This window comes from Mustela lutreola, chromosome 3, assembly GCF_030435805.1.
Source record: "Mustela lutreola isolate mMusLut2 chromosome 3, mMusLut2.pri, whole genome shotgun sequence".
Lineage (NCBI taxonomy): Eukaryota > Metazoa > Chordata > Mammalia > Carnivora > Mustelidae > Mustela > Mustela lutreola.
Window position 1 is genome coordinate 88,475,517 of NC_081292.1, and position 288,358 is coordinate 88,763,874.

General features: G+C 42.6%; 1 long non-coding RNA gene and 1 pseudogene across 1 annotated transcript; both read right to left on the reverse strand.

The window, feature by feature from the left end:
• Positions 1-222,553: 222,553 nt before the first annotated feature.
• Positions 222,554-227,428, reverse strand: LOC131826861 (uncharacterized). Its single transcript, XR_009351784.1, has 3 exons — positions 227,326-227,428; positions 224,092-224,335; positions 222,554-222,752 (listed from the first exon to the last, which is right to left on the reverse strand). It is a non-coding gene; the product is annotated as an uncharacterized LOC131826861 (long non-coding RNA).
• Positions 227,429-232,286: 4,858 nt separating this feature from the next.
• Positions 232,287-233,289, reverse strand: LOC131826862 (rRNA-processing protein FCF1 homolog; annotated as a pseudogene).
• Between the last annotated feature and the right edge of the window lie 55,069 nt (positions 233,290-288,358).

Genomic DNA, 288,358 nt, shown 5'->3' on the forward strand with positions numbered 1-288,358 from the left:
GTCAGAGGATGATCTCCGTTTGTCTTCATGATCTCGCATTTCCTGCAAGTCAGTCATGGGGCTCTGCACTATAGCTGCAAATGCTGGGTGGCCCTCACTGTCCCTTTTCTCTTCTCAGTGGGACAACGGGCATGTCCATGGTGCAGTGTGACAAGCTTTACCACAGGGAGATAAAAGACTGCGAAGGGTAGGTTGGAGCTGGGAAAAGCCACTTAGGAACAGATTTTCAGGGGAGGTGATAGACAAGCGCAAAGCGAAGAATGAGGATGAGTGTGTCAAGTTTCAAAGTGTCAGGAGGCAGCACAGTGCATTCGGGAAACTACAGTAAGTTCATGACAACCGACAGCTGATCTGGCAGCATCACCTGGGGATGGAGGCTTAGCCCCGGGGTTAACACTGGGGGTGAGATGGTTTGTATACTATGCTGAGGAGGTGAGGTACTACACTGTGGGGGCACAGGGAGCTACCGGAGGATTTCAAATATCAGAATCGTAACCATAATAGAGTATTTAATTGCATCCTAGCTTTCATCAATGGTAAGATGCAATATAGTTTATGTTCGACTAAGAAAGAGAAATGCTGTCCGTTAAACTAGGATATGTCATCAAGTGCAAGGTGAGTGCCACCTTAAGAGATATTAAAATGGGGGGGGTGGACAAATCTTAGAACTATAAATTGTGGTGCTAGAATAATTAAGAAAAATAATACAAGAACACTTCGATCAACAAAAAATTGATTATTGCTTACCATGTGCCCCAAACTCTATTGTCTCCAAAAATTTTATATCATTTGATAGGTCAGTTATATATAAAGTTACATTTAAAGTTTTAAAAATATCAGCAAATATTTTCATTTAAATGCAAATTTCAAAGAAAATCTACTTTTCCAAACACGACTTTTTATTCTATTTTTTTTTAATTTTGTCTACAACTGATAAAATGTTTAGCGAGACTATAAATCTTTGATCGAAAAAAAAGATTAATAGATGTAGGTTGAAATTATTATGTTCCATTAAAAATGATTTAGTGTTTGATGAACATCTGTTTGGTAATATGTTGTATCCAGATATAGTAAATTAATGACATATATAAAATTATAGGGAAATGACACCTTCCGTTCCTGTATGAGTAGAGCTTTTAAAATGCTATTTGTCACACCCTGTCATCTTGTCATTATGTAGCATTATGTAACATTTAAAAAATGTATATTCCTCACTTTGAAGTCTTTTAGAAATCTAAAATATAACTTTCTATGGTTTTTGTTTCCATATTCCTTTATTGCCAGTTTGAACAAATCCACATGCATTGATTCGAAGGTAATAAATTCCTCTTATTTAGAAAAATGATGTTTATTTTTGTTCTCTCACCCTTAGCAGGTGGTTTCATTTTAGCACACTTCAGAGTTATAATTTCATGCTTATTAAAAACATTTATTATGATCTACATAGATGAATGAAAGTTTTATTTTATTAAATTATTTGCCAAAAAATCTGTTATTTTTAAAAATGTATTTCCTTTGAAGGGTTATTTTAGAGCATTCAGGGAGGATCTAGGAGTGTGGTATTATGCAATTTTTAAGTAGGTATTAAATGGTTATTTATATGATTGTTTCTTTAAGGCTTATGTATATTGTCCATTATATGCTATAAAATATTTTGAAAGTAAATTTAAGGTATGTTTTACATAGTTTATTTTTTGGAAAAAAATATTGAAATGACTTATGAAATTCAGTATACTCTCAACATTAATTTTTTTTTTAATTTACAAATTGTCTACTGAACCTATTATAAGGCAGATATTTTCCAAAGTGATGGTATCATGATATATGCCAACAACAGTTTAGATTTTTTGTTGCTTTTCAATCTAGCTCAGACGAAGTACAATTAGCCTTTATAATTTTAGCCATTCTAATAGATATGTAAGCATGTCTCATTATGATTTTAATTTGTATTTCTTTCATGTCTAAATGTTGAGAAATTTGTCATGTGCTTATAAGCCATCCATATCCTTTTGGTGACATGTCTCTTCAATAATTTTATTCACATGTAAAATTGGATACTCTGTTTGGTTATTAGTAGGGTTTTTTATTTTTATTCATTTTTAATAATCAGAGTAGATGTCCATTATCAGATATATAATTTGCAAATCCCTTCTCCATCTTTACGGTTTCTCAATGGATCTTTGATAGCTGTGTCTTTCAAGAAATGTGCTACTTCTTTCCTGGTACACGGAGGTATGACTAGAACATTATCAATGTTGACCTTTGCAAAGAAAATCATGGCTTAAGATATATGTAGTCTGCGGTTGTTGGGAGTGTTCTGTAATATCAAGCATATCTAGTTAGTTGATAATTTTGTTAAAGTCTTACATATCTTACCAATTTGATGACCATTTGTCTATATAATCTTAAAATAAAGGTGTTGAAATTTTTTTCCATTTCTCTTCTAAGGTAGAAGTTATGATTTTTGTTCTTAGTTTTTCCCTATATATCCCCAAATCTGTTATTAAGTATTAAAAGTCAAGAATTATTATACTCCCTGAGGAATTCATCCTTTTACTCTTCTGTAATTTTGACTTGATCATTATGTCTGATAATGAAATTTGCTTTAAAATCACTTTTCATTATCTTGATATAACCACCAAAGTTATAGTGTGATTACTGTTAATATAGCATATTTTTTCTTTTAATTTTTAAAGCACTTCTATATTTAATCCTGACCAAAAACACAAAACAGCTTTTTAGCTCTGGAAGCACATTTCTAAATTATCTTTTTTTTTTTTTAAATGAAGCAGTAGCAATTTTTGTTAAGGGACCTAAAGTGAAAATAGGTTTAGAAATTTATTTATTTATTTAGGAAAAAATTTTATTTTGTTTATTGACAGCAAGAGAGAGAAAGAGAGAGAGAGGAAGCGCACAAGCGGGGGGATTCACGTGCAAAGGGGAAGGAAGAAGCAAGCTCCTTGGGGTGCAAGTAGTCCCATGCAGGGCTGGATCCCTGTACACTGGAATCATGACCTCAGACAAAGTCAAACATCTGCTTAAACAACTGAGTCATCCAGGAACCCATAGAAAATTAAAAAAAAAAAAAGACCTTTTAAAAACATTTTGTTTGTTTCTTTTTTTTTAAATATTTTATTTATTTGACAGACAGAGAGACAAGAAGAGGAACTATAAGCAGGGCAGAGGGAAAAGGAGAAGCAGGTTTCCCACTGAGCAGAGAGCCTGATGTGGGGCTCCATCCCAGGACCCTGGGATCATGACCTGAAAAGAAGGGACACTTATGGTGGAAGCCAACCAGACACCTCTTTTCTTTGTTTTTAATATATGGCAACTGATGCTTCCGAGCCACGAGGAGCATATTACCCATTATTTAAATCTTTGATAACAACCTATTTAAAAATGTGTGTAAATATATACTTACTCAGATTTATACACTTTGTGTTTTCTTCATAGTTTGTGGCTGAACCCCATGGTCACAACACTGCTTTCAGCCTCTCCTTCCCATCTTTTGATACCAGGTATTTGGTTAGCAAAGCAAATTAGTATCAAAATTAATAAGCCCTTGGCACCATATCTCTGGAGCAGGGGTTGCTCTTAGCCAAAGCCCAGAGCAGTTGACCTCCCCTCGCTAGTGCTATAGCCCCAAGGACTAGGTCCCTGCCACCAGAACTCAGTCTTACATGTTATGCTAAGCAGACAAAACCAAAACAGGAAAGCTGCGACATCTTTCACTGGCATGCCTCATCTCCCACTCCCTCGACGTCCAGGCAGTACCAGATGCCAGGGAGGGGTCTTGGTCCAACATATGGGAGGGAAGGAAGTAGCCACGAGCAAGTACCTGCCTCTCTGTGCCTTTCTTTCATGAGCAGGTTGTAAGGAGTAAGAAGAGGAAGGGGAAGGGAGCTGGACTTCAAGGGGTGAAGGCCTCAGGTAGGCAGCTGGCTCCTGCCAGTAGGAAAGGGACAAAGGAGAAGGCAGTGAGTCTTGCAGGGAGGGTGGGGGGTAAGGGTTACAGCTTATGATGGAATCTGGACAGGAGTAATAGGGATACTAGTCATTTGAGTTCACCATTGGCAAGCTGGGCTGGGTGTCAGGGCAGATAGGCCTCCCTGGGCAACGGCACATGAGAGAAGGTGAAATTCTTCTCTGAGGAGCAGGTGGAGCTTTGGGTGTTGGGAAAGCATAGACAGTATTGTTCCAGGGCCAAGGACAGGTCCGGGTACTCCTGGTTGGAGGTCAAGGCCACAGTATGATCCCAGTCTTCTACCAGCAGCTTGAAGGTACCACATGCCAGCCACCCCTCATTATTGTGTATAACTCTCTGGTGCACTTATTGGCTTATCCATCAAATGACTCCTTCAGCAGCTTGAAAACCACCTCCACAGGTACTCCAGGATATGGGAGGCTTCCAGAGTGAAGATTTTGCACAGGATCACCCAAAAAGACCAGAAGTCACTCTGGTGGATGGAGATCTGGTCAAACATGGCCTTAGGGACCATCCACTTCACAGGCAGTCCACTGTTGGTTGTCTTTTTATAGTAACTGATGTGGTGATATCTCTGGCAAGGCTGAAGTCTGAGATCTTCATCATGTTGTCCTTTGTCACCAGCACTTCCCTGGTGGCCAGGTCTTGGTGTATGCACTTCTTGGAGGCAAGGTACTCCATGCCTCAGGCTACCTGATAGGCGTAGGATACCAGGTCCTTGGAGGAGAGTTGCTCTGCTGCATTGTGGCTGATATTGTAACAGTACTCCAGGTCAGGAGGCCTCTGGGCCTGCAGGTACTCCTGTATGTTGTCTTTGGAGGCATATTCCATGAGAGTGGAATCTCTTTATGAAGTAGAACATGATCACACCTATTGTATCTACCCAAGTTTGTATGCTTTGGTTATTTTATGTTTGCTATTTCCTTGATTAATTTTTACAATATTTGATACATAATAGTATCTTTAAGTCCATCTATGGTTTCACAGAATTTTTTTGAACTTCATAAAAATGTACCATACTTTTTGCACTGCCCTTGTTTTACTTCTCTATTAACTTTCCAAGATGTATTCACTTTAGAGTGTGTAGCTATCATTTATTTTTATTCCTCCATAATGCTATGTTTTTTTCAATTTTTTTTTATTTTTTATAAACATATATTTTTATCCCCAGGGGTACAGGTCTGTGAATCACCAGGTTTACACACTTCACAGCACTCACCAAAGCACATACCATCCCCAATGTCCATAATCCCACCCCCTTCTCCCTAACCCCCTCCCCCCAGCAACCCTCAGTTTGTTTTGTGAGATTAAGAGTCACTTATGGTTTGTCTCCCTCCCAATCCCATCTTGTTTCATTTATTCTTCTCCTACCCACTTAAGCCCCCATGTTGCATCACCACTTCCTCATATCAGGGAGATCATATGATAGTTGTCTTTCTTTGCTTGACTTATTTCGCTAAGCATGATACGCTCTAGTTCCATCCATGTTGTCGCAAATGGCAAGATTTCATTTCTTTTGATGGCTGCATAGTATTCCATTGTGTATATATACCACATCTTCTTGATCCATTCATCTGTTGATGGACATCTAGGTTCTTTCCATAGTTTGGCTATTGTAGACATTGCTGCTATAAACATTCGGGTGCATGTGCCCCTTTGGATCACTACGTTTGTATCTTTAGGGTAAATACCCAATAGTGCAATTGCTGGGTCATAGGGCAGTTCTATTTTCAACATTTTGAGGAACCTCCATGCTGTTTTCCAGAGAGGTTGCACCAGCTTGAATTCCCACCAACAGTGTAGGAGGGTTCCCCTTTCTCCGCATCCTTGCCAGCATCTATCATTTCCTGACTTGTTGATTTTAGCCATTCTGACTGGTGTGAGGTGATATCTCATTGTGGTTTTGATTTGTATTTCCCTGATGCCGAGTGATATGGAGCACTTTTTCATGTGTCTGTTGGCCATCTGGATGTCTTCTTTGCAGAAATGTTTGTTCATGTCCTCTGCCCATTTCTTGATTGGATTATTTATTCTTTGGGTGTTGAGTTTGCTAAGTTCTTTATAGATTCTGGACACTAGTCCTTTATCTGATATGTCATTTGCAAATATCTTCTCCCATTCTGTCAGTTGTCTTTTGATTTTGTTAACTGTTTCCTTTGCTGTGCAAAAGCTTTTGATCTTGATGAAATCCCAATAGTTCATTTTTTCCTTTGCTTCCCTTGCCTTTTGCGTTGTTCCTAGGAAGATGTTGCTGCGGCAGAGGTCGAAGAGGTTGCTGCCCGTGTTCTCCTCAAGGATTTTGATGGATTCCTTTCGCACATTGAGGTCCTTCATCCATTTTGAGTCTATTCTTGTGTGTGGTGTAAGGAAATGGTCCAATTTCATTTTTCTGCATGTGGCTGTCCAATTTTCCCAACACCATTTATTGAAGAGTCTGTCTTTTTTCCATTGGACATTCTTTCCTGCTTTGTCGAAGATTAGTTGACCATAGATTTGAGGGTCTATTTCTGGGCTCTCTATTCTGTTCCATTGATCTATGTGTCTGTTTTTGTGCCAGTACCATGCTGTCTTGATGATGACAGCTTTGTAATAGAGCTTGAAGTCCGGAATTGTGATGCCACCAACGTTGGCTTTCTTTTTCAATATCCCTTTGGCTATTCGAGGTCTTTTCTGGTTCCATATAAATTTTAGCATTATTTGTTCCATTTCTTTGAAAAAGATGGATAGTACTTTGATAGGAATTGCATTAAATGTGTAGATTGCTTTAGGTAGCATAGACATTTTCACAATATTTATTCTTCCAATCCAGGAGCATGAAACATTTTTCCATTTCTTTGTGTCTTCCTCAATTTCTTTCATGAGTACTTTATAATTTTCTGAGTATAGATTCTGTGTCTCTTTGGTTAGGTTTATTCCTAGGTATCTTATGATTTTGGATGCAATTGTAAATGGGATTGACTCCTTAATATCTCTTTCTTTTGTCTTGCTGTTGGTGTAGAGAAATGCAACTGATTTCTGTGCATTCATTTTATATCCTGACACTTTACTGAATTCCTGTATAAGTTCTAGCAGTTTTGGAGTGGAGTCTTTTGGGTTTTCCACATAGAGTATCATATCATCTGCGAAGAGTGATAATTTGACTTCTTCTTTGCCGATTTGGATGCCTTTAATTTCCTTTTGTTGTCTGATTGCTGAGGCTAGGACCTCTAGTACAATGTTGAATAGCAGTGGTGATAATGGACATCCCTGCTGTGTTCCTGACCTTAGCGGAAAAGCTTTCAGTTTTTCTCCATTGAGAATGATATTTGCGGTGGGTTTTTCATAGATGGCTTTGATGATATTGAGGTATGTGCCCTCTATCCCTACACTTTGAAGAGTTTTGATCAGGAAGGGATGCTGTACTTTGTCAAATGCTTTTTCAGCATATATTGAGAGTATCATATGGTTCTTGTTCTTTCTTTTATTGATGTGTTGTATCACATTGATTTGCGGATGTTGAACCAACCTTGTAGCCCTGGAATAAATCCCACTTGGTCGAGTGGTAGATCAGAAAGGAACAGAGATCATATACAGTAACAGTCACCTTACAGGCAATACAATGGCACTAAATTCATATCTCTCAATAGTTACCCTGAATGTGAATGGGCTAAATGCCCCTGTCAAAAGACGCAGGGTATCAGAATGGATAAAAAAACAAAACCCATCTATATGTTGCCTCCAAGAAACTCTTTTAAGCCTGAAGACACCTCCAGATTTAAAGTGAGGGGGTGGAAAAGAATTTACCATGCTAATGGACATCAGAAGAAAGCAGGAGTGGCAATCCTTATATCAGATCAATTAGATTTTAAGCCAAAGACTATAATAAGAGATGAGGAAGGACACTATATCATACTCAAAGGGTCTGTTAAACAAGAAGATTTAACAATTTTAAATATCTATGCCCCCAACGTGGGAGCAGCCAACTATATAAACCAATTAATAACAAAATCAAAGAAACACATCAACAATAATACAATAATAGTAGGGGACTTTAACACTCCCCTCACTGAAATGGACAGGTCATCCAAGCAAAAGATCAGCAAGGAAATAAAGGCCTTAAACGACACACTGGACCAAATGGACATCACGGATATATTCAGAATATTTCATCCCAAAGCAACAGAATACACATTCTTCTCTAGTGCACATGGAACATTCTCCAGAATAGATCACATCCTCGGTCCTAAATCAGGACTCAACCGGTATCAAAAGATTGGGATCATTCCCTGCATATTTTCAGACCACAATGCTCTAAAGCTAGAACTCAACCACAAAAGGAAGTTTGGAAAGAACCCAAATACATGGAGACTAAATAGTATCCTTCTAAAGAATGAATGGGTCAACAGGGAAATTAAAGAAGAATTGAAAAAAAATCATGGAAACAAATGATAATGAAAATACAATGGTTCAAAATCTGTGGGATACAACAAAGGCAGTCCTGAGAGGAAAATATATAGCGGTACAAGCCTTTCTCAAGAAACAAGAAAGGTCTCAGGTACACAACCTAACCCTACACCTAAAGGAGCTGGAGAAAGAACAAGAAAGAAACCCTAAGCCCAGCAGGAGAAGAGAAATCATAAAGATAAGAGCAGAAATCAATGAAATAGAAACCAAAAAAACAATAGAACAAATCAACGAAACTAGGAGTTGGTTCTTTGAAATAATTAATAAAATTGATAAACCCCTGGCCCGACTTATCAAAAAGAAAAGAGAAAGGACCCAAACAAATAAAATAATGAATGAAAGAGGAGAGATCACAACTAACACCAAAGAAATACAAACTATTGGCAACTCTATGCCAATAAATTTGACAATCTGGAAGAAATGGATGCATTCCTAGAAACATATAAACTACCACAACTGAACCAGGAAGAAATAGAAAGCCTGAACAGACCCATAACCAGTAAGGAGATTGAAACAGTCATTAAAAATCTCCAAACAAACAAAAGCCCAGGGCCAGACGGCTTCCCGGGGGAATTCTACCAAACATTTAAAGAAGAACTAATTCCTATTCTCCTGAAACTGTTCCAAAAAATAGAAATGGAAGGAAAACTTCCAAACTCATTTTATGAGGCCAGCATCACCTTGATCCCAAAACCAGACAAGGATCCCACCATAATGCTATGTTTAAAAATTTGTACTTATCTGTACTTTTAAAAATATCTTAATTATATACCATTTCTCATCTCACGTAACACTCATGTTACTTCTACACTTATCAGACATATGTGACTGAAAACCACAACTCAGCAACAATATAGCACCATTTTTCAAAATTAAATGGCTTACCAGAATTCTTTAATTCTATCCTTTATTTGTATTAGATGACCCTTTATTCTGATATTTGGCATTGTTCATATGGAGGAAAGCTTATAAGTTGATATTCCATAAATAGAAGGATTTATTATGATTGATTAATTATTTTCATTTAGAATGCATAGAATATGGTTGATTTAATATTTCTTTCTTACTCTCTGCCTGGAACATAGTGCTATCTATGTAATAGACTCTAAAATATTAAGTTAATCACCGAGACTTTAAACTTCATATTAATAGGAATAACATACAGAACTCTTCTCAGATTGGGACTCCTGGGTGGCTCAGTCAGTTAAACGCCTGAGCCTTTAGCTCAGGTCATGATCTTAGGGTCCTGGGACTCAGTTCTGCAACAGATTCCCTGCTTAGCCGGGAGTTTGCTTCTCCCTCACCCTGCTGCTCCCACTGCTTGTGCTCTCTCTCACTCACAAATAAATAAAATTAAAAAAATAAATTCTTCTCAGATAGCTAATACAGAATATCATCTTTGTATTCATCAAAGGGAAAGTGCCATATAATAATGAAATTCAGACTACTTCAAATTCATTTTTTAACCAGTAAGAAAGTACTGGAAACAAGCTAAAAATGTCTTTAATGAATCAAAGAAATAGATTGATTTTCAATATCTTAATGTTTTTAAAATAAATTGCAAGATTTTTATACTAGATATCAGTGTAAATATTCATTATACAAGGATATTCTAAAAATTAACGTGAGAAAACTACTTGACATATATGATGACAAAAACGAGATTGACAAAAGTCAGTTTGGGTAAAACTTACAACACCTACCACCTGAAACTCTTGTTCTATACTTTAATTCTTTTAATTTCCAAAAATACAAAAATAATATATCAGAGTAAGTCTATTGATAGCTTTGATGGTATGCTCTGGTTGTGCACTGTTTACTATTGAAAGGGGAATCAAATATGTGATGCTTATGGTGTGACTATATTAAAATTCAACAAGTTCAGAAGCATACAAGGAATAGAATAAAGACAAAAGATGACCCTTACTTATCCTAAAGATAGACAATGGTATATATGTGCTAGTTGGGGAGACAATCCAGTCAGTAGATGGAGGATGTGGTAGTGGAAAAAAAAAGAAACAACGTTTTGGTTGAACGTTTAGCACTGTATTTAACAAAGTGAAATTGTGTGTTAATAACCTTAAATAAAATCCAAAAAATATTTTCAATTCATTGAAGATTATTTAGGAAAAACTTGAAAAATACAACTTGATAAGGATTCCAATAAAAGATTCATAAGCAATACAAGTTTCAGAATTTTTAGTATATTTTCCCTAAAAAGCCATTTGATTTAAATTAAAAAGAATTCTATTTACCTGCCACTTAAATAAGAGGAAATTATTTGGTTTTGTAAAAAGTCAATAAAATAAATTAACATATCTTTAGAAAACAGACATGCACACTAATTTAAAAATAATAGTGCTTAAGCTGTTCAGCAAACATTTGTAAAATCCCTTGCCATCAGCTAGCTCTGGAGTTCTGCTAGGTGAGTAAGGCCATGTATGTTACTGCTCAGAGTACTGACGCAAAGCAATTGTCCCCTTCACATCCATTTTTTGCTGTTGATATGTCATGCTATGTTGTTTAGAGATACATAGATGGCCCTACATGAAGGCCTTTTTTTTGTGTGTATATGGGTGACTGTGATTTAACTTTCAAATCAGATGGCTCCTGATTTACAATGATTCAACTTACGATATATTTGGCAATGATGTGAAAGTGAAAGTGATTCAGTAGAAACTGTACTTTGAATTTTGAATTTGGGTCTTTATAAAAAGGGGCAGTGACATGTGGTATGGTGTCGTCTTGTGATGCTGGGCAGGGGCAGTGAGCCACAGCTCCCAGTCAGCTAGAAGATTACAGGGGTGAACACCTGATATACTTACAACCATTCTATATATAACCATTCTTCTTTTTTTTAGTGTAATATTTAATAAATTGCAGGTGATATTTGATACTTTGTTATAAAATGGGCTTTGCTCAACATGATTTTGCCCAAATGCAGGCAAATGTAGGTGTTCTGAGTATGTTTAAATAAGCTTAAGGTAAGCTATGATATTTGATAGTTTAGGGGTATTAAATGCATTTTCAATTTTGTATATGTTTCTCTGTACATAGCCCCCTTGTAAGCTGAGGAACATCTCTATATGTATATGTAGCCTTGGTATGACTTACATATTATTGGCATGAAACTTCTAGAACAGTACGTGTGCCATATAATTGTCTACAACATCAAACAAGTTTCTTGAAAACTTGTGCCAAAGGGGTTATGTCTTTAAGGATTCTTATTTCAGAAGGGTTCTCTCAAACATAAGATTTTTCAGAAGTTAAGTGAAAATCTGACCAAACTAAACATTTTTCCATTTTCCCTAGTGAGCAAAGATAGCTAAAATCTATCTGCCATTTTCAACACTGTACTCAACGATTGTAATTCTAATTTAAGAACAGATCATTTATATCAAAACCACATGTTGGCCTAATCTTACACAATATTCATAAATCTCACTCAGAGCCTTGGACACTTTTATTTGTTGAGTCTATATGTTACTACGGACATTCATCTTTTTTGACCTCATAGCTTCATGTATGTCTATACTTTTGAAAATACATGCATCATAGTTCCATTGTAAAATGTCTGGGTTATAAAATGAGCTATGCTATCAAAATGGTAATAAGAACATACAAATGACCTGATGTAATGAACTGGACCAGATTGCCAGATATCACATTTCATACCAGAAAGATTCAGTGGTAAGTTTTAAAATGTCCAGCTATACTTCGACTGAATTATAACTCATTTAACTTCTTTCTTTGTGTACAGTATTATACATTAGTCAGTATTATAGTAAATAATTACTTTGGACAGATGTAAATATGCTGTAATAAAAAATGTTTTTTTCTTTCTTTTAGTCTTTACTTGTAAGACTAGCCACAAATACCATGCCTCCCCCAAAATAATTTGCAATCCAAATTTATCTCTAAATGAATTTATTGCACAGAAAAAAAAAATATATATACACTTACAGTAGACATGTTCAAAAATAATTACACAACAGCAGGGCCCTAAATGTAAGCAGTATAGTTGTTTTGTTTTGTTTTTTTTTTTTCTTTAAATAAAAAAGAGGTTATGTGAAATATGGAATTTTATTTCGAGGCCTAGTATTTAAAGACAGTTAACCACACTTATGGTGTCAACAGCCTCTTGTTGGCAGTATGATTTTATTGGCTCCATGGAATAACAGCAAGAATTTACTATTGCTTCTTTCTTTTATGACACACACAGAAAAAAAAAAATTGACACATTTGCTCAAGACCATCCAGAATCATTTTATCCTATCAAATTTGATGGGAGGCCATCAAAGTCACTGCTGGGTTTTCACAATTCATTGCAGACAATCTGCTACTCCCATTATGATAAAGGAGAGAAGAGTCATAATCAGGGAAGAAAGCTAGATTAATACTTGTAATTATCATTGAATTATTTAGCCTGCTATAGGATTATTATTAGTAGTGTCATTTGATAATTTTCTCTCATTTTAGTAAACACAACTGTGAGTAATTACCCTACCTAATATTTCTCTGTATTGGCTGACTAGCTAGCAAACATTCATGAAAATATCCGTTAGCCACACATATAAAATGCTGCATTATGATGCTGTTGAATCAGAACATACCACTACCTGATCCTGTAGCTCTTTGAGGATTTGCAAATCAATTAATTCTATGTTTATTGGATTCTTCCCATACAATTAGAAAATTTATAATAGAGTCCATGAACATTATTAGTTTTACCATTTTAAACCAGCAATCACACTTTGATTTTTACAACAAAAGCAGAAATATAAACACACACATTTGGATCAGTTTTCTGTTAATCTGTCTGGACTTCAAAATCCTATTCCTCAAGATAATGCACACCAAAGTTCTGGATTAAACAAGAACTTAGATGGCACCTGAACACTTGGTTTAATATTCTCAAAAGGACTATGCAACCTATTTCTTACATTATGACATTGTTTTACAAAGATACACACTTTTATAGTGTTAGTATTTTTAATAATCAATAAAGTCAATTAATCATGATTAAAAATCAAACATAAAAATTTCTACTTTTTGCTTTTGCCCCCTACATTTAGAACTTATTTATAGCCTGATAATTCAAAGGTCCCTATGTTTATGAAAATCTGCACAGAAATAGCTCTAAGATCCCATTCAGAACTTGATATTAATCTAAGTCTTTTGGCTCCATTTATCCTGAGAGCAAAGAGTAGGACAAAGGATTTGAGTACTGTTAGTTTATCTGGGAGATTATCCAAGGTAGAAAAGAATGGGAAAGTGAGACAGTGAAGAAACAACTTTGTCAAAGAGGTACATTGTTGATATAATTGTTGTGGATAGAAAATGAAGGCTTGCTTTTACTGAAAGGTCCTGAGAAACTTCTTTAAGTTGTCCTCATGAAGACCAGAAAACTGACAATTTTATCTATGGCTCTTATTTCCACTTCACTGAGAGCTGTCCTCAGAGGACATTAACTCTCCTACACTTTTGGGTTGTGTTGGAGACATTCTAAAATGAGAGAGAGAACATGAGATGCTATCAGTGTTAAGTAACTACAATTTCCCATGGAACTATCCACCACAGGTTTGGCTATAATCAGGTGTTGGGCCTTGATATCAGAGGGATTTGAGGCAGTATCATTTTAGGTTAATCATTATATCTGAAATTTCCAAAAACTTCAACTGATGAAACTTTGATTATAAATCTATAAATATAACAATAAATCTACAGTATTCAAATTATTTTCATAGAAATACACAGACAAAGCATCAATTGATTAATATTTAAATGTTACAAAATACTGAACTGAAAGAATTTGGTCATATAACAACGTGTAAGAAGTAGAACTTAGGTTTAGGTTAGAACTCAGGATGCATTTGAGATTCAGTTAAGAAATTGAATGGAGGGACGCCTGGGTGGCTCAGTGGGTTAAGCCACTGTCTTCGGCTCAGGTCATGATCCCAGGGTCCTGGGACCGAGCCCCAAATTGGGCTCTCTGCTCAACAGGGAGCCTGCTTCCTCCTCTCTCTCTGCCTGCCTCTCTGGCTGCTTGTCATCTCTCTCTGTCAAATAAATAAATAAAATCTTAAAAAAAAGAAATTGAATGGATGTCTGACTACCTTATAGGTTTGCTAAAAATCAGTGACTTTGTGTTCACGTGTGGCTATGCAGGAATTTTTAACTTTCTCTAAGAAGTTATTAGATTTGATTATATAATGGCAGTAAAGGATGGGGAAAGGCAAAGTACAAACCCCATAAAGACAAAGACACTGAGTATGAGAAAAGAGTAATAGATAAGAAGAATCAATGCATTTGTGGAAAATGGGAATTGAAATACCCAATGATTGTTGATTTTTTTAGATGGAGAAAACAAAATTTGCTTGCAAGAAGAAAATAACAGAAGACATGTTGTGATGTGAGACAGAATCCTGGAAAAGGCAGTAATGTGGAATAAAGGAGTAGGAAGAGCATATCAGGTAATTTGGATAGGAAAGTGTTAGGAGATAATTGCTTGATAAATTTTATATGGAGAACAGCGTGTCCTTTCTCTTCCCTTTCAGAGCACCAGAGGTGTACTCTTTCAGACTGAAAACCTGAAAAGCTCAGGACTCAGTTGCTTAAGCACAGCTGAGAGGACATATTTCAATTAAGATTTACATTTTGCTGTATGTAGTAGACGGTCAAAAGTGTTTTAACCATATTTTTTCATTTAACAAGAAGACTACAGAGAGTGTTTTCTGGTGTTAGTTCAGAGTGTCCATCCCTCTGAACAGATTTTTCTCTCAAAGTCCGGGGCAAGAAATCAATTGTTACATATGTATTCACTAAATAAGCAGCTGGAAGATGCTGAGCACTGTGGCCCATGAGATCAAGGCACCAGCACACACTTGTGAGTGGTGAGCTCCCAAGGCTGGAGGAAAATTCTAGAATAAAGTGCTCATTAGAGAGCCCTACCTTTTCTCCTGTTTCCTTACCTCTCTGCACTACCCTCTTGTATCCACAGCATTGGAAATGCTTTTAGCAACACACCACACTGAATCACCACAAATTATGTGATTCTCTTGGTGGAAAACCAAACACCTTGTAAAAACTGTGGTTTTCAGGTTCATGCTTCTGGATGGAAAATAATTCAGAATAAGCTGGTAGGAGTAGCCAAGAGAGATTTAATCTTCTGTTTGGAAAAGGGCTTCTATATAAGTGAGTAGAGGAACCTTTAAGAATTATTCATGTTTAGGGGCACCTGGGTGGCTCAGCGGGTTAAGCCTCTGCCTTTGGCTCGGGTCATGATCTCAGGGTACCGGGATCGAGTCTCGCATCGGGCTCTCTGCTTGGCAGGGAGCCTGCTTCCTCCTCTCTCTGCCTTCCTCTCTGCCTACTTCTGATCTGTCTCTGTCAAAGGAATAAATAAAATCTTAAAAAAAAAGAATTATTCATGTTTAGGGGCACCTGGGTGGCTCAGCGGATTAAGCCTCTGCCTTTAGCTCAGGTCATGATCTCAGGGTCCTGGGATCAAGCCCCACATCAGGTTCTCTGCTCAGCGGGGAACCTTTTTCCCCCTCCCTCTTTCTGCCTGTCTCTGCCTACTTGTGATCTCTGTCAAATAAATAAATAAAGATTTAAAAAAAAATAATTATTCATGTTTACATATATGCACCAGAATGCTATGTCCCTTGTCAAATAGGCTTCAAATCAACAAAAACGATAATATTTTACTTAATAAGTTTTTTAATTCCTCTGTTAACATTTTGGAATACATCATTTTAATGCACATCTGCAAATTTGTAATCACTTCATGTGAGACAAGGAATGCTTAAAAAGGCAACCAGGGACACCGGGGTGGCTCAATGGGTTAAGCCTCTGCCTTTGGCTCGGGTCATGATCTCAGGGTCCTGGGATCAAGACTCGCATCAGTCTCTCTGCTCAGCCGGGAGCCTGCATCTCTCTCTCTCTTTCTGCCTGCCTCTCTGCCTGCTTGTGATCTCTCTCTGTGTCACATAAATAAATACAATCTTTAAAAAAAAAGGCAACCAAAAAAACATTTACAGTTTTGGACAGGAGTTTCCCTTACGTTTGGATAAGGATGCAAATTCAACTTCATAATAAATTACACTGCATCATAAATATTAAATGCACTCAGGGATTGCTATCTCTCCTCCCTCCACCCTATCGTACACACAGCTGCCCCACTAATCTTCCAAAAACACAAATTTTCATGTGCTGCTTTTCAAAACTAGCTTCCTGGCTTCCTGTTGCCTGAAAAAATAGTCTCAAATGCTTTTGTCTGGCATTCAGGGCTCTCTAGGATGGGTACTCTGGCCAACACATCACTGCTCATTTGTTCCACCACACACAAGTGGATCTCGGGCTAGTTATTCAGAGACCCACCTCCTCACCGACCCAGCAAAGGTCTCGTCCATCTACTAAACTCACGGCTCACTCAGTGATGTTCTCAAAGGCCATTAGTGGGTGACATGCCACTGCTAAAGTCAAGAGCCAGTGTGAAGTTGCCGCTACCTAAGTGCATGGACTGAAAGCGGGAACGTTGATTCTCCAGGAGAAAACTGGGGCATTGTTATGAGAAGGCAGATGGCAAAACCACCCAGGTCCCCTATGACTGCTTTAACACACTCTGGACAAAATTGAAGGAGACAAGTGAACGTATTAACTCCCACTTAGGCTGTAGAAGGCAAATGCAATGGAGGGAAGGCGTTATCTTCTTCTGGAACAAACCACTTAGCTCCAGCTACTTTTATAAATAGATCAGACCCTGTCCTGAAGCCCACTTAGCTGGGTTCATTTGTATACAATGTCCATACCCTCAGGAATATTAACATTTTATCTCAGATTGCATTAATTTAAATAAAACTTAACAAAAATGGTGTGAAATGAACAAAAACACCATATTCTGTGATGAATCAAATGAAATACATTTTCAGTTGCTGTTTTCCCCATTTAAAGATAAAATTTCTGATAACTCATTATTTGTGAAAAGACACAAGACCAACAGTTTATGTGTATGTGTGTTTTGGTTTTTGGTTTTTGGTTTTTTTCTTCCCCTTAAGGCTATAGCCATATTGTCACTAATAAAGATCTCAAATTTGCCTGGAAGCTTTCATGGCAAATTGTCAGTCTGAGGGTAGTCACCACCCAGCCAAATGGCTTTATACATCATCAATGCCTTTCTTCCACACACATTCTCTTCCTGGTTTAAGCATTAGTTATCCTGGTTCTACACTGACACAGTATTTGCATCTCTCTCCTGTCCATAACTCCTAAAAGTTGGGGACCTCTCACTTTGGTTTCCCCAGAGCATGACATTTTATTTGGTGCTTGGGGGGGCAATGGGCAGTTCAAGAAGTATGTTAATACTGTCACTCAATGTATTGATCCATGCTATGCACCAACAGTGTAGTAAATATCGTTTATTTCTTGTAACAAGGGCAGTAGGAACTTCTCCCAAGGGACGGAATTCCAAGGACAGAAAGAAGGCAGGAAGGGAGCTGGTCTATTGGTACCTACTTTGTGAGAGACACTGGTTTAGGTATTTTTATGTATACATTATACCACTGAACTGTCACAATCCTGCAAATTCTTACATGCTTGGGTTTCTATGTAGCAAGTTTAGAAGCCACCCAAATTCACAGTGACAGGCCCGTGAGTCAAATCCAGCATGCTTGACTCCATGATTGTCAAGTCCACTAGCCCCATATATCATGAATCTGAGAATCATGAGTGTGTAGGTGCTATCAGGCAATGTCAAAAATGCCCATTTCAGGGACACATGGATGGCTCAGTTGTTTAATTGTCTACCTCCAGCTCAGGTCATAATCCCAGCATCCTGGGATCGAGTCCCCCATCAGGCTTCTTGCTTACCAGGAGCCTGCTTCCCACTCTGCCTGCTTCTCCCTCTGCTTGTGCTATCTCTGACAAATGAATAAATAAAATCTTTTGTAAAAATCTTGTTAAAAAGGCCCATTTTAAAGAATGTTTTAAAACATTGTTTGGACAGCAATAGAAGCGAAAGCAGAATGACATAATGTAATGCCAGATAGTTTATGTGGGAGCCCTTTGGGTACTCTGGTGGATGAATGTTTTTAAATTAGTTTTTCGTGGACATGGGGAGTTAGAGAGGAGAAGGGAGGTGGGAGAAATTGGAAGGGGAGCTGAACCATGAGAGACTATGGACTCTGAAAAACAATCTGAGGGTTTTGAAGGGGCGGGGGGTTGGGAGGTTGGGGTACCAGGTGGTGGGTATTATAGAGGGCACTGCTTGCATGGAGCACTGGGTGTGGTGCAAAAAGAATGAATACGGTTATGCTGAAAATAAATAAAAAATAAATTTAAAAAATTAGGTTTTTGTAAACTGCAAAAAAAGAAAAGCATTCCCATTTATAATGTACACTTTATGGTTCACAAAGCACGTGCCAACAATAAAAATAATGATGGGTTACCGTTACAATTCATAGAAAAGGAGGTACAGGGAAATTGAATGAAAGGGAATAATAAAGTAGGTTCATAAGTCCATCTTCCTTGTAAAAAAATTAACCTGAAAGTGCGTTTCTGCCACCTCTCTCCTGTTTGATCTGATAAAGAATGACCACGATACATGAATTATAGTTCGGGGTTTTGAAAAGCATAATAGCTTTATACCAACACTTGAGCTTTTATTTATTTATTTATTTATCTTATGCTAACAAGATAGCTCGATTTCATATGCGGTTCCTGACAACCAACCTGAGAAGTAATTCCATCTTCATGAGAAGTCAGAAAGAACCACAAACCAAACCTCAAAATAGATTCAAAGAGAAAATACTCTTTAAAAAATTTCCCATCCGGGGCGCCTGGGTGGATCAGTGTGTTAAAGCCTCTGCGTTCGGCTCAGGTCATGATCCTAGGGTCCTGGGATTGAGCCCCATGTCTGGCTCTCTTCTCAGCGGGGAGCCTGCTTCCACTTCTCTCTCTGCCTGCTCTCTGCCTACTGGTGATCTATGTCTGTCAAATAAATAAATAAAATCTTTAAAAAAAAAATTTCCCTTCCTATCAGAAGCAGACCAAACCACTAACAAATACCCCAGAAAGCTTCATCTAAAAGGTTGTACTTTCTTCAGACACCCAGCAGGACCTTCTTCTCTGGGCCTGGTATTTCTTCAATGGCCTATTCCAGAGAATAAGACACTAAACTACTGAGCGCCAAGGGCCTCAGAACCACGAAAAAGATGATGAGGGGCACAAAGCATGCCTCTGGTCACCAAGAGGGTATGTAAACGTTTGCTGCTTTTCTGCATTTTTCAAAGCTGAGTTTTTAGCTGGATGCCACTCCTTTAGGATAAATTGCTGATACCTTATAGTAAAAGCTATTATATGATCTTTTACAAACCATTTCCTATCTTTGCATTCTCATGTACCAAGACAGACACGGATTATTTAAAACCTGAAGAGAGTGCTATTGCATTTAAATTGCCTGTAACCTTCGTGCAATAGATTTATGATTGATGATAGATTTAGTAAATATAACTATTTTAAATATTTATTCTCAGTAAACGATTTCAACCTATGCTCATTTAAGTAACTTGGTGCATAATCCCTTTTCTATTAAACCATAGTGCAAGGACCAATGCCGCGCTTCCGAGAGAACCCCACGCTCTTTTTCTAGAATGGCCATATGCGTATGTATCAGGCGTCCTCTTTTCACTCGCTTTGTGGAGCACCTACCATGGAGGTCATGTAATAACCAATGACAAAAAACAGACAAAAACCCTAACATCCCGGTTGAAGTTATTCGCGCCTGCCATCATGCAAAGGCAGACCCTGCCTGGAGACCAGGAGACTGCTCAAATAGCAGGCAGGCATCTCAACCCAGGCCTGTGCTGGGGAAACTGGTTCCTCCCTTCGGGCGCAATCAGAAAGCCATCGAAGTGACCCAAGAGAGCAGCTGGAGTTTAGGGCTGATGATCTTTTCGCAGCCAGGCTGCGCGCGGATACCCGCTGGGGGAGCCAGGCTAGGAGGCCGCTGAGCGCTGGCGCTGGCCACACTCGCAGGCCCCCAGGGCTTCACCCGGTGCCCAGGCCTGGGCCTCCGCCTCAGGAAGGAGGGGGGCGGGGGCGGCCCGGAGAAGGGGCTTTGCTAATTGCCAAAGTGGGAAGTGAGCTCGCAGAGGACCTGGTGGAGAGTCTGGGAGGAGGTGGAGGGGCTGGCGGAGGAGGGGCGTGCAGCACGGAGGTGCAGTGCTGCGCCCCAGTAGGGATTGGAGGACCCACAGGACTCGCCGCCCATGCGCTCCTGCGCTCCAGCCCAGCCCCGGAGCCGCGCTGCCCCTCGCAGCCCCATGGCTTCTCCAGACGACCCTCTGCGCACAGGTAAATTGAAACCGCGCCCCGCCCTCACCTGGAGCAGAAAGCGCGGGCCAAGAGCTCGCGGGGGTGTGGGGACCCAGCCTCCCGCGACCCCTGGGGCACCGGGACCACCCCGGACGCCGAACCGCGCCACACCCGGGTCCGCCTGGGGTCGGGCTGGGGATGGCGCCGCCTGCGGTGCGCCCTGCCAGCGGGCGCGCTAGCCCCCATCGTTGGGCACCCCCATGCGCGCGTGCCAAAGTCCCCCTTCCCTCGTCTCCCGCCATGGCCCCGCCGCTTTCGTTCTGGACTTGGGATCCCAGGTGGAAACTAGGCCCTCAGACCTCCCTGGCAGCAAGGAGCGCAGGGAGGGATTCTCCGTTTTTCCACCCTGGCTCTTCCTCTCTCCACATTCACATGCCTTCTGGCGTCCCTTTCCTCTCCTCATTGTCACTTTTATTAAATGGTTTTGTTCTGCGTGTTGACCCGCAGAGCGATTTCATGAATGAATATACAGGAAACTGAGTTGGAGCCCACCTGTGAGAGCCCACCTGTGGAGGCCTTTCATTAGAATGGTCTCTGGTTCTAGCCTCAGTTCAGAATACTGCGTGTACCTGAGGACCGAGTCCAGATGTTTCTTTCATCTCTGACTTGAATTTGAAATCCTAACGTCACTATGACCTGGGAAGCCGAGGTCCACAGCATCTTCATCTGAAATTCCACTAGAGCTCCCATTTACCTAGTGCCCAGCCTGAGTCTGTTTTCCACTACTGTCAGGGTTCTAGAAGTTCATGCACTGCCCACCACTGACAGTAGGGGCATCTCTCTGTCCAGATTTTCCCTTTACATAAGGAGGTCAGTTACAGGAGATTAGGGCCCACTCTAAGGACCTCACTGTAATGTGATTGCATCTGTAAGGACTCTAGTTCCAAATAAGGTCACGTTCTGTGGCACCAGAGATAAGGACAGCAGCAAGGTTTCTGGGGGAAATGCAGGTCAGCTCTTAACAGTCCACTCTCTGGCTCTCCAAATTCGTGTCCTCCTTGTGTGCAAAATACCTTCACCCAATGCCCTCCAAAGCACTAATCATCCCAGAATCAACTCAAAATCTGAAATCTCATCTGTCCTCCTCCACTCAAAGACCCAGATCTCACCCAGACCATGGGACCTGAGGACTGCATCCAGAAGCCACAATCTCCTGGTAAAGCTGCCCATCAGGTCCTGACATCACCCTCATTCGTCCCAGCAACCGAGGGCCTACAGTTCCCATTGACAGTTTCTCAGAGGAAGTTTGAAGACCACCTCAGAGGACGTTCTTTGGGAGTGGATGAAGAGGGAAGGGGGTCAGAGCCTCCTGCCATTCCCAGGGCACCCAGAACCCAGAGAGTGAGATCTTGGGTGCTTTCTAGTGACAGATTCAAGGCAATTCTTCGACTTTAGGACTTCAGAGTTAACTTAGTTTTCATTTGTGATTATTATTTTTGTGTGGGGGCCATAGCTTTTCTTTTGACCTATGGCTGTTTTCACTCCCGGTTCTGAAGAACCCTGTTGAGGACTCTGAATGCTCTCAGAGCAGCAGTACTGGGGGACAGTGTGGACACATGGTTTGGTTTCTCCTCTGGCCCGATTCTGTGGCAGCCCCGCTCTGTCCTCCTCAGACTTCAGAGCAATAGATGAATAAGTGGAGAAAGGACCAGGGGGTCAGGAAGGTGGCCACCGTAGAGTGACTTCTCTGGAGGGTGGCTGAGCTAGTGAGTGAGCGTGTTAGTCCAGCTCTGCCTGCAGTCTGGATGGAGCTGAACAGGGGCCAGGGAAGGGGAGGAGGAGCAGAGAGCAGGGACAAAGTGACCAAAGAGGAGATTCCGATGAAGGGAAGTAATTGGGAGGAAAGAGAAGTAACTCTAGAAGACAGGCATGTAAGAAAGGAAAAGGGATGAAGTGGGCATCGAGAAAGGGCACCACCAGGGAAGGAGAGAGGGGAAGGGAAGAGGGTGGGAGGGAGGAAAGGGGAAAGGAAGAAGGGAGGAGTCAGCACACCAGGGCTCCCCCTGCATCTGAAGAAGAGGTGGCTGGTCTGGCTTGTCAAACAGGGTGCACACTCTTTGGTCCCAGTTTCTGCTCCCAGTGCTACTGGGCTTTGCAAGGAAGGCAGGCTGTCCCCTGGGACCCACTGGAGCGCACTGGAGCCCACAGGAGGGTGGGAGAGGTAAGATGCCATGGGGTCCTGTCCTGAGCTGCTCCTAGCTGCTAGCCTCACCACATGGTGCAAGACGGACCCCAGAACAAAGGAAGGACACAGGCCCACATGTCTGCCGGTGGCCCTGGGCACTTAGCTCATCGCAGTGAACCACACCGCCTCCTCAACCCAGGCTTTCAAAGCCTGCTTCTTTGTTCCTGGCTTTCATGTCTGTAGGAACATGAGTCAGATCTAACTCATCTCCGACAGACAATTCTGACTCACCCCGTGTCAGATTTTTATTAGTGGCTGTGATAGAGTAAGATAGCAATGCTCCAACAAACGGACTATTTCCTCCCACGTGACCTCAACAGTCTTATACATTTTCTTAGTGAAAAAATCTTGTCTCCTTCCATTAAGCTCATAACGTGGTCTAATGTATAAATGTGCCTTCGTTAGATGTGAAGCGATACAGAGGTCCTTTTTTTTTTTTTAATTTTACAAGGTAAAGTCAGTAAACACATCTAACTTGACGAATACGTCTCTAAAATGTCAATCCAGGCAAAGCTTTTTCTGCCTACAGTTTGGAGCCTACGTGGTGACATTTTTAAAATGCTTTCAGTCCCTCAGTGAGGCTCTTAGAAGCTAGCCAGGGCTTACTACGTGCCAGACACCGTGTCAGGTGTTGGAGCTAAATGGGTGGAGAGCATGGAGGCAGGCTGGGGAGGGACATCCATGACACAACCACAGCTAGAAATGGAGGCCAGTGCTAGAAAAGAGAGAGCAGGCTGCATGGAGAGTGTGTACCATGGGGCTTGTGAGCTCACGAATAAGTGGGAGTAACTGGAGTGGGGAGACGGGGGAGAGGAAGAGGGTCTTCCCATCAATGGGAATCACCTGTGCTTGGAGGCAGGCGCCATGAGGGGTCTCCACAGGAAGAGGGAGGCAGCGTGGTTGAAGGGCAGAAAGACAGGGCAGAACAGGCATCAGTCAGTTGGAAGGGTAGGAAGAGATAGATGGGAGGGTTATGGATGCCTTTGGAGGACTGAGAATTTGTTAGAAGATCAGTGCAGATTTCTATGGAGACAAAGGCCAGGAAATGATAGATCTTTGAAAGGTCACTCTGGCTGCCTTTTGGCAAAGGGGTTGGTAAAAGGCACCTGCAGGTGTGAACACACCAGGTGGGAGGTGAGTGCAGGAAATCAGGTGAGGGAGCATGGGAACTTGGTCCGGGGGTATATAAGGGAAAATAGCCTTTAATGAGTTCCACAAATTGGCACCAGCTGTAGCTTCATTACAGCGCTGGAAGGGGTAGGTGGGTGTGTCCTGGAGGTTACAGAAATTACATGAGAAAGGGAAGTCTTTTTAGATCTTTTTTTCCAACTAGAGGAATTCTCACCTTATTGATAGAATTCCAGAGTGGGAACGGATGGACATGAGGACATCTTTGAAATGTCTGAATATGTTCTTCGACATCTTTGCAAGTGATGAGGAGACCTTGACCTTAGGAGGCCTCGGCCTTCTTTGTAGCCAAAAAGATTTCACCTACAGATTTGGGTTCTCCCTTTTAAAGTCAAGAAGACAGTCATTCCAAAGGACACCTCCTATCATTTTACCCTCTCATCATACCTCACATGCTGGGATCTCCAAGACCCTCTGTTGCAGGTTGTGAGTATCCACTTTGGCCAGGCTGGTCTTGCCAAGAACACCACCACAGGAAATCTAGAGCCTGTAGTGCTATTAATAACATCATCTAAGACTGTCTTTGCTGCCCTCATGGCCTCTTCCCACCATGACTCACTGAAGCTTTTTACACGTTGTATCCATTAAGCTATAGTTCCCAAAGCTCATCTTCTCTAGTGCCATTAATTTTTAGGGGACCAGGCAAACCTTAAACTTCTCCCCCTTAATTGGATCCCTGTGCCCCCACAATCTCTTTGAATGCCTTTCACCATGATCCTTGAATGAGCTCTGAGACCACTGCCGGTACCTAACACTTCTTGGCACCTTGTCTGTTAGGTTCTTGGAAGAGGAGGTGGCTATGGAGGTGAGCGGGGATGGGAGTGGGAGGATTTCTCCCTTCACTTCCTTTTTTGTTTTATTCAAATAATGAGTTTTGAGGGGGAGGGAAAGTTTAACCAGACAATTTATTTTCCACCTCCCATTGATAAAATGTTTACCACTCCCCATTGGAAGAATTTAGGTCTTTCTTTAGAATCTCCAGGAAAATCTCCCAAACCCAGGCCACCACTATGTGGATTCAGCCATCTTCTGATTCACCTCCAGATTGTCTCCTCCTAACTGCTCAAGCCACAGGTTAAGGGCGAAATGTTCAATGCCCAAACAATTAAGTGGGGAACACGTTTATCTAAGCAATTGCATGCAGCTCTGTATCTGCATACAGGGGGTCTCTCCCAAGCCTTTCCAACCTCAGCAAAACAAGAAAAAGCCCCAGCGACCTGGGGGTATATATCATTCATTCATTCCTGTGTTCAACACTCATGGCGGATCCCCACCGAGACAGTGGGAGAGCAATGACGGGAGAAATCCTGGAAGTTGAAGTCTGAGGAGGATTTCAAATTCAAGTCAGAGATGAAAGAAACATCTGGACTCGGTCCTCAGGTACACACAGTATTCTGAACTGAGGCTAGAACCAGAGACCATTCTAATGAAAGGCCTCCACAGGTGGGCTCTCACAGGTGGGCTCCAACTCAGTTTCCTGTATATTCATTCATGAAAACCATTTAATAAAAGTGACAATGAGGAGAGGAAAGGGACGCCAGAAGGCATGTGAATGTGGAGAGAGGAAGAGCCAGGGTGGAAAAACGGAGAATCCCTCCCTGCGCTCCTTGCTGCCAGGGAGGTCTGAGGGCCTAGTTTCCACCTGGGATCCCAAGTCCAGAACAAAAGCGGCGGGGCCATGGCGGGAGACGAGGGAAGGGGGACATTGGCACGCGCGCATGGGGGTGCCCAACAATGGGGTCTAGTGCGCCCGCTGGTGGGGCGCACCTCGGGCGGCGCCATCCCCAGCCCGATCCTGTGCGGACCCTGGTGCGGCGCGGCGTCCGGGGTGGTCCCGGTGCCCCAGGGGTTGCGGGAGGCTGGGTCCCCACACCCCTGCGAGCTCGCGGCCCGCGCTTTCTGCTCCAGGTGAGGGCGCGCGCGGTTTCAATTTACCTGTGCGCAGAGGGTCGTCTGGAGAAGCCATGGGGCTGGGAGGGGCAGCACGGCTCCGGGGCTGGACTGGAGCGCAGAGCATGGGCGGCGAGACCTGTGGGTCCTCCAGTCCCTACTGGGGCGCAGCACAGCACCTCCGCGCTGCACGCCCCTCCTCCGCCAGCCCCTCCACCTCCTCCCAGACTCTCCACCACGTCCTCCGAGAGCTCACTTCCCGCTTCGGCAATTAGCAAAGCCCCTTCTCCGGGCAGCCCCTTCTCCGGGCAGACCCCGCCCCCGCCCCCCTCCTTCCTGAGGCGGAGGCCCGGGCCTGGGCACGAGGTGAAGCCCCGGGGGCCTGCGAGTGTGGCCAGTGTCAGCGCTCAGCGGCCTCCTAGACTGGCTCCCCGAGCAGGTGCCTGCGCGATGCCTGGCTGCAAAAAGATCATCAGCCCTAAACCTGGCTGCACTCTCGGGTCACTTCGCTGGCTTCCTGATTGTGCCCAAAGCCTGGAACCAGCTTCCCCAGCACAGGCCTGGGCTGAGATGCCTGCCCGCGATCTGTTTGAGCAGTCTCCTAATCTCCAGGCAGGGTCCGCCCTGCATGATGGCACGCCCGAATCACTTCGACCTGGATGCTTGGGTTTTTTGTTTGTTTTTTGGTTATTGGTTATTACATGACCTCCATGGTAGGTGCTCCACGAAGCGAGTGAAAAGAGGACGCCTGATACATACGCATATGGCCATTCTAGAAGAGCTTGGGGTTCTCTTGGAAGCGCGGCATTGGTCCTTGCACTATGGTTTAATAGAAAAGGGATTATGCACCAAGTTACTTTAATGAGCATAGGTTGAAATCGTTTACTGAGAATAAATATTTAAAATAGTTATATTTACTAAATCTATCATCAATCATAAATCTATTGCACGAAGGTTACAGGCAATTTAAATGCAATAGCACTCTCTTCAGGGTTTTAAATAATCCGTGTCTGTCTTGGCACAATAGAATGCAAAGATAGGAAATGGTTTGTAAAAGGTCATATAATAGCTTTTACTATAGGGTATCAGCAATTTATCCTAAAGGAGTGGCCTCCAGCTAAAAACTCAGCTTTGAAAAGTACAGAAAAGCAGCAAACGTTTACATACCCTCTTGGTGACCAGAGGCGTGCTTTGTGCCCCTCATCATCTCTTTTGTGGTTCTGAGGCCCTTGGCGCTCAGTAGTTTAGTGTCTTATTCTCTGGAATAGGCCATTGAAGAAATACAAGGCCCAGAGAAGAAGGTCCTGCTGGGTGTCTGAAGAAAGTACAACCTTTTAGATGAAGCTTTCTGGGGAATTTGTTAGTGGTTTTGTCTCCTTCTGATAGGAAGGGAAATTTTATTTTTAAAGATTTTATTTATTTATTTCATAGAGATCACAAGTAGGAAGAGAGGCAGGCAGAGAGAGAGGAAGAAACAGGCTCCCTGCTGAGGAGTGAGCCTGATGTGAGGCTCGATCCCAGGACCCTGGAATCATGACCTGAGCCGAAGGCAGAGGCTTTAACTCACTCTGCCACCCAGGTGCCCAAGGGAAAATTTTTTTAAAGGTTTTATTTATTTATTAGACAGACAGAAATCACAAGTAGGCAGAGAGAGAAGTGGAAGCAGGCTCCCTGCTGAGCAGAGAGCCAGACATGGGGCTCAATCCCAGGGCCCTATGATCATGACCTGAGCTGAATGCAAAGGCCCAGTGAGCCAAACTCACTGAGCCACTCGGGTGCCCCAGGAAGGGAAATTTTTTTAAGAGTATTTGCTCTTTGAATCTATTTTGAGGTTTGGTTTGTGGTTCTTTCTGACTTCTCATGAAGATGGAATTACTTCTGAGGTTGGTTGTCAGGAACCGCATATCAAATCGAGCTATCTTGTTAGCAAGAAACAAATAAATAAATAAATAATAAAAGCTCAAGTGTTGGTATAAAGCTATTATGCTTTTCAAAACCCTGAACTATAATTCATGTATCGTGGTCATTCTTTATCATATCAAACAGGAGAGAGGTGGCACAAACGCACTTTCAGGTTAATTTTTTTACAAGGAAGATTGACTAATGAACCTACTTTGTTATTCCCTTTCATTCAATTTCCCTCTACCTCCTTTCTATGCATTGTAATGGTAAACCATCATTATTTTTATTGTTGGCACGTGAGAATTAGAGATCAATGCCCAAAGTGAAAGCAGAAGGCAAGTTTATTAAAGCAACAGCACACTCTCTAAGGGAGAGCAGGTGGTATTCCATGAGGTGGAGCTGGCCCTTTGTTTTGGGATTGGATATTTCTTGGTCTTTTTGAAGTGGGAGGACATTCAACATGCAGTGGATTGATCTCTAATGGAGGCTGCTTCCAATCATTTGGGGGACTCCTACCACAGGTTGGGAAGAGGAGTTGTTGTTGTCATTTTTATTTTATTTTTTTCAGGGTTCCAAAATTCACCTTTTAGGCACCACACCAGTGCTCCATGCAATATGTGCCCTCCATAACTCCCATTAACAGGCTTACCCAACCCTCTGCCCCCTCACCTCAAAACTCTCAGTTTGTTTCTCAGAGTCTCTCATGGTTTGTCTCCCCCTCCAATTCCCCCCCACTCACTTCTCCTCTTGATCACCCAGTGTCTTCTGTGTTATTCTTTATGCTCCGCAATTAAGTGAAACCATATGAAAATTGACAATCTCTGCTTGAGGATCATATCTTCTTTATCCGTTCATCCATTGAAGGTCATCTTGGTTCTTTCCAAAGTTTAATGACTGTGGCCATTGCTGCTATAAACATTAGGGTACAGATGTCCCTTCTTTTCACTGCATCTGTATCTTAGGGTAAATACTCAGTAGTGCAATTGCAGGGTCATAGGGTAGCTCTAATTTTAATTTCTTAAGGAGTCTCCACACTGTATCCCAAAGTAGCTGCACCAACTGGCATTCTCACCAATAGTGTAAGAGGGTTCCCCATGCTCCACATCCTCTCCAACACTTGTTGTTTATTGCCTTGTTAATTGTGGCCATTCTAACTGTGGAAGGTGGTATCCCAATGTGCTTTTGATTTGAATATCCCTGATGGCTAATGATGATGAACATTTTCTCATGCATCTGTTTGCCATTTGTATGTCTTCTTTGGAGAAGTGTCTGTTCATGTCTTCTGCCCATTTTTTGACATGATTATCTGTTTTGTGTGAGTTGAGTTTGAGGAGTTCTTTATAGATCTTGGATATCAGCCCTTTATCTGTAATGTCATTTGTGAAAATCTTCTCCCATTCCGTGGGTTGTCCCTTCATTTTGTGGACTGTTTCCTTTGCTGTGCAGAAACTTTTGATCTTGATGAAGTCCCAAAAGTTCATTTTTGCTTTTGTTTCCTTTGTCTTTGGGGACATGTCTTGAAAGAATTTGCTGTGGCCAGTGTCCAAGAGGTTACTGCCTATGTTCTTCTCTAGGATTTTGATAGATTCCTGCCTCACGTTGAGGTCTTTTGTTCATTTCGAATTTATCTTTATGTATGGTATAAGAGAATGGTTGAGTGTCATTCTTGCATACATAGCTGTCCAATTTTTCCAGCACCATTGATTGAAGAGGCTGTCTTTTTTCCACTGTATAATTTTCTCTGCTTTGTCAAAGGTTTTTTGACCATAGAGTTGATGGTCCATATCTGGGCACTCTACTCTGTTCCACTGGTCTGCATGTCTGTTTTTATGCCAGTGTCATGCTGTCTTGGTGAACACAGCTTTGTAGTAAAGCTTGAAATTAGGCAACATGAAGCCCCCAGGTTTGCTTTTTCTTTTTCAACATTCCCTTATCATTTCAGGGTCTCTTCTGGTTCCACACAAATTATTTGGAATTGTTTGTTGTTGTTCGTTCCAGCTCTTTGAAAAGTTCCAGTGGAATTTTGATCAGGATAGCACTGAAAGTATAGATGGCTCTAGGCAGTATAGACATTTTCACAATGTTTATCCTTCCAATCCATGCATGTGGAATGATCTTCATTCTTTTTGTGTCTTCTTCAGTTTCTTTCATGAGTATTCTGTATTTCCCCAAGTACATTTAACTCTTTGGTTACGTTTATTCCAAGGTATTTTATGGTTCTTGGCGCTATAGGAAATGGAATCAATTCTCTAATTTCCCTTTCTATGGAAATCAACTGATTTCTGTACATTAATTATGTATCCTGCCACATTACTGAATTGCTGTTATGACTTCTAGTAGCTTGGGGTGGGTGGAATCTTTTGGGTTTTCTATATAAAGTATCATGTCATCTGCAAAGAGAGAGAGTTTGACTTATTTTTTGCCAATTCGAATACCTTTTATTTCTTTGTGTTGTCTGATTGTAGTTTCTAGGACTTTTAGTACTGTGTTGAATAACAGGGTTTAGAGTGGACATCCTTGTCGTGTTCCTGATTTCAGTTGGTAGGCTGTCAGCTTTTCCCGTTTGAGGATGATATTCACTGTGGGTTTTTCATAGATAGATTTTATGAAGTTGAGGAATGTTCCCTGTATCCCTGTACTTTGAAGTGTTTTAATCAGGAGTGGATGCTGTATCTTGCCAAATGCTTTTTCTGCATCAATTGAGAGGACCATGTGGTTATTCTCTCTTCTTTTATTGATTTGTTCTATCACATTTACTGATTTGTGAATGTTGAACTACCCTTGTATCCCATGGATAAATCCCACCTGGTCATGGTGGATAATCTTTTTAGTGTACTGTTGGATCCTATTAGCTAGGATCTTGTTGAGAATCTTGGCATCCATATTCATCAGGGGTATTGGTCTGAAATTCTCCTTTGGGAGGGTGTCTTTGCCTGGTTTGGCCTTCTGTTTCTATTTTTGGAAGCAGCTTCAGAAGAATAGGTATTATTTCTTCTTTGAAAGTTTAGTAGAATTCTCCAGGGAATTCACAAGGTCCTGGGCTCTTGTTTTTTGGGAGGTCTTTGATGACTGCTTCGATCTCCTAACTAGATATTGGTCTATTCAAGTTGTCAATTTCTTCCTGATTCAGTTTTGGAAGTTTATAGGTTCCTAGGAATGCATCTATTTTGTCTAGGTTGCCTAACTTATTGTCATATAACTGTTACAACTGTTGATAATAATTTCTGATGATTGTTTCTATTTCCTTGCTATTAGTCATGATCTTTCCCTTTTCATTCATAACTTTATTAATTTGGGTATTCTCTCTTTTCCTTTGGATTAGTTTGGCCAGTAGTTTATCAATATTATTGATTCTTTCAAAATTCAGCTTCTAGTTTCATTGATGTGTTCTACTGTATCTCTAGTTTCTACCTCATTGATCTCTGCTTTAATCTTGATTATTTCCCTTCTTGCATGTGGGTTTGGCTTAATTTGTTGTTGATTCTCCTGGTCTTTAAGGTGTAAAGAGAGCTGGTTTATTCTGGAGTTTTCAATTTTTTTGAGGGAGCCTGGTGGGAAGAGTTGTTTTTTACCTTAAAAGGTTTGTTCTGGAACCATCATGGCAACTCTTTTCCATGGGGATGGCAATGCAAATGCATTATGAAAGATCTAGGGGTTACTCTGGGGTAGAGGTAGAAGAGGAGAGAACATTTTTAGTACCAGTGTCTCCTGGTTTATTAGGCCCAGGGTCTCAGAAGTCACAAAGTCGGGAGGTTGTGCCCTCAGTCTTCTAATGTATAACCCATTTTTCACCATCCTTGCCTCTAACTCATCTCTCACTGCCCACACATTCAGATATAGGGGAATATTGATTTACAAAATATTAATTACCAAATAACAGTAGTTGGAGAATAAGAAAAATGCAGGCTCCTGATTATATAATATTACTTAAATAAAATATGTTTTTATTAGTGCTATTAGAAGTAAATTCCCCAATACTTTAATCACACAGAATGATGGAATCCTAGATTTTTTTTTCTTTTCTTGTATATACTAAGAAAATGATCATGCCTCAAGTATATTAAAATGGAATAGGGAAAATTAAAAATTGTTTTAAGTTGATTTGCGTGTGTTGTGCGTATGTGAGAGAGAAAGAGAAAGACAGAAAAAGAGAAAGGGAAAGACAGAGAGGTGGCTGCAGTGAATTGATGAGTTGCAGGATAGATTTTAAAGTTTTGTCTTTTGCTTTCTACATTTCCTTTTCCTTAGGTTCAAGAGAACAATCAGTAATATCTCAGATGCCTGCTGGTAACATCAGCAGAAAGAGTGAGAGGTTCCCAGAAAATTAAAGATGAGATATAGTTTTCCTGACATAAGAAAAGTCATTTTTTGTCCCCAGCTATTTTCAATGATCTATACCCCACCTGTGTACTTGCCCAAGCACATTTCTTCCAAAACTTCATGGGAGGTTCTTACAAAGAAATGCAAAAACCTCACTAGTTAAGGATTTTGAGGGAACAAGGCAATGGGAAAACTAACAGTCACCACCAGACCAGGAAATAGCCTAAGCTATTGAGACAATAAATTAGTGGTAAAACTCCTAGTGCTATTTCAAAAGTAATCAAGGCCTTGAATTCCTTGTCCCAGAAAATGAGCCCAAGACCCCATCTAGTTTATATCTGCTCTTGAAGCCTGCAGAGTCCCTTTCTCTTGTCCAACAGTTACCTCTGCTTTACTCTAACGTTGAAGTTTCTGCCCTCAGTGGAATACAAGCTTCATTCAGGTGAACATGCAATACATATTGCACAAATACATATGTGGATGTGCATGCATCCACAACCTTATGACCAACCATACACGGGAAAATAAAACTCTCCCTTCTGAGTATTCATCTTAAATACTAAATAAATATCTCTCTCCTGTTCAAAATCTCTCTCCTGTCAAGGCTTTGGAACTTATTCCCTGTGATCTCCTTGTATGTTGTAAACAAAGATTCCTTTCTTTGACAACTCCATCTGTTTCTGTCATTCACCAAAGACTGACCTCAGTTAGTTCAGTTACTGTAATGGCTTTCACTACTCTGATTCTACCTCTGCAAGTCTCCAAATTTAACTATTTTTTTTCTCCCAATTCCGCATGTTCTTGTCTTTAAACTGCAACTCTGAACAGATGATTTGCTTGTTTAAAAAAAAATCAAGAAAAGGGAGTAGTAGACAACATTGTTACTTTGAACTTCCTGCCCTAAGGGGCTCTCCTGTTGTTTCTCTTTGACTTCCTGGACTAAAACGACAGAAATTTGGCAATACATCACTCCCCAATCCAGATTACTGACAGAACAGTTTATACTCTTAGAAAAATATTAGTTTAAAAGATCACATAATTAAATACTTAAGCATGTAGTGTAACATAGTGGTTTACAAGAAATATATTTTGGTCATCTGAATATTTGGTTTTCAACCATGGCTACTGACTCACAGCTCCTAAAACTCTTGGACTTTCCTGTGATAAGGGTGAGAGAGGTGTGTTTTGTTATGTTAATGAAGTGACCTTCAGACCTCACTCAAGGCAAGGGCTGTTTGCCTGAAGGACCAACCACTTGTTGAAAGCCTTCATAACTTTTTGCCCAACATGCCTCCCCTTCCCCCCAATTCAGAATTATCTGGGGAGGGAAGAGGAGCTGGAGATTAGATCAGCAAATGACAATGATTTAGTCAGTCATGACTATGTCATGAAGCCTCCACAGAAAACCTGAAAAGACTGGGTTCAGAAAGCTTTTAGTTTGTTAAATGTATGAAAAGGCAGGAAGAGTGGCAGTCTTACAGAAGGTAATAGAAGCTCTGTGCCCATTCTCCATACCTTGCCCTGTGCACTTCTTTATCTATCTATTGATTTAAATCTTCTATTATATCTTTTAATAAGCTGGCAAACATAAATTAAGTATTTTTCTGAGTTTTGTGAGTCCCTGTAGCAAATTAAAAGAATGTAAGAAGTAGGCCACTGGGACCTCCAACCTGTAGTTGCTCAGTCACAAGCACAGGTAATAACCTGGGGCCTACAGTGAGACTGGCATCTGAGGTGGGGTTGGAGATAGTCTTGAAGGACTGATCCCGTAACTGATGAAATCTTACGCTATGTTCAGGTAGATAGTGTCAGAATTTAGTTGAATTCTTGGAGATCCTGCTGTTGTCTGAAAATTATTTGGCATTGTTGGTATGATGTCCTAAAACCCAAAAATACATAGCTACCTCAAAATAAGAATAAGGTTGACAGCTTATATATAATAAGTGAGTATATCAGGGATTTAAAATATACCCAATAAATAATATAAGGAAATAAGGAAAGAGTTTGAAATAAAAACAAGAATAAGAACCTAGTGGTACTAATAGATTAAATATATGTAGTCTAGTTGAATTAAGAATACAATGGATAGAATACGTAATGGATTCAATAGAGATAAGAAGTCACTTAAGGATATAGTCATCTGGATACCAGCAACGCATTAAAATGATCAATATAAAAGAGGTGTAAGATGTAGGTGATGTGTGTGGAACAAAAGCTAGAGAAAAAATTAGATTTCCTTACTACTCATAGCCTGTTGACAAGTCCTTGATGTTCCTCTGGGGACTCAGCTGCTTCAATGTGGACACGTCCACTCAGGGCAAAAAGCATTCTTAGTCCACCCCCCAGGATACTGAAAATCTACTTTCACATGTAAAAATTACTTTGGAAACTTATTTATCTCTACTTCCCACCCCTGCCCTCAAGATATACATTGGCAATCATCTCCCAAGCATATACCCACTGATACACATCAGAAGAGTCTCTTCCCTAAGTTTTTACTAAACAGTAATAAATGACCTTTCCCTAACAATAGCTAGCCCCCTCAAGGTCCTGGAAACCTTGTTTATAAAATACCTTGGAGGCTTGTGCTATCCCTAACCTCCTCCCAAATTGAAAGTATATAATCAGCCAATCTTCATGACCCCCCCCTCTACTCCAAATAAATAAATAAGTATTTTTTAAATAAAATAAAATAAATGACTTTTTTTAAAATGAAAGAAGAAAAAGGAAAGAAATATTTGAATATTAATGTACATCTATTTCTCAAGCATAAAATAGTCAAGACACTGGATTAAAACTTACATACAAGAAGAGAAAGAAAATATTCATAACTATAGTTGACTCTATGAATCCCACACTAGGGCATACATACCAAAGACAAAAAAAAAAAAAATCATAAGTGTTAGGAAAAAAGAATTCATTAATAAAGAAACAAGAATCAGACTAACAGAAAATTTTTAAATAGCATCAGATATAAAAAAGAATGAAGTAATAGCTTTATTATCTTGAAAAAAATAATCACAAATGTAAACTTTTAGATCCTTATAAAATGTCATTGGAATAGGAAGGCATAATAAAAAAAAAATATTTTCAGGAATACAGACCACAGATAATTTGCCTTAATTTGTGTAGGCAGCACTTAAATACTAATATTATTTTAACAATTAAAATGTACTCTATGACCTATGGGGTGGGGGAAAAGAGGATGACCAAGTCATCTTGAAATAATTCAGTTTTATGAAAAAAGTAAAAAGATCGAAAAAAAGACTTGAAGAAAAGAGAGATAAAACGTATGCATAATAAAAATAAATAAATAAATAAATAAACAACTGGTGTGCCTGGGTGACTTAGTCGGTTCAAGTGTCTGCCTTCAGCTCAGGTCATGATCCCAGGGTCCTGGTATTGAGCCCTGCATCAGGCTCCCTGCTCAGTGGAAAGTCTGCTTCTCGCTCCCATTGAGAAAAAAAAATTTGACTTATTTATTTGAGAGAGATAATCTTTAAATTTTACTTATTTATTTGAGAGAGAGTGAGAAAAGAAAAACATGCACACAGCAGGGAGAATAACAGAGGGAGAGGGAGAAGCACCCCACTGAGCAGGGAAAACCCTGCGGGGCTCTATCCCCAGACCCGGGTATTATCACCTGAGTTATAGTTAGAAACTTAACTGACTGAGCCACTCAGGTACCCCAATGAATACAATCTTTAAAATAATAATAATAATAATAATAAAGAAATAATATTTCAGATAGTATGATTTTTTTAATGTAAGACTTGGTATAAAAACAGGATGACATATTTGTCTAATTATAGTAAAAGACTTTGATAAGTTTAGATGCAGTAGTACATAAAAAATTTAACTTCTTTCATTAACTGATAATTTAATTAGATTAAATTAAGAGACATCAAAATTTAGAGAATCTAATAGTCCTGATCTATTAATAAACATAGCCATCCTGACCCCAAAACAATAGTCTTCAGTAAGTATATAAGCATAAGTTGAACATTTACACAAACAGGCCATTATTTAGGCCAGAAGTATATGCCAATAAATTCCTAGAGTTAAAGATCAGGTTATATTTTCCAAGAATAAGGCAATAAAATTAGAAAACAATGACCAAATTATTAAATTCATATAATTGGAAGTTAACTTCATACCTAAAATGAAATAGTACAGCTAATTCAGAAATTTTTAGAATTACAGTACTTTGGTAATATCAACTCTCAAAATGAGTAACGGACAGGTGGGGCTAGGGAGGAAGAGATCCATAGGGAACTTTGTGAACAGGCTCTCAGAAATCCCCAAAATGTGGTGTGGGAAAACCAGAGTAAAGAGATAAATTGGACCACCCTACCCCAGGGAAAAGCACCCTGATCTAGGCATGTGGGATGGAGGACCACCCTACCCTAGGTGTATGGGGTGGGTCATGTGGGGTGGGTGTCTCTATGATAATCACCTGTAACCAAAAAAGAATCATCAGACCCTAAAAAGGAGGTAAGCCACTGCAGCAGTTATTGATAGAGATGTTAAAAGGATTAACGTTGCCTGGTTACCTTTTTATAAAAAATAAACCCTGAAGACACTCATTGTTAACTGTGTGGGGACCTCTCTTAGTTGTGAGAGCTTTTTCTATATATTCACTTGATAAACTTCTGTCACTTACTCACTCTCCATTGCCCACGAGATTCCTTCTTTGACTCCAAGAGACAAGAACCTAGCTCTCCCACATCATTCCCTAGAGTTAAGTACCAGGCTATATTTTCCAATGATAAGGCAATAAAACTAGAATATAATGACCAAAATATTAAGTCCATGTAACTGGAAGTTAACTTGATACCTAAAAAGAAATAATACAGCTAATTCAGAAATATTTAGAATTACTGTACTATGGTAATATCATTTGTGAAAATAAGTGACAATAATTAAAGGTATGAAGGAAATCTAAAGGTTTAATTGTATTAATTCAAAAGAAAAACAAAACAATACAAAAAAAACACCAAAGCATAAAACAACAAAACAAAACAAAAAGAATATAAAGGCAAAACCTAAGAATGACAGCAGTAATAACAAAATGTTATAGAAACAAACAAATTTTTGGAATAGATTAATAAAAAAGATTTGACCAATGAGTACTGGTCAGGAATACTCAGAGATGATGAAGATAAAATAAAATACTAAATGAAATGTATAAAAACTAAATTATAGACCTAAGAGACTGATTAAAAATGCTTCTAGAAAAAGAGTCTAATTTTAAGACAATAAAATTAATAGCACCATAGAGAAAACTGTATTTGTGACATAGGGGATCAATTAGAGATGATAAAGTATTTCCTTAAATATCAAAGATAACAATTAGACTCAGTGGCTCAGTCAGCTAGGCCTCTGCCTTCACCAGAGATCATGATCACAAGGCCCTGAGACTGAGCTTGACTCCCTGCTTGGTGGGGAACCTGCTTCTTCTTCTCCCTCTCCCTCTCCCTCTCCCTCTTCCCCTGCTTGTGCTTGTTCTCTCTCTCACTCTCTCTCTAAATAAAATTTTAAAAGTTAAAAAAATTAAGAAATAAGCATCAAAGATTAATCCATAAGGTAAAAATATTTATTAAAGTGATTAATTAATTTATATTAAAATTAAATATTTCCTTGAAATTAAGTACAGTGTGGAGAAAAAGTTAATAGACAACTGACATAGGAATGAACAATACTTAAAATATTTAAAACTGACAAGGAATTATTAGATTTAGACTCCATGATGATCTCTATGTATGTGCATATAAAACACCTTAAAATACTTTGTAGGAATGTGCTACAGGAAATTAAAGAGACAGGGAGATAAAGGGGGAAAAAATAGCTCAACTTGAAATGACTAGTTGGTTGCCACTGTGTTTTATTTACATTTTCCACCACTTTTTTGGTCAATGAAATTATTTTACATGTATCTATTATTATCTTGTAGGACATGTTATACTAATATCATTATTAATGAAGTTGAGAATAAGAATATGATGCCTTCATTTCATCATAATTGTTAAAAATGATCCCTGAAGCTGGTAAATGCAGGAAACCAGAAACAGAAATAATAATTAGCACCAGTTCAAAAGCTTGTCCACCTGGAACCCGTAAGAAAATCCAACTAGATCCTGAAAATAATGAGTGATTTGAGGAAAATGGACAGGGATATAGATTTCCAGGTGCTTTTTACTTATAATGGCAATAGCAACTTAGACAATGTAATGGAAAAAAAATCTATTAATTGGCAGTAGGAAAATTATTTAAAAAATATAAACCATAAGCCAATGAACTTGGGAAAATTATGAAGAATCTACATAAACATAAAAAGAAACAATATGAATTTGCCAAGGCACATTCACATTTTTAAAAATAAGTTAAAAGGGGAACAATATGCCATAATACATATATCAATGTTTTTCATAGAAGTTTAGTATAAAAAATAAACATTTTAAATAATTAATTTGGAAAATGATATCACATATCTGAAAAACTTGGAAGAAGAAATGGATAACCATGACTAAACAAATGTAGCAGAAAAATGATTTACAAAAATAGATAAAGGCTATTCAAAAATGCAGTGAATATTGGCCAAAGCTTAGAAAAATCGATAAAATATAAAATGTAAAATGAATTCATAAGTGAAAAATAGAATCCTATTAAATCTAATTTGGAAAGAACTCATAATTTTTTTTGCCTGAATCTGCTCTGCCTTTCATTAGGTGGGACACTGACCAAGCCCACTCAGCTCCTCTCTCATGCCCAGTAATAGTAAAGTCAGGGACATTAATTACTTCTGGGATGAATTTTAACCACTGTGGATAGGATGCAGAAGCCAGTGGGTTAAACAGATTCTTTCTTGTTTCAGGAAAATAATTCTGAGATGTATTCTGTGCATTAGGATTGATGCTCAGTTGTCTACAATCATAATCCACTCAGTCTGAACTCATATATGTTTCTCCTGGACCACTTAGCTCTTCTCATTCTCTCCTCTTCCACGTGATCAAATCCCAAAATAATTATTTAGGTTGTGTATGCAAGTCCTGATTTTGAAGGGAAACTCAGTTACAGAAAGAGATGAAAATAAAGATACAGGGAAAAAATGGTGCACTTGGGTGACTCAATTAGATAAGCATCTGACTCTTGATTTCAGCTCAGGTTGTTATCTCAGGGCGATGAGATGAAGCCCCTATAGGCTCTGTGCTGGGCAAGGAGGTTGCTTAAGATTCTCTCTTCTTATCCCTTTCCGTCCACCCCTCACCTCCCATGCTGTCTTTCTCTTAAATAATAAGCACTGCTGGACTATCTTAGATTCTGTACCTTCTCTCCAGCCATGAACCTATCATTGTCTTTAACTCTTGAAAACTTCATTAGACAAATTAACGTGGTGAAGGAAGCAATATGAGAAAGCCTATTAATTTGATGAGCATGGAACTGAACAAACCCTATAGATACTTTCCCTTTGACTTCTAGCCTATCAATACCTACAGTGAGTCACATACACTCAAGATTATTGTTTTTATTGTATACTTCATATATTCATTAATTTTTGACTCGTTATCATTTTGTTGAAGTGTTAAACTATGGTAATAAACAAACTTTTAATTAACTTTTCCTCCTATGATACAAATATAACTTGCACTTGAACTTTAGCTAATATTGTGTTCTAAAATTGTCAAAACAAAATGATCAAGGTTTCTAGATTATTTACTGTATTTTCTACTATATAATATTGTTCTATCTCTTCTGTATAAAGAAAATGAATGCTTGGGGCTCTTGGGTGGCTCAGTGCATTAAAGCCTCTGCCTTCTGCTCAGGTCATGATCCCAGAGTCCTGGGATAGAGCCCCACATCAGGCTCTCTGCTCAGCAGGGACCCTGCTTCCCTTCCTTTCTCTCTGCCTGCCTCTCTGTCTACTTGTGATCTCTGTCTGTCAAATAAATAAATAAAATCTTAAAAAAAAAGAAAATGAATGCTTGTTAACTAAATGAATGCTTTACTGAACAAATTAAATATGGCAGTAGCATTTTATTTTATCATGCTTTACATAGTAAACTATAATATTATACCACTGGTCTACAAATAATCTACTCACATAGTCATTTGGAAGCTTTTAGCAAAAGAATTCTTCCTCCTGATTGTAGTATAAAAGCCACAGAAATATACAGAAGACTCCTAGTATAGAAAGTTAAGTCCAGTTATCCGTGATGCCTTGAGTAGAACCTGACCTATGTATGTCCTGGAATGCACTAGTAACTGTTACATGTGATAGGATTATATTTAATATATACAGTTTCATTTACTTCACAAAGGAGATATAAATTTGAGAATAAAATATTTGATGAATCTATAAAGTCTATATCTATTTGTAACCAATGTGGTAGAATTAAGATGTTAGTTTGAAAAAAATTTTCATTGAACACATACACATATTCAATTGTTTTTATATATATAAACAGCATTATTTATTTATGTAAATAAATGCATTGTCAGTAAAATCCATTTACTTATCAATCATAAGGGTAATTTTAAGTACTAAGAATAAGAAATATGTGAAAAGATAAGTGTTCAAGAGTGCAGTTTGTGGTAATTAATACAATATGATAGGCTCATAAAAAGATATATTACTTGAACTTAAAAGCTTCTATAATTAAGCGATGACCACTTGAAATTTGTAATTAGTCTTGCTGCAGTTTTTCCTTGCACTTACTGCCCTTCCCCAGAAGTTCACTAAGAATTTCTGTGAATGTCTTTATGTTTAATCTCATTCATGGATTCCACTGCTGCTCACAAAACAAAGTCAAAAAGAGAGGTAACTCTATGTGGCACTCCATCCACAAGCAATACATTCATAAATAATTAAAAAGCTCTCTACTTCATTTGTTACCCATTCAGCTAATAACTTAAATGAGTAACTGAGGCCATTTTATCAGCACATTTAATAGAATGCGACTCAGAAACTTCACAGTGTTATTTAAGAAGAAATGTTCCTGTGTTAAGGATTTTATTTTTTTTAATCAACAAAATAATTTTCAAGTATTAAAAGCAAATGTCTCCTTTTCCTCCAAGTTTCCTTGCTATGTCCAAGTTATAAATAAATACATTACAATCGTATTTTGAGTAGTAGATAAAAACAAATGTTTTGAAACTGTCTGTGGGTTGAGTGTCTGGGTTAACTTGTATAAATATCTGAACTCAATGTATTTAGACTTTATTAGATGGTTTATTTTAGAATATTTAAAAATACATGCTCAGATAATGACTTAACATTATTTTATTCATTTTAATAAATAAATTATTTTATTTAATTATGTTTATTTATTTATTATTTAATGATTTAATATTTAATACTCTAAATTTGAAATATTTAAATTCTAAAAAATATTTATTTAATTAAATTGATATATTTAATATAAATATTTAGTAAATTATTTAATCATTATTATAATTATGCAATACATTATGTATTGTGTAATAATTTAATAAATAAATAAATGTATTATTTACATTATTTTATTTTATTTTATTTTATTTTATTTTATTTAGTTGACAAAGAGAGGGAGAACGCAAGCAAAGGGAGCTGCAGGCAGAGGGAGAGGAAGAAGTAGGCTCCCAGCTGAGCAGAAAGATCAACCTGGGGTTCCATCCCACGACCCTGGGATCACCACCTGAGTTGAAGGCAGATGCTTAACTGACTGAGACATCCAGATGCCCAAGGCTTTGTATTCTTAGCTTCTAAATATTGATGCTGCTTCATCTCTGGAGTTAGTAAATTGATGTTGAGAATTCATATCAAAGAATTGATAGTAGCTGTTAAACAGAAACATGTAATTTAGGGGAAAAAAAAGAACAGAAGGAAGAGAAAGGCCAAAAGTCAAAAGCACGTTAATATAAAATTTAATTAGATAAATTTAATTAGATAAATAAACCTGATATTCCCCTAAAGGGGCCTAATAAAAGAGCTGCAAAGAGCTGATAGGATTAGGAAAATTGTCCACTCCTGGTCATTTCATAATTTTAAACTATTCCTTATTAATAAATATACTTAGTTCCAGAAACACAACCACATAAGAACATTTCCACCAAGTTTCCTCTAACAGCATTTAAAAATTAGACATTCAAACAAAGTAGTTCATTATATGTTGCATCTGTATCTTAAAGTTTAAACACTTTCTGTGACACATTTTCTAATAATTAAAATTTAAAAAAAAAAAAAAATATATATATATATATATATATATATATATATACACCTTATCACTAAATGGAAATATATATATATTTATATATTTATATATAAATATATATATATATATATATATATATACCTTATCCCTAAATGAAACCTTTCTTTGTTTATTAGCTTAAATAGGTAAATTAGCAACAACAACAATAAACAGCTAGTATTATAGAGGTAGGAACAATTTACCTTTTCATTCATTGCTATTTTCTAAAAATTCCTATTTTATTTTTTTCTCAAGTCTGTCATAATAATTTTCTAAATCTCCTGCCTTATTCAAATTTTTTCTTTTAATGGAAATCTCTATTTCATATTTATTTTCTCTTCCTCCACTCTTTGCTCTAATAATTCAATGTATTATTAGATTTTCTGTTTTTCTCTTTATCCAGATATATCTTTTCTTTCTTTTTTAAATAATTTGATTTTCTGGCATTTTACATCAGTACATGCTTTCTTATGGATGTTAGAAATGTCTGTGGAACTACTAGAAGAATAAACTTTTTACCTTTAAGAAGTTTACAGTCTAGAGTGCCTGGGTGGCTCAGTTGGTTAAGTGTCTTCCTTCAGCTTAGGTCATGATGCCAGGGTACTAGGATCCAGTCCTGCATCAGCTGCCTGCTCAACAAGGAGTCTGGTTCTTCCTCTCCCTCTGCACCTCCCCGCCCACTCTCTCTCTCTCTAATAAATAAATAAATTCTTAAAAAAAAAAGACTGAAATCTGAGACTGAATTACTAAATTCAGTCTTAATATAAGACAGCTAAACAAAGCAATGATCACAACTGGAAAATTTAGTCAGATCATGGTTTAACATTTTTGGTTGACACAGGACCTCTTTCAGTAAAAACTTTCCCTAAATATCAATTTCGTTTAAGGCAAAAATATTGACAAGAAATTCAGATCCTTCTCATCATTTTCATATCAATTTAATGTGACATCCTCCAAGTATATAATCAAATATGTAATTATTCTATCTGTTGCCTTGTATATTGCCTGTATCTTTTTCAGACTCAAAGTTCCATTGAGGTAGAGCTTTTTTGTTTTGTTTTGTTTTTTTTAAAGCAGAGATTTTTAAAGTGTTTGATATATACAAGATTCTTAATAAGTGTTTGCAAAACCTATGTATTTCAGAAGCCTTAAACATATTAAAATAATGTAGGTGATATTAGTAGTCATATCAAACAATTTGTATGTTTCAGTCATGTAAATAACTACATTTCTCAGAGACAGAGAAACATACAAATGATCTGGGTCCAGTAGGATAATGCTAGCATGTGTTGTAAATTCTCTTATATGACCTTATTCTTGCAAGAATTGGTTATGTGGCAGAAAAAAAGGTATCACTATCTTATACTTTATTATTTAAAGATATTTATGGAAGTTGTTAATTTCTTACACTACCCCTTTGTTTCAGTGGACCCAATTTCCGTGGTAATGGTGAGAGGAAAGTAGGCAATTTAGGCAGCAGCAAAAATCTCCTACAAGGCACTATAAAATAAGGCTTGTTCTAGATCATGGGTCTGTCCAAAGGGGAATGTTAAAGGGTAGGATGGATGATGGATGCATTGTGGACTTATAACTATAAGATTAATACTGTTATGCCCCAATAATGGGTCTATGATTATAGGAGCGAGACTGATGTAAAGCGAAGGTCAAGCAAAGCTTTATTTCATGCCAAGCATCAAGAATCTAACCGAACGTTCGGGGCCACACCTCTTATGAGAGAAGGCAACCCTTCTCTGTTTCACAGTCTAGCTTTTAAGGGCAAAGGCCATGCAGTCAGGCCTGGCCACGCACAGGTGACCAATGAGATTTTAACACACACAGGAAACTCCACAGTGAGGCTAGGTGACCAATTGAGGTACAATTTACCCTAGTATAGACATTTGACCCAGCCTATTACACCTTGATTAGGATTGGTGCCAAAAAGGTTCCCAAACGGTGGAGGAGTGGGGCATACTCCTTAGTATCTAGGGAGACAAAATGCAAACACCGCCACCCCCCCCCCCCCCCCCCCGCTGATTGATGTCTCCACCTGGCCTGACCCACCCTTGTATATGTGCTTTGTTACCTGGAGCTGATTTCCAGGACTTGTTTTTAAGTGAATCCCCTGGGGGAAGGGGAGCAAGGACAGTTTAAGGGTTAACCTCAATGAAAGCCTCTTGCTAAAATATAAAAATATAAAATAGGTCCTTACATTACAACAACTCAGTAGGGAAAGTCCCAGTGTGGTGATAAAAGAAGTGATGTAGCTTGCATTGCACATTTTATTTTTAAAACGTGTAAGTTGTATTTTTCCCTGCCATGACATCATACTTTATCTTCATCTCTGTATACTAGTTTAAAACTAGTTAAACAAACTCAACAATTTTTTAAAAAAATATTTTATTTATTTATTTGAGAGCAAAAGCCAGAGAGAGAGAGAGAGAGAGAGCATGAGCAATATGGGGCTCAATCCCAGGACTCTTGAGATCATGATCTGAGCCAAAGGCAGACACTTAACTGACTGAGCAAATGAGACTCCCACAAACTCAACAATTTTATAAAATTTTATTTGTTGGGGTGCCTGGCTGGATCAGTCAGTAAAACATGTAACTCTTGATCTTGGCGTTGTACATTTGAAATCCACCTTGGGTGTAGAGGTTTTTAAAAATAAAATCTTTAAAAATTTTTTTTTCATTTTTTTATTTAAGCCATTGTATGGCAGTGTTGATCACTATATTGTACACCTGAAACTAATATTAACCTTATTTTAACTAACTGGAATTTAAATAAAAACTTTAAAAATAAAATAAAAATAATAATCATAAAAGTAAAAAAGAGGAAAATTATTTGGCAGGCAATTTTCTTAATTGCATTATTATTTATTATTATCATAGTCTGTGTGTGTCGGTGGGAAGTGGCTGGTATTACAGTGAGTTCCATATCTGTGTTACACTGAGGTCCATGTCTGTAGTCAGTCTTTTTTTTTCTTTTAATTTATTTTCAGTGATCCAAAATTCATTGTTTATGCACCACACCCAGTGCTTCATGCAATAAATTCCCTCCTTAATACCCACCACTGGGCTCATCCAACCACCTGCCACCCTCCTCTTCAAAACCCTCAGTTTGTTTCTCAGAGTCCACAGTCTCTCATGGTTTGTCTCTCCCTCCGATTTCTCCCAGCACACTTCTCTCCATCTCCCAGTGTCCTCCACGTTATTCCTTATGTATTGAGTCTTATAAAAACTTTTATTTCTTTCCCTATTCTTCTTTGCATATGCTTACCTTAGATGTTAAAATGTTATAAACCTCTCCTGCCTGGTCCATTTTCTCTCTCTGCTCTCATGATTTCTCATGCTCTCCCTGCCAACCCCACATGCCTTACAATATCTGGATATGACTAATCTCTTACTGAGCTACTTTATTCTACTCTGCCATATGGTTGCCCTTCCCTCTTCTGTACCATAACTTCTATCCCCTGCATTTGTGCTTTAACAATACCTAATTCTTTTCACTACATCTGTATCTTTGAGGTCAATACTCGGTAGTTCAATTGCTGGGTCATAGGCTAGCTCTATTTTACTGGAAAGAAGGGCCATATGCACCCCAGTGTTCGTAGCAGCAATGTCCACAATAGCCATTCTGTTGAAAGAGCCAAGATCCCCTTCAACAGACAAACGGATAAAGAAGATGTGATCTATGGATACAATGGAATATCACTCAGCCATCAGAAAGGATGAAGGAGGAGGAGATTATGCTAAGTGAAATAAATCAAGCAGAGAAAGTCAATCATCATACGGTTTCACTTATTTGTGGAACCTAAGGAATAGCATGGAGGACATTAGGAGAAGGAAAGGAAAAATGAAGTGGGGGAATTGGAGGGGGAAATGAAACATGAAAAACTATGGACCCCAAGAAACAAACTGAGGGTTTTAAAGATGAGAAGGATGTGGGGATGGATGAGCCTGGTGATGGGTATTAAGGAGGGCACATATTGCATGGGGCACTGGGTGTTTTACACAAACAATGAATCATGGAACACTACTTCAAAAACTAATGATATATTGTATGGTAACTAACATAACATAATTAAAAAAAAAAAAGGAGGGGGACAATACCTAACAGTCTTTGCTAGTTTCTTGTTTACCTCCTTTTAAGAGTAAGCTCATTAGTGATTTTTTGTTTGTTTGTTTGTTTTGTCTCAACTAAAAGAATAAAAATAATACACATTATTTTGAAAACTTTTTGAACAGTGTACAAACCTTAGTCAAGTCCACAATGTCTCATCTCTTCTTCCTCCTAACATGGCTAAGTTGAAAAACCCTTTATCTGGGAAAAGATCATTCTCCTGCCACCTTGTGTTAGATTTTGGCTTTAGCTTAGATTATCCTTTCTTTCCTTTTCTGAAAATAAGTTGAAAATATTAATAGCCTCAGTTTCTTCTTCCAAAATATGACTGCTTCTTTACCAAGCACAAAAGCAACCCATTTTGACCATAGTAAACAGCATGGACCTAATTTTTTGGCTCACTGTTTTAGTGAGACAAGTGGAGTGAAGATGACAAACCATTTCCAAATGTATTAATAATTGGTAGACCATACTTCTAAATCGAAGTTTTGTTGCCATCAAACTATGACCAGACTCGCTATAATTACAGAGGTAAATTCTTTATATTTACTATATTTGAAATTACCATGTAATACCAAAATAAAATTATGATTATGTGAAGAGTCTGTAATATTAAGAAGATGACTTTGAAATGATTGCTTATCTAAATGAAATTTCCCATTTTATAATCTTGCATAAGCTTCCATTGTCATTTCCTATTTAAAATCTATTAGAAGGTACTCTTATTCTCCCTTAAGTGGGAAGTCAAATGTGGAACAAATTCATCCCAAAGGAACTGATTCTATATTCCACTGAAGACCAGGTGGCTTCCATGTGGCATTTTGCCTCTTGCATATTGTTCATCGCCTACAACAAATGGGGGTGTGCTCTTTAGTAAACTAATTCAACTCAACTAGAGACATTGTCTTCAAGGAATAACATCATAGAGACTAGAATCAGAATCATACTTTTGGGAAAATTGGGCCCAGGTTTTTTTTGTTTTGTTTTGTTTTGTTTTAAGATTTTATTTATTTATTTATTTGACAGAGACCACAAGTAGGCAGAGAGGCAGAGAGAGAGGGGGAAGCAGGCTCCCTGCTGAACAGAGAGCCTGATGCGGAGCTCGATCCCAGGACCCTGAGATCATGGCCTGAGCCGAAGGCAGAGGCTTAACCCACTGAGCCACCCAGGCGCCCCTGGGCCCAGGTTTTGATGGCTTCTTTCCTCAATCTTATAAAACCTATTTGAACTCTACTGGATGCCAGAACTGCTTAAAAATATTTGGTCCCTTGTAATTTTAACCTTCCAGTATTCAATGCACCCGATCCATGTAATATCCTATAGTATTTTTGTCAAATGAAGACTCTCAAAGTGTGTTTCTTGGGAGACACTTTTTAATTGGTTGCTTACATTTCTGCATTTATTATTTGTTCTAGACTATCCTTTGAAGATGGTTGTATTGAATAGACTTGGAAGACAGAAATAGTATCTTTTTTTTAACTTAACCTGTTGTGTTTGCAAATATTATCTGCCTCTGTTTTGATTCTTCTTGTGGGAACTGAGGCTCAGAACTGATATATAACTCCCACCCCTACACACACACACACACACACACACACACAAAACTGTTAATATTCTGACTACTTCTATTGCTGTGAATAATAAACTATATTATTTCTGAACCATGAATCTGCGTCTTCTATCAACACTCAAGAAACCACCCCAGACTCATACACCAGCTTTCAAATAAGGGAAAATAATCTCAGATGCCTTATATTTTTTGATAGTGTTACCTACTTCTGAACATATGACTGAACACATATAAAGCTGGAGCCATGACCATTTAGAGCTTCTTCTGTGGAAGAACTATGCATTCACTAGTAAACAAAAGTAGTTTCATCTTTTTTTTTTTTTTTTCCCTCCTGGAAACCATTTCCTCTCTCACACTGTTGCTCAAATTGGATGGAGTCTAAGGTCCTTTGAGGAAATTTTTGTTTAATGACTCAAAATAAAATAGGAAGAGCCTAAAGTGCTAAAAATAATTCTAGATAAAAGGTATAAGATCATGCCAGAAAGGATAGTAATTTTTTCTAACAACTGCCTGTTCACCCCTTTATTTGTTCATTAACTAATCTCCAAATTCCTGACTAAATCCCTTTTGTAAGCCAGAATGTGAGCTAAAAACTGGGTATTTTAAAAAAAGTTTTCATTTGAAATCCAGTTAGTTAACATATATGGTTGTATTAGTTTCATGTGTACAATATAACATATAACACTCAGTGCTCATCATGACAAGTGCTCTAATTAACCCCCATCACTTATTTAATCCATCACTCCTTTCAGATCCTCTCAAGTAACCATCAGTTTGTTCTCCGTAATGAAATATCTGTTTCTTGCTTTGCTTCTCTTTCTATGTCTTATTATTTTCCCTTTTGCTTGTTTGTTTTGTTTCTTTTATTCCATATATGAGTAAAGGTATTTGTCTTTCTCTGACTGACTTATTTCACTTTTAGCATTATACTGTCTAGTTCCATCCATGTTATTGCAAATGGCAAGATTTCGGTCTTTTTTTATGGCTGAATAATATTCCATTGTATATACATACCACTTATTCTTTATTCATTCATCAATTGATGGATACTTGGGCTCTTTCCATATCTTAGCTTTATAAATAATGCTGCTATAAACATAGGGGTGTTAGCATCCCTTTGAATAAGTTTTCTTATGTTCATTGGGTAAATACACACCAACAGGATTGTTTATCACAAAGGACTTCTATTTTTAAATTTTATGGAAATTCCATACTGTTTTCCAATATGGCTGTATCAGTTTGCATCACCACCAACAGTTCACAATTGTTACTTTTTCTTTCTTTTTCCTTTTTTTTTAGGATTTTATTCATTTGACAGAGAGAGATAACAAGTAGAGAGAGAGAGGAGGGAGCAGGCTCCATGCCTGGCAGAGAGCCCGATGTGGGACTTGATCCCAGGACCCTGAGATCATGACCGAAGCTGAAGGCAGAGGCTTAACCCACTGAGCCACCCAGGCAGCCCCCACTAGTGTTACTTTTTCACATCCTCTCCAACACCTTTTGTTTCTTGTAGTGTTGATTTTAGCCATTCAGACAGGTGTGAGGTGGTATCTCTTTCTAGTTTTGCTTTGCAATTTCCTGATGATACATGATGATGGACATCTTTTCATGTATCTACTGAACATTTGAATGTGTTCTTTGGGGAAACACTTGTTCATGTCTTCTATCCATGTTTTTATTGGATTATTTGTTTTTGGATGTTGACTAAAAACTGGATATTAAGTAACACACAAGACAGGTTTCCTTGAGCTTAAATTTTATTTGCATGAGTATCATTAACAGGAAAAAATATGCATATGTGTATGCACAAGTGTGTTTGTGTATACATCTATCTATCTATCCTCTATCCCCTGTCTTCTAATTGTGGTAAATCCTGTAAGGTGGGGAATGGGATAGTCCGAAGAAATATGCTGCTGGATATGTTGGGTAAGCAAATTTAATTGCACTCAGATGCATTGGATATAAGTGAATCACTCAAATGAGTTATTTAATATTATATAGAAACAAATTAAAATTTTATGTAGTTGAAAATAATAAGTAGTTAAAATAATTTTTGTTGTTTCTTGTTTCTGTGTCTTTTTTTGTTTATATATACTATGGTGTGAATGTTTATGTCTCCCAAAATCATATTATGAAATCTAACTCTGGAAGTGATAGTATTAAAACATAGGGGCCTTTGGGAGGTGATTAGGTCATAAGTGGGATTACAGTCCTTTTAAAGGAGACCCCAGAGAGTTCTCTTGCTTCATTCATCATGTACATTTACAGTGAGAAGATAGCCATCTATGAGGAAGTGGGCTCTCCCTGGATATGCCCATTCCTTAATCTTGAACTTCTCAGTTCTAGAACTGTGAGAAATAAGCTTTCTTGTTTTCTGTTCTTTATAAGCTATTCAGTCTATATCATGTCCGTTATCGCAGCCTGCATGCAGAAGGACAATATGACCTAAAACGAGAGCAATAAATATAAAGTTTCAGTAAAGTCAGTTGGTACAATGTTTTTTTACTTAGAGAAGACATGCTGCTTCATGTTAAACCTTGATATTCTATGTGTTTCTTGAAGGGCCACTTCTTACTCCTTTGTATGTTTTCCACAAAGTCCAGGATGATGCCTTACATAAAGGTAATATTTTATAAATACTGTTGGAAATATATATTTCTCTAAAATCTTATTTTGCCTACAGATTACTTGGATCCACTTTGCCTTGTGTAGAATATTTGAAATATATTAAGAACAGAATGTCTCTCTAAATAACATTTAGAATCATCTTTAGTTTATGACTCCTGACTCATTTGTTTATGAAGTGATACTTACTGCAAGAACACTGAAGTTTGTAATATAATTTTTGAATTAATCACCAAGCTAGTTTATTATAACTTATGAAAAAAATAATTTCTCATGTTGGTTTAATTCTGCTCTTATGTTATGGTCATGGCATTTTCATTAAAATAAAGTAGAAAATAGAAGTAAATAATAAGTGAAAAATAAAAAATAATAAATAAAAATATAAAAGTAAAACTCTTGTGAAATGTTAAACTTTTCTTACTTATTTTGTTTTGCTTTTCCTCTACCATGCTGGCAAAGCTGTATTTTGCAGATAGATACAATTTTCTAGTTGCTAGGTTTGTTACTGTTGCTAAAATTTTCAAAATATAAGAAGTTGAATAGTCATGGATTGTTTACTAAACTCCTTATCTACACATATAAAAATAAAACAATGATGGTGACCTGGGTATTTCTAAAATTGTATTCTGTTTTTCCATATTATGTTTTACAATGTAATTAATAAAGATTCTGCATATAGTAACACCCATCCCCTTCTATCTCATCTGTATGTCCATTACAGAGCATGTATGATTTCTATTCATTGCTATGTTGTGGTGAAGAGATTGTCTGAAGTAGTCCTATATTTATGCAGGTAGATCTTAAGCTACAGTGCTCTTGTTTATTTGCTTGTTCATGATCAGTATGTCTGAAAGATGGTAACTATTGCATCAGGTATGACGATTAAAAAATATTATTGGTGCCTGATACACTGTGATGAAATAGGTAAGTCGATTTATAATTTGTTAATTAAATTAGAAAAGAAATTCCTTTGGATTTGTCCTTTATTAAGAGTTTTTTTTTTTTAAACGAATACCTTAGGATGGTTTTTGTGTAATATATATCACATGCCTCAACCTTTAAATTTGAATGTAGAAAAGAGTTATCAGAATGAGCCTTTCCTTACACCACACACGAAAATAGACTCAAAATGGATGAAGGACCTCAATGTGCGAAAGGAATCCATCAAAATCCTTGAGGAGAACACAGGCAGCAACCTCTTCGACCTCAGCCGCAGCAACATCTTCCTAGGAACAACACCAAAGGCAAGGGAAGCAAGGGCAAAAATGAACTATTGGGATTTCATCAAGATCAAAAGCTTTTGCACAGCAAAGGAAACAGTTAACAAAATCAAAAGACAACTGACAGAATGGGAGAAGATATTTGCAAACGACATATCAGATAAAGGACTAGTGTCCAGAATCTATAAAGAACTTAGCAAACTCAACACCCAAAGAACAAATAATCCAATCAAGAAATGGGCAGAGGACATGAACAGACATTTCTGCAAAGAAGACATCCAGATGGCCAACAGACACATGAAAAAGTGCTCCATATCACTCGGCATCAGGGAAATACAAATCAAAACCACAATGCGATATCACCTCACACCAGTCAGAATGGCTAAAATCAACAAGTCAGGAAATGACAGATGCTGGCGAGGATGCGGAGAAAGGGGAACCCTCCTACACTGTTGGTGGGAATGCAAGCTGGTGCAACCTCTCTGGAAAACAGCATGGAGGTTCCTCAAAATGTTGAAAATAGAACTGCCCTATGACCCAGCAATTGCACTATTGGGTATTTACCCTAAAGATACAAACGTAGTGATCCAAAGGGGCACGTGTACCCGAATGTTTATAGCAGCAATGTCCACAATAGCCAAACTATGGAAAGAACCTAGATGTCCATCAACAGATGAATGGATCAAGAAGATGTGGTATATATACACAATGGAATACTATGCAGCCATCAAAAGAAATGAAATCTTGCCATTTGCAACAACATGGATGGAACTAGAGCGTATCATGCTTAGCGAAATAAGTCAAGCAGAGAAAGACAACTATCATATGATCTCCCTGATATGAGGAAGTGGTGATGCAACATGGGGGCTTAAGTGGGTAGGAGAAGAATCAATGAAACAAGATGGGATTGGGAGGGAGACAAACCATAAGTGACTCTTAATCTCACAAAACAAACTGAGGGTTGCTGGGGTAGGGGGTTTGGGAGAAGGGGGTGGGATTATGGACATTGGGGAGGGTATGTGCTTTGGTGAGTGCTGTGAAGTGTGTAAACCTGGTGATTCACAGACCTGTACCCCTGGGGATAAAAATATATGTTTATAAAAAATAAAAAAATTATATTAAAAAAAAAGAATGAGCCTAGAAAATATTGTTATGAAATATTTTTGTTCTGTTATATTATGTTAACTTGGGAAATAATGGTAGTTATTTTTATTAGCATTTCCTACTTTCCACATGCCCTTACAGATGAGATATCATGTTTTTCCTACTCTTTTTATCATGGTTGTTATATTCTTAATGATCAATAACAATCAGTGAAAATTCATAACATTAATTTTCTTTGGGAAAGTGATATTTTAGCAAGAATCCATGACCAAAAATTTTAGCTGTTGTTCATCCAGTAGGTGAGACTATCAATGTTCCCGAAATTTCAAGAAATAGAACTTATTAATTGTGTTGGTTAATGTTTATTGTCTCTGAACTTAGAGGTGCATAATTCAACTTAAAATTTATTTTGAATTGAAAACAAGATCTTACTGAAGTTTAGTCATCCCACTTTATATCAGGCCTCCAGTACATTCTAATTTATTTATAGAAAATATCATAAACATGAATGTCACTTTTCCTATTGCATTTATACTGAAACTGCAATGACTCAAAGATGTCAGATCTGAAAAACACTACCTTTCTATAATTTCTGTTTCCTAGGAGGAATGGATATACCATTTTAGCACAATTATCCAACAGTATTCAAAACCACCATGAATTTTAAAACATAGTTATTACACCCTAAAAATCAAGTATGAAAATGTATAAACAACCAAGTCTCTATCTGTAAATGAAATACTCCCACACAGACTGGTTTTAAAACTTTCTAACTTAAGGAATTTGATAGCACAGACTCAGGGTAGTAGTTTCAGTGCCTACAGTATACTTTCAGGGAGAGAGTAATGTAGGCTCTGAGTCACTTTCTGCCTAGAGATGACCTAATAGTGGTTCTGGCATTGTTTGTTTGTTTGTTTTTGAAAATACTTTCCTGGGCGTCATTCAGAAAATGCAGAGTTTGGCAATCTATATAAATTAAGGATGATCTTTTTGAATGTTTGTCTTTCACTACATCAAATTAACATAATTGGACAGAAATTCCACTAAATTAAGCATTGTTAGGAAATGTGTAAATTGGAGCTGCACAAATTAGTTGCTCTTTGAACTATGTGCTGTTGGTTCAGGATTAGATAAGGAGTTTGAAGGAAAACCTAAATCATTGCTTCCTTTTTTGAGAGAGTCTTAGCATATTTTCTTAAAATTAGCTGAAATAAACAATGTGTTTAGTCGCAAAGTGATTTGCATTTTTGCACAAACTCCCTATCTCCTTGAGAATTATAACAAATATTTCATGAAACATCATTGATCTTTACTTTGTTACACTGCTGTAAAGTACATTCAGAGTTGCCAGTTAAAAGTGTTAGTGTTGAGATGAAATGTCATGCATTTTTCTTCACTTCCATGCAAATGAACACAGTAATTTATTAAGACACAATGAAGAAAAAAAAATTGACAATGAGTTCCAGATTTTAAAAATCACTTGCCATTCAATCCAAATTGTGAGTTTGATCGGTTACCGAACACTTTATAATGCACCCCTGGTAATTTTACAGAGATTATTTTTTTCTTACCAATTCTTGATTATTCTGTCTTGCAATGCAGAGAAAGCTAATTTAAAATAAACTTCCGTTAATTTTGATTGTTATAAACTTAAAATTGATTAATTTTCATATACAGAGTTTAAAATGTTCACAATTGGGCGCCTGGGTGGCTCAGTGGGTTAAGCCGCTGCCTTCGGCTCAGGTCATGATCTCGGGGTCCTGGGATCGAGTCCCGCATCGGGCTCTCTGCTCAGCAGGGAGCCTGCTTCCCTCTCTCTCTCTGCCTGCCTCTCCATCTATTGTGAATCTTTAAAAAAAAATTTAAAAAAATAAAAAATAAAAAAAATAAAATGTTAACAATTTACATTAAATATATATTCTGTGTATACCTTGGAAAAATTATACTGAAAATTGAAATTAAAATGATGTTGTATATAGCTGCAAGAAGCCTCCTGTCCCATTTCATCTTACTATATAAGTTGTGTCAGGTAATTTATAAAATCCCTACTGCATAACAAATCTACTTTTTGTTGGAATGGGTAGTAATGTTTGTTCTTATTTCTAAATAAGAGTTGGTCTATGAGTACATCTGCAACTGTATTTTTCCTAAGTGGCTTCATGGTCTTGAACTGAGAAAGCTCAGAACATTAAACATCAAAATAATATAATTTGACATAATTAGACATCAAGGAAATGCAATTAAAATGACACTGAGATAACACTACACACTTATCAGAATGGCTAAAATAAAATATAATGACAAGACCAAAAGAAAAAAATATACCATTTGATGATTCACAATGGCAAGTTGTACCATAACGTAACCATCTCAGACTAGTGTAGTGTTAAATTTGTTTTTCTAAGCAATGTTTTGGGTCACTTACCACTTTTCAAGGATTTAAAGTGCTATCATTTTACTTAACTGTGAAATTTGGTCAGATTTAAATTTCAATTTATGTTAAAACATTCTGTAAACTGTGTTAAACTTTGACATTTGTTCCCTCTGTTCAGTGAATAACACTATATCATATTTTGAAAAATACACTAATTTTCATTTTGAAAAATATCCCTTTTTCCTCTTATGGTAATTATTAATATGAATTAATAGTAGAATTTGATATGGTTCCATATGACCATGAATACTTTATTGTATATTATCAAATTTAATAATGAATATAATGTACTTCTTTGGACAATTTTTAAAGACCAGTCTACTCTTAAAAAAAAAAATGGAGACGCACTTCTTCAGTTCACACAAATTTCATTTTATTATATATAACCTCAGATAAATTTCAACAAATCATAATTTATTAAAATTATATCTACTTAAAAATCTCATAGAAGAGTAAAACCATCAAAAATAAAAATAAACACACACAACACACACACATCACCCATGTATTGGCAAATCACAATTGCTGTAACAATACATTAGGCATTCCAAAGTTAAGGGCTATCAAAATTTCCATCAGTGACAAAAAGATTTGTATCCAAATGGACTGATTTTACAGAATCCAAGAAAAAGTCTCCTAGTGTTTATTTAAAGATAAATATTTGAACAAATACTTCTTAAATTTAGGAAATTCAGAACATAAGATTAAAGAATATTTGCAGTGCAGACTATATTCAATCCTTCCTTCAAAATGTGCCTTTGAGTACATAATTCTGTTTTCTCTATCTAAATTGAGCTGTCCTCCAAGGAAGTTTTCTAAAATGTGTGTCTCTGTGTGATAAATGTTCTAAGACCTAACATGCTTCATTGTATTTTTACTGTGCTCTCAAATTTAATCAACAATTTGGCTTGATGTATAATATCTAGTTTCAAATATCTTTTCCATCTATACAAACACCCAGCTGTCTCCTTTATATGCTATTACTATTGAGAATTCTGCTGTCAGTATTATTCTTGTACATTTTAGGTGATCTGTTCTTCTCTTGGGCATCATTTATGCTCTTCTCTGTTTTTGATATTCTTAAAACTCACCATAATATATATGAGTGGTTTTTTTTAAAAGATTTTATTTATTTATTTGACAGAGAGAAATCACAAGTAGTTGGAGAGGCAGGCAGAGAGAGAGAGAGGAGGAAGCAGGCTCCCCGCCGAGCAGAGAGCCCCATGCGGGACTCGATCCCAGGACCCTGAGATCATGACCTGAGCCGAATGCAGCGGCTTAACCCACTGAGTCACCCAGGCGCCCTATATGAGTGGTTTTTTGTGTGTGTGGTTTTGTTTTGTTTTGTTTCTGATTTCTCATGTTTGGCATCATTTTAAGTCTGGTATCTTTTATCTTTCTTTAATTCTCCAAAATTTATCTCAGTACTTATTTAAATATTTTCTTTATTTTTTTTCTCTTCTGCTGCATTTGGGCAGAAGTCATTAATTTGTTTGTTTGTTTGTTTTTCCCAACTCACTTATTCATTTTACAGCTATATTCATCTTAGTCTCCATTTATTGTATTCTTTATTTCAACAATTTTCACTTAATTTATATTCACAGTATAGTATCTTTCTTTTCTTTGTATATGTATATCATTATTTTATCATATACTTTTAAGCTACTTTTAAAAATATTTTATTTATATATTTGACAGTGAGAAATCACAAGTAGGCAGAGAGAGAGGAAGGGAAGCAGGCTACCTGCTGAGCAGAAAGCCTGATGTGGGGCTTGATCCCAGGACCCTGAGATCATGACTTGAACCGAAGGCAGCGGCTTAACCCACTGAGCCACCCAGGTGCCCCTTTTAAGCTATTTTTTAAAAGTACAGTCATTCTTTTTTTTTTTTTAAGATTTTATTTATTTATTTATTTGACAGAGAGAGATCACAAGTAGATGGAGGGCAGGCAGAGAGAGAGAGAGAGAGAGAGAGAGAAGCAGACTCCCTGATGAGCAGAGAGCCTGATGCAGGACTTGATCCCAGGACCCTGAGATCATGACCTGAGCTGAAGGCAGTGGCTTAATCCACTGAGCCACCTAGGCGCCCCTAAGCTATTTTTTAAATTCCTGTTCCAATAACACTTGGATTGCCATATAAAGTTAACCACATCATCTTTTTTAGGTAAGTAATTGTACTTTTTATGTGCATAGCTATTTTGGTCCATGAGTTCAGCTCCTCTTAGGATCATCAAATCTCTGTAAAGTCTGGGTATGCTAGGATTTTCTAAGCAACAATAAAATACATTGAAACCTGGTAGCTTAATTATAATAACGTTTTCTTTCTCAATCATTCACAATAGCATTACATTCTGAGTAGCTTCCTTCTATTTTGCAGCTATAGTGTTTGGAAAAACTTGAATTGTGATATCACTGTGATAATGTGAATTAGTCAGGGTTTTTCAGAGAATCGGGAAGAGAAAAAAAAAAGGAAGATATTCTCCAGGGCCAACTCTAGAAGTGACTATTAAAACATCTGTCCAAATTCAATTGAACAAAACTCAGAAATGCCATCTCCAGTGAAATACAAAGAAGATTATATATAGTTCTGGGCACACACATCTCTTTTGACCCAATGATGTACATGAATGAAAGACTGAAGGCCAATCACCACTCCATGGGAGAATTTAAAAATAAATTTACTAATGAGGCCAAGAATTCAGAATCACAAATACTTCAGAAATAATAATAACTGCCTGCACTTGATCTTATTCTGTAAGATAAATCCTACGATCAAGTTTCAATTTTAAGTTCTTACAATTTTAAATTCTTAAATCCTTATGAAGAAGCATCATTTGGAGGGAGCAGTTTTCATAATTTATCATCCATCAGCCTTTTTTAAAGATTTTATTTATTTATTGGACACAGAGAGAGAGATTACAAGTAAGCAGAGAGGCAGGCAAGCAGGGAGGGAAGCAGGCTTCCTTTTGAGCAGAGCCCGATGTGGGGACCCAGAGACCATGACTTGAGATGAAGGCAGAGGCTTAACCCAGAGACCATGACTGGGGACCCAGAGACCATGACTTGAGATGAAGGCAGAGGCTTAACCCACCACCCACGTGATGAGAGAGCCCCTCAGGTGCCCCTCATCCATCAGCCTTAATTGTTTGGAGGAAAATGTGTGGATGAATAATGCCTTAGGGAGCTAATCTCTCTAAAGAATTTTCAAGTCTTTACCCCTTCAAGGTTTTTGCACAGTTCTGATAGCCTCTAAACATCCAGCTGGTTTCTACAGTGACAGGCCTGTTAAAAAACTGTCCTCAAACCAGGAAAAGAGCTTGAAACATACCAGTCAAGAGAAACTTTGAGTCTTTTAAGGAATTTATCATTATTTCTTTGTTTTTGGTTAGTATCTGAAATAGTTCCATATTACACTTGCATAATTTCTCCAGAGCTGACTTTGAAGGAGGCATTCAGTTCCAGCTAGTTCCATATTTTGGCAAGAACTATAATTCTATATATATTTAAAAAAAAATACGTATTTTAGAGTGCCTGGGTGGCTCAGTGGGTTAAAATCTCTGCTTTCAGCTCAGGTTATGATTCCAGGTTCCTGGGATTGAGTCCCACAGTGGGCTCTCATCTCAGCAGGGAGCCTGCTTCCATTCCTCTCTCTCTGCCTGCCTCTCTGCCTTCCTGTGATCTCTGTCAAGGAAATAAATAAAATAAAAAAAAACATATTTTATACCAGCTATTCATGTTTATTAACTAAGATATCACAATACAAATAATACAAACAGTTGCTCTTTATTAATACCTTCAACCAAGATCAAAAAAATATGTCATATTTTCTCCAAAAATTTTATATCATCTGATAGGTCAGGTATATATAAAATTACATTTTAAGTTTTAAAAATATCAGCAAATATTTTCATTTAAATGCAAATTTCAAAGAAAATCTACTTTTCAACACACGACTTTTTATCCTATTTTTTTTATTTTATCTACAACTGATAAATTGTTTAACGAGACTATAAATGTTAGATCGAAAAAATGAATAATAGATGTAGGTTCAAATTATTATGTTCCATTAAAGATGATTTAGTCTTTGATGAACATCTGTTTGGTAATATGTTGTATCCAGATATAGTAAATTAATGACATATATAAAATTATAGGTAAATGACACCTTCCGTTCCATTATGAGTAGAGCTTTTAAAATGCTATTTGTCACAACCTGTCATCTTGTCATTATGTAGCATTATGTAGCATTTAAAAAATATATACTCTTCACTTTAAAGTCTTTTAGAAATCTAAAATATGACATTCTATGCTTTGTGTTTCCATATTCCTTTATTGCCAGTTTGAGCAAATCCACATGCTTTGATTCAAAGGTAATAAATTCCTCTTGTTTGGAAAAATGATGTTTATTTTTGTTCTCTCACCCTTAGCAGGTGGTTTCATTTTAGCACACTTCAGAGTTATAATTTCATGCTTATTAAAAACATTTATTATGATCTACATAGATGAATGAAACTTTTATTTTATTAGATTATTTGCCAAAAAATCTGTTACTTTTAAAAATGTATTTCCTTTTAAGGGTTATTTTAGAGCATTGAGAGAGGATCTAGGAGTGTGGTATTATGCAATTTTTAAGTAGGTATGAAATGGTTATTTATATGATTGTTTCTTTAAGGCTTATGTATATTGTCCATTATATGCTATAAAATATTTTGAAAGTAAATTTAAGGTATGTTTTACATAGTTTATTTTTTGGAAAAAAATATTGAAATGACTTATGACATTCAGTATACTCTCAACATTAATTTTTTCTGAAATTTACCAATTGTCTATTGAACCTATTATATGGCAGATATTACTTCAGACTACACTGGTAAATGAAATACTTGGCTTTGTAGAACTTTTATTTTAATGGGTGAGACAATTAAAAGATATAAACCTTAATAAAAATTGCATAGTGCATTCAAAAATGACGAGTACAATGGGGAAAAAGAAAAATTATATCAGGGTGAGAAAAATCAAGGTTGTTAGGCAGGGGATGGGGAGTTAAAAATTTTAACAGGAAGATCAGGGTAATTACAATGAAGCTGACAATTGAACAAAGGTATGGAAAGGTGATGAATTTGCCCAGAACTATCAGCAATAAGGTCACTCCAGACAAAGGAATTGGCTATCTTGAAGGCCATAAGGTTGGATCGTGCCTGGCATATCTGAGGAATAGCAAGGAGGCCACTGTGAGGGACTGAAGAGTAGCAGGGAAAGAGGTCACAGAGGTTAAATGAGTGGCTAGATGATGTAAAAGCTTAGAAGTCATTGTAAAACTCTGGCTTTTATATTTGGAAACTTACTGTGTGATAGAATTTCTGCTAATAACTGAGAGTTCAAATGTCCAAAAAATTTCAAGGATTCTTATTCTAGTAAGACAGAATAAAGAAAAAGAGTTCATATATTCACATGGTGTAACAAATGCTCGGAGATCCAAGTGTAGGAAGCTATGGGAGCACAGAAGAAGGCACTAAAATCACACCAATATATTTGATGACTGTGACTATATATAAATTTGTATTTTCTAGATTTTTTATAGTTATGGAATCACACAGTATATACTATTCGTTGCCTGGCTTTTCTTTTCTCAGCATCATTACTTTGAGAATCTCCAATTGTAAATAGTTCATTTTGATGTTGAATAGTAATCTCTTTCATGAATAGATCATAATTTGTCTTTGCTCTATTGATGGACATTGATGAACATTTCCACTGTATTCAATTCTTAAAAATAAAGCTGCTATGAAATCCATATACAAGACCTAGTATGAACATAGGGTTTGTTTCTCTTGGTTAAAAGCCTAGAAGTAAAATGGCTATTTGTGTAACTGCAACATATTTTGCATTTAAAAAAATTTTCAAACTATTTTCCAAAGTGGTGGTATCATGATATATGCCAACAACAGTTTAGATTTTTTGTTGCTTCTCAATCTAGCTCAGACGAAGTACAATTAGCCTTGATAATTTTAGCCATTCTAATAGATATGTAAGCATGTCTCATTATGATTTTAATTTGTATTTCTTTAATGTCTAAATGTTGAGAAATTTGTCATGTGCTTATAAGCCATCCATATCCTTTTGGTGACATGTCTCTTCAATAATTTTCTTCACATGTAAAATTGGATACTCTGTTTGGTTATTAGTAAGGTTTTTTATTTTTATTCATTTTTTAATAATCAGAGTAGATGTACATTATCAGATGTATAATTTGCAAATCCCTTCTCCATCTTTACGGTTTCTCAATGGAGCTTTGATAGCTGTGTCTTTCAAGAAATATGCTACTTCTTTCCTGGTACACGGAGGTATGACTAGAACATTATCAATGTTGACCTTTGCAAAGAAAATCATGGCTTAAGATATATGTAGTCTGCGGTTGTTGGGAGTGTTCTGTAATATCAAGCATATCTAGTTAGTTGATAATTTTGTTCAAGTCTTACATATCTTACCAATTTGATGACCATTTGTCTATATAATCTTAAAGGTGTTGAAATTTTTTTCCATTTCTAAGGTAGAAGTTATGAATTTTGTTCTTAGTTTTTCCCTATATATCCCCAAATCTGTTATTAAGTATTAAAAGTCAAGAATTATTATACTCCCTGAGGAATTCATGCTTTTACTCTTCTGTAATTTTGACTTGATCTTTATGTCTGATAATGAAATTTGCTTTAAAATCACTTTTCATTATCTTGATATAACCACCAAAGTTATAGTGTGATTAGTGTTAATATAGCATATTTTTTCTTTTACTTTTTAAAGCACTTCTATATTTAATCCTGACAAAGAAACAAAAGAGCTCTTTAGCTCATGAAGCATATTTCTAAATCATCTTTATTTTTTTTTAAATGAAGGAGTAGCAATTTATATATATATATATATATACCATTCATTTGTTGATAGACATCTAGGTTCTTTCCATAGTTTGGCTATTGTGGATATTGCTGCTATAAACATTCAGTGCACGTGCCCCTTTGGATCATATAGTAGTCTTCTTTACCTCTATCAGAACCCCAGGAAGCTTTGTTAATTTATTTACTCACATAAACAGATGATCCAACCCAACGTTTTTTGATGTTCAAATGTATTATGTCTTACCGCTTAACACTATGCTTACTGTTCTCTTTCACTGTCTGACTTAATCCTCATCATCACTATGCCATTTAATCAGAAAGAACATTTGAATTCAGAGTTCTCTCCACATCAGGGAATGAAGACTCCACCCTTCTGTTTGTGCAGGTAAAATAAATGTTGATGTTGTCTGTCCTGCACATACCCCATCCTGTTCACCAGAATATTCACCATCAAAATATATACAAAATTAAAACCATACCTCACCACTTCTATTACCACCCAGCATGCTAAAAACACCATCATATGTTCCTGAATTATTGACTTGATTGATAGCCCCACTTCCACACATACTGCACTCCTTTCTCCCTGCAAATTTATTTTTGTACAGCAACTTAACCTAAAAATCAAGTCAGATGACTTTATTCTGCTGTTGAAAGTCTTTTGGTATCTTCCCCTTTCATATTAAATAAAAACTGAAGGCATTTCAATGTACTAGAAGGTCATGCATCAATACGTTCTTCCTCTCTCCACCACTATGAACTCCTCAGTGGCCTCCTTGCTTTTCCTCAAAAGTAATAGACCAGCTGTTCACACAAAGTCTATATACTTACTTGCTCTACCTTTTCCTTTAATATTTGTATAACACCCTCCTTCACTCCCTGGGTCTTTGTGCAAATAACATCTCATAAATGAGATATAACCACCCAACACAAAATAAAAATTAACTTTCATCCCAGCATTCTCCAATGGTTTTTACCTTTCTTGTATTTCTTTGTAACACTTATCACCATCAACCATCAATCATTATTCTATTACTGGTTTATTTCCTTATTTGAGACAGAGAGAGAGAGAATTGGGAGGGGGCGCAGAGGAAGAAGAAAACACCCCACTGCCTAGAAAGCCTGCTGGGGAGTTACATCCCAGGACCCTGAGATCATGACCCAAGCCAGAGGCAGTCACTCAATGGACTGAGCCACCGAGGTGCCCCTCTATTATTGCTGTATTTCACTATTATATTTCAAAAGAATGTAAGCTCTTTGTGGTCAGGTATTTTATATGTTTTATTAATTGAAGTATTCTCAGAAAGGTAGCTGGAAGATTGTAAGGGCTCACTAAACTGTATTTTGTTGTTATTATTGGGTTCCTTTATGGGCTTTACCTCTTATGCTAGAAGTCTATCCTTCAGATGTAAGCAATAAGAATAGAGCCCTGCTGCCTGTTCAAATGAGTAAAAAGCCTGTATTAAGTGGATATTTTAAAAGCTAAATGAATGGCTTAATAGTTGTATATAGGGTGAAAGGGAACATATTTTCCACAGTTTAGAAGTGGAGTTCTTTTATAGAGTTCTTGTACAAGCCGACACTATTGAACGATAATGGGCAGTTGTACATTACAATTATACAAACACTTTGGTAATTTATATCCTTTTTTTGTAATTCATGACTGGATTTTTGAGGCACCTCCACGCTGTTTTCCAGAGTGGTTGCACCAGCTTGCATTCCCACATACGGTGTAGGAGGGTTGCTTTCTCCACATCCTCGCCAGCATCTGTCATTGACTGACTTGTTCATTTTAGCCATTCTGAAAGGTGTGAGGTGGTATCTCATTCTGGTTTTGATTTGCATTTCCCTGATGCCGAGTGATGTGGAGCATTTTTTCATGTGTCTGTTGGCCATTTGGATGTATTCTTTGCAGAAATGTCTGTTCATGTCCTCTGCCCTTTTCTTCATTCGATTATTTGTTTTTAGGGTGTTGAGTTTGATAAGCTCTTTATAGATTTTGGATAGATAGTGGCCCTTTATCTGGTATGTCATTTGCAAATATCTTCTCCCAGATAACTTCTGACAGTCATCTTTTGGCTTTGTTAACTGTTTCCTTTGCTGTGCAAACAAAAGCTTTTTGATCTGATGAAATCCCAATAGTTCATTCTTGCCCTTGCTTCCCTTGCCTTTGGCGATGTTCCTAGGAAGAAGTTGCTGCTGCTGAGGTCAAAGAGGTTGCTACCTGTTCTCTCCTCAAGGATTTTGATGGATTCCTTTCTCACATTATGCTTCTTCATCCATTTCCAGTCTATTTTCATGTATGGTGTAAGGAAATGGTCCAACTTCATTTTTCTGCATGTGGGTCTTCAATTTTCCCAACACCATTTGTTGAAGAGGCTGTCTCTTTTCCATAGGACATTCCTTCCTGCTTTGTTGAAGATTAGTTGACCATAGAGTTGAGGGTGTATTTCTGGGCTCTCTATTCTGTTCCATTGATCTATGTCTGTTTTGGGGACAGTTCCCTACTATCTCGATGATGACAACTTTGTAATAGAGCTTGAAGTCTGGAATTGTGATGCCAACAACTTTGGCTTTCTTTTTCAATATTCCTCTGGCTATTCGAGGTATTTTCTGGTTCCATATATATTTTAGGATGATTTGCTCCATTTCTTTGAAAAAAATGGATGGGATTTTGATAGGGATTGCATTAAATGTGTAGATTGCTTTACGTAGCATAGACATTTTCACAATATTTGTTCTTCCAATACAGGAGCATGGAACATTTTCCATTTCTTTGTGTCTTCTTCAATTTCTTTCATGAGTACTTTAGAGTTTTCTGAGTATAGATTCTTTGTCTCTTTGGTTAGGTTTATTCCTAGGTATCTTGGGGTTTGGGTGCAATTGTAAATGGAATTCACTCCTTAATTTCTATTTCTTCAGTCTTGTTGGTTTAAAAAAATGCAACCAATTTCTGTGCATTGATTTTATATTCTGACACTTAACAGAATTCCTATACAAGTTATAGCAGATTTGGAGTGGAGTCCTTTAAGTTTTCCACATACAGTGTCATATCATCTGCAAACAGGGATAGTTTGACTTCTCTTTTGCCAATTTGGCAAAATTTGGATGCCCTTAATTTCTTTTTGTTGTCTGATTGCTGAGGCTAGGACATCTATTACGATGTTGAATAGCAGTGGTGATAACGGACATCCCTGCCGTGTTCCTGACCTCAGCGGAAAAGTATTCAGTTTTCTCCATTGAGAATGATATTTGCAGTGGGTTTTTCATAGATGGCTTTGATAATATTGATAATATGTGCCCTCTATGCCTACGCTTTGAAGAGTTTTAATCAGGAAGGGACACTGCACTTTGCCAAATGCTTTTTCAGCATCTATTGGAGAGTATCATATGGTTCTTGTTCTTTCTTTTATTAATGTGTTATATCACATTGATTGATTTGCAGATGTTGAACCAACCTTGTAGCCCTGGAATAAATCCCACTTGGTCGTGGTGAATAATCATTTTAATGTACTGTTGAATCCTATTGGCTAGTATTTTGGTGAGAATTTTCGCATCTGTGTTCATAAAGATATTGGTTTGTAGTTCTCTTTTTTGATGGGATCCTTGTCTGGTTTTGGGATCAAGGTGATGCTGGCCTCAGAAAAAAAAGAGTTTGGAAGTTTTCCTTCCATTTCTAGTTTTTTGGAACAGTATCATGAGATTAGGAATTAATTCTTCTTTAAATGTTTGGTAGAATTCCGCTGGGAAGCATCTGGCCCGGGGCTTTTGTTTGGAGATTTTTGATGACTGTTTCAATCTCCGTACTGGTTATGGGTCTGTTCAGGATCCCATTTCTTCCTGGTTCAATTGTGGTAGTTTATATGTCTCTAGGAATGTATCCATTTCTTCCAGATTGTTGAATTTGTTGGCGTAGAGTTGCTCATAGTATGTTCTTATAATTGTTTGTATTTCTTTGGTGTTGGTTGTGATCTCTCCTCTTTCATTCATGAATTTATTTGGGTTCTTTCTCTTTTATTTTTGATAAGTCTGGAAAGGGGTTTATCAATCTTATTAATTCTTTCAAAGAACCAGCTCCTAGTTTCGTTGATTTGTTCTATTGTATTTTGTTGTTGGTGGTGTTTTTTTGTGGTTTTTGTTTATTTCTTTCTATTTCATTGATTTCTTCTCTGATCTTTATTATTCCTCTTCTGCTGGGTTTAGGCTTTCTTTTTTCTTTCTCCATCTCCTTTATGTGTAGGGTTATGTTGTGTTTTTGAGATCTGAGAGAGAAGCGTGTTTGCACACGTCTGTCACTGCGCTCCCCAGGAGCATGTCTGTGGAGAAGGCGCAGCATGCCACCCCAGGAAAAGAGAAGGAGCCGTTGTCCTTGTGGTCGGGAATGGTCGGGAAGCAGAATAGCCTGCCGTGGCAGGAACAGCAGGCCGGTGGCAAGACAAGTGTCACCCGCTCCCTGTGCGGAGACACAAAGCCTGGTTCCTAAGAAGACATGAGGGGATGACTAGGGCCGGGATGCGTGCTCCACTCTGAGGAAGGAGTCTGGGCAGAAGGCAGGCCTGTCCTGTGCCTCTGGTCCCAAGGGGACAGCATCTCCTTGACCACCTGTCTGTAGGGCCGACTTGGGCTAGCTACAGGCGCCATACCCGGAACTCGCAGAAATAGCTCCCTCGAGAAACTGGCAGTCAGATGCCATCTTCCTCCAAGATGTGACAGCGTTTTCGGTGGCAGAGTGTTTGCCGGGGAAGGAGTGGGGACAATCCACCAAAGCTCCCCATTCCAGTGAACGGGCGGTGTTCAGGGATCCTGTCGCCTCTCCTCTCCTGTGGGGAAGGCACTGGCCTTGTCCGCGAGTCCGCATGATGGCCAAGAATGTAGTGTGCATTGAGTGCCATCCTAGGCCTCGCACGCTGCTGCAGGGTCGTGGCTGTGTCTGCTTAGTTCGGCCTGGCAGGGTGAACCCAGGACAACATGGAGCCCGGGAAAGCAAGGCCCAAGAGGGACCAGGTCTCCCGCAGCTCTTCTTCCCTGATGCAACAGAGCGAACACCCAAAGCCTTGCTGAGGAAGCAGCAGCGAAGTGCCGTTCAGGCCAAGCTGAAAACCTCTGCGAAAGCATAGCAGTCGCTGGGAAATCAGAGTCGGTTCTGTGGGCTGCTCTTGCTGCTTGCCTTAGCCTAGTATTCGCAGCACGGCGGGAGAAACCCTCATAGAGCGAAAGCCTCTTTGCCCGGGCATCCCCTCTGCCTGAGAGAGAACCGTGGTTGCGCCTGTGGAAAGAGCCTTAAGGAAAGGGACATGTCTGTCACTGGGCTCCCCAGGAGCCTGTCTGGGGAAAGTGCAGCAAGCTGCCCCAGGAGAAGAGAAGAAGAAATTGGCCTTGTGGTCCGGAAACGGTCGTGAAGCTGGAGAGCCGGCCCTGGCAGGAACAGCGGGCCGGTGGCAAGACAAGTGTCACCCACTCCCTGTGCAGAGAGACGAAGCCTGGCTGCTAAGGAGACATGAGGGGACGATTGGGCCGGGGAACGTGCTCCAATCTGAGGAAGGAGTCTGGGCAGAAGGAAGGCCTTTCCTGTGCCTCTGGTCCCAAGTGGAAAGCATCTCCTTGGCCATCTGTCCAGAGGGCAGACGTGGGCTTGCCACCAAGCTCCCGGCCCTGAACTCGCAGAAACACCTCCTGGAGGAACAGGCAATCAGACGCCGTCTTCCTCCAGGATGTGGCAGCACTGGCGGAGGCAGAGGGAGTCCCAGGGAAACCGGGACAGTTACCCATTACTCCCCATCCCAGGGCACGGGCGGTGTGCAGTGATCCTCTCGCGTCTCCTCAAGGATGGGGAAGGCATTGGCCTAGTCCCCTGTCCACCTGAACGCCAGAGCAAAAGGACCGGCCTTGCCTACGCTGAGAGATGGCATTGTGAGCAGAGTGCCATCCTAGGCCACGCACGCTGCTGCAGGGTCGAGGCTGTGTCTGCTTATTTCAGCTTGGCAGGATGAACCCAGGATGTGAACTTGGAGGCCGGGATAGCAAGGCCCCAAGAGGCACCAGCTCTCCGGCAGCACTTCTTCCCTGACGCGACTGAAGCCTTGCTGAGGAAGCAGCGGCGAAGTGCTGTTTCCTTCAAGCCAAAGCCTCTGCAAAAGCACAGCATTTGCTGAGAAATCAGAGTGGTTTTGCGGGCTCTTCTGCTGCTTGCCTGTGCCCAGTCTCGTGGTGGGAGAAACCCGCATACAGCGAAAACCTCTTTGCCCGGGCATCTCCTCTGGGAAAGCACAGCATTCGTTGGGAAATCAGAATCGGATGTGTGGGATGCTGCAGCGGAATGCCTGAGCTAGTCTCCGCAGCATGGTGGAAGATACTCGCATGGAGCGAAATCATCTTTGGGCATACCCTCTGCCTGAGAGAGAAGCGTGGTTGCGCCTGTGGAAAGAGCCTTAAGGAAAGGGACACGTCTTTCACTGCGCTCCCCAAGAGCATATCGGTGGAAGGTGCAGCACGCTGCCCAGGGAGATCAGGATCCATTGGTCTGGAAACGGTTGCAAAACAAGTGAGCCAGCCTTGGCAGGCACAGCGGCCAGTGGCAATACAAGTGTCACCCGCTCCCTGTGCAGAGAGACGGAAGCCTGGCTGCTAAGGAGAGAGGAGGGGATGAGTAGGGCAAGGGCACGTGCTCCACTCATAGGAAGGAGTCTGGGCAGAAAGCATGCCTGTCCTGAGCCTCTGGGCCCAAGGAGACAGCAGCTCCTTGGCCACCTGTCCCTAGGGCAGACATGCGCTAGCCACCAGGCGCCTTCGCTGAACTCGCGGAAACAGCTCCCTGAAATAAAGGGGAGTCAGATGCCGTCTTCCTCCAGGATGTGGAAACTTGGAGGAGGCACGGGGTTTAAGGGGAAGAAGTGGGGTAGTCCCCCATAGCTCCCTATTCAGTGCACGGGCGGTGTGCAGGGATCCTGTCACCTCTCCTTTCCTGTGGGGAAAGCACTGAGCTAGTCCGCGAGTCCGCCTGAGCGCCAGAGTAAAAGGCCAAGCGATGCCTACACTGGGAAATGGTAGTGTGCACAGAGTGCCATCCGAAGCTACGCACGCTACTGCCTGGTTGTGGCTGTGTCTGGCAGGGTGACCCAGGACGCGAGGCCCAAAAGGCACCAGCTCTCCCACAGCTCTTCTTCCTGACACGAAGGAAACCTTACTGAGAAAGCAGCGGCGACGTGCTGTTCGCTCTAAGCCAAACCCTCTGCGAAAGCACAGCATTTGCTGATAAATGTTCTGCGGGCTGCTGTTGCTTGCCTGAGCCCAATCTCGCAGTGGGAGAAACCAGCATACAGCGAAAGCCTCTTTTCCTTATTATCTCCCCTGGGAAAGCAAAGCATTCGTTGGGAAATCAGAGTTGGGTTTGGCGATGCTGCTGCTGCTTGTCTGAGCCAGTCTCCGCAGCATGTTGGAAGATACCCACATGGAGCGAAATACTCTTTGCCCTAGCATCACCTATGCCTGATAGAGAAGCGTGGTTGCACACGTCTATCACCACGCTCCCCAGGAGCAAGTGTAGGGAAGACCTAGCACGCCAACCCTGGAGAAGAGAAGGAGCCGTTGGCCTTGGGGTCGGGAAACGCTCGGGAAGCAGGATAGCCTGCCGTGGCAGGAACAGCAGGCCGGTGGCAATACAAGTGTCCCCCGCTCCCTGTGCGGAGAGATGGAAGCCTGGCTGCTAAGGAGACATGAGCGGACGACTAGGGCAGGGGCGCGTGCTCCCCTCTGAGGAAGAGGTCTGGGCAGAAGGCAGGCCTGTCCTGTGCCTCTGGTCCCAAGGGGACAGCATCTCCTTGGCCACCTGTCCCAAGGGCAGACTTGGGCTTGCCACCAGGTGCCATACCCGGATCTCGCTGAAACAACCCCATGGAAAAACGGGCAGTCAGATGCCGTCTTCCACCAAGATGTGGAAGCGATGTAGGTGTCAGGGGGTGTGACGGGGAAGGAGTGGAGACTGTCCGCCACAGTTCCCCATCCCAGTGCACGGGCCTTAAGCAGGGATCCAGTCGCTTCCTTTCTCCTGTGGTGAAGGCACTGGCCTAGACCCCGAGTTTGCCTGAGCACCGAAGCAAAAGGCAAAGCCTTACGTTCCCCAGGAGATGGTAATGGGCATAGTATGCCATGCTAGGCCTCGCACGACGCTGAAAGGTTGTGACTTTGTCTGCTTAGTTCGGCTTAGCAAGGTGAACCCCGGGCGCGAACTTGGAGCCCGGGAAAGCAAGGCCCAAGAGGCACCAGCTTTCCCGCGGCTCTTCTTCCCGGCTGCGACAGAGCGAATGACCAAAGCCTTGCTGAGGAAGCAGCAGCGAAGTGGTGTTCGCGCCTAGCTGAAAACCTCCACGAAAGCATAGCAGTCGATGGGAAATCAGAGTCGGTTCTGCGGGCTCTTCTGCTGCTTGCCTGAGCCCTGTCTCGCGGTTGGAGAAATCCGCATAGAGCGAAAGCCTCTTTGCCCGGGCATCTCCTCTGGGAATGCACAGCATTCGTTAGGAAATCAGAATCGGATGTGTGTGATGCTGCAGCTGAATGCCTGAGCTAGTCTCCACAGCATGGTGGAAGATACCCGCATGGAGCGAAATCCTCTTTGCCCTAGCTCCCCTTTGTCTAAGAGAGAAGCATTGTTGTACATCTGAAAGGCCCTAAGGAAAGGGTCACGTCACCGAGCTCCACAGGAGCTAGTCTGGGGAAGGCGCAGCACGCCGCCCCAGGAGAAGAGAAGGAGCCGTTGGCCTTGTGGTCGGGAAACGGTCGGGAAGCAGGAGATCCTGCCGTGGCACGAACAGCAGGCCAGTTGCAAACGAGTGTCACCCGATCCCTCTGCGGAGAGACAAAGCCTGGCTGCTAAGGAGACATGAAGGGACGACTAGGGCAGGGACGCGTGCTCCACTCTGAGGAAGGAGTCTGGGCAGAAGGCAGGCCTGTCCTGTGCTTCTGGTCCCAAGGGCACAGCATCTCCTTGGACAACAGTCGGTAGGGCAGACTTGGGCTTGCTACCAGGCAAGATACCCTGAACTCACAGGAACAGCTCCCTCGAGAAACGTTCAGTCAGATGCCATCTTCCTCCAATATGTGACTGCGTTGTCAGTGGCTGGGGGTGTGCCGGGAAAGGAGTGGCAAAAATCCCCGAATGCTCCCCATTTAGTAACGCGCGGTGTTCAGGCATCCTGTCGCCTCTCCTCTCCTGTGAGGAAGGCACTGAACTGGTCCACGAGTCCACCTGAGGTCCACTGCCAAAGGCAAAGTGTTGCCTACACGGGAGATGGTAGTGTGCATAGAGTGCCATCCTAGGCCACGCACGCTGCTGAAGGGTTGTGACTGTGTCTGCTTAGTTCGGCTTAGCAAGGTGAACCCCGGGCGAGAACTTGGAGCCCTGAAAAGCAAGGCCCAGGAAGCACCAGCTTTCCCGCTGCTCTTCTTCCCTGCCGCGACAGAGCGAATGACCAAAGCCTTGATGAGGAAGCAGCAGCGAAGTGCGGTTCGGGCAAAGCTGAAAACCTCTGCGAAAGCTTAGCAGTCGCTGGGAAATCAGAGTCGGTTCTGCGGGCTCTTCTGCCGCTTGCCTGAGCCCAGTCTCGCGGTTGGAGAAACCCGCATACAGCGAACGCCTCTTTATCCGGGCTTCTCCTCTGGGAAAGCACAACATTCGTTGGGAAATCAGAATCGGATGTGTGTGATGCTGCAGCGGAATGCCTGAGCTGGTCTCCTCAGCACGGTGTAATAAAACCGCATGGAGCGAAATCCTCTTTGCCTGGGCATCCCCTCTGCCTGAGAGAGAAGCGCGGTTGCGCCTGTGGAAAGAGCCTTAAGTAAAGGGACACGTCTTTAACTGCGCTCCCCAGGAGCATGTCTGTGGAACGTGCAGCACGCTGCCCAAGGAGAAGAGCAGGAGCCGTTTGCCTTCGGGTCTGGAAAAGGTTGCAAACTAAGAGAGCCAGCCCTGGCAGGCACAGCGGCCGGTGGCAATACAAGTGTCACCTGCTCCCTGTGCAGAGAGACGGAAGCCTGGCTGCTACGGAGAGAGGAGGGGATGAGTAGGGCAGGGCGCGTGCTCCACTCTTAGGAAGGAGTCTGGGCAGAAAACATGCCTTCCTAAGCGTCGGCCCAAGGAGACAGCAGCTCCTTGGCCACCTGTCCCTGGGGCAGACATGCGCTAGCCACCAGGCGCCTTCGCTGAACTCGCAGAAACAGCTCCCTGAAATAACGGGGAGTCAGATGCCGTCTTCCTCCAGGATGTGGAAGCTTGGAGGAGGCACGGCGTTTAAGGAAAAGGGGTGGGAACAGTCCCCAAAGCTCCCTTTTCAGTGTACAGGCGGTGTGCAGGGAACCAGTCACCTCTCCTTTCCTGTGGGGAAAGCACTGTCCTAGTCAGCGAGTCCGCCTGAGCGCCAGAGTAAAAGGCCAAGCGATGCCTACACTGGGAGATGGTAGTGTACATAGGGTGCCATCCTAGGCTACACACGCTACTGCAGGGTTGTGGCTGTGTCTGCTTAGTTCGGCCTGGCAGGGTGAACCCAGGACGCGAACATGGAGCCCAGGAAAGCAAGGCCCAAGAGGCACCTGCTCTCCCGCAGCTCTTCTTCCCTGACACGACTGAAGCCTTGCTGAGGAAGCAGCGGCGAAAGCTGTTTGCTCCAAGCCAAAGCCTCTAGGAAAGCACAGCATTTGCTGATAAATGTTCTGCGGGCTGCTGCTGCTGCTTTTCTGAGCCCAGTTTCGCATTGGGAGTAACCCGCATACAGCGAAAGCCTCTTTGCCGGGCATCTCCTCTGGGAAAGCACAGCATTCGTTGGGAAATCAGAATCGGATGTTTAGTGATGTTGCAGCTGAATGCCTGAGCTACACTACGCAGCATGGTGGAAGAAACCCGCATGGAGCGAAATCCTCTTTGCCTGGGCATTTCCCCTGGGAACGCAAAACATTTGTTGGGAAATCAGAGAGTTGTGTTTGTGGATGCTGCTGCTTGTCTGAACTAGTCTCCGCAGCACAGTGGAAGATACCAGCATGGAGCGAAATACCCTTTGCACGAGCATCCCCTCTGCTTGAGAGAAAAGCCAAATGTGGGGATGGAGCAGCAAGCCGCCCCGAGAGAAGCTAAGGAGCCGTTGGCCTTGTGGTCGGGAAACGGTCGGGAAGCAGGAGAGCCTGCCCTTGCAGGAACAGCAGGCCGGTAGCAAGACAAATGTCACCCGCTCCCTGTGCGGAGATGAAGCCTGGCTGCTAAGGAGACATGAAGGGACGACTAGGGCAGGGACGCGTGCTCCACTCTGAGGAAGGAGTCTGGGCAGAAGGCAGGCCTGTCCTGTGCCTCTGGTCCCAAGGGCACAGCAACTCCTAGGACAACTGTACGTAGGGCAGACTTGGGCTTGCTACCAGGCACCATACCCTGAACTCACAGGAACAGCTCCCTCGAGAAACGTGCAGTCAGATGCCATCTTCCTTCAAGATGTGACAGCTTTGTCGGTGGCTGGGGGTGTGCCGGGAAAGGAGTGGCAACAATCCCCGAATGCTCCCCATTTAGTAACGGGCGGTGTTCAGGGATCCTGTCGCCTCTCCTCTCCTGTGAGGAAGGCACTGACCTAGTTCGCGAGTCCACCTGAGGTCCACTTCCAAAGGCCAATTGTTGCCTATACCGGGAGTTGGTAGTGTGCATAGAGTGCCATCCTAGGCCACACATGTTGCCGCAGGGTTGCGACTGCATTTGCTTAGTTCGGCTTAGCAATGTGAACCCCAGGCAAGAACCTGGAGCCGGGGAAAGCAAGGCCCAAAAGGCACAAGCAATACCGCGGCTCTTTTTCCCTCTCGCAACAGAGCGAACGACGAAAGCCTTGCTGAGGAAGCAGCAGCGAATGCGGTTCGCGCCAAGCTGAAAACCTCTGTGAAAGCATAGCAGTCGCTGGGAAATCAGAGTCGGTTCTGCGGACTTTTCTGCTGCTTGCCTAAGCCCAGTCTCGCGGTTGGAGAAACCCGCATACAGCGAAAGCCTCTTTATCCGGGCATCTCCTCAGGGAAAGCACAGCATTCGTTGGGAAATCCGAATCGGATGTGTGGGATGCTGCAGCGGAATGCCTGAGCTAGTCTCCGCAGCATGGTGGAAGATACCCGCATGGAGCGAAATCATCTTTGGGCATTCCCTCTGCCTGAGAGAGAAGCGTGGTTGCGCCTGTGGAAAGAGCCTTAAGGAAAGGGACACGTCTTTCACTGCGCTCCCCAAGAGCATATCGGTGGAAGGTGCATCACGCTGCCCAGGGAGATCAGGATCCATTGGCCTTCTGGTCTGGAAACGGTTGCAAAACAAGTGAGCCAGCCTTGGCAGGCACAGCGGCCAGTGGCAATACAAGTGTCACCCGCCCCCTATGTAGAGAGAAGGAAGCCTGGCTGCTACGGAGAGAGGAGGGGATGAGTAGGGCAAGGGCACGTGCTCCACTCATAGGAAGGAGTCTGGGCAGAAAGCATGCCTATCCTGAGCCTCTGGGCCCAAGGAGACAGCAGCTCCTTGGCCACCTGTCCCTGGGGCAGACATGTGCTAGCCACAAGGCGCCTACGCTGAACTCGCAGAAACAGCTCCCTGAAATAACGGGGAGTCAGATGCCATCTTCCTCCAGGATGTGGAAGCTTGAAGGAAGCACGGCGTTTAAGGAAAAGGGGTGGGGACAGTCCCCCAAAGCTCCCTATTCAGTGCACGGGCAGTGTGCAGGGAGCCTGTCCTTTCCTGTGGGCAAAGAAATGTCGTAGTCCGCCAGTCCGCTAGAGGGCCAGAGTAAAAGGCCAAGCGATGCCTACAGTGGGAGATGGCAGTGTGCATAGGGTGCCATCCTAGGCTATGCACGCTACTGCAGGGTTCCGGCTGTGTCTGCAAGTTCGGCCTGGCAGGGTGAAACCAGCACGCGAACTTGGAGCCCGGGAAAGCAAGGCCCAAGTGGCACCAGCTCTCCCGCAGCTCTTCTTCCCTGACGCGAACCAAGCCTTGCTGAGGAAACAGTGGCGAAGTGCTGTTCGCTCCAAGCCAAAGCCTCTGCGAAGGCACAGCTTTCGCTGAGAAATGTTCTGTGGGCTGCTGCTTGCCTGAGCCCAGTCTCGCGGTTGGCGAAACCCGCATACAGCGAAAGCCTCTTTGCCTGGGCATCTACCCTGGGAAAGCACAGCGTTCCTTTGGAAATCAGTGTTGGGTTTGTGGATGCTGCTGCTGCTTGCCTGAGCTAGTCTCCGCATCTCGGTGGAAGATGCCCGCATGGAGCGAAATACTCTTTGCCCTAGCATCCCCTCTGCCTGAGAGAGAAGCGTGGTTGCACTCGTCTGTCACTGCGCTCCCCAGGAGCAACTGTGGGGAAGGCGCAACACGCCGCCCCCGGAGAAGAGGAGCCGTTGGCCTTGGGGTCGGGAAACGCTCGGGAAAGAGGATAGCCTGCCGTGGCACGAACAGCAGGTCGGTGGCATGACAAGTGTCTCCCGCTCCCTGTGCGGAGAGATGGAAGCCTGGCTGCTAAGGAGACATGAGGGGATGACTAGTGCAGGCGCGCTTGCTCCACTCTGAGGAAGGAGTCTGGGCCGAAGGCAGGCCTGTCCTGTGCCTCTGGTCCAGAGGGGACAGCATCTCCTTGGCCACCTGTCCCAAGGGCAGACTTGGGCTTGCCACCAGGTGCCATACCCTGACTCGCAGAAACAACCACATGGAGAAATGGGCAGTCAGATGCCGTCTTCCACCAAGATTTGGCAGCGATGCGGGTGGCAGGCGGTGTGCCGGGGAAGGAGTGGAGGCAGTCCCCCATAGTTCCCCATCCCAGTGCACGGGCCTTGTGCAGGGATCCTGTCGCCTCCTCTCTAAACTGGGAAAGCACAGCATTCGCTGAGAAATCAGAGTCTGTACTGTGGGCTGCTGCTGTTAGTTGCCGGAGCCCAGTCTCACAGTGGGAGAAACCCGTATACAGCGAAAGGCTCTTTGGGCATCTCATCTGGGAAAGCACAGCATTCGTTGGGAAATCATAGTTGGGTTTGGGGATGCTGCTGCTGCTTGCCTGGGCTAGTCTCCACAGCTTGTTGAAATAAACCCGCATTGAACGAAATACTCTTTGCCCGGTCATCCCCCTCTGCCTGAGAGAGCACCTGTCGAAACAGCTTTAAGGAAAGGGACACGTCTGTTACCGCGCTCCCCAGAAGCATGTCTGCATAAGGCGCAGCACGCCGCCCCCGGATAAGAGAAGGAGCCGTTGGCTTTGCTGTCGGGAAACGGTGGTGAAGCAGGAGAGCCTGCCATGGCAGGAACAGCAGGCAGGTGGCAAGACAAGTGTCACCCGCTCCCTGTGCGGATAAAATGAAGCCTGGATGCTGAGACACGAGGGGACGACTAGGGCAGGCGCACGTGATCCTCTCTGAGGAAGGAGTCTGGGCAGAAGGCAGGCCTGTCTGGTGCCTCTGGTCCCAAGGGGACAGCATCTCCTTGGCCACCAGTCCCTAGGGCAGACTTGGGTTTGCCACCAGGCGCAATACCCGGAACTCACAGAAACAGTTCCCTGGAGAAACAGGCAGTCACAGGCCTTCTTCCTCCAAGATGTGGCAGCGTTCGCGGAGGCACAGGGTTTCTGGGGAAGGAGTGGGGGACAGTCCCCCACATCTCCCCATCCCAGTGCATGGGCGGTGTTCATGGATCTTTCCTCTCCTTTCCTGGTGGAAGGCAATGGCCTAGTCCCCGAGTCTGCCTGTGCGCCAGATCAAAAGGCCAAGTCACCAGGAGACGGTAGTGTGCATAGAGTGCAATCCTAGGCCACACATGCTGCTGCAGGGTTGTGGCTCTGCTTAGTTTGGCCTGGCAGTGTGAACCCAGGGCGGGAACATGGAGCCCAGGAAATCAAGGCCCAAGAGGCACCAGCTCTCCTGCAGCTTTTTCTCTTAAGCGACAGAGCTAACGCCCAAAGCCTTGCTGAGGAAGCAGAGGCGAAGTGCAGTTCGCGCCTAGCCCAAAACCTCTGCAAAAGCAGAGCAGGCGCTGGGAAATCAGAGTCGGTTCTGTGGGCTGCTGTCGCTGCTTGCCTTAACCTAGTATTCACAGCACGGTGGGAGAAACCCGCATAGAGCAAAAGCCTCTTTGTACGTGCATCCCCTCTGGGAAAGCACAGCATTCGTTGGGAAATCCGTGTCAGTTCTATGGGATGCTGATGCCGCTTGCCTGAACATAGTCTCCGAAGCATGGTGGGAGAAACCCGTTTGGAGTGAAATCCTCTTAGCCTGGTCATCCCCTCTGCCTGAGAGAGAAGCGTGGTTGCGCCTGTGGAAACAGCCTTAAAGAAAGGCACACGTCTGTCACTGTGCTCCCCAGGAACATGTCTGGGAAAGGCGCAGCAATGCCGCCCTGGGAGAAGAGGAGCCATTGGCCTTGTTGTCGGGAAACGGTCGTGAAGCAGGAGAGCCTGCCATGGCAGGAACAGCGGGCGGGTGGCAAGACAAGTGTCACCACAGCCTATGATGACACTTTTGAGTCAAGGTTCATCTACTCTACAGATGAGACTGTAAAATTTTTAAAGGCAACATGTTTAAAGGCAACATCATGAAAGAAGGTTTGGTGGATTGCTTTGATTTTCTATTCATGGTATCAGATGAGTTTAAGGGAGCATAATCCAATAAAAAACTTAAAATTAATTTTAAAAAATAAGAAAAAAACATTTTAATGTCTTTGCCTTTGTGGTTCCTGCAAATGAAACTACAAGAAAGGACTGAGAACATTTTCTTTTTTTCTATTTGTTTTTCTTCAATTTGGACCTCCTCCTTAGGTCTCTGATCAAAGAATGCTTACACAGACGCTGTAGTGTAGAAAGGACAAAATATCATATTACAAAATATTCCATTCCTATCTTTTTGTATACCCAGAAACAATAAGTTAATATATGTGCTGCCAAAGGAGCACACCAGAGCAATAAGTTAAATGAAGATTGTACTGGGAATATAAAACAATTATTCCATAAAATGAGTGGGTTTTGAATGGGACATGAAGGGAGGACTTGTGAGTTAGGAAAAAGTATATATATAAAGACTTAATGAAGGTTTAATTAAGGCATAACAACTATGCTGTATTCCTGAAATATATTAAAATGATGAAATGGAAATACCTCACAGAGTAACATCAAAGCACCTCTGTTAATCCTTTCTACTAACAGCTGTTCCTCTTTGTTTCACTTTACATAACATGTGATGGATTGACATTTGTAGAAATAAGGAGGAAACATGGAAGAAAGTGAACAATTAGAAAGGATCAAAATACACTAATAAACCAGGTAAATAACCAGTGAGTATTATTATAGTAAATATATGCACATTTATAAACTGAGAATTTTCAGGAGTGACAGCCAATGTAGAAAATCGAGATGGTGTTATAGAAAATTCCGTAAAACCCTTTGCATTAGTTTAACAGCCTGGTATAATATTTAGAAACCTGTGTAATTTTTTTGAGCAGTTAAGCATAGAAAAACATGGCTGAAATAATGACAAACACTTAACATTTACTTAAATTTTTGTTTATTTTTATCCTTTAATGCCCATATTGTGTTCATAATGGCCTAAGTATTTGTGGTTGTTAGAGCAAAGTAAATTTGAAAATTTCCATGGAGAGGGCTAATGGTATCTGTTTGTAAAACAAAACAAAACAAAAACACAGGGCACCTTTCCTATGGTTGTGAGCTGCCCTTCCCTTACTGCTCAATGCATTTTCATTAACACCCACCTCACAGTCCATAGGCAGCCATCTGTGTTCCCGTCTTGAAGAAATTTTATCCTACAAGTCTTTCCTCATGACACTGTTGCCTATTACATAAATCAAACAGAAATTCAACCTCTTGGAATGGAATCAGAAACCCACAAAGCTGACTGCTGTCAGGACTCATAAGGAAGGCAATTAGTAAATTTATTATTTAGGAGAGGAGTTGTTTGCTTTCCAAAAATCCATGCAAAATTGGAATGTTATCCAGAGTGTATATCAAACTAACTAAGCTAAAGGTGTCTTTTAATCTCAGGTTCACCCATTTGACAATCATTATATTTTCTCCTTTATCTCTGGTTTGGTCAGCTATGTTAGTGTCAGAACACTTAATTCATTCAGTAAATCAACAAAGACCTATTTAGTACTAATTTTTTGTGGGTGGGATGAATAAGACAAATATCTGCCACAATGGATCATATGATCTAGAGTTTAAAATTCATATTTGAATTACTTACATACCACCACATACATGAATTACATACTTACCACCACACTTATAAAATTGATGATGTTAAGGAGAAGACCTTAATATTAAAAGCAATAAAATTGATATGTCTATTAGTAGAAATAAAAAATAGTCGTATATTAACTAAAGTAAAATTTAGGGCTCCCTGGGCGACTCAATCGGTTAAGCAGCTGCCTTTGGCTCAGGTCATGATCCCAGGGTCCTGGGATTAAGACCTGCATCGGGCTCACTGCTGGGTAATAAGCCTGCCTCTTGATCTTCCTCTGCCTGCCACTCTGCCAACTTGAGCTCTCTCTCTCTCTCTGTCAAATAAACAAATAAAATCTTTTAAAAAAATAAATATAAAGTAACACTTACTGGCGATTTGGGGATGGTGATGTCATCAAGATGGCAACATGGATGCATGGATGGCTCCTTATTTATTGCAAAAGGTAAATGTATAGTCAAAACCAGATTCTCTAATATTGTAATGGTGATATATAAATCATTTACTAGTCTAGTTTAAAAGTTAAAAAAAACAAGCCTATTAAAAATAACTATAACTGCAATCATTTGTTATTGAAAGTACAATATAAAAATGATCTAAAATGTAAAAACATCAATAACCTATTGTTATAGGAGAAGTATAATTTTTCTGTACACTATTGAAGTTCAGTTGTTTTCAACATAAAATGGAATGTTATAACTAACGTATTTTATATAAGCTTAATGGTAAATATAAAAATATGTAGTAGATACACAAAATATTTTGATAAAGAAGTTAAAACATACTGCCACAAAAAGTCATCAGATTACAAACAAAGAGAACAAGACAGGAAATAAAGAGCAGAGCATCTACAAAAGAGAAACAAAACAGATAAACACTGGGGAAAGAAAAAAATATATTTTTTAAAAGGAGGGGAAGGCAAACCATAATACACTTAACTATAAGTAACAAACTGTTTCTGGAGGGGAGATGGGCAGGGGAATGGGCTGTCAGTAATAATTATTAGGAGGTCACTTGTGATGAGCATTGACTGTTATATGTAAATGGTGAATTACTAAATTCTACTCCTGAAACTAATATTACACTATATATTAACTAAAATTTAAATAAATCATGAAATAAAGAATGAAAGGCAATAGTTAAGTCCTTACCTATCCATAATTACTTTAACTGTAAGTGAATGGAATCATCAGTTGGAAGACATAGGCTAGAATAGATTAAAAAAACAAACAAAAAACACAAGATCCAACAATATGTTGCCTATAAAAGAATCACTTTAGCTTTAAGGACACACATGGGCAGAGAGTAAAGGGATGGAAAAAGATATTCCAAGCTAATGATAACAAAAGAAAACAAGGGTGGCAATAACTATAACAGACAAAATAGGGTTTATATAAGCTAAAAATCACCACAGGAGTCAAAGAAGGTCATTATACAATAAGAAAAGTGTCATCAATTCATCAATACAGTAATTGTAAATATCATGTACCTAATATTGAGCCACATAAATATATAAAACAAATACTAACAAAACAAAAAGGAGAAATAAATAGCAATACAATAATATCTGGGGACAATAATACCCCATTCTTACCTATGGATAGATCATCCAGACAGAAAATCAATAAGAAAATAGTGAATTTAAACACTATGCCTGGACAACTGGGTGGCTCAGTCAGTTAAGCCTTTGCCTTTGGCTCAGGTCGTGATCCCAGGGTCCTGAGATAGAGTCCCACATTGGGCTCCCTGCTCAGGAGGGGGTCTTCTCACTCTGTCTCTGCCCTTACACCTTGCTCATTCTCTCTGCCCTGCTCTCTCTCAAACAAACAAACAAAACAAACAAACAAACAAACAAGAACTATGTCACATGAAAAAATGCTCCACATCACTCGGCATCAGGGAAATGCAAATCAAAACCAGAATGAGATACCACCTCACACCTTTCAGAATGGCTAAAATGAACAAGTCAGTCAATGACAGATGCTGGCGAGGATGTGGAGAAAGCAACCCTCCTACACCGTATGTGGGAATGCAAGCTGGTGCAACCACTCTGGAAAACAGCGTGGAGGTGCCTCAAAAATCCAGTCATGAATTACAAAAAAAGGATATAAATTACCAAAGTGTTTGTATAATTGTAATGTACAACTGCCCATTATCGTTCAATAGTGTCGGCTTGTACAAGAACTCTATAAAAGAACTCCACTTCTAAACTGTGGAAAATATGTTCCCTTTCACCCTATATACAACTATTAAGCCATTCATTTAGCTTTTAAAATATCCACTTAATACAGGCTTTTTACTCATTTGAACAGGCAGCAGGGCTCTATTCTTATTGCTTACATCTGAAGGATAGACTTCTAGCATAAGAGGTAAAGCCCATAAAGGAACCCAATAATAACAACAAAATACAGTTTAGTGAGCCCTTACAATCTTCCAGCTACCTTTCTGAGAATACTTCAATTAATAAAACATATAAAATACCTGACCACAAAGAGCTTACATTCTTTTGAAATATAATAGTGAAATACAGCAATAATAGAGGGGCACCTCGGTGGCTCAGTCCATTGAGTGACTGCCTCTGGCTTGGGTCATGATCTCAGGGTCCTGGGATGTAACTCCCCAGCAGGCTTTCTAGGCAGTGGGGTGTTTTCTTCTTCCTCTGCGCCCCCTCCCAATTCTCTCTCTCTCTGTCTCAAATAAGGAAATAAACCAGTAATAGAATAATGATTGATGGTTGATGGTGATAAGTGTTACAAAGAAATACAAGAAAGGTAAAAACCATTGGAGAATGCTGGGATGAAAGTTAATTTTTATTTTGTGTTGGGTGGTTATATCTCATTTATGAGATGTTATTTGCACAAAGACCCAGGGAGTGAAGGAGGGTGTTATACAAATATTAAAGGAAAAGGTAGAGCAAGTAAGTATATAGACTTTGTGTGAACAGCTGGTCTATTACTTTTGAGGAAAAGCAAGGAGGCCACTGAGGAGTTCATAGTGGTGGAGAGAGGAAGAACGTACCTTCTAGTACATTGAAATGCCTTCAGTTTTTATTTAATATGAAAGGGGAAGATACCAAAAGACTTTCAACAGCAGAATAAAGTCATCTGACTTGATTTTTAGGTTAAGTTGCTGTACAAAAATAAATTTGCAGGGAGAAAGGAGTGCAGTATGTGTGGAAGTGGGGCTATCAATCAAGTCAATAATTCAGGAACATATGATGGTGTTTTTAGCATGCTGGGTGGTAATAGAAGTGGTGAGGTATGGTTTTAATTTTGTATATATTTTGATGGTGAATATTCTGGTGAACAGGATGGGGTATGTGCAGGACAGACAACATCAACATTTATTTTACCTGCACAAACAGAAGGGTGGAGTCTTCATTCCCTGATGTGGAGAGAACTCTGAATTCAAATGTTCTTTCTGATTAAATGGCATAGTGATGATGAGGATTAAGTCAGACAGTGAAAGAGAACAGTAAGCATAGTGTTAAGCGGTAAGACATAATACATTTGAACATCAAAAAACGTTGGGTTGGATCATCTGTTTATGTGAGTAAATAAATTAACAAAGCTTCCTGGGGTTCTGATAGAGGTAAAGAAGACTACTATATGATCCAAAGGGGCACGTGCACCGAATGTTTATAGCAGCAATATCCACAATAGCCAAACTATGGAAAGAACCTAGATGTCTATCAACAAATGAATGGTATATATATATATATATATATAAATTGCTACTCCTTCATTTAAAAAAAATAAAGATGATTTAGAAATATGCTTCATGAGCTAAAGAGCTCTTTTGTTTCTTTGTCAGGATTAAATATAGAAGTGCTTTATAAAGTAAAAGAAAAACTATGCTATATTAACACTAATCACACTATAACTTTGGTGGTTATATCAAGATAATGAAAAGTGATTTTAAAGCAAATTTCATTATCAGACATAAAGATCAAGTCAAAATTACAGAAGAGTAAAAGCATGAATTCCTCAGGGAGTATAATAATTCTTGACTTTTAATACTTAATAACAGATTTGGGGATATATAGGGAAAAACTAAGAACAAAAATCATAACTTCTACCTTAGAAATGGAAAAAAATTTCAACACCTTTATTTTAAGATTATATAGACAAATGGTCATCAAATTGGTAAGATATGTAAGACTTGAACAAAATTATCAACTAACTAGATATGCTTGATATTACAGAACACTCCCAACAACCGCAGACTACATATATCTTAAGCCATGATTTTCTTTGCAAAGGTCAACATTGATAATGTTCTAGTCATACCTCCGTGTACCAGGAAATAAGTAGCATATTTCTTGAAAGACACAGCTATCAAAGATCCATTGAGAAACCGTAAAGATGGAGAAGGGATTTGCAAATTATACATCTGATAATGTACATCTACTCTGATTATTAAAAAATGAATAAAAATAAAAAACCTTACTAATAACCAAACAGAGTATCCAATTTTACATGTGAAGAAAATTATTGCAGAGACATGTCACCAAAAGGATATGGATGGCTTATAAGCACATGACAAATTTCTCAACATTTAGACATTAAAGAAATACAAATTAAAATCATAATGAGACATGCTTACATATCTATTAGAATGGCTAAAATTATAAAGGCTAATTGTACTTCGTCTGAGCTAGATTGAGAAGCAACAAAAAATCTAAACTGTTGTTGGCATATATCATGATACCACCACTTTGGAAAATAGTTTGAAAATTTTTTAAATGCAAAATATGTTGCAGTTACACAAATAGCCATTTTACTTCTAGGCTTTTAACCAAGAGAAACAAACCCTATGTTCATACAAGGCTTGTATATGGATTTCATAGCAGCTTTATTTTTAAGAATTGAATACAGTGGAAATGTTCATCAATGTCCATCAATAGAGCAAAGACAAATTATGATCTATTCATGAAAGAGATTACTATTCAACATCAAAATGAACTATTTACAATTGGAGATTCTCAAAGTAATGATGCTGAGAAAAGAAAAGCCAGGCAACGAATAGTATATACTGTGTGATTCCATAACTATAAAAAATCTAGAAAATACAAATTTATATATAGTCACAGTCATCAAATATATTGGTGTGATTTTAGTGCCTTCTTCTGTGCTCCCATAGCTTCCTACACTTGGATCTCCGAGCATTTGTTACACCATGTGAATATATGAACTCGTTCTTTATTCTGTCTTACTAGAATAAGAATCCTTGAAATTTTTTGGACATTTGAACTCTCAGTTATTAGCAGAAATTCTATCACACAGTAAGTTTCCAAATATAAAAGCCAGAGTTTTACAATGACTTCTAAGCTTTTACATCATCTAGCCACTCATTTAACCTCTGTGACCTCTTTCCCTGCTACTCTTCAGTCCCTCACAGTGGCCTCCTTGCTATTCCTCAGATATGCCAGGCACGATCCAACCTTATGGCCTTCAAGATAGCCAATTCCTTTGTCTGGAGTGACCTTATTGCTGATAGTTCTGGGCAAATTCATCACCTTTCCATACCTTTGTTCAATTGTCAGCTTCATTGTAACTACCCTGATCTTCCTGTTAAAATTTTTAACTCCCCATCCCCTGCCTAACAACCTTGATTTTTCTCACCCTGATATAATTTTTCTTTTTCCCCATTGTACTCGTCATTTTTGAATGCACTATGCAATTTTTATTAAGGTTTATATCTTTTAATTGTCTCACCCATTAAAATAAAAGTTCTACAAAGCCAAGTGTTTCATTTACCAGTGTAGTCTGAAGTAATATCTGCCATATAATAGGTTCAATAGACAATTGGTAAATTTCAGAAAAAATTAATGTTGAGAGTATACTGAATGTCATAAGTCATTTCAATATTTTTTTCCAAAAAATAAACTATGTAAAACATACCTTAAATTTACTTTCAAAATATTTTATAGCCAGATGACTATATCCTTAAGTGACTTCTTATCTCTATTGAATCCATTACGTATTCTATCCATTGTATTCTTAATTCAACTAGACTACATATATTTAATCTATTAGTACCACTAGGTTCTTATTCTTGTTTTTATTTCAAACTCTTTCCTTATTTCCTTATATTATTTATTGGGTATATTTTAAATCCCTGATATACTCACTTATTATATATAAGCTGTCAACCTTATTCTTATTTTGAGGTAGCTATGTATTTTTGGGTTTTAGGACATCATACCAACAATGCCAAATAATTTTCAGACAACAGCAGGATCTCCAAGAATTCAACTAAATTCTGACACTATCTACCTGAACATAGCGTAAGATTTCATCAGTTACGGGATCAGTCCTTCAAGACTATCTCCAACCCCACCTCAGATGCCAGTCTCACTGTAGGCCCCAGGTTATTACCTGTGCTTGTGACTGAGCAACTACAGGTTGGAGGTCCCAGTGGCCTACTTCTTACATTCTTTTAATTTGCTACAGGGACTCACAAAACTCAGAAAAATACTTAATTTATGTTTGCCAGCTTATTAAAAGATATAATAGAAGATTTAAATCAATAGATAGATAAAGAAGTGCACAGGGCAAGGTATGGAGAATGGGCACAGAGCTTCTATTACCTTCTGTAAGACTGCCACTCTTCCTGCCTTTTCATACATTTAACAAACTAAAAGCTTTCTGAACCCAGTCTTTTCAGGTTTTCTGTGGAGGCTTCATGACATAGTCATGACTGACTAAATCATTGTCATTTGCTGATCTAATCTCCAGCTCCTCTTCCCTCCCCAGATAATTCTGAATTGGGGGGAAGGGGAGGCATGTTGGGCAAAAAGTTATGAAGGCTTTCAACAAGTGGTTGGTCCTTCAGGCAAACAGCCCTTGCCTTGAGTGAGGTCTGAAGGTCACTTCATTAACATAACAAAACACACCTCTCTCACCCTTATCACAGGAAAGTCCAAGAGTTTTAGGAGCTGTGAGTCAGTAGCCATGGTTGAAAACCAAATATTCAGATGACCAAAATATATTTCTTGTAAACCACTATGTTACACTACATGCTTAAGTATTTAATTATGTGATCTTTTAAACTAATATTTTTCTAAGAGTATAAACTGTTCTGTCAGTAATCTGGATTGGGGAGTGATGTATTGCCAAATTTCTGTCGTTTTAGTCCAGGAAGTCAAAGAGAAACAACAGGAGAGCCCCTTAGGGCAGGAAGTTCAAAGTAACAATGTTGTCTACTACTCCCTTTTCTTGATTTTTTTTTAAACAAGCAAATCATCTGTTCAGAGTTGCAGTTTAAAGACAAGAACATGCGGAATTGGGAGAAAAAAATAGTTAAATTTGGAGACTTTCAGAGTAGTGAAAGCCATTACAGTAACTGAACTAACTGAGGTCAGTCTTTGGTGAATGACAGAAACAGATGGAGTTGTCAAAGAAAGGAATCTTTGTTTACAACATACAAGGAGATCACAGGGAATAAGTTCCAAAGCCTTGACAGGAGAGAGATTTTGAACAGGAGAGAGATTTTTATTTAGTATTTAAGATGAATACTCAGAAGGGAGAGTTTTATTATCCCGTGTATGGTTGGTCATAAGGTTGTGGATGCATGCACATCCACATATGTATTTGTGCAATATGTATTGCATGTTCACCTGAATGAAGCTTGTATTCCACCGAGGGCAGAAACTTCAACGTTAGAGTAAAGCAGAGGTAACTGTTGGACAAGAGAAAGGGACTCTGCAGGCTTCAAGAGCAGATATAAACTAGATGGGGTCTTGGGCTCATTTTCTGGGACAAGGAATTCAAGGCCTTGATTACTTTTGAAATAGCACTAGGAGTTTTACCACTAATTTATTGTCTCAATAGCTTAGGCTATTTCCTGGTCTGGTGGTGACTGTTAGTTTTCCCATTGCCTTGTTCCCTCAAAATCCTTAACTAGTGAGGTTTTTGCATTTCTTTGTAAGAACCTCCCATGAAGTTTTGGAAGAAATGTGCTTGGGCAAGTACACAGGTGGGGTATAGATCATTGAAAATAGCTGGGGACAAAAAATGACTTTTCTTATGTCAGGAAAACTATATCTCATCTTTAATTTTCTGGGAACCTCTCACTCTTTCTGCTGATGTTACCAGCAGGCATCTGAGATATTACTGATTGTTCTCTTGAACCTAAGGAAAAGGAAATGTAGAAAGCAAAAGACAAAACTTTAAAATCTATCCTGCAACTCATCAATTCACTGCAGCCACCTCTCTGTCTTTCCCTTTCTCTTTTTCTGTCTTTCTCTTTCTCTCTCACTTTCTCTCTCACATACGCACAACACACGCAAATCAACTTAAAACAATTTTTAATTTTCCCTATTCCATTTTAATATACTTGAGGCATGATCATTTTCTTAGTAAATACAAGAAAAGAAAAAAAAATCTAGGATTCCATCATTCTGTGTGATTAAAGTATTGGGGAATTTACTTCTAATAGCACTAATTAAAACATATTTTATTTAAGTAATATTATATAATCAGGTGCCTGCATTTTTCTTATTCTCCAACTACTGTTATTTGGTAATTAATATTTTGTCAATCAATATTCCCCTATATCTGAATGTGTGGGCAGTGAGAGATGAGTTAGAGGCAAGGATGGTGAAAAATGGATTACACATTAGAAGACTGAGGGCACAACCTCCCGACTTTGTGACTTCTGAGACCCTGGGCCTAATAAACCAGGAGACACTGGCACTAAAAATGTTCTCTCCTCTTCTACCTCTACCCCAGAGTAACCCCTAGATCTTTCATAATGCATTTGCATTGCCATCCCCATGGAAAAGAGTTGCCATGATGGTTCCAGAACAAACCTTTTAAGGTAAAAAACAACTCTTCCCACCAGGCTCCCTCAAAAAAATTGAAAACTCCAGAATAAACCAGCTCTCTTTACACCTTAAAGACCAGGAGAATCAACAACAAATTAAGCCAAACCCACATGCAAGAAGGGAAATAATCAAGATTAAAGCAGAGATCAATGAGGTAGAAACTAGAGATACAGTAGAACACATCAATGAAACTAGAAGCTGAATTTTGAAAGAATCAATAAGATTGATAAACTACTGGCCAAACTAATCCAAAGGAAAAGAGAGAATACCCAAATTAATAAAGTTATGAATGAAAAGGAAAAGATCGTGACTAATAGCAAGGAAATAGAAACAATCATCAGAAATTATTATCAACAGTTGTAACAGTTATATGACAATAAGTTAGGCAACCTAGACAAAATAGATGCATTCCTAGGAACCTATAAACTTCCAAAACTGAATCAGGAAGAAATTGACAACCTGAATAGACCAATATCTAGTTAGGAGATCGAAGCAGTCATCAAAGACCTCCCAAAAAACAAGAGCCCAGGACCTGGTGAATTCCCTGGAGAATCCTACTAAACTTTGAAAGAAGAAATAACACCTATTCTTCTGAAGCTGCTTCCAAAAATAGAAACAGAAGGCCAAACCAGGCAAAGATACCCTCCCAAAGGAGAATTTCAGACCAATACCCATGATGAATATGGATGCCAAGATTCTCAACAAGATCCTAGCTAATAGGATCCAACAGTACACTAAAAAGATTATCCACCATGACCAGGTGGGATTTATCCATGGGATACAAGGGTAGTTCAACATTCACAAATCAGTAAATGTGATAGAACAAATCAATAAAAGAAGAGAGAATAACCACATGGTCCTCTCAATTGATGCAGAAAAAGCATTTGGCAAGATACAGCATCCACTCCTGATTAAAACACTTCAAAGTACAGGGATACAGGGAACATTCCTCAACTTCATAAAATCTATCTATGAAAAACCCACAGTGAATATCATCCTCAAACGGGAAAAGCTGACAGCCTACCAACTGAAATCAGGAACACGACAAGGATGTCCACTCTAAACCCTGTTATTCAACACAGTACTAAAAGTCCTAGAAACTACAATCAGACAACACAAAGAAATAAAAGGTATTCGAATTGGCAAAAAATAAGTCAAACTCTCTCTCTTTGCAGATGACATGATACTTTATATAGAAAACCCAAAAGACTCCACTCCCCCCCCCAGCTACTAGAAGTCATAACAGCAATTCAGTAATGTGGCAGGATACATAATTAATGTACAGAAATCAGTTGATTTCCATAGAAAGGGAAATTAGAGAATTGATTCCATTTCCTATAGCACCAAGAACCATAAAATACCTTGGAATAAACGTAACCAAAGAGGTAAATGTACTTGGGGAACTACAGAATACTCATGAAAGAAACTGAAGAAGACACAAAAAGAATGAAGATCATTCCACATGCATGGATTGGAAGAATAAACATTGTGAAAATGTCTATACTGCCTAGAGCCATCTATACTTTCAGTGCTATCCTGATCAAAATTCCACTGGAACTTTTCAAAGAGCTGGAACGAACAACAACAAACAATTCCAAATAATTTGTGTGGAACCAGAAGAGACCCTGAAATGATAAGGGAATGTTGAAAAAGAAAAAGCAAACCTGGGGGCTTCATGTTGCCTAATTTCAAGCTTTACTACAAAGCTGTGTTCACCAAGACAGCATGACACTGGCATAAAAACAGACATGCAGACCAGTGGAACAGAGTAGAGTGCCCAGATATGGACCATCAACTCTATTGTCAAAAAACCTTTGACAAAGCAGAGAAAATTATACAGTGGAAAAAAGACAGCCTCTTCAATCAATGGTGCTGGAAAAATTGGACAGCTATGTATGCAAGAATGACACTCAACCATTCTCTTATACCATACATAAAGATAAATTCGAAATGAACAAAAGACCTCAACGTGAGGCAGGAATCTATCAAAATCCTAGAGAAGAACATAGGCAGTAACCTCTTGGACACTGGCCACAGCAAATTCTTTCAAGACATGTCCCCAAAGACAAAGGAAACAAAAGCAAAAATGAACTTTTGGGACTTCATCAAGATCAAAAGTTTCTGCACAGCAAAGGAAACAGTCCACAAAATGAAGGGACAACCCACGGAATGGGAGAAGATTTTCACAAATGACATTACAGATAAAGGGCTGATATCCAAGATCTATAAAGAACTCCTCAAACTCAACTCACACAAAACAGATAATCATGTCAAAAAATGGGCAGAAGACATGAACAGACACTTCTCCAAAGAAGACATACAAATGGCAAACAGATGCATGAGAAAATGTTCATCATTATTAGCCATCAGGGAGATTCAAATCAAAAGCACATTGGGATACCACCTTACACAGTTAGAATGGCCACAATTAACAAGGCAATAAACAGCAAGTGTTGGAGAGGATGTGGAGAATGGGGAACGCTCTTACACTATTGGTGAGAATGCCAGTTGGTGCAGCTACTTTGGGATACAGTGTGGAGACTCCTTAAGAAATTAAAATTAGAGCTACCCTATGACCCTGCAATTGCACTACTGAGTATTTACCCCTAAGATACAGATGCAGTGAAAAGAAGGGACATCTGTACCCTAATATTTATAGCAGCAATGGCCACAGTCATTAAACTTTGGAAAGAACCAAGATGACCTTCAATGGATGAACGGATAAAGAAGATATGATCCATTTTTACAATGGAGTATTATGCTTCCTTCTGAAAGGAAGGATACCCAACTTTTGTATCAACATGCACGGGACTGGAGGAGATAATCCTGAGTGGAATAATTCAAGCAGAGATTGTCAATTTTCATATGGTTTCACTTAATTGCGGAGCATAAAGAATAACACAGAAGACACTGGGTGATCAAGAGGAGAAGTGAGTGGGGGGGAATTGGAGGGGGAGACAAACCATGAGAGACTCTGAGAAACAAAGTGAGAGTTTTGAGGGGAGGGGGCAGAGGGTTGGGTAAGCCTGTTAATGGGAGTTATGGAGGGCACATATTGCATGGAGCACTGGGTGTGGTGCATAAACAGTGAATTTTGGAACCCTGAAAAAAATAAAATAAAAATGACAACAACAACTCCTCTTCCCAACCTGTGGTAGGAGTCCCCCAAATGATTGGAAGCAGCCTCCATTAGAGATCAATCCACTGCATGTTGAATGTCCTCCCACTTCAAAAAGACCAAGAAATATCCAATCCCAAAACAAAGGGCCAGCTCCACCTCATGGAATACCACCTGCTCTCCCTTAGAGAGTGTGCTGTTGCGTTAATAAACTTGCCTTCTCCTTTCACTTTGGGCATTGATCTCTAATTCTCACGTGCCAACAATAAAAATAATGATGGTTTACCATTACAATGCATAGAAAAGGAAGTACAGGGAAATTGAATGAAAGGGAATAACAAAGTAGGTTCATTAGTCAATCTTCCTTGTAAAAAAATTAACCTGAAAGTGCGTTTGTGCCACCTCTCTCCTGTTTGATATGATAAAGAATGACCACGATACATCAATTATAGTTCGGGGTTTTGAAAAGCATAATAGCTTTATACCAACACTTGAGCTTTTATTATTTATTTATTTATTTATTTCTTGCTAACAAGATAGCTCGATTTGATATGCGGTTCCTGACAACCAACCTCAGAAGTAATTCCATCTTCATGAGAAGTCAGAAAGAACCACAAACCAAACCTCAAAATAGATTCAAAGAGAAAATACTCTTAAAAAAATTTCCCTTCCTGGGGCACCTGAGTGGCTCAGTGAGTTTGGCTCACTGGGCCTTTGCATTCGGCTCAGGTCATGATCATAGGGCCCTGGGATTGAGCCCCATGTCTGGCTCTCTGCTCAGCAGGGAGCCTGCTTGCACTTCTCTCTCTGCCTGCTTTCTGCCTACTTGTGATATCTGTCTGTCAAATAAATAAATAAAACCTTTAAAAAAATTTTCCCTTGGGCACCTGGGTGGCAGAGTGAGTTAAAGCCTCTGCCTTCGGCTCAGGTCATGATTCCAGGGTCCTGGGATCGAGCCTCACATCAGGCTCACTCCTCAGCAGGGAGCCTGTTTCTTCCTCTCTCTCTGCCTGCCTCTCTTCCTACTTGTGATCTCTATGAAATAAATAAATAAAATCTTTAAAAATAAAATTTCCCTTCCTATCAGAAGGAGACAAAACCACTAACAAATTCCCCAGAAAGCTTCATCTAAAAGGTTGTACTTTCTTCAGACACCCAGCAGGACCTTCTTCTCTGGGCCTGGTATTTCTTCAATGGCCTATTCCAGAGAATAAGACACTAAACTACTGAGCGCCAAGGGCCTCAGAACCACAAAAGAGATGATGAGGGGCACAAAGCACGCCTCTGGTCACCAAGAGGGTATGTAAACGTTTGCTGCTTTTCTGTATTTTCAAAGCGGAGTTTTTAGCTGGAGGCTGCTCCTTTAGGATAAATTGCTGATACCCTATAGTAAAAGCTATTATATGACCTTTTACAAACCATTTCCTATCTTTGCATTCTATTGTGCCAAGACAGACACGGATTATTTAAAACCCTGAAGAGAGTGCTATTGCATTTAAATTGCCTGTAACCTTCGTGTAGTAGATTTATGATTGATGATAGATTTAGTTAAAATATAACTGTTTTAAATATTTATTCTCAGTAAACGATTTCAACCTATGCTCATTTAAGTAAGTTGGTGCATAATCCCTTTTCTATTAAACCATAGTGCAAGGACCAATGCCGCGCTTCCGAGAGAACCCCAAGCTCTTTTTCTAGAATGGCCATATGCCTATGTATCAGGCGTCCTCTTTTCACTCGCTTTGTGGAGCACCTACCATGGAGGTCATGTAATAACCAATAACCAAAAAACAAACAAAAAACCCAAACATCCAGGTCGAAGTGATTCCCGCGTGCCATCATGCAATGGCGGACCCTGCCTGGAGACTAGGAGACTGCTCAAACAGATCGCGGGCAGGCATCTCAGCCCAGGCCTGTGCTGGGGAAGCTGGTTCCAGGCTTTGGGCACAATCAGGAAGCCAGCGAAGTGACCCGAAAGTGCAGCCAGGTTTAGGGCTGATGATCTTTTTGCAGCCAGGCATCGCGCAGACACCTGCTCGGGGAGCCAGTCTAGGAGGCCGCTGAGCGCTGGCACTGGCCACACTCGCAGGCCCCCGGGGCTTCACCTCGTGCCCAGGCCCGGGCCTCCACCTCAGGAAGGAGGGGGGCGGGGCCGGGGGCTGCCCGGAGAAGGGGCTTTGCTAATTTCCGAAGCGGGAAGTGAGCTCGCGGAGGACGTGGTGGAGAGTCTGGGAGGAGGTGGAGGGGCTGGCGGAGGAGGGGCGTGCAGCGCGGAGGTGCTGTGCTGCACCCCAGTAGGGACTGGAGGACCCACAGGTCTGGCCGCCCATGCGCTCCTGCGCTCCAGTCCAGCCCTGGAGCCGCGCAGCCCCTCCCAGCCCCATGGCTTCTCCAGACGACCCTCTGCATGCAGGTAAATTGAAACCGGGCGCGCCCTCACCTGGAGCAGAAAGCGCGGGCCGCGAGCTCGCAGGGGTGTGGGGACCCAGCCTCCCGCAACCCCTGGGGCACCGGGACCACCCCGGACGCCGCGCCGCACCAGGGTCCGCACAGGATCGGGCCGGGGATGGCGCCGCCCGAGGTGCGCCCCGCCAGCGGGCGCGCTAGCCCCCATCGTTGGGCACCCACATGCGCGCGTGCCAATGTCCCCCTTCCCTCGTCTCCCGCCATGGCCCCACCGCTTTTGTTCTGGACTTGGGATCCCAGGTGGAAACTAGGCCCTCAGACCCTGGCAGCAAGGAGCGCAGGGAGGGATTCTCCGTATTTCCACCCTGGCTCTTCCTCTCTCCACATTCACATGCCTTCTGGCGTCCCTTTCCTCTCCTCATTGTCACTTTTATTAAATGGTTTTGTTCTGCATGTTGACCCGCAGAGCGATTTCATGAATGAATATACAGGAAACTGAGTTGGAGCCCACCTGTGAGAGCCCACCTGTGGAGGCCTTTCATTAGAATGGTCTCTGGTTCTAGCCTCAGTTCAGAATACTGCGTGTACCTGAGGACCGAGTCCAGATGTTTCTTTCATCTCTGACTTGAATTTGAAATCCTCCTCAGACTTCAACTTCCAGGATTTCTCCCGTCATTGCTCTCCCACTGTCTCGGTGGGGATCCGCCATGAGTGTTGAACACAGGAATGAATGAATGATATATACCCCCAGGTCGCTGGGGCTTTTTCTTGTTTTGCTGAGGTTGGAAAGGCTTGGGAGAGACCCCCTGTATGCAGATACAGAGCTGCATGCAATTGCTTAGATAAACGTGTTCCCCACTTAATTGTTTGGGCATTGAACATTTCGCCCTTAACCTGTGGCTTGAGCATTTAGGAGGAGACAATCTGGAGGTGAATCAGAAGATGGCTGAATCCACATGGTGGTGGCCTGGGTTTGGGAGATTTTCCTGGAGATTCTAAAGAAAGACCTAAATTCTTCCAATGGGGAGTGGTAAACATTTTATCAATGGGAGGTGGAAAATAAATTGTCTGGTTAACCTTTCCCTCCCCCTCAAAACCCATTATTTGAAAAAACAAAAAAGGAAGTGAAGGGAGAAATCCTCCAACTCCCATCCCCACTCACCTCCATAGCCACCTCCTCTTCCAAGAACCTAAGAGACAAGGTGCCAAGAAGTGTTAGGTACCGGCAGTGGTCTCAGAGCTCATTCAAGGATCATGGTGAAAGGCATTCAAAGAGATTGTGGGGGCACAGGGATCCAATTAAGGGGGAGAAGTTTAAGGTTTGCCTGGTCCCCTAAAAATTAATGGCACTAGAGAAGATGAGCTTTGGGAACTATAGCTTAATGGATACAACGTGTAAAAAGCTTCAGTGAGTCATGGTGGGAAGAGGCCATGAGGGCAGCAAAGACAGTCTTAGATGATGTTATTAATAGCACTACAGGCTCTAAATTTCCTGTGGTGGTGTTCTTGGCAAGACCAGCCCGGCCAAAGTGGATACTCACAACCTGTAACAGAGGGTCTTGGAGATCCCAGCATGTGAGGTATGATGAGAGGGTAAAATGATAGGAGGTGTCCTTTGGAATGACTGTCTTCTTGACTTTAAAAGGGAGAACCCAAATCTGTAGGTGAAATCTTTTTGGCTACAAAGAAGGCCGAGGCCTCCTAAGGTCAAGGTCTCCTCGTCACTTGCAAAGATGTCGAAGAACATATTCAGACATTTCAAAGATGTCCTCATGTCCATCCGTTCCCACTTTGGAATTCTATCAATAAGGTGAGAATTCCTCTAGTTGGAAAAAAAGATCTAAAAAGACTTCCCTTTCTCATGTAATTTCTGTAACCTCCAGGACACACCCACCTACCCCTTCCAGCGCTGTAATGAAGCTACAGCTGGTGCCAATTTGTGGAACTCATTAAAGGCTATTTTTCCTTATATACCCCTGGACCAAGTTCCCATGCTCCCTCACCTGATTTCCTGCACTCACCTCCCACCTGGTGTGTTCACACCTGCAGGTGCCTTTTACCAACCCCTTTGCCAAAAGGCAGCCAGAGTGACCTTTCAAAGATCTATCATTTCCTGGCCTTTGTCTCCATAGAAATCTGCACTGATCTTCTAACAAATTCTCAGTCCTCCAAAGGCATCCATAACCCTCCCATCTATCTCTTCCTACCCTTCCAACTGACTGATGCCTGTTCTGCCCTGTCTTTCTGCCCTTCAACAACGCTGCCTCCCTCTTCCTGTGGAGACCCCTCATGGTGCCTGCCTCCAAGCACAGGTGATTCCCATTGATGGGAAGACCCTCTTCCTCTCCCCCATCTCCGCACTCCAGTTACTCCCACTTATTCGTGAGCTCACAAGCCTCATGGTACACACTCTCCATGCAGCCTGCTCTCTCTTTTCTAGCACTGGCCTCCATTTCTAGCTGTGGTTGTGTCACGGATGTCCCTCCCCAGCCTGCCTCCATGCTCTCCATCCATTTAGCTGCAACACCTGACACGGTGCCTGGCACGTAGTAAGCCCTAGCTAGCTTCTAAGAGCCTCACTGAGGGACTGAAAGCATTTTAAAAATGTCACCACGTAGGCTCCAAACTGTAGGCAGAAAAAGCTTTGCCTGGATTGACATTTTAGAGACGTATTCGTCAAGTTAGATGTGTTTACTGACTTTACCTTGTAAAATTAAAAAAAAAAAAAAAGACCTCTGTATCGCTTCACATCTAACGAAGGCACATGTATACATTAGACCACGTTATGAGCTTAATGGAAGGAGACAAGATTTTTTTGCTAAGAAAATGTATAAGACTGTTGAGGTCACGTGGGAGGAAATAGTCCGTTTGTTGGAGCATTGCTATCTTACTCTATCACAGCCACTAATAAAAATCTGACACGGGGTGAGTCAGAATTGTCTGTCGGAGATGAGTTAGATCTGGCTCATGTTCCTACAGACATGAAAGCCAGGAACAAAGAAGCAGGCTTTGAAAGCCTGGGTTGAGGAGGCGGTGTGGTTCACTGCGATGAGCTAAGTGCCCAGGGCCACCGGCAGACATGTGGGCCTGTGTCCTTCCTTTGTTCTGGGGTCCGTCTTGCACCATGTGGTGAGGCTAGCAGCTAGGAGCAGCTCAGGACAGGACCTGGTGGCATCTTACCTCTCCCACCCTCCTGTGGGCTCCAGTGCGCTCCAGTGGGTCCCAGGGGACAGCCTGCCTTCCTTGCAAAGCCCAGTAGCACTGGGAGCAGAAACTGGGACCAAGGAGTGAGCACCCTGTTTGACAAGCCAGACCAGCCACCTCTTCTTCAGATGCAGGGGGAGCCCTGGTGTGCTGACTCCTCCCTTCTTCCTTTCCCCTTTCCTCCCTCCCTCCCTCTTCCCTTCCCCTCTCTCCTTCCCTGGTGGTGCCCTTTCTCGATGCCCACTTCATCCCTTTTCCTTTCTTACATGCCTGTCTTCTAGAGTTACCTTTCTTTCCTCCCAATTACTTCCCTTCATCTGAATCTCCTCTTTGGTCACTTTGTCCCTGCTCTCTGCTCCTCCTCCCCTTCCCTGGCCCCTGTTCAGCTCCATCCAGACTGCAGGCAGAGCTGGACTAACACGCTCACTCACTAGCTCAGCCACCCTCCAGAGAAGTCACTCTTCGGTGGCCACCTTCCTGACCCCCTGGTCCTTTCTCCACTTATTCATCTATTGCTCTGAAGTCTGAGGAGGACAGAGCGAGGCTGCCGCAGAATCGGGCCAGAGGAGAAACCAAACCATGTGTCCACACTGTCCCCCAGTACTGCTGCTCTGAGAGCATTCAGAGTCCTCAACAGGGTTCTTCAGAACCGGGAGTGAAAACAGCCATAGGTCAAAAGAAAAGCTATGGCCCCCACACAAAAATAATAATCACAAATGAAAACTAAGTTAACTCTGAAGTCCTAAAGTCGAAGAATTGCCTTGAATCTGTCACTAGAAAGCACCCAAGATCTCACTCTCTGGGTTCTGGGTGCCATGGGAATGGCAGGAGGCTCTGACCCCCTTCCCTCTTCATCCACTCCCAAAGAACGTCCTCTGAGGTGGTCTTCAAACTTCCTCTGAGAAACTGTCAATGGGAACTGTAGGCCCTCAGTTGCTGGGACGAATGAGGGTGATGTCAGGACCTGATGGGCAGCTTTACCAGGAGATTGTGGCTTCTGGATGCAGTCCTCAGGTCCCATGGTCTGGGTGAGATCTAGGTCTTTGAGTGGAGGAGGACAGATGAGATTTCAGATTTTGAGTTGATTCTGGGATGATTAGTGCTTTGGAGGGCATTGGGTGAAGGTATTTTGCACACGGGAAGGACACGAATTTGGGGAGCCAGAGAGTGGACTGTTAAGAGCTGACCTGCATTTCCCCCAGAAACCTTGCTGCTGTCCTTATCTCTGGTACCACAGAACGTGACCTTATTTGGAACTAGAGTCCTTACAGATGCAATCACATTACAGTGAGGTCCTTAGAGTGGGCCCTAATCTCCTGTAACTGACCTCCTTATGTAAAGGGAAAATCTGGACAGAGAGATGCCCCTACTGTCAGTGGTGGGCAGTGCATGAACTTCTAGAACCCTGACAGTAGTGGAAAACAGACTCAGGCTGGGCACTAGGTAAATGGGAGCTCTAGTGGAATTTCAGATGAAGATGCTGTGGACCTCGGCTTCCCAGGTCATAGTGACGTTAGGATTTCAAATTCAAGTCAGAGATGAAAGAAACATCTGGACTCGGTCCTCAGGTACACACAGTATTCTGAACTGAGGCTAGAACCAGAGACCATTCTAATGAAAGGCCTCCACAGGTGGGCTCTCACAGGTGGGCTCCAACTCAGTTTCCTGTATATTCATTCATGAAAACCATTTAATAAAAGTGACAATGAGGAGAGGAAAGGGACGCCAGAAGGCATGTGAATGTGGAGAGAGGAAGAGCCAGGGTGGAAAAACGGAGAATCCCTCCCTGCGCTCCTTGCTGCCAGGGAGGTCTGAGGGCCTAGTTTCCACCTGGGATCCCAAGTCCAGAACAAAAGCGGCGGGGCCATGGCGGGAGACGAGGGAAGGGGGACTTTGGCACACACGCATGGGGGTGCCCAACGATGGGGGCTAGCGCGTCCGCTGGCGGGGGGCACCGCAGGCGGCGCCATCCCCAGCCCGACCTCAGGCGGACCCGGGTGTGGCGCGGTTCGGCGTCCGGGGTGGTCCCGGTGCCCCAGGGGTCGTGGGAGGCTGGGTCCCCATACCCCCGCGAGCTCTTGGCCCGCGCTTTCTGCTCCAGGTGAGGGCGCGCGCGGTTTCAATTTACCTGTGCGCAGAGGGTCGTCTGGAGAAGCCATGGGGCTTGGAGGGGCAGCGCGGCTCCGGGGCTGGGCTGGAGCGCAGGAGCGCATGGGCGGCGAGACCTTTGGGTCCTCCAGTCCCTACTGGGGCGCAGCACAGCACCTCCGTGCTGCACGCCCCTCCTCCACCAGCCCCTCCACCTCCTCCCAGACTCTCCACCAGGTCCTCTGCGAGCTCACTTCCCGCTTCGGCAATTAGCAAAGCCCCTTCTCCGGGCCGCCCCCGCCCCCCTCCTTCCTGAGGCGGAGGCCCAGGCCTGGGCACGGGGTGAAGCCCTGGGGGCCTGCCAGTGTGGCCAGCGCCAGCGCTCAGCGGCCTCCTAGCCTGGCTCCCCCAGCGGGTATCCGCGCGCAGCCTGGCTGCGAAAAGATCATCAGTCCTAAACCCCAGCTGCACTCTCGGGTCACTTCGATGGCTTTCTGATTGCGCCCGAAGGGAGGAACCAGTTTCCCCAGCACAGGCCTGGGCTGAGATGCCTGCCTGTTATTTGAGCAGTCTCCTGGTCTCCAGGCAGGGTCTGCCTTTGCATGATGGCAGGCGCGAATAACTTCGACCGGGATGTTAGGGTTTTTGTCTGTTTTTTGTCATTGGTTATTACATGACCTCCATGGTAGGTGCTCCACAAAGCGAGTGAAAAGAGGACGCCTGATACATACGCATATGGCCATTCTAGAAGAGCTTGGGGTTCTCTCGGAAGCGCGGCATTGGTCCTTGCACTATGGTTTAATAGAAAAGGGATTATGCACCAGGTTACTTAAATGAGCATAGGTTGAAATCGTTTACTGAGAATAAATATTTAAAATAGTTATATTTACTAAATCTATCATCAATCATAAATCTATTGCACGAAGGTTACAGGCAATTTAAATGCAATAGCACTCTCTTCAGGGTTTTAAATAATCCGTGTCTGTCTTGGTACATGAGAATGCAAAGATAGGAAATGGTTTGTAAAAGATCATATAATAGCTTTTACTATAAGGTATCAGCAATTTATCCTAAAGGAGTGGCATCCAGCTAAAAACTCAGCTTTGAAAAATGCAGAAAAGCAGCAAACGTTTACATACCCTCTTGGTGACCAGAGGCATGCTTTGTGCCCCTCATCATCTTTTTCGTGGTTCTGAGGCCCTTGGTGCTCAGTAGTTTAGTGTCTTATTCTCTGGAATAGGCCATTGAAGAAATACCAGGCCCAGAGAAGAAGGTCCTGCTGGGTGTCTGAAGAAAGTACAACCTTTTAGATGAAGCTTTCTGGGGTATTTGTTAGTGGTTTGGTCTGCTTCTGATAGGAAGGGAAATTTTTTTTAAAAGATTTTATTTATTTATTTGACAGACATAGATCACCAGTAGGAAGAGAGCAGGCAGAGAGAGAAGTGGAAGCAGGCTCCCCGCTGAGAAGAGAGCCAGACATGGGGCTCAATCCCAGGTCCCTAGGATCATGACCTGAGCCGAACGCAGAGGCTTTAACACACGGATCCACCCAGGCGCCCCGGATGGGAAATTTTTTAAAGAGTATTTTCTCTTTGAATCTATTTTGAGGTTTGGTTTGTGGTTCTTTCTGACTTCTCATGAAGATGGAATTACTTCTGAGGTTGGTTGTCAGGAACCGCATATGAAATCGAGCTATCTTGTTAGCATAAGATAAATAAATAAATAAATAAAAGCTCAAGTGTTGGTATAAAGCTATTATGCTTTTCAAAACCCCGAACTATAATTCATGTATCGTGGTCATTCTTTATCAGATCAAAGAGGAGAGAGGTGGCAGAAACGCACTTTCAGTTTAATTTTTTTACAAGGAAGATGGACTTATGAACCTACTTTATTATTCCCTTTCATTCAATTTCCCTGTACCTCCTTTTCTATGAATTGTAATGGTAACCCATCATTATTTTTATTGTTGGCACGTGCTTTGTGAACCATAAAGTGTACATTATAAATGAGAGTGCTTTTCTTTTTTTGCAGTTTACATAAAACTAATTTTTTAAATTTATTTTTTATTTATTTTCAGCATAACTGTATTCATTCTTTTTGCACCACACCCAGTGCTCCATGCAAGCAGTGCCCTCTATAATACCCACCACCTGGTACCCCAACCTCCCAACCCCCCGCCCCTTCAAAACCCTCAGATTGTTTTTCAGAGTCCATAGTCTCTCATGGTTCAGCTCCCCTTCCAATTTCTCCCACCTCCCTTCTCCTCTCTAACTCCCCATGTCCACGAAAAACTAATTTAAAAACATTCATCCACCAGAGTACCCAAAGGGCTCCCACATAAACTATCTGTCGTTACATTATGTCATTCTGCTTTCGCTTCTATTGCTGTCCAAACAATGTTTTAAAACATTCTTTAAAATGGGCCTTTTTAACAAGATTTTTACAAAAGATTTCATTTATTCATTTGTCAGAGATAGCACAAGCAGAGGGAGAAGCAGGCAGAGTGGGAAGCAGGCTCCTGGTAAGCAAGAAGCCTGATGGGGGACTCGAACCCAGGATGCTGGGATTATGACCTGAGCTGGAGGTAGACAATTAAACAACTGAGCCATCCATGTGTCCCTGAAATGGGCATTTTTGACATTGCCTGATAGCACCTACACACTCATGATTCTCAGATTCATGATATATGGGGCTAGTGGACTTGACAATCATGGAGTCAAGCATGCTGGATTTGACTCACGGGCCTGTCACTGTGAATTTGGGTGGCTTCTAAACTTGCTACATAGAAACCCAAGCATGTAAGAATTTGCAGGATTGTGACAGTTCAGTGGTATAATGTATACATAAAAATAAACCAGTGTCTCTCACAAAGTAGGTACAAATAGACCAGCTCCCTTCCTGCCTTCATTCTGTCCTTGGAATTCCGTCCCTTGGGAGAAGTTCCTACTGCCCTTGTTACAAGAAATAAACGATATTTACTACACTGTTGGTGCATAGCATGGATCAATACATTGAGTGACAGTATTAACATACTCCTTGAACTGCCCATTGCCCCCCCAAGCACCAAATAAAATGTCATGCTCTGGGGAAACCAAAGTGAGAGGTCCCCAACTTTTAGGAGTTATGGACAGGAGAGAGATGCAAATACTGTGTCAGTGTAGAACCAGGATAACTAATGCTTAAACCAGGAAGAGAATGTGTGTGGAAGAAAGGCATTGATGATGTATAAAGCCATTTGGCTTTGTGGTGACTACCCTCAGACTGACAATTTGCCATGAAAGCTTCCAGGCAAATTTGAGATCTTTATTAGTGACAATATGGCTATAGCCTTAAGGGGAAAAAAAAAACCAAAAACCAAAAACCAAAACACACATACACATAAACTGTTGGTCTTGTGTCTTTTCACAAATAATGAGTTATCAGAAATTTTATCTTTAAATGGGGAAAACAGCAACTGAAAATGTATTTCATTTGATTCATCACAGAATATGGTGTTTTTGTTCATTTCACACCATTTTTGTTAAGTTTTATTTAAATTGATGCAATCTGAGATAAAATGTTAATATTCCTGAGGGTATGGACATTGTATACAAATGAACCCAGCTAACTGGGCTCCTGGACAGGGTCTGATCTATTTATAAAAGTAGCTGGAGCTAAGTGGTTTGTTCCAGAAGAAGATAACGCCTTCCCTCCGTTGCATTTGCCTTCTACAGCCTAAGTGGGAGTTAATACGTTCACTTGTCTCCTTCAATTTTGTCCAGAGTGTGTTAAAGCAGTCATAGGGGACCTGGGTGGTTTTGCCGTCTGCCTTCTCATAACAATGCCCCAGTTTTCTCCTGGAGAATCAACGTTCCCGCTTTCAGTCCATGCACTTAGGTAGCGGCAACTTCACACTGGCTCCTGACTCTAGCAGTGGCATGTCACCCACTAATGGCCTTTGAGAACATCACTGAGTGAGCCGTGAGTTTAGTAGATGCACGAGACCTTTGCTGGGTCGGTGAGGAGGTGGGTCTCTGAATAACTAGCCCGAGATCCACTTGTGTGTGGTGGAACAAATGAGCAGTGATGTGTTGGCCAGAGTACCCATCCTAGAGAGCCCTGAATGCCAGACAAAAGCATTTGAGACTATTTTTTCAGGCAACAGGAAGCCAGGAAGCTAGTTTTGAAAAGCAGCACATGAAAATTTGTGTTTTTGGAAGATTAGTGGGGCAGCTGTGTGTACGATAGGGTGGAGGGAGGAGAGATTGCAATCCCTGAGTGCATTTAATATTTATGATGCAGTGTAATTTATTATGAAGTTGAATTTGCATCCTTATCCAAACGTAAGGGAAACTCCTGTCCAAAACTGTAAATGTTTTTTTGGTTGCCTTTTTTTTTAAAGATTGTATTTATTTATGTGACACAGAGAGAGATCACAAGCAGGCAGAGAGGCAGGCAGAAAGAGAGAGAGATGCAGGCTCCCGGCTGAGCAGAGAGACTGATGCGAGACTTGATCCCAGGACCCTGAGATCATGACCCGAGCCAAAGGCAGAGGCTTAACCCACTGAGCCACCCCGGTGCCCCTGGTTGCCTTTTTAAGCATTCCTTGTCTCACATGAAGTGATTACAAATTTGCAGATGTGCATTAAAATGTTGTATTCCAAAATGTTAACAGAGGAATTAAAAAACTTATTAAGTAAAATATTATCATTTTTGTTGATTTGAAGCCTATTTGACAAGGGACATAGCATTCTGGTGCATATATGTAAACATGAATAATTATTTTTTTTTAAATCTTTATTTATTTATTTGACAGAGATCACAAGTAGGCAGAGACAGGCAGAAAGAGGGAGGGGGAAAAAGGTTCCCCGCTGAGCAGAGAACCTGATGTGGGGCTTGATCCCAGGACCCTGAGATCATGACCTGAGCTAAAGGCAGAGGCTTAATCCGCTGAGCCACCCAGGTGCCCCTAAACATGAATAATTCTTTTTTTTAAGATTTTATTTATTCCTTTGACAGAGACAGATCAGAAGTAGGCAGAGAGGAAGGCAGAGAGAGGAGGAAGCAGGCTCCCTGCCAAGCAGAGAGCCCGATGTGAGACTCGATCCCAGGACCCTGAGATCATGACCCGAGCCAAAGGCAGAGGCTTAACCCGCTGAGCCACCCAGGTGCCCCTAAACATGAATAATTCTTAAAGGTTCCTCTACTCACTTATATAGAAGCCCTTTTCCAAACAAAAGATTAAATCTCTCTTGGCTACTCCTACCAGCTTATTCTGAATTATTTTCCATCCAGAAGCATGAACCTGAAAACCACAGTTTTTACAAGGTGTTTGGTTTTCCACCAAGAGAATCACATAATTTGTGGTGATTCAGTGTGGTGTGTTGCTAAAAGCATTTCCAATGCTGTGGATACAAGAGGGTAGTGCAGAGAGGTAAGGAAACAGGAGAAAAGGTAGGGCTCTCTAATGAGCACTTTTTTCTCCATCTAAAAAAATCAACAATCATTGGGTATTTCAATTCCCATTTTCCACAAATGCATTGATTCTTCTTATCTATTACTCTTTTCTCATACTCAGTGTCTTTGTCTTTATGGGGTTTGTACTTTGCCTTTCCCCATCCTTTACTGCCATTATATAATCAAATCTAATAACTTCTTAGAGAAAGTTAAAAATTCCTGCATAGCCACACGTGAACACAAAGTCACTGATTTTTAGCAAACCTATAAGGTAGTCAGACATCCATTCAATTTCTTTTTTTTTAAGATTTTATTTATTTATTTGACAGAGAGAGATGACAAGCAGCCAGAGAGGCAGGCAGAGAGAGAGGAGGAAGCAGGCTCCCTGCTGAGCAGAGAGCCCAATTTGGGGCTCGGTCCCAGGACCCTGGGATCATGACCTGAGCCGAAGACAGTGGCTTAACCCACTGAGCCACCCAGGCGTCCCTCCATTCAATTTCTTAACTGAATCTCAAATGCATCCTGAGTTCTAACCTAAACCTAAGTTCTACTTCTTACACGTTGTTATATGACCAAATTCTTTCAGTTCAGTATTTTGTAACATTTAAATATTAATCAATTGATGCTTTGTCTGTGTATTTCTATGAAAATAATTTGAATACTGTAGATTTATTGTTATATTTATAGATTTATAATCAAAGTTTCATCAGTTGAAGTTTTTAGAAATTTCAGATATAATGATTAACCTAAAATGATATTGCCTCAAATCCCTGAGATATCAAGGCCCAACACCTGATTATAGCCAAACCTGTGGTGGATAGTTCCATGGGAAATTGCAGTTACTTAACACTGATAGCATCTCATGTTCTCTCTCTCATTTTAGAATGACTCCAACACAACCCAAAAGTGTAGGAGAGTTAATGTCCTCTGAGGATAGCTCTCAGTGAAGTGGAAATAAGAACCATACATAAAATTGTCAGTTTTCTGGTCTTCATGAGGACAACTTAAAGAAGTTTCTCAGGACCTTTCAGTAAAAGCAAGCCTTCATTTTCTATCCACAACAATTATATCAACAATGTACCTCTTTGTCAAAGTTGCTTCTTCACTGTCTCACTTTCCCATTCTTTTCTACCTTGGATAATCTCCCAGATAAACTAACAGTACTCAAATCCTTTGTCCTACTCTTTGCTCTCAGGATAAATGGAGCCAAAAGACTTAGATTAATATCAAGTTCTGAATGGGATCTTAGAGCTATTTCTGTCCAGATTTTCATAAACATAGGGACCTTTGAATTATCAGGCTATAAATAAATTCTAAATGGAGGGGTCAAAAGCAAAAAGTAGAAATTTTTATGTTTGATTTTTAATCATGATTAATTGACGTTATTGATTATTAAAAATACTAACACTATAAAAGTGTGTATCTTTGTAAAACAATGTCATAATGTAAGAAATAGGTTGCATAGTCCTTTTGAGAATATTAAACCAAGTGTTCAGGTGCCATCTAAGTTCTTGTTTAATCCAGAACTTTGGTGTGCATTATCTTGAGGAATAGGATTTTGAAGTCCAGACAGATTAACAGAAAACTGATCCAAATGTGTGTGTTTATATTTCTGCTTTTGTTGTAAAAATCAAAGTGTGATTGCTGGTTTAAAATGGTAAAACTAATAATGTTCATGGACTCTATTATAAATTTTCTAATTGTATGGGAAGAATCCAATAAACATAGAATTAATTGATTTGCAAATCCTCAAAGAGCTACAGGATCAGGTATTGGTATGTTCTGATTCAACAGCATCATAATGCAGCATTTTATATGTGTGGCTAATGGATATTTTCATGAATGTTTGCTAGCTAGTCAGCCAATACAGAGAAATATTAGGTAGGGTAATTACTCACAGTTGTGTTTACTAAAATGAGAGAAAATTATCAAATGACACTACTAATAATAATCCTATAGCAGGCTAAATAATTCAATGATAATTACAAGTATTAATCTAGCTTTCTTCCCTGATTATGACTCTTCTCTCCTTTATCATAATGGGAGTAGCAGATTGTCTGCAATGAATTGTGAAAAACCAGCAGTGACTTTGATGGCCTCCCATCAAATTTGATAGGATAAAATGATTCTGGATGGTCTTGAGCAAATGTGTCAATTTTTTTTTTTTCTGTGTGTGTCATAAAAGAAAGAAGCAATAGTAAATTCTTGCTGTTATTCCATGGAGCCAATAAAATCATACTGCCAACAAGAGGCTGTTGACACCATAAGTGTGGTTAACTGTCTTTAAATACTAGGCCTCGAAATAAAATTCCATATTTCACATAACCTCTTTTTTATTTAAAGAAAAAAAAAAACAAAACAAAACAACTATACTGCTTACATTTAGGGCCCTGCTGTTGTGTAATTATTTTTGAACATGTCTACTGTAAGTGTATATATATTTTTTTTTTCTGTGCAATAAATTCATTTAGAGATAAATTTGGATTGCAAATTATTTTGGGGGAGGCATGGTATTTGTGGCTAGTCTTACAAGTAAAGACTAAAAGAAAGAAAAAAACATTTTTTATTACAGCATATTTACATCTGTCCAAAGTAATTATTTACTATAATACTGACTAATGTATAATACTGTACACAAAGAAAGAAGTTAAATGAGTTATAATTCAGTCGAAGTATAGCTGGACATTTTAAAACTTACCACTGAATCTTTCTGGTATGAAATGTGATATCTGGCAATCTGGTCCAGTTCATTACATCAGGTCATTTGTATGTTCTTATTACCATTTTGATAGCATAGCTCATTTTATAACCCAGACATTTTACAATGGAACTATGATGCATGTATTTTCAAAAGTATAGACATACATGAAGCTATGAGGTCAAAAAAGATGAATGTCCGTAGTAACATATAGACTCAACAAATAAAAGTGTCCAAGGCTCTGAGTGAGATTTATGAATATTGTGTAAGATTAGGCCAACATGTGGTTTTGATATAAATGATCTGTTCTTAAATTAGAATTACAATCGTTGAGTACAGTGTTGAAAATGGCAGATAGATTTTAGCTATCTTTGCTCACTAGGGAAAATGGAAAAATGTTTAGTTTGGTCAGATTTTCACTTAACTTCTGAAAAATCTTATGTTTGAGAGAACCCTTCTGAAATAAGAATCCTTAAAGACATAACCCCTTTGGCACAAGTTTTCAAGAAACTTGTTTGATGTTGTAGACAATTATATGGCACACGTACTGTTCTAGAAGTTTCATGCCAATAATATGTAAGTCATACCAAGGCTACATATACATATAGAGATGTTCCTCAGCTTACAAGGGGGCTATGTACAGAGAAACATATACAAAATTGAAAATGCATTTAATACCCCTAAACTATCAAATATCATAGCTTACCTTAAGCTTATTTAAACATACTCAGAACACCTACATTTGCCTGCATTTGGGCAAAATCATGTTGAGCAAAGCCCATTTTATAACAAAGTATCAAATATCACCTGCAATTTATTAAATATTACACTAAAAAAAAGAAGAATGGTTATATATAGAATGGTTGTAAGTATATCAGGTGTTCACCCCTGTAATCTTCTAGCTGACTGGGAGCTGTGGCTCACTGCCCCTGCCCAGCATCACAAGACGACACCATACCACATGTCACTGCCCCTTTTTATAAAGACCCAAATTCAAAATTCAAAGTACAGTTTCTACTGAATCACTTTCACTTTCACATCATTGCCAAATATATCGTAAGTTGAATCATTGTAAATCAGGAGCCATCTGATTTGAAAGTTAAATCACAGTCACCCATATACACACAAAAAAAAGGCCTTCATGTAGGGCCATCTATGTATCTCTAAACAACATAGCATGACATATCAACAGCAAAAAATGGATGTGAAGGGGACAATTGCTTTGCGTCAGTACTCTGAGCAGTAACATACATGGCCTTACTCACCTAGCAGAACTCCAGAGCTAGCTGATGGCAAGGGATTTTACAAATGTTTGCTGAACAGCTTAAGCACTATTATTTTTAAATTAGTGTGCATGTCTGTTTTCTAAAGATATGTTAATTTATTTTATTGACTTTTTACAAAACCAAATAATTTCCTCTTATTTAAGTGGCAGGTAAATAGAATTCTTTTTAATTTAAATCAAATGGCTTTTTAGGGAAAATATACTAAAAATTCTGAAACTTGTATTGCTTATGAATCTTTTATTGGAATCCTTATCAAGTTGTATTTTTCAAGTTTTTCCTAAATAATCTTCAATGAATTGAAAATATTTTTTGGATTTTATTTAAGGTTATTAACACACAATTTCACTTTGTTAAATACAGTGCTAAACGTTCAACCAAAACGTTGTGTCTTTTTTTTTCCACTACCACATCCTCCATCTACTGACTGGATTGTCTCCCCAACAAGCACATATATACCATTGTCTATCTTTAGGATAAGTAAGGGTCATCTTTTGTCTTTATTCTATTCCTTGTATGCTTCTGAACTTGTTGAATTTTAATATAGTCACACCATAAGCATCACATATTTGATTCCCCTTTCAATAGTAAACAGTGCACAACCAGAGCATACCATCAAAGCTATCAATAGACTTACTCTGATATATTATTTTTGTATTTTTGTAAATTAAAAGAATTAAAGTATAGAACAAGAGTTTCAGGTGGTAGGTGTTGTAAGTTTTACCCAAACTGACTTTTGTCAATCTCGTTTTTGTCATCATATATGTCAAGTAGTTTTCTCACGTTAATTTTTAGAATATCCTTGTATAATGAATATTTACACTGATATCTAGTATAAAAATCTTGCAATTTATTTTAAAAACATTAAGATATTGAAAATCAATCTATTTCTTTGATTCATTAAAGACATTTTTAGCTTGTTTCCAGTACTTTCTTACTGGTTAAAAAATGAATTTGAAGTAGTCTGAATTTCATTATTATATGGCACTTTCCCTTTGATGAATACAAAGATGATATTCTGTATTAGCTATCTGAGAAGAATTTATTTTTTTAATTTTATTTATTTGTGAGTGAGAGAGAGCACAAGCAGTGGGAGCAGCAGGGTGAGGGAGAAGCAAACTCCCGGCTAAGCAGGGAATCTGTTGCAGAACTGAGTCCCAGGACCCTAAGATCATGACCTGAGCTAAAGGCTCAGGCGTTTAACTGACTGAGCCACCCAGGAGTCCCAATCTGAGAAGAGTTCTGTATGTTATTCCTATTAATATGAAGTTTAAAGTCTCGGTGATTAACTTAATATTTTAGAGTCTATTACATAGATAGCACTATGTTCCAGGCAGAGAGTAAGAAAGAAATATTAAATCAACCATATTCTATGCATTCTAAATGAAAATAATTAATCAATCATAATAAATCCTTCTATTTATGGAATATCAACTTATAAGCTTTCCTCCATATGAACAATGCCAAATATCAGAATAAAGGGTCATCTAATACAAATAAAGGATAGAATTAAAGAATTCTGGTAAGCCATTTAATTTTGAAAAATGGTGCTATATTGTTGCTGAGTTGTGGTTTTCAGTCACATATGTCTGATAAGTGTAGAAGTAACATGAGTGTTACGTGAGATGAGAAATGGTATATAATTAAGATATTTTTAAAAGTACAGATAAGTACAAATTTTTAAACATAGCATTATGGTGGGATCCTTGTCTGGTTTTGGGATCAAGGTGATGCTGGCCTCATAAAATGAGTTTGGAAGTTTTCCTTCCATTTCTATTTTTTGGAACAGTTTCAGGAGAATAGGAATTAGTTCTTCTTTAAATGTTTGGTAGAATTCCCCCGGGAAGCCGTCTGGCCCTGGGCTTTTGTTTGTTTGGAGATTTTTAATGACTGTTTCAATCTCCTTACTGGTTATGGGTCTGTTCAGGCTTTCTATTTCTTCCTGGTTCAGTTGTGGTAGTTTATATGTTTCTAGGAATGCATCCATTTCTTCCAGATTGTCAAATTTATTGGCATAGAGTTGCCAATAGTTTGTATTTCTTTGGTGTTAGTTGTGATCTCTCCTCTTTCATTCATTATTTTATTTGTTTGGGTCCTTTCTCTTTTCTTTTTGATAAGTCGGGCCAGGGGTTTATCAATTTTATTAATTATTTCAAAGAACCAACTCCTAGTTTCGTTGATTTGTTCTATTGTTTTTTTGGTTTCTATTTCATTGATTTCTGCTCTTATCTTTATGATTTCTCTTCTCCTGCTGGGCTTAGGGTTTCTTTCTTGTTCTTTCTCCAGCTCCTTTAGGTGTAGGGTTAGGTTGTGTACCTGAGACCTTTCTTGTTTCTTGAGAAAGGCTTGTACCGCTATATATTTTCCTCTCAGGACTGCCTTTGTTGTATCCCACAGATTTTGAACCATTGTATTTTCATTATCATTTGTTTCCATGATTTTTTTTCAATTCTTCTTTAATTTCCCTGTTGACCCATTCATTCTTTAGAAGGATACTATTTAGTCTCCATGTATTTGGGTTCTTTCCAAACTTCCTTTTGTGGTTGAGTTCTAGCTTTAGAGCATTGTGGTCTGAAAATATGCAGGGAATGATCCCAATCTTTTGATACCGGTTGAGTCCTGATTTAGGACCGAGAATGTGATCTATTCTGGAGAATGTTCCATGTGCACTAGAGAAGAATGTGTATTCTGTTGCTTTGGGATGAAATATTCTGAATATATCCGTGATGTCCATTTGGTCCAGTGTGTCGTTTAAGGCCTTTATTTCCTTGCTGATCTTTTGCTTGGATGACCTGTCCATTTCAGTGAGGGGAGTGTTAAAGTCCCCTACTATTATTGTATTATTGTTGATGTGTTTCTTTGATTTTGTTATTAATTGGTTTATATAGTTGGCTGCTCCCACGTTGGGGGCATAGATATTTAAAATTGTTAAATCTTCTTGTTGAACAGACCCTTTGAGTATGATATAGTGTCCTTCCTCATCTCTTATTATAGTCTTTGGCTTAAAATCTAATTGATCTGATATAAGGATTGCCACTCCTGCTTTCTTCTGATGTCCATTAGCATGGTAAATTCTTTTCCACCCCCTCACTTTAAATCTGGAGGTGTCTTCAGGCTTAAAAGAGTTTCTTGGAGGCAACATATAGATGGGTTTTGTTTTTTTATCCATTCTGATACCCTGCGTCTTTTGACAGGGGCATTTAGCCCATTCACATTCAGGGTAACTATTGAGAGATATGAATTTAGTGCCATTGTATTGCCTGTAAGGTGACTGTTACTGTATATGATCTCTGTTCCTTTCTGATCTACCACTCGACCAAGTGGGATTTATTCCAGGGCTACAAGGTTGGTTCAACATCCGCAAATCAATGTGATACAACACATCAATAAAAGAAAGAACAAGAACCATATGATACTCTCAATATATGCTGAAAAAGCATTTGACAAAGTACAGCATCCCTTCCTGATCAAAACTCTTCAAAGTGTAGGGATAGAGGGCACATACCTCAATATCATCAAAGCCATCTATGAAAAACCCACCGCAAATATCATTCTCAATGGAGAAAAACTGAAAGCTTTTCCGCTAAGGTCAGGAACACAGCAGGGATGTCCATTATCACCACTGCTATTCAACATTGTACTAGAGGTCCTAGCCTCAGCAATCAGACAACAAAAGGAAATTAAAGGCATCCAAATCGGCAAAGAAGAAGTCAAATTATCACTCTTCGCAGATGATATGATACTCTATGTGGAAAACCCAAAAGACTCCACTCCAAAACTGCTAGAACTTATACAGGAATTCAGTAAAGTGTCAGGATATAAAATGAATGCACAGAAATCAGTTGCATTTCTCTACACCAACAGCAAGACAGAAGAAAGAGATATTAAGGAGTCAATCCCATTTACAATTGCATCCAAAATCATAAGATACCTAGGAATAAACCTAACCAAAGAGACACAGAATCTATACTCAGAAAATTATAAAGTACTCATGAAAGAAATTGAGGAAGACACAAAGAAATGGAAAAATGTTTCATGCTCCTGGATTGGAAGAATAAATATTGTGAAAATGTCTATGCTACCTAAAGCAATCTACACATTTAATGCAATTCCTATCAAAGTACTATCCATCTTTTTCAAAGAAATGGAACAAATAATGCTAAAATTTATATGGAACCAGAAAAGACCTCGAATAGCCAAAGGGATATTGAAAAAGAAAGCCAACGTTGGTGGCATCACAATTCCGGACTTCAAGCTCTATTACAAAGCTGTCATCATCAAGACAGCATGGTACTGGCACAAAAACAGACACATAGATCAATGGAACAGAATAGAGAGCCCAGAAATAGACCCTCAAATCTATGGTCAACTAATCTTCGACAAAGCAGGAAAGAATGTCCAATGGAAAAAAGACAGACTCTTCAATAAATGGTGTTGGGAAAATTGGACAGCCACATGCAGAAAAATGAAATTGGACCATTTCCTTACACCACACACAAGAATAGACTCAAAATGGATGAAGGACCTCAATGTGCGAAAGGAATCCATCAAAATCCTTGAGGAGAACACGGGCAGCAACCTCTTCGACCTCTGCCGCAGCAACATCTTCCTAGGAACAACGCAAAAGGCAAGGGAAGCAAAGGAAAAAATGAACTATTGGGATTTCATCAAGATCAAAAGCTTTTGCACAGCAAAGGAAACAGTTAACAAAATCAAAAGACAACTGACAGAATGGGAGAAGATATTTGCAAATGACATATCAGATAAAGGACTAGTGTCCAGAATCTATAAAGAACTTAGCAAACTCAACACCCAAAGAATAAATAATCCAATCAAGAAATGGGCAGAGGACATGAACAAACATTTCTGCAAAGAAGACATCCAGATGGCCAACAGACACATGAAAAAGTGCTCCATATCACTCGGCATCAGGGAAATACAAATCAAAACCACAATGAGATATCACCTCACACCAGTCAGAATGGCTAAAATCAACAAGTCAGGAAATGATAGATGCTGGCAAGGATGCGGAGAAAGGGGAACCCTCCTACACTGTTGGTGGGAATTCAAGCTGGTGCAACCTCTCTGGAAAACAGCATGGAGGTTCCTCAAAATGTTGAAAATAGAACTGCCCTATGACCCAGCAATTGCACTATTGGGTATTTACCCTAAAGATACAAACGTAGTGATCCAAAGGGGCACATGCACCCGAATGTTTATAGCAGCAATGTCTACAATAGCCAAACTATGGAAAGAACCTAGATGTCCATCAACAGATGAATGGATCAAGAAGATGTGGTATATATACACAATGGAATACTATGCAGCCATCAAAAGAAATGAAATCTTGCCATTTGCGACAACATGGATGGAACTAGAGCGTATCATGCTTAGCGAAATAAGTCAAGCAAAGAAAGACAACTATCATATGATCTCCCTGATATGAGGAAGTGGTGATGCAACATGGGGGCTTAAGTGGGTAGGAGAAGAATAAATGAAACAAGATGGGATTGGGAGGGAGACAAACCATAAGTGACTCTTAATCTCACAAAACAAACTGAGGGTTGCTGGGGGGAGGGGGTTAGGGAGAAGGGGGTGGGATTATGGACATTGGGGATGGTATGTGCTTTGGTGAGTGCTGTGAAGTGTGTAAACCTGGTGATTCACAGACCTGTACCCCTGGGGATAAAAATATATGTTTATAAAAAATAAAAAAAAATTGAAAAAAACATAGCATTATGGAGGAATAAAAATAAATGATAGCTACACACTCTAAAGTGAATACATCTTGGAAAGTTAATAGAGAAGTAAAACAAGGGCAGTGCAAAAAGTATGGTACATTTTTATGAAGTTCAAAAAAATTCTGTGAAACCATAGATGGACTTAAAGATACTATTATGTATCAAATATTGTAAAAATTAATCAAGGAAATAGCAAACATAAAATAACCAAAGCATACAAACTTGGGTAGATACAATAGGTGTGATCATGTTCTACTTCATAAAGAGATTCCACTCTCATGGAATATGCCTCCAAAGACAACATACAGGAGTACCTGCAGGCCCAGAGGCCTCCTGACCTGGAGTACTGTTACAATATCAGCCACAATGCAGCAGAGCAACTCTCCTCCAAGGACCTGGTATCCTACGCCTATCAGGTAGCCTGAGGCATGGAGTACCTTGCCTCCAAGAAGTGCATACACCAAGACCTGGCCACCAGGGAAGTGCTGGTGACAAAGGACAACATGATGAAGATCTCAGACTTCAGCCTTGCCAGAGATATCACCACATCAGTTACTATAAAAAGACAACCAACAGTGGACTGCCTGTGAAGTGGATGGTCCCTAAGGCCATGTTTGACCAGATCTCCATCCACCAGAGTGACTTCTGGTCTTTTTGGGTGATCCTGTGCAAAATCTTCACTCTGGAAGCCTCCCATATCCTGGAGTACCTGTGGAGGTGGTTTTCAAGCTGCTGAAGGAGTCATTTGATGGATAAGCCAATAAGTGCACCAGAGAGTTATACACAATAATGAGGGGTGGCTGGCATGTGGTACCTTCAAGCTGCTGGTAGAAGACTGGGATCATACTGTGGCCTTGACCTCCAACCAGGAGTACCCGGACCTGTCCTTGGCCCTGGAACAATACTGTCTATGCTTTCCCAACACCCAAAGCTCCACCTGCTCCTCAGAGAAGAATTTCACCTTCTCTCATGTGCCGTTGCCCAGGGAGGCCTATCTGCCCTGACACCCAGCCCAGCTTGCCAATGGTGAACTCAAATGACTAGTATCCCTATTACTCCTGTCCAGATTCCATCATAAGCTGTAACCCTTACCCCCCACCCTCCCTGCAAGACTCACTGCCTTCTCCTTTGTCCCTTTCCTACTGGCAGGAGCCAGCCGCCTACCTGAGGCCTTCACCCCTTGAAGTCCAGCTCCCTTCCCCTTCCTCTTCTTACTCCTTACAACCTGCTCATGAAAGAAAGGCACAGAGAGGCAGGTACTTGCTCGTGGCTACTTCCTTCCCTCCCATATGTTGGACCAAGACCCCTCCCTGGCATCTGGTACTGCCTGGACATCGAGGGAGTGGGAGATGAGGCATGCCAGTGAAAGATGTCGCAGCTTTCCTGTTTTGGTTTTGTCTGCTTAGCATAACATGTAAGACTGAGTTCTGGTGGCAGGGACCTAGTCCTTGGGGCTATAGCACTAGCGAGGGGAGGTCAACTGCTCTGGGCTTTGGCTAAGAGCAACCCCTGCTCCAGAGATATGGTGCCAAGGGCTTATTAATTTTGATACTAATTTGCTTTGCTAACCAAATACCTGGTATCAAAAGATGGGAAGGAGAGGCTGAAAGCAGTGTTGTGACCATGGGGTTCAGCCACAAACTATGAAGAAAACACAAAGTGTATAAATCTGAGTAAGTATATATTTACACACATTTTTAAATAGGTTGTTATCAAAGATTTAAATAATGGGTAATATGCTCCTCGTGGCTCGGAAGCATCAGTTGCCATATATTAAAAACAAAGAAAAGAGGTGTCTGGTTGGCTTCCACCATAAGTGTCCCTTCTTTTCAGGTCATGATCCCAGGGTCCTGGGATGGAGCCCCACATCAGGCTCTCTGCTCAGTGGGAAACCTGCTTCTCCTTTTCCCTCTGCCCTGCTTATAGTTCCTCTTCTTGTCTCTCTGTCTGTCAAATAAATAAAATATTTTAAAAAAAAGAAAGAAACAAAATGTTTTTAAAAGGTCTTTTTTTTTTTTTAAATTTTCTATGGGTGCCTGGATGACTCAGTTGTTTAAGCAGATGTTTGACTTTGTCTGAGGTCATGATTCCAGTGTACAGGGATCCAGCCCTGCATGGGACTACTTGCACCCCAAGGAGCTTGCTTCTTCCTCTCCCTTTGCACATGATTCCCCCCGCTTGTGCGCTTCCTCTCTCTCTCTTTCTCTCTCTTGCTGTCAATAAACAAAATAAAAATTTTTCCTAAATAAATAAATAAATTTCTAAACTTATTTTCACTTTAGGTCCCTTAACAAAAATTGCTACTGCTTCATTAAAAAAAAAAAAAAAAAGATAATTTAGAAATGTGCTTCCAGAGCTAAAAAGCTGTTTTGTTTTTTTCGTCAGGATTAAATATAGAAGTGCTTTAAAAAGTAAAAGAAAAAATATGCTATATTAACACTAATCACACTATAACTTTGGTGGTTATATCAAGATAATGAAAAGTGATTTTAAAGCAAATTTCATTATCAAACATAATGATCAAGTCAAAATTACAGAAGAGTAAAAACATGAATTCCTCAGGGAGTATAATAATTCTTGACTTTTAATACTTAATAACAGATTTGGGGATATATAGGGAAAAACTAAGAACAAAAGTCATAACTTCTACCTTAGAAGAGAAATGGAAAAAAATTTCAACACCTTTATTTTAAGATTATATAGACAAATGGTCATCAAATTGGTAAGATATGTAAGACTTGAACAAAATTATCAACTAACTAGATATGCTTGATATTACAGAACACTCCCAACAACCGCAGACTACATATATCTTAAGCCATGATTTTCTTTGCAAAGGTCAACATTGATAATGTTCTAGTCATACCTCCGTGTACCAGGAAAGAAGTAGCACATTTCTTGAAAGACACAGCTATCAAAGATCCATTGAGAAACTGTAAAGATGGAGAAGGGATTTGCAAATTATATATCTGATAATGGACATCTACTCTGATTATTAAAAATGAATAAAAATAAAAAACCCTACTAATAACCAAACAGAGTATCCAATTTTACATGTGAAGAAAATTATTGAAGAGACATGTCACCAAAAGGATATGGATGGCTTATAAGCACATGACAAATTTCTCAACATTTAGACATTAAAGAAATACAAATTAAAATCATAATGAGACATGCTTACATATCTATTAGAATGGCTAAAATTATAAAGGCTAATTGTACTTCGTCTGAGCTAGATTGAGAAGCAACAAAAAATCTAAACTGTTGTTGGCATATATCATGATACCACCACTTTGGAAAATATCTGCCTTATAATAGGTTCAGTAGACAATTTGTAAATTTAAAAAAAAAATTAATGTTGAGAGTATACTGAATGTCATAAGTCATTTCAATATTTTTTCCAAAAAATAAACTATGTAAAACATACCTTAAATTTACTTTCAAAATATTTTATAGCATATAATGGACAATATACATAAGCCTTAAAGAAACAATCATATAAATAACCATTTCATACCTACTTAAAAATTGCATAATACCACACTCCTAGGTCCTCCCTGAATGCTCTAAAATAACCCTTCAAAGGAAATACATTTTTAAAAATAACAGATTTTTTGGCAAATAATTTAATAAAATAAAAGTTTCATTCATCTATGTAGATCATAATAAATGTTTTTAATAAGCATGAAATTATAACTCTGAAGTGTGCTAAAATGAAACCACCTGCTAAGGGTGAGAGAACAAAAATAAACATCACTTTTCCAAACAAGAGGAATTTATTACCTTCGAATCAATGCATGTGGATTTGTTCAAACTGGCAAAAAAGGAATATGGAAACAAAAACCATAGAAAGTTATATTTTAGATTTCCAAAAGACTTCAAATTGAGGAATATACATTTTTTAAATGTTACGTAATGCTACATAATGACAAGATGACAAGGTGTGACAAATAGCATTTTAAAAGCTCTACTCATACAGGAACGGAAGGTGTCATTTCCCTATAATTTTATATATGTCATTAATTTACTATATCTGGATACAACATATTACCAAACAGATGTTCATCAAACACTAAATCATTTTTAATGGAACATAATAATTTCAACCTACATCAATTAATCTTTTTTTTCGATCAAACATTTATAGTCTCGCTAAACATTTTATCAGTTATAGACAAAATTTAAAAAAATAGAATAAAAAGTCGTGTTTGGAAAAGTAGATTTTCTTTGAAATTTGCATTTAAATGAAAATATTTGCTGATATTTTTAAAACTTTATATGTAACTTTATATATAACTGACCTATCAAATGATATAAAATTTTTGGAGACAATAGAGTTTGTGGCACATGGTAAGCAATAATCAATTTTTTGTTGATCTAAGTGTTCTTGTATTATTTTTCTTAAATATTCTAGTAGCACAATTATTATTTCTAAGATTTGTCCACCCTCCCCATTTTAATATCTCTTAAGGTGGCACTCACCTTGCACTTGATGACATATCCTAGTTTAACTGACAGCATTTCTCTTTCTTAGTCGAACATAAAATATATTGCATCTTACCATTGATGAAAGCTAGGATGCAATTAAATACTCTATTATGGTTACGATTCTGATATTTGAAATCCTCCGGTAGCTCCCTGTGCCCCCACAGTGTAGTACCTCACCTCCTCGGCATAGTATACAAACCATCTCACCCCAGTGTTAACCCCGGGGCTCAGCCTCCATCCCCAGGTGATGCTGCCAGATCAGCTGTCGGTTGTCATGAACTTGCTGTAGTTTCCCGAATGCACTGTGCTGCCTCCTGGCACTTTGAAACTTGACACACTCATCCTCATTCTTCGCTTTGCGCTTGTCTATCAGCTCCCCTGAAAATCTGTTCCTAAGTGGCTTTTCCCAGCTCCAACCTACCCTTGGCAGTCTTTTATCTCCCTGTGGTAAAGCTTGTCACACTGCACCATGGACATGCCCGTTGTCCCACTGAGAAGAGAAAAGGGACAGGGAGGGTCCCCCAGCATTTGCAGCTATAGTGCAGAGCCCCATGACTGACTTGCAGGAAATGCGAGATCATGAAGACAAACGGAGATCATCCTCTGACTAAAACCAGCTCTTCTTTGCCTACCACAGGATCTGGATCAATAAAGAGCAGCCAGTTATTATTACTGTTTTTCTAGGGATATTTTCCCCATATATTTCAGGGCTTTCTGGTTAGCCCCAGAGGGCAATGTTTTTTCTTCTGGAGGGCAGGCAGAGGGCTGCATTGTAGTACTGGAATTGCCAAACTGGAGGGCTGTTGGATCGCTCCAGGATGTTTCATACGGAACGACAGCAAAGCAGGGATCGAAGGATGGAACCCTGGGCAGACTGCTTCGATTCTAACTGTCTCCTAGTTAATAGACAGTTTTGATATGCTAGCTCTAGGGGAGCAAACGAGGGGGCTGAGTTGAAATGGACTCTCCTGCGGATGGGTCCCAATGTGGGTTTGTGTGCATGGAGACCATGGCACGGGGCGGTGGCACACGGACCCTGAATGCTTCTCCTAACCAGAGGTTTTGCGTCATCTCCAAAAGACAACTTTCCCATGCGGAGACTAGATTTGATCTGATTGTTGCCTCAGGAAAGCCCCACATGCTGATATTGGAAACCAGGCTTCTGATGAGAGATAGCAGGAAACCAAAACAATGGACCCCATTAGGGCCTAGGGCCCTGTCCCGTTCAATCTCCTTCTCTGGGGACATCCATCTACAGCATGAGTGGAGATGGATGCTCAGCTGGTTTCAGGCAGCCCTTGTTTGTCCTGGGCGTTCTATGCTATTGGGATGGCCTTGGGGACTTTGGAGGCTTCTCCTCGTTTGTATGATTGTGGTCAATGGAAGGGGCAGAATTCCCGTGGAGTTGAGAGGCACGGACCTGTTGTGTGGCTCCAGGGTCCCCAGGATGGAGGGTATGGAAGCCAGGAATGTGGGGATAGAAGTCAGAAAACACACACTCGGCTTGTTTTGGGGACCTAGGTATGGCAGTCCCGATCTACAGACCGTGAGGGGAAGTCTTTGGGATATGAGGAAAGAGCGAGTGTGAGGCGCTTATTCAGGCTTTGTCTCTGGATTTTGTGTCAACGATGGGCGTGGAATGTCAGGGAGGCCTCGTGGGCCATGGATGAGTCTTCCTCTCTGTGGATTTGGCCCGATCCCAATTTGGGGGTCAATCTGTGGGATGGGAGGAGTCCTTTCAGTTTGGTAACCTCATTCTAATGCAGAGCCCTGGGGAGGGGCGAATGGACAACACGAACTATGGTTAAAAATTGGGGCCTAGGGGCATGGCAAGCCCAACATGCCGTCTCTTGGTCCAGCCACTGAGAGACCTTACTTGGGGACTGGGCTCACGCTGAGGGTCACAACGCGTATTTGTGACCAACGCGGCCCTCAAGCATGGCGAGGACAAAGGGCCACACTGCCATAAACTACACTGAATGTTGGGCAACACGCCAAACCCAAGATTTCTTGCCATGGGGAAGGATTTCTGATTTCTGCCTCATGTTCAACCCTGGGCAGTGATTGGAGAAAACGTCTAGATTCTGAAGCCTGAAAACCGAAGTTGGGAAGAGATGACAACCTAAGGCTTTGGCAGGTCCGATGTGTTCAGTGTGAGTCCAGCTGGCTGGGTGTGGGTCGGAAGGTCCAGGCTCAGGCTGTGACAGAAAGGGCATGAGTGCCCAGGGCATCCTGTAGAATTGGGGTGCAGTCAAGTGGCGAAAAGGTTGATCCTCATTTGGGGTTTCCTGGTTAGCCCCAGAGGGCAATGTTTTTTCGTCTGGAGGGCAGGCAGAGGGCTAGGTTGTAGTTCTAGAATTGCCAAACTGGAGGGCTTGTGGGCCAGGAGTTGAGGACAGAAGTCTGAGAACACAAGCAACCTTAGGTTTCTGGGCGAGGGCATGGCAGGTACGCTCTGCAGAGCTGAATCGAGATCTCGTGCATCTGAAATCAGGTGAGGATCTGACGAACGCTCAGGTTGGAGTTTCTGTCCCTTATGGCCCTCTTCATGAAGAGGTGGTGGATCACGAGGTCATGGAATTTTTCCCACGATGGGAGTTGTGAGATGCTCCAAATCATAAAGATTCTTCTGCAGGACAATTGAGACCTGTTGGTTGGCTCCAGGACTTCCCATACGGATCGATTCCGAGTAGGGTTCTAAGGATGGATGGCTGGGAAGCCCGACTCTCATTCCTCTTGTGTCCTAGTGACAAGACAGGTTAGATCTGCTGGATCTGGGGGAGAAACTGAGAGGGTTGAGTTGAAATGGAGTCTCTTGTAGATGGGTCCTAATGTGGGTTTGTGTCCATGGAGAACTTGGAATGAGGCAGGGGCACAGGGCCCCTGAAGGGTTCTCCTAACCAGAGGCTTTGACACAGCTCCACCGTGCAAGATTCCCACGTGGAGACGAGATTTGTTCTGATGGGTGCCTCATGAAGCAGCCATATGCTGCTATTGGAATCCAGGCCTCTGAGGAGAGATGCCTGGACAACAAAGCAATGGATCCGATTTGGATCTAGGGGCCTGCTCATTCCAATTGACCTCTGGGGACATCTGTCCACGGGTCTAAGTGCAGGTAGATGCTAAGCTGGTGTCAGACCACCCTTGTTTTTCCTGGGCAGTCAACACTATTGGGATGGCCCTGGGCACTTTGGAGGTTTATCATCCTGTTTCTAGGTTTGTGGCCAATGGAATGGGCAGAATTCCCAGGTACAGTCCTCAGGTTTGGCTCCAAGAACCTGTGCCTATAGGTTTTGTGGGCCAGGGCTGTGGGGACAATTGTCTGAAAACACAAACTCGGCTTAGGTTTTGGGTCGTAGGTATTGCAGGACTGATCTACAGACCGTGAGGAGAACTCTTCAGGATATGAACAAGGGGGCGAGTGTGAGACGCTTGCTCAAGATTTTGTCTCTGGATATTGTGTCACTGATGGCCGTGGAATGTCTGGGTGGCCTCATGGGCCATGGACGAGTCTTCCTCTCTGGGCATTTGGCCCGATCCCAAGAGTTTGGGATTATTCTTTTAGATGGGAGGAGTCGGTTTTGTTTTGTTTTTACCTCAGGTGTACCACCAAAAGAGAGTTTCCAGAGCAGAGCCCTGGGGAGGGGCAACTGGACAACCAGAAAGCTGGTTAAAACTTGGGGCCTAGGGGAATGGCAAGCCCATTATGACGTCTAATGGTCCAACCACTGAGAGGACTTACTAGAGGACAGAACTCACGCGGAGGGTCACAATGTGTGTTTGTGCCCTCTTTGTACTTAAGCATTGGCGGGGCATAATGGTGTCAGTGTCAGGGTCAGTGTCAGGGTTTGGGTTAGTGTTTGGGGCAGTCTCACAGTCAGTTTCAGGGTCAGGTTTACTGGTTACTGTTAGGGTTAGCCCCGCTCCTGGGTCATGGACCCATCCCTTCAGTGTCTCAGGATAAACCCTGGGCAGAAGGGTGTAGACCCTCCACCGGATCCCACTTAACCAGCCTTAAACTAGTGCGTGAACGTAACTTGCCCACCAGACATCTACACCCTCATCAGCCTGATCCTGCTTGGGGCATCTCCTCCCAGGATGGCATGGTGAGATCCTCTTTACACACAGACACACAGACACCCAGAGGCGCACACACACACACACACACACACACACACACACACACAGACGTATAAGAGACCTAAGGCTACACCCATGGATCAAAAGGTTTAGGACTCTCTGACTCTGAGCCCCATGGTGTCACCTTTTGATTTTATTAGCCAAAGGGTCTGAGGCATTGGGGAATCCTGATATGACCTGAAGGGAGGCGACGCGTCTGGTGGGCGAGCTCTCCTCCCTGCATCCTCTCAGCTTCAGTACAGCAGAAGAACATGTCGCTTCCTTTAGGATGTGCCTAGAAATGAGCTGGGCAGGGGGGTTTTCTCTGTAATGGGGTGCCTGGATACGTGGGTTCCAATTTCGTTGGGCTCTGTCGTCAGGGAAGTGAGGTCACCACTGCCTGGGGGATCCTTACCGAACTTCGTGCTGTACCAGAGCTCCCTGAGCCGCCGGTGCGCAAGCTGCTCAGGCTCACACTCCACTCAATGCAGTGCCCATACAGTGACCCCCATACAGACTCCACCCAGCCCCTGGGAGGCCTGGGTGCAGCTGTTGTCCCCGCTGGAGGGAACAGAGCTGGGTTTAGACTAGGTTAGTGTTAGGGTTAGGGTTTAGAAAGCCTTAGGGTCAGGGTTAGGTTTAGACGTCGTTGGGGTCAGGGTTAGCATAAGGCTTAGGGTAGGGGTCAGGGTTAGGGTTAGGTTCATGGTTAGGTTTAGGTTCAGGCTCACAGTAGGGTCACGGTTAGCGTAACGGTCAGAGTCACGGTCAGGGTCAGTGTAAGTGTGACGGTTAGGTTTAGGGTCAGGTTCAGGGTCACGGTCAGATTTAGGGTCAGGTTCAAGCTTTGGTTTGGGGGCAAGGTTCATGTCAGGGTCAGGGTTAGGTTTGGGACAGGTCTAGTGTCAGGGTTAGGTCAGGGTCAGGGTTAGATTCTTGCTTATGGTAAGGTCAGCTTTACGTTTAGGATCTGTTTTATGAGTAGGTTCAGGATCAGGGTTAGCTTTAGGGTTACTATTCTGTTCAGCATCATGGATTGTGTCAGAGTTAGGTGTACATTCAGGGTTAGGGTCAGTGTTAAGGTCAAGGCCAGTGTCACGTTTAAGGTTAAGTTCTGACATAGGCATAGTTCAGAGATAGGGTTATGATCAGGGTCAGGTTGAGGGTCAGGATTATTGTTAAAGTGGGGTTCGGGTTAGGGCTAGGTAGGTTGAGGGTTAGGGTTAGACCAGGTTAGGGTCAGTGTCAGTGATAAAGTCAGGGGTTAGCTTTAGGGTTACGTTCAGCATTAGGTTTCGGGTCAGGGCCCGTGTTAGTGTCAGGGTTACGTTTAGGGTGAGAGTTAGGGTCAGGCTCACAGTCAGGGTCAGGTTTAAGTTAGGGTCAGGGTCAGGGTCACTGTTAGGGTCAGGGTTACGTTTCTGGTCTTTGCCTGGGTGAGGGTCAGGGTGAAGTCTAGGGCCAGTTTCAGGTTTACGGTCAGTATCAGGTATTGGTTTAAAGTCCACATTCGGGTTGGCGACAGGGTTATGTCGTGGCCAGTGTTAGGGTAATGGTTAAGTATAGGCTCGGGGCCAGGGTCAGGTTTAGGGTCAGGGTCTGGTATAGGCAAAGTTCAGGGTTTGTGTTATGAACATAGTCAGGTATAAGGTCAGGGTTATTGTTAAAGTTTAGGGTTATTGTTAGGGTTAGCGTTTGGTTTATGGTTAGGGTTAGAACTTGTTGGGATCAGTGTCCGTGGTAGGGTTAGGGATTAGTGTTAGGGTTGGGTTCAGCGATAGGATTCGGCGGAGGGCCCTTGTTAGTGTCAGGGTCAGGGTTACATTTAGGGTTAGAGTTAGGGTCAGGCTCACAATCAGGGTCAGATTTAGTGTTCAGGACAGGGTCGGGGTCACTGTTAGGGTCAGAGTTAGGTTTATGGTCATGGTCTGTGTCAGGGTCAGAGTGAATTTTAGCGCCAGTGTCAGGTTTAGGGTCAGGTTCAGGTATTGGTTTAAAGTACACATTCGGGTCAGGGACAGGATTATGTAGTCGTCAGTGTTAGTGTCATGGTCAGGGTCACGGTCAGGGTCAGGTGAAGTCAGGGCCAGGGTCAGGTTTAGGGTCAGGCTTTGGTTTAGGGTCAGTGTTCGGTTCAGTGTCACTTTTAGGTTTTGGCGGTAGTGTTTGAGATTGGAGTTAGGGTTAGAGTTAGAAGTGGGGTTATGGTTAGGGTTAGACAGCGTAAGGTCAGGGTTAGGGTTTGGTTTAGGGTAGGGGTTAGTGTTAGTGTTAGGGTCAGCCTTAGGTTTAGGTGCATGGTCCGTATTAGGGTCATGGTTAGTCTACGGCCATACCACCCATAACGCGCTCGATATCGTCTGATCTCGGAAGCTAAGCAGGGTCGGGCCTGGTTAGTACTTGGATGGGAGGGTCATGGTTAGAGATACCTTTAGGTATAGGGTTAGGGTCAGGCTCCCAGTCACGGTCAGGGTTTCGGTTAGGGTCAGGGTTAGGTCAGCTTCAGGGTTAGGATTAGGTCAGGGTCTGTGTCATAATTAGGTTTGAGTCATGGTTATGGTAACGTCAGATTTAAGTTTGGGTTCAGGGTCCACATCAGGGTGAGTGTCAGGCTTAGGTTTAGGTTTAGGGTTCAGTTCAGGATCAGTCAGGGTCAGGGTCAGGGTCAGGGCTTGGGTTAGGGTTTGGAGCAGGCTCACAGTCAGTGTCAGGGTCAGGGTTAGTGGCTACTGTTGGGGTTAGCCCCACTCCTGGGTATGGACCCATCCCTTCAAGGTCTCAGGATAAACCCTGGGCAGAAGTGTGTAGACCCTACAGCCAATCTCACGTAACCAGCCTTAAACTGTGGTGTGAACATGACTTGCCCACCAGACCTCTAACCTCTCATCAGCCTGATCCTGCTTTGGGCATCTCCACCCACGATGGCATGGCCAGCTCCTCTTTACACTCAGACTCACAAACACTCAGAGGCACACACTAACACACAAACGCACACACACACACACACACACACACAGACAGGGAAGAGACCTAGGGTTACACCCTTGGATCAGAAGGTGGGACTCTCTGACTCTGAGCCCCCTGGTGTCACCTGTTGATTTTATTAGCCAAAGGGTCTGAGGCGTTGGGAAACCTGATATGACCTGCCAGGGAAGGGACCTGTCTGCCAGGCGAGCTCTCTTCTCCCTGCATCCTCTCGGCATCAGTACAGCAGAAGAACACGTCGATTCCTTTAGGATGTGCCTAGAAATGAGCTGGGCAGGGGACGTTTCTCTGTTATGGTATGCCTGGATACGTGGGTTCCAATTCCGTGGGGCTCTGTCGTCAGGGAAGTGAGGTCACCACTGCCTGGGGGCTCCTTACCGAACTTCCTTCTCCAGCAGAGCTCCCTGAGCCACCGGTCCCCAAGCTGGTCAAAGCTCACACTCCACTCAATGCAGTGCCCATCCAGTGACCCCCATATAGCCTCCCCCAAACCCCTGGGAGGCCTGGGTGCAGCTGTTGTCCCCGCCAGAGGGAACAGAGCTGCGTTTAGACCAGGTTAGTGTTACGGTTAGGGTTAAGAAAGACTTAGGGTGACGGTTAGGGTTAGACGTCTTTGGGCTCAGGGGTAGCGTTAGGCTTAGGGTAGGTGTCAGGGTCAGTGTTAGGGTAACGGTTAGGTTTAGGGTCAGGCTCACAGTAGGGTCACGGTTAGCATTAAGGTCATAGTCTGGGTCAGGGTGAGGGTTAGGGTAATGCTTAGGTTTAGGCTCAGGCAGGGACATAGTCAGATTTACGGTCAGGTTCAAATTTTGATTTGGGGGCAAGGTTCATGTCAGGGTCAGGGATAGGTTTGGGACAGTTTTAGTGTCAGGGTTAGAGTCAGGGTCAGTGTTATGTTCATGGTGATCTTTATGTTTAGGTTCTGTTTTATGAGTAGTTTCTGGATAAGGCTTAGTTTTAGGGTTATGATTCTGTTCAGGATCACGGATTGGGTCAGAGTTAGGGTTATCATCAGGGTCAGGGAGAGGGTCAGGATTATTGTTAAAGTGGGATTAGGGTTAGGGTTAGAGGTAAGTTGAGGGTTAGGGTTAGACCGGGTTAGGATCAGTGTCAGGGACAATGTTAGGTTGTTAGTTTTAGGGTTAGGTTCAGCGTTAGGTTTCGGGTCAGGGCCCGTGTTAGTGTCAGGTTCAGGGTTACGTTTAGGGTTAGAGTTAGGGTCAGGCTCACATTCAGTATCAGGGTTAGTGTTAGGGTCCAGGTCAGGGTCACTCTTAGGGTCAGGGTTAGGTTTATGGTCTTTGCCAGGATCAGGGTCAGGGTGAAGTCTAGGGCCAGTGTCAGTTTCCGGTCAGGACCAGATATTAGTTTAAAGTCTACATTTGGGTCAGCTACAGGGTTATGTAGTGGTCAGTGTTAGGGTCATGGTTAGGTTTAGGCTCAGGGCCTGGGTCAGGTTTAGGGTCAGGGTCTGGTATAGGCAAAGTTCAGGGTTAAGGTTATGATCATAGTCAGGTATAGGGTCAGGGTTATTGTTTAAGTTTAGGGTTTGTGTTAGGGTTAGCGTTTGTTTGACGGTTAGGGTTAGAACTTGTTAAGATCAGGGTCTGTGGTAGGTTTAGGGGTTAGTGTTAGGGTTAGGTTCAGCGATAGGATTCGGGAGAGGGCCTGTGTTAGTGTCAGGGTCAGGTCTACATTTAGGGTTAGAATTAGGGTCAGGCTCACAGTCAGGGTCAGGTTTGTTGTTCAGGTCAGGGTCTGGGTCACTGTTAGGGTCAGGGTTAGGTTTATGGTCATGGTCTGGGTCAGGGTCAGGGTGAAGTTTAGCGCCAGTGTCAGGTTTAGGGTCAGGTTCAGGTATTGGTTTAAAGTCCACATTCGGGTCAGGGACAGAATTATGTAGTGGTCAGAGTTAGTGTCATGGTTAGGATTAGGGTCAGGGTGTGGGTCAGGTGAAGGTCAGGGCCAGGGTCACGTTTAGGGTCAGGCTTTGATTTAGGGTCAATGTTCGGTTCAGTGTCACAGTTAGGTTTTGGTGGTAGGTTTTGGGATTGGGGTTAGGGTTAGAGTTAGAAGTAGGGTTATGGTTAGGGTTAGACAGCGTAAGGTCAGGGTTAGGGTTTTGTTTAGGGTAGGGCTTAGTGTTAGTGTTAGGGTCAGCGTTAGGTTTAGGTTCAGTGTCCGTATTAGGGTCATGGTTAGAGTTACCTTTAGGTTTAGGGTTAGGGTCAGGCTCCCAGTCACGGTCAGGGTTACGGTTAGGGTCAGGGTAAGGTCAGCGTCAGGGTTAGGTTTAGGGTCAGCGTCTGTGTCATGATTAGGTTTGAGTCATGGTTATGGTAATGTCAGATTTAGTTTTAAGTTCAGGTTCCACATCAGGGTTAGTATCAGGCTTAGGTTTAGGTTTAGGTTTCAGGTCAGGATCACAGTCAGGGTCAGGGTCAGGGTCAGGGCTTGGGTTAGCGTTTGGCGCAGGCTCACAGTCAGTGTCAGGGTCAGGGTTAGTGGCCACTGTTGGGGTTAGCTCCGTTCCTGGGTATGGACCCATCCCTTCAAGGTCTCAGGATAAACCCTGGGTAAAAGGGTGTGGACACTACTGCCGATCTCACGTAACTAGCCTTAAACTGGGGTGTGAACATGACCTGCCCACCAGGTCTCTAACCCCTCATCAGCCTGATCCTGCTTGGGGCATATCCACCTATGATGGCATGGCCAGCTCTTCTTTACACTCAGACTCACAAACACCCAGGGGCTCACACGAACACACACACACACACACACACACAGAGACTGGGAAGAGACCTAGGGTTACCCCCATGGATCAGAAGGTGTGGGACTATCTGACTCTGAGCAGCCTGGTGTCACCTTTTGATTTTATTAGCCAAAGGGCCTGAGGCGTTGGGAAACTTGATATGACCTGCCAGGGAAGGGACCTGTCTGGCAGGCGAGCTCTCTTCTCCCTGCATCCTCTCGGCTTCAGTACAGCAGAAGAACACGTCGCTTCCTTTAGGATGTGCCTAGAAATGAGCTGGGCAGGGGGGGTTTCTCTGTTATGGGGTGCCTGGATACGTGGGTTCCAATTACGTTGCGCTCTGTCCAGGGTAAGGGTCAGTGTTAGGGTAACGGTTAGGTTTAGGGTCAGGCATGTTCATGGTCAGATTTAGGGTCAGGTTCACGTTTTGGTTTGGGGGCAAGTGCATGTCAGGGTTAGGTTAGGTTTGGCCAGGTTTAGTGTCAGGGTTAGGGTCAGGGTCAGGGTTAGGTTCATGGTTATGTAATGTCAGCTTTATGTTTAGGTTCTGTTTTATAAGTAGGTTCAGGAACAGGGTTAGCTTTAGGGTTACGATTGTTCAGGATCATGGATTGGGTCAGAGTTAGGTTTACAGTCTGGGTTAGGGTCAGTGTTAAGGTCAAGTCCAGGGTCTGGTTTAAGGTTATGATCTGACATAGGAAAAGTTCAGAGTTAGGTTTATGATCAGAGTCCGGGAGAGAGTCAGTATTATTGTTAAAGTGGGGTTAGGGTTAGGGTTAGAGGTAGGTTGCGGGTTAGGGTTAGACCGGGTTAGGGTCAGTGTCAGGGATAATGTTAGGGGTTAGTTTTAGGGTTAGGTTCAGCGTTAGGTTTCGAGTCAGGGCCCGTGTTAGTGTCAAGGTAGGGTTACGTTTAGGGTTAGAGTTAGGTTCAGGCTCACATTCAGTGTCAGGGTTAATGTTAGCGTCATGGTCAGGGTCACTGTTAGGGTCAGGGTTTGGTTTATGGTCTTTGCATGGGTCGGGGTCAGGGTGAAGTCTAGGGCCAGTGTCAGGTTTACGGGCAGGATCAGGTTGGTTTAAAGTCCACATTCGTGTGGGACAGGGTTATGTAGTTGTCTCTGTTAGGGTCATGGTTAGCTTTAGGGTCAGGGCCAGGGTCAGGTTTAGGTTTAGGGTCAGGTGTAGGCAAATTTCAGGATTAGGGTTATGGTCATAGTCAGGTATAGGGTCAGGGTTATTGTTAAAGTTTAGTGTTAGTGTTAGGGTTAGCGTTAGGTTGACGGTTAGGGTTAGATCTTGTTAGGGTCAGGGTCCATGGTAGGGTTAGGTGTTAGTGTAAGGGTTAGGTTCAGCGATAGGATTTGGGGGAGGGCCCGTGTTAGTGTCAGGGTCAGGGTTACATTTAGGATTAGAGTTAGGGTCAGGCTCACAGTCAGGGTCAGGTTCAGTGTTCAGGTGAGGGTCGGGGTCACTGTTCGGGTCTGGGTTAGGTTTATCGTCATGGTCTGGGTCAGGGTCAGGGTGATGTTTAGCGCCCATGTCCGGTTTAGGGTCAGGTTCAGGTATTGGTTTAAAGTCCACATTCAGGTCAAGGACAGAGTTATGTATTGGTCAGTGTTAGTGCCATGGTTAGAATTAGGTTCAGAGTCAGGGTCAGGTGAAGTTCAGGGCCAGGTTCAGGTTTAGGGTTTTAGGGTCAGGCTTTGGTTTAGGGTCAATATTCAGTTCAGTGTCACAGTTAGGTTTTGGCGGTAGGGTTTTGGATTAGGGTTAGGGTTAGATCTAGAAGTAGGCTTATGGTTAGGGTTAAGGTTAGACAGCGTAAGGTCAGGGTTAGGGTTTGGTTTAGGGTATGGGTTAGTGTTAGGGTCAGGATCAGCATGAGGTGAAGGTTCAGGGTCCTTATTACGGTCATGGTTAGAGTTACCATTAGGTTTAAGGTTACGGTGAGGCTCAAAATCACGGTCAGGGTTATGGTTAGGGTCAGGTTAGGTCAGCGTTAGGGGTAGGATTAGGGTCAGGGTTAGGGTCATGGTTAAATATGAGTCATATTTTTGGTAATGTCAGAGTTAGGTTTAGGTTCAGGGTCCACATCAGGGTGAGTGTCAGGCTTAGGTTTAGGTTTAGGGTTCAGGTCAGTATCACCGTCAGGGCTTAGGGTCAGGATCAGGGTCAAGGCTTGGTTTAGGGTTTGGTACAGGCTCACAGTCAGTGTCAGGGTCAGGGTTAGTGGTTACTCTTCGGATTAGCCCCGCTCCTGGGTCATGGACCCATCCGTTTAGGGTCTCAGGATAAACCCTGGGCAGAAGGGTGTAGACCCTCCACCCGATCCCACTTAACCAGCCTTAAACTGATGTGCGAACATGACTTGCCCACCAGACATCTAAACCCTCATCAGCCTGATCCTGCTTGGGGCATCTCCACCCATGATGGCATGGCCAGGTCCTCTATACACACAAAGACACAGACACCGAGAGGCACACACACACACACACACACACACACACACACACACATGCACAGTGAGAGAGAGACTGCAAAGAGACCTAAGGCTACACCAGTGGATCAGAAGGTGTGGGTCCCTCTGCCTCTGAGGCCCCTGGTGTCACCTTTTGATTTTAGTAGCCAAAGGGCCTGAGGCATTGCGGAAACCTGATATGACTTGCCAGGGAGGGGATGTGACTGGTGGGCGAGCTCTCTTCTCCTTGCATCCTCTCGGCTGCAGTACAGCAGAAGAACATGTCGCTACCTTTAGGAAATGCCTAGAAATGAGCTGGGCAGGAGGGTTTTCTCTGTTATGGGGTGCCTGGATACGTGGGTTCCAATTCCGTTGGGCTCTGTCGTCAGGGAAGTGAGCTCACCACTGCCTGGGGGCTCCTTACCAAACTTCCTGCTACAGCAGAGCTCCCTGAGACGCCGTTCACCAAGCTGCTCAATGCTCACACTCAACTAAATGCAGTGCCCATCCAGTGACCCCCATACAGCCTCCACCCAGCCCTTGGGAGGCCTGGGTGCAGCTGTTGTTCCCGCTGGAGGGAACAGAGCTGGGTTTAGACCAGGTTAGTGTTAGCGTTAGGGAGAAGAAAGACTTAGGGTCAGGGTTAGGTTTTGACCTCGTTGGGGTCAGGGTTAGCAAGGCTTAGGGTAGGGGTCAGGGTTAGGGTTAGGCTCATGGTTAGGTTTAGGGTCAGGCTCACAGTATGGTCAGGGTTAGTGTTACGGTTTAATCAGGATCAGGGTCAGTGTTAGGATGACTGTTAGGTTTAGTGTCACGTTCAGGATAATGGTCAAATTTAGGGTCAGGTTCAACTTTTTGTTTAGGGGCAAGATCATGTCAGTTCAGGGTTAGATTTGGGACAGGTTTAGTGTCAGGGTTAGGGTCAGGGTCAGGGTTAGGTTCATGGTTATGGTAAGGTCAGCTTTAAGTTTAGGTTCTGTTTTATGAGTAGGTTCAGGATCAGGGTTAGCTTTAGGGTTACGATTCTGTTCGGGATCACGGTTTGGGTCAGAGTTAGGTTTACAGTCTGGGTTAGGGTCAGTGTTAAGGTCAAGGCCATGGTCAGGTTTAAGTTAAGTCCTGACATAGGCAAAGTTCAGAGTTAGGGTTATGATCATGGTCAGGGAGAGGTTCGGGATTATTGTTAAAGTGTGGTTAGGTTTAGGGTAGGGGTAGGTTGAAGTTTAGGGTTAGACCGGGTTAGGGTCAGTGTCAGGGATAATATTAGGTGTTAGTTTTAGGGTTAGGTTCAGCGTTAGGTTTCGGGTCAGGGCCCTTTTAGTCTCAGAGTCAGGTCTACATTTAGGGTTAGAGTTAGGGTCAGGCTCACATTCAGTGTCAAGGTTAGTGTTAGGGTCAGGGTCAGAGTCACTTTTAGGGTCAGGGTTAGGTTTATGGTCTTTGCCTGGGTCAGGGTCAGGTTGAAGTCTAGGGCCAGTGTCAGGTTTATGGTCAGGATCATGTATTTGTTTAAAGTCCACATTAGGGTCAGGGACACGGCTATGTAGTAGTCAGTGTTATAGTCATGGATTGTATTAGGGTCAGGGTCCGGGTCAGGTGAAGTTCAGGGCTAGGGTCAGGTTTAGGGTCAGGCTTTGGTTTAGGGTCAAATTTCAGTTCAGTGTTACAGTTAGGTTTTGGCGGTAGGGTCTGGGATTGGGTTAGGGTTAGTATTAGAAGTAGGGTTATGGTTAGACAGTGTAAGGTCTGGGTTAGGATTTGGTTTAGGGTAGGGTCTAGTGTTAGGGTCAGGGTCAGCATGAGGTGTACGTTCAGGGTCCGTATTAGGGTCATGGTTAGAGTTACCATTACTTTTAAGGTTACGGTAGGCTCACAGTCATGGTCAAGTTTATGGTTAAGGTCAGTGTTAGGTCAGCATCAGGGTTAGGATTAGGGTCAGGGTCAGGGTCAATGTTAGGTATGAGTCATGGTTACGGTAATGTCAGAGTTAGGTTTAGGTTCAAGGTCCACATCAGGGTCAGTGTCAGGCTTAGATTTAGGTTTAGGTTTCAGGTCAGGATAAAAGTCAAGGTCAGGGTCAGGGTCAGGTTCATGGCTTGGGTTAGGGTTTAGGGCAGTTTCACAGTCAGTGTCAGGGTCACGGTCAGTGGTTACTGTTAGGGTTAGCCCCGTGCCTGGGTCACGGACCCATCCGTTCAGGGTCTCAGGATAAACCCTGGGCAGAAGGGTGTAGACCTTAAACCCGATCCCACTTAACCACACTTAAACTGGGGTGTGAACATGACTTGCCCACCAGACATCTAACCCCTCATCAGCCTGATCCTGCTTGGGGCATCTCCACCCACAATGGCATGGCCAGGTCCTCTTTACACACAGACACACAGACACCCAGAGGCACACACACACACACACACAGATGGGGAGGAGACCTATGGCTATACCAGTGGATCAGAAGGTGTGGGACTCTCTGACTCTGAGCCCCCTGGTGTCACCTTTTGTTTTGATTAGCCAAAGGGCCTGAGGCTTTGGGGAAACCTGATATGACCTGCCAGGGAGTTGGCCTGTCTGGAGGGAAATCTCTTCTCCCTGCATGCTATCGGCTTCAGTACAGCAGAAGAACATGTCGCTTCCTTTAGCATGTACCTAGAAATGAGCTGGACATGGGGGTTTTTTCTGTAATGGGGTGCCTGGATACGTGGGTTCCAATTCTGTTGGGCTCTGTCGTCAGGGAAGTGAGGTCACCACTGCCTGGGGGCTCCTTACCAAACTTCCTACTGCACCAGAGCTCCCTGAGCCGGTCCCCAAGCTGCTCAAGGCTCACACTCCACTCCATGCAGTGCCTTAGGTCTCTTTGCAGTCTCTCTCTCACTGTGCATGTGTGTGTGTGTGTGTGTGTGTGTGTGTGTGTGTGTGTGTGCCTCTCGGTGTCTGTGTCTTTGTGTGTATAGAGGACCTGGCCATGCCATCATGGGTGGAGATGCCCCAAGCAGGATCAGGCTGATGAGGGTTTAGTTGTCTGGTGGGCAAGTCATGTTCACACCTCAGTTTAAGGCTGGTTAAGTGGGATCGGGTGGAGGGTCTACACCCTTCTGCCCAGGGTTTATCCTGAGACCCTAAACGGATGGGTCCATGACCCAGGAGCGGGGCTAATCCGAAGAGTAACCACTAACCCTCACTGACTGTGAGCCTGCACCAAACCCTAAACCAAGCCCTGACCCTGATCCTGACCCTAAGCCCTGACCGTGATCCTGACCTGAACCCTAAACCTAAACCTAAGCCTGACACTCACCCTGATGTGGACCCTGAACCTAAACCTAACTCTGACATTACCAAAAATATGACTCATATTTAACCATGACCCTAACCCTGACCCTAATCCTACCCCTAACGCTGACCTAACCTGACCCTAACCATAACCCTGACCGTGATTTTGAGCCTCACCGTAACCTTAAACCTAATGGTAACTCTAACCATGACCGTAATAAGGACCCTGAACCTTCACCTCATGCTGATCCTGACCCTAACACTAACCCATACCCTAAACCAAACCCTAACCCTGACCTTACGCTGTCTAACCCTAACCCTAACCATAAGCCTACTTCTAGATCTAACCCTAACCCTAATCCAAAACCCTACCGCCAGAACCTAACTGTGACACTGAACTGAATATTGACCCTAAACCAAAGCCTGACCCTAAACCTGAACCTGGCCCTGAACTTCACCTGACCCTGACTCTGAACCTAATTCTAACCATGGCACTAACACTGACCAATACATAACTCTGTCCTTGACCCGAATGTGGACTTTAAACCAATACCTGAACCTGACCCTAAACCGGACATGGGCGCTAAACATCACCCTGACCCTGACCCAGACCATGACGATAAACCTAACCCAGACCCGAACAGTGACCCCGACCCTCACCTGAACACTAAACCTGACCCTGACTGTGAGCCTGACCCTAACTCTAATCCTAAATGTAACCCTGACCCTGACACTAACACGGGCCCTCCCCCAAATCCTATCGCTGAACCTAACCCTTACACTAACACCTAACCCTACCATGGACCCTGACCCTAACAAGATCTAACCCTAACCGTCAACCTAACGCTAACCCTAACACTAACACTAAACTTTAACAATAACCCTGACCCTATACCTGACTATGACCATAACCCTAATCCTGAAATTTGCCTACACCTGACCCTAAACCTAAACCTGACCCTGGCCCTGACCCTAAACCTAACCATAACCCTAACACTGACCACTACATAACCCTGTCCCACACGAATGTGGACTTTAAACCAATACCTGATCCTGCCCGTAAACCTGACACTGGCCCTAGACTTCACCCTGACCCCGACCCATGCAAAGACCATAAACCAAACCCTGACCCTAACAGTGACCCTGACCATGACGCTAACATTAACCCACACACTGAATGTGAGCTTGAACCTAACTCTAACCCTAAACGTAACCCTACCTTGACACTAACACGGGCCCTGACTCGAAACCTAACGCTGAACCTAACCCTAAAACTAACCCCTAACATTATCCCTGACACTGACCCTAACCCGGTCTAACCCTAACCCGCAACCTACCTCGAACCCTAACCCTAACCCCACTTTAACAATAATACTGACTCTCTCCCGGACCCTGATCATAAACCTAACTCTGAACTTTTCCTATGTCAGATCATAACGTTAAACCAGACCCTAGACTTGACCTTAACACTGACCCTAACCCAGACTGTAAACCTAACTCTGACCCAATCCATGATCCTGAACAATCGTAACCCTAAAGCTAACCCTGTTCCTGAACCTACTTATAAAACAGAACCTAAACATAAAGCTGACATTACATAACCATGAACCTAACCCTGACCCTGACCCTAACCCTGACACTAAACCTGGCCAAAAAAAACCTGACGCTGACATGCACTTGCCCCCAAACCAAAACGTGAACCTGACCCTAAATCTGACCATGAACATGCCTGACCCTAAACCTAACCGTTACCCTAACTCTGACCCTGACCCTGGACAGAGCACAACATAATTGGAACCCACGTATCCAGGCACCCCATAACAGAGAACCCCCCTCTGCCCAGCTCATTTCTAGGCACATCCTAAAGGAAGCGACGTGTTCTTCTGCTGTACTGAAGCCGAGAGAATGCAGGGAGAAGAGTGCTCGCCTGCCAGACAGGTCCCTTCCCTGGCAGGTCATATCAAGTTTCCCAACGCCTCAGCCCTTTGGTTAATAAAATCAAAAGGTGACACCAGGCTGCTCAGAATCAGATAGTCCCACACCTTCTGATCCATGGGGGTAACCCTAGGTCTCTTCCCAGTCTGTGTGTGTGTGTGTGTGTGTGTGTGTGTGTGTGTGTGCCTCTGGGTGTTTGTGAGTCTGAGTGTAAAGATGAGCTGGCCATGCCATCGTGGGTGGATATGCCCCAAGCAGGATCAGGCTGATGAGGGGTTAGAGACCTGGTGGGCAGGTCATGTTCACAACCCAGTTTAAGGCTAGTTACGTGAGATTGGGAGTAGTGTCCACATGCTTCTGCCCAGGGTTTATCCTGAGACCTTGAAGGGATGGGTCCATACTCAGGAGCGGGGCTAACCTCTACAGTAACCACTAACCCTGAACCTGACACTGACTGTGAGCCTGTGCCAATCCCTAACACGAGCCCTGACCCTGACCCTGACCCTGACTGTGATCCTGACCTGAACCCTAAACCTAAACCTAAGCCTGATACTAACCCTGATGTGGAACCTGACCTTAAAACTAAATCTGACATTACCATAACCATGACTCAAACCTAATCATGACACAGACCCTGATCCTAATCCTAACCCTGACGCTGACCTAACCGTGACCCTAACCCTAAACCTGACCGTGACTGGGAGCCTAATCCTAACCCTAAACCTAAAGGTAACTCTAACCGTGACCCTAATACGGACACTGAACCTAAACCTAACGCTGACCCTAACACTAACACTAACCCCTACACTAAACCATACCCTAACCCTGACCTTACGCTGTCTAACCCTAACCATAACCCTACTTCTAACTCTAACCCTAACCCCAATCCCAATCCCTTCGGCCAAAACCTAACTGTGACACTGAACCGAACATTGACCCTACACCAAAGCCTGAACCTAAACCTGAACCTGGCCCTGACCTTCACCTGACCCTGACCCTGACCCTAATCCTAACCATGACACTAACACTGACCACTACACATTCCTGTCCCTGACCCGAATGTGGACTTTAAACCAATACCTGAACCTGACCCTAAACCTGACACTGGTGCTAAACTTCACCCTGACCCTCACCTAGATCATGACCATAAACCTAACCCTGACCCTAACAGTGACCCTGACCCTGACCTGAACAACAAACCTGACCCTGACTGTGAGCCTGACCCTAACTCTAACCCTAAATGTAGACCTGACCCTGACAATAACACAGGCCTCCCCCGAATCCTATCACTGAACCTAACACTAACACTAACCCCTAAACCTACCACGGACCCTGATCTTAACAAGTTCTAAACCTAACCGTCCAACAAACGCTAACCCTAACACAAACCCTAAACTTAAACAATAACCCTGACCCTATACTTGACTATGAACATAACCGTAACCCTGAACGTTGCTTATACCAGAACCTGACCCTACACCTGAACTTGTCCCTGAGCCGAAACCTAACCATGACCCTAACCCTGACCACTACATAACCCTGTCGCTGACCCAAATGTGGACTTTAAACCAATATCTGGTCCTGACCCATGCAAAGACCACAAACCTAACCCTGACCCTAACAGTGACCCTGACCCTACCCTAACACTAACCCTGATACTGAATGTGAGCCTGACCCTAACTCTAACCCTAAACGTAACCTTGACCCTGACACTAACACGGGCCCTGACCAAAACATAACGCTGAACCTAAACCTAAAACTAACAACCTAACATTGTCCCTGACACTGATCCTAAACCGGTCTAACCCTAACCCTAAACTTACCTCTAACCCTAACCCTAACCCCACTTTAACAATAATCCTGACCCTCTCCATGACCCTGATGATAACCCTAACTCTGACCCAATCCGTGACCCTGAACAAAATCGTAACCCTAAAACTAAGCCTGATCCAGAACCTACTCATAAAACAGAACGTAAACATAAAGATCACCATGAACCTAACCCTGACCCTGACCCTAACCCTGACACTAAAACTTCCCCAAACCCATGCTGACCCTGACATGAACCTTGCCCCCAAACCAAAACTTGAACCTGACCCTAAATTTGACCATGACCCTGCCTAACCCTAAACCTAACCATTACCCTAACACTAACCCTGATCCTGACTCTGACCGTAATGCTAACCGTGACCCTACTGTGAGCCTGACCCTAAACCTAACCATGAACCTAACCCTAACCCTGACCCCTACCCTAAACCTAACGCTAACCCTGACCCCAAAGACGTCTAACCATAACCGTCACACTAAGTCTTTCTTAACCCTAACCGTAACACTAACCTGGTCTAAACCCAGCTCTGTTCCCTCTAGCGTGGACAACAGCTGCACCCAGGCCTCCCAGGGATTTGGGGGTGGCTATCTGGGGGTCACTGGATGGGCACTGCATTGAGAAGAGTGTGAGCCTTGACCAGCTTGGGGACCGGTGGCTCAGGGAGCTCTGCTGGAGCAGGAAGTTAAGTAAGGAGCCACCAGGCAGTGGTGACCTCACTTCCCTGATGACAGAGCCGAACGGAATTGGAACCCACGTATCCAGGCACCCCATAACAGAGAAACCCCACCCTACCCAGCTCATTTCTAGGCACATCCTAAAGGAAGGGACATGTTCTTCTGCTATACTGAAGCCGAGAGGATGCAGGGAGAAGAGAGCTCGCCTGCCAGACAGGTCCATTCCCTGGCAGGTCATATCAGCTTTCCCAACGCCTCAGGCCCTTTGGCTAATAAAATCAAAAGGTGACACCAGGGGGCTCAGAGTCAGAGAGTCCGACAATTCTGATCCACGGGTGTAACCCTAGGTCACTTCCCTGTCTGTGTGTGTGTGTGTGTGTGTGTGCGTTTGTGTGTTAGTGTGTGCTCTGAGTGTTTGTGAGTCTGAGTGTAAAGAGGAGTTGGCCATGCCATCGTGGCTGGAGATGCCCCAAGCAGGATCAGGCTGATGAGGGGTTACAGGTCTGGTGGGCTATTCATGTTCACACTGCAGTTTAAGGCTGGTTACGTGAGATCGGCTGTAGGGTCTACACCCTTCTGCCCAGGGTTTATCCTGAGACCTTGAAGGGATGGATCCATACCCAGGAGCGGGGCTAACCCCAACAGTAGCCACTAACCCTGACCCTGACACTGACTGTGAGCCTGCGCCAAACGCTAACCCAAGCCCTGACCCTGACCCTGACCCTGACTGTGATCCTGACCTGAACCCTAAACCTAAACCTAAGCCTGACACTCACCCTGATGTGGACCCTGAACCCAAACTTAAATCTGACATTACCGTAACCATGACTCAAACCTAATCATGACACAGACCCTGACCCTAATCCTAACCCTGACGCTGACCTTACCCTGACACTAACCGTAACCCTGACCGTGACTGGGAGCCTGACCCTAACCCTAAACCTAAAGGTAACTCTAACCATGACCCTAATACGGACCCTGAACCTAAACCTAATGCTGACCCTAACAATAACACTAAGCCCTACCCTAAATCAAACCCTAACCCTGAACTTACGCTGTCTAACACTAACCATAATCCTACTTCTAACTCTAACCCCAATCCCAAACTCTACTGCCAAAACCTAACTGTGACACTGAACCGAACATTGACCCTAAACCAAAGCCTGACCCTAAACCTGACCCTGGCCCTGACATTCACCTGACCCTGACCCTGACCCTAATCCAAACCATGACCCTAACACTGACCACTACATAAACCGGTCCCTGAACCGAATGTGGACTTTAAATCAATACCTGAACCTGAACGTAAACCTGACACTGGCACTAAACTTCACCCTAACCCTGACCCAGACCATGACCATAAACCTAACCCTGACCCTAACAGTGACCCCGACACTGACCTGAACAATAAACCTTACCCTGACTCTGAGCCTGACTTTAACTCTAACCCTAAACTTAACCCTGACCCTGACACTAACACGGGCCATCCCCAGAATCCTATTGCTAACTCAACCCTAATACTAATCCCTAACCCTTACACGGACCCTGATCCTAACAAGTTCTAACCCTAACCGTCAACCAAAAGCTAACCCTAACACTAACCCTAACCTTGACCATAAACCTAACCCTGACCCTATACCTGACTATGATCATAACCCTATCCCTGAACTTTGCCTATACCAGACCCTGACCATATACCAACCCTGGCCCTGAGCCTAAACTTAACCATGACCCTAAAACTGACCACTACATCACCCTGTCGCTGACCCGATGTGGACATTAAAACATATCTGATCCTGACCGTAAACATGACACTGGCCTTAGACTTCACACTGACCCTGACCCAGGCAAAGACCAGAAACATAACCCTAACCCTAACAGTGACCCAGACCCTAACCCTAACAATAATCCTGACTCTGAATGTGAGCCTGACCCTAACTCTTACCCTAAACGTAACCCTGACCCTGACACTAACTCGGGCCCTGACCGGAAACCCAACGCTGAACCTAACCCTAAAACTAACCCCTAACATTATCACTGACTCTGATCCTAACCCGGTCTAACCCTAACCCTCAAACTACCTCTAGTCCTAACCATAACCCCACTTTAACAATAATCCTGACCCTCTCCCTGACCTTGATCATAACCCTAACTCTGAACTTTGCCTATGTCAGACTTAACCTGAATCCTGACCCTGGCCTTGACATTAACACTGACCCTAACCTTGACTGTAAACCTAACACTGACCCAATCCTTGATCCAAAACAGAATCTTAACCCTAAAGCTAACCCTGATCCTGAACCTACTCATAAAACAGAACCTAAACATAAAGCTGACCTTATCATAACCATGAACCTAACCCAGACCCTGACCCTAAAACTGACACTAAACCTGTTCCACACCTAACCCTGACCCTGACATGAACCTTGCCCACAAACCAAAACTTGAACCTGACCCTAAAACTAACCATGACCCTGAACCTGACCCTAGACCTTACCGCCACCCTAACACTGACCCTGACCCTGACTCTGACTGTAACGCTATGAGCCTACTGTGAGCCTGACCCTAAACCTAACCATGAACCTAACACTAACCCTGAGCCCTACCCTAAGCCTTACGCTAACCATGACCCCAATGAAGTCTAACACTAACCCTGACCCTAAGTCTTTCTTAACCCTAAACCTAACACTAACGTAGTCTAAACCCAGTACTGTTGCCTCCAGCGGGGACAACAGCTGCACCCAGGCCTCCCAGGCGCTGGGTGGAGGCTGTATGGAGGTCACTGGATGGGCACGGCATTGAGTGGTGTGTGAGCCCGAGCAGCTTGGGGACCGGCGGCTCAGGGAGCTCTGGTACAGCAGGAAATTCTGAAAGGAGCCCCCAGGCAGTGGTGACCTCACTTTCTTGACGACAGAGCCCAACGGAATTGGAACCCACGTATCCAGGCACCCCATTACAGAGAAAACCCCCATGCCCAGCTCATTTTTAGGCACATCCTAAAGGAAGCGACATGTTCTTCTGCTGTACTGAAGCTTAGAGGATGCAGGGAGAAGAGAGCTCCCCCGCCAGACACATCCCCTCCCTGGCAGGTCATATCAGGATTCCCCAACGGCTCTGGCCCTTTGGCTAATAAAATCAAAAGGTGACATCAGGGGGCTCAGAGTCAGAGAGTCCCACACCTGATCGACCGGTGTAGCCCTAGGTCTCCTCCCCGTCTCTCTGTGTGTGTGTATGTGTGTGTGTGTGTGTGTACGCCTCTGGGTGTCTGTGTGTCTTTGTGTAAAGAGGACCTGGCCATGCCATCGTGGGTGGAGATGCCCCAAGCAGGATCAGGCTGATGAGGGGTTAGATGTCTGGTGGGCAAGTCATGTTCATACCCCAGTTTAAGGCTGGTTAAGTGGGTCGGGTGGAGGGTCTACACCCATCTGCCCAGGATTTATCGTGTGACCCTGAAGGGATGAGTACATGACCCAGGAGCGGGGCTCACCCTAAGAGTAACCACTAACCCTGACCCTGACACTGACTGTGAGCCTGCCCCAAACCCGTAACCAGGCCCTGACCCTGACCCTGACTGTGATCCTGACCTGAAATATAAACCTAAACCTAAGCCTGACAATGACCCTGATGTGGACCCTGAATCTATACCTAACATTGATATTACCGTAACCATGAGTTAAACCTAACCATGACACTGACCCTGACCTTAATCCTGACCTTGACCACCTAACCATGACCCTAACCCTAACCCTGACTGTGACTGTGAGCCTGACCCTAACCCTAAACCTAAAGGTAACTCTAACCATGATCCTAATAAGGACCCTGAACCTAAACCTAAAGCTGACCCTGACCCTAACACTAACCCCTACCCTAAACCAAATCCTAACACTGACCTTACGCTGACTAACCCTAACCCTAAACATAACCCTACTTCTAACTCTAACCCTAACCCCAATCCCAAACCCTACCGCCAAAACCTAACTGTGACACTGAACCGAACATTGACCCTAAATCAAAGCCTGACCCTAAACCTGACCCTGACCCTGACGGTAATCCAAACCATGACCCTAACACTGACCACTACATAACCCTGTCCCTGAGCCGAATGTGGACTTTAAACCAAGACCTGAACCTGACCCTAAACCTGACACTGGTGCTAAACTTCACCCTGACCCTGACCTAGACCATGATCATAAACCTAACCCTACCCTTACAGTGACCCCGACCCACACCTGAACACTAAACCTGACCCTGACTGTGAACCTGATCTTAACTCTAACCCTAAATGAAACCCTGACCCTGACACTAACTCAGGCCCTCCCCCGAATCCTATCGCTGAACCTAACCCTAACACTAACCCCTAACCCTACCATGGACCCTGTCCCTAACAAGTTCTAAACCTAATCGTCAAACTAACGCTAACCTTAACACTAACCCTAAACTTTAACAATAACCATGACCCTATACCGGACTATGATCATAACCCTAACCCTGAAATTTGCCTATATCAGAAACTGTGCCTAAACCTGACCTTGGCCCTGACCCTATACCTAACCATGACCCTAACACTGACCACTACATAACCCTGTCTCACCCGAATTTGGACTTTAAACCAATACCTGATCATGCCCGTAAACCTGACACTGGCCCTAGAAACCAGAAACCTAACCCTGACCCTAACAGTGACCCTGACACTGACCCTGAACCTGAACTTGTTAGGATCAGGGTCCGTGGTAGGGTTAGGGGTTACTCTGAGGGTTAGGTCAGCGATAGGATTCGGGGGATGGCCCGTGTTAGTGTCAGGGTCAGGGTTACATTTAGGGTTAGAGTTAAGGTAAGGCTCACAGTCCGGGTCAGGTTTAGTGTTCAGGTCATTGTCGGGTTCACTGTTAGTGTCAGGGTTAGGTTTATGGTCATGGTCTAGGTCAGTGTCAGGGTGATGTTTAGCGCCAGTGTCCGGTTTAGGGTCAGGTTCAGGTATTGGTTTAAAGGCCACATTCGGGTCAGGGACAAGGTTATGTAGTATTCAGTGTTAGTGTCATGGTTAGGATTAGGGTCAGGGTCAGGGACAGGTGAAGGTCATGGACAGGGTCAGGTTTAGCGTCAGGCTTTGGTTTAGGGTCAATGTTCGGTTCAGTGTTACAGTTAGGTTTTGGCGGTAGTGTTTGGGATTGGGGTTAGGGTTAGAGTTAGAAGTAGGGTTATGGTTAGGTTTAGGGTTAGTCAGTGTAAGGTCTGGGTTAGGGTTTTGTTTAGCGTAGGGGTTAGTGTTAGGGTCAGGGTCAGCGTTAGGTTTAGGTTCAGGGTCCTTATTAGGGTCATGGTTAGAGTTACCTTTAGGTTTAGGGTTAGGGTCAAGCTCACAGTCTCGGTCAGTGTTAGTGTTAGGGTCAGGGTTAGGTCAGCATCAGGGTTAGGATTAGGGTCAGGATCAGGGTCATGGTTAGGTATGAGTCTTGGTTACAGTAATATCAACGTTAGGTTTAGGTTCAGGGTACACATCAGGGTCAGTGCCAGGCTTAGGTTTAGGTTTAGGGTTCAGGTCAGGATCACAGACAGGGTCAGGGTCAGGGTCAGGGTTTGGGTTAGGGTTTGGGGCAGGCTCACTCTCAGTGTCAGGGTCAGGGTTAGTGGTTACTGTTAAGGTGAGCCCCGCTCCTGGGTCATGGACCCATCCGTTTAGGGTCTCAGGATAAACCCTGGGCAGAAGGGTGTAGACCCTCCACCCGATCCCACTTAACCATCCTTAAACTGGGGTGTGAACATAACTTGCCCACCAGACATCTAAACCCTCATCAGCCTCATCCTGCTTGGGGCATCTCCACCCTCGATGGCATGGTCAGGTCCTCTTTACACACAGACACACAGACACCCAGAGGCACACACACACACACACACACACATACAGAGATGAGGAGGAGACCTAGGGCTACACCGGTTGATCTGAAGGTGTGGGACTCTCTGACTCTGAGTCCCCTGGTGTCACCTTTTGATTTTAGTAGCCAAAGGGCCTGAGGCGTTGGGGAAACCTGATATGACCGGCCAGGGAGGGGACGTGTCTGGCGGGGGAGCTTTCTTCTCCCTACATCCTCTCGGCTTCAGTACAGCAGAAGAACATGTCGCTTCCTTTAGGATGTGCCTAGAAATGAGCTGGGCAGGGGGGTTTTCTCTGTAATGGGGTGCCTGGATACGTGGGTTCCAATTTGTTGGGCTCTGTCCTCATGGAATTGAGGTCACCACTGCCTGGGGGCTCCTTACCGAACTTCCTGCTGTACCAGAGCTCCCTGAGCCGCCGTTCCCCAAACTGCTCAATGCTCACCCTCCACTCAATGCAGTGCCAATCCAATGGCCCCCATACAGCCTCCTCCCAGCCCCTGGGAGGCCTGGGTGCAGCTGTTGTCCCCGCTGGAGGGAACAGAGCTGGGTTTAGACTAGTTTAGTGTTAGGGTTAGGGTTAAGAAATACTTAGGATCAGGGTTAGGGTTAGACGTCATTGGGGTCAGGGTTAGCGTACGGCTTAGTGTATGGGTCAGGGTTAGGGTTAGGTTCATGGTAGGTTTAGGTTCAGGCTCACAATAGGGTCACGGTTAGTGTTACGGTCAGAGTCAGGGTCAGGGTCAGTGTTAGTGACGGTTAGATTTAGGGTCAGGTTTAGGGTCATGGTCAGATTTAGGGTCAGGGTCACGTTTAGGTTTGGGGGCAAGGTTCATGTCAGGTTCAGGGTTAGGTTTGGGACAGGTTTAGTGTCAGGGATAGGGTCAGGGTCAGGGTTAGGTTCATGGATATGGTAAGGTTAGCTTTATGTTTAGGTTCTGTTTTATGAGTAGGTTCAGGATCAGGGTGCTTTAGGCTTAAGATTCTGTTTAGGATCATAGATTGGGTCAGATTTAGGTTTACATTCAGTGTTAGGGTCAGTGTTAAGGTCAAGGCCAGGGTCAGGTTTAAGGTTAAGCTCTGATATAGGCAAACTTCAGAGTTAGGGTTATGATCAGCGTCAGGATTATTGTTAAAGTGGGGTTAGGGTTAGGGTTAGAGGTAGGTGGAGGGTTAGACCGGGTTAGGGTCAGTGTCAGGGATAATGTTAGGGGTTAGTTTTAGGGTTAGGTTCAGCGTTAGGTTTCGGGTCATGGCCCGTGTTAGTGTCATGGTCAGGGCTACGTTTAGGGTTAGAGTTAGGGTCAGGCTCACAGTCAAGGTCACTGTTAGTGTTAGGGTCGTGGTCAGGGTCACTGTTAGGGTCAGGGTTAGGTTTATGGTCTTTGCCTGGGTCAGGGTCAGGGTGAAGTGTAGCGCCAGTGTCAGCTTTACGATGAGGATCAGGTTTGGTTTAAAGTCCACATTCGGGTCAGCGACATGGTTATGTAGTGGTCAGTGTTAGGGTCATGGTTAGGTTTAGGGTCAGGGCCTGGTTCAGTTTTCGGGTCAGGGTCTGGTATAGGCAAAGATCATGGTTTGGGTTATGAGCATAATCAGGTATAGGTTCAGGGTTATTGTTAAAGTTTAGGGTTAATGTTAGTGTTAGCGTTTGGTTGTCGGTTAGGGTTAGAACTTGTTAGGATCAGGGTCCGTGGTAGGGTTAGGGGTTACTCTGAGGGTTAGGTCAGCGATAGGATTCGGGGGAGGGCCCGTGTTAGTGTCAGGTTCAGGGTTACATTTAGTGTTAGAGTTAGGGTAAGGCTCACAGTCTGGGTCAGGTTTAGTGTTCAGGTCAGTGTCGGGGTCACTGTTAGGGTCAGGGTTAGGTTTATGGTCATGGTCTAGGTCAGGGTCAGGGTGATGTTTAGCGCCAGTGTCCGGTTTAGGGTCAGGTTCAGGTACTGGTTTAAAGTCCACATTCGGGTCAGGGACAAGGTTATGTAGTATTCAGTGTTAGGGTCATGGGTAGCATTAGGGTCAGGGTCAGGGTCAGGTGAATGTCATGGACAGGGTCAGGTTTAGCATCAGGCTTTGGTTTAGGGTCAATGGTCGGTTCAGTGTCACAGTTAGGTTTTGGCGGTAGTGTTTGGGATTGGGGTTAGGGTTAGAGTTAGAAGTAGGGTTATGGTTAGGTTTAGGGTAAGTCAGCGTAAGGTCACGGTTAGGGTTTGGTCTAGGGTAGGGGTTAGTGTTAGGGTCAAGTTCAGCGTTAGGTTTAGGTTCAGGGTCTGTATTAGGGTCATGGTTAGAGTTACCTTTAGGTTTAGGGTTAGGGTCAGGCTCACAATCACGGTCAGGGTTACGGTTAGGGTCAGGGTAAGGTCAGCATCAGGGTTAGGTTTAGGGTCAGGGTCATGGTCAGGGTTAGGTATGAGTCTTGGTTACGGTAATATCAACGTTAGGTTTATGTTCATGGTCCACATCAGGTCAGTGCCAGGCTTAGGTTTAGGTTTAGGGTTCAGGTCAAGATCACAGGCAGGGTCAGGGTCAGGTTCAGTGTCAGGGTCTGGGTTAGTGGTTACTGTTAGGGTTAGCCCCGCTCCTGGGTAATGGACCCATCCGTTTAGGGTCTCAGGATAAACCCTGGGCAGAAGGGTGTAGACCCTCCACCCGATCCCACTTAACCAGCCTTAAACTTGGGTGTGAACATGACTTTCCCACCAGACACTTAACCCCTCATCAGCCTGATCCTGCCTGGGGCATCTCCACCCACGATTGCATGGCCAGGTCCTCTTTACACACAGACACACAGACACCAAGAGGAACACACACATACACACACGCACACACACAGAGAGATGGGGAGGAGACCTAGGGCTACACCCGTGGATCAGAAGGTGTGGGACTCTCTGAGTCTGAGTCCCCTGGTGTCACCTTTTGATTTTAGCAGCCAAAGGGCCTGAGGCGTTGGGGAAACCTGATATGACCGGCCAGGGAGGGGACGTGTCTGGCGGGCGAGCTCTCTTCTCCCTACATCCTCTCGGCTTCAGTACAGCAGAAGAACATGTCGCTTCCTTTAGGATGTGCCTAGAAATGAGCTGGGCAGGGGGGTTTTCTCTGTATTCGGGTGCCTGGATATGTTGGTTCCAATTCTGTTGGGCTCTGTCGTCAGGGAAGTGAGGTCATCACTGCCTGGGGGCTCCTTCCCGAACTTCCTGCTGTACCAGAGCTCCCTGAGCTGCCAGTCCCCAAGCTGCTCAGGCTCACACTCCACTCAGGCAGTGCCCATCCAGTGACTCCCATATAGCCTCCCCCAGCCCCTGGGAGTCCTGGGTGCTGCTGTTGTCCCTGCTGGAGGCAACAGAGCTGTATTTAGACTAGGTTAGTGTTAGGGTTAGGGTTAAGAAAGATTTATGGTCTGGGTTAGGGTTAGATGTCCTTGGGTACAGGGTTAGCGTAAGGCTTAGGGTAGGGCTCAGGGTTAGGGTTAGGTTTAGGGTCAGGCTCACAGTAGGGTCAGGGTTAGCATTATGGTCAGAGTCACGTCAAGGTCAGTTTTAGGGTGATGGTTAGGTTTAGTATCAGGTTCAGGGTCATGGTTAGATTTAGGGTCAGGTTCAAGTTTTGGTTTGGAGGCAAGGTTCATGTCAGGGTCAGGGTTAGGTTTGGGACAGGTCTAGTGTCAGGGTTAGGGTCAGGGTCAGGCTTAGGTTCATGGTTATGGTAAGGTCAGCTTTATGTTTAGGTTCTTTTTTATGAGTAGGTTCAGGATCAGGGTTAGCTTTAGTGTTACGATTCTGATTAAGATTAAGGATTGGGTCAGAGTTAGGTTTACACTCAGGTTAGGGTCAGTGTTAAGGTCAAGGCCAGGATCAGGTTTAAGGTTAAGGTCTGACATAGGCAAACTTCAGAGTTAGGGTTATGATCAGTGTCAGGACTATTGTTACAGTGGGGTTAGGGTTAGGGTTAGAGGTAGGTTGAGGGTTAGGGTTAGACCGGGTTAAGGTCAGTGTCAGCGATTATGTTAGGGGTTAGTTTTATGGTTAGGTTCAGCGTTAGGTTTCGGGTCAGGGCCCGTGTTAGTGTCAGGCTCAGGGTTACGTTTAGGGTTAGAGTTAGGGTCAGGCTCACATTCAGTATCAGGGTTATTGTTAGGGTCGTGGTCAGGGTCACTGTTAGGGTCAGGGTTACGTTTATGGTCTTCGCCTGGGACAGGGTCAAGGTGAATCGAGGGCCAGTGTCTGGTTTACCATCAGGATCAGGTATTGGTTTAAAGTCCACATTCGGGTCAGTGACAGGGTTATGTAGTGGTCAGTGTTAGGGTCATGGTTAGGTTTAGACTCAGGGCCAGGTTCAGGTATATGGTCAGGGTCTGGTATAGGCAAAGTTCAGGGTTAGGCTTATGATCATAGTTAGGTATAGGGTCAGGGTTATTGTTAAAGTTTAGGGTTTGTGTTAGGGTTAGCATTTGTTTGACAGTTAGGGTTAGAACTTGTTAGGATCAGGGTCCGTGGTAGGTTTAGGGTTATTCTTAAGGTTAGGTTCAGCGATAGGATTCGGGGGAGGGCCCGTGTTAGTGTCAGGGTTAGGGTTACATTTAGGGTTAGAGTTAGGGTCAGGCTCACAGTCAGGGTCAGGTTTAGTGTTCAGGTCAGGGTCGGGGTCACACTTTGGGTCAGGTTTAGGTTTATGTTCATGGTCTGGGTCAGGGTCAAGGTGAAGTTTAGCGCCAGTGTCAGGTTTAGGGTCAGGTGTAGGTATTGGTTTAAAGTCCACATTCGGGTCAGGGACAGGATTGTGTACTGGTCAGTGTTAGTGTCATGGTTAGGATTAGGGTCAGGGTCAGGTCAGGTGAAGTTCATGGACAGGGTCAGGTTTAGGGTCAGGCTTTGGTTTAGGGTCAATGTTCGATTCAGTGTCGCAGTTAGGTTTTCGCTGTAGGGTTTGGGATTGGTGTTAGGGTTAGAGTTAGAAGTAGGTTTATGGTTAGGGTAAGACTTAGACAGCGTAAGGTCAGGGTTAGGGTTTTCGTTACTGTAGGGGTTAGTGTTAGGTTTAGGGTCAGTGTTAGGTTTAGGTTCAGGGTCCGTATTAGGGTCATGGTTAGAGTTACCTTTAGGTTTAGGGTTAGGGTCAGGCTCACAGTCACGGTCAGGGTTAGGGTTAGGGTCAGGGTTAGGTCAGCATCAGAGTTAGGATTAGGGTCAAGGTCAGGGTCATGGTTAGGTATGCGTCTTGTTTACAGTAATATCAATGTTAGGTTTAGGTTCAGGACCACAACTAGGTCAGTGTCAGGCTTAGGTTTAGGTTAGGGTTCAGGTCCGGATCACAGAGGGTCAGGGTCAGGGTCAGGGTTTGAGTTAGGGTTTGGGGCAGGCTCACAGTCAGTGTCAGGGTCAGGGTTAGTGGTTACTGTTAGGGTAAATCCCGCTCCTGGGTCATAGACCCATCCATTCAGGGTCTCAGGATAAACCCTGGGCAGAAGGGTGTAGACCCTCCACCCGATCCCACTTAACCAGCCTTAAACTTGGGTGTGAACATGACTTGCCCAACAGACACTTAACCCCTCATCAGCCTGATCCTGCCTGGGGCATCACCACCCACGATTGCATGGCCAGGTCCTCTTTACAGACAGACACACAGACACCAAGAGGAACACACACACACACACACGCTCACACACAGAGAGACGGGGAGGAGACCTAGTGCTACACCCGTGGATCAGAAGGTGTGGGACTCTCTGACTCTGAGTCCCCTGGTGTCACCTTTTGATTTTAGTAGCCAAAGGGCCTGAGGCATTGGGGAAACCTGATATGACCAGCCAGGGAGGGGACGTGTCTGGCGGGCGAGCTCTCTTCTCCCTACATCCTCTCGGCTTCAGTACAGCAGAAGAACATGTCGCTTCCTTTAGGATGTGCCTAGAAATGAGTTGGGCAGGGGGGTTTTCTCTGTAATGGGTTGCCTGGATACGTGGGTTCCAATTCCGTTGGGCTCTGTCGTCAGGGAAGTGAGGTCACCACTGCCTGGGGGCTCCTTACCGAACTTCCTGCTGTACCAGAGCTCCCTGAGCCACCGGTCCCCAAGCTGCTCAATGCTCACCCTCCACTCAATGCAGTGCCAATCCAGTGGCCCCCATACATCCTCCCCCCAGCCCCTGGCAGGCCTGGGTGCAGCTGTTTTCCCCGCTGGAGGGAACAGAGCTGGGTTTAGACTAGGTTAGTGTTAGGGTTAGGGTTAAGAAAGACTTAGGATCAGGGTTAGGGTTAGACGTGCTTGTGGTCAGGGTTAGCGGAAGGCTTAGGGTAGGGGTCAGGGTTAGGGTTAGGTTCATGGTTAGGTTTAGGTTCAGGCTCACAGTAGGGTCACGGTTACCGTTACCATCAGAGACAGGGTCAGGGTCAGTGTAAGGTGACGGTTAGGTTTAGGGTCAGGTTCAGGGTTATGGCCAGATTTAGGGTCAGGTTCAAGTTTTGGTTTGGGTGCAAGGTTCATATCAGGGTCAGGGTTAGGAGTGGGTCAGGTCTAGTGTCAGGGTTAGGGTCAGGGTCAGGGTTAGGTTCATGGTTATGGTAAGGTCAGCTTTATGTTTAGGTTTTGTTTTATGAGTAGGTTCAGATTCAGGGTTAGCTTAAGGGTTAAGTTTCTGTTCAGGATCACGGATTGGGTCTGAGTTAGGTTTTTATTCAGGGTTAGTGTCAGTGTTACAGTCAAGGCCAGGGTCAGGTTTAAGGTTAAGCTCTGACATAGGCAAAGTTCAGAGTTAGGGTTATGATCAGGGTCAGGGAGAGGGTCAGGATTATTGTTAAAGTGGGGTTAGGGTTAGGGTTAGAGGTAGGTGGAGGGTTAGACCGGTTTAGGGTCAGTGTCAGGGATAATGTTAGGGGTTAGTTTTAGGGTTAGGTTCAGCATTAGGTTTCGGGTCAGGGCCCGTGTTAGTGTCATGGTCGGGGTTACGTTTAGGGTTAGAGTAAGTGTCAGGCTCACAGTCAGGGTCAGGGTTAATTTTAGGGTCGGAGTCAATGTCACTGTTAGGGTCAGGGTTAGGTTTATGGTCTTTGCCTGGGTCAGGTTCATGGTGAGGTTTAGCGCCAGTGTCAGGTTTACGGTCAGGATCAAGTATTGGCTTAAAGTCCACATTCGGGTCAGGGACAGTGTTATGTAGTGGTCATTGTTAGGGTCATGGTTAGGTTTAGTCTCAGGGCCAGGGTCAGGTATATGGTCAGGGTCTGGTATAGGCAAAGTTCTGGGTTAGGCTTATGATCATAGTCAGGTATAGGGTCAGGGTTATTGTGAAAGTTTAGGGTTAGTGTTAGGGTTAGCGTTTGGTTGACGGTTAGGGTTAGAACTTGTTAGGATCAGGGTCTGTTGTAGGGTTAGGGGTTACTCTTATGGTTAGGTTCAGCGATAGGATTCGGGGGATGGGCCGTGTTAGTGTCAGGGTCAGGGTTACATTTAGGGTTAGAGTTAGGGTCAGGCTCACAGTCAGGGTCAGGTTTGTTGTTCAGGTCCGGGTCGGAGTCACTGTTAGGGTCAGGGTTAGGTTTATGGTCATGGTCTGGTTCAGGGTCAGGGTGATGTTTAGCGCCAGTGTCCGGTTTAGGGTCAGGTTCCGGTATTGGTTTAAAGTCCACATTCGGGTCAGGGACAGGATTGTGTAGTGGTCAGTGTTAGTGTCATGGTTAGGATTAGGGTCAGGGTCAGGTCAGGTGAAGTTCAGGGACAGGTTCAGGTTTAGGGTCAGGCTTTGGTTTAGGGTCAATGTTCGGTTCAGTGTCACAGTTAGGTTTTGCGGTAGGGTTTGGGATTGGGGTTAGGGTTAGAGTTAGAAGTAGGGTTATGGTAAGGCTTAGACAGCGTAAGGTCAGGGTTATGGTTTGGTTTAGGGTAGGGTTAGTGTTAGGGTCAGGGTCAGCGTTAGGTTTAGGTTCAGGGTCTGTATTAGGGTCATGGTTAGAGTTACCTTTAGGTTTAGAGTTAGGGTCAGGTTCACAGTCACGGTCAGGGTTAGGGTTAGGGTCAGGTTTAGGTCAGCATCAGGGTTACGATTAGGGTCAGGTTCATGGTCAGGGTTAGGTATGAGTCTTGGTTACGGTAATATCAACGTTAGGTTAAGGTTAAGGTTCCACCATCAGGGACATTGTCAGGCTTAGGTTTAGGTTTAGTGTTCAGGTCAGGATCACAGACAGGGTCAGGGTCAGGTTCAGGGTCAGGGATTGGGTTAGGATTTGGGACAGGCTCACAGTCAGTGTCAGGGTCTGGGTTAGTGGTTACTCTTAGGGTTAGACCCGCTCTTGGGTCATGGACCCATCCGGTCAGGGTCTCAGGATAAACCCTGGGCAGAAGGGTGTAGACCCTCCACCCAATCCCACTTAACCAGCCTTAAACTGGAGTGTGAACATAACTTGCCCACCAGACATCTAAACCCTCAACAGCCTCATCCTGCTTGGGGCATCTCCACCCTCGATGGCATGGTCAGGTCCTCTTTACACACAGACACACAGACACCCAGAGGCACACACACACACACACACACCCACACACATACAGAGATGGGGAGGAGACCTAGGGCTACACCGGTTGATCAGAAGGTGTGGGACTTTCTGACTCTGAGTCCCCTGGTGTCACCTTTTGATTTTAGTAACCAAAGGTCCAGAGGCGTTGGGGAATCCTGATATGACCGGCCAGGGAGGGGACGTGTCTGGCGGGCGAGCTCTCTTCTCCCTACATCCTCTCGGCTTCAGTACAGCAGAAGAACATGTCGCTTCCTTTAGGATGTGCCTAGAAATGAGCTGGGCAGGGGGGTTTTCTCTGTAATGGGGTGCCTGGATATGTTGGTTCCAATTCCGTTGGGCTCTGTCATCAGGGAAGTGAGGTCACCACTGCCTGGGGGCTACTTCCCGAACTTCCTGCTGTACCAGAACTCCCTGAGCCGGCGGTCCCCAAGCTGCTCAGGCTCAACTCCACTCAGGCAGTGCCCATCCAGTGACCCCCATACAGCCTCCCCCAGCCCATGGGAGGCCTGGGTGCAGCTGTTGTCCCCGCTGGAGGCAACAGAGCTGGATTTATACTAGGTCAGTGTTAGGGTTAGGTTTAAGAAAGACTTAGGGTCTGGGTTAGGGTTAGATGTCCTTGGGGTCAGGGTTAGCGTAAGGCTTAGGGTAGGGCTCAGGGTTAGGGTTAGGTTCATGGCTTGGTTTAGGGTCATGCTCACAGTAGGGTCAGGGTTAGCATTACGGTCAGAGTCACGTCAGGGTCAGTTTTAGGGTGATGGTTAGGTTTAGGGTCAGGTTCAGGGTCATGGTTAGATTTAGGGTCAGGTTCAAGTTTTGGTTGGGGACAAGGTTCATGTCAGGGTCAGGGTTAGGTTTGGGACAGGTCTAGTGTCAGGGTTAGGGTCAGGGTCAGGATTAGGTTCATGGTTATGGTAAGGTCAGCTTTATGTTTAGGTTCTGTGTTATGAGTAGGTTCAAGATCAGGGTTAGCTTTAGGCTTAAGATTCTGTTTAGGATCACAGATTGGGTCAGAGTTAGGTTTACATTCAGGGTTAGGGTCAGTGTTAAGGTCAAGGCCAGGGTCAGGTTTAAGGTTAAGATCTGACATTGGCAACCTTCAGAGTTAGGGTTATGATCAGCGTCAGGATTATTGTTAAAGTGGGGTTAGGGTTTGGGTTAGAGGTAGGTGGAGGGTTAGACCGGGTTAGGGTCAGTGTCAGGGTTAATGTTAGGGGTTTGTTTTAGGGTTAGGCTCAGCGTTAGGTTTCGGGTCAGGGCCCGTGTTAGTGTCATGGTCAGGGTTACGTTTAGGGTTAGAGTTAGGGTCAGGCTCACAGTCAGGGTCACTGTTAGTGTTAGGGTCGTGGTCAGGGTCACTGTTAGGGTCAGGGTTAGGTTTATGGTCTTTGCCTGGGTCAGGGTCAGGGTGAAGTGTAGCGCCAGTGTCAGCTTTACGAATAGGATCAGGTTTGGTTTAAAGTCCACATTCGGGTCAGTGACAGGGCTATGTAGTGGTCAGTGTTAGGGTCATGGTTAGGTTTAGGGTCAGGGCCAGGTTCAGGTTTAGGGTCAGGGTCTGGTATAGGCAAAGATCATGGTTAGGGTTATGAGCATAATCAGGTATAGGTTCAGGGTTATTGTTAAAGTTTAGTGTTAGTGTTAGTGTTAGCGTTTGGTTGTCGGTTAGGGTTAGAACTTGTTAGGATCAGGGTCCGTGGTAGGGTTAGGGGTTACTCTGAGGGTTAGGTCAGCGATAGGATTCGGGGGAGGGCCCGTGTTAGTGTCAGGTTCAGGGTTACATTTAGGGTTAGAGTTAGGGTAAGGCTCACAGTCTGGGTCAGGTTTAGTGTTCGGGTCAGTGTCGGGGTCACTGTTAGGGTCAGGGTTAGGTTTATGGTCATGGTCTAGGTCAGGGTCAGGGTGATGTTTAGCGCCAGTGTCCGGTTTAGGGTCAGGTTCAGGTACTGGTTTAAAGTCCACATTCGGGTCAGGGACAAGGTTATGTAGTATTCAGTGTTAGGGTCATGGTTAGGATTAGGGTCAGGGTCAGGGTCAGGTGAAGGTCATGGACAGGGACAGGTTTAGCGTCAGGCTTTGGTTTAGGGTCAATGTTCTGTTCAGTGTCACAGTTAGGTTTTGGCGGTAGTGTTTGGGATTGGGATTAGGGTTAGAGTTAGAAGTAGGGTTATGGTTAGGTTTAGGGTAAGTCAGCGTAAGGTCAGGGTTAGGGTTTTGTTTAGCGTAGGGGTTAGTGTTAGGGTCAGAGTCAGCGTTAGGTTTAGGTTCAGGGTCTGTATTAGGGTCATGGTTAGAGTTACCTTTAGGTTTAGGTTTAGGGTCAAGCTCACAGTCTCGGTCAGTGTTAGTGTTAGGGTCAGGGTTAGGTCAGCATCAGGGTTAGGATTAGGGTCAGGATCAGGGTCATGGTTAGGTATGGGTCTTGGTTACAGTAATATCAACGTTAGGTTTATGTTCATGGTACACATCAGGTCAGTGCCAGGCTTAGGTTTAGGTTTAGGGTTCAGGTCAGGATCATAGACAGGGTCAGTGTCAGGGTCAGGGTTTGGGTTAGGGTTTGGGGCATGCTCACAGTCAGTGTCAGGGTCAGGGTTAGTGGTTACTGTTAGGGTGAGCCCCGCTCCTGGGTCAAGGACCCATCCGTTTAGGGTCTCAGGATAAACCCTGGGCAGAAGGGTGTAGACCCTCCACCTGATCCCACTTAACCAGCCTTAAACTGGGGTGTGAACATAACTTGCCCACCAGACATCTAAACCCTCATCAGCCTCATCCTGCTTGGGGCATCTCCACCCTTGATGGCATGGTCAGGTCCTCTTTATACACAGACACACAGACACCCAGAGGCACACACACACACACATACAGAGATGGGGAGGAGACCTAGGGCTACACCGGTTGATCAGAAGGTGTGGGACTCTCTGACTCTGAGTCCCCTGGTGTCACCTTTTGATTTTAGTAGCCAAAGGGCCTGAGGCGTTGGGGAAACCTGATATGACCGGCCAGGGAGGGGACGTGTCTGGCGGGGGAGCTCTCTTCTCCCTACATCCTCTCGGCTTCAGTACAGCAGAAGAACATGTCGCTTCCTTTAGGATGTGCCTAGAAATGAGTTGGGCAGGGGGGTTTTCTCTGTAATGGGTTGCCTGGGTACGTGGGTTCCAATTCCGTTGGGCTCTGTCGTCAGGGAAGTAGGTCACCACTGCCTGGGGGCTCCTTACCGAACTTCCTGCTGTACCAGAGCTCCCTGAGCCGCCATTCCCCAAACTGCTCAATGCTCACCCTCCACTCAATGCAGTGCCAATCCAATGGCCCCCATACAGCCTCCCCCCAGCCCCTGGCAGGCCTGGGTGCAGCTGTTGTCCCCGCTGGAGGCAACAGAGCTGGGTTTAGACTAGTTTAGTGTTAGGGTTAGAGTTAAGAAAGACTTAGGATCAGGGTTAGGGTTAGTCGTCTTTGGGGTCCGGGTTAGGGTAAGGCTTAGGGTATGGGTCAGGGTTAGGGTTAGGTTCATGGTTAGGTTTAGGGTCAGGCTCACAGTAGGGTCACTGTTAGGGTTACGGTCAGAGTCAGGGTCAGGGTCAGTGTTAGTGACGGTTAGGTTTAGGGTCAGGTTCATGGTCATGGTCAGATTTAGGGTCATGGTCACGTTTAGGTTTGGGGCAAGGTTCATGTCAGGGTCAGGATTAGTTTTGGGACAGGTTTAGTGTCAGGTTTAGGGTCATGGTCTGGGTTAGGTTCATGGTTATATTAAGGTCAGCTTTATGTTTAGGTTCTGTTTTATGAGTAGGTTCAGGATCAGGGTTAGCTTTAGGCTTAAGATTCTGTTTAGGATCATGGATTGGGTCAGAGTTAGGTTTACATTCAGGGTTAGGGTCAGTGTTAAGGTCAAGGCCAGGGTCAGGTTTAAGGTTAAGTTCTGACATTGGCAAACTTCAGAGTTAGGGTTATGATCAGCGTCAGGATTATTGTTAATGTGGGGTTAAGGTTAGGGTTAGAGGTAGGTGGAGGGTTAGCCCGAGTTAAGGTCAGTGTCAGGGTTAATGTTAGGGGTTAGTTTTAGGGTTAGGTTAGGTTTAGTTAGCGTTAGGTTTCGGGTCAGGGCCCGTGTTAGTGTCATGGTCAGGGATACGTTTAGGGTTAGAGTTAGGGTCAGGCTCACAGTCAGGGTCACTGTTAGTGTTAGGGTCGTGATCAGGGTCACTGTTAGGGTCAGGGTTAGGTTTATGGTCTTTGCCTGGGTCAGGGTCAGGGTGAAGTGTAGCGCCAGTGTCAGCATTACGATCAGGATCAGGTTTGGTTTAAAGTCCTCATTCGGGTCAGCGACAGGTTTATGTAGTTGTCAGTGTTAGGGTCATGGTTAGGTTTAGGGTCAGGGCCAGGTTCAGGTTTAGGGTCAGGGTCTGGTATAGGCAAAGATCATGGTTAGGGTTATGAGCATAATCAGGTATAGGTTCAGGGTTATTGTTAAAGTTTAGTGTTAGTGTTAGTGTTAGCGTTTGGTTGTCGGTTAGGGTTAGAACTTGTTAGGATCAGGGTCCGTGGTAGGGTTAGGGGTTACTCTGAGGGTTAGGTCAGCGATAGGATTCGGGGGAGGGCCCGTGTTAGTGTCAGGTTCAGGGTTACATTTAGGGTTAGAGTTAAGGTAAGGCTCACAGTCCGGGTCAGGTTTAGTGTTCAGGTCAGTGTCAGGCTCACAGTTGGGTCAGGGTTAGTGTTAGGGTCGTGTTCAGGTGAAGGTCATGGCTAGGGTTAGGTTTAGCGTCAGGCTTTGGTTTAGGGTCCATGTTCGTTTCAGTGTCACACTTAGGTTTTGGCGGTAGGGTTTGGGATTGGGGTTAGGGTTAGTGTTAGAAGTAAGGTTATAATTAGGGTTAGGGTTAGACAGCGTAAGGTTAGGGTTAGGGATTGGTTTATTGTAGGGGTTAGTGTTTGGGTCAGGGTCAGCATTAGGTTTATGTTCAGGGTTGGTATTAGGGTCATGGTTAGAGTTACCTTTAGGTTTAGGGTTAGGGTCAGGCTCATAGTCACGGTCAGGGTTAGGGTTAGGGTCAGGTTTAGGTCAGCGTCAGATTTAGGATTAGGGTCAGGGTCAGGGTCATGGTTAGTTCTGAGTCTTGGTTACAGTAATATCAACGTTAGGTTTAGGTTCAGGGTCCACATCAGAGTGAGTGTCAGGCTTAGGTTTAGGTTTAGGGTTCAGGTCAGGATCACAGACAGGGTCAGGGTCAGGGTCAGGGTTTGGGTTAGGGTTTGGGGCAGGCTCACAGTCAGTGTCAGGGTCAGGGTTCATGGTTACTGTTAGGGTTAGCCCCGCTCCTGGGTCATGGACCCATCTGTTCAGGGTCTCAGGATAAACCCTGGGCAGAAGGGTGTAGACCCTCCACCCGATCCCACTTAACCATCCTTAAACTGGGGTGTGAACATAACTTGCCCACCAGACATCTAAACCCTCATCAGCCTCATCCTGCTTGGGGCATCTCCACCCACGATGGCATGGCCAGGTCCTCTTTACACACAGACACACAGACACCCAGAGGCACACACACACACACACACACACACACACACACACATACACACAGAGGAATACTATGCAGCCATCAAAAATGAAATCTTGCTCTTTGCAATGACCTGGATGGAACTAGAGGGTATTATGCTAAGTGAAGTAAGTCAATCAGAGAAAGGCAATTATCATATGATCTGTCTGATATGAGGAATTTGCAAGGCAGGGTAGGGGGACATGGGAGGTAGGAGGGATAAAATGAATCAGGATGGGATGGGGGGAGAGAAACCATAATAGACTTAATCTCACAAAACAAACCGAGGTTTACGGGGATGGAGGGTTTATGGAGAGGTTGGCTGGGTTATGAACATTGGGGAGGTTATGTGATACGGTGAGTTCTGTGAAATGTGTAACACAGATGAATCACAGACCTGCACCTTTGGGGCAAATAATACATTATATGTTAATTTTAAAAATTTCTCCTGTGCTTCTGCAGTCTGGAGGAGGATGGGCACACATATAAACCCATATAGTGACTAGTCCACCTGACACCAATAGGACCAATCAGAGTCTCCCTGGGATTGATATGTAAATGACAGGAAGACAATGTTCTCTCTTTAGGCGAGTGACTGGCCTTGCTGGATGGGATTCAGGAGCTGGCCATGGCCATCTTCCTGGACACTTGAAGAGTCTGACCAGAGAAGAAAGCAGTCATATGGAGACTAGTAAACATGAGACATGGACAAATAGAAAACTGTTTTGCCGGTTTCCAGTCCCTGTTCTTGATTCTGAAATTTTAGTTCTGCAGCTCTTCTTTTGATTTAAAAAAAAGTTTTTTTAATTTATCTGACAGAGATCACTAGTAGGCAGAGAGGCAAGCAGAGAGAGAGGAGGAAGCAGGCTCCCTGCAGAGCAGAGAGCCCAATGTGGGGCTCGATCCTAGGACCCTGGGATCATGACCTGAGCCGAATGCAGAGGCTTAACCCACTGAGCCACCCAGGTGCCCCATCTTCTTTTGGACTTTTATGAACTTCTGTGGTATCCATACCTACAGGATCCTGGACATTCCTTTGTTTTGTGTTTGTTTGCTTGCTTTTCCCTTTTGGTTCCTCCAGTTTTCTTTGGATTGCTGCCACTTGCAAGCAAAGGGTCTTGTAAAAATACCACACCAAGGAAATTCACACGTCCTTAGGAGCTATTGAGTAAGTTCCTGTAGGGGAAGGACACATTGAGATGCACATTTTAGAGTGATCATCTTTGAATAAGTTTAGAGGATGAATTGGTGTGAGGAGGGGAGGGAAAGGGGCATATTCCTGAAGATGAGATGACAGGTTGGAAGGCCGTTATGGTCATTCTGTCAAAGTATGGTGAGTGCCTGAAACAGAAGAGAAAAGGGGGAAAGATTAAACTTACACAAGGTGAGAAGACTAATGAGACTTTATGAAATCTGAGTTTGTGAAATAGGAGATTGCTAGGCTTTTAGCACACTTACTTTGGGATCTAATCTTCAAAAATATTTAAATATCTCTGGTGGTGACAACACCATCATCCTTCCAGTGATTAAGAACTCTGAAATCTTAATCTGGCCTGGGCTGTAGAATGTCAGCTGCGGCTTGAGCACAACGAAAAGCCATTGAAGGGTTTTACACTGGTGGGTGGAGGGTGGTCACGGGATTCCTTTTGCATTTTTTTTTAATTTTTTATTTTTTATAAACATATATTTTTATCCCCAGGGGTACAGGTCTGTGAATCACCAGGTTTACACACTTCACAGCACTCACCAAAGCACATACCCTCCCCAATGTCCATAATCCCACCCCCTTCTCCCAAACCCCCTCCCCCCGGCAACCCTCAGTTTGTTTTGTGAGATTAAGAGTCACTTATGGTTTGTCTCCCTCCCAATCCCATCTTGTTTCATTTATTCTTCTTCTACCCACTTAAGCCTCCATGTTGCATCACCACTTCCTCATATCAGGGAGATCATATGATAGTTGTCTTTCTCTGCTTGACTTATTTCGCTAAGCATGATACGCTCTAGTTCCATCCATGTTGTTGCAAATGGCAAGATTTCATTTCTTTTGATGGCTGCATAGTATTCCATTGTGTATATATACCACATCTTCTTGATCCATTCATCTGTTGATGGACATCTAGGTTCTTTCCATAGTTTGGCTATTGTGGACATTGCTGCTATAAACATTCGGGTGCATGTGTCCCTTTGGATCACTACATTTGTATCTTTAGGGTAAATACCCAATAGTGCAATTGCTGGGTCATAGGGCAGTTCTATTTTCAACATTTTGAGGAACCTCCATGCTGTTTTCCTTTTGCATTTTTAAAATGTCATTTTTGGCTGCTGTGTAAAGAATGGATAGAGAAAAGGCAAAAATAGTAACAAATCATTCTCCAATTTTATGGAACATCTACTATGTGTCAGGTACTGTTCTAAACCCTAAAGACAGAATAGTTAACAAGAGACAAAATAAATTTGATGTCCTCTTGGAGTTTTCATTTTAGTTGTTGAGTGAGAAATGAAGCAAATAAATATACATACATATCAGGGGTTGATGTGGGGTAGGAAGGAAACTAAGCTGAGTGAGTGGACATGGGGTGTGGGGTTTAGGGGAGCAGGTTGGAATTTTCTATGGGACTGTGTCAGGGAAGTCTCCCTCATTTGAGGAAAGACTTGGAGGAAATTAAGGAACGAGCAGTTGTGCTGTTTGGAGAAGAGCATCCCACACAAAGCAAACAGTAAGCCCAAGGTGGGAGCACATCTGGTGTGTTTAAAGAATGACACAGCGACCAATAATGCTGGGCAAAAAATGAGCAAGACGGCAAGTGGTAGTGAAAGAGCCTGGAGCCGCACCCAAGAATCAAACAGCACGCCTCCACTAGATGCAAACTGCAAGAGGTTTATTGGTTACACAGGCGCCTGCGGATGCATCAGCCTTTGTGGTCTGAGCGCGCCAGGCCAAGATGGGGAGCAGATTATATAGGAAGGGTTGGGGTAGCGGGAAGCAAGCTTACAGAAGCAGATGCATGGTTACAGGGATCTGATTGGTTAATTAGTCAGGCGTTGGGTTTAAGGCAAGGACACAGCCGTTTGTTCTGGCGGGCCTTGCCTCAGCACTCTGGAAATTCCCAGGTACACTCTATTCCTCATTTGTCTTTTCTTTTGACAGACCGGGTGATCACAGACAATAGACATCCTGGTATGTGTTTCCATCTGGCTATGGGGACAATCAAGCCTTCAGCAAGGGGAGAGGGGGTGCTGTGGGGACTTCAGGTTATTTAAACAAGCCTTTAGCAAGGGGAGAGGGGTCTTTCATTCCCCCCTTTTTCTTTATCATGGATAGAATCCTATATACATTCGCTTTGTTTATCAAGTAAGTCAGTTTGAGAGCCGGTTTGTTTAATTAGTTGATATTGCTGTGTCAGTACCATTGTCTGGATTGCTGACAAGCGATCTTTTACAAACTGTACGAGTTTATTTAAGATACAAGGGCCGATTGAAAATTGGGCTATTGATAAAGTAACTTCTTTGTTGTAATCTCAAGGACATTTGCAAACCAAGGGAGGCTCCTATCTTGCAGGATTGTGATCTTAGCAAGTCAACTATTTATCATTTTATGGCAGTCAGGGGTGCCTGAGGAATGCTACACATATGGAGGGGAGCGGGTGAAGGGGGGATGCAAGGCGCCAGCTTTTAAAGACCCTTAAATTTTTAAGGTGGTTGAAGGTGGAAGGTCTCATCTTCTATAACTTCTTCGTGCTGAATAGGGGCGTAGAGCTGTCCCTACCTACTGGGGCTAATATTGATCAGGGTAGGAATGTATAAGGGAGTTTCAAAAGGTGGAGGCAGCTGAATCCAGCGCTGACAGTGAAGAGGTGTTCTTGCGCGCGACAAGGATTGTCTGTCGTGGTGTAGTCATTGTAGCAATGGAGTCTCGACACCAAGTAGAGAAACATGGAACAAAGCAACATATTAAGGTTAATAAGGCGATAAGAATGAGAAGCCCAAAAAGGTCATAGTCCTCCTTCAAACCAGGAACTTAACCATTTACTGAGAGAGAGAGGAGGATCTTGTAGGCCTTAATTTGGGTATTCATATCCTTTATTAGTCCTGTGACATTTCTGTGATAGTCTGGGATATACACACAACATTCTGTCTTGATAATTGCACATGTGCTACCTTGGGCTGCTGTCAGGACATCTAAGGCCATCCTATTTTGTAGGACTGCCTTGCATATCTGTGACACTTTGGTATTAAGCTGGGAGATGCTATTTAGTGAATCATTGAGTGCCTTTGTAGTATATTTATTAAGGGCTTCTTCATGCCACATGATATCCCCTAGTCCCGCAGATGGAACAAAAATGGATGCTAAGTGATCATACCATTTAAAAACAGATCGTGTCCATCTTTGTCTCAAGTAGGGGAGATTAGCTGGAGTTGTAATGGTTTTAGTAATGCGCCCATGATTCCAGGAAAATCCCCTTTTCTTCCAAATAGCTCCATGGGCATGTGGTACCAGGAAGGCATATTTGGAGTCAGTATACATGTTAATTCTTAGGCTTTGGCAATTGCAAAGTGCTAGTGAGCTCTATGGCACACCTAGCTTTTCTTCTTCTTTCTATGAAAACCATTTTCATCAGAAAACCAACTGTCATTTGTAATTTTAACAGGGGCATCTTAAACCTGGCCATATAGAATAAGCTAGATTAATAATCTCTGAACATTTTTGCTCTATAGAGAAAGATGTACAGTGGTCAGGTTCAGCCATACAGGTAACTAGGTTTAAAGTTTGACAAATTTTAAGTTTTATTTCTGGCATCTCTGTTAGTGTAGCCCAGTATTTAATAAGTTGGCCTCCATCATCCATTGGTGGCCTTTGGCTACTAAGACAAATCTGGACCTGATGTGACATTATTACAGTTAGGGACTGTCCCATAGTGAGCTTTGAGGCTCTTTTATGAGGGCTGTTTTAGGTTTTGCTAAAGCATCTGTTTGCAATTGCACCTCAATGGAGGTGGCCTCTAGATAAATATGACTAAGGGATGAAACCAATAAGAAGACCTTTGAGTCATCCAACCTTAACAATATCCTAATTACAGAGGATCATTGTCAAGTGGGAGAAGGGTGCAGTATGCTGGCTGTTAGGCAATTTCATTATTCCAGTTGTTTAATCATGTGCCGTGGGGTCTGCTAATATCCCCACAAAATAATAAGATTGACTAAAGAAGCTATTGTACAAGTTCCCTGAAGTTTACCTCAAATTGTTTAGCTTAGGTAAACAAACATTTAAAGACAATCAAATCTAGAATTTAACATCCATAAAGGTGTGTTACTAAAATAGAATTTTTCTCTCTAAAATAACCCTCATTTACAGAGATAGCCAAATCAGGACTAATTCACTTGTGAAACAAGTTTATTTTTGACAAACTTGGCCTATTATTTACATAAGCTCAGCAAGAACAATAAGTGTGATCAATAGATCTTTTAGCATCTGCTTTGCTGGAACTTTTAATAAGGAATCTCTAGGTTGAACTTTTAGTAGCCTCTCTGGGCCAGAAGCCAAGCCCTGTACTGGCCATCAGGCATGCCTTAATACCTGTCGATTTGGGCGAATTTCTCATTGGGGAATTCCTCTTCTGAGACCGCACCTACCAAGGAGTGACATTCTTTACTCACCTGGTGAGGCTGCTGGGAACTCTGTAAGCAAGGTATCAGGCCAACAGTCCCAAGGGGCTTTATGGCTCTAGGTTTTATAAAGTCAACCTTAGTTCCTTTAAACTCTCTGGTTATATCCGAGTCTTTTTAAATATGACATTCCAGCCAAAGCCTTGGTAAAATAAACCGTGTTACCAACTCTTTCCTGTTACAAGGAGAACAGATTCTTATTGGACTTATGCAAATGACTGACTGTCATGGAAGAATGCTTACTTACTGAGACCTTTTGGTTTCAGAGGGTTCAGATAGAGAGAAAAGCTTGAATGCTTTGAGCTCTTTTATAAATGAGCACTTTTACATCTCTATAAGTTACAGATAACTAGGAGGAAGTATCCCTAGTCTGGAAGAGCAAACATCGGAGAGAACCAGCAATGTTTAAAGTAAGACAAAACATTAAGAGATATAACATTATAATTTTTTAGTTCATTTAGTCCCGTGTTACCAAATCTAGTGAATGCAGCTTTAGTCAGTTTTGGAAATTTTTACCCATTTCAGTTTTAGGATTTTCAAGTATATCAAATATCTGTATTTGTCCTGAAAGTCCTTTATAGGAATCTCCTTGAAAATAAAGCTCATTTTATAAGAGAATTAAAACAATTATAAATGACAAAAACTCAGAATGGATATGGTTAAAGCTAAAGAGACACGGGAGTTTACAATTTAGCTGCAAGGAAATCAGGTTATTTTTGTGATACATAACATTTCCATAATTACAGTATCAAGGGATGATCTCTCAAAACATTAAAACTTTAGGAAGTGCATAGAATCTCTAGAATAGTTATAGTATTTTCCCAAATGTAATCCAAGGTTTATCATCGGTTCAGTAGTATTTCATGAGCAACTTCATATATTAAGGAAAAGCCTGAGTTAAAGAGATTTTACAATTTAAATCTTGTCAACATTTGCTAAGATCTCAGAAAGTTTTGAAGCACATGCCTAAATATAATTAGGGATGTTAAACACCTGATAAAACAAAACATAGAAACTGTTTTTTCTGGGCAGGCAAAGAGGAAATCACTTACATTCCCGTAACAGGAGATCAATTAATCTAAGAAAACTTTGTCCTTTGAACAGAGAATTTTAGTCTTGTACTAATGTAATGTACTTTTAAAACCCATTTATTTAGTCTATTTTAGTCTGTTCTGACCATAGCTAAAATTCCTTTTCTGAAGATTTCCCTTTATAAATCTTTTATAACTTTCCTTTGCATTCAGGTCTTGTCCTAAGCCATTTCTTTCTAAGCAACCATCTCATTTAGGATAAAATTACCTTCCCTTACCTTCAACAAAATGTATTCCCATTCCTTAATTTTTTTTTACTTATCATCTACTTTCCTACAGAGTTTCCCTTATTTCCATCAGTCTTAGTTACACTAAGCAGAGTTTGATACTCTTAGAAACACCTTAATCTCTAGTGAAGACTAAGTATTAACCAATTGTGAACTGTTACAACAGAATTCTTCAGTTGGCAAATTTATGAATCAGTTAATTGGCAAACAAGTTTACCAACAGATTTAAATAAAAAATAAAAAATAAAAAAAATATTTTTAAAAGGACTTTTGTTTAAAGGACTTTAAACAAAAGTCCTTTTTAAGAGACAGTTGGCTGTTTAAACTAAAATACAACTCACTGAGAGAATCGCTGCATTATTTATAGGGGTAGAAAGGACCTGGAATGTAGAAAGACCCATTCTGCAGAGGAAAAAAAAAATCACTAACAGGTCTCAACCTAGCACAGCCAGTGGCTAGAATCCCTGGCTCATGAGACTCTGTGCTAGCAGGCCGCTAGAACCATCTCAACTATGTTAGTCTATCTTGGAAGCCAACAAGTGTTTGCCCAGTTAAGAGCACGGTAACAATCAGTCACGTTATGTTATAATGATTGTCGATATCTTTAAAAGCCTTGTCAAGTTCCTTTTTGAGTAACCCTCACCCCACCCTTAGAGAAATTTATCTGTGGTTCACCTCTTTGAAATATCTACTGTTGTTCCACATTTACCATAGCCAAAAAAAAAAAAAAAAAAGCTTTCTATTAACAAAGTGTTCAGAAGGGGGCGCCACTGGAAACAATGAGAGTTTTCGCAGCTGGGACAACTTTGTTGCAGAAACAGCTGAAAGCAATCAGGTCAGACAGAGCCAAGGGCTGGAGGGATTTTTAAAATTACAAAAAACGAACCAAATCAAACTAAAACAAAAATCATAACCAATGGCCAAGATTTCAAGTTTGCTACTAAAGGTATGACATTCTCCTAAGACATGCGTGTGACTTGATCAATATATATATATATATTTATATTTGAAGAAGAAGGAACTATTTGATGCAGCAAATCCACGTTGATTAAAAATTACCAGATATGGGGCTCCTGGGTGGCTCAGTGGTTTAGGCCTCTGACTTCTGCTCAGGTCATGATTTCAGGGTCCTGGGATGGAGCCCCACATCAGGCTCTTTGCTCAGCGGGGAGCCTGCTTACCCCTCTCTCTCTGCCTGCATATATGGCACCTGTTTGCCATTTGTATGTCTTCTTTGGAGATGTGTCTGTTCATGTCTTCTGCCCATTTTTTGACATGATTATCTGTTTTGTGTGTGTTGAGTTTGAGGAGTTCTTTATAGATCTTGGATATCAGCCCTTTATCTGTAATGTCATTTGTGAAAATCTTCTCCCGTTCCGTGGGTTGTTTCTTCATTTTGTTGACTGTTTCCTTTGCTGTGCAGAAACTTTTGATCTTGATGAAGTCCCAAAAGTTCATTTTTGCTTTTGTTTCCTTTGTCTTTGGGGACATGTTTTGAAAGAATGTGCTGTGGCCAGTGTCCCTGAGGTTACTGCCTATGTTCTCCTCTGGGATTTTGATAGATTCCTTCCTCACGTTGAGGTCGTTTGTCCATTTCGAATTTATCTTTATGTATGGTATAAGAGAATGGTTGAGTGTCATTCTTCCATACATAGCTCTCCAATTTTTCCTGCACCATTGATTGAAGAGGCTGTCTTTTTTCCACTGTATAATTTTCTCCTCTTTGTCAAAGATTTTTTGACCATAGAGTTGATGGTCCATATCTGGGCACTCTACTCTAACCCACTGGTCTACATGTCTTTTTAACCCACTGAGCCACCCAGGTGCCCCTTTTAAGCTATTTTTTAAAAGTACAGTCATTCTTTTTTTTCAAGATTTTATTTATTTATTTATTTGACAGAGAGAGAGATCACAAGTAGACGGAGGGCAGGCAGAGAGAGAGAGTGAGAGAGAGAGAGAGAGAGAGAAGCAGACTCCCTGCTGAGCAGAGAGCCTGATGCAGTATTTGATCCCAGGACCCTGAGATCATGACCTGAGCTGAAGGCAGTGGCTTAATCCACTGAGCCACCTAGGCGGCCCTAAGCTATTTTTAAAATTCCTGTTCCAATAACACTTGGATTGCCATATAAAGTTAACCACATCATCTTTTTTAGGTAAGTAATTGTACTTTTTATGTGCATAGTTATTTTGGTCCATGAGTTCAGCTCCTCTTACGATCATCAAATCTCTGTAAAGTCTGGGTATGCTAGGATTTTCTTAGCAACAATAAAATACATTGAAACCTGGTAGCTTAATTATAATAATGTTTTCTTTATCAATCATTCACAATAGCATTACATTCTGAGTAGCTTCCTTCTATTTTGCAGCTATAGTGTTTGGAAAAACTTGAATTGTGATATCACTGTGATAATGTGAATTAGTCAGGGTTTTTCAGAGAATCGGGAAGAGAAAAAAAAAAAAAGGAAGATATTCTCCAGGGCCAACTATAGAAGTAACTATTAAAACATCTGTCCAAATTAAATTGAACAAAACTCAGAAATGCCATCTCCAGTGAAATACAAAGAAGATTATATATAGTTCTGGGCACACACATCTCATTTGACCCAATGATGTACATCAATGAAAGACTGAAGGCCAATCACCACTCCATGGGAGAATTTAAAAATAAATTTACTAATGAGGCCAAGAATTCAGAATCACAAGTACTTCAGAACTAATAATAACTGCCTTCACTTGATGTTATTCTATAAGATAAATCCTACGATCAAGTTTTAATTTTAAGTTCTTACAATTTTAAATTCTTAAATCCTTATGAAGAAGCATCATTTGGAGGGAGCAGTTTACATAATTTATCATCCATCAGCCTTTTTTAAAAGATTTTATTTATTTATTGGACACAGAGAGAGAGAGAGAGAGAGAGAGAGAGAGAGAGATATTACTAGTAAGCAGAGAGGCAGGCAAGCAGGGAGGGAAGCAGGCTTCCTTTTGAGCAGAGCCCGATGTGGGGCTGGATCCCAGGACCCAGAGACCATGACTTGAGATGAAGGCAGAGGCTTAACCCACCACCCACATGATGAGAGAGCCCCTCAGGTGCCCCTCATCCATCAGTCTTAATTGTTTGGAGGAAAATGTGTGGATGAATAATGCCTTAGGGAGCTGATCTCTCTAAAGAATTTTCAAGTCTTTACCCCTTCAAGGTTTTTGCACAGTTCTGATAGCCTCTAAACATCCAGCTGATTTCTACAGTGACAGGCCTGTTAAAAACTGTCCTCAAACCAGGAATAGAGCTTGAAACATACCAGTCAAGAGCAGCTTTGAGTCTTTTAAGGAATTTATCATCATTTCTTTGTTTTTGGTTCATATCCGAAATAGTTCTATATTACACTTGCATAATTTCTCCAGAGCTGACTTTGAAGGAGGCATTCAGTTCCAGCTAGTTCCATATTTTGACAAGAACTATAATTCTATAAAAAAAAAAAGAACATATTTTAGAGCGCCTGGGTGGCTCAGTGGGTTAAAATCTCTGCCTTCGGCTCAGGTTATGAATCCAGGTTCCTGGGATTGAGTCCCACAGTGGGCTCTCTTCTCAGCAGGGAGCCTGATTCCATTCCTCTCTCTCTGCCTGCCTCTCTGCCTTCCTGTGATCTCTGTCAAGGAAATTAATAAAATAAAAAAAACATATTTTATACCAGTTATTCATGTTTATTAACTAAGATATCACAATACAAATAATACAAACAGTTGCTCTTTATTAATACCTTCAACCAAGATCAAAAAAATATGTCCTATTTTCTCCAAAAATTTTATATCATCTGATAGGTCAGATATTTATAAAATTACATTTAAAGTTTAAAAAATATCAGCAAATATTTTCATTTAAATGCAAATTTCAAAGAAAATCTACTTTTCCAAACACGACTTTTTATCCTATTTTTTTTTTAATTTTGTCGACAACTGATAAATTGTTTAGCGAGACTATAAATGTTAGATCGAAAAAATGATTGCTAGATGTAGGTTCAAAATATTATGTTCCATTAAAAATGATTTAGTCTTTGATGAACATCTGTTTGGTAATATGTTGTATCTAGATATTGTAAATTAATGACCTATATAAAACTATAGGGAAATGACACCTTCCGTTCCATTATGAGTAGAGCTTTTAAAATGCTATTTGTCACAACCTGTCATCTTGTCATTATGTAGCATTATGTAGCATTTAAAAAATGTATACTCTTCACTTTAAAGTCTTTTAGAAATCTAAAATATGACATTCTATGGTTTGTGTTTCCATATTCCTTTATTGCCACATGCTTTGATTCAAAGGTAATAAATTCCTCTTATTTGGAAAAATGATGTTTATTTTTGTTCTCTCACCCTTAGCAGGTGGTTTCATTTTAGCACACTTCAGAGTTATAATTTCATACTTATTAAAAACATTTATTATGATCTACATAGATGAATGAAACTTTTATTTTATTAAATTATTTGCCAAAAAATCTGTTAATTTAAAAATGTATTTCCTTTGAAGGGTTATTTTAGAGCATTCAGAGAGGATCTAGGAGTGTGGTATTATGCAATATTTAAGTAGGTATGAAATGGTTATTTATATGATTGTTTCTTTAAGGCTTATGTATATTGTCCATTATATGCTACAAAATATTTTGAAAGTAAATTTAAGGTATGTTTTACATAGTTTATTTTTTGGAAAAAAATATTGAAATGACTTATGAAATTCAGTATACTCTCAGCATATGTTTTTCTGAAATTTACCTATTGTGTCTTGAACCTATTATATGGCAGATATTACTTCAGACTACACTGGTAAATGAAATACTTGGCTTAGTAGAACGTTTATTTTAATGGGTGAGACAATTAAAAGCTATAAAACTTAATAAAAATTGCATAGTGCATTCAAAAATGATGAGTACAATGGGGAAAAAGAAAAATTAGATCAGGATGAGAAATATCAAGGTTCCTAGGCAGGGGATGGGGAGTTAAGAATTTTAATAGGAAGATCAGGGTAGTTACAATGAAGCTGACAATTGAACAAAGGTATGGAATGGTGATGAATTTGCCCAGAACTATCAGCAATAAGGTCACTCCAGACAAAGGAATTGGCTATCTTGAAGGCCATAAGGTTGGATCGTGCCTGGCATATCTGAGGAATAGCAAGGAGGCCACTGTGAGGGACTGAAGAGTAGCAGGGAAAGAGGTCACAGAGGTTAAATGAGTGGCTAGATGATGTAAAAGCTTAGAAGTCATTGTAAAACTCTGGCTTTTATATTTGGAAACTTACTGTGTGATAGAATTTCTGCTAATAACTGAGAGTTCAAATGTCCAAAAAATTTCAAGGATTCTTATTCTAGTAAGACAGAATAAAGAAAAAGAGTTCATATATTCACATGGTGTAACAAATGCTCGGAGATCCAAGTGTAGGAAGCTATGGGAGCACAGAAGAAGGCACTAAAATCACACCAATATATTTGATGACTGTGACTATATATAAATTTGTCTTTTCTAGATTTTTTATAGTCATGGAATCACACAGTATATACTATTCATTGCCTGGCTTTTCTTTTCTCAGCATGATTACTTTGAGAATCTCCAATTGTAAATAGTTCATTTTGATGTTGAACAGTAATCTCTTTAATGAGAGATCATAATTTGTCTTTGCTCTATTGATGGACATTGATGAACATTTCCACAGTTTTCAATTCTTAAAAATAAAGCTGCTATGAAATTCATATACAAGTCTTGTATGAACATAGGGTTTGTTTCTCTTGGTTAAAAGCCTAGAAGTAAAATGGCTATTTGTGTAACTGCAACATATTTTGCATTTAAAAAAATTTTCAAACTATTTTCCAAAGTGGTGGTATCATGATATATGCCAACAACAGTTGAGATTTTTTGTTGCTTCTCAATCTAGCTCAGACGAAGTAAATTAGCCTTGATAATTTTAGCCATTCTAATAGATATGTAAACATGTCTCATTATGATTTTAATTTGTATTTCTTTAATGTCTAAATGTTGAGAAATTTGTCATGTGCTTATAAGCCATCCATATCCTTTTGGTGACATGTCTCTTCAATAAATTTCTTCACATGTAAAATTGGTTACTCTGTTTGGTTATTAGTAAGGTTTTTTATTTTTATTCATTTTTTAATAATCAGAGGAGATGTCCATTATCAGATATATAATTTGCAAATCCCTTCTCCATCTTTACGGTTTCTCAATGGAGCTTTGATAGCTGTGTCTTTCAAGAAATATGCTACTTCTTTCCTGGTACACGGAAGTATGACTAGAACATTATCAATGTTGACCTTTGCAAAGAAAATCATGGCTTAAGATATATGTAGTCTGCGGTTGTTGGGAGTGTTCTGTAATATCAAGCATATCTAATTAGTTGATAATTTTGTTCAAGTCTTACATATCTTACCAATTTGATGACTATTTGTCTATATAATCTTAAAATAAAGGTATTGAAACTTTTTTCCGTTTCTCTTCTAAGGTAGAAGTTATGATTTTTGTTCTTAGTTTTTCCCTATATATCCCCAAATCTGTTATTAAGTGTTAAAAGTCAAGAATTATTATACTCCCTGATAAATTCATCCTTTTAGTCTTCTGTAATTTTGACTTGATCATTATGTCTGATAATGAAATTTTCTTTAAAATCACTTTTCATTATCTTGATATAACCACCAAAGTTATAGTGTAATTAGTGTTAATATAGCATAGTTTTTCTTTTACTTTATAAAGCACTTCTATATTTAATCCTGAAAAAAAAAACCAAATTTTTAGCTCTGGAAGCATCTTTCTAAATTATCTTTTTTTTTTTTTTTTTTAAATGAAGCAGTAGCAATTTTTGTTAAGGGACCTAAACTGAAAGTAGGTTTATTTATTTATTTATTTAGTAAAAGATTTTATTTTGTTTATTGACAGCAAGAGAGAGAGAGAGAGGAAGCGCACAAGCGGGAGGAATCACGTGCAAAGGGAGAGGAAGAAGCAAGCTCCTTGGGGTGCAAGTAGTCCCATGCAGGGCTGGATCCCTGTACACTGGAATCATGACCTCAGCCAAAGGCAAATATCTGCTTAAACAACTGAGTCATCCAGTCACCCCTAGAAAATTTAAAAAAAAAAAAAAGACCTTTTAAAAACATTTTGTTTGTTTCTCTTTTTTTAAATATTTTATTTATTTGACAGACAGAGAGAAAGGAAGAGGAACTATAAGCAGGGCAGAGGGAAAAGGAGAAGCAGGTTTCCCAGTGAGCAGAGAGCCTGATGTGGGGCTCCATCCCAGGACCCTGGGATCATGACCTGAAAGGAAGGGACACTTATGGAGGAAGCCACCCAGACACCTCTTTTCTTTGTTTTTAATATATGGCAACTGATGCTTCCCAGCCACGAGGAGCATATTACCCATTGATTAAATCTTTGATAACAACCTATTTAAAGAGGTGTGTAAATATATACTTACTCAGATTTATACACTTTGTGTTTTCTTCATAGTTTGGGGCTGGACCCCATGGTCACAACACTGCTTCCAGTCTTTGCCTTCCCATCTTTTGATACCAGGTATTTGGTCAGCAAAGCAAATTAGTATCAAAATTAATAAGCCCTTGGCACCATATCTCTGGAGCAGGGGTTGCTCTTAGCCAAGGCCCAGAGCAGTGGACCTCCCCTCGCTAGTGCTATAGCCCCAAGGACTAGGTCCCTGCCACCAGAACTCAGTCTTACATGTTATGCTAAGCAGACAAAACCAAAACAGGAAAGCTGCGACATCTTTCACTGGCATGCCTCATCTCCCACTCCCTCGACGTCGACGCAGTACCAGATGCCAGGGAGGGGTCTTGGTCCAACATATGGGAGGGAAGGAAGTAGCCACGAGCAAGTACCTGCCTCTCTGTGCCTTTCTTTCATGAGCAGGTTGTAAGGAGGAGGAAGAGGAAGGGGAAGAGAGGTGAACTTCAAGGGGTGAAGGCCTCAGGTAGGCAGCAGGCTCCTGCCAGTAGGAAAGGGACAAAGGAGAAGGCAGTGAGACTTGCAGGGAGGGTGGGGGGTAAGGCTTACAGCTTATGACGGAATCTGGACAGGAGTAATAGGGATACTAGTCATTTGAGTTCACCATTGGCAAGCTGGGCTGGGTGTCAGGGCAGATAGGCCTCCCTGGGCAACGGCACATGAGAGAAGGTGGAATTCTTCTCTGAGGAGCAGGTGGAGCTTTGGATGTTGGGAAAGCATAGACAGTATTGTTCCAGGGCCAAGGTCAGGTCCGGGTACTCCTGGTTGGAGGTCAAGGCCACAGTATGATCCAGGTCTTCTACCAGCAGCTTGAAGGTACCACATGCCAGCCACCCCTCATTATTGTGTATAACTCTCTGGTGCACTTATTGGCTTATCCATCAAATGACTCCTTCAGCAACTTGAAAACCACCTCCACAGGCACTCCAGGATATGGGAGGCTTCCAGAGTGAAGATTTTGCACAGGATCACCCCAAAAGACCAGAAGTCACTCTGGTGGATGTAGATCTGGTCAAACATGGCCTTAGGGACCATCCACTTCACAGGCAGTCCACTGTTGGTTGTCTTTTTATAGTAACTGATGTGGTGATATCTCTGGCAAGGCTGAAGTCTGAGATCTTCATCATGTTGTCCTTTGTCACCAGCAATTCCCTGGTGGCCAGGTCTTGGTGTATGCAGTTCTTGGAGGCAAGGTACTCCATGCCTCAGGCTACCTGATAGGCACAGGATACCAGGTCCTTGGAGGAGAGTTGCTCTGCTGCATTGTGGCTGATATTGTAACAGTACTCCAGGTCAGGAGGCCTCTGGGCCTGCAGGTACTCCTGTATGTTGTCTTTGGAGGCATATTCCATGAGAGTGTACAAAGGACCGTCCTGTGTGCAGGACCCAGCAGGTTGATGGTGTCCTTGTGCTGTCCAATCATCTTCATCATCTCCATTTCTGAGATTAGGTTTGACAGGTCTTTCTCTGTTGCATCTGACTTCAACATCTTCACAGACACTTTAGTCAAATGGTTGGATTTGTCTTTGTCCAGCCCAATGGCCTCCTCCAACACCACCTGCCCAAAGTAGGCCTGTCTTAGGGGTCTGCCTAAACTGCCTGCAACCAGCCTGTCTCAAGGCAGTTATGAACTCTAGATTATCCTCAAAAACATTAAACCACAAGCTAAAAGTTCTCTTCACTAGGTCTCTGTCGCAGGTCTAATTTTCTTATCCTTCATCATTTATCTTTTTCCTAATTCTTATTTTCAGTATAGTTTATTTTGCTTCCAGGTGTTTCCCCTGGTTTCCGTATGCTGTTTCATAGGGAAGAATTATCCTGTCATAAAATTATTTCTTGAGCATTCATTACATCTCTCAGTTAAAATGGGTTCTTTTATGGTATTGATTCATTTGGATTTTCTCAAACTGGGAAGAATTTTCAAAATGGTGTTTTCCTCAAGGTTCAGAGTATGTCTTAGCCTCATCTTTACTCTTTTTGAAATTCACTTTTCAAATTCTTGTCCCTCTTTTTATCTTTTTAAATTAAAATGTTTTATTTTTACTATTCTTTTATTTGAGTATAGTTGATATTCAGTGTTACATTGGTTTCAGGTTTTCAATATCTCCATACATTATTCTATGATCACTACAAATATAGCCACCATCTTTCACCATATAACACTATTATAATATCATTGACTATATTCTCTACACTGTCCCATATCTCTTTTTAAAATCTCTGATTTTTATGTTTTCGGTTTTTCCAATTTTCCGCCATCATTTTACTTGGTTACTTTAATAAAATATGCCTGATTACACACTCTTTGCTGAAAACCATAGCATTTGATTTATAGTAGTCTTCTTCTTCTTTTTTTTTTAATTAACATATAATGTATTATTAGCCCCAGGGGTACAGGTCTGTGAATCGCCAGGTTTACACACTTCACAGCACTCACCACAGCACATACCCTCCCCAATGTTCATAAACCCACCACCCTCTCCTTACCCTCTCCACCCCCCCGGCAACTCTCAGTTTGTTTTGTGAGATTAACAGTCTCTTATGGTTTGTTTCCCTCCCGATCCCATCTTGTTTCATTTACTCTTTTCCTATTCCCCCAAACCCCCCATATTGCACCTCCATTTCCTCATATCAGGGAGATCATATGATAGTGTCTTTCTCTGGTTGACTTATTTTGCTAAGCATAATACCCTCTAGTTCCATCCATGTCATCGCAAATGGCAAGATTTCATTTCTTTTGATGGCTGCATAGTATTCTATCGTATATATATATATACCATTCATTTGTTGATGGACATCTAGGTTCTTTCCATAGTTTGGCTATTGTGGATATTGCTGCTATAAACATTTGGTGCACGTGCCCCTTTGGATCATATAGTAGTCTTCATTACCTCTATCAGAACCCCAGGAAGCTTTATTTATTTATTTACTCACATAAACAGATGATCCAACACAACGTTTTTTGATGTTCAAATGTATTATAACGTCTTACCGCTTAACATTATGCTTACTGCTCTCTTTCACTGTCTGACTAAATCCTCATCATCACTATGCCATTTAATCAGAAAGAACATTTGAACTCAGAGTTCTCTCCATATCAGGGAATGAAGACTCCACACTTCTGTTTGTGCAGGTAAAATAAATGTTGATATTGTCTGTCCTGCACATACTCCATCCTGTTCACCAGAATATTCACCATCAAAATATATACAAAATAAATACCATACCTCACCACTTCTATAACCACCCAGCATGCTAAAAACACCATCATATGTTCCTGAATTATTGACTTGATTGATAACCCCACTTCCACACATACTGCACTCCTTTCTCCCTGCAAATTTTTTTTGGTACAGCAATTTAACCTAAAAATCAAGTCAGATGATTTTATTCTGCTGTCGAAAGTCTTTTGGTATCTTCCCCTTTCATATTAAATAAAAACTGAAGGCGTTTCAATGTACTAGAAGGTCACGCATCAATACGTTCTTCCTCTCTCCACCACTATGAACTCCTCATTGGCCTCCTTGCTTTTCCTCAAAAGTAACAGACCAGCTGTTCACACAAAGTCTATATACTTACTTGCTCTGCCTAGAGCAGTGTTTTCCTTTAATATGTGTATAACACCCTCCTTCACTTCCTGGGTCTTTGTGCAAATAACATCTCATAAATGAGATATAACCACCCAACACAAAATAAAATTAACTTTCCTCCCAGCATTCTCCAATGGCTTTTACCTTTCTTGTAATTCTTTGTAACACTTATCACCATCAACCATCAATCATTATTCTAATACTGGTTATTTTCTTATTGGAGACAGAGAGAGAGAGAATTGGGAGGGGGTGCAGAGGAAGAAGAAAACACCCCACTGCCTAGAAAGCCTGCTGGGGAGTTACATCCCAGGACCCTGAGATCATGACCCAAGCCAAAGGCAGTCACTCAATGGACTGAGCCACCGAGGTGCCCCTCTATTATTGCTGTATTTCACTATTATATTTCAAAAGAATGTAAGCTCTTTGTGGTCAGGTATTTTTTTTTTAATTTTTTTTTTAAAGATTTTATTTATTTATTTGAAGGACAGAGATCACAAGTAGGCAGAGAGGCAGGCAGAAAGAGAGAGAGAGAGGGAACCCCAATGCGGGGCTCGATCCCAGGACCCTGAGATCATGACCCGAGCCGAAGGCAGCAGCCCAAACCACTGAGCCACCCAGGCGCCCCTCCAGCTTGATTTCTTTTTTTTTTTTTTTTTTTATATACATATATTTTTATCCCCAGGTCTGTGAATCACCAGGTTTACACACTTCACAGCACTCACCAAATCACATACCCTCCCCAATGTCCATAATCCCACCCCCTTCTCCCCAAACCCCTCCCCCCGGCAACCCTCAGTTTGTTTTGTGAGATTAAGAGTCACTTATGGTTTGTCTCCCTCCCAATCCCATCTTGTTTCATTTATTCTTTTACCCACTTAAGCCTCCATGTTGCATCACCACTTCCTCATATCAGGGAGATCATATGATAGTTGTCTTTCTCTGCTTGACTTATTTCGCTAAGCATGATACGCTCTAGTTCCATCCACGTTGTTGCAAATGGCAAGATTTCATTTCTTTTGATGGCTGCATAGTATTCCATCGTGTATATATACCACATCTTCTTGATCCATTCATCTGTTGATGGACATCTAGGTTCTTTCCATAGTTTGGCTATTGTGGACATTGCTGCTATAAACATTCGGGTGCATGAGTCCCTTTGGATCACTACATTTGTATCTTTAGGGTAAATACCCAATAGTGCAATTGCTGGGTCATAGGGCAGTTCTATTTTCAACATTTTGAGGAACCTCCATGCTGTTTTCCAGAGTGGCTGCACCAGCTTGCATTCCCACCAACAGTGTAGGAGGGTTCCCCTTTCTCCGCATCCTCGCCAGCATCTGTCATTTCCTGACTTGTTGATTTTAGCCATTCTGACTGGTGTGAGGTGATATCTCATTGTGGTTTTGATTTGTATTTCCCTGATGCCGAGTGATATGGAGCACTTTTTCATGTGTCTGTTCGCCATCTGGATGTCTTCTTTGCAGAAATGTCTGTTCATGTCTTCTGCCCATTTCTTGATTGGATTATTTGTTCTTTGGGTGTTGAGTTTGCTAAGTTCTTTATAGATTCTGGACACTAGTCCTTTATCTGATATGTCGTTTGCAAATATCTTCTCCCATTCTGTCAGTTGTCTTTTGATTTTGTTAACTGTTTCCTTTGCTGTGCAAAAGCTTTTGATCTTGATGAAATCCCAGTAGTTCATTTTTTCCCTTGCTTCCCTTGCCTTTTGCGTTGTTCCTAGGAAGATGTTGCTGCGGCAGAGGTCGAAGAGGTTGCTGCCCCTGTTCTCCTCAAGGATTTTGATGGACTCCTTTCGTACATTGAGGTCCTTCATCCATTTTGAGTCTATTTTTGTGTGTGGTGTAAGGAAATGGTCCAATTTCATTTTTCTGCATGTGGCTGTCCAATTTTTGTGGTCAGGTATTTTATATGTTTTATTAATTGAAGTATTCTCAGAAAGGTAGCTGGCAGATTGTAAGGGCTCACTAAACTCTATTTTGTTGTTATTATTGGGCTCCTTTATGGGCTTTACCTCTTACGCTAGAAGTCTATCCTTCAGATGTAAGCAATAAGAATAGAGCCCTGCTGCCTGTTCAAATGAGTAAAAAGCCTGTATTAAGTGGATATTTTAAAAGCTAAATGAATGGCTTCATAGTTGTATATAGGGGGAAAGGGAACATATTTTCCACGGTTTAGAAGTGGAGTTCTTTTATAGAGTTCTTGTACAAGCCGACACTATTGAACGATAATGGGCAGTTGTACATTACAATTATACAAACACTTTGGTAATTTATATCCTTTTCTTGTAATTCATGACTGGATCATTTAATTCCTTAGGAGCATTATAGCATTTCAACATTTCCTGTTCAATAAACTTATTGGGGTTGCTACCTTTTTTATTCAAATGGAGAAATAGTCATGATGTCATCTAAATAATGTGTTATTGACTGTGTTGTTTTCTAGGAATGAGTCGCACATGCTAATTTAAAAGTTTTGTTAAATTCCCAAGTCTGTCACCGATAAAAGCCTTTTGTAGATTAGTAACTTGATCAAAACAGAAAAGTTATGTAACACTCAATTGTTATACTATCTTTGTTTCCATCTTGCATTGTAATAACACCCATCTTAACTCTATTTAAGACAAGTCATCGCCAGATGGCTTTCTGGCATTGATTGCATGATATGAAATCTAATATAACTAAAAGTTTTTGGTTTTAGTAGCATATAAATCAATTTAGAAAAATATATGTATTTGATATAAGATAAAGTTTTAAATTATTTGGCAATAGTAAACTAAACTTTTTTTTGTAAATTTTTATTTTCTATAATTTCATTGAGCTCTATTGCAATAAGAAACAAGTTACAAAAAATTAAGGTTTATTTACCCCAATTCAAAATTATTAGGAATATAATCATAGAGGTTGAAGTATTTAAAATATTGAACCCAAAACATTTTATTACTGAAATTCATGAATGCTGAGCATTCACTGTTAAAATATACTAACACTATTGATAGACTGGTAGAAGCCTAAAATCATATATTTATTAAATATTTATATCCATATCTTTTCATGGTGTGGAAATTCATTTCTCTAGCATTAAATAATATTCCATTGTTTGCATGTACTACACTTTATTTGACCTTTCACCTATGGAAGGATATCTTGGTTGCTTCCAAGCTTTTGTCAGTTATGAATAAAACTGCTATAGACATCTTTGTGGGTATAGATTTCATCTTCTTTGGATAAATACCAGGAACTGCTACTGCTGAATCATCTGGAAGAATATGTTTAGTTTTGTAAGAAACTGCCAAGTTGTTTTCCATTCTTTATTCTCAATAGACATGGAAGAACATTCCTGTTGCTCCACATCCTCACCAACATTTCATGTTCTGTTGTCAGTGTTCTGGATTCTGGGTATGTACTGGTGTCTCTTTTTTGTTTTAATTTGCATTTTCCTGATTACATATGATGTGAAGCATCTTTTTATATGCTTATTTGCCATCTGTAATATTTTCTTTTGTGAGGTATCTGCTAATGTCTTTGGCTCATTTTTAATCAGGTTTTCCCCCATTGTTGAGTTTTAAGGGGTCTTTGTGTATTTTTGATTAACAGTCCTTTGCCAGATGTGTATTTTGCAAATTTTTTCTTAGTCCGTGCTTTGCCTTTTCATTCTCTTGGCATTGTTTCACAGAGTAGACATTTTTAAATTCAGTGCTTGTGCTTTTGTAGCTAAAGTTATTTCCAAAACCAAGGTCATTTAAATTTTCTTCTATATTACCTTCTACATGTTTCATGTTTAGGTTTATAATCCAATCTGAGTTAATTTTTGTGAAGAGTGTCTGATATCTGCCTGGATTTATTTTATTTTATTATTTTATTTTATTTTTATTTTATATTTTTACATTTAGCTTCACCATTACTCCAGAACCATTTGTTTAAAAGATTGTATTTTGCTCTCTTGTATTGCTTTTGCTTTTATATTAAATATAAAATATAATTGATAATATATATTCTGTTCCTTTATTCTAGTCTTTCTGTGATATTACAATATCTTGCTTACAATTATCGTTATGGTATACTTTTTTTAAAAGATTTTATTTATTTATTTGACAGAGAGAGAGATCACAAATAGGCAGAGAGACAGACAGAGAGAGAGATGAGGAGAAGCAGGCTCTCTGCTGAGCAGAGAGCCCTATGCGGGACTCAATCCCAGGCCCCTGGGATCATGACCTGAGCCAAAGGTAGAGGCTTAGCCCACTGAGCCACCCAGGCGCCCTATCGTTATGGTAAACTTTGAAGTCAGTCCTCAGTCTTTGTTCTCCTTCAACACTATGTTGAATATTGTGAGTCTTTGCCTCTCCATATAAACTTTAAAATAAGTTTGTTAATATTAAGCAAAATGAGACCTCAAGGATCTGAGAGATGTCTAAGAAGTACTTGATACATCCCTTGGGTATGGTTTATTGAAGTGTCCACCTGTCTGAAAGCTGGGGAATCTAGATAAGGGAGGGAAAATTAGTTATGATAAAACATATCAACAAACTTGAATAAATTTTGTAAAACTTATTGTCATGGCTCATATACAATATGACCAACAGAGGGACTATCAAAAGGAAAGCATTAGTTATGTTTATTGTGAAATTTTTTATTCAAAATAAAGCAATGAGAGGGGAAGACACAATGAGAAAATTACCATTTTTTAAACGGTAAACTTCTTACCAACTGGAATAGGTTTTATATTCTAAGTAGTATATTGAAAAGTAAAACATTGGGGCGCCTGGGTGGCTCAGTGGTTTGGGCTGCTGCCTTTGGCTCGGGTCATGATCTCAGGGTCCTGGGATCGAGCCCTGAATCGGGCTCCCTGCTCCGCAGGAAGCCTGCTTCCCTCTCTCTCTCTCTCTCTCTCTCTCTCTGCCTGCCTCTCTGTTTACTTGTGATCTCTGTCTGTCAAATAAATAAATAAAACCTTTAAAAAAAAGAAAAGAAAAGTAAAACATTAAAAAATAAAATTTTAATTTAAAAAAGTTATGTAATTTTTTAAAAAGGTTAAAAATAGCAGAACCATTTTTCTTATAACTGGAAAATACATTGTATATATATCTATCAAAAATAACTTGTCATGGGGGCGCAGGGTGGCTCAGTGGGTTAAAGCCTCTGCCTTCGGCTCAGGTCATGATCCCAGGATCCTTGTATCAAGTCCCACATCGGGCTCTCAGCTCAACAGGGAGCCTGATTCCTCCTCTCTCTCTGCCTGACTCTGCCTACTTGTGATCTCTGTCAAATAAATAAATAAAATCTTTTATAACAAAAATTTTAAAAAATAACTTTCATGTCTGGAATCAGGAGCATATGGAAAAAAATAATATCTGAGGACAGTACTTCTGCCATGTTTTGTGCCTTGTTAATATTTTTAAACAGTCAGGCAACTTTTAGCTTTATTGAAATACCTGCGAAGATACTAGCAGTGCCTTTTGGAGCCCTATGACTATAAAAATTAATTGCAAATATTCAAAATGTTTACTATGGTGTCACTATTTAGGGCAACCACCAAGTATGTTTCAGAAGTAAGCATAACTGTTACTCTTCCATAAGGCAAAAGGGCATATTTTCAGGAGTTCCATTTGCTGTACCAGGAGGTGAATCAAGTAATGATTTTTGTCTATAAAATAATTCACTTTTCAATCTAACATTCCTCATTCCACATTAAAATAATAAAAACTAGGAGGAGACTAAAACAAACAAACAACTACAACTACAACAACCAGCTTTTCCTTCAGTGGAAAAGTAAATATAACCTTATGAGTACCCAGAAATTTATTTTTAAATATTTTTAAGATAAGCGTTTTTGTTACAAAACCATATATTTTATATTGCTAAGAAATAACAGGCAAAGTTTTATTAACTTCTAAAAAGTCTAGTTACTTTTATTTATCTATTAACTCATCTCTTTATGAAGTAGAACATGATCACACCTATTGTATCTACCCAAGTTTGTATGCTTTGGTTATTTCATGTTTGCTACTTCCTTGCTTAATTTTTACAATATTTGATACATAATAGTATCTTTAAGTCCATCTACGGTTTCACAGAATTTGTTTGAACTTCATAAAAATGTACCATACTTTTTGCACTGTCCTTGTTTTAATTCTCTATTAACTTTCCAAGATTTATTCACTTTAGAGGGTGTAGCTATCATTTATTTTTATTCCTCCATAATGCTATGTTTACAAATTTGTATTTATCTGTACCTTTAAAAATATCTTAATTATATACCATTTCTCATCTCACGTAACACTCATGTTACTTCTACACTGATCAGATATTATGTAACTGAAAACCACAACTCAGCAACAATATAGCACCATTTTTCAAAATTCAATGGCTTACCAGAATTCTTTAATTCTATCCTTTATTTGTATTAGATGACACTTTATTCTTGTATTTGGCATTGTTCATATGGAAGAAAGCTTATAAGTTGATATTTCATAAATAGAAGGATTTATTATGATTGATTAATTATTTTCATTTAGAATGCATAGAATATGGTTGATTTAATATTTGTTTCTTACTCTCTGCCTGGAACATAGTGCTATCTATGTAATAGCCACTAAAATATTGTTAATTACCTAGACTTTAAACTTCATATGAATAGGAATAACATACAGAACTCTTCACAGATTGGGACACCTGGGTGGCTCAGTCAGTTAAACGCCTGAGCCTTTAGCTCAGGTCATGATCTTAGGGTCCTGGGACTCAGTTCTGCAACAGATTCCCTGCTTAGCCGGGAGTTTGCTTCTCCCTCACCCTGCTGCTCCCCATGCTTGTGCTCTCTCTCACTCTCTCTATTACAAATAAATAAAATTAAAAATATGAATTCTTCTCAGATAGCTAATATAGAATATCGTCTTTGTATTCATCAAAGGGAAAGTGCCATATAATAATGAAATTCAGACTACTTCAAATTCATTTTTTAACCAGTAAGAAAGTACTGGAAACAAGCCAAAAATGTCTTTAATGAATTAAAGAAATAGATTGATTTTCAATATCCTAATGTTTCTAAAATAAATTGCAAGATTTTTATACTAGATATCAGTGTAAATATTCATTATACAAGGATATTCTAAAAATAAACCTGAGAAAACTATTTGACATACATGATGACAAAAACGAGTTTGACAAAAGTCAGTTTGGGTAAAACTTACAACACCTACCACCTGAAACTCTTGTTCTATAATTTAATTATTTTAATTTACAAAAATACAAAAATAATATATCAGAGTAAGTATATTGATAGCTTTGAAGGTATGCTCTGGTTGTGCACTCTTTACTATTGAAAAGGGAATCAAATATGTGATGCTTATGGTGTGACTATATTAAAATTCACCAACTTCAGAAGCATACAAGGAATAGAATAAAGATAAAAGATGACCCTTACTTATCCTAAAGATAGACAATGGTATATATGTGCTAGTTGGGGAGAGAATCCAGTCAGTAGATGGAGGATGTAGTGTTGGAAAAAAAAAAAGACACAACGTTTTGGTTAAACGTTTAGCACTCTATTTAACAAAGTGAAATTGTGTGTTAATTGCCTTGAATAAAATCCAAAAAATATTTTCAATTCATTGAAGATTATTTAGGAAAAACTTGAAAAATACAACTTGATAAGGATTCCAATAAAAGATTCATAAGCAATACAAGTTTCAGAATTTTTAGTATATTTTCCCTAAAAAGCCATTTGATTTAATTAAAAAGAATTCTATTTACCTGCCACTTAAATAAGAGGAAATTATTTGGTTTTGTAATAAGTCAATAAAATAAATTAACATATCTTCAGAAAACAGATATGCACACTAATTTTAAAATAATAGTGCTTAAGCTGTTCAGCAAACATTTGCAAAATTCCTTGCCATCAGCTGGCTCTGGAGTTCTGCTAGGTGAGTAAGGCCATGTATGTTACTGCTCAGAGTACTGACGCAAAGCAATTGTCCCCTTCACCTCCATTTTTTGCCATTGATATGTCATGCTATGTTTTTTAGAGATCCATAGATGGCCCTACATGAAGGCCTTTTTTTGTGTGTATATGGGTGACTGTGATTTAACTTTCAAATCAGATGGCTCCTGATTTACAATGATTCAACTTACGATATATTTGGCAATGATGTGAAAGTGAAAGTGATTCAGTAGAAAGTGTACTTTGAATTTTGAATTTGGGTCTTTATAAAAAGGGCCAGTGACATATGGTATGGTGCCGTCTTGTGATGCTGGGCAGGGGCAGTGGGCCACAGCTCCCAGTCAGCGAGAAGAATACAGGGGTGAACACCTGATATTCTTACAACCATTCTATATATAACCATTCTTCTTTTTTTTAGTGTAATATTTAATAAATTGCATGTGATATTTGATACTTTGTTATAAAATAGGCTTTGCTTAAGATGATTTTGCCCAAATGCAGGCAAATGTAAGTGTTCTGAGTATGTTTAAATAAGCTTAAGGTAAGCTATGATATTTAATAGTTTAGGGGTATTAAATGCATTTTCAATTTTTTATGTGTTTCTCTCTACATAGCCCCCTTGTAAGCTGAGGAACATCTCTATATGTATATGTAGCCTTGGTATGACTTACATATTATTGGCATGAAACATCTAGAACAGTACGTGTGCCATATAATTGTCTACAACATCAAACAAGTTTCTTGAAAACTTGTGCCAAAGGGGTTATATCTTTAAGGATTCTTATTTCAGAAGGGTTCTCTCAAATGTAAGATTTTTAGAAGTTAAGTGAAAATCTGACCAAACTAAACATTTTTCCATTTTCCCTAGTGAGCAAAGATAGCTAAAATCTATCTGCCATTTTCAACACTGTACTCAACGACTGTAATTCTAATTTAAGAACAGATTATTTATATCAAAACCACATGTTGGCCTAATCTTACACAATATTCATAAATCTCACTCAGAGCCTTGGACACTTTTATTTGTTGAGTCTATATGTTACTATGGACATTCATCTTTTTTGACCTCATAGCTTCGTGTATGTCTATACTTTTGAAAATACATGCATCATAGTTCCATTGTAAAATGTCTGGGTTATAAAATGTGCTATGCTAGCAAAATGGTAATAAGAACATACAAATGACCTGATGTAATGAACTGGACCAGATTGCCAGATATCACTTTTCATACCAGAAAGATTCAGTGGTAAGTTTTAAAATGGCCAGCTATACTTCGACTGAATTATAACTCATTTAACTTCTTTCTTTGTGTACAGTATTATACATTACTCAGTACTATAGTAAATAAGTACTTTGGACAGATGTAAATATGCTGTAATAAAAAATGTTTTTCTTCTTTTTTTTAGTCCTTTTTACTTGTAAGACTAGCCACAAATACCATGCCTCCCCCAAAATAATTTTTTATCCAAATTTATCTCTAAATTACTTTATTGCACAGAAAATGTATATATATATATACACTTACAGTAGACATGTTCAAAAATAGTTACACAACAGCAGGGCCCTAAATGTAAGCAGTATACTTGTTTTGTTTTTTTCTTTAAAAAAAAAGGCGTTATGTGAAATATTGGAATTTTATTTCGAGGCGTAGTATTTCAAGACAGTTAACTACAATTACGGTGTCAACAGCCTCTTGTTGGCAGTATGATTTTATTGGCTCCATGGAATAACAGCAAGAATTTACTATTGCTTCTTTCTTTTATGATACACACAGAAAAAAAAAAAATTGACGCATTTGCTCAAGACCAACCAGAATCATTTTAACCTATCAAAATTGATGGGAGGCCTTCACTGCCAAAGTCACTGCTGGGTTTTCACAATTCATTGCAGACAATCTGCTACTCCCATTATGATAAAGGAGAGAAGAGTTTTAATCAGGGAAGAAAGCTAGATTAATACTTGTAATTATCATTGAATTATTTAGCCTGCTATAGGATTATTATTATTAGTGTTATTTGGTAATTTTCTCTCATTTTAGTAAACACAACTGTGAGTAATTACCCTACCTAATATTTCTCTGTATTGGCTGACTAGCTAGCAAACATTCATGAAAATATCCATTAGCCACACATATAAAATGCTTCATTATGATGCTGTTGAATCAGAACATACCACTACCTGATCCTGTAGCTCTTTGAGGATTTGCAAATCAATTAATTCTATGTTTATTGGATTCTTCCCATACAATTAGAAAATTTATAATAGAGTCCATGAACATTATTAGTTTTACCATTTTAAACCAGCAATCACACTTTGATTTTTACAACAAAAGCAGAAATATAAACACACACATTTGGATCAGTTTTCTGTTAGTCTGCTGGACTTCAAAATCCTATTCCTCAAGATAATGCACACCAAAGTTCTGGATTAAACAAGAAATTAGATGGCACCTGAACACTTGGTTTAATATTCTCCAAAGGACTATGCAACTTATTTCTTACATTATGACATTGTTTTACAAAGATGCACACTTTTATAATGTTAGTATTTGTAATAATCAGTAAAGTCAATTAATCATGATTAAAAATCAAACATAAAAATTTCTACTTTTTGCTTTTGCCCCCTCCATTTAGAACTTATTTATAGCCTGATAATTCAAAGGTCCCTATGTTTATGAAAATCTGGACAGAAATAGCTCTAAGATCCCATTCAGAACTTGATATTAATCTAAGTCTTTTGGCTCCATTTATCCTGAGGGCAAAGAGTAGGACAAAGGATTTGAGTACTGTTAGTTTATCTGGGAGATTATCCAAGGTAGAAAAGAATGGGAAAGTGATACAGTGAAGAAGCAAATTTGTCAAAGAGGTACGTTGTTGATATAATTGTTGTTGAAAGAAAATGAAGGCTTGCTTTTACTGAAAGGTCTTGAGAAACTTCTTTAAGTTGTCCTCGTGAAGAATTGAAAACTGACAATTTTATCTATGGTTCTTATTTCCACTTCACTGAGAGCTGTCCTCAGAGGACATTTACTCTCCTACACTTTGGGGTTGTGTTGGACAGACACATTCTAAAATGAGAGCGAGAACATGAGATGCTATCAGTGTTAAGTAACTGCAATTTCCCATGGAACTATCCACCACAGGTTTGGCTATAATCAGGTGTTGGGCCTTGATATCAGAGGGATTTGAGGCAGAATCATTAGGTTAATCATTATATCTGAAATTTCCAAAAACTTCAACTGATGAAACTTTGATTATAAATCTATAAATATATCAATAAATCTACAGTATTCAAATTATTTTCATATAAATACACAGACAAAGCATCAATTGATTAATATTTAAATGTTACAAAATACTGAACTGAAAGAATTTGGTCATATAACAACGTGTAAGAAGTAGAACTTAGGTTTAGGTTAAAACTCAGGATGCATTGGAGACTCAGTTAAGAAATTGAATGGAGGGACGCCTGGGTGGCTCAGTGGGTTAAGCCACTGTCTTTGGCTAAGGTCATGATCCCAGGGTCCTGGGAACGAGCCCCAAATCGGGCTCCCTGCTCAGCAGGGAGCCTGCTTCCTCCTCTCTCTCTGCCTGCCTCTCTGCCTGCTTGTCATCTCTCTCTGTCAAATAAATAAATAAAATCTTAAAAAAAAAGAAATTGAATGGATGTCTGACTATCTTATAGGTTTGCTAAAACTCAGTGACTTTGAGTTCACGTGTGGCTATGCAGGAATTTTTAACTTTCTCTAATAAGTTATTAGATTTGATTATCTAATGGCAGTAAACGATGGGGAAAAGCAAAGTACAAACCCCATAAAGACAAAGACACTCAGTATGAGAAAAGAGTAATAGATAAGAAGAATCAATGCATTTGAGGAAAGTGGGAATTGAAATACACAATGATTGTTGATTTTGTTTAGATGGAGAAAACAAAACTAGCTTGCAAGAAGGAAATAACAGAAGACATGTTGTGATGTGAGACAGAATCCTGGAAAAGGCATTAGCGTGGAATAAAGGAGTAGGGAGAGCATATCAGGTAATTTGGATAGGAAGGAGTTAGGAGATAATTGCTTGATAAATTTTATATGGCCCACGTAAATGCACAGATTTCTCTTCTTTAATTTATATGGAGAACAGGGTGTCCTTTCTCTTCCCTTTCAGAGCACCAGAGGTGTACTCTTTCAGACTGAAAACCTGAAAAGCTCAGGACTCAATTGCTTAAGCACAGCTGAGAGGACATATTTCAATTAAGATTCACATTTTGCTGTATGTAGTAGACTTTCAAAAGTGGTTTAACCGGAATGCCTGGGTGGCTCAGTTGGTTAAGCAGCTGCCTTCGGCTCAGGTCATGATCCCAGCATCCTGGGATCGAGTCCCACATCGGGCTTCTTGCTCAGCAGGGAGCCTGCTTCTCCCTCTGCCTCTGCCTGCCATTCTGTCTGCCTGTGCTCGCTCTCTCCCCCTCTCTCTCTCTGATAAATAAATAAAATTTAAAAAAAGTGGTTTAACCATATTTTTTCATTTAACAAGAAGACTACAGAGAGTGTTTTCTGGTGTTGGTTCAGAGTCCTAAGAAAGTCAAGTGAACTATCTTAGAGGTTTTCATGGCTTTTTATTCACAGTTGCAAAAACTGCTGTTGGAGTTCTCACTATTAAGCCCACATTTCTGGCAGAAAGATAGAGGTAAAAGAGCATGATAGCTTGTACAACTGATACTTTGTCATATGGTTACAATATCACTAGAAAAGAGACAATAAAATATTTGATGTTGTTTTAAGTTTCCTTGTTGTCAATCCCTCAGTGCTTTCTGATATTAAGGAAAAAGTAGATGGATATTGACCTGGCAACTATCAACACCTGTCAGTCTCTCTTGGATAACCAATATCTCTATAATCTCTTCTTCCCAGTAAAAAAAATATATATATATTCATAACCCACACTGTGCGATCTCAAGTTACTGCACCAAGATAAAATTACAATGATTTTCAGTTGTTCCAAATGGACAGAATACGCTTCCTTATGATATCGTGTCTTATAAGATAGATAATTGGCTTGCTACCAATATACCCAGATGTGACTGTGGAAGAGACAGGAAAAAAATAATGATATTTATTTATTCCTTGGGTTGACCCTGTTTACACAGATGCATTACTATTAGAAAAGGTTGGTTTGGGACATTGGAATGAATTTACTTAATGGGTCTGTATGTAATTGGGTGGGAGGAAATTTTTAATTTCTACAAAAATTATTAGAATTCTATCTTATTCTCTTTTGTTAATTTTCACATGTTAACAAAGCCAACGTTTTTGTCTAGCAGACAAGATCTTAAATCCTAACGAAACTCAATTATTTCCTTTTTTTAAAAAAAAAAAAAGCCTCATCTTCTCTCATGCTGCTTTAAATACAACTCAAAAAAAAGGAGCTAAGTGGGGCAGTAAGACCAGACTTTTTATTTTATTTCATTTATCTTATTTTTAATTAAAAAATTAAAGATTGTTTTTATTTATTTGAGAGAGAGAGCATGAGTGGGGCAGGGGGAGGTAGCTGCAGAGAGAGACTGTGAAGTATATTCCCTAATGAGCAGGAACCCCGATATGGAGCTCGATCCCAGGGTCCTGACTGAGATCATGACCAGAGACAAAGGCAGATACATGTGCAAAATCCCTTTCTTTCTGGGAAACAATACTTTACAAGAGATGTTTGAAAAAGTACTGGAGAATCAACTTTAATAGGAGGCACAAAAATTTAATTGACTTTTGTAAAGCTACAGGGATCCAAATGATGGGAATCCCAGCCCGTTTAGATTGTGGACCACAGAGTATTCTTCTCTGTAATATTTTATTTTCTTCCATGTCTACTAACTCCAGTCCAAGTTCACTGATCTCTTTTTAGATAGTGCAAAACATGGCAAAGAATACCAAACGAGTGCCCAATATTCTACATTTATTACATCATTTCTAACATATAGAAGTGTGTTATCAAGGCTGGTTCTGTGAAAGAACATAGTTATGCTAAAGTGTGTTTTGTTCTCCAAGAAATTAAATGCATGATTATCACGCAATTATAAAATACTTGTGTCAAGAATTTTTATTCAAAAATTAATAAGAGAAGCAGATATTAAAACTAGTTCACATGGTTATTTGGGATATAAGCAGAGTTGTGCAGCAGAAGTGCTCTGGGCCCATAATTTGGGATATAGCATTTATGTTTTCTAATGAAATATCACTAATTTGCATTATTGTTAACAAGAATCTTGTGCATTACCATCAGTTTTCTACATTATAACATTATAACTTCTTGCTCTACTGTTTGTAAATAACTTTGTCAATAGCAAGCTAATAAACGGGGTGACTCCAATGGATTGAGATCATCTCCAGAGTTTCTGCAACATAATGCCCAGGACTCCATTGAAAGGACACCTAAGAATTTATTTTGCCCAAAAATTTGATCATTTTTTTCACTGTCCTTACCTATTATCCAAACCTAGTCCTTTTGCTTCACCTTTCAGTCTATGGACAACCCTGTATCTGAGTGAAAGGGGAGACTGATCACCTCCCATTAGCCAGAGATGCCCAGAAGGGGAGGGTATCCAACCTGTTTGAATCTGAAGAGTGCCTGACTGTGTGAATGTGTCTGTATGGCTCCACCACTTCTGCTACGGAGTCTGAGTGGGCTGCACCTTGAGTCTCGCAGGGCGTCATATGGCATAACAGTCATCTACTCCACGGAGTAGCCTGGTCCGGGGTTTATATGGACAGGCCTTAGCTAAGACGCTCCTAAATTCCCATGAGGGATGGGAACAGCACAGCAGGGGAAAGATCCCCCTCCTTTGTCTGCGACATCATTCATGACGGGAGGGAAACCCAGGAAACTCCTATCTTAAGACGGCACACTTAGAAATAAAATAAAAAAGGGAAAGACACTGGTATAAAAAGCTGGTTTTCTTTCTGTTTAAAAGGGGCAAAGTTTTCTTAGCTAATTGATCTGTTAAAAAGTGTAAATGGTTTTCTCTTTGCCTGCCTGGAAAATTCAGTTCCTATGTTTTGTTTTATCAGGTGTTTAACATCCCTAATTATATTTAGGCATGTGTTTTTAAACTTTCTAAGGTTTTAGCAATTGTTGACAAGATTTAAACCAATGATAAACCTTGGGTTACATTTGGGAAAATGCTATAACTATTCTAGAGATTCTATGCACTTCCTAAAGTTTTAATGTTTTGAGAGATCATCACTTGATATTGTAATTATGGGAATGTTATATGTCACAGAAACTGTAACCTGATTTTTGTGCAGCTAAATTGTAAACTCCTGTGTCTCTTTAGCTCTAACCATATCCATTCTGAGTTTTTGTCATTTATAATTGTTTTAATTCTCTTGTAAAATGAGTTTTATCTTCAAGGAGATTCCTATAAAGGACTTTCAGGACAAATACAGATATTTAATATACTTGAAAATCCTAAAACTGAAATGGGTAAGAATTTCCAGAACTAACTAAAGCTGCATTCACCAGATTTAGTAATATGGAACTAAATGAACTAAAAGATTATAATGTTATGTCTCTTAATGTTTTGTCTTACTTTAAACATTGCTGGTTCTCTCTAATGTTTGCTCTTCCAGAGCAGGGATACTTCCTCCTAGTTATCTGTAACTTAGAGAGATGTGAAAGTGCTCAAGGCATTCAAATTTTCTCTCTATATGAACCCTCTGAAACCAAAAGGTCTCAGTAAGTATTCTTTCTTCCATGGCAATCAGTCATTTGCATAAGTTCAATAAGAATCTGTTCTCCTTTAACAGGACACCATTGAGAACTGGTTATTTTACCAAGGCTTTGATTGGAATGTCATATTTGAGAAAGACATGCATAGACTCAGATATGACCAGACAGCTTTAAGGAACTAACGTTGACTTTATGAAACCTGGAGCCATAAAGCCCCTTGGGACTGTTGGCCTGATACCTTGCTTACAGAGTTCCCAGCAGCCTCACCAGGTGAGTAAAGAATGTCACTCTTTGGTAGGTGCGGAAACTCAGAAGAGGAACTCGCCCAAATCAACAGGTATTGCAGGCATGCCTGATGGCAAGTACAGGGCTTGGCTTCTGGCCCGGAGAGGCTACTAAAAGTTCAACCAAGAGATTCCTTATAAGAAGTTCCAGCAAAGCAGATTCTAAAAGATCTATATGATCACACTCAACTGTTCTTTCTGAGCTTATGTAAATAATGGGCCAAGTTTGTTAAAACTGGACTTGTTTCACAAGTGTATTAGTCCTGATTTGGCTATCTCTGTAAATGAGGGTTATTTTAGAGAGAAAAATTATGTTTTAGTAACACATCTTTATGGATGTTAAATTCTAGATTTGATTGTCTTTAAATGTTTACCTAAGCTAAACAATTTGAGGTAAACTTCAGAGAAGTTACACATTAGCTCATTTAGATGATCTTCTTGCTTTTTTTTTTTTATTTTGTGGGGATATTAGTAGAACCCCCTCACACATGATTAAACAACTGGAAAATGGGATTAATTCTCGTACAATTGTATAACTTAACTAACACCTTATGTGTGGCTGGGATAATGAAATTGCCTAAAAGCCAGCCTATTGCACTCCATAGGATTAACTATGGACTTGTGGAGACAATGGATGACCCCACTTTGTTTATGAGTGGATTGTATGATGCATGGGGGACTCCACTTATCTCTTGACAAGTTTTCTCCCACTTGACAATGATCCTCTGTAATCAGGATATTGTTAAGGCTGGACCACTCAAAGGTCTTCTTATGGGTTTCATCCCTTAGTCATATTTATCCTAGAGGCCACCTCTGTTGAGGTGCAATTGCAAACAGATGCTTTAGCTAAGCATAGTACAGCCCTCATAAAAGGAGCCTCAAAGTTCACTATGGAACAGTCCCTGACTGTAATGACTTCACATCAGGTCCAGATTTGTCTTAGAAGCCAAAGGCCACCAATGGATGATAGAGGCCAACTAATTAAATATTGGACTATACCTATAGATATGCCAGAAATAATACTTAAAATTTGTCAAACTTTACACCTAGTTACCTGTATGCCTGAACCTGACCACTGTACTTCTTTCTCTGTGGAGCGGAGGTGTTCAAAGGTTGTTGATCTTGCTTATTCTATAATCAATAACCTCTGAACATTTTTGCTCTATAGACAGTCCTACAAAATAGGATGGCCTTAGATGTCCTGACAGCAGCCCAGGATGGCACATGTACAATTATCAAGACAGAATGTTGTGTGTACATCCCAGACTATCACAAAAATGTCACAGGACTAATAAAATATATGAATACGGGGCGCCTGGGTGGCTCAGTGTGTTAAGCCTCTGCCTTCGGCTCAGGTCATGATGCCAGGGGCCTGGGATCGAGTCCCGCATAGGGCTCTCTGCTCAGCAGGGAGCCTGCTTCTCCTCATCTCTCTCTCTATCTGTCTCTCTGCCTATTTGTGATATCTCTCTCTGTCAAATAATTAAATAAAACAAAAAAAAAAGTATACCATAAAATATATGAATACCCAAATTAAGGCCCTACAAGATCCTTCTCTCTCTCTCAGTGAATGGTTAAGTTCCTGGTTTGAAGGAGGACTATGGCCAAATCTCCTTCTCGGGCTTTTCATTCTTATCGCCTTATTAACCTTAATATGTTGCTTTGTTCAGTGTTTCTCTACTTGGTGCCGAGACTCCATTGCTGCAATGACTTCACTACAACAGACGATCCTTGTCACGTGAGAGGACGCCTCTTCACTGTCAGCGCTGGATTCAGCTGCCTCCACCTTTCGTAACTCCCTTATACATTCCTACCCTGATCAATATTGACCCCAGTAGGTAGTGACAGCTCTACGCCCCTATTCAGCAGGAAGAGGTTACAGAAGATGAGACCTTCCACCTTCAACCACCTTAAAGCTTTAAGGGTCAAAATTGTTCAGGGGGAAATAATGAGGGAGCAGGAGGCTGGCTGAAGATGGAAAAGGGGCTGATGCCTTGCACCCCCTCTCCACCCACATCCCTTGGTAATATGTGTGACATTCCACAGGCACCCCTGACTGCCTTAAAAGAAGAATGTTGCTTTTATGCAGATCAAACCGGAGTAGTCAGAGAAACTATGGATAAACTCAGAGAAAGACTTGCTCAAAGAAAAATGGATTTTCAGTCCCAGCAGGGATGGTTCGAAAACTGGTTCAACAGATCACCTTGGCTTACTACTTTGTTGTCATCTATAACGGGCCCTCTCATCATTCTGTTATTAATTCTAACTTTTGGTCCTTGTGTCTTAAACAGGTTAATACAATTCATTAAAGATCGCCTGTCTGTTGTTCAGACTATGGTCTTGACTCAGCAATACCAACTACTTAAACAAGTAGAGTCCCAAAAGGACTCAATTGAAGAACAAAACAGATGGATATAAGATTATATCCATGATAAAGAAAAAGGGGGGAATGAAGGACCCCAGGTCAGAACTATAGTATAGCCTATAAGTTTTAACATTCTTTTTATAACCAGCTTATGATAAGAAACTGTGGCCAGCTGACCATAGATAAGGCAGTCAGCAAGCAGCATAATAGGATAACAATTAGCAAAAATCTGTGTTTAACCCAGCTGTTTCTGGCTTCTGTATAATAATGCTTCTAATGCTTTGCTAAGAAATGAAAAATTGCTTAAACCCTCGCTCGCTGTGTAATCAAATACAGTTATACCCTTCCCCTGTTAAGAATTTCCCCTACTACTAAATAAAATTGATAAGGGTTGTCTCCCGTACCAAGGCCGAGACGAGCGGTTCAGCACGTACGCTAGCTGGAGACGTGCGGTTCAGCACGTATACAGATAAAGGTTAGAAACGTGCAATTCAACATGTACCCTCTACTGTACACTACCTGAACAGTGACAGGCCAGAATGTATGGTTGATTTTAAAGGATTGGCTACCTGTGTGTAGGCCTTACTGTAATGCTTTGAAATTACTGGCTAGAAAAGTGAGAGCTCTGATGTAATGGACTGTAAAATTCTATATTAAGTCACTCCCGAAACAGATCAGGGCTCTCAGACACTGACCCATCCTTCACGGATTTCATGGTCAAGTGTCCCTGGGAGTCCAAGCATGCTCGAATAAAATCCTCTTGCTTATTGCATCCAGTGGTCTCTGAGTGCGTCCTTGGGAGCGGGTCCTCTACGGTCTTTCAGGTAAGGTTGGTCCAGCAACAGGGGTAGAGGGGAAGTACCCATCTCCTGCTAGAAGAGCTAGAGAAGACCCCTTTAAGAGATTACCACCATGAGAGGAGAGCAGTAGATGCTGAAGATGAAGAATATTTTAATGAGCAGAGAAGGTCAAAATGACAAAGTTCCAGGATCAGAGTAAACATATGGGATTAAAAAATAAAAAATAAAAAAAAAAGATTTTTTTGAAAGAACTTTTTTTTAAAGGACTTTAAACAAAAGTCCTTTTAAACAGACAGTTGGCTGTTTAAGCCAAAAGTATAATGCACTGAGAGAATCGCCGCATTATTTATTGGGGTAGAAAGGACCTGGAATGTAGAAAGGCCCATTCTTCAGAGGAAAAAATAGAATAACTAACAGGCCTCATGCCTTGCACAGCCAGTGGCTAGAATCCCTGCCTCATGAGACCCTGTGCTAGAAGGCCGCTAGAACCATCTAGAACTATGTTAGTCTTTCTTGGAAGCCAACAAGTGTTTGCCCAGTTAAAAGCACGGTAACAATCAGTCACGTTATGTTATAATGATTGTCGATATCTTTAAAAGCCTTGTCAAGTTCCTTTTTGAGTAACCCTCACCCCACCCTTAGAGAAATTTATCTGTGGTTCACCTCCTTGAAATACTTCATTGTTGTTCCACTTTACCATAGCCAAAAAAAAAAAAAAAAGAAAGAAAAAGAAAAAAAAGCTTTTTACTAACAAAGTGTTCAGACGGGGACGCCACTATAAACAATGAGAGCTTTCGCTGCCGGGACAATTTAGTGGCGGAAACAGCTGAAAGCAATCAGGTCAGACAGAGCCAAGGGCTGGAGGGATTTTTAAAATTACAAAAACCGAACCAAATCAAACCAATACAAAAATCAAAACCAATGGCCAAGATTTCAAGTTTGCTACTAAAGGTATGACATTCTCCTAAGACATGCGTGTGACCTGATCAATATATTTATATATTTATATTTAAAGAAGGAGGAACTATTTGATGCAGCAAATCCACGTTGATTAAAAATTACCAGATATGGGGCTCCTGGGTGGCTCAGTGGTTTAGGCCTCTGCCTTCGGCTCAGTTCATGATTTCAGGGTCCTGCGATGGATCCCCACATCGGGCTCTCTGCTCAGTGGCGAGCCTGCTTACCCCCTCTCTGTCTGTCTGCCTCTCTACCTACTTGTGATCTGTCTGTCAAATGGGTAAATAAGATCTTTAAAAAAAGAATTACTAGGTGTGAAATGCATCGAGGGTATGGGAAGGAAAATGATTTCACCTGATCTGACTAGGAAGTGGTTGAAGCCTGAATTAAAGTGCTATAAAAAGAGGAAAGACCTGGGAAATATATGGGGAAAAAATCCGTAGAAAAGCAGCAATAATAACTGGCTGCTCTTTATTGATCCAGATCCTGCGGTAGGCAAAGAAGATCTGGTTTTAGCCAGAGGATGATCTCCGTTTGTCTTCATGATCTGGCATTTCCTGCAAGCCAGACATGGGGCTCTGCACTAGAGCTGCAAATGCTGGGGGAACCTCACTGTCCCTTTTCTCTTCTCAGGGGGACAACGGGCATGTCCATGGTGCAGTGTGACAGGCTTTACCACAGGGAGATAAAAGACTACCAAGGGTAGGTTGGAGCTGGGAAAAGCCACTTAGGAACAGATTTTCAGGGGAGCTGATAGACAAGGGCAAAGCGAAGAATGAGGATGAGTGTGTCAAGTTTCAAAGTGCCAGGAGGCAGCACAGTGCATTCAGGAAACTACAGCAAGTTCCTGACAACCGACAGCTGATCTGGCAGCATCACCTGGGGATGGAGGCTGAGCCCCGGGGTTAACACTGGGGGTGAGATGGTTTGTACACTATGCCTAGGAGGTGAGGTACTACACTGTGGGGGCACAGGGAGCTACCAGAGGATTTCAAATATCAGAATCGTAACCATAATAGAGGATTTAATTGCATCCTAGCTTTCATCAAGGGTAACATGCACTATAGTTTATGCTCGACTAAGAAAGAGAAATGCTGTCAGTTAAACTAGGATATGTCATCAAGTGCAAGGTGAGTGCCACCTTAAGAGATATTAAAATTGCTGAGGGAAGACAACTCTTAGAACAAGTAAACTGTGGTACTAGAATAATTAAGAAAGGTCAAACACTTGGATCAACAAAAAAAGTGATTATTGCTTACCATGTGCCCCAAACTATATTAAGTCTTAGAACAAGAGACGTTCTCATCTTGATGCCCCGCAGCTGTTAGACCCAAGGTACAGAGGGCAGTAGCCAACGACCAGCAGGCCCCAAGTGCCATGTGCAGACTCTAAGAGCAACTGCCTTTGAGAGAGGTAACGGTTGAGAGTGGGCTTTCTGAGGTAGAGAATTACTAGCTGGGAAAGTAGGAAAACTGACACAGAATCGGAATTGATGCCCCTACATGACAGAGTTGGTGAAACTTCCCTTCTCAGAGATCCTTAGGCTCCTCAGAAATGTATTTTTCATTTTGGACGGAACATTCAGGATAAATATGATCTGTTCGAGTTCCTGGTTCTCTCATCAGGGTGTTTCTTAGGATTCACTGGCACAAGAAAAGGGTTTTGATAGTCCAGGGTAAATCCTGACAAAAGCAAAGCATGGTATCTATGAAAAACTAACCATTCAGAAGAGAACAACAGATAAAAGAAGGCCAGGCTGACCTGACCCTGCAGGATAGGTAAGGTTGGTCCGGCAACAGGGGTAGAGGGGAAGTGCCCATCTCCTGCTAGAAGACCTAGAGAAGACCCCTTCCCGAGAGACCACCAGGAGAGGAGAGCAGTAGGTGCTGATGATGAAGTGAAGGAGCAGGAGACTGGCTGAGTACAAAGCAAAAGCTGGCGCCTTGCACCGCCCCCTTCACCTGCTCCCCTCCATATGTGTAGCATTCCTCAGGCACCCCTGACTGCCATAAAATGATAAATAGTTAACTTGCAGAAATCACAGTCCTGCAGGGTAGGAATCTTCCTTGGTTTGCAAATGTCCTTGAGATTTACAACAAAGAAGTTACCTTACCTTTGATAGCCGGAATGTAACATTTCACCAGGAGACTCCCAATTGTCTTTATGTTAGTGCCTCATTAGAGCTAAAGTGGCCTTGGCTTGATAGTAACCAGGCCTTCAATATCCTGATAGTGCTTTTTTTTCGCATGCGTGGGCTAACCGGCCAGTTCTGCTTCTGTAAGATTGCTTTGTCTGCTTTCGCGTGCGGGTCCCCTGACCCAATCCACGGACGCCAAGTATGCCTGTTCAAACTATCAATCAATCAGCTCAGCCCCACCCGAAACTTGTTTGTATCTGTCTATAAAAATCCTGCACTGACCCAGCTCCAGACCTCTCGGCGTTATCGGCAACGAGCGGCTCAGAAGTCCAGGTTCGAACCTGCAATAAACGACCCTTGATGCTTGGCTTTGACTCATGTCTCTGGTGGTCTTTTAAGGTGGGGGTAATATTCAGTTGGCAATACATTTGGAGGTCCCACCGAGATCTCCCCTTCAAGCCCACCAGACAACTGGTCAATGGGTCACTGCAACCGATCGGTAAGAAAGCGGGCTTTGTCTTTTGTCTCTATGTTTTTCGTATGCTTTGTTCTTATGTATGTCTTGTGTGTCTTGTCCTTTCTGTGATTTTTCCTGGGTTAGAGTCCCAGGACCTGGGTTGGAGTCCCAGGACGGTGGCTGGCAAATACACCCTGGCGGATGCGCTATAGGGTTGCCAGTGGGCCAATGGGGAGGCGTCCCTCGGTCCCGGCGGGAATGGCTTCTCAGAGATCGTGGGTTCAAGTCCCACCTCAGGGGCCGAGACGGCTTCTCAGAGATCGTGGGTTCGTGTCGCACCTCGGGGGCCAGGAGGGCCTCGCAGAGATCGTGGGTTCGAGCCCCACCTCGGAGGCCAACAATGTATGTCTTCATGTATGTCTCCATGTTATGTCTTTAAATGTGGATATATGTTCCTTGTACTGGTCATGAAGGTTACATTCTGTTTAACGGGAGGGTGTCTAACCCATTTGAATCTGAGGAATGCCTGACTGTATGAATGTGTTTGTGTGGCTCCACCGCCTTCGGCTTCGGAGTCTGAGTGGACAGCACCCTGAGTCTCGTGGAGCGTCATACAGCATAACGGTCATCTACTCCATGGAGTAGCCTGGTCCGGGGTTTATACAGATAGACCTTAGCTAAGACGCTCCTAAGTTCCCGCGAGGGACGCAAGCAGGACAGCACCTGAAAGATCCCTCTCCCCTTGTCTGCAACATCGTACATATCGGGAGGGAATATAAGAGATAGGTATTAAGAGCTAAAACCAGATTCAATGAGTCAGCTAGTAAATTTCCTCCTGACATATTGGATGATAATTATGTAAATAAGCCTTCTTCTAGTAAACCCAGGTTGCTGGGCCATCCCTAGCAAAGGGGACTCTGGATTTATTTCTCTCTGTTACTCCTAATAGATGTGGGGGCTTCTCCCTCACTCACTTCCCATGTTAATGGCTATAACTGGAGCCAACTGGGGTTGGTCTAACTCGAGACAGAGACTATAAGGAATATTCCCAAGCAGCTGCCGAAACTCTCTTTGTTTCGGGGAAGTTTCCCTGTGTTCTCTGGCCTGACTTGGACTGCCTAACCCCTACCCCCTGGCTGATGGGAAAGCATGGTGTCTTCTCCTCTGTTGGGCCTTATGAGCTCTAAAACCGGGAATCTTTTCTCTGCCTCCTGGCAGCGCTTTGTTTCTTCTGTTTCCCCCTTACGTGTTTCTGTACCAACGTGTGTGCAGCCTGCATGACTGGCCTCTAGATCATGCACCACAGCTCCTTCTCTCTTCACTGTCAAGGAGCAAGAAGAGCACCCCCTGGACCTAACACGCCCCACTCCAGATCTTCCCACGCATGTCTCAGGTAAACATTCAAAGTGGAGTGGGCCCAGGTGGAAAGTAAATCAGTGTTGGAACTAAGTTAAGTTTGTTGGTTTAATTAAGATAAGACCTGTCTTTTAAGTTATCAGCAGTAAATGTGAAACTTCGAGGTTTACTGAAGGTCAAATAAGCTCATGTTATTTATTAAAATTTGTTAGCAAAGAAATAACTAAACTGAAGGTTAATTGTCTGTCTCAAAGTTCTAATGGGTAATTGCTGAAGTAGCTTTCAAAGTCTTTGGTAATCTGAAAGTTTTAAAGTTTTGCTTGGATGACAAATGGAATTAAATTTTGGACATCTAGGTCTTTACCAAACAGGATAAAATGCTAAGTCGTTAATTATTGGATGTAGGTTTGTGCTTTTGACTTCTTACTGCAAAGAAACTAAGAGTATTTAAATCTGTTGGTAAACTTGTTTGCCACTTAACTGATTCATAAATTTGCCACCTGAAGAATTCTGTTGTGTAACAGTTCACAATTGGTTAATAACTAAAGGTGTTTCTAAGAATACAAAGTTCTGCTTAGTGTAACTAAGACTGATGGAAATAAGGGAAACTCTGTATGTAAGAAAGTTGCAGATATGTAAGAAAGATTTAAGGAATGGGAATACATTTTGTTGAAGGTAAGGGAAGGTAATTTTGTCCTAAATGAATGGGTTTTAAAGGTACATTACATTAGTACAAGACTGAAATTCTCTGTTCAAAGGATAAAGTTTTATTAGATTAATTGATCTCCTGTTACGAGAATGTAAGTGATTTTCTCTTTGCCTGCCCAGAAAAAGCAGTTTCTATGTTTTGTTTTATCAGGTGTTTAACATCCCTAATTATATTTAGGCATTTGCTTCAAAACTTTCTAAGATTTTAGCAAATGTTGACAAGATTTAAATTGTAAATCTCTTTAACTCGGGCTTTTCCTTGGTATGTGAAGTTTATCGTGAAATACTACTGAACCAATGATAAACCTTGGATTACATTTGGGAAAATACTATAACTATTCTAGAGATTCTATGCACTTCCTAAAGTTTTAATGTTTAGAGAGATCATCGCTTGATATTGTAATTATGGAAATGTTATGTATCACAGAAATAACCTGATTTACTTGCAGCTAAATTGTAAACTCCTGTGTCTCTTTAGCTCTAACCATATCCATTCTGAGTTTTTGTCATTTATAATTGTTTTAATTCTCTTGTAAAATGAGTTTTATCTTCAAGGAGATTCCTATAAAGGACTTTCAGGACAAATACAGATATTTGATATACTTGAAAATCCTAAAACTGAAATGGGTAAGAATTTCCAAAACTAACTAAAGCCGCATCACCAGATTTAGTAACATGGGACTAAATGAACTAAAAGATTATAATGTTGTGTCTCTTAATGTTTTGTCTTTCTTTAAACATTGCTGGTTCTCTCTAATGTTTGCTCTTCCAGACTAGGGATACTTTTTCTTAAGTTATCTGTAACTTATAGAGATGTAAAAGTGCTCAAGGCATTCAAATTTTCTCTCTATATGAACCCTCTGAAACCAAAAGGTCTCAGTAAGTATTCTTTCTTCCATGGCAATCAGTCATTTGCATAAGTTCAATAAGAATCTGTTCTCCTTTAACAGGACACCATTGAGAACTGGTTATTTTACCAAGGCTTTGACTGGAATGTCATATTTGAGAAAGACATGCATAGACTCAGATATGACCAGACAGCTTTAAGGAACTAACGTTGACTTTATGAAACCTGGAGCCATAAAGCCCCTTGGGACTGTTGGCCTGATACCTTGCTTACAGAGTTCCCAGCAGCCTCACCAGGTGAGTAAAGAATGTCACTCTTTGGTAGGTGCGGAAACTCAAAAGAGGAACTCGCCCAAATCAACAGGTATTGCAGGCATGCCTGATGGCAAGTACAGGGCTTGGCTTCTGGCCCGGAGAGGCTACTAAAAGTTCAACCCAGAGATTCCTTATAAGAAGTTCCAGCAAAGCAGATTCTAAAAGATCTATATGATCACACTCAACTGTTCTTGCTGAGCTTATGTAAATAATGGGCCAAGTTTGTTAAAACTGGACATGTTTCACAAGTGTATTAGTCCTGATTTGGCTATCTCTGTAAATGAGGGTTATTTTAGAGAGAAAAATTGTTTTAGTAACACATCTTTATGGATGTTAAATTCTAGATTTGATTGTCTTTAAATGTTTACCTAAGCTAAACAATTTGAGGTAAACTTCAGAGAAGTTACACAATAGCTCATTTAGATGATCTTCTTGCTTTTTTATTTTGTGGGGATATTAGTAGAACCCCTTCACACATGATTAAACAACTGGAAAATGGGATTGATTCCCTTACAATTGTATAACTTAACTAACACCTTATGTGTGGCTGGGATAATGAAATTGCCTAAAAGCCAGCCTATTGCACTCCATAGAATTAATTATGAACTTGTGGAGACAATGGATGACCCCACTTTGTTTATGAGTGGATTGTATGATGCATTGGGGACTCCCCTTATCTCTTGACAAGTATTCTCACTTGCCAGTGATCCTCTGTAATCAGGATATTGTTAAGGCTGGACCACTCAAAGGTCTTCTTATTGGTTTCATCCCTTAGTCATATTTATCCTAGAGGCCACCTCTGTTGAGGTGCGATTGCAAACAGATGCTTTAGCTAAGCATAGAACAGCCCTCATAAAAGGCGCCTCAAAGCTCACGATGGAACAGTCCCTGACTGTAATAACTTCACATCAGGTCCAGATTTGTCTTAGAAGCCAAAGGCCACCAATGGATTATAGAGGCCATCTAATTAAATATTGGACTATGCTTATAGATATGCCAGAAATAATACTTAAAATTTGTCAAACTTTCAACCTAGTTACCTGTATGCCTGAACCTGACCATTGTACTTCTTTCTCTATAGAGCAAAAATGTTCAGAGGTTATTGATCTTACTTACTCTATTTGTCCAGATTTAAGATGCCCCTGTTAAAAATATGAATGACAGTTGGTTTTCTGATGACAGTAGTTTTCATAGAAAGAATAAGAAAAGCTAGGTGTGCCATAGTGCACACTTGCACTTTGCAATTGCCAAAGCCTAAGAATTAACATTTATACTGACTCCAAATATGCTACATGCCCATGGAGCTATTTGGAAGAAAGGGGATTGCTATCAAGCCATAAATCCCCAATCAAATATGGGCCTAAGTTTCAAAACCCTCCTTATCGCTATACTAAGGATGGCATATACTAAGGATGGCATATACTAAGATGGCATCTGAGATACATATCTGTGGCTTACACCCACGATTGGACAGCTCAGTCAGAAGGCAGTTTTATGCTGGGAACAAAGGAATCTTACGAGTGGTATTGGGCAAATAACACACGATGTCTAGGATGGCTCACTAGAAATGTGTCCCCAAATAATAGTACTTCAGGCTACTGACTGGTTTGCTACTGACTGGGCAAGGCGACCTGGCATCAGATGGCCAGCTCCAAACGGAACCCACTGGATATGTGGAACCAACTTGTGGCCCTGGCTTCCTCCAGGGTAGATAGGTCGCTGTACTTTAGGATTTCCCTGAATTCATGGGTGCATTACTAAAACCATTACAACCCCAGCTAATCTCCCCAACTTGAAATAAAGATGGACGCAATCTGTTTTTAAATGGTATGATCACTTAGCATCCATTTTTGTTCCATCTGCGGGACTAGAGGATGTCATGTGGCATGTAGAAGCCTTTAATAAATATACTACAAAGGCACTCAATGATTCACTAAATGGCATCTCCCTACTTAATACCGAATTGTCACAGATACGCAAGGCAGTCCTACAAAATAGGATGGCCTTAGATGTCCTGAAAGCAACCCAGGGTGGCACATGTGCAATTATCAAGACAGAATGTTGTTTGTACATCCCAGACTATCACAAAAGTATCACAGGACTAATTAAGGATATGAATGCCCAGATTAAGGCTCTACAAGGTCCCTCTCTCTCTTTTAGTGATTGGTTAAGTTCCTGGCTTGGAGGAGGGCTATGGCCAAATCTCCTTTTCGGGCTTCTTATTCTTATCGCCTTATTAACCTTAATATGTTGCTTTGTTCCATCTTTCTCTACTTGGTGCCGAGACTCCATTGCTACAATGACTACACCACGACAGACGACCCTTATTGCACGCAAGGACGCCTCTTCACTGTCAGCGCTGGATTCAGCTGCCTCCACCTTTCGTAACTCCCTTATACATTCCTACCCTGATCAATATTGACCCCAGTAGGTAGGGACAGCTCTACGCCCCCATTCAGCACGAAGAAGTTACAGAAGATGAGACCTTCCACCTTCAACCCCCTTAAAGATTTAAGGGTCAAAATTGTTCAGGGGGGAATGAAGGAGCAGGAGGCTGGCTGAGGACAAAGCAAAAGCTGGTGCCTTGCACCCCCCCCTTCACCCGCTCCCCTCCATATGTGTAGCATTCCTCAGGCACCCCTGATTGCCATAAAATGATAAATAGTTAACTTGCAGAAATCACAGTCCTGCAGGGTAGGAGTCTCCCTAGGTTTGCAAATGTCCTTGAAATTTACAACAAAGAAGTTACCTTACCTTTGATAGCCGGAATGTAACATTTCACCAGGAGACTCCCAATTGTCTTTATGTTAGTGCCTCATTAGAGGGAAAGTGGCTTTGGCTTGATAGTAACCAGGCCTTCAATATCCTGATAGTGCTTTTTTTTCGCATGCGTGGGCTAACCGGCCGGTTCTGCCTCTGTAAGATTGCTTTGTCTGCTTTCGCGTGCGGGTCCCCTGACCCAATCCACTGACGCCAAGTATGCCTGTTCAAACTATCAATCAATCAGCTCAGCCCCACCCGAAACTTGTTTGTATCTGTCTATAAAAATCCTGCACCGACCCAGCTCCGGACCTCTCGGCGTTATTGGCAAGGAGCAGCGCAGAGGTCAGGTTCGAACCTGCAATAAACGACACTTGTTGCTTGGCTTTGACTCACGTCTCTGGTGGTCTTTTAAATGGGGGTAATATTAGGTTGGCATTACACCCCCTCTCAAACATTGTTTATTTCTGTGAATGCTTTTCCTAGTTGGTTTCAGGGCAAGAGCACTCTTCATGGGGAAGGGGGGAAGGGCAGGACCCGAAGAGAGACCTAGTGGACTCTGACCTGAACCGAGAGCTAGCCTCAGGGCTCAATCTCAAGAGCCTGAGATCAACCCCTGAGCCAGAACCCAGAGTTGGGCACTTCACTGAAGGTGCCGCCCAGGTGCTCCTCAGCTCTTGTTGACCCATTTCTGGAGACGGGCGCCTGCGTGGCTCGGTTAGTTCAGCGACTGCCTTGGGATCAGGTCATGAACCCGGGCAGGCAGGATCTCCTACCACCTCCCGCTCCCAGATCCTTGGGGAGTCAGCTTCTCCCACTGACCATCTCCTCTCTCATGCTCTCTCTCACTCATTCTCTCTCCATGAAAGAAAGACAAGCTTTCCAAAGTGTCTGGAGCCTTGTTGGATGGGCTTGAATGTGGTGGATCTCAGGGAGTTTTCTCATTGCATGCAGACACCTTGAGGATAGCCATGTCTTTCTAAAAGGATCCCTTGTTGTTCTGCAATGGTTTCTTTCTCTGTTCACGGATCGGGTGTCTTTCCATTGTCTCTTCTCAAGACCTCGGAAAAGCAGCCTTTGAGGATTCCTTTGGGTACATACGGACTAGCCCTTTTCATCCTTTCTCTTTCCACAAAATCTATACTAGCCTCTGCATCCCCCTATATAGAGTTTATTTTTCACTGACCTATCCAGGTCTTTTCTTTCAATAGAATTTCAGTCGTTCATTCTGAAGGTCATTGTTGAAAAGTTAAAGATGAAGTCTACTAACTCGCTAGGCGTATTTTCTTTTTCCCATCTATTCCTTCCTCCCTTTCTATCTATACACATAGATATATATAGGAATACATATGCACACACACGTGTGTGTGTGTGTGTGTGTGTGTGTGTGTGTGTGTGTTTATGCATATGAAGTATCCCAGTCCTAAACCCCAGCACCTGGGAGCATGACCTTATTTGGAAATAGGGTTCCTGGAGATGTCACTAGCTAGGATGAGGTCATATTTGAGTAGACTGGGCACCCAATTCGGGAGGACTTGTGCGCTCCTAAGAAGGGAGAGTGCGGATACACAGATATGCACTGAGGGAGAAGGCCCGGTGAAGAAGTCCAAAGCCAGAGCAACGCTTCAAGCTGGAAAAGGGGCCTGGAGTAGATCCATCCACAATACCTACAAAAGGAGCATGTTCTACCAACACTGTAGCCTCTAGAAATGTGACACTGTCTACTTCTGTGGTTTCAGCCTCCAGGCTTCTGGTATCTTGAAATAGCAACCCTAGAAAATTTATATATATATATGTATATATATACATATATATATACATTTATTTATTCATTCTTTTACCTAATAAAATATTTTTTCAGAATCTCAGTCTTCCTTCCTTTCAATAGAATGTTATTCACATTCTTTTGGTGCCTCCTGAACAATTCGACCACGTCTACCTCTTCAATTTGCATGAAAGTTATTCATACCTAACGTCGTGTGCCATTTCTTTAAAAACAGTTGGCACCTTTTTTCAGTTTCCAGTGTTTTTGGTTTGAGTATCTGTTTATAGGCTGATAAAGGTAACTTTCATCCTACTCTTTCCTTCTGTGTTTATTTCTTTCTAGGAAAGTATATTTTCTACTCTTTAAAAAGAAGGACCTAGAAAAGCAAAATGGTTCTTCTTTGTATGTCTACATTCCCTTTCCCCATTTTTTGTTACCTCTCTTTAATGTCTCCCCCTGCTCTGAGGCACTGCATGTTCTAAGCAGCCTCAGGCAGGCATATCTCTTTCTGAACGTCAGACTGACGCTGAGTACACATATGGAATAAGGCATATTTTGAGTCTTTGTATAGAATCGTTCCTCTATTGCTTTGCAATGAATTACCCCCAAACTTAGCAGCCCAACCTATATATTTAAGTACTTATGATCTCACACCGTTTCTGAAGGTCAGGCACCTGGAAGCTGTCGAGCTATGTGTTTCTGCCTTGAGGCATCTCATGAGATTGCCATCAAATAGCCGGCTGCAGCTGTTTGAAGGACATGTGATGATGGACAGACCTCAATTCTGTGCAGGTGGCAGGTGTGGAGGGCTTCAGTTCCTTGCCACCCGGGTATCTACAGGGATACCTGCATTTCCACAAGAGCTAATGATAAATAAGAATGAGAGAGAAAGGGAGGGAGTGAGAGGGAAGGAGAGGGGGAGTAGAAGAAGAAAGGAGAGAGAGAGAGAGAAAAAAGAAAGAGAGGAAAAGAGAGAGAGAACAAAACAGAAGCTTCAGTGTCTTTCATAACCTAATTCTGTAACTGATTTACCCCCAATTCTGCTATATCCTGTTAGTCACACCAGATGTGGGAGGGTACAACACACATGCAGATACTGGGATGTGGAAATCTTCGTGTTCCTCCCCGAGGCTGGCTAGCACACTGACTTGTGCTTTTCCCCCCACACAATCTAACATCTTTGAAATTGGGATACATCTTACAATCAAAGGTATAGCATGGTTTGAAAGGCAAAATTCCCATTTAACAGCATTTAAATCGTCGTAAGCCTTATCATCATGATTTGAGAATATGCTATCCTGGGATATTCGGGCTTTCAGGAGGCTTCCTGGCTCCTGGCAGCTTGCCTTGACCCCAATCTCTCACAGCCCCACCTTGACAGTCCACTTGCCACCTGCCAGATGTGCTCGGCTCCTGTCCTGTGCCCTTGCTCACCACACCACCCCTTCTGATGTGCCCTTTTCACGACTAAATGATCACACCAGGTACTGAAGCCTCCAGAAGATTTCCTGGACCATCCGGAAGCATCACAGTCTTCTCTTGCTATAGGATTGTCTATAGTCCTAGCTACTGCTTCCATCCATTCATCAGTACTTATGCTTCTGGTCTTGTAGACTTGCTGCACTTTCTGTGTAATAAATGTTGCTGTATGCATTTAGCCTTAAAAGCAGAATTTCTGGACTCTTCATAAAACATAAAGTCTTCCTTCCTCAGGTGAAACTGTAAAACTAATCCGGCACACATCAGTAATGGACAGCTATCCAAGAATGCACAAGCTCACTGTTATAAACCGAAGCTGCAAAGACCACTGTTTCCAACGTTCATCAAACTGATGAACATTCTGTTCCCTACAACTTCAACATTCTAAGATTTGCTTAGACAAGGCTTTGAAGTGCACCATCGCATAGGATGGGGAAGGGGTGCCTGCTCTTTTTTACTCGCAAAAATAGGGGTTCTGTCCAGTCACTGTGTTAAGAATAAAAGGTCAGTACTTCGTGACACTCTTGTAAGTGGCTTAATTTGTTGCCCTTTTTTTTTTTCAGGTTGAATTCCAACAGGTGAATTGATGTTCTCTATAGAAAGCAGGTTGAAAAGGGGGAGTGGATAAAATGCATGAACTTCCATTGAAACCCAGTAGACAAGATTGTCAAATTTGAGGATTTTTCTTTCAGTTATTTGACTGCTCTGAAGGAAAGCTGTGCTGGACCATTGCCAGGAAACAGTAGGAAAGACCCAGGCCCATTCTTTTTGGCGGCAGGCTGGAAAGCATTTCTATCATTGCATGTATGTATGGGAAAACAAATCATCACTCTTGCCTCACATTATATCCAAAAATTAACTGGAAATAGATTGTAGACTTAAATGTAAAGGCTAAAACCATAAAACTTTCAAAAGAAAATGCAGGGGGAAATCTTCATATTCTTGGGGTAAGCATGGCTGGATCGGGCCAGGTACACTATTCCCTGGGCACCATTTTTCAATTCAGGGCACAGGAAGATTCAAGACTCTTTTGGTCTTGAATCTAAGCCATGCTGACTCATCTAGCCCTCAATACCTATCACATTTGATTGAACTCAGTTCTTATCTGTTGTCAGTCTAGGTTAGAACCCAGAAGGATGGTTCATTGACACCTTCCTTGATCTCTAAGAGCACAGAGTCTAATATTCTTCAGTTTTCCCAGACTTGGGAATAAGTGCCTTGCGGGGACATTGCAAAAAGGTGGATGAGAGGTTGTCTACAAAACACCCAGGTCTCTAGGAGGAAGACACCTCAGATTCACAAGGGTCCACTAGCATAACTCTTTTTCCCAAGAATATGTTCTGACCTGTTGCCAAGAACCTGTCTTTGATCTGTCTCAGGATGTCTGTGTTTAAACGCCCAGAGTTAATGATTGGGTTGGTGGTTGACATGAGGGGATGGTCACTGAACAAAGGCACCCCACCTATCTTCTGCTCTCTGACTTCCTCCCTCTTCTCCAGGTCCCCTATAGCATGTGACAAGCAGAATTAGCTCACATAAAGCTATCAAAGAACTCTCTCATTAACTTAGCCCCTAGGTGTCAAAAGAAACAGCTTAAGTCCCTGAAACATGAAATGAAGATGTGTCCCCACCTTAACGATGTAACACCCCTTCCCTCACATGATGCACACCGTGGGAAGCTCTAATCACATCCATTAGGGACCAAGTTGCTGAGCATATATCAAAGGAATAGGACAGAAGTGAGGAAAGATAATTATGTTTAACAAATGAATTAAAACAATTATACAACCACCCACAGAGTACAGAGCTTTTTGAGCTCTGCTTCAAATAGGATATGAAAAGAATCAGCTGAGAAATCGTATTGCAATCAAAACTGGTCAGCGCTTTCAGAGAACTTTTTTCTGCAGGATCAGAATGCAGATATTATTGGTTAGAGAAATCTAAAAGGTGCTCTCTTATCAGATATCTTGTGAACCTACAGTAAATGATTCCCAGTAACATTAAAACCCAATAATAACTGTTTCAAGACATTAAAACCCCACTTCTGATGGTCAGTGGTATCGTTTGTCCTGTTTGTTGTAATTTGAAACAGCCAGCATCCTTTGGACACTCTTCCTACCTCTGAGGAATTTTCCCATGTTGACTTTCTACCCCAAGAGAAGCCAGAAATTACTTTGCAAATGATACAAGGTCTGCCCATCAGATGCACCCACATGAGGCTCTGATGGGAGAAGAAGAAGCAAGCACCAAGTAGGTAGGATCTGTTTCTAAGGATGGATGCAAAAGACTGGAGTTCTCTGAGCAGCCATGCCCACGGTTCCATCCAGGGTCAACTGTTGGGGTATCACTGCACTATCTCCCCTGGGCAGTCCTGCGGTGGTACAGCCCCAGAACCTGGCATTGGCCCTCCGGGCATTCTTCAAGGCCCTTGGTAATGTCCAATAAAGTTCTTTTCTGTTCAAACTAATTACATCATTGGCTGATACACATTTTGCTTTTCAGAAGTAAAGAATAGGGGAAGAACTCATAAGTGCTTTGAAAACTGTAAAAGACTGTACCTATCTACGGGAGCAACTACAGTGCTTGGCTTTTAAAGGCAAGAAGCAGCAACCTAAGCTTGCAAATAAATAGACCACTCACAAGCTTGTTGAATGTTTGGAATTCTACAAAGTAAAACATGCGTCATGGGATTAATGTTGTAGATTTCCCATCATAGCCAGATGGATGATGAGTTGGGTTTTCAGAAGTTTCCAAAGCTACTCTTCGTGTAGGAACTAACTGAGGCTATTTCTGTCCCCATGCTCTGACACTGGACATTGTCCTTTGGGGGGCAGATAGCAGGAAACCCCAAGTTGGTGGGACGATGCAGGTTTTCAGTCCGGGCCTGGCTTAGGTCCCAGCCAAGAGCCAGCATGGCCCACCAGGGACATCACCCACACTCCTTCCTTTGTTAAACTGAATAATCTTCCATTGTAATTTATTTATTTATTGCATTGCAATTTTATTTATTTATTTATTTATTGCATTTCATTTATTGATATAATAATATAGCATTATAATAATATTTCATATATTATATGTAATATATCATATCATTGGCTCTCTCCCGTCACTTCCCATAAGGACACTAATCCCATTGTTAGGGCCCCACCACCATGACCTAATAATCTCTTAAAGGCCTTATCTGTAAATGTCATTACACTTGGCACTTGGATTAGGGTTCCAACATATGACTTTTTTTTTAAAGATTTTATTTATTTATTTGACAGATAGAGATCACAAGTAGGGAGAGAGGCAGGCAGAGAGAGGAAGGGAAGCGGGCTCCCTGCTGAGGAAAATCTCGATGCAGAGCTCGATCCCAGGACCCTGGGATCATGACCTGAGCCAAAGGCAGAGGCTTAGCCCACTGAGCCACCCAGGCGTCCCTCCAACATATGACTTTTGAGAGGGGACACAAACATTCAGACTACAGAAGAGCTATATTTTTTTAAATTATTTTTTAAGAAACAGGAATAATTAACCAAAAACCATTAATGTGTAAAAAAAATGATAAAAGTACATTGTATTACTGTAGACTTATTTTGTAACTGCTAATATTCACTTAATATAATCAATCAATCACCTGGGATGATTAAAAAATGTGGACTCAACAGCCCTGGCTGACAATTTGAGTCGGCATCTAAACTGTATCTGTGTTTTATTTTGTGTGTACGTGTATTTTGTGTCTTGAGAAAAATCTGATTACAGAGATAAGTAACTGTAGATAAAGGCTGACTCGTGACAATTTGCCTTAAAATCTCAGAGCACCCCTTAATTTAACCCAAAGTCTTGAAGAAAAGATGAAAAAAGTCTTTGCTTCAAAGTTGAATCACTAAGAAGGTCAAATACGTGTTCAGATTCCCAAACAGAAACATGCACATTTTATTATGGCAGCAGAAATTTACACAGTGATGGGTTAGTCCCTCACTTGCCATTGTATAACACTATCAGGTCCCGGAGGAAATCCCAGGGAGGAACATGAATCAAGCTACACCCATTGGGGCAAAATAGTGCACATTCAGCATCTTCGCCTGACCTTTTAAGGGTTACCAGAAGGAGACACTTTGGGCTAAAAACCAACCTGTGCTTTGCTCCCCAAGCAGTCTCCACAGCACACAGCTGCAACCGTGCAAAGGATGGTGCTTCTTTTCCTAATCCACACCCAGGCACCATACAAAGATAATAAGGCACCATACATTCATCAGTGGGAGGGGTCCTTGTGTAATCAGGCATATTGTTTTGATTTTCTATGCACGGATATTTACAAGCCTCAATTTCTTAAAAGAGCAGTCAGAGTTTAAATTTTCCTGGTTAATTGTGTATTTGGAAGGTCGAAGATAGGCACAATAATGCAGAGAAAAAAACGTATTCAATAATCAGTATGAGGATGAATGAACAATGGCTCTATAAGTGAATGTGATGGTGGAAATTCAGGATATATAGCACACCTCGAGTTTTGTTGTCATCATTTTAATAAAAAAATATGAATAAAAACATTTTTAAGACACGTGAGTAAAGACTAGAAGTGCAGTCTTACAGGCTACCCACATCAAATGAGGTCACACATCCATTACATCGAAATTAAAATGGCTTCAAGTTCTCACCCTCTTCCCTCAAAGGAATCTGAAGGTTGAACATTGCTATGCTGTCACTTGGGATGCCATTGTTGGCGCTGTCACCTTGCAAGGACAGAAATATGCACTGGTTATTATGGGATCAGAAGGAAGAATCACAGAAACCTGATTTAGGGGAAGAGGGTGAAAAAAATATCAGGGAAGAATAATTGAACTCCGCATTAGAAACTATTGATACACTTTACATTAACTAAATGAATTTAAATAAAATAAATTTAAAAAGAAAAAAATCAGGGAAGATGAGTAACCGTCCTTTATTTTCTATATTTTGATACTTTGACCATCATGAGTGCTTGCTGAAGCTGGAAGGACTGCCCCTCCAGGGTTGGTCAGCTCCTAGAGAGAGTTACCCCTCAGCTGGGAGTGAGGTTTTTAAATGCAAAGCAATGAATCTAGAGTCTGAATTCCTGACCACCTTCTCTGTGGAACTGTTACTCAGGGTCTGAATCACACCAGGGCCAAGTACCAGACAACCAGGGACAGCCGTTATACCCCAGCTCCTGCTGAAAGTGTCCAAATCAGCCAGTCACAACTTACCATCCCTACTTCCCCCATTCCTTCCTACAGAAACCACAATAAAGGCTCTTATCCTCAGTCCCATCCTGACGGAACCCGGTGCTCCCCTTTGTCCTCCCCCACCCCTCCCTGGTGGCTGCGCCAGCCCCCTCCTTCTGGGATCTGTGAGTAACCAATTGTCTTTTCAATGGCAGTGGTCTCCTGGTCTGTTGGCCTTACTATCCCTAAATGACAATAAAACCCCTAAGTCCAAACAACGACTTCCTGGAGGAGGTGAAGTATGAGGTGTATGATGTGTGAAGAATATCTGGAAGTATTATCTTTGTATAACAAGCCAGAAAATAGGGTTTTAGGCACAGAGAGCAGCAGGTGTGGCCAGATGCAGGTAAGAGAAAGCCAAAGCCATCCACGAATTCACAGGGGCTCACTGTGGTTCAAGCACAGAACCTGCGGAAGGAGCAGGGAAAAGTGGAATCGAAGAGATCATGTAAATGGTGGAAACTGTGGGCTATGTGTTGTGCCTGACCGCTGTACTTCCTCATCTTCCTCTTTCTGGGTACACAAAGCCGTTCACTCTGGATAATTTCCCCTGTGCTTCACAGTATGAAGGTTCCTCAAAGAGGAAAATAGAGTTACCCTAGGACCCAGCAATCCCACTACTGGGTATTTACCTAAAGATACAAATGTAGTGATCCAAAGGGGCCTGTGAACCTGAATGTTTACAGCAGCAATGTCCACAATAGCCAAACTATGGAAAGAACCAAGATGTTCATCAACAGAGGAATGGATAAAGAAGATGTAATAAACACACACACACACACACACACACACACACACACGCACGCACAGGAATACTATGCAGCCATCAAAAATGAAATCTTGCCATTTGAAATGACTTGGATGGAACTAGAGGGTATTATGCTAAGTGAAGTAAGTCAATCAGAGAAAGGCAATTATCATATTATCTCTCTGATATGAGGAATTTGAAAGGCAGGGTAGGGGGTCATGGGAGGTAGGGAGGGAAAAAATGAAACAAGATGGGATGGGGAGAGAGACAAACCATAACAGACTTAATCTCACAAAACAAACTGAGGTTTGCGGGGATGGAGGGGGTATGGAGAGGGTGGCTGGGTTATGAACATTGGGGAGGGTATGTGATATGGTGAGTTCTGTGAAATGTTTAACACAGATGAATCACAGACCTGCACCCTTGGGGCAAATAATACATTATATGTTAATTTAAAAAAAAATTTCACCTGTGCTTTATGCAGTCTTGGGGGGGATGGGCACACATATAAACCCATATAGTGATTGGTCCACCTGACACCAATAGGACCAATCAGAGTCTCCCTGGGATTGATATGTAAATGACAGGAAGACAAGGTTCTCTCTTTAGGCGAGTGACTGGCCTTGCTGGATGGGATTCAGGAGCTGGCAATGGCCATCTTCCTGGACACTTGAAGAGTCTGACCAGAGAAGAAAGCAGCCATAAGGAGACAAGTAAACATGAGACATGGACAAAGAGAAAAGTGTTTTGCCGGTTTCCAGTCCCTAGTTCTTGATTCTGAAATTTTAGTTCTGTAGCTCTTCTTTTGATTTTTTAAAAAGATTTTTTCTTTATTTATCTGACAGAGATCACAAGTAGGCAAAGAGGCAGGCAGAGAGAGAGGAGGAAGCAGGCTACCTGCAGAGCAGAAAGCCCGATGTGGGACTCGATCCCAGAACCCTGGGATCATGACCTGAGCTGAAGGCAGAGGCTTAACCCATTGAGCCACCCAGGTGCCCCGTCTTCTTTTGGATTTTTATGAACTTCTGTGGTATCCACCCCTACAGGAACCTGGACATTCCTTTGTTTTTTGTTTGTTTGCTTGCTTTTCCCTTTTGGTTCCTCCAGTTTTCTTTGGATTGCTGCCACTTGCAAGCAAAGGGTCTTGTAAAAATACCACACCAAGGAAATTCACACGTCCTTAGGAGCTATTGAGTAAGTTCCTGTAGGGGAAGGACACAATGAGATGCACATTTTAGAGTGATCATCTTAGAATAAGTTTAGAGGATGAATTGGTGTGAGGATGGGAGGGAAAGGGGCATATTCCTGAAGATGAGATGACAGGTTGGAAGGCCGTTATGGTCATTCTGGCAAAGTATGGTGAGTGCCTGAAACAGAATAGAAAAGGGGGCTGAGGAAAGATTAAATTTATACAAGGTGAGAAGACTAATGAGACTTTATGAAATCTGAGTTTGTGAAATCGGATATTGCTAGGCTTTTAGCACACTTACTTTGGGATCTAATCTTCAAAAATATTTAAATATCTCTGGTGGTGACAACACCATCATCTTTCCAGTGATTAAGAACTCTGAAATCTTAATCTGGCCTGGTCTGTAGAATGTCAGCTGCGGCTTGAGCACAACGAAAAGCCGTTGAAGGGTTTTACACTAGTGGGTGGAGCGTGGTCGTGGGATTCCTTTTGCATTCTTAAAATGTCATTTTTGGCTGCTGTGTAAAGAATGGATAGAGAAAAGGCAAAAATAGAAACAAATCATTCTCCAATATTTACGGAACATCTACTATGTGTCAGGTACTGTTCTAAACCCTAAAGACAGAATAGTTAACAAGAAACAAAATGAATTTGATGTCCTCGTGGAGTTTTCATTTTAGTTGTTGAGTGAGAAATGAAGCAAATAAATATACATACATATCAGGGGTTGATGTGGGGTAGGAAGGAAGCTAAGCTGAGTGAGTGGACATGGGGTGTGAGGGTTTAGGGGAGCAGGTTGGTATTTTCTATGGGACTGTGTCAGGGAAGTCTCCCTCATTTGAGGAAAGACCTGGAGGAAATTAAGGAGCGAGCAGTTGTGCTGTTTGGAGAAGAGCATCCCACACAAAGCAAACAGTAAGCCCAAAGTGGGAGCACATCTGGTGTGTTAAAAGAATGACACAGCGACCAATAATGCTGGGCAAAAAATGAGCAAGACGGCAAGTGGTAGGAGGTAGGTAAGGAAGTTAGTGGGGTCAGATCACATAAAGTCTTGAAGGCCATTGTAAAGATTTGCCTTTAACTTTGTGCCAGATGAGAAGAGCTTGGATGGTTTTGAAGAGGCTTGACTTGATTTAGATTAGAAAAGGATCGGGGCGCCTGGGTGGCTCAGTGGGTTAAGCCTCTGCCATCAGCTCAGGTCATGGTCTCAGGGTCCTGGCATCGAGCCCCGCATTGGGCTCTCTGCTCATCAGGGAGCCTTATTCTCCCTTTCCCACTGCCTGCCTCTCTGCCTACATGGATCTCTCTCTCGATCTGTCAAATAAATAAATAAAATCATAAAGAGAAAAGAAAAGAATCACTCAGGCTGCTGTGTGCAGAACAGACTTGTGGGGTTGTGGGGTGGGGATGCTACTTGCATTAATGTAGACTGAGATTTCTATACTGCTGGCATTTGGGGCCACATTAATTTTTGTTATGGGGAGCTGTCCTGTGCACTGACCACTAGATCGCAGGAGCGCCCTTTCCCGATCCCAAGTTGTGACAACGAAAAGTGTGTCCAGGCCCTGTCAAAATCCCCTGGGGGAGAGCAGGTGCACAAAACTCCCCTGGTTGAGGACCACTGATCTAGGTGAGAGGGGGTATTGGCCCAGACCAGAGCAGTAGATGCAGGGGTGGGGAGAAGGGGGGAGATTCTGGGTGTATATTGAAGACAAAACATGCAGGATTTGTAAATATATTAAGTGTGGAGTGTGCAGAAAAGACAAGAGTTGGGATGATTTTACAATTTGGGGGGCCCGAGGCCCTAGAACAGTGACATTACCACTTGCTAAGATGGGAAAGACGACGGGAGAAGCAAGTTTGATGGGCAACAGGTGTTTGTTTCTGGAGATGGTGGCTGAATCCACATGGGGATGCCCAACCAGCAGCTGAACACACGAGTCTGGCATTCATGGGTGAGGTCCAGGCTGGAGGCACAAATATGAGCACCATTAGGACATAGGGTTCAAGCTGTGAGAAGAAGTGGGCTTACCTACACAGTGAGTATGGACAGAGGTGTGTTTGGCAACATGATAAGTCAGCTTCGTGATATCTGTCCCCCGGTATTTGTCCTGTGAGTATGGATGGGAGTGTGTATGGGACTTAGGACTTGCTTTTAACCAGTAGAATTTGGCAAGGTAAGAAGATGTCACTATTATGATCTCATTATATTAAGTCAGACTGTTTTACGCATTGGAGTGAGAGGCTGTCCTGGACTTGAAGAAGCAAAGAGCCAAGTTCGGAATCACCTGTGGAGAGAGTTATATGGCAGGAAACCGCAAGCAGACTCCAGGGGCTGATGATGGTTTCCAGTTAACAGCCTGGAGAATCTCCCTGGCCCGCCCCAGGATGGGCTGCCCCCCAAATCACACAGCCACAAGGAAATGAGTTCTGCCAACACTCGAGTGAGTTTGGAAGCAGAGCCTTCCATAGTGGAACCTGCAGGTGAGAACACAGCTTGGTGGGCACCTTCTCTCCTCCTTTGAGTGAGACCCAGAGCCGAGGACCCTGGTTAAGCTGTTTGTGGCCTCCTGACAGCTAGAGATGGTAGGATAGTAAACTGAGCTGTTTAAAGTTACTAAACTTGTTATTATTTGTTATGAAGTAACTATTAAAAACAAAACAAGAGGCCCAAAATGGAGTTGCTTATGCTAAGCCCCATGTCCCCCAAATCAGACTTAATTATGATTTCAGCTGTCCCAGAAATGGAATCTGAGCCCAGGCAAGCAGACACCACCTGATCCCCACTCCCTCGGACCCCTGCCATCCCCAGAAACCAAGTCACCTGGCCATAACCAACCTGCTTTGTTTGCCTGACGTGACTTCCTTGCTCCTCCTCTCTCCCGCCTATAAAAGTCTTTCATTTTGTACTGCTCCTCCGAGTTCCTTTCACTCTGCAAGCAGGATGCTGCCCATTTCGTGAATCATTGAATAAAGCCAATAGGTTCTTTAAAATGTACTCAGCTGAATTTTTTATTTTAACACAACAGAAAACTCAAGCAGAAGTTCCGAGTCCCAGAGCACAGGACTGATGTCTAAAGGTCAGGAAGCTCAAGAAAACCCAGGCAGGAAAGGAGCCATCATCACTGAGCAGTGTGGAAGAGGAAGGGAGAGCCAACATCACGATGAAAAAGATAGAGTATTTCCAGAGAAGTGGAGGGACTTCTATGTCTATAGGACTGACAGGTTGAGTCATTTGGATCTGAGGGTTAATCATTGGATTTGGCAACTTGGTGGTGATTAGCGATCTTGTAAAATATCTGTGTAGGTGTAGTCATGGGACCAATGACTGTTAACAGTGTCTGAAGTGCAAAAAAAAATTTCAGGGTTTGGATTCAAATGGGAGCAGTGGATATAAAGAGCAGTGAGCAAGTCTGACTTCTGTTTTGGAGATCAAATCAGTTGGTTTTGCTGATGGATTAGATACGAGAAAAGGGAAAGGGGGAATTTATCCCAGGGGCTGAGGCTTTAGCCAGTAGGAGGTGGGGATGCTGTTTACTAAGATGGGGAGACTGGGACAGGAGAAGGTTGAGGAGGGAGCAGGATAGAAATCATGGTGAAAATAAGACTCCTGTTACATATTCATTGAGAAATATGCTGCAGGCAGCTGGCCATGTGAATCTCAGCTCCAAGGGCGGGTTAGGATTAAAGACGTTCACTTCAGAGCCTTCAGCTTCTACAAAGAACTTAAATCAATGATGCTGAATGGAATCGGTTAAAGCAGTGGTTTTTAAACTGGGGCTGGGAGGCAAGGAGTTTTGCTCCCAGGGCCGACTGAACAATATCTGGCAACATTTTTGGTGGTCACCACTTGGGGGGTGCTGCTGGCATCTAGTGGCTAGAGACCAGAGATGCTGCTAACTGTCCTGCAGGGCACAGGACAGCCCCACAGCAGAGAATCACCCACCAGGTATCAATAGTGCTAGGTTGCGAAAGCCTGATCGAGGGAGAGAGAGAGAGTGAACGCATAGCTACAGAAGACCCAGAATCAAGCTCTTCAAAGGGGCGGAGATGAAATAGAGAAGCAAATTGAGAATACAGGTCCAGGATGGTAGGAAGAGAAACCAAGTGATTAAGAGGGCACTAAGGAAGCGGGAACCTAGAGACACCGAGTACATCCACGTTTGCTAGTGATAGGCGTGTATGGTGCATGGACCGCCTATGAGAATTCATACACCTTGCACATTTTTAAGTGGGCATCTGAAACTTTTTAATCATAAACTTTTCATCACAATATATGTATATTTTATTAACTAGGTGTTGAAAATATTAAACATTTAAAAAATGAGATGGAGGGCACCTGGGTGGCTCAGTCACTAAGCAGTAGCCTTTGGCTCAAGTCATGATCCCAGGGGCCTGGGATGAAGGCCCACATTCCTGATCAGCAGGAAGCCTGCTTCTCCCTCCCTGGCTCTCCCTACTTGTGTTCTGTGTGTGTGTGTGTGTGTGTGTGTGTGTGTGAGTGTGTGTTTGTGTGTGTGTGTGTCTCTCTCTACCAAATAAATAAATAAATCTTTAAAAAGAAAATGAGATAGGAAAGGATCGACTTCATTGGAATAACATTTGCTTGCTACAAGTTGATTTTTTTTTTTTAAGCAGAACAGTCTCATTTTTTGTTATTTTACTTTCCCAAAAGACACTGGAATGGAATGAAACCATTAAAATCCTTACTTGTGCGTTTCCCTATTCTGTCCCTAAAAATATGTAGTTTAATTTAAATATGAAGGAATGAGTGTCACTAACCAAAACTGATTGTTATTCTGATGTCAGAGCACTTCCAACATGTGCCCAAATCCCCTTTCCGATGTTAACCTTTACCCTAATAAGGAGAGGAAGCCCTAAAAGCAGAGCCCCAGGACTGCCCACAGAAGGGCATTATTTGAAACAAAACTGGTATTTCAACTTTGGTATCAGCCCAAGTCCTACACTCTAATAAGATCTGAGAGGAGTGTCTTGATCTTCCAGGAAGGAGAGGAGTATCCTGATATCAGACCCAAGAATGGGCATATCATCGATCCTACAGAGCACACATGGAGTTTGGATCTGGAAATGGACTCCCTTAAAATGATCTGCACATAAGGATTCTTTATAGAGATTTTTCAACTACCCTTGGGGACATGGTACCCTACACCCTCAGGTGTAGACAAATATTTTACAAGCTATGCTGGGAATGAGGTGGGGAGAGAAATATGGAGGTTGTTATAGGAAGATAGAAGGTTAAAGGAAGTTTTTGTTTTGGGTTTTTTCCTTTTGTTTTTAAGAAAAAGGTCATTTGTCTTCTGACTGGAAGGATCCATTGGAACGAGAACTTGATATTGACCCTGGGAGTGGAGTCCTGGAGAGGGCTGGAGGGAACAAATCCCAGACACAAGGAAGAACAAACCCAATCTGGGGATGTCTGCTCTTCTCAATAAACCTGCTCTGTCTTCAACTCTTTCTGTGTTTCTTGTACATTTCTCCAATTACCATGTAAATTCCATGATGCCAGGGACTTTTCTGTGTCATTCGCCACAGATTTACAAGCACTCAGGGCAGTGTGTAGCACTGACTAAATATTTGTTGAGTAAATGTCTAAAAACAAATTAAAAATGAATACAAATGTAGGTATAGATTTGATTGGGTGGTGGTAAGATAAGGGAATTCCTACACAAAGGGCTTTTATTTTCTTGAAGTGTGACACTAGTCATGAAGTTTTGGAACACAGGTGAGGTTTGGTGGGGTGAGGTCCAGAGCCGATGACCAAGAAAGGATTCTTGAGACGTCTTAGGTGCAAATGGTGGTTTTATTAAAACACAGGGACAGGACCCAAGGGCAGAAAGAGCTGCTCAGACAGAGGCATGGTTGACTGGGAGCTGAGGAAGGTGAGGACAGAGGGGGTGTCCAGAAGGACTGTCATATGCTAAAGAAGAATTTCAGGATAAGGGAGACCTGGTTATTGTAAAGTCAAGGCTGTTTTTGCCTCTAATGAGGGAAAGCATGAAGACAGTCGGGAGTTTCCTGGAGATATGTTACATTCCTCCTATCACACATCCTTGTCAGTGGGCTTTGGGCTTAGAAGAAATTCAGTTTTATTACACTTCCCTCCCCCTTAGCCTCCCAGAATTTTATGGAGGGGAGGGTGATAGTGATGTTAGGGCTTCCAGAAACTGAGGTATGGGTCTCTGGAAGTCAGGGTATTGATGAGAAAGCTTCTTCCTTCCTTGTAAGTCGCTAGGACATTCGTATATGGAGGGAGACTCCTGTCCTGCAGGACTGGGATCTCTATCAGTTAAGCATCGTTTTTCCTTTAGGGCAGCCAGGAGTGCATGAGGAATGTTACACATATGGCATGGGGAGAGGGTGTAGGGTGCCAGTTTCTGCTTTGTCCTAAGTTTGCCTTCTGCTCCCTCGTCCCTAGGACAGGAGCTGGGAGTGAGGTGACATAGTTCAGAAGAGGTGGGGATAGGAATTGTTGAGGCAAGTCTTGAAGGTGTGAAACGGTCATCCATTAGAGGGAAAGCAAACTCACCAGAGAGACAAGGGAATTTGAAGCCAGGGTTGAGTATCCACTGGAGAATTGTGGTCAAGTGTTTTAAAGTACAGCAGTTTGGCTCAGCTGTATGATTCCTTCCTGGTTTCTGGTGCATGCCGCTGGCATTGGTAGAATCATTTCTAAAGAAACAAAGCAAAAGAGGATAAGCCTTTCTTTCACAAACGATGATGAATCAAGTTTTGAACATGCTGGGTTTTGAGGCACAGGTGGGACATCAGTGAAATAGCATGAGTAGGTAGTCAGTTACACGGGCCTGGTGGGTAGGAAAGAAACAGATGGTCATGTATCAGTGGGAGAGATGTTGGCTAGGGAATGGGAGCTGAAACCAAGGGCACAGTTGATATCACTACAAGAGAGGGTAGCTTGGAAGAGAAAGGTTAACTGAACCCCCGGGGAAACCCTGATGGGAATGTCACATGCATTTCTCAGGCATGCCAATGTTGACACAGATTACTGTAACTCCTGGGGGCCAGAAGCCATGTCTTTGAGATTCATTCATTCTCTGCCTCTGGCATAGCGTGGGCCACATTGAAGATAATTCTAAAATTCATTCCGATTTGATTTCATTGCACTTTTCATTTACCAGAATCTTGTCATGGTTTGCCAGTGTATCATTTTCTCCAAAAGATTAAATAAGGACCATTTTACAAATATGAGATGAATGCCTGAAGGGATTTTGTTTAATTCATTCATTAGCTCGGGAACCACTAAGATGTTACCACCACTTCAAGCAAGAATCTCAAGGCAGACACATATACAATCAGTAATACTTAAACGAATTTGCTTTGATAGATGCAAATAGATATGCAAATAGAATGCAAATGGATGCAAAACTGCCTTCTACCAAAGGAAAGGGGGTCAACTGTACTTCCAGTGGACAAAATTCATTTACATATAGCTAGACAAGATCATCTGCATCCACATCAATTATGTACAATCTATAGAGTTGCAAAATAGCTCAAAGACAAGAAAGGCACAGAATATCCCATAGAATTGGTCAGCCCAGAAGGGTACATGAGACAACACCTGTTTTCCCTTGGAAGACACTATAATCTTTTAGGTTCATTTCAATGTCTTTCGTGATTTTGCCTATGCTTTAAAAGAAAAAAAAGTTACCCTTATCATTCTTATTAGATTGAAAAAAAACTAATAAAATACTAGTCTGTTATAAAATACACATGGAAGAATGTTCTGGCACTATCATACCCAATTTGGGGTACTAACTGATTAGGAAGATGAGGCAGAATTTGGGAGCCCCTAGAATGAGTCTGTTTCCGGTTGGAATGGGAAACATTTAAGAATCAAACTAAATGATCTCAAATCCACTCTGGAATGAAACAGGTTATAAGGAAAATACAGAATATGTTGAAATGGACCTGTTGGCTCATTGTGAGCTTTGCTGGTCAAATGGAGACCTCTACCATGATGCTTGTCCTCCATGTCCCACCCATCCCATACCTGCTATCCTGGCACCAAAGGGCCACCAGACTTTAGGCTCGGTCTGCAGTTCCAAATGGAAACCCTCTGTTCCCACAGTAGTGGACAGGGTGACTCTGGTTGCTGGTGGAAGCGTCAGCTGCTTTAGTCCAACAGTTCAAGAGAGGATCAGAAGAGCATAAGGACGATATTGGAAAAAAATGCTCGGAAGAATTTCCAGAACACAATATTTCTCTTTGCAATTTTTGAGTGTTCTGTAGCCAACCTGCCAAAAAAAAAAAAATGTGAAAACTATAAATAGAGAGGAGTGGGAAGAAGAAATGAGGACCTGTCACAGTGCCAGCAAAAATAGGGAACTGAGAAATTTCCAGAGATTCAGAGTCAAAGGGGGTTAATATTTACTTAGAAAAGAAGTCGTGGGCACAAGCTCTAGGATGAAATGAAGGCAAGAGAGGCAAGTTAGGGAATCGAGAGAGAGAGAGAGTCTTCAAGATAAAAAAAAAGTCAACTTAAAGTCTCATTCCTCATTAAGGAAAGTACAGATCAGAGAAGAGGGGAGAGACTGGGATATAGTTGATCACCGATTGTGTCTGGCTCTGATTAGAAGCTTTGTATCCACTTTTTAATTTCATCTTCCAGCCTGTTTCCTGGATTCCAGCTTCTATTTCCTATGAAATAGGTACCATCACCAAAGACGAGAGTCAAACATGTAACAGTAGTCAAATCTTTAACAGCGCGGACAACTAACTAACCAAAAGCTGGCCCGGGGACCCCTGCAGAGTCAAGTGTTACATGCCCAGTGCCTGGATCGCGAGGCCATGGTAGGGTCCAGGGCAGGGAGACACACAGCAGGTTCTGACCAGAGGCTAGTCACCAAACTTTGTGTGGCTGAAGGGGTGTGTACCAGCTGAATGTCAGCTCCCAGATGAAACTGAGGGAAATGTCCTTTGGGAAGGTTTCCGCTGACTCTCTGCCTTTCCTTCATCCTCCCCAGGGTGTTCCATTAGCATTTGGGGTCTGGGGTCTTGCCTGTTGCTCCTGGCTTTGGTGGGCCATGCCACTGCCACAGCCAGGGCTCCAAGGGGCAGCGCACTGAATGGGCTCTTGACTGTTCCCTCCTGACTCTCGGAAGGAGAACAGGCAGCAGGGATTTTCATTCTTTGTTGGCATCTACTCTCTTCAGCAACCCCAAGATCAGTACCCCAGGCTGCACAAGCTCAGGTTCATGTCTTTACCAAAGGCCGGCAATAATTTCAGAAAGGAATGACAATGAAGGTAAAAAACAGTTCAACTACTCGCTCATCTGGACTTCTAGAGCAGGTGGGGTTCCCAGACAACTTTGTTCCGTCGGTCTGGCACCCTTGCCCCCCCTCTCGGTGCCTTGGTGATGAGTGTGGACCTTGCTGTTTGTGCTGCCTGAATTTGCCCTTGTCGCTTATTAGCACTGTGGCCCTAAAAGTCTGAGAGGCTAAAAGTCATGCCTCTCAGAGCCAATCAGAATAGCTTATTAGACCTATTGATTCTGGCATAGTGGGCCTGTGTGGAAATCTCTCTTCTTCATCCCTCCTCCTTCTCAGTCTTCCCCTCCTCCACCTCTTTCTCCTTCTTCTTTGATGTGTAAACCAAGGTATTTGGGGAGCAGGGAATGATGTGATGTTTGGGATTTACTTTAAAATATATTCCAGACCTCCCCTCTCCCCAAAAAACAAAAATACAGGCACTTTGGGGGCAGTAGAAGGAGGAGGGCCTATGAAACAGTTGGGGAAGCAGAGTGATAAGTACGCGGAAGGGCCGGGATCCTTCTGCTCTACACACTTTGGTGTATGCTTGAGAATTTTCATAATAAGAGTAAACAAACAAAGACCAAATAATGAGGCTTTCATTCCCTACATCCAAATGACCACAACAGGGCATAGAATGCACTTTCATAGTTGCTCCCCTGGCAATTTTTTCTGATTCTCCAAATAAGATTCCAGCTCTCATCCTACCTGTCATAGTCTCTGGATATTGACTGGGCACGTTTTCCTCAACAAGGCCTTGCCAGGCCCACTGCTAGGGAATGTATTGTTTCAGATTCTGTACTCAGGTTTTAAAGATTTTTATTTATTTATTTATCAGAGAGAGAGGGGGGAGAGAGCGAGCACAGGCAGACAGAATGGCAGGCAAAGGCAGAGGGAGAAACAGGCTCCCTGCTGAGCAAGGAGCCTGATGTGGGACTCGATCTGAGGACCCTGTTATCATGACCTGAGCCGAAGGCAGCTGCTTAACCAAGTGAGCCACCCAGGCGTCCCTGTACTCACGTTTAAAAAAAAAAAAGTGACCAGTTTCCCGTTTGGAGTGACTCGAATGCAAGACTCACAGTAAGCCATTGTCTTGCTGTGTCCCATCCCTTTCTAAGGACTGTTCCTGCTATCTCTGGGAGATCACAGCATTGGGAGGGGCAGCCCAGTCCTGGGCTATTACAGCAAAGCTGCAGCCTGAAGGGCACGGGTGAGATCTGTGGTTTGAGCTGTCAGAGTCTCACGGAGAAAAAAAAGAGAAATTAATCATCATTTGACCATGACATTCCCACTAAAAAGGAGGACAGTGGGAGAAAGAGCAAGGGAAGAGGAAGGAAAAATCTCAAAATAAAAGTGGGGTGGATGGCAGGAGGAGGAGAGGGTCTCGGAAATTGGGGGCGGTGTGGCGATCGAACCAACGCTAGCCACAAACACAGGATTCCGCCCATTAGTCTAGAGCGGACTGGACATAAACATGCTCGCACATCTACTTATCGGCTGCGTTTTGTCCGCCGGCTGGTAGCGAAGTGATTCTTTAAGAGCTCTGAGAACCCAAACTTGTGGCCGCTCTGCAGCTGAGCTGAAGTGGAGCTGGGAGCTGCCCAGATGACCCGAGGCTGCCAGCTGACCACCTTCCTCCCTAGAGATCGCTGGAGCCAAACTCAGCGGGGGAGAAGCCACACTCGCGGGTGGGTCCCGGGGCTAAGGGCGGAAGCCGGGTTCCCACAGAGGCCTCCCCGCCCAGGTGGCTGCAGCGGCGGCGCCCGGGACCAGAGGCCTGACACCAGGACGCGCCCCCCTCTCTGGACAACCGGCCGCAGAAGTAAAGGGCCAGCATCCCGCCACGGCTATGCTTCCCACGGGACAATCTCGGGAGAAGGTCCTGGAAGAGGTTCGCAGGCCTTTTTTCCAAGGGAAAGGGTGAGGTGGGGAGGGAGCGCCCCTGACCCTCCCCGCCCTCCCTTCTCCCGCTCACCCGGCATCAACAGCGGCGGGGCTGCCCTGCAGAAACGTAGGCGAGGTTGTAGTGTCGCCCTCCGCCGCTCGGGGGCAGGACCACCTGCTGGCTCGACCGCAGCGGCCCGCAGGAGAAGCCCGAGGAGAGGCGCCGGAGGGCCAAGGAGGCAGGCGGAGGCAGGCAGAGGCGAGGCTGCGGCGTCCTCTTTCATTGGCCCGGCGGGGGCGCTGCCATGTTGGAGCAAGCGGTGCCTTCTGTGCGGTGGAAACGCCATGGCTTCACCGGTACCGTCCGGGAGCGCAGCCTCCTACCTTTCCTCCTCGCTCGAGTGTTGGTACTGAGAGGCGGCGGCCGGCGGGATGGAGAGAAGTAAGATGAACCTGCCCAAGGGGCCGGACACGCTCTGCTTCGACAAGGACGAGTTCATGAAGGTGCACGCCTGGGCTCTGCTCCCCGGAGCCGGGCCGTGGGTGGCCTGCCCTCCTTGGCCCTCCGGGGCCTCTCCTCGGGCTTCTCCTGCGGGCTTCCTGGGCTGTCCCCGCCCCGGACGGGTCCTCGGCGGGGACCTCACTGCACTTCGCAGTGAGTCTCTTGGCCTCGGGTGGGCTAGGTGCAGCCTGGAGAAAGCACTCCTGTGAAATCGTGCACATTGAATGAAAAGGCCTGAAAGTTCAGGGCAAGTGGTTTTGAGCTAAACGTAAAAGCCCTGGACCCGTAGGACCCGCCTCTGGTACCGTGCGGCACAGTCAGACCGCCGCTCCCCCGGCCTGACAGAAGCCTCCCAGTGCCTTGTGCCTAGAAGCTCAGCGACTGACTGTGCGTTGAACACATCTCTGAACACACGTACTTACCAGGAATCGGGTCAAAAAGGCACCTAACCTAACGTTTATGCCTGACTTTCGTCTTAAGCTCCCGGAATGAGAAATCTGAAAGACTGTACTGTCCTTACTGGTTCTGGTCCAGTACTACAAAGCATACCAAGCTCCTTTTCTAAAGTTGCCCTACTTCTCTTGGTGAGGTCAGCCTGAAGCTGGCAGCAGATAACTGTAGGACATAAACTTACAGAATAGAAATTTAAACTGAAAAGACTTTACTGACAGGAAAGGTTCATCAGACATAGCCTTGAAAATGTCCCAAGGTTTGAATAAGAGCCAGGAGGAGCTTTATCTGTTTTCTGTATCCCTCTGGGTCTGTACTTAAACTATCAAAACGTATATGTTTAATTTCTAAGGATTGGGATTTAGTAGCTGGTTTCAGTGTTAAAAAGTTTTGGCTCTGTAGGTACCTAAAATTCTGAAAAGAGTTTGAATTTCTTACTTTTTTATGGCTTCAAGTCACAATATGTTTTTTTCTTTTTTGGGTTAACCAGCTAGTTCCTTTTTGATACTTGCATTCAGATCACATCTCCCAAACTCTGGCTTTAAAAGTGCTTATGTCTGGATCCTCTGCGGTGCGGCCATATCATTTTTAATATGTAGGGATGTCTAGACGAAGGTATATTGTACTCTTGTTCTTGTATGGTGATGTTAAGCCACTGTAATAAAAGGTGTAAATTGAATGGAGTGTCTGAAGGAGAGCACAGAGTGAATTCTCTGATCCAGAAACCTCTTGTTAATGAAGGACACGTGATGAGGAGAGAGGTCATTGGAAGAAGAAAAGGCACACACACAGACTTAAAGAATGTCAAAGCACGGAAGTCTCTTTAGCTTGTCTGTCTTTGGACTTCGTCAGGCTTTCTTTGGGCCTAACACTAGCATTTTCTCGCACTTCCTTGCCCCGCCATCTTTCTCACTCTGAGCTGACAGAATGCCTTTGGTCAAAGCAGCTTTGAAAATAGAAATCTCAAAATAGCAGTTCTAAAGTAGGACTTAGAGGTAGGAAGAGAGCAAACTGGGAAAGTGGCTAGAATGCCAGCAATTCCATATTTTTTCAAGGCTCTGACATTTCTGAATATAATGTATAATTTGTAGTGTTAATGAACGTGACCCCTTCATACATAGAAGGAAAATACATGGAACAGCTGTTCTGTGTAAAGTGGTATTGATCTTCTATGTGGGAGCTGGAGATAAAAGTTATATGCAATTTGTGTTTCCGTCAGAGAGATGTTAAGTTACAGTTCCGAGGCAGAAATGAGTGGAGAGCTTGCTGTCGGGGTTGTATTTCTACATAGGTGTCTTGTTTGGCACATTTTGGAATGAGACTGGGATGGTAGAAAGGGAGATGGGGTGGGGCTGCGGGTTGCACCTTGGACACTGCATACATTGAGGGGTCCACGTTGATGCAGTCTTCATGGTAGAGCTGCAGTCAGGTTTACAGCAGGAAGTTGCATGGTCATATCTGTTGAGTTCGAGCTGACTGGTGGCAAGAGACTACTTAAAAAGTCATGTTTATGAGATCTAATGAGAAATAGAAGGGGAAAGGTATGCAAAAGAGGTAGGTGATCAAAGTGCAGGAATGGCAGATGGGGAAGGGTCACCTGGGTCAGAGGCACTGGCAACATCATACTTTGTCGGCTTAGAAATACGAAAATCCTTTGGGTTGACAGCCAAATAATAGATGAGCAGGACATAAGGTATTGGTAGTAGGGGGAGAAAGTGGCATAACAGATAAATTAGACCATTTACATGGGTGTGCTATTGACATCACATGTAGCCTTCCTCTTCCATCTCAACATATGACTTCATCTCCAGTTGTACAGAAAAATTAGCAGCCATCCCACGGGACCTCCTCCATCATGCTGATCATGATCCCATTCTTGTATTTGTCCCCTTCTCCTTCTCGCCTGGTACGGGGAGGGGCTCTCCTTCCTCCTCGGGTTCAGTCTCCACTCTGGCACAGAATCCATGCCCTCCCGCCCTTCCAGGAGCCTGCGAGGATCCTCTCCCCTGCACTCCTTCCCATCATGTGCTCCTGTTTGATTCTCTCCCACTTGACTGCCCCACCTCTAGGTATTGCCCTGTCACTGTCCTGCATCACAGCCAGTGCTCAGGGGTTGACTTGACTTTCCCACCTTCCACCCTTCAGGCCCTGTCGTTCCACTGAAGAGTTCTTACCAAAACTGTTTCTAAGTCAGCGCACCCGACCTTTCTCTGTCTCCTTACTCGACATCGCAGTAGACCAAATGCTCTGCATTGCTTCCTGTCTTTCTTCTACCTCTCTGATGTATCTCCTGTGCAAAGTCATGCTCCTGGTAGCCACTGAATGCTAATTATGGGCTCAGCCCCGTGTTCCTTTCTTTCCCTAGATGACCTTTTGTGCAGCTTCATGACCACCTATCAGCAGGTAAGGCAGATTCCTGTCTCTGGCCCACACGCCTCCTGAGCACCAGTTCTGTGTATCGGACTTGCTGACCTTTCTTCTCGGATGTGTCTGTGGCCCCTCAGACTCATCAGGTTCAAGACGGAATTCATGAGCACCTCCTCCACTGAAAACCACCTTTCTTATTCTATTGCCTCTCTCAGTAAACACTTCATCCGTTTAGCCTGGAGTCGGGAAACCAGAAGTCAACTCCTACTCTGTCACCTTTCCAAAATCTAGTCTGTCACACCAAGTCCTGTGGATTTCGCTTCCTAAACCTCTTGAGTCCATATACATCTTTCCATCTCTTCTCGTACCTTTGCAGTGCGCCCTTGCCATCACACCGTAGACGCTTCTCACCCAGTCTCCATGTGCCTTCCTTGTCTTCCTGGCCCCTGGTCTACACTGCAGGCAAGCCACTCTTGTCAGAATGCGGATGTGATCTTGTATGTACCAGGTGACTGGTCAGTCCACCAGCTCTTGAAAAACCATTTTCCCACGCACTCGAACGTATTTCAAAGAGAATCAGTCCCCCATGGGGTAGTTTTCCTTGGTAGACAGTTTGTTTCTGTGCTGAGCCAGTCTGCCTCCTTCGAAATTCTCTGTGTCAGTTCCTCTCTGGAACCTGTGGCTTCGTTGGCACCCCGGGTAGGCACATGAAGACCTTTTCCATGAGAAGTGAAGGCAGGAGCCCTCTGGATGGTGAATGTATGTACCCTCATGTTCCATAGGTAAAAGAACCATGTGTGGGGGTGGGGGGGTAAGTCCTTGAGGCTCCTCCCTGTTCTAATTGGGTGAACTTTGAATTTTGAGACAGGCAGCAGGTCCTGTGTGTCCTTGTTTGCAGGGAGCATGCATTCTGATGGACAAAACGGAAAAGGGGAAGAATGAGCAGCTGCTCAGATCTGTTTGTACTGTGCTGGCTGATTAGCTGTGACCTGCATATGTGGGTCCCATCCTCGGCTCTGCTCTCTGCCTGCTTATGTCTGACTTGGGGCAAATCACTCGCCTCCGGCCTTCTGTTTGCTTTTTAGTATAATGAGGTGGTGCTTATCTATGTGATCTTTGCCGGCTCCTCTGAAAAGACTCCAGTCCATCCTGGCATGCAGATAAGGAAACTGAGGCCTGAGGTGTGATGACTTCCTTTAAAGCCACACAGCTAGTTGGGGCCAATCACAGGCCATATCTCCTGACCCCCCACTCATCAGTCCTTGGAAATCCTACTGTAATATGTTCCTTTCCAGAGGCCACAGGTGGGAACTGAGGGAAGTGGGACAATCAAAACATTAAGAATAGCGCAGAAGATGGCACAATGTCCGCATGCCTTGGCACCTGCATTTCACCAATAGGGCCACCTCTTACCTTAGAAGAAGTTCCCACAGGGCTGGTGATCTGGATGCCTGGCCTGGAGCTTAGCTACGGTAAATGGGACCAGAGGGAAGTGATGGCTGTTTGAGGTGGACTTTGTTGGCGGTGGCTGGAGATAGCAGCTGACAGAGGAGGAAGAGGGAAGAATGACAGACAGCAGATAGCCACAGGCCCGCATGTCAGCCACTGTTGCCCAGGGCCGCCCATCCCCAGGAGCTGTCTTCGTATCACAGGAGCTGAGTGCTTACCCTGTGGGTTCTTAGTTTGATGTCACGTCTTGATGACAAGATTCCATTCTCTTCTGCATCAGTTTGAGACAGACATCGTAATGAAATTCTAATTAGCCAAATATGGAATGTAAGCGTGGAACTCATTTTATAGAGAAATTTTCTTATGTGAACTACTTTCCCTGATGATAGAGGAGTTGTGACGATGTAACATCAGATATAGTTTATCTGATTGGCACTTGTAAGAAGGGTTCCCGGCAAAAAAGAACTGTTTTTTTGTTGTTGTTGTCCTCCCTTTTGATCTTTCCTTTCCATTCCTTTTTTTTTTTGTCTTGTGAGCGGTCATCTGATTTATAAAAAGATGCAACAAAAAGTAAAATGGTACAAGATAATCAGTTTCAAAACATAAAAAAATGAGTGTCTTTAGCCATAGCTCAGAACAGAGGAACTGGGTAAGGAGAATTGCTTGTATGAACTGGCAGCAGGAAAAGTTGGTAAAGAAGAGCTGAGGAACTCTATTAAGACATAGGAGTGAGGGGCTCCATCATCATCTGGCATTTGCTCAGTGTCGTCTATATGGTTAGAGATGTCCATGATGGGAACTCCAGCAATCTTCTGGGTCTGGGTCAGCTGATGCCACAGTGTAACACTCTGAATTTCTTCCGTACTGAGCAGTCATCTGCATAGTTTTTCTTGTGTGTACGTGGTAATCGTTTGAATATTGGCTCTTTCTCAATCCTTAGAGCCTCTTGATACTTTCACCCCGGTTTCTCAGTTTCAGCCATTACACAGTCAGTTGTACAACTGGTACACTTGGCACACAGCCCGTCCATCATTGACCGGTCAAGTTTGGCTTAAATAGAAAAGTTGATAAAGTCAGTACCAACCAGGATGTGGTAAGTCGGCCCAGCTGTGTGTTTATATTGGAAAAAGCAGGAGGGATGTTGGGGGACTTCTCTTTCCTTGAGTGCATGGGATCCTTCTTTTCTTTCTTTTTAGGTTTTAATCTGTCCTTCTCTCAGAGAAGGATCTCAGAGCTAAGCATTCGCTTCCTGGTCACATACTTTCTTGCTTTCTCTTGCTTCCCCATGTTCACACCATGCCCATTTCTCCTTGCTTTTGATTTTCTAATTCACTCTTTGTAGTACCATAAAACTTATTTAAATAAAATGTTGGCCTACTAAGTTATTGATTATTAGTAAGTTCTTTGTTCAAAATTTGAGAGCAAGAAGTATTATGTAAATATATCTTTTTGTTATTTAACTAGTCTTACAACATTTAGCATCAAATTTCTTGAAACATTTAAACAAATTAATCACAAACTGGGGCTTGGACTCTTTCTTTCTTTTATTTTTTTTAAGTAATCTCTATACCCAACATGAGACTTGAACTCACAACCCTGAGATCAAGACCTGCACGCTCCAGTGACTGAACGAGCCAGGTGCCCTTTGGGATTTTTCTTTTTAATTTCCTCAGGTGAGGGGCTGCCTTAGTGGCTCAGAGGGTTAAGCTTCTGCCTTCAGCTCAGGTCATGGTCTCAGGGTCCTGGGATCGAGCCCTGCATGGGACACTCTGCTCAGCATGGAGCATGATTCCCTCCCTCTCTGCCTACTTGTGATCTCTCTGTGTGTCAAATAAATAAATAAAATCTTTAAAAAAAAGTTCCTTAAGTGATTCTAATGTGTGACCAGTGTCGAGAACTCTAGCACTGGATAATTCCTTTAAATAGCTCAAGAAATTAATTTTGAAAAGCGAACTAAAAGCCTACATAGATTATGATTGGTGTTAAATTGAGGGGAAAAAAGAGATAAAGAGAAGACATCAGCTGGAACAGAGTGTAATTAGGTACTCAAATATTTGTTAGATGAATAAATACATTTACGGAATGTAGGGTGTTTTTTTTTTTTGTCTCTTCATAAATATGTCAAATGGGTATATAAATTCAACAAAGGAGTTTGATATAAAATTGATTAAAATGTTAGAACAGAAGTTTTTTAGAATTTCAGTGTTACTATTTCATGATGCTTTTAAGATGATCTCTGGGTAGATGGTGGGAAGATCTTGTTAGCATATGTTTTTAATTTCTCAAGCTTGAATAATTTAGTCACTGAACAAAGATTTAGAATGAGTTTTGGAAGACACAAGTCCTAGATTATGTCCCCACCTAGCTGGGTCAGAGATTTGAGAGCAGGGGCTGGAGGGATGAGCTCCAAGGACATTGTTGTATACATGCTGATACCTTGGGCAGGAACACTCTTCCCACACTTCCTGTGGCTAGCTCCTTTGTGTCATTTGGAATCAACTCATTGTTCTATATTTCCTGGTTCATCCAAGTTAAAATACATCCCATTTGTCACTCAGACCTTTACTATGTCCTGTTTTCTTTTTAGCTGTGATCACTATTCATTAATCACTATTTGATCACTGTTCATTAATATAATGTTTGTTTACATATTTATTTTCTCATTTCTGCATTAGAATATCTGCTCCTTAAAAGCAGAGACCTTGTCTTTTCTTTTCATGACTGTGTCCCCAGGTCTTAGAGCAGAGCTGGAGTTGCATGATAAATATTGAGGAATATTTATGTCCATTGTTTTTCAAGAATGGTTGGAAACACACACATACGTGAGCTCACACAAACTTTCTATGTCTTTCAACCCCTATGTAGTGTGCAGATTAGTGCTTAACTATTTTGTTTTTTTGTCTCGATGAAATGGGACATGTTTCAGGGCAGAGCTCATAAATTTCATATGCCCTCTTAGTACTTCTCATCATTACAGAGTGATGGTTCTGGGGGATTCTGCTTCTCGTGGAGATAGTATATAGTGATTTTATAAGTCCATGTATCTGGGAAGGAGTGTTTTACTTCTTGGCAGCTTAGAGAACTTCAATCTTTCCAAATTCCATGTAATTTTCATAGCATTAAAGCTACTAATTTCAGATTATTGGTAAGTTTTAAATGATTAATTCCCAGGTTACTTTGAATTAGTCTTTGTTTGCCATCCCTGATTGCAGCTAGTTAGTAAAGTAGCTAAACTTTAAAACTCTACTTGGTTTTAATTTTGAGTGATGTCACTGCTTCTCTCATGGTTAATGGTTCTTAATTACCTGCAGCTTGTCTGGTTTGCTCATTTATTTTCCTGTGTTCCAACATCACTTGTGATCTCCCAACTTCTGGCCTTTTGGGGGATTTGTACTTGAACTGGGTTCACATAGGAAATACCCCTGAGTACAAAGAGAAGATATCTTTTCTTCAAGACTTTGGGTTAAATTAAGGGGTGCTCTGAGATTTTAAGGCAAATTATCACGAGTCAGCCTTTATCTACAGTTACTTATCTCTGTAATCAGATTTTTCTCAAGACACAAAATACACGTACACACAAAATAAAACACAGATACAGTTTAGATGCCGACTCAAATTGTCAGCCAGGGCTGTTGAGTCCATATTTTTTAATCATCCCAGGTGATTGATTATATTAAGTGAATATTAGCAGTTACAAAATAAGTCTACAGTAATACAATGTACTTTTATCATTTTTTTTACACATTAATGGTTTTTGGTTAATTATTCCTGTTTCTTAAAAAATAATTTAAAAAAATATAGCTCTTCTGTAGTCTGAATGTTTGTGTCCCCTCTCAAAAGTCATATGTTGGAGGGACGCCTGGGTGGCTCAGTGGGCTAAGCCTCTGCCTTTGGCTCAGGTCATGATCCCAGGGTTCTGGGATCGAGCCCTGCATCGAGCTTTTGCTCAGCAGGGAGCCCGCTTCCCTCCCTCTCTCTGCCTGCCTCTCTCCCTACTTGTGATCTCTATCTGTCAAATAAATAAATAAAATCTTTAAAAAAAAAGTCATATGTTGGAACCCTAATCCAAGTGCCAAGTGTAATGACATTTACAGATAAGGCCTTTAAGAGATTGTTAGGTCATGGTGGTGGGGCCCTAACAATGGGATTAGTGCCCTTATGGGAAGTGACGGGAGAGAGCCAATGATATGATATATTACATATAATATATGAAATATTATTATAATGCTATATTATTATATCAATAAATGAAATGCAATAAATAAATAAATAAATAAAATTGCAATGCAATAAATAAATAAATTACAATGGAAGATTATTCAGCTTAACAAAGGAAGGAGTGTGGGTGATGTCCCTGGTGGGCCATGCTGTCTCTTGGCTGGGACCTAAGCCAGGCCCGGACTGAAAACCTGCATCGTCCCACCAACTTGGGGTTTCCTGCTATCTGCCCCCCAAAGGACAATGTCCAGTGTCAGAGCATGGGGACAGAAATAGCCTCAGTTAGTTCCTACACGAAGAGTAGCTTTGGAAACTTCTGAAAACCCAACTCATCATCCATCTGGCTATGATGGGAAATCTACAACATTAATCCCATGACGCATGTTTTACTTTGTAGAATTTCAAACATTCAACAAGCTTGTGAGTGGTCTATTTATTTGCAAGCTTAGGTTGCTGCTTCTTGCCTTTAAAAGCCAAGCACTGTAGTTGCTCCCGTAGATCGGTACAGTCTTTTACAGTTTTCAAAGCACTTATGAGTTCTTCCCCTATTCTTTACTTCTGAAAAGCAAAATGTGTATCAGCCAATGATGTAATTAGTTTGAACAGAAAAGAACTTTATTGGACATTATCAAGGGCCTTGAAGAATGCCCGGAGGGCCAATGCCAGGTTCTGGGGCTGTACCACCGCAGGACTGCCCAGGGGAGATAGTGCAGTGATACCCCAACAGTTGACCCTGGATGGAACCGTGGGCATGGCTGCTCAGAGAACTCCAGTCTTTTGCATCCATCCTTAGAAACAGATCCTACCTACTTGGTGCTTGCTTCTTCTTCTCCCATCAGAGCCTCATGTGGGTGCATCTGATGGGCAGACCTTGTATCATTTGCAAAGTAATTTCTGGCTTCTCTTGGGGTAGAAAGTCAACATGGGAAAATTCCTCAGAGGTAGGAAGAGTGTCCAAAGGATGCTGGCTGTTTCAAATTACAACAAACAGGACAAACGATACCACTGACCATCAGAAGTGGGGTTTTAATGTCTTGAAACAGTTATTATTGGGTTTTAATGTTACTGGGAATCATTTACTGTAGGTTCACAAGATATCTGATAAGAGAGCACCTTTTAGATTTCTCTAACCAATAATATCTGCATTCTGATCCTGCAGAAAAAAGTTCTCTGAAAGCGCTGACCAGTTTTGATTGCAATACGATTTCTCAGCTGATTCTTTTCATATCCTATTTGAAGCAGAGCTCAAAAAGCTCTGTACTCTGTGGGTGGTTGTATAATTGTTTTAATTCATTTGTTAAACATAATTATCTTTCCTCACTTCTGTCCTATTCCTTTGATATATGCTCAGCAACTTGGTCCCTAATGGATGTGATTAGAGCTTCCCACGGTGTGCATCATGTGAGGGAAGGGGTGTTACATCGTTAAGGTGGGGACACATCTTCATTTCATGTTTCAGGGACTTAAGCTGTTTCTTTTGACACCTAGGGGCTAAGTTAATGAGAGAGTTCTTTGATAGCTTTATGTGAGCTAATTCTGCTTGTCACATGCTATAGGGGACCTGGAGAAGAGGGAGGAAGTCAGAGAGCAGAAGATAGGTGGGGTGCCTTTGTTCAGTGACCATCCCCTCATGTCAACCACCAACCCAATCATTAACTCTGGGCGTTTAAACACAGACATCCTGAGACAGATCAAAGACAGGTTCTTGGCAACAGGTCAGAACATATTCTTGGGAAAAAGAGTTATGCTAGTGGACCCTTGTGAATCTGAGGTGTCTTCCTCCTAGAGACCTGGGTGTTTTGTAGACAACCTCTCATCCACCTTTTTGCAATGTCCCCGCAAGGCACTTATTCCCAAGTCTGGGAAAACTGAAGAATATTAGACTCTGTGCTCTTAGAGATCAGGGAAGGTGTCAATGAACCATCCTTCTGGGTTCTAACCTAGACTGACAACAGATAAGAACCGAGTTCAATCAAATGTGATAGGTATTGAGGGCTAGATGAGTCAGCATGGCTTAGATTCAAGACCAAAAGAGTCTTGAATCTTCCTGTGCCCTGAATTGAAAAATGGTGCCCAGGGAATAGTGTACCTGGCCCGATCCAGCCATGCTTACCCCAAGAATATGAAGATTTCCCCCTGCATTTTCTTTTGAAAGTTTTATGGTTTTAGCCTTTACATTTACGTCTACAATCTATTTCCAGTTAATTTTTGGATATAATGTGAGGCAAGAGTGATGATTTGTTTTCCCATACATACATGCAATGATAGAAATGCTTTCCAGCCTGCCGCCAAAAAGAATGGGCCTGGGTCTTTCCTACTGTTTCCTGGCAATGGTCCAGCACAGCTTTCCTTCAGAGCAGTCAAATAACTGAAAGAAAATCCTCAAATTTGACAATCTTGTCTACTGTGTTTCAATGGAAGTTCATGCATTTTATCCACTCCCCCTTTTCAACCTGCTTTCTATAGAGAACATCAATTCACCTGTTGGAATTCAACCTGAAAAAAAAAAAGGGCAACAAATTAAGCCACTTACAAGAGTGTCACGAAGTACTGACCTTTTATTCTTAACACAGTGACTGGACAGAACCCCTATTTTTGCGAGTAAAAAAGAGCAGGCACCCCTTCCCCATCCTATGCGATGATGCACTTCAAAGCCTTGTCTAAGCAAATCTTAGAATGTTGAAGTTGTAGGGAACAGAATGTTCATCAGTTTGATGAACGTTGGAAACAGTGGTCTTTGCAGCTTCGGTTTATAACAGTGAGCTTGTGCATTCTTGGATAGCTGTCCATTACTGATGTGTGCCGGATTAGTTTTACAGTTTCACCTGAGGAAGGAAGACTTTATGTTTTATGAAGAGTCCAGAAATTCTGCTTTTAAGGCTAAATGCATACAGCAACATTCATTACACAGAAAGTGCAGCAAGTCTACAAGACCAGAAGCATAAGTACTGATGAATGGATGGAAGCAGTAGCTAGGACTATAGACAATCCTATAGCAAGAGAAGACTGTGATGCTTCCGGATGGTCCAGGAAATCTTCTGGAGGCTTCAGTACCTGGTGTGATCATTTAGTCATGAAAAGGGCACATCAGAAGGGGTGGTGTCATGAGCAAGGGCACAGGAGCCCTTGTTACAAGAAATAAACGATATTTACTACACTGTTGGTGCATAGCATGGATCAATACATTGAGTGATAGTATTAACATACTTCTTGAACTGCCCATTGCCCCCCCAAGCACCAAATAAAATGTCATGCTCTGGGGAAACCAAAGTGAGAGGTCCCCAACGTTTAGGAGTTATGGACAGGAGAGAGATGCAAATACTGTGTCAGTGTAGAACCAGGATAACTAATGCTTAAACCAGGAAGAGAATGTGTGTGGAAGAAAGGCATTGATGATGTATAAAGCCATTTGGCTGGGTGGTGACTACCCTCAGACTGACAATTTGCCATGAAAGCTTCCAGGCAAATTTGAGATCTTTATTAGTGACAATATGGCTATAGCCTTAAGGGGAAGAAAAAAACCAAAAACCAAAAACCAAAACACACATACACATAAACTGTTGGTCTTGTGTCTTTTCACAAATAATGAGTTATCAGAAATTTTATCTTTAAATGGGGAAAACAGCAACTGAAAATGTATTTCATTTGATTCATCACAGAATATGGTGTTTTTGTTCATTTCACACCATTTTTGTTAAGTTTTATTTAAATTAATGCAATCTGAGATAAAATGTTAATATTCCTGAGGGTATGGACATTGTATACAAATGAACCCAGCTAACTGGGCTCCTGGACAGGGTCTGATCTATTTATAAAAGTAGCTGGAGCTAAGTGGTTTGTTCCAGAAGAAGATAACGCCTTCCCTCCGTTGCATTTGCCTTCTACAGCCTAAGTGGGAGTTAATACGTTCACTTGTCTCCTTCAATTTTGTCCAGAGTGTGTTAAAGCAGTCATAGGGGACCTGGGTGGTTTTGCCGTCTGCCTTCTCATAACAATGCCCCAGTTTTCTCCTGGAGAATCAACGTTCCCTCTTTCAGTCCATGCACTTAGGTAGCGGCAACTTCACACTGGCTCCTGACACTAGCAGTGGCATGTTACCCACTAATGGCCTTTGAGAACATCACTGAGTGAGCCGTGAGTTTAGTAGATGCACGAGACCTTTGCTGGGTCGGTGAGGAGGTGGGTCTCTGAATAACTAGCCCGAGATCCACTTGTGTGTGGTGGAACAAATGAGCAGTGATGTGTTGGCCAGAGTACCCATCCTAGAGAGCCCTGAATGCCAGACAAAAGCATTTGAGACTATTTTTTCAGGCAACAGGAAGCCAGGAAGCTAGTTTTGAAAAGCAGCACATGAAAATTTGTGTTTTTGGAAGATTAGTGGGGCAGCTGTGTGTACGATAGGGTGGAGGGAGGAGAGATAGCAATCCCTGAGTGCATTTAATATTTATGATGCAGTGTAATTTATTATGAAGTTGAATTTGCATCCTTATCCAAATGTAAGGGAAACTCCTGTCCAAAACTGTAAATGTTTTTTTGGTTGCCTTTTTTTTTTAAAGATTGTATTTATTTATGTGACACAGAGAGAGATCACAAGCAGGCAGAGAGGCAGGCAGAAAGAGAGAGAGAGATGCAGGCTCCCAGCTGAGCAGAGAGACTGATGCGAGACTTGATCCCAGGACCCTGAGATCATGACCCAAGCCAAAGGCAGAGGCTTAACCCACTGAGCCACCCCGGTGCCCCTGGTTGCCTTTTTAAGCATTCCGTGTCTCACATGAAGTGATTACAAATTTGCAGATGTGCATTAAAATGATGTATTCCAAAATGTTAACAGAGGAATTAAAAAACTTATTAAGTAAAATATTATCATTTTTGTTGATTTGAAGCCTATTTGACAAGGGACATAGCATTCTGGTGCATATATGTAAACATGAATAATTATTTTTTTTTAATCTTTATTTATTTATTTGACAGAGATCACAAGTAGGCAGAGACAGGCAGAAAGAGGGAGGGGGAAAAAGGTTCCCCGCTGAGCAGAGAACCTGATGTGGGGCTTGATCCCAGGACCCTGAGATCATGACCTGAGCTAAAGGCAGAGGCTTAATCTGCTGAGCAACCCAGGTGCCCCTAAACATGAATAATTCTTTTTTTTTTTAAGATTTTATTTATTCCTTTGACAGAGACAGATCAGAAGTAGGCAGAGAGGAAGGCAGAGAGAGGAGGAAGCAGGCTCCCTGCCAAGCAGAGAACCCGATGCGAGACTCGATCCCAGGACCCTGAGATCATGACCCGAGCCAAAGGCAGAGGCTTAACCCGCTGAGCCACCCAGGTGCCCCTAAACATGAATAATTCTTAAAGGTTCCTCTACTCACTTATATAGAAGCCCTTTTCCAAACAGAAGATTAAATCTCTCTTGGCTACTCCTACCAGCTTATTCTGAATTATTTTCCATCCAGAAGCATGAACCTGAAAACCACAGTTTTTACAAGGTGTTTGGTTTTCCACCAAGAGAATCACATAATTTGTGGTGATTCAGTGTGGTGTGTTGCTAAAAGCATTTCGAATAATGTGGATACAAGAGGGTAGTGCAGAGAGGTAAGGAAACAGGAGAAAAGGTAGGGCTCTCTAATGAGCACTTTATTCCAGAATTTTCCTCCAGCCTTGGGAGCTCACCACTCACAAGTGTGTGCTGGTGCCTTGATCTCATGGGCCACAGTGCTCAGCATCTTCCAGCTGCTTTTTTAGTGAATACATATGTAACAATTGATTTCTTGCCCCGGACTTTGAGAGAAAAATCTGTTCAGAGGGATGGACACTCTGAACTAACACCAGAAAACACTCTCTGTAGTCTTCTTGTTAAATGAAAAAATATGGTTAAAACACTTTTGACCGTCTACTACATACAGCAAAATGTAAATCTTAATTGAAATATGTCCTCTCAGCTGTGCTTAAGCAACTGAGTCCTGAGCTTTTCAGGTTTTCAGTCTGAAAGAGTACACCTCTGGTGCTCTGAAAGGGAAGAGAAAGGACACGCTGTTCTCCATATAAAATTTATCAAGCAATTATCTCCTAACACTTTCCTATCCAAATTACCTGATATGCTCTTCCTACTCCTTTATTCCACATTACTGCCTTTTCCAGGATTCTGTCTCACATCACAACATGTCTTCTGTTATTTTCTTCTTGCAAGCAAATTTTGTTTTCTCCATCTAAAAAAATCAACAATCATTGGGTATTTCAATTCCCATTTTCCACAAATGCATTGATTCTTCTGATCTATTACTCTTTTCTCATACTCAGTGTCTTTGTCTTTATGGGGTTTGTACTTTGCCTTTCCCCATCCTTTACTGCCATTATATAATCAAATCTAATAACTTCCTAGAGAAAGTTAAAAATTCCTGCATAGCCACACATGAACACAAAGTCACTGATTTTTAGCAAAGCTATAAGATAGTCAGACATCCATTCAATTTCTTTTTTTTAAGATTTTATTTATTTATTTGACAGAGAGAGATGACAAGCAGCCAGAGAGGCAGGCAGAGAGAGAGGAGGAAGCAGGCTCCCTGCTGAGCAGAGAGCCCAATTTGGGGCTCGGTCCCAGGACCCTGGGATCATGACCTGAGCCGAAGACAGTGGCTTAACCCACTGAGCCACCCAGGCGTCCCTCCATTCAATTTCTTAACTGAATCTCAAATGCATCCTGAGTTCTAACCTAAACCTAAGTTCTACTTCTTACACGTTGTTATATGACCAAATTCTTTCAGTTCAGTATTTTGTAACATTTAAATATTAATCAATTGATGCTTTGTCTGTGTATTTCTATGAAAATAATTTGAATACTGTAGATTTATTGTTATATTTATAGATTTATAATCAAAGTTTCATCAGTTGAAGTTTTTAGAAATTTCAGATATAATGATTAACCTAAAATGATACTGCCTCAAATCCCTCTGATATCAAGGCCCAACACCTGATTATAGCCAAACCTGTGGTGGATAGTTCCATGGGAAATTGCAGTTACTTAACACTGATAGCATCTCATGTTCTCTCTCTCATTTTAGAATGTCTCCAACACAACCCAAAAGTGTAGGAGAGTTAATGTCCTCTGAGGACAGCTCTCAGTGAAGTGGAAATAAGAGCCATAGATAAAATTGTCAGTTTTCTGGTCTTCATGAGGACAACTTAAAGAAGTTTCTCAGGACCTTTCAGTAAAAGCAAGCCTTCATTTTCTATCCACAACAATTATATCAACAATGTACCTCTTTGACAAAGTTGCTTCTTCACTGTCTCACTTTCCCATTCTTTTCTACCTTGGATAATCTCCCAGATAAACTAACAGTACTCAAATCCTTTGTCCTACTCTTTGCTCTCAGGATAAATGGAGCCAAAAGACTTAGATTAATAGCAAGTTCTGAATGGGATCTTAGAGCTATTTCTGTGCAGATTTTCATAAACATAGGGACCTTTGAATTATCAGGCTATAAATAAGTTCTAAATGGAGGGGGCAAAAGCAAAAAGTAGAAATTTTTATGTTTGATTTTTAATCATGATTAATTGACGTTATTGATTATTAAAAATACTAACACTATAAAAGTGTGTATCTTTGTAAAACAATGTCATAATGTAAGAAATAGGTTGCATAGTCCTTTTGAGAATATTAAACCAAGTGTTCAGGTGCCATCTAAGTTCTTGTTTAATCCAGAACTTTGGTGTGCATTATCTTGAGGAATAGGATTTTGAAGTCCAGACAGACTAACAGAAAACTGATCGAAATGTGTGTGTTTATATTTCTGCTTTTGTTGTAAAAATCAAAGTGTGATTGCTGGTTTAAAATGGTAAAACTAATAATGTTCATGGGCTCTATTATAAATTTTCTAATTGTATGCGAAGAATCCAATAAACATAGAATTAATTGATTTGCAAATCCTCAAAGAGCTACAGGATCAGGTAGTGGTATGTTCTGATTCAACAGCATCATAATGCAGCATTTTATATGTGTGGCTAATGGATATTTTCATGAATGTTTGCTAGCTAGTCAGCCAATACAGAGAAATATTAGGTAGGGTAATTACTCACAGTTGTGTTTACTAAAATGAGAGAAAATTATCAAATGACACTACTAATAATAATCCTATAGCAGGCTAAATAATACAATGATAATTACAAGTATTAATCTAGCTTTCTTCCCTGATTATGACTCTTCTCTCCTTTATCATAATGGGAGTAGCAGATTGTCTGCAATGAATTGTGAAAACCCAGCAGTGACTTTGATGGCCTCCCATCAAATTTGATAGGATAAAATGATTCTGGATGGTCTTGAGCAAATGTGTCAATTTTTTTTTTCTGTGTGTGTCATAAAAGAAAGAAGCAATAGTAAATTCTTGCTGTTATTCCATGGAGCCAATAAAATCATACTGCCAACAAGAGGCTGTTGACACCGTAAGTGTGGTTAACTGTCTTGAAATACTAGGCCTCGAAATAAAATTCCATATTTCACATAACCTCTTTTTTATTTAAAGAAAAAAACAAAACAAAACAAAACAACTATACTGCTTACATTTAGGGCCCTGCTGTTGTGTAATTATTTTTGAACATGTCTACTGTAAGTGTATATATATATATATTTTTTTCTGTGCAATAAATTCATTTAGAGATAAATTTGGATTGCAAATTATTTTGGGGGAGGCATGGTATTTGTGGCTAGTCTTACAAGTAAAGACTAAAAGAAAGGAAAAAACATTTTTTATTACAGCATATTTACATCTGTCCAAAGTAATTATTTACTATAATACTGACTAATGTATAATACTGTACACAAAGAAAGAAGTTAAATGAGTTATAATTCAGTCGAAGTTTAGCTGGACATTTTAAAACTTACCACTGAATCTTTCTGGTATGAAATGTGATATCTGGCAATCTGGTCCAGTTCATTACATCAGGTCATTTGTATGTTCTTATTACCATTTTGATAGCATAGCTCATTTTATAACCCAGACATTTTACAATGGAACTATGATGCATGTATTTTCAAAAGTATAGACATACATGAAGCTATGAGGTCAAAAAAGATGAATGTCCGTAGTACCATATAGACTCAACAAATAAAAGTGACCAAGGCTCTGAGTGAGATTTATGAATATTGTATAAGATTAGGCCAACATGTGGTTTTGATATAAATAATCTGTTCTTAAATTAGAATTACAATCGTTGAGTACAGTGTTGAAAATGGCAGATAGATTTTAGCTATCTTTGCTCACTAGGGAAAATGGAAAAATGTTTAGTTTGGTCAGATTTTCACTTAACTTCTGAAAAAACTTATGTTTGAGAGAACCCTTCTGAAGTAAGAATCCTTAAAGACATAACCCCTTTGGCACAAGTTTTCAAGAAACTTGTTTGATGTTGTAGACAATTATATGGCACACGTACTGTTCTATATGGTTCATGCCATTAATATGTAAGTCATACCAAGGCTACATATACATATAGAGATGTTCCTCAGCTTACAAGGGGGCTATGTACAGAGAAACACATAAAAAATTGAAAATGCATTTAATACCCCTAAACTATCAAATATCATAGCTTACCTTAAGCTTATTTAAACATACTCAGAACACCTACATTTGCCTGCATTTGGGCAAAATCATGTTGAGCAAAGCCTATTTTATAACAAAGTATCAAATATCACCTGCAATTTATTAAATATTACACTAAAAAAAAGAAGAATGGTTATATATAGAATGGTTGTAAGTATATCAGGTGTTCACCCCTGTAATCTTCTAGCTGACTGGGAGCTGTGGCTCACTGCCCCTGCCCAGCATCACAAGACGACACCATACCACATGTCACAGCCCCTTTTTATAAAGACCCAAATTCAAAATTCAAAGTACAGTTTCTACTGAATCACTTTCACTTTCACATCATTGCCAAATATATCGTAAGTTGAATCATTGTAAATCAGGAGCCATCTTATTTGAAAGTTAAATCACAGTCACCCATATACACACAAAAAAAAGGCCTTCATGTAGGGCCATCTATGTATCTCTAAACAACATAGCATGACATATCAACAGCAAAAAATGGATGTGAAGGGGACAATTGCTTTGCGTCAGTACTCTGAGCAGTAACATACATGGCCTTACTCACCTAGCAGAACTCCAGAGCTAGCTGATGGCAAGGAATTTTACAAATGTTTGCTGAACAGCTTAAGCACTATTATTTTTAAATTAGTGTGCATGTCTGTTTTCTAAAGATATGTTAATTTATTTTATTGACTTTTTACAAAACCAAATAATTTCCTCTTATTTAAGTGGCAGGTAAATAGAATTCTTTTTAATTTAAATCAAATGGCTTTTTAGGGAAAATATACTAAAAATTCTGAAACTTGTATTGCTTATGAATCTTTTATTGGAATCCTTATCAAGTTGTATTTTTCAAGTTTTTCCTAAATAATCTTCAATGAATTGAAAATATTTTTTGGATTTTATTTAAGGTTATTAACACACAATTTCACTTTGTTAAATACAGTGCTAAACGTTCAACCAAAACGTTGTGTCTTTTTTTTTCCACTACCACATCCTCCATCTACTGACTGGATTGTCTCCCCAACAAGCACATATATACCATTGTCTATCTTTAGGATAAGTAAGGGTCATCTTTTGTCTTTATTCTTTTCCTCGTATGCTTCTGAACTTGTTGAATTTTAATATAGTCACACCATAAGCATCACATATTTGATTCCCCTTTCAATAGTAAAGAGTGCACAACCAGAGCATACCTTCAAAGCTATCAATAGACTTACTCTGATATATTATTTTTGTATTTTTGTAAATTAAAATAATTAAAGTATAGAACAAGAGTTTCAGGTGGTAGGTGTTGTAAGTTTTACCCAAACTGACTTTTGTCAATCTCGTTTTTGTCATCATATATGTCAAGTAGTTTTCTCACGTTAATTTTTAGAATATCCTTGTATAATGAATATTTACACTGATATCTAGTATAAAAATCTTGCAATTTATTTTAAAAACATTAAGATATTGAAAATCAATCTATTTCTTTGATTCATTAAAGACATTTTTAGCTTGTCTCCAGTACTTTCTTACTGGTTAAAAAATGAATTTGAAGTAGTCTGAATTTCATTATTATATGGCACTTTCCCTTTGATGAATACAAAGATGATATTCTGTATTAGCTATCTGAGAAGAATTTATTTTTTAATTTTATTTATTTGTGAGTGAGAGAGAGCACAAGCAGTGGGAGCAGCAGGGTGAGGGAGAAGCAAACTCCCGGCTAAGCAGGGAATCTGTTGCAGAACTGAGTCCCAGGACCCTAAGATCATGACCTGAGCTAAAGGCTCAGGCGTTTAACTGACTGAGCCACCCAGGAGTCCCAATCTGAGAAGAGTTCTGTATGTTATTCCTATTAATATGAAGTTTAAAGTCTAGGTGATTAACTTAATATTTTAGAGTCTATTGCATAGATAGCACTATGTTCCAGGCAGAGAGTAAGAAAGAAATATTAAATCCACCATATTCTATGCATTCTAAATGAAAATAATTAATCAATCATAATAAATCCTTCTATTTATGGAATATCAACTTATAAGCTTTCCTCCATATGAACAATGCCAAATATCAGAATAAAGGGTCATCTAATACAAATAAAGGATAGAATTAAAGAATTCTGGTAAGCCATTTAATTTTGAAAAATGGTGCTATATTGTTGCTGAGTTGTGGTTTTCAGTTACATATATCTGATAAGTGTAGAAGTAACATGAGTGTTACGTGAGATGAGAAATGGTATATAATTAAGATATTTTTAAAAGTACAGATAAGTACAAATTTTTAAACATAGCATTATGGTGGGATCCTTGTCTGGTTTTGGGATCAAGGTGATGCTGGCCTCATAAAATGAGTTTGGAAGTTTTCCTTCCATTTCTATTTTTTGGAACAGTTTCAGGAGAATAGGAATTAGTTCTTCTTTAAATGTTTGGTAGAATTCCCCCGGGAAGCCGTCTGGCCCTGGGCTTTTGTTTGTTTGGAGATTTTTAATGACTGTTTCAATCTCCTTACTGGTTATGGGTCTGTTCAGGCTTTCTATTTCTTCCTGGTTCAGTTGTGGTAGTTTATATGTTTCTAGGAATGCATCCATTTCTTCCAGATTGTCAAATTTATTGCCGTAGAGTTGTTCATAGTATGTTCTTATAATAGTTTGTATTTCTTTGGTGTTAGTTGTGATCTCTCCTCTTTCATTCATGATTTTATTTATTTGGGTCCTTTCTCTTTTGTATTTCTTTGGTGTTAGTTGTGATCTCTCCTCTTTCATTCATGATTTTATTTATTTGGGTCCTTTCTCTTTTCTTTTTGATAAGTCGGGCCAGGGGTTTATCAATTTTATTAATTCTTTCAAAGAACCAGGTCCTACTTTCGTTGATTTGTTCTATTGTTTTTTTGGTTTCTATTTCATTGATTTCTACTCTGATCTTTATGATTTCTCTTCTCCTGCTGGGCTTAGGGTTTCTTTCTTGTTCTTTCTCCAGCTCCTTTAGGTGTAGGGTTAGGTTGTGTACCTGAGACCTTTCTTGTTTCTTGAGAAAGGCTTGTACCACTATATATTTTCCTCTCAGGACTGCCTTTGTTGTATCCCACAGATTTTGAACCGTTGTATTTTCATTATCATTTGTTTCCATGATTTTTTTCAATTCTTCTTTAATTTCCCGGTTGACCCATTCATTTTTTAGAAGGATACTATTTAGTCTCCATATATTTGGGTTCTTTCCAAACTTCCTTTTGTGGTTGAGTTCTAGCTTTAGAGCATTGTGGTCTGAAAATATGCAGGGAATGATCCCAATCTTTTGATACCGGTTGAGTCCTGATTTAGGACCGAGTATGTGATCTATTCTGGAGAATGTTCCATGTGCACTAGAGAAGAATGTGTATTCTGTTGCTTTGGGATGAAATATTCTGAATATATCCGTGATGTCCATTTGGTCCAGTGTGTCGTTTAAGGCCTTTATTTCCTTGCTGATCTTTTGCTTGGATGACCTGTCCATTTCAGTGAGGGGAGTGTTAAAGTCCCCTACTATTATTGTATTATTGTTGATGTGTTTCTTTGATTTTGTTATTAATTGGTTTATATAGTTGGCTGCTCCCACGTTGGGGGCATAGATATTTAAAATTGTTAAATCTTCTTGTTGAACAGACCCTTTGAGTATGATATAGTGTCCTTCCTCATCTCTTATTATAGTCTTTGGCTTAAAATCCAATTGATCTGATATAAGGATTGCCACTCCTGCTTTCTTCTGATGTCCATTAGCATGGTATTCTTTTCCACCCCCTCACTTTAAATCTGGAGGTGTCTTCGGGCTTAAAAGAGTTTCTTGGAGGCAACATATAGATGGGTTTCGTTTTTTTATCCATTCTGATACCCTGCGTCTTTTGACAGGGGCATTTAGCCCATTCACATTCAGGGTAACTATTGAGAGATATGAATTTAGTGCCATTGTATTGCCTTTAAGGTGACTGTTACTGTATATGGTCTCTGTTCCTTTTTGATCTACCACTCGACCAAGTGGGATTTATTCCAGGGCTGCAAGGTTGGTTCAACATCCGCAAATCAGTCAATGTGATACAACACATCAATAAAAGAAAGAACAAGAACCATATGATACTCTCAATAGATGCTGAAAAAGCATTTGACAAAGTACAGCATCCCTTCCTGATCAAAACTCTTCAAAGTGTAGGGATAGAGGGCACATACCTCAATATCATCAAAGCCATCTATGAAAAACCCACCGCAAATATCATTCTCAATGGAGAAAAACTGAAAGCTTTTCCGCTAAGGTCAGGAACACGGCAGGGATGTCCATTATCACCACTGCTATTCAACATTGTACTAGAGGTCCTAGCCTCAGCAATCAGACAACAAAAGGAAATTAAAGGCATCCAAATCGGCAAAGAAGAAGTCAAATTATCACTCTTCGCAGATGATATGATACTCTATGTGGAAAACCCAAAAGACTCCACTCCAAAACTGCTAGAACTTATACAGGAATTAAGTAAAGTGTCAGGATATAAAATCAATGCACAGAAATCATTTGCATTTCTCTACACCAACAGCAAGACAGAAGAAAGAGATATTAAGGAGTCAATCCCATTTACAATTGCATCCAAAACCATAAGATACCTAGGAATAAACCTAACCAAAGAGACACAGAATCTATACTCAGAAAACTATAAAGGACTCATGAAAGAAATTGAGGAAGACACAAAGAAATGGAAAAATGTTCCATGCTCCTGGATTGGAAGAATAAATATTGTGAAAATGTCTATGCTACCTAAAGCAATCTACACATTTAATGCAATTCCTATCAAAGTACCATCCATCTTTTTCAAAGAAATGGAACAAATAATGCTAAAATTTATATGGAACCAGAAAAGACCTCGAATAGCCAAAGGGATATTGAAAAAGAAAGCCAACGTTGGTGGCATCACAATTCCGGATTTCAAACTCTATTACAAAGCTGTCATCATCAAGACAGCATGGTACTGGCACAAAAACAGACACATAGATCAATGGAACAGTATAGAGAGCCCAGAAATAGACCCTCAAATCTATGGTCAACTAATCTTCAACAAAGCAGGAAAGAATGTCCAATGGAAAAAAGACAGCCTCTTCAATAAATGGTGTTGGGAAAATTGGATAGCCACATGCAGAAAAATGAAATTGGACCATTTCCTTACACCACACACAAAAATAGACTCAAAATGGATGAAGGACCTCAATGTGCGAAAGGAATCCATCAAAATCCTTGAGAAGAACATGGGCAGCAACCTCTTTGACCTCTGCCGCAGCAACATCTTCCTAGGAACAACGCAAAAGTCAAGGGAAGCAAAGGCAAAAATGAACTATTGGGATTTAATCAAGATCAAAAGCTTTTGCACAGCAAAGGAAACAGTTAACAAAATCAAAAGACAACTGACAGAATGGGAGAAGATTTTTGCAAATGACATATCAGATAAAGGACTAGTGTCCAGAATCTATAAAGAACTTAGCAAACTCAATACCCAAAGAATAAATAATCCAATCAAGAAATGGGCAGAGGACATGAACAGACATTTCTGCAAAGAAGACATCCAGATGGCCAACAGACACATGAAAAAGTGCTCCATATCACTCGGCATCAGGGAAATACAAATCAAAACCACTATGAGATATCACCTCATACCAGTCAGAATGGCTAAAATCAACAAGTCAGGAAATGATAGATGCTGGCAAGGATGCGGAGAAAGGGGAACCCTCCTACACTGTTGGTGGGAATGCAAGCTGGTGCAACCTCTCTGGAAAACAGCATGGAGGTTTCTCAAAATGTTGAAAATAGAACTGCCCTATGACCCAGCAATTGCACTATTGGGTATTTACCCTAAAGATACAAATGTAGTGATCCAAAGGGGCACGTGTACCCGAATGTTAATAGCAGCAATGTCCACAATAGCCAAACTATGTAAAGAACCTAGATGTCCATCAACAGATGAATGGATCAAGAAGATGTGGTATATATACACAATGGAATACTATGCAGCCATCAAAAGAAATGAAATCTTGCCATTTGCGACAACATAGATGGAACTAGAGCGTATCATGCTTAGCGAAATAAGTCAAGCAGAGAAAGACAACTATCATATGATCTCCCTGATATGAGGAAGTGGTGATGCAACATGGGGGCTTAAGTGGGTAGGAGAAGAATAAATGAAACAAGATGGGATTGGGAGGGAGACAAACCATAAGTGACTCTTAATCTCACAAAACAAACTGAGGGTTGCTGGGGGGAGGGGGTTAGGGAGAAGGGGGTGGGATTATGGACATTGGGGATGGTATGTGCTTTGGTGAGTGCTGTGAAGTGTGTAAACCTGGTGATTCACAGACCTGTACCCCTGGGGATAAAAATATATGTTTATAAAAAATAAAAAAAATAAAAATAAAAAAATTAGCATTATGGAGGAATAAAAATAAATGATAGCTACACACTCTAAAGTGAATACATCTTGGAAAGTTAATAGAGAAGTAAAACAAGGGCAGTGCAAAAAGTATGGTACATTTTTATGAAGTTCAAAAAAATTCTGTGAAACCATAGATGGACTTAAAGATACTATTATGTATCAAATATTGTAAAAATTAATCAAGGAAATAGCAAACATAAAATAACCAAAGCATACAAACTTGGGTAGATACAATAGGTGTGATCATGTTCTACTTCATAAAGAGATTCCACTATCATGGAATATGCCTCCAAAGACAACATTCAGGAGTACCTGCAGGCCCAGAGGCCTCCTGACCTGGAGTACTGTTACAATATCAGCCACAATGCAGCAGAGCAACTCTCCTCCAAGGACCTGGTATCCTACGCCTATCAGGTAGCCTGAGGCATGGAGTACCTTGCCTCCAAGAAGTGCATACACCAAGACCTGGCCACCAGGGAAGTGCTGGTGACAAAGGACAACATGATGAAGATCTCAGACTTCAGCCTTGCCAGAGATATCACCACATCAGTTACTATAAAAAGACAACCAACAGTGGACTGCCTGTGAACTGGATGGTCCCTAAGGCCATGTTTGACCAGATCTCCATCCACCAGAGTTACTTCTGGTCTTTTTGGGTGATCCTGTGCAAAATCTTCACTCTGGAAGCCTCCCATATCCTGGAGTACCTGTGGAGGTGGTTTTCAAGTTGCTGAAGGAGTCATTTGATGGATAAGCCAATAAGTGCACCAGGGAGTTATACACAATAATGAGGGGTGGCTGGCATGTGGTACCTTCAAGCTGCTGGTAGAAGACTGGGATCATACTGTGGCCTTGACCTCCAACCAGGAGTACCCGGACCTGTCCTTGGCCCTGGAACAATACTGTCTATGCTTTCCCAACACCCAAAGCTCCACCTGCTCCTCAGAGAAGAATTCCACCTTCTCTCATGTGCCGTTGCCCAGGGAGGCCTATCTGCCCTGACACCCAGCCCAGCTTGCCAATGGTGGACTCAAATGACTAGTATACCTATTACTCCTGTCCAGATTCCGTCATAAGCTGTAACCCTTACCTCACACCCTCCCTGCAAGACTCACTGCCTTCTCCTTTGTCTCTTTCCTACTGGCAGGAGCCAGCTGCCTACCTGAGGCCTTCACCCCTTGAAGTCCAGCTCTCTTCCCCTTCCTCTTCCTCCTCCTTACAACCTGCTCATGAAAGAAAGGCACAGAGAGGCAGGTACTTGCTCGTGGCTACTTCCTTCCCTCCCATATGTTGGACCAAGACCCCTCCCTGGCATCTGGTACTGCCTGGACGTCGAGGGAGTGGGAGATGAGGCATGCCAGTGAAAGCTATCCGAGCTTTCCTGTTTTGGTTTTGTCTGCTTAGCATAACATATAAGACTGAGTTCTGGTGGCAGGGACCTAGTCCTTGGGGCTATAGCACTAGCGAGGGGAGGTCAACTGCTCTGGGCCTTGGCTAAGAGCAACCCCTGCTCCAGAGATATGGTGCCAAGGGCTTATTAATTTTTTTTTTAATTTTTTTATTTTTTATAAACATATATTTTTATCCCCAGGGGTACAGGTCTGTGAATCACCAGGTTTACACACTTCAGAGCACTCACCAAATCACATGCCCTCCCCAATGTCCATATTCCCAACCCCTTCTCCCAAACCCCCTCCCCCCGGCAACCCTCAGTTTGTTTTGTGAGATTAAGAGCCATCAAAAGGGCTTATTAATTTTGATACTAATTTGCTTTGCTAACCAAATACCTGGTATCAAAAGATGGGAAGGAGAGGCTGAAAGCAGTGTTGTGACCATGGGGTCCAGCCACAAACTATGAAGAAAACACAAAGTGTATAAATCTGAGTAAGTATATATTTACACACATTTTTAAATAGGTTGTTATCAAAGATTTAAATAATGGGTAATATGCTCCTCGTGGCTCGGAAGCATCAGTTGCCATATATTAAAAACAAAGTAAAGAGGTGTCTGGTTGGCTTCCACCATAAGTGTCCCTTCTTTTCAGGTCATGATCCCAGGGTCCTGGGATGGAGCTCCACATCAGGCTCTCTGCTCAGTGGGAAACCTGCTTCTCCTTTTCCCTCTGCCCTGCTTATAGTTCCTCTTCTTGTCTCTCTGTCTGTCAAATAATAAAAATATTAAAAAAAAAAGAAAGAAACAAAATGTTTTTAAAAGGTCTTTTTTTTTTTTTTTTTTAATTTTCTACGGGTGCCTGGATGACTCAGTTGTTTAAGCAGATGTTTGACTTTGTCTGAGGTCATGATTCCAGTGTACAGTGATCCAGCCCTGCATGTGACTACTTGCACCCCAAGGAGCTTGCTTCTTCCTCTCCCTTTGCACGTGATTCCCCCCGCTTGTGCGCTTCCTCTCTCTCTCTTTCTCTCTCTTGCTGTAAATAAACAAAATAAAAATTTTTCCTAAATAAATAAATAAATTTCTAAACCTATTTTCACTTTAGGTCCCTTAACAAAAATTGCTACTGCTTCATTAAAAAAAACAAAAAAAAGATAATTTAGAAATGTGCTTCCAGAGCTAAAAAGCTGTTTTGTTTTTTTGGTCAGGATTAAATATAGAAGTGCTTTAAAAATTAAAAGAAAAAATATGCTATATTAACAGTAATCACACTATAACTTTGGTGGTTATATCAAGATAATGAAAAGTGATTTTAAAGCAAATTTCATTATCAGACATAATGATCAAGTCAAAATTACAGAAGAGTAAAAGGATGAATTCCTCAGGGAGTATAATAATTCTTGACTTTTAATACTTAATAACAGATTTGGGGATATATAGGGAAAAACTAAGAACAAAAATCATAACTTCTACCTTAGAAGAGAAATGGAAAAAAAATTCAACACCTTTATTTTAAGATTATATAGACAAATGGTCATCAAATTGGTAAGATATGTAAGACTTGAACAAAATTATCAACTAACTAGATATGCTTGATATTACAGAACACTCCCAACAACCGCAGACTACATATATCTTAAGCCATGATTTTCTTTGCAAAGGTCAACATTGATAATGTTCTAGTCATACCTCCGTGTACCAGGAACGAAGTAGCACATTTCTTGAAAGACACAGCTATCAAAAATCCATTGAGAAACCGTAAAGATGGAGAAGGGATTTGCAAATTATATATCTGATAATGGACATCTACTCTGATTATTAAAAATGAATAAAAATAAAAAACCCTACTAATAACCAAACAGAGTATCCAATTTTACATGTGAAGAAAATTATTGCAGAGACATGTCACCAAAAGGATATGGATGGCTTATAAGCACATGAAAATTTCTCAACATTTAGACATTAAAGAAATACAAATTAAAATCATAATGAGACATGCTTACATATCTATTAGAATGGCTAATCTGAGCTAGATTGAGAAGCAACAAAAAATCTAAACTGTTGTTGGCATATATCATGATACCACCACTTTGGAAAATATCTGCCTTATAATAGGTTCAGTAGACAATTTGTAAATTTAAAAAAAAATTAATGTTGAGAGTATACTGAATTTCATAAGTCATTTCAATATTTTTTTCCAAAAAATAAACTATGTAAAACATACCTTAAATTTACTTTCAAAATATTTTATAGCATATAATGGACAATATACATAAGCCTTAAAGAAACAATCATATAAATAACCATTTAATACCTACTTAAAAATTGCATAATACCACACTCCTAGATCCTCCCTGAATGCTCTAAAATAACCCTTCAAAGGAAATACATTTTTAAAAATAACAGATTTTTTGGCAAATAATTCAATAAAATAAAAGTTTCATTCATCTATGTAGATCATAATAAATGTTTTTAATAAGCATGAAATTATAACTCTGAAGTGTGCTAAAATGAAACCACCTGCTAAGGGTGAGAGAACAAAACTAAACATCATTTTTCTAAATAAGAGGAATTTATTACCTTCGAATCAATGCATGTGGATTTGTTCAAACTGGCAATAAAGGAATATGGAAACAAAAACCATAGAAAGTTATATTTTAGATTTCTAAAAGACTTCAAAGTGAGGAATATACATTTTTTAAATGTTACATAATGCTACATAATGACAAGATGACAGGGTGTGACAAATAGCATTTTAAAACTCTACTCATACAGGAACGGAAGGTGTCATTTCCCTATAATTTTATATATGTCATTAATTTACTATATCTGGATACAACATATTACCAAACAGATGTTCATCAAACACTAAATCATTTTTAATGGAACATAATAATTTCAAACTACATCTATTAATCTTTTTTTTCGATCAAACATTTATAGTCTCGCTAAACATTTTATCAGTTGTAGACAAAATTAAAAAAAATAGAATAAAAAGTCGTGTTTGGAAAAGTAGATTTTCTTTGAAATTTGCATTTAATTGAAAATATTTGCTGATATTTTTAAAACTTTAAATGTAACTTTATATATAACTGACCTATCAAATGATATAAAATTTTTGGAGACAATAGAGTTTGGGGCACATGGTAAGCAATAATCAATTTTTTGTTGATCCAAGTGTTCTTGTATTATTTTTCTTAATTATTCTAGTACCACAATTTATAGTTCTAAGATTTGTCCACCCCCCCCATTTTAATATCTCTTAAGGTGGCACTCACTTTGCACTTGATGACATATCCTAGTTTAACGGACAGCATTTCTCTTTCTTAGTCGAACATAAACTATATTGCATCTTACCATTGATGAAAGCTAGGATGCAATTAAATACTCTATTATGGTTACGATTCTGATATTTGAAATCCTCCGGTAGCTCCCTGTGCCCCCACAGTGTAGTACCTCACCTCCTCAGCATAGTATAGAAACCATCTCACCCCCAGTGTTAACCCCGGGGCTCAGCCTCCATCCCCAGGTGATGCTGCCAGATCAGCTGTCGGTTGTCATGAACTTACTGTAGTTTCCCGAATGCACTGTGCTGCCTCCTGGCACTTTGAAACTTGACACACTCATCCTCATTCTTCGCTTTGCGCTTGTCTATCACCTCCCCTGAAAATCTGTTCCTAAGTGGCTTTTCCCAGCTCCAACCTACCCTTCGCAGTCTTTTATCTCCCTGTGGTAAAGCTTGTCACACTGCACCATGGACATGCCCGTTGTCCCACTGAGAAGAGAAAAGGGACAGTGAGGGCCACCCAGCATTTGCAGCTATAGTGCAGAGCCCCATGACTGACTTGCAGGAAATGCGAGATCATGAAGACAAACGGAGATCATCCTCTGACTAAAACCAGCTCTTCTTTGCCTACCACAGGATCTGGATCAATAAAGAGCAGCCAGTTATTATTGCTGTTTTTCTAGGGATATTTTCCCCATATATTTCAGGGGTTTCTGGTTAGCCCCAGAGGTCAATGTTTTTTCTTCTGGAGGGCAGGCAGAGGGCTGCATTGTAGTCCTGGAATTGCCAAACTGGAGGGCTTGTGGGCTAGGAGTTGAGGACAGAAGTCTGAGAACACAAGCAACCTTAGGTTTCTGGGCGAGGGCATGGCAGGTACGCTCTGCAGAGCTGAATCGAGATCTCGTGCATCTGAAATCAGGTGAGGATCTGACGAACGCTCAGGTTGGAGTTTCTGTCCCTTATGGCCCTCTTCATGAAGAGGTGGTGGATCACGAGGTCATGGAATTTTTCCCACTATGGGAGTTGTGAGATGCTGCAAACCGTAAAGATTCTTCTGCAGGACGATTGAGATCTGTTGGTTGGCTCCAGGACTTCCCATACGGATCAATTCCGAGTAGGGTTCTAAGGATGGATGGCTGGGAAGCCCGACTCTCATTCCTCTTGTGTCCTAGTGACAAGACAGGTTAGATCTGCTGGATCTGGGGGAGAAACTGAGAGGGTTGAGTTGAAATGGACTCTTTTGTGGATGGGTCCTAATGTGGGTTTGTGTCCATGGAGAACTTAGAATGAGGCAGTGGCACAGGGTCCCTGAAGGGTTCTCCTAACCAGAGGCTTTGACACAGCTCCAACGTGCAAGATTCCCACGTGGAGACGAGATTTGTTCTGATGGGTGCCTCAAGAAACAGCCATATGCTGCTATTGGAATCCAGGCCTCTGAGGAGAGATGCCTGGACAACAAAGCAATGGATCCGATTAGGATCTAGGGGCCTGCTCATTCCAATTGACCTCTGGGGACATCTGTCCACGGGTCTAAGTGCAGGTAGATGCTCAGCTGGTGTCAGACCACCCTTGTTTTTCCTGGGCAGTCAACACTATTGGGATGGCCCTGGGCACTTTGGAGGTTTATCATCCTGTTTCTAGGTTTGTGGCCAATGGAATGGGCAGAATTCCCAGGTACAGTCCTCAGGTTTGGCTCCAAGAACCTGTGCCTGTAGGTTTTGTGGGCCAGGGCTGTGGGGACAATTGTCTGAAAACACAAACTCGGCTTAGGTTTTGGGTCGTAGGTATTGCAGGACTGATCTACAGACCGTGAGGAGAACTCTTCAGGATATGAACAAGGGGGCGAGTGTGAGACGCTTGCTCAAGATTTTGTCTCTGGATATTGTGTCACTGATGGCCGTGGAATGTCTGGGTGGCCTCATGGGCCATGGACGATTCTTCCTCTCTGGGCATTTGGCCCGATCCCAAGAGTTTGGGGTTATTCTTTTAGATGGGAGGAGTCGGTTTTGTTTTGTTTTTACCTCAGGTGTACCACCAAAAGAGAGTTTCCAGAGCAGAGCCCTGGGGAGGGGCGACTGGACAACCAGAAAGCTGGTTAAAACTTGGGGCCTAGGGGAATGGCAAGCCCATTATGACGTCTAATGGTCCAACCACTGAGAGGACTTACTAGAGGACAGAACTCACGCTGAGGGTCACAATGTGTGTTTGTGCCCTCTTCGTACTTAAGCATTGGCGGGGCATAATGGTGTCAGTGTCAGGGTCAGTGTCAGGGTTTGGGTTAGGGTTTGGGGCAGGCTCACAGTCAGTTTCAGGGTCAGGGTTACTGGTTACTGTTAGGGTTAGCCCCGCTCCTGGGTCATGGACCCATCCCTTCAGTGTCTCAGGATAAACCCTGGGCAGAAGGGTCTAGACCCTCCACCGGATCCCTCTTAACCAGCCTTAAACTGGGGTGTGAACATAACTTGCCCACCAGACATCTAAACCCTCATCAGCCTGATCCTGCTTGGGGCATCTCCTCCCACGATGGCATGGCGAGGTCCTCTTCACACACAGACACACAGACACCCAGAGGCACACACACACACACACACACACACACACACACACACACAGAGACGTATAAGAGACCTAAGGCTACACCCATGGATCAAAAGGTTTAGGACTCTCTGACTCTGAGCCCCCTGGTGTCACCTTTTGATTTTATTAGCCAAAGGGTCTGAGGCATTGGGGAATCCTGATATGATCTGAAGGGAGGCGACGCGTCTGGTGGGCGAGCTCTCCTCCCTGCATCCTCTCAGCTTCAGTACAGCAGAAGAACATGTCACTTCCTTTACGATGTGCCTAGAAATGAGCTGGGCAGGGGGGTTTTCTCTGTAATGGGGTGCCTGGATACGTGGGTTCCAATTTCGTTGGGCTCTGTCGTCAGGGAAGTGAGGTCACCACTGCCTGGGGGATCCTTACCGAACTTCCTTCTCCAGCAGAGCTCCCTGAGCCGCCGGTACGCAAGCTGCTCAGGCTCACACTCCACTCAATGCAGTGCCCATACAGTGACACCCATACAGACTCCACCCAGCACCTGGGAGGCCTGGGTGCACCTGTTGTCCCCGCTGGAGGCAACAGAGCTGGGTTTAGACTAGGTTAGTGTTAGGGTTAGGGTTTAGAAAGCCTTAGGGTCAGGGTTAGGTTTAGACGTTGTTGGGGTCAGGGTTAGCATGAGGCTTAGGGTAGGGGTCAGGGTTAGTGTTAGGTTCATGGTTAGGTTTAAGTTCAAGCTCACAGTAGGGTCACGGTTACCGTAACGGTCAGAGTCAGGGTCAGGGTCAGTGTTAGTGTGACGGTTAGGTTTAGGGTCAGGTTCAGGGTCACGGTCAGATTTAGGGTCAGGTTCAAGTTTTGTTTGGGGGCAAGGTTCATGTCAGGGTCAGGGTTAGGTTTGGGACAGGTCTAGTGTCAGGGTTAGGTCAGGGTCAGGGTTAGGTTCATGCTTATGGTAAGGTCAGCTTTATGTTTAGGATCTGTTTTATGAGTAGGTTCAGGATCAGGGTTAGCTTTAGGGTTACTATGCTGTTCAGGATCATGGATTGTGTCCGAGTTAGGTGAACATTCAGGGTTAGGGTCAGTGTTAAGGTCAAGGCGAGGGTCACGTTTAAGGTTAAGTTCTGACATAGGCATAGTTCAGAGATAGGGTTATGATCAGGGTCAGGTTGAGGGTCAGGATTATTGTTAAAGTGGGGTTCGGGTTAGGGCTAGGTAGGTTGAGGGTTAGGGTTAGACCAGGTTAGGGTCAGTGTCAGTGATAATATCAGGGGTTAGCTTTAGGGTTACGTTCAGCATTAGGTTTCGGGTCAGGGCCCGTGTTAGTGTCAGGGTTACGTTTAGGGTGAGAGTTAGGGTCAGGCTCACAGTCAGGGTCAGGGTTAAGTTAGGGTCAGGGTCAGGGTCACTGATAGGGTCAGGGTTAAGTTTCTGGTCTTTGCCTGGGTGAGGGTCAGGGTGAAGTCAAGGGCCAGTGTCAGGTTTACGGTCAGTATCAGGTATTGGTTTAAAGTCCACATTCGGGTCAGTGACAGGGTTATGTCGTGGTCACTGTTAGGGTAATGGTTAAGTATAGGCTCGGGGCCAGGGTCAGGTTTAGGGTCAGGGTCTGGTATAGGCAAAGTTCAGGGTTTGTGTTATGAACATAGTCAGGTATAAGGTCAGGGTTATTGTTAAAGTTTAGGGTTAGTGTTAGGGTTAGCGTTTGGTTGATGGTTAGGGTTAGAACTTGTTAGGATCAGTGTCCGTGGTAGGGTTAGGGATTAGTGTTAGGGTTGGGTTCAGCGATAGGATTCGGCGGAGGGCCCTTGTTAGTGTCAGGGTCAGGGTTACATTTAGGGTTAGAGTTAGGGTCAGGCTCACAATCAGGGTCAGGTTTAGTGTTCAAGACAGGGTCGGGGTCACTGTTAGGGTCAGAGTTAGGTTTATGGTCATGGTCTGTGTCAGGGTCAGGGTGAATTTTAGCGCCAGTGTCAGGTTTAGGGTCAGGTTCAGGAATTGGTTTAAAGTCCACATTCGGGTCAGGGACAGGATTATGTAGTGGTCAGTGTTAGTGTCATGGTCAGGGTCAGGGTCAGGGTCAGGTGAAGGTCAGGGCCAGGGTCAGGTTTAGGGTCAGGCTTTGGTTTAGGGTCAGTGTTCGGTTCAGTGTCACTTTTAGGTTTTGGCGGTAGTGTTTGGGATTGGAGTTAGGGTTAGAGTTAGAAATAGGGTTATGGTTAGGGTTAGACAGCGTAAGGTCAGGGTTAGTGTTTGGTTTAGGGTAGGGGTTAGTGTTAGTGTTAGGGTCAGCCTTAGGTTTAGGTGCATGGTCCGTATTAGGGTCATGGTTAGTCTACGGCCATACCACCCTGAACCCGCTCGATATCGTCTGATCTCGGAAGCTAAGCAGGGTCGGGCCTGGTTAGTACTTGGATGGGAGGGTCATGGTTAGAGGTACCTTTAGGTTTAGGGTTAGGGTCAGGCTCCCAGTCACGGTCAGGGTTACGGTTAGGGTCAGGGTTAGGTCAGCTTCAGGGTTAGGATTAGGTCAGGGTCTGTGTCATAATTAGGTTTGAGTCATGGTTACGGTAATGTCAGATTTAAGTTTGGGTTCAGGGTCCACATCAGGGTGAGTGTCAGGCTTAGGTTTAGGTTTAGGGTTCAGTTCAGGATCACAGTCAGGGTCAGGGTCAGGGTCAGGGCTTGGGTTAGGGTTTGGAGCGGGCTCACAGTCAGTGTCAGGGTCAGGGTTAGTGGCTACTGTTGGGGTTAGCCCCGCTCCTGGGTATGGACCCATCCCTCCAAGGTCTCAGGATAAACCCTGGGCAGAAGTGTGTAGACCCTACAGCCAATCTCACGTAACCAGCCTTAAACTGTGGTGTGAACATGACATGCCCACCAGACCTCTAACCTCTCATCAGCCTGATCCTGCTTTGGGCATCTCCACCCACGATGGCATGGCCAGCTCCTCTTTACACTCAGACTCACAAACACCCAGAGGCACACACGCACACACACACACACACACACAGAGAGAGAGACAGGGAAGAGACCTAGGGCTAAACCCGTGGATCAGAAGGTGTGGGACTCTCTGACTCTGAGCCTCCTGGTGTCACCTTTTGATTTTATTAGCCAAAGGGCCTGAGGCCCTGGGAACCCTGATAGGACTTGCCAGGGAAGGGACCTGTCTGGCAGGCGAGCTCTCTTCTCCATGCATCCTCTGGGCTTCAGTATAGCAGAAGAACATGACGCTTCCTTTAGGATGTGCCTAGAAATGAGCTGGGCAGTGGGGTTTTCTCTGTAATGGGGTGCCTGGATACATGGGTTCCAATTCCGTTGGGCTCTGTCTTCAGGGAAGTGAGGTCACCACTGCCTGGTGGCTCCTTACCGAACTTCCTTCTCCAGCAGAGTTCCCTGAGCCACCGGTCCCCAAGCTGGTCAAGGCTCACACTCCACTGAATGCATTGCCCATCCAGTGACCCCCAGATAGCCTCCCCCAAACCCCTGGGAGGCCTGGGTGCAGCTGTTGTCCCCGCCAGAGGGAACAGAGCTGGGTTTACACCAGGTTAGTGTTAGGGTTAGGGTTAAGAAAGACTTAGGGTGACGGTTAGGGTTAGACGTCTTTGGGGTCAAGGTTAGCGTTAGGCTTAGGGTAGGGGTCAGGGTTAGGGTTAGGTTCATGGTTAGGTTTAGGTTCAGGCTCACAGTAGGGTCACGGTTAGCGTTACGGTCAGAGTAAGGGTCAGGGTCAGTGTTAGGGTAGCGGTTAGGTTTAGGGTCAGGCAGGGTCATGGTCAGATTTAGGTTCAGGTTCAAGTTTTGTTTGGGGGACAAGGTTCATGTCAGGGTCAGGGATAAGTTTGGCACAGGTTTAGTGTCAGTGTTAGGGTCTGGGTCAGGGTTAGGTTCATGGTTATGGTAAGGTCAGCTTTAGGTTAGGTTCTGTTTTATGAGTAGGTTCAGGAACAGGGTTAGCTTTAGGGTTAAGATTCTGTCCAGCATCATAGATTGGGTCAGAGTTAGGTTTACAGTCAAGGTTAGGGTCACTGTTTTTTGGTTAAGGCCAGGGTCAGGTTTAAGCTTAAGGTCTGACATAGGCAAAGTTCAGAGTTAGGGTTATGATCAGGGTCCGGGAGAGGGTCAGGATTAATTTTAAAGTGGGGTTAGGGTTAGGGTTAGAGGTAGGTTGCAGGTTAGGGTTAGACCCAGTTAGGGTCAGTGTCAGCGATAATGTTAGGGGTTAGTTTTAGGGTTATGTTCAGCGTTAGGTTTCGGGTCAGGGCTCGTGTTAGTGTCAGGGTCAGGTTTACGTTTAGGGTTAGTTAGGGTCGGGATCACATTCAGTGTCAGGGTTATTGTTAGGTTCAGGGTCAGGGTCACTGTTAGGGTCAGGGTTAGGTTTCTGGTCTTTGCCTGGGTCAGGGTCAGGATGAAGTCTAGGGCCAGTGTCAGGTTTACAGGCATGATCAGATATTGGTTTAAAGTCCAAATTCGGGTGGGACAGGGTTATGTAGTGGTCAGTGTTAGGGTCATGGTTAGGTATAGAGTCAGGGCCAAGGTCGGGTTTAGGCTCAGGTTCTGATATAGGCAAATTTCAGGGTTAGGGTTATGATCATAGTCCGGTATAGGGTCATGGTTATTGTTAAAGTTTAGGGTTAGTGTTAGGGTTAGCGTTAGTTTGACGATTAGGTTTAGAACTTGTTAGGGACAGGGTCCATGGTAGGGTTAGGGGTTAGTGTTAGGGTTAGGTTCAGCGATAGGATTCGGGGGAGGGCCCGAGTTAGTGTCAGGGTCAGGGTTTCATTTAGGGTTAGAGTTAAGATCAGGCTCACAGTCAGGGTCAGGTTTAGTGTTCAGGTGTGAGTCGGGGTCACTGTAAGGGTAGGGTTAGGTTTATGATCATGGTCTGGGTCAGGGTCAGGGTGAAGTTTAGCGCCAGTGTCAGGTTTAGAGTCAGGTTCGGGTCTTGGTTTAAAGTCCACATTCGGCTCAGGGACAGGGTTATGTAGTGGTCAGTGTTAGGGTCATGGTTTGGATTACCGTCAGGGTCACGGTCAGGTGAAGTTCAGGGCCAGGGTCAGGTTTAGGTTCAGGCTTTGGTTTAGGGTCAATGTTCGGTTCAGTGTCACAGTTAGGTTTTGGCGGTAGGGTTTGGGATTGGGGTTAGGGTTAGAGTTAGAAGTAGGGTTATGGTTAGGGTTAGGGTTTGTCAGCATAAGGTCAGTGTTATGATTTGGTTTAGGGTAGGGGTTAGTGTTAGGGTCAGGGTCAGCATTAGGTTTAGGTTCAGGGTCCTTATTAGAATCATGGTTAGAGTTACCTTTAGGTTTAGGGTTAGGGTCAGGCTCACAGTCACGGTCAGGGTTAGGGTTAGGGTTATGGTTAGGTGGTCAAGGTCAGGATTAAGGTCAGGCTCAGGGTCATAGTTAGGTTTAACTCATGGTTACGGTAATATCAATGTTAGGTTTAGATTCAGGGTCCACATCAGGGTCATTGTCAGGCTTAGGTTTAGGTTTAGGTTTCAGGTCAGGATCACAGTCAGGGTCAGGGTCAGGGCCTGGTTTCGGGTATGGGGCAGGCTCACAGTCAGTGTCAGGGTCAGGGTTAGTGGTTACTCTTAGGATGAGCCCCGCTCCTGGGTCATGTACTCATCCCTTCAGGGTCACACGATAAATCCTGGGCAGATGGGTGTAGACCCTCCACCCGACCCACTGAACCAGCCTTAAACTGGGGTATGAACATGACTTGCCCACCAGACATCTAACCCCTCATCAGCCTGATCCTGCTTGGGGCATCTCCACCCACGATGGCATGGCCAGGTCCTCTTTACACAAAGACACACAGACACCCAGAGGCGTACACACACACACACACACATACACACACACACAGAGACGGGGAGGAGACCTAGGGCTACACCGGTCGATCAGGTGTGGGACTCTCTGACTCTGAGCCCCCTGATGTCACCTTTTGATTTTATTAGCCAAAGGGCCAGAGCCGTTGGGGAATCCTGATATGACCTGCCAGGGAGGGGACGTGTCTGGCGGGGGAGCTCTCTTCTCCCTGCATCCTCTAAGCTTCAGTACAGCAGAAGAACATGTCGCTTCCTTTAGGATGTGCCTAGAAATGAGCTGGGCAGGGGGGTTTTCTCTGTAATGGGGTGCCTGGATACGTGGGTTCCAATTCCTTTGGGCTCTGTAGTCAAGAAAGTGAGGTCACCACTGCCTGGGGGCTCCTTTCAGAATTTCCTACTGTACCAGAGATCCCTGAGCCGCCGGTCCCCAAGCTGCTCGGGCTCACACACCACTCAATGCCGTGCCCATCCAGTGACCCCCATACAGCCTCCACCCAGCGCCTGGGAGGCCTGGGTGCAGCTGTTGTCCCCGCTGGAGGCAACAGTACTGGGTTTAGAATACGTTAGTGTTAGGTTTAGGGTTAAGAAAGACTTAGGGTCAGGGTTAGTGTTAGACTTCATTGGGGTCATGGTTAGCGTAAGGCTTAGGGTAGGGGTCAGGGTTAGCGTTAGGTTCATGGTTAGGTTTAGGGTCAGGCTCACAATACGCTCATAGTTAGCGTTACGGTCAGAGTCAGGGTCAGGGTAGTGTTAGGGTGACGGTAAGGTCTAGGGTCAGGTTCAGGGTCATGGTTAGTTTTAGGGTCAGGTTCAAGTTTTGGTTTGGGGGCAAGGTTCATGTCAGGGTCAGGGTTAGGTGTGGAACAGGTTTAGTGTCAGTTTTAGGGTCAGGGTCTGGGTTAGGTTCATGGTTATGATAAGGTCAGCTTTATGTTTAGGTTCTGTTTTATGAGTAGGTTCAGGATCAGGGTTACTTTAGGGTTAAGATTCTGTTTTGGATCAAGGATTGGGTCAGTGTTAGGTTTACAGTCAAGGTTAGGGTCAGTTTTAAGGTCAAGGCCAGGGTCAGGTTTCAGGTTAAGTCTGATATAGGCAAAGTTCAGAGTTAGGGTTATGATCAAGGTCCGGGAGAGGGTCAGGATTATTGTTAAAGTGGGGTTATGGTTAGGACTAGAGGTAGTTTGAGGGTTAGGGTTAGCCCGGGTTAGGGTCAGAGTCAGTGATAATGTTAGGGGTTAGTTTTAGGGTTAGGTTCAGCGTTAGGTTTCCGGTCAGGGCCCGAGTTAGTGTCAGGGTCAGGGTTACGTTTAGGGTTAGAGTTAGGGTCAGGCTCACATTCAGTCAGGATTATTGTTAGGGTTAGAGTCAGGGTCACTGTTAGGGTTAGGGTTATGTTTCTGGTCTTTGCCTGGGTCAGGGTCATGGTGAAGTCTAGGGCCAGTGTCATGTTTTCGGTCAGGATCAGGTAAGTTTTAATGTCCACATCGGGTCAGCGACAGGGTGATGTAGTGGTCAGTGTTAGGGTCATGGTTAGGTTTAGGCTCAGGGCCAGGGTTGGTATATGGTCAGGGTCTGGTATAGGCAAAGTTCAGGGTTAGGCTTATGATCATAGTCAGGTATAGGGTCAGGGTTAGGTTTATGGTCAAGGTTAGGGTTAGTGTTAGGGTTAGCTTCTGGTTGACGGTTAGGGTTAGAACTTGTTAGGATCAGGGTCCGTGTAAGGGTTAGGGATTAGTATTAGGGTTGAGTTTAGCGATAGGGTTCGGGGGATGGCCCGTGTTAGTGTCAGTGTCAGGGTTACGTTTAGGGTTAGAGTTAAAGTCAGGCTCACAGTCAGGGTCAGGTTTATTGTTCACGTCAGTGTCGGAGTCACTGTTAGGGTCAGGGTTAGGTTTATGGTCATGGTCTGGGTCAGGGTCAGGGTGAAGTTTAGTGCCTGTGTCAGGTTTACAGTCAGGTTAAGGTATTGATTTAAAGTCCACATTCGGGTCAGGGACCGGATTATGTAGTTGTCAGTGTTAGGGTCATGGTTAATATTAGGGTCAGGGTCAGCGTCAGGAGAAGGTCAGGGCCAGGGTCAGGTATAGGGTCAAGCTTTGGTTAAGGGTCAATGTTCGCTTCAGTGTCACAGTTAGGTTTTGGAGGTAGGTTTTGGGATTGGGGTTAGGGTTAGTGTTAGAAGTAGGGTTATGTTTAGGGTTAGGTTTAGACAGTGTAAGGTCAGGGTTAGTGTTAGGGTCAGGGTCAGCGTTAGGTTTAGGTTCAGGGTCCGTATTAATGTCATGATTAGTGTAACCTTTAGGTTTAGGGTTAGGGTCAGGCTCACAGTCACGGTCAGGGTTAGGTTAGGGTCAGGGTTAGGTCAGCGTCAGGGCTAGGATTAGGATTAGGGTCATGGTCATGGTTAGGTATGAGTCATAGTTATGGTAATCAGAGTTAGGTTAGGTTCAGGGTCCACATCAGGGCCAGTGTCAGGCTTAGGTTTAGGTTCACAGTTCAGGTCAGGATCACAGTCAGTGTCAGGGTCATGGTTGGGTCAGGGCTTGGGTTAGGGTTTGGGGCCAGCTCACAGACAGTGTCAGGGTCAGGGTTACTGGTTTTCTTAGGGTTAGCCCCGCTCCTGGGTCATGGAACCATCCGTTCAGGGTCTCAGGATAAACCCTGGGCAGAAGGGTGTAGACCCTCCACCCGATCCCACTTAACCAGTCTTAAACTGCTGTGTGAACAGAACTTGCCCACCAAACATTAAACCCTCATCAGCCTGATCATGCTTGGGGCATCTCCACCCACGATGGCATGGCCAGGTCCTCTTTACACACAGACACACAGCCACCCAGAGGCACACACACACACACACACAGAGAGACGGGGAGGAGACCTAGGGCTACACCCATGGATCAGAAGGTGTGGGACTCTCTGACTCTGAGCCCCCTGGTGTCACCTTTTGATTTTAGTAGCCAAAGGATCAGCGGCATTGGGGAAACCTGATATGACCTGCCAGGGAGGGGACGTGTCTGGCGGGGAGCTCTCTTCTCCCTGCATCCTTTCGGCCTCAGTACAGCAGAAGAACATGTCACCTCCTTTAGGATGTGCTTTGAAATGAGTTGGGTGGTGGGTTTTCTCTGTAATGGGGTGCCTGGATACAAAGGTTCCAATTCTGTTGGGTTCTGTCGTCAGGGAAGTGAGGTCACCACTGCCTGGGCGCTCCTTACCAAACTTCCTGCTGCACCAGAGCTCCCTGAGCCGCCGGTCCCCAAGCTGCTCAAGGCTCACCCTCCACTCAATGCAGTGCCAATCCAATGACCCCCATACAGCCTCCCCCCAGCCCATCGCAGGCCTGGTGCAGCTGTTGTCCCTGATGGGCGGAACAGAGCTGGGTTTAGTGTTAGTGTTAGGGTTAGGTTGAAGAAAGACTTAGGGTCAGGGTTAGCGTTAGGCTTAGGGTAGGGGTCAGGGTTAGGGTTAGGTTCATGATTAGGTTTAGGGTCAGGCTCACAGTACGGTCATGTTAGTGTTATGGTTAGAGTCAGGGTCAGGGTCAGTGTTAGTGACGGTTAGGTTTATGGTCAGGTTCAGGGTCATCGTCAGATTTATGTTCACGTTCAAGTTTAGGGTTGGGGGCAAGGTTCATGTCAGGGTCAGGGTTAGGTTTGGGACAGGATTAGTGTCAGGGTTAGGGTCAGGGTCAGGGTTAGGTTCATGGTTATGGTAAGGTCAGCTTTATTCTTAGGTTCTGTTTTATGTGTAGGTTCAGAATCTGGGTTAGCTTAGTGTTAAGATTCTGTCAGGTCACGGATTGGGTGAGAGTTAGGTTTACAGTCAGTGTTAGGTTCAGTGTTAAGGTCAAGGCTAGCGTAGGTTTAAGGTTAAGGTCTGACATAGGCAAGTTCAGAATTAGGGTTATGATCAGGTTCAGGGAGAGGGTCATGATTATTGTTAATGTGGGGTTAGGTTAGGGTTAGAGGTAGGTTGAGGGTTATGGTTAGACCGGGTTAGGGTCAGTGCCAAGGATAATGTTAGGGGTTAGTTTTAGGGATAGGTTCAGCGTTAGGTTTTGGGTCAGGGCCCGTGTTAGTGTCAGGGTCAGGGTTACGTTTAGTGTTAGAGTTAAAGTCAGGCTCATAGTCAGGGTCAGGTTTAGTGTTCACGTCAGGGTCGGGGTCACTGTTAGGGTCAGGGTTAGATTTATGGTCATGGTCTGGGTCAGGGTCAGGGTGAAGTCTAGGGCCAGTGTCAGGTTTACGGTCAGGATCAGGTATTGGTTTAAAGTCCACATTCGGGTCAGCGACAGGGTTATGTAGTGGTCAGTGTTAGGGTCATGGTTAGGTTTAGGCTCAGGGCCAGGATCATGTATAGGGTCAGGGTGTGGTATAGGCAAAGTTCAGGGTTAGGGTTATGATCATAGTCAGGTATAGGGTCAGGGTTATTGTTAAAGTAGGGTTAGTGTTAGGGTTAACATTTGGTTGACATTTAGGGTTATAGCTTGTTAGGATCAGGGTCCGTGGTAGGGTTAGTGGTTAGTGTTAGGGTTGGGTTCAGCGATAGGATTCGGGGGATGGCCCGTGTTAGTGTCAGGGTCAGGGTTACATTTAGGTTTAATGTTAGGGTCAGGCTCACAGTCAGGGTCAGGTTTAGTGTTCAGGTCAGTGTCGGGGTCACTGTTAGGGTCAGGGTTAGATTTATGGTCATGATCTGGGTCAGGGTCAGGGTGAAGTTAAGCGCCAGTGTCAGGTTTAGGGTCAGGTGTAGGTATTGGTTTAAAGTCCATCATCGGGTCAGGGACAGGATTGTGTAGTGGTCAGTGTAAGTGTCATGGTTAGGATTAGGGTCAGGGTCAGGGTCAGGTGAATGTCAGGGCCAGGGTCAGGTTTATGTTCAGGCTTTGGTTTAGGGTCAATTTCGGTTCAGTGTCACAGTTAGGTTTTGGCGGTAGGGTTTGGGATTGGGGTTAGAGTTAGTAGTAGGGTTATGGTTAGTGTTAGACAGTGTAAGTTCAGGGTTAGGGTTTGATTTAGGGTAGGGCTTAGTGTTATTGTTAGGGTCAGCATAGGTTTAGGTTCAGGGTCCGTATTAGGGTCATGGTTAGAGTTACCTTTAGGTTTAGGGTTAGGGTCAGGCTCCCAGTTACGGTCAGGGTTACGGTTAGTGTAGGGTAAGGTCAGCATCAGGGGTAGGATTAGGGTCAGGTTCTGTGTCATGATTAGGTTTGAGTCATGGTTACTGTAATGTCAGATTTAAGTTTGGGTTCAGGGTCCACATCAGGGTGAGTGTCAGGCTTAGGTTTAGGTTTAGGGTTCAGGTCAGGATCACAGTCAGGGTCAGGGTCAGGGTCAGGGCTTGGGTTAGCGTTTGGCGCAGGCTCACAGTCAGTGTCAGGGTCAGGGTTAGTGGCTACTGTTGGGGTTAGACCCGCTCCTGGGTATGGATCCATCCCTTCAAGGTCTCAGGATAAACCCTGGGCAGAAGGGTGTAGACCCTACAGCCGATCTCACGTAACCAGCCTTAAACTGCAGTGTGAACATGAATTACCCACGAGACCTGTAACCCCTCATCAGACTGGTCCTGCTTGGGGCATCTCCAGCCACGATGGCATGGCCAGCTCCTCTTTACACTCAGACTCACAAACACTTAGAGGCACACACGAACACACAAACGCACACACACACACACACAGAGACAGGGAAGTGACCTAGGGCTAATCCCGTGGATCAGAAGGTGTGGGACTCTCTGACTCTGAGCCCCCTGGTGTCACCTGTTGATTTTATTAGCCAAAGGGCCTGAGGCATTGGGAATCCTGATATGACCTGCCAGGGAAGGGACCTGTCTGGCAGGCGAGCTCTCTTCTCCCTGCATCCTCTCGGCATCAGTACAGCAGAAGAACACGTCGCTTCCTTTAGGATGTGCCTAGAAATGAGCTGGGCAGGGGACGTTTCTCTGTTATGGGGTGCCTGGATACGTGGGTTCCAATTCCGTTGGGCTCTGTCGTCAGGGAAGTGAGGTCACCACTGCATGGAGGCTCCTTACCGAACTTCCTTCTCCAGCAGAGCTCCCTGAGCCACCGGTCCCCAAGCTGGTCAAGGCTCACACTCCACTCAATGCAGTGCCCATCCAGTGACCCCCATATAGCCTCCCCCAAACCCCTGGGAGGCCTGGGTGCCGCTGTTGTCCCCGGTGGAGGGAATAGAGCTGGGTTTAGACCAGGTTAGTGTTACGGTTAGTGTTAAGAAAGACTTAGGGCGACGGTTATGGTTAGACGTCTTTGGGGTCAGGGGTAGCGTTAGGCTTAGGGTAGGTTTCCGGGTCAGTGTTAGGGTAACGGTTAGGTTTAGGGTCAGGCTAACAGTAGGGTCACGGTTAGCATTACGGTCAGAGTCATGGTCAGGGTCAGTGTTAGGGTAACGGTTAGGTTTAGGGTCAGGCAGGGTCATGGTCAAATTTAGGGTCAGGTTCAAGTTTTGGTTTGGGGGCTAGGTTCATGTCAGGGTCAGGGATAGGTTTGGGGCAGTTTTAGTGTCAGGGTTAGGGTCAGGGTCAGGGTTAGGTTCATGGTGATCTTTATGTTTACGTTCTGTTTTATGAGTAGGTTCTGGATAAGGCTTAGTTTTAGGGTTATGATTTTGTTCAGGGTCACGGATTGGGTCAGAGTTAGGGTTATCATCAGGGTCAGGGAGAGGGTCCGGATTATTGTTAAAGTGGGGTTAGGGTTAGGGTTAGAGGTAAGTTGAGGGTTAGGGTTAGACCGGTTTAGGATCAGTGTCAGGGACAATGTTAGGTTGTTAGTTTTAGTGTTAGGTTCAGCGTTAGGTTTTGGGTCAGGGCCAGTGTTAGTGTCAGGGTCAGGGTTACGTTTAGGGTTAGAGTTAGGGTCACGCTCACATTCAGTATCAGGGTTAGTGTTAGGGTCAGGGTCAGGGTCACTGTTAGGGTCAGGGTTAGGTTTATGGTCTTTGCCAGGATCAGGGTCAGGGTGAAGTCTAGAGCCAGTGTCAGTTTCCGGTCAGGACCAGATATTGGTTTAAAGTCCACATTCGGGTCAGCGACAGGGTTATGTAGTGGTCAGGGTTAGGGTCATGGTTAGGTTTCAGCTCAGGGACAAGGTCAGGTGTAGGGTCAGGTTCTGGTATAAGCAACGTTCAGGGTTACGGTTATGTTCATAGTCAGGTATAGGTTCAGGGTTATTGTTTAAGTTTAGGGTTTGTGTTAGGGTTAGCGTTTGGTTGACGGTTAGGGTTAGAACTTGTTAAGATCAGGGTCCGTGGTAGGTTTAGGGGTTAGTGTTAGGGTTAGGTTCAGTGATAGGATTCGGGGGAGGGCCTGTGTTATTGTCAGGGTCATGTCTACATTTAGGGTTAGAGTTAGGGTCAGGCTCACAGTCAGGGTCAGGTTTGTTGTTCAGGTTAGGGTCAGGGTCACTGTTAGGGTCAGGGTTAGGTTTATGTTTATGGTCTGGGTCAGGGTCAGGGTGAAGTTTAGCGCCAGTGTCAGGTTTAGGGTCAGGTTCAGGTATTGGTTTAAAGTCCACATTCGGGTCAGGGACAGGATTGTGTAGTGGTCATTGTTAGTGTCATGGTTAGGATTAGGGTCAGGTCAGGGTCAGGTGAAGGTCAGGGCCAGGTTCAGGTTTAGGTTCAGGCTTTGGTGTACTGTCAATATTCGGTTCAGTGTCACAGTTAGGTTTTGGCCGAAGGGTTTGGGATTTGAGTTAGGGTTAGAGTTAGAAGTAGGGTTATGGTTAGGGTTAGACAGCGTAAGGTAGGGTTAGGGTTTGGTTGAGTGTAGGGGTTAGTGTTAGTGTTAGGGTCAGCGTTAGGTTTAGGTTCAGGGTCCGTATTAGGGTCATGGTTAGAGTTACCTTTAGGTTTAGGGTTAGGGTCAGGCTTCCAGTCACGGTCAGGTTTATGGTTTGGGTCACGGTTAGGTCAGGGTCAGGGTTAGGATTAGGGTCAGGGTCTGTGTCATGATTAGGTTTGAGTCATGGTTATGGTAATGTCAGATTTAATTTTAAGTTCAGGTTCCACATCAGGGTGAGTATCAGACTTAGGTTAGGTTTAGGGTTCAGGTCAGGATCACAGTCAGGGTCAGGGTCAGGGTCAGGGCTCGTGTTAGGGTTTGGCGCAGGCTCACAGTCAGTGTCAGGGTCAGGGTTAGTGGTTACTGTTGGGGATAGCCCCGCTCCTGGGTATGGACCCATCCCTTCAAGGTCTCAGGATAAACCCTGGGCACAAGGGTGTGGACACTACTGCCGATCTCACGTAACTAGCCTTAAACTGGGGTCTGAACATGACCTGCCCACCAGGTCTCTAACCCCTCATCAGCCTGGCCCTGCTTGGGGCATATCCACCCACGATGGCATGGCCAGCTCATCTTTACACTCAGACTCACAAACACCCAGGGGCACACACGGACACACACACACACACACACACAGAGAGAGACTGGGAAGAGACCTAGGGTTACACCCATGGATCAGAAGGTGTGGGACTATCTGACTCTGAGCAGCCTGGTGTCACCTTTTGATTTTATTAGCCAAAGGGCCTGAGGCGTTGGGAAACTTGATATGACCTGCCAGGGAAGGGACCTGTCTGGCAGGCGAGCACTCTTCTCCCTGCATCCTCTCGGCTTCAGTACAGCAGAAGAACACGTCGCTTCCTTTAGGATGTGCCTAGAAATGAGCTGGGCGGTGGGGTTTCTCTGTTATGGGGTGCCTGGATACGTGGGTTCCAATTACGTTGCGCTCTGTCCAGGGTCAGGGTCAGTGTTAGGGTAACGGTTAGGTTTAGGGTCAGGCATGTTCATGGTCAGATTTAGGGTCAGGTTCACGTTTTGGTTTGGGGGCAAGTTCATGTCAGGGTCAGGTTAGGTTTGGCCAGGTTTAGTGTTAGGGTTAGGGTCAGGGTCAGGGTTAGGTTCATGGTTATGTAATGTCAGCTTTATGTTTATGTTCTGTTTTATAAGTAGGTTCAGGAACAGGGTTAGCTTTAGGGTTAGGATTGTTCAGGATCATGGATTGGGTCAGAGTTAGGTTTACAGTCTGGGTTAGGGTCAGTGTTAAGGTCAAGTCCAGGGTCTGGTTTAACGTTATGATCTGACATAGGAAAAGTTCAGAATTAGGTTTATGATCAGGGTCCGGGAGAGAGTCAGTATTATTGTTAAAGTGGGGTTAGGGTTGGGGTTAGAGGTAGGTTGCGGGTTATGGTTAGACCGGGTTAGGGTCAGTGTCAGGGATAATGTTAGGGGTTAGTTTTAGGGTTAGGTTCAGCGTTAGGTTTCGAGTCAGGGCCCGTGTTAGTGTCAAGGTAGGGTTACGTTTAGGGTTAGAGTTAGGTTCAGGCTCACATTCAGTGTCAGGGTTAATGTTAGCGTCATGGTCAGGGTCACTGTTAGGGTCAGGGTTTGGTTTATGGTCTTTGCATGGGTCGGGGTCAGGGTGAAGTCTAGGGCCAGTGTCAGGTTTACGGGCAGGATCAGGTATTGGTTTAAAGTCCACATTCGTGTGGGACAGGGTTATGTAGTGGTCAGTGTTAGGGTCATGGTTAGGTTTAGGGTCAGGGCCAGGGTCAGGTTTAGGTTTAGGATCAGGTGTAGGCAAATTTCAGGATTAGGGTTATGGTCATAGGTATAGGGTCTGGGTTATTGTTAAAGTTTAGTGTTAGTGTTAGGGTTAGCGTTAGGTTGACGGTTAGGGTTAGATATTGTTAGGGTCAGGGTCCATGGTAGGGTTAGGGGTTAGTGTAAGGGTTAGGTTCAGTGATAGGATTCGGGGGAGGGCCCGTGTTAGTGTCAGGGTCAGGGTTACATTTAGGATTAGAGTTAGGGTCAGGCTCACAGTTCAGGGTCAGGTTTAGTGTTCAGGTGAGGGTCGGGGTCACTGTTCGGGTCTGGGTTAGGTTTATCGTCATGGTCTGGGTCAGGGTCAAGGTGATGTTTAGCGCTAATGTCCGGTTTAGTGTCAGGTTCAGGTATTGTTTTAAAGTCCACATTCGGGTCAAGGACAGAGTTATGTATTGGTTAGTGTTAGTGTTATGGTTAGGATTAGGTTCAGAGTCAGGGTCAGGTGAAGGACAGGGCCAGGTTCAGGTTTAGGGTCAGGCTTTGGTTTAGGGTCAATATTCAGTTCAGTGTCACAGGTTTTGGCGGTAGGGTTTTGGATTAGTGTTAGGGTTAGATCTAAAAGTAGGGTTATGGTTAGGGTTAGGGTTAGACAGCGTAAGGTCAGGGTTAGTGTTTGGTTTAGAGTATGGGTTAGTGTTAGGGTCAGGATTAGCATGAGGTGAAGGTTCAGGGTCCTTATTACGGTCATGGTTAGAGTTACCATTAGGTTTAAGGTTACGGTGAGTCTCACAATCACGGTCAGGGTTATGGTTAGGGTCAGGTTAGGTTAGCGTTAGAGTTAGGATTAGGGTCAGGGTCAGGGTCATGGTTAAGTATGAGTCATATTTTTGGTATTGTCAGAGTTAGATTTAGGTTCACGGTCCACATCAGGGTGAGTGTCAGGCTTAGGTTTAGGTTTAGGGTTCAGGTCAGGATCATGGTCAGGGCTTAGGGTCAGGATCAGGGTCAGGGCTTGGTTTAGGGTTTGGTGCAGGCTCACAGTCAGTGTCAGGGTCAGGGTTAGTGGTTACTCTTCAGGTTAGCCCCGCGCCTGGGTCATGGTCCCATCCGTTCAGGGTCTCAGGATAAACCCTGGGCAGAAGGGTGTAGACCCTCGACCCGATCCCACTTAACCAGCCTTAAACTGAGGTGTGAACATGACTTGCCCACTTGACATCTAAACCCTCATCAGCCTGATCCTGCTTGGGGCATCTCCACCCATGATGGCATAGCCAGGTCCTCTATACACACAAAGACACAGACACCCAGAGGCACACACACACACACACACACACACACACACACACACACATGCACAGTGAGAGAGAGACTGCAAAGAGACCTAAGGCTACACCAGTGGATCAGAAGGTGTGGGGCTCTCTGCCTCTGAGCCCCCTGGTGTCACCTTTTGATTTTATTAGCCAAAGGGCCTGAGGCATTGCGGAAACCTGATATGACTTGCCAGGGAGGGGATGTGACTGGTGGGCGAGCTCTCTTCTTCTTGCATCCTCTCTGCTTCAGTACAGCAGAAGAACATGTCGCTACCTTTAGGATGTGCCTAGAAATGAGCTGGGCAGGAGGGTTTTCTCTGTTATGGGGTGCCTGGATATGTGGGTTCCAATTCCGTTGGGCTCTGTCATCAGGGAAGTGAGCTCACCACTGCCTGGGGGCTCCTTACCAAACTTCCTGCTCCAGCAGAGCTCCCTGAGACGCCGTTCCCCAAGCTGCAGAAGGCTCACACTCAACTCAATGCAGTGCCCATCCAGTGACCCCCATACAGCCTCCACCCAGCCCTTGGGAGGCCTGGGTGCAGTTGTTGTCCCCGCTGGAGGGAACAGAGCTGGGTTTAGACCAGGTTAGTGTTAGCGTTAGGGAGAAGAAAGACTTAGGGTCAGGGTTAGGTTTTGACCTCGTTGAGGTCAGGGTTAGCGAGGCTTAGGGTAGGGGTCAGGGTTAGGGTTAGGCTCCTGGTTAGGTTTAGGGTCAGGCTCACAGTATGGTCAGGGTTAGTGTTACGGTCATAATCAGGATCAGGGTCAGTGTTAGGATGACTGTTAGGTTTAGTGTCACATTCAGGATAATGGTCAGATTTAGGGTCAGGTTCAACTTTTTGTTTAGGGGCAAGATCATGTCAGTTAAGGGTTAGATTTGGAACAGGTTTAGTGTCAGGGTTAGGGTCAGGGTCAGGGTTAGGTTCATGGTTATGGTAAGGTCAGCTTTAAGTTTAGGTTCTGTTTTATGAGTAGGTTCAGGATCAGGATTAGCTTTAGGGTTACGATTCTGTTCAGGATCACGGTTTGGGTCAGAGTTAGGTATACAGTCTGGGTTAGGGTCAGTGTTAAGGTCAAGGCCATGGTCAGGTTTAAGTTAAGTCCTGACATAGGCAAAGTTCAGAGTTAGGGTTATGATCATGGTCACGGAGAGGTTCGGGATTATTGTTAAATTGTGGTTAGGTTTAGGGTAGGTGTAGGTTGAAGTTTAGGGTTAGACCGCGTTAGGGTCAGTGTCAGGGATAATATTAGGTGTTAGTTTTAGGGTTAGGTTCAGCGTTAGCTTTCGGGTCAGGGCCCTTTTATTCTCAGGGTCAGGTCTACATTTAGGGTTAGAGTTAGGGTCAGGCTCACATTCAGTGTTAAGGTTAGTGTTAGGGTCAGGGTCAGAGTCACTTTTAGGGTCAGGGTTAGGTTTATCGTCTTTGCCTGGGTCAGGGTCAGGTTGAAGTCTAGGGCCAGTGTCAGGTTTATGGTCAGGATCATGTATTTGTTTAAAGTCAACATTCAGTTCAGGGACACGGTTATGTAGTAGTCAGTGTTATAGTCATGGATTGTATTAGGGTCAGGGTCTGGGTCAGGTGAAGTTCAGGGCTAGGGTCAGGTTTAGGGTCAGGCTTTGGTTTAGGGTCAAATTTCGGTTCAGTGTCACAGTTAGGTTTTGGCGGTAGGGTTTGGGATTGTGTTAGGGTTAGTAATAGAAGTAGGGTTATGGTTAGACAGTGTAAGGTCTGGGTTAGGATTTGGTTTAGGGTAGGGTCTAGTGTTAGGGTCAGGGTCAGCATGAGGTGTACGTTCAGGGTCCGTATTAGGGTCATGGTTAGAGTTACCATTACTTTTAAGGTTACGGTAGGCTCACAGTCATGGTCAAGGTTATGGTTAGGGTCAGTGTTAGGTCAGCATCAGGGTTAGGATTAGGGTCAGGGGGAGGGTCAATGTTAGGTATGAGTCATGGTTACGGTAATGTCAGAGTTAGGTTTAGGTTCAAGGTCCACATCAGGGTCAGTGTCAGGCTTAGATTTAGGTTTAGGTTTCAGGTCAGGATAAAAGTCAGGTCAGGGTCAGGGTCAGGTACATGCTTTGGTTAGGGTTTAGGGCAGTTTCACAGTCAGTGTCAGGGTCACGGTCAGTGGTTACTGTTAGGGTTAGCCCCGCACCTGGGTCAAGGACCCATCCGTTCTGGGTCTCAGGATAAACCCTGGGCAGAAGGGTGTAGACCCTCCACCCGATCCCACTTAACCACACTTAAATTGGAGTGTGAACATGACTTGCCCACAAGACATCTAAACCCTCATCAGCCTCATCCTGCTTGGGGCATCTCCACCCACAATGGCATGGCCAAGTCCTCTTTACACACAGACACACAGACACCCAGAGGCACACACACACACACACACACACACACGCACACACAGATGGGGAGGAGACCTATGGCTACACCAGTGGATCAGAAGGTGTGGGACTCTCTGACTCTGAGCCCCCTGGTGTCACCTTTTGTTTTGATTAGCCAAAGGGCCTGAGGTGTTGGGGAAACCTGATATGACCTGCCAGGGAGTTGGCCTGTCTGGAGGGCGAGCTCTCTTCTCCCTGCATCCTATCGGCTTAAGTACAGCAGAAGAACATGTCGCTTCCTTTAGCATGTACCTAGAAATGAGCTGGACATGGGGGTTTTTTCTGTAATGGGGTGCCTGGATACGTGGGTTCCAATTCTGTTGGGCTCTGTCGTCAGGGAAGTGAGGTCACCACTGCCTGCGGGCTCCTTACCAAACTTCCTACTGCACCAGAGCTCCGTGAGCCGGTCCCCAAGCTGCTCAAGGCTCACACTCCACTCCATGCAGTGCCCATCCAGTGACCCCCATACAGCCTCCCCCCAGCCCCTGGGAGGCCTGGGTGCAGCTTTTGTCCCAGCTGGAAGGAACAGAGCTGGGTTTAGACCAGGTTAGTGTTAGGGTTAGTGTTAAGAAAGACTTAGGGTCAGGGTTAGGGTTAGACTTCATTGGGGCCACGGTTAGCGTAAGGCTTAGGGTAGGGGTCAGGGTTAGGGTTAGGTTCATGGTTAGGTTTAGGGTCAGGCTCACAGTAGGGTCACGGTTAGCGTTACGGTCTGCGTCAGGGTCAGGGTCTCTGTTAGAGTGACGGTTATGTTTAGGGTCAGGTTCAGGGTCATGGTCAGATTTAGGGTCAGGTTCAAGCTTTGGTTTGGGGGCAAGGTTCATGTCAGGTTCAGGGTTAGGTTTGGGACAGGTTTAGTGTCAGGGTTAGGGTCAGGGTCAGGGTTAGGTTCATTGTTATGGTAAGGTCAGCTTTATGTTTAGGTTCTGCTTCATGAGTAGGTTCAGGATCAGGGTTAGCTTTAGGGTTACGATTCTGTTCAGGATCAAGAACTGGGTCAGAGTTAGGTTTAAAGTCAGGGTTATGGTCAGTGTTAATGTCAAGGCCAGGATCAGGTTTAAGATTAAGTTATGACATAGGCAAAGTTCAGATTTTGGGGTATGATCAGGGTCAGGGATAAGATCAGGATTATTGTTATAGTGGGGTTAGGGTTAGGGTTAGAGGTAGGTTGAGGGTTAGGGTTCAAACAGGTTAGGGTCAGTGTCTAGGACAATGTTAGGGGTTAGTTTTAGGGGTAGGTTCAGCATTAGGTTTCGGGTCAGGGACCGTGTTAGTGTCAGGGTCAGGGTTACGTTTAGGGTTAGAGTTAGGTCAGCCTCACATTCAGTGTCAGGGTTAGTGTTAGGGTCAGGGTCACTGTTAGGGTCAGGGTTAGGTTTGTGGTCTTTGCATGGGTCATGGTCACGGTGAAGTCTGGGCCAGTGTCAGGTTTATGGTAAGGATCAGGTTTTGGTTTAAAGTCCACATTCGCGTCAGGGACAGGGTTATGTAGTGGTCAGTGTTAGGGTCATGGTTAGGTTTATGGTCAGGACCAGGGTCAGGTTTAGGGTCAGGGTCTGGTATAGGCAAAGTTCAGGGTTACGGTTATGATCATAGTCAGGTATAGGGTCAGGGATATTGTTTAATTTTAGGGTTTGTGTTAGGGTTAGCGTTTGGTTGACGGTTAGGGTTAGAATTTGTTTGGGTCAGTGTCCGTGGTAGGGTTAGGGGTTAGTGTTAGGGTTAGGTTGAGCGATAGGATTCGGGGTAGGGCCCGTGTTAGTGTCAGGGTCAGGGTTACATTTAAGTTTAGAGTTAGGGTCAGGCTCATAGTCAGGGTCCGGTTTAGTGTTCAGGTCGGGGTCAGGGTCACTGTTATGGTCAGGATTAGGTTGATGATCATGGTCTGGGACAGGGTCAGGGTGAAGTTTAACGCCAGTGTCAGGTTTAGGGTCAGGTTCGGGTATTGGTTTAAAGTCCACATTCGGGTCTGGGACAGGGATATGTAGTGGTCAGTGTTAGTGTCATGGTTAGGATTAGGGTCAGGGTCAGGTAAAGATCAGGGCCAGGTCAGGGGAGGGTCAGGCTTTGGTTTAGGGTCAATGTTCGCTTCAGTGTCACAGTTAGGTTTTGAGGGGTACGTTTTGGGATTGTGGTTAGGTTTAGAGTTAGAAGAAGGGTTATGGTTAGGGTTAGGTTTAGACAGCGTAAGGTCAGGGTTAGGGTTTGGTTTAGGGTAGGGGTTAGTGTTAGGGTCAGGGTCAGCGTTAGGTTTAGGTTCAGGGTCCGTATTAATGTCATGATTAGTGTAACCTTTAGGTTTAGGGTTAGGGTCAGGCTCACAGTCACGGTCAGGGTTAGGTTAGGGTCAGGGTGAGGTCAGCGTCAGGGGTAGGATTAGGGTTAGGGTCATGGTCATGGTTAGGTATGAGTCATAGTTATGGTAATCAGAGTTAGGTTAGGTTCAGGGTCCACATCAGGGCCAGTGTCAGGCTTAGGTTTAGGTTCACAGTTCAGGTCAGGATCACAGTCAGTGTCAGGGTCATGGTTGGGTCAGGGCTTTGGTTAGGGTTGGGGGCAGGCTCACAGTCAGTGTCAGGGTCAGGGTTAGTGGTTACTGTTAGGGTGAGCCCCGCTCCTGGGTCAAGGACCCATCCGTTCTGGGTCTCAGGATAAACCCTGGGCAGAAGGGTGTAGACCCTCCACCCGATCCCTCTTAACCAGGCTAAACTGTGGTGTGAACCTGACTTGCCCACCAGACATCTAAACCCTCATCAGCCTCATCCTGCTTGGGGCATCTCCACCCACAATGGCATGGCCAAGTCCTCTTTACACACAGACACACAGACACCCAGAGGCACACACACACACACACACACACACACGCACACACAGATGGGGAGGAGACCTATGGCTACACCAGTGGATCAGAAGGTGTGGGACTCTCTGACTCTGAGCCCCCTGGTGTCACCTTTTGTTTTGATTAGCCAAAGGGCCTGAGGTGTTGGGGAAACCTGATATGACCTGCCAGGGAGTTGGCCTGTCTGGAGGGCGAGCTCTCTTCTCCCTGCATCCTATCGGCTTAAGTACAGCAGAAGAACATGTCGCTTCCTTTAGCATGTACCTAGAAATGAGCTGGACATGGGGGTTTTTTCTGTAATGGGGTGCCTGGATACGTGGGTTCCAATTCTGTTGGGCTCTGTCGTCAGGGAAGTGAGGTCACCACTGCCTGCGGGCTCCTTACCAAACTTCCTACTGCACCAGAGCTCCGTGAGCCGGTCCCCAAGCTGCTCAAGGCTCACACTCCACTCCATGCAGTGCCCATCCAGTGACCCCCATACAGCCTCCCCCCAGCCCCTGGGAGGCCTGGGTGCAGCTTTTGTCCCAGCTGGAAGGAACAGAGCTGGGTTTAGACCAGGTTAGTGTTAGGGTTAGTGTTAAGAAAGACTTAGGGTCAGGGTTAGGGTTAGACTTCATTGGGGCCACGGTTAGCGTAAGGCTTAGGGTAGGGGTCAGGGTTAGGGTTAGGTTCATGGTTAGGTTTAGGGTCAGGCTCACAGTAGGGTCACGGTTAGCGTTACGGTCTGCGTCAGGGTCAGGGTCTCTGTTAGAGTGACGGTTATGTTTAGGGTCAGGTTCAGGGTCATGGTCAGATTTAGGGTCAGGTTCAAGCTTTGGTTTGGGGGCAAGGTTCATGTCAGGTTCAGGGTTAGGTTTGGGACAGGTTTAGTGTCAGGGTTAGGGTCAGGGTCAGGGTTAGGTTCATTGTTATGGTAAGGTCAGCTTTATGTTTAGGTTCTGCTTCATGAGTAGGTTCAGGATCAGGGTTAGCTTTAGGGTTACGATTCTGTTCAGGATCAAGAACTGGGTCAGAGTTAGGTTTAAAGTCAGGGTTATGGTCAGTGTTAATGTCAAGGCCAGGATCAGGTTTAAGATTAAGTTATGACATAGGCAAAGTTCAGATTTTGGGGTATGATCAGGGTCAGGGATAAGATCAGGATTATTGTTATAGTGGGGTTAGGGTTAGGGTTAGAGGTAGGTTGAGGGTTAGGGTTCAAACAGGTTAGGGTCAGTGTCTAGGACAATGTTAGGGGTTAGTTTTAGGGGTAGGTTCAGCATTAGGTTTCGGGTCAGGGACCGTGTTAGTGTCAGGGTCAGGGTTACGTTTAGGGTTAGAGTTAGGTCAGCCTCACATTCAGTGTCAGGGTTAGTGTTAGGGTCAGGGTCACTGTTAGGGTCAGGGTTAGGTTTGTGGTCTTTGCATGGGTCATGGTCACGGTGAAGTCTGGGCCAGTGTCAGGTTTATGGTAAGGATCAGGTTTTGGTTTAAAGTCCACATTCGCGTCAGGGACAGGGTTATGTAGTGGTCAGTGTTAGGGTCATGGTTAGGTTTATGGTCAGGACCAGGGTCAGGTTTAGGGTCAGGGTCTGGTATAGGCAAAGTTCAGGGTTACGGTTATGATCATAGTCAGGTATAGGGTCAGGGATATTGTTTAATTTTAGGGTTTGTGTTAGGGTTAGCGTTTGGTTGACGGTTAGGGTTAGAATTTGTTTGGGTCAGTGTCCGTGGTAGGGTTAGGGGTTAGTGTTAGGGTTAGGTTGAGCGATAGGATTCGGGGTAGGGCCCGTGTTAGTGTCAGGGTCAGGGTTACATTTAAGTTTAGAGTTAGGGTCAGGCTCATAGTCAGGGTCCGGTTTAGTGTTCAGGTCGGGGTCAGGGTCACTGTTATGGTCAGGATTAGGTTGATGATCATGGTCTGGGACAGGGTCAGGGTGAAGTTTAACGCCAGTGTCAGGTTTAGGGTCAGGTTCGGGTATTGGTTTAAAGTCCACATTCGGGTCTGGGACAGGGATATGTAGTGGTCAGTGTTAGTGTCATGGTTAGGATTAGGGTCAGGGTCAGGTAAAGATCAGGGCCAGGTCAGGGGAGGGTCAGGCTTTGGTTTAGGGTCAATGTTCGCTTCAGTGTCACAGTTAGGTTTTGAGGGGTACGTTTTGGGATTGTGGTTAGGTTTAGAGTTAGAAGAAGGGTTATGGTTAGGGTTAGGTTTAGACAGCGTAAGGTCCGGGTTAGGGTTTGGTTTAGGGTAGGGGTTAGTGTTAGGGTCAGGGTCAGCGTTAGGTTTAGGTTCAGGGTCCGTATTAATGTCATGATTAGTGTAACCTTTAGGTTTAGGGTTAGGGTCAGGCTCACAGTCACGGTCAGGGTTAGGTTAGGGTCAGGGTGAGGTCAGCGTCAGGGGTAGGATTAGGGTTAGGGTCATGGTCATGGTTAGGTATGAGTCATAGTTATGGTAATCAGAGTTAGGTTAGGTTCAGGGTCCACATCAGGGCCAGTGTCAGGCTTAGGTTTAGGTTCACAGTTCAGGTCAGGATCACAGTCAGTGTCAGGGTCATGGTTGGGTCAGGGCTTTGGTTAGGGTTGGGGGCAGGCTCACAGTCAGTGTCAGGGTCAGGGTTAGTGGTTACTGTTAGGGTGAGCCCCGCTCCTGGGTCAAGGACCCATCCGTTCTGGGTCTCAGGATAAACCCTGGGCAGAAGGGTGTAGACCCTCCACCCGATCCCTCTTAACCAGGCTAAACTGTGGTGTGAACCTGACTTGCCCACCAGACATCTAAACCCTCATCAGCCTCATCCTGCTTGGGGCATCTCCACCCACAATGGCATGGCCAAGTCCTCTTTACACACAGACACACAGACACCCAGAGGCACACACACACACACACACACACACACGCACACACAGATGGGGAGGAGACCTATGGCTACACCAGTGGATCAGAAGGTGTGGGACTCTCTGACTCTGAGCCCCCTGGTGTCACCTTTTGTTTTGATTAGCCAAAGGGCCTGAGGTGTTGGGGAAACCTGATATGACCTGCCAGGGAGTTGGCCTGTCTGGAGGGCGAGCTCTCTTCTCCCTGCATCCTATCGGCTTAAGTACAGCAGAAGAACATGTCGCTTCCTTTAGCATGTACCTAGAAATGAGCTGGACATGGGGGTTTTTTCTGTAATGGGGTGCCTGGATACGTGGGTTCCAATTCTGTTGGGCTCTGTCGTCAGGGAAGTGAGGTCACCACTGCCTGCGGGCTCCTTACCAAACTTCCTACTGCACCAGAGCTCCGTGAGCCGGTCCCCAAGCTGCTCAAGGCTCACACTCCACTCCATGCAGTGCCCATCCAGTGACCCCCATACAGCCTCCCCCCAGCCCCTGGGAGGCCTGGGTGCAGCTTTTGTCCCAGCTGGAAGGAACAGAGCTGGGTTTAGACCAGGTTAGTGTTAGGGTTAGTGTTAAGAAAGACTTAGGGTCAGGGTTAGGGTTAGACTTCATTGGGGCCACGGTTAGCGTAAGGCTTAGGGTAGGGGTCAGGGTTAGGGTTAGGTTCATGGTTAGGTTTAGGGTCAGGCTCACAGTAGGGTCACGGTTAGCGTTACGGTCTGCGTCAGGGTCAGGGTCTCTGTTAGAGTGACGGTTATGTTTAGGGTCAGGTTCAGGGTCATGGTCAGATTTAGGGTCAGGTTCAAGCTTTGGTTTGGGGGCAAGGTTCATGTCAGGTTCAGGGTTAGGTTTGGGACAGGTTTAGTGTCAGGGTTAGGGTCAGGGTCAGGGTTAGGTTCATTGTTATGGTAAGGTCAGCTTTATGTTTAGGTTCTGCTTCATGAGTAGGTTCAGGATCAGGGTTAGCTTTAGGGTTACGATTCTGTTCAGGATCAAGAACTGGGTCAGAGTTAGGTTTAAAGTCAGGGTTATGGTCAGTGTTAATGTCAAGGCCAGGATCAGGTTTAAGATTAAGTTATGACATAGGCAAAGTTCAGATTTTGGGGTATGATCAGGGTCAGGGATAAGATCAGGATTATTGTTATAGTGGGGTTAGGGTTAGGGTTAGAGGTAGGTTGAGGGTTAGGGTTCAAACAGGTTAGGGTCAGTGTCTAGGACAATGTTAGGGGTTAGTTTTAGGGGTAGGTTCAGCATTAGGTTTCGGGTCAGGGACCGTGTTAGTGTCAGGGTCAGGGTTACGTTTAGGGTTAGAGTTAGGTCAGCCTCACATTCAGTGTCAGGGTTAGTGTTAGGGTCAGGGTCACTGTTAGGGTCAGGGTTAGGTTTGTGGTCTTTGCATGGGTCATGGTCACGGTGAAGTCTGGGCCAGTGTCAGGTTTATGGTAAGGATCAGGTTTTGGTTTAAAGTCCACATTCGCGTCAGGGACAGGGTTATGTAGTGGTCAGTGTTAGGGTCATGGTTAGGTTTATGGTCAGGACCAGGGTCAGGTTTAGGGTCAGGGTCTGGTATAGGCAAAGTTCAGGGTTACGGTTATGATCATAGTCAGGTATAGGGTCAGGGATATTGTTTAATTTTAGGGTTTGTGTTAGGGTTAGCGTTTGGTTGACGGTTAGGGTTAGAATTTGTTTGGGTCAGTGTCCGTGGTAGGGTTAGGGGTTAGTGTTAGGGTTAGGTTGAGCGATAGGATTCGGGGTAGGGCCCGTGTTAGTGTCAGGGTCAGGGTTACATTTAAGTTTAGAGTTAGGGTCAGGCTCATAGTCAGGGTCCGGTTTAGTGTTCAGGTCGGGGTCAGGGTCACTGTTATGGTCAGGATTAGGTTGATGATCATGGTCTGGGACAGGGTCAGGGTGAAGTTTAACGCCAGTGTCAGGTTTAGGGTCAGGTTCGGGTATTGGTTTAAAGTCCACATTCGGGTCTGGGACAGGGATATGTAGTGGTCAGTGTTAGTGTCATGGTTAGGATTAGGGTCAGGGTCAGGTAAAGATCAGGGCCAGGTCAGGGGAGGGTCAGGCTTTGGTTTAGGGTCAATGTTCGCTTCAGTGTCACAGTTAGGTTTTGAGGGGTACGTTTTGGGATTGTGGTTAGGTTTAGAGTTAGAAGAAGGGTTATGGTTAGGGTTAGGTTTAGACAGCGTAAGGTCAGGGTTAGGGTTTGGTTTAGGGTAGGGGTTAGTGTTAGGGTCAGGGTCAGCGTTAGGTTTAGGTTCAGGGTCCGTATTAATGTCATGATTAGTGTAACCTTTAGGTTTAGGGTTAGGGTCAGGCTCACAGTCACGGTCAGGGTTAGGTTAGGGTCAGGGTGAGGTCAGCGTCAGGGGTAGGATTAGGGTTAGGGTCATGGTCATGGTTAGGTATGAGTCATAGTTATGGTAATCAGAGTTAGGTTAGGTTCAGGGTCCACATCAGGGCCAGTGTCAGGCTTAGGTTTAGGTTCACAGTTCAGGTCAGGATCACAGTCAGTGTCAGGGTCATGGTTGGGTCAGGGCTTTGGTTAGGGTTGGGGGCAGGCTCACAGTCAGTGTCAGGGTCAGGGTTAGTGGTTACTGTTAGGGTGAGCCCCGCTCCTGGGTCAAGGACCCATCCGTTCTGGGTCTCAGGATAAACCCTGGGCAGAAGGGTGTAGACCCTCCACCCGATCCCTCTTAACCAGCCTAAACTGTGGTGTGAACCTGACTTGCCCACCAGACATCTAAACCCTCATCAGCCTCATCCTGCTTGGGGCATCTCCACCCACAATGGCATGGCCAAGTCCTCTTTACACACAGACACACAGACACCCAGAGGCACACACACACACACACACACACACACGCACACACAGATGGGGAGGAGACCTATGGCTACACCAGTGGATCAGAAGGTGTGGGACTCTCTGACTCTGAGCCCCCTGGTGTCACCTTTTGTTTTGATTAGCCAAAGGGCCTGAGGTGTTGGGGAAACCTGATATGACCTGCCAGGGAGTTGGCCTGTCTGGAGGGCGAGCTCTCTTCTCCCTGCATCCTATCGGCTTAAGTACAGCAGAAGAACATGTCGCTTCCTTTAGCATGTACCTAGAAATGAGCTGGACATGGGGGTTTTTTCTGTAATGGGGTGCCTGGATACGTGGGTTCCAATTCTGTTGGGCTCTGTCGTCAGGGAAGTGAGGTCACCACTGCCTGCGGGCTCCTTACCAAACTTCCTACTGCACCAGAGCTCCGTGAGCCGGTCCCCAAGCTGCTCAAGGCTCACACTCCACTCCATGCAGTGCCCATCCAGTGACCCCCATACAGCCTCCCCCCAGCCCCTGGGAGGCCTGGGTGCAGCTTTTGTCCCAGCTGGAAGGAACAGAGCTGGGTTTAGACCAGGTTAGTGTTAGGGTTAGTGTTAAGAAAGACTTAGGGTCAGGGTTAGGGTTAGACTTCATTGGGGCCACGGTTAGCGTAAGGCTTAGGGTAGGGGTCAGGGTTAGGGTTAGGTTCATGGTTAGGTTTAGGGTCAGGCTCACAGTAGGGTCACGGTTAGCGTTACGGTCTGCGTCAGGGTCAGGGTCTCTGTTAGAGTGACGGTTATGTTTAGGGTCAGGTTCAGGGTCATGGTCAGATTTAGGGTCAGGTTCAAGCTTTGGTTTGGGGGCAAGGTTCATGTCAGGTTCAGGGTTAGGTTTGGGACAGGTTTAGAGTCAGGGTTAGGGTCAGGGTCAGGGTTAGGTTCATTGTTATGGTAAGGTCAGCTTTATGTTTAGGTTCTGCTTCATGAGTAGGTTCAGGATCAGGGTTAGCTTTAGGGTTACGATTCTGTTCAGGATCAAGAACTGGGTCAGAGTTAGGTTTAAAGTCAGGGTTATGGTCAGTGTTAATGTCAAGGCCAGGATCAGGTTTAAGATTAAGTTATGACATAGGCAAAGTTCAGATTTTGGGGTATGATCAGGGTCAGGGATAAGATCAGGATTATTGTTATAGTGGGGTTAGGGTTAGGGTTAGAGGTAGGTTGAGGGTTAGGGTTCAAACAGGTTAGGGTCAGTGTCTAGGACAATGTTAGGGGTTAGTTTTAGGGGTAGGTTCAGCATTAGGTTTCGGGTCAGGGACCGTGTTAGTGTCAGGGTCAGGGTTA